The sequence below is a fragment of the Buteo buteo genome, chromosome 21, assembly GCF_964188355.1.
Source record: "Buteo buteo chromosome 21, bButBut1.hap1.1, whole genome shotgun sequence".
Classification (NCBI taxonomy): domain Eukaryota; kingdom Metazoa; phylum Chordata; class Aves; order Accipitriformes; family Accipitridae; genus Buteo; species Buteo buteo.
The window spans coordinates 25,959,459-26,244,782 of NC_134191.1; positions in this window are offsets into that span (position 1 = coordinate 25,959,459).

Below are 285,324 nucleotides of genomic sequence, written 5' to 3' on the forward strand. Positions count from 1 at the left end.
GGATCGGCCGGCACCAAAAATATTTTCGACGTGGGCTCGGCCAGCACCGAAAATATTTTCGACGGGGGCTCGGCTGACACCGAAAATACTTTCGACGTGGGCTTTGACGGCACTGAAAATATTTTCAACGGGGGCTCGGAGGGCACCGAAAAAAATTTCAATGGGTTCTCAGCCACTACAGAAAATATTTTTGACGGGAGCTCGGCCAGCACTGAAAGTATATTCAACGGGGGCTCAGCCGGCACGGAAAATTTTTTCGATTAGGGCTTGGCCGGCACCGAAAATATTTTTGACGAGGGCTCGGATGGTCCCAAATATATTTTTGAAGGGAACTCGGCTGATCCCAAAAATATTTTCGACGGGAGCTCGGCCGGCACCAAAAATATTTTTGAAGGGGGCTCAGCCAGCGCCGAAAATATTTTCGACGGGGGCTCAACCGGCGCTGAAAATATATTCGACGGGGGATCGGCTGGTGCCTTAAATATTTTTGATGGGTGCTCGGCCGGCGCCGAAAATATTTTCGACGGGGGTCGGCCGGCACCAAAAATATTTTCGACAGCGGTTCGTCCGGTCCCAAAAATATTTTCGACGTGAGCTGGGACGGTACCGAAAATATTTTCAAAGGGGGGTTGTCCGACACAGAAAAAAATTTCGACGGGGGCTCGGCCAGCACCGAAAATATTTTCGACAAGAGCTCGGCCAGCACCAAAAATATTTTCGACAGTAGCTCAGCCGGCACCGAAAATATTTTCGACGGGGGCTTGGCTGGCACCAAAAATATTTCGACGGGGCCTCGGCTTGCACTGAAAATACTATCGATGGGGTCTTGGCCGGCACCGAAAATATTTTCAACGGGGGCTCAGCCGGCACCGAAAATATTTTCGACAGGGACTCGGCCAGTGCGAAAATACTGTTGATGGGGGCTCGGCCAGCACCAAAAAAAATTTTGACGGGGGATCGGCCAGCACCGAAAATATTTTCAACAAGAGCTCGTCCAGCACTGAAAACATTTTCAACCAGAGCTCAGCCGGCACTGAAACTATTTTCAACTGGGACAAGACTGACACCGAAAATATTTTCGAAGGGGGCTCGGCTGGCACCAGAAACATTTTCAACGGGGGCTCGGCCGGTACCGAAAATATTTGCTACGGTGGCTCGGCCTGTCCTAAAACTATTTTTGACGGGGGCTCGGCCGGCGCCAAAAATATTTTCGACGGAAGCTCGGCCGGTCCCAAAACTATTTTTGACGGGGGCTCGGTCGGCACAGAAAAAAAATTCCGTCAGGGGCTCGCCCGGCACCGAAAATATTTTCAACGGCGGCTCGGGCAGTCCCAAAAATATTTTCGATTGGAGCTCGGCCAGTACCGAAAATATTTTCAATGGGGGCTCAGCGGCGCCGACAATATTTTCGACGGCAGCTTGGCCGGCACCGAAAATATTTCCGACAGGATCTCGGCCGGCACCAAAAAAAATTTCGACAGGGGCTCGGCCGGCACCAAAAATATTCTCAATGGGAGCTCGGCCGGTCCTGAAAATATTTTCGATGGGAGCTCGGCCGACACTGAAAATGTTTTCGACTGCAGGTCCGCAGGCACCGAAAATATTTTTATAGGAGCTCAGCCGGAACCCAAAATATTTTCCATGGCAGCTCGGCCGGCACCGAAAAAAAATTTCAACAGGGATTCGACCGGCACCCAAAATATTTTCAATGGGAGCTTGGTCGACACTGAAAATATTTTCGACTGCAGGTCCGCAGGCACCGAAAATATTTCCGACGGGATCTCAGCCTGCACCGAAAAAATTTCGACAGGGGCTCGGCCGGCACCAAAAATATTTTCAATGGGAGCTCGGCCGGTCCCGAAAATATTTTTGATGGGAGCTCGGCTGGCGCTGAAAATATTGTCGACGGGGGCTTGGCCGGTACCAAAAATATTTTCGACAGGGGCTCGGCTGGTACGAAAAATATTTTCGACGGGAGCTCAGCCGGTCCCAAAAATATATTAGACGGGAGCTCGACTGTTACCGAAAATATTTTCGACGGGGTCTCGGCCGGCAATGGAAATATTTTCGACGTGGGCTTGGCCGGCAATGAAAATATTTTCGTCGGGGGCTCGGCCGGCCCTAAAAAAAATTTTGATGTGGGCTCGGCCGTCATCGAAAATATATTTCACGGTGGCTCGGCCGGTGCCAAAAATATTTTCGACGGGGGCTCGGCCAGCGCCAAAATTATTTTCGAAGGGTGCTCGGTGGGCACTGAAAATATTTTCGATGGGTTCTCGGCCGGCACAGAAAATATTTTCGACGGGAGCTCGGCCAGCACCGAAACTATTTTCGACGGGGGATCGGCCAGCACCGAAAACATTTTCGAAAGGTTCTCAGCCACCACCAAAAATATTTTCAACGGGAGCTCGGCCAGCACCGTAAATATTTTTGATGAGGGCTCGTCTGGTCCCAAATATATTTTTGATGGGAGCTGGACCAGTCCCAAAAATATTTTCGATGGGACCTCGGCCGGCACCAAAAAGATTTTCGACGGGGGCTCGGCCGGCACCGAAAATATTTTTGAGCAGGGTTCGGCCGGCAGCGAAAGTATTTTCGATGGCAGCTCGTCCGGTCCCAAAAATATATTCGACAGGACCTTGGCTGGTACCGAAAATATTTTCGATGGGGTCTCGGCCGGCACCGAAAATATTTTCGACGTGGGCTTGGCCGGCAATGAAAATATTTTCGATGGGAGCTCGGCCGGTCCCAAATTATTTTCGACGGGAGCTTCACCGGTACAGAAAATATTTTCGACAGGCGCTTGGCCGGCACCAAAAATATTTTCGACGTTGGCTCGGCCGTTACAGAAAATATTTTCGATGGCGACTCGGCCGGCACCGAAAATATTTTGGACAGGGGCTCAGCCGGCACCGAAAATATTGTTGACGAGGGTTCAGCCGGCACCAAAAATATTTTTGATGGCAGCTCGGCCGATCCCAAAAATATATTTGTCGGGACCTCGGCTGGTACCGAAAATATTTTCGACGTGGGCTTTGACAGCACTGAAAATATTTTCAATGAGGGCTCGGCGGGCACCAGAAAAAATTTCGATGGGTTCTCGGCCGGTACAGAATATATTTTCGACGGGAGCTCGGCCAGCACTGAACGTATATTCAACGGGTGCTCAGTCAGCCCCGTAAATATTTTCGATTGGGGCTCAGCCAGCACCGAAAATATTTTCGAAGGGGGCTCGGCCGGCACCGAAAAAATTTTCGACAGGGGCTCGGCCGGCACTGAAAATATTTTCGATGGCAGCTCATCCGGCACTGAAAATATTTTTGACGAGGGCTCGGCTGGTCCCAAATATATTTTCGACGGGAGCTCGGCCGGTACTGAAAATATTTTCGACGGGAGCACAGCGGGCCCCGAAAATATTTTCGACGGGAACTTGGCCGGCAGCGAAAATATTTTCGACAGGGGCGCGGCGGGCACCAAAAATATATTCGATTGGGGTGCGGCCGGCACCGAAATTATTTTCGACAGGAGCTCGGCCGACACTGGAAATATTTTCGACAGGGCCTCGCCCGGCACCGAAAAAAATTTCAATGTGGGTTCAGCTGGCACCGAAAATATTTTCGAGGAGAGGTCGGCTGGCACCAAAAATATTTTCGACGGGGGCTCAGCCGGCACCGAAAATATATTTGACTAGGGCTCGGCCGGTCACAAAATTATTTTCCAAGGGGGCTTGGCCGGCACCAAAAAGAATTTTGACGGGGGCTCGGCCGGCACCGAAAATATTTTCGACGGCAGCTTGGCCGGCACCGAAAATATTTTCGACGGGGGCTCAGCCGGCGCTGAAAATATTTTTGACGAGGGTTCGACCAGCACCGAAAATATTTTCGACGGCAGCTCGGCTGGTCCCAAAAATATATTTGACGGGACCTTGGCTGGTACCGAAAATATTTTTGAAAGGGGCTCGGTCGGCACCGAAAATAATTTCGACGGGGGCTCGGCTGGCACCGAAAATATTTTTGACGGGGGCTCGGCCGATGCCAAAAATATTTTCGATGGTGGCGCGGCCGGCACCGAAAATATTTTCAACTGGGGATCGGCCGGCGAGCAAATTATTTTCAACGGTGGCTTGGCTGGCACTGAAAAAAATTCCAATGGGGGCTCCGCCGGCACCAAAAATATATTTGACGGGGCCTAGTCTGGTGCCAAAAAGATTTTCGACGTGGGCTCGGCCGGCACCGAAATAAATTTCGACGGGAGCTCGGCTGGAACCAAAAATATTTTCAACGGGAGCTCGGCCGGCACAAAAATATTTTTGACAGGACCCTGGCTGGTACTGAAAATAATTTCGACGGGGACTCGGCTGGCACCAAAAATATTTTGAACGGGATCTCGGCTGGTACCAAAAATATTTTCGACGGGAGCTCGGCCGGTCCCAAAAATATTTTCGACGGGGTCTTGGCCGGCAATGAAAATATTTTCGACGGGGGCTTGGCCGGCACCGAAAAAAATTTCAATGGGGGCTCGGCCAGCACCAAAAATATATATAACGGGGGCTAGTCTGGTGCCAAAAAGATTTTCGACGTGGGCTCGGCCGGCACCAAAATAAATTTCGATGGGTTTTCGGTCAGCACCAAAAAGATTTTCAAATGGGGTTCGGCCGGCACTGAAAAAAATTTCGACTGGGGCTCGGCCGGCAATGAAAATATTTTCGATGGGAGCTCAGCCGACTCCGAAAATATTTTCAACGGAGGTTCGGTCGGTGCAGAAAATATTTTTGACATGGGCTCGGCTGGCAATGGAAATATTTTCGAAGGGGCCTCGGCCGGCACCGAAAACATTTTCAACAGGGGCTCGGCCGGTACCGAAAATATTTTCGAACGGGGCTCGGCCGGCACCGAAAAGAATATCGACAGGGGCTCAGCCGGCACCGAAAATATTTTCGACGGGAGCTCGGCCAGCACCGAAAATATTTTTGACGAGGGCTCGGCTGGTCCGAAATATATTTTTGACGGGAGCTCGGTCGACACCGAAAATATTTTCGACTGCAGGTCGGCAGGCACCGAAAATATTTTTGACAGGAGCTCAGACGGAACCGAAAATATTTTCCAAGGCAGCTCAGTCGGCACCGAAAAAAAATTTCGACGGAGACTCGACCGGCACCGAAAATATTTTCAAAGGGGGCTCTGCCAGCGCCAAAAATATTTTCGATGGGGATTCAGCCGGCACCGAAAATATTTTCGACGGGGGCGTGACCGGCACCAAAAATATTTTCGACTGGGGATCGGCTGGCGCGAAAATTATTTTCGACGGTGGTTTGGCTGGCACTGAAAAAAATTTCAATGGGGGCTGGGCCGGCACCAAAAATATATTTGACGGGGGCTAGTCTGGTGCAAAAATATTTTTGACGTGGGCTCAGCCGGCACCAAAATAAATTTCGACGGGAGCTCGGCCGGCACCGAAAATATTTTTGAAGGGGGCTCGGTCGGTGCAGAAAATATTTTTGACATGGGCTCTGCTGGCAATGGAAATATTTTCGAAGGGGCCTTGGCCGGCACCAAAAAAATTTCGACCGTCTCTCGGCCGGCACCGAAAATGTTTTCGACGGGGGCTCAGTCAGCACCGAAAATAATTTCAACAGGGGCTCGGCCGGCACTGAAAATATTTTTGACAGGAGCTCGGCTGGCACTGTAAATATTTTTGATGAGGGCTCGGCTGGTCCCAAATATATTTTCGACGGGAGCTCGGCCGGTCAAAAAAATATTTTCGACGGGAGCTCGGCCGGTCCCAAAAATATATTCGACGGGATCTCGACCATTACCGAAAATATTTTCGATGGGGTCTCGGCCGGCAATGAAAATATTTTCGACGGGGGATCAGCCGACCCCGAAAAAAATTTTGACGGGGGCTCGTCCGTCATCGAAAATATATTTCACGGTGGCTCGGCCGGTGCCAAAAATATTTTCGACGGGGGCTCGGCCAGCGCCAAAAATATTTTTGAATTGTGCTCGGTGGGCACTGAAAATAATTTCGATGGGTTCTCGGCTGGCACAGAAAATATTTTCGACGGGAGCTCGGCCAGCACCGAAAGTATTTTCAACGGGGGATCGGCCGGCACTGAAAACATTTTCGACAGGGTCTCGGCCGGCACCAAAAATATTTTCGATGGCAGCTCGTCCGGCACCGAAAATATTTTTGACGAGGGCTCGGCTGGTCCCAAATATATTTTCGACACGGGCTCGGCTGGCACTGAAAATATTTTCGACGTGGGCTCTGCCAGCACTGAAAATATTTCCGATGGGAGCTTGGCCGGTACCGAAGATAATTTCGACAGGGGCTCGGCCGGCACTGAAAATATTTTCGACGGGAGCTTGGCCGGCACCGAAAATATTTTCGACGGGGCCTCAGCCGGCACCGAAAAAAATTTCAACGGGGGCTCGTCAGGCGACGAAAAAGATTTCGACAGGTGCTCGGCAAGCTCTGAAAAAAATTTCGACGGGGGCTCTGCCAGCACCGAAATAAATTTCAACGAGGTCTCAACCAGCACCGAAAATATTTCTGACGGGAGCTCGGCCGACACCGAAAATATTTTCGACTGCAGGTCGGCAGGCACTGAAAATATTTTTGTCGGGGGCTAGGACGGCGCCGAAAATATATTCGATGGGGGCTCGGCCGGCACCGAAAATATTTTCCACGGCAGCTCGGCCGGCACCGAAAAAAAATTTCAATGGGGGCTCGACCGGCACCGAAAATATTTTCGACGGGGGCTCGGATGATAGCAATGTATTTTCGAAGGCAGCTCGGCCAGCACCAAAAAAATTTTCAACGGCAGCTTGGCCGGTCCCAAAACTATTTTCGACGGGAGCTTAGCTGGTATCGAAAAAAATTTCAACAGGGGCTCTTCCGGCACCGAAAGTATTTTCAACGGGGGCTCGGCCAGTGCCGAAAAAATTTCGACAGGGGCTCGGCCAGCACCGAAAATATTTTTGACGGGGGCTCGGCCAGTCCCAAAAGTATTTTTGATGGGGGCTCAACCAGCACAGAAATAAATTTCGACAAGGGCTCAGACGGCACCAAAAATATTTTTGTTGGCAGATCGTCTGTCCTAACAATATTTTCAACGACAGCTCATCCAGCTCTGACAATATTTTCAACGGCAGCTTGGCCGGCACCAAAAAAATTTCAACTGGGGCTAGGCTGGCACCGAAAATATTTTTGATGGGGGCCCAGCCAGCGCCGAAAATATTTTCGATGGGGTCTCAGCCGGCACCGAAAATACTTTCGACGGCAGCACGGCTGGCACCGAAAAAAATTTTGACGAGGGCAAGACCGGCACCGAAAATATTTTCGACAGGGGCTCGGCCAGCGCCGAAAATATTTTTGATGTGGGCTCGTCTGGCACTGAAAATATTTTTGACGAGGGCTCAGCCGTTCCCAAATATATTTTTGACGGGACTCGGCTGGTCCCAAAAATATTTTTGACGGGGGCTCGGCTGCCACCAAAAATATTTTAGATGGGGGATCTGCCGGTCCCAAATATATTATTGATGGGACTCGGCCGGCGCCGCCAATATTTTTGACAGGGGCTTCGCCAGCACCGAAAAAAATTTCGACGGGAGCTCGGCCAGCACCGAATATATTTTCGATGGGAGCTCGGCCAGCACCGAAAATATTTTCGATGGGGTCTCAGATGGCACCGAAAATATTTTCGTCGGCAGCTCAGCTGGTCCTAACAATATTTTCGATGGGAGCTCGGCCGGCACCGAAAAATATTTTCGAAGGGGGCTCGGCCAGCACTAAAAATATTTTCAACGGCAGGTTGGCCGTTCCCAAAAATATTTTCGATGGGGGCTCGGCCGGCACCGAAATAAATTTCGACGAGGGCTTGACCGGCACCGAAAATATTTTCGATGGGGGCTCGGCCGGTACTGAAAATATTTTCGAAGGGGGCTCAGCCGGTACCAAAAATATTTTAGACAGCATCTCGGCTGGCACCGAAAAAAATTTTGACAGGGGCTCAGCTAGCACCGAAAATATTTTTGATGGGGACTCGGCTGGTACCGAAAATATTTTCGAAGGCAGCTCGGCCGCCACCAAAAATATTTTCGACGGGAGATCGGCCGGTACCGAAAAAAATTTCGATGGGGGTCGGCCGCCACAGAAATAATTTTCGACGAGGGCTCAAACAGCACCAAAAATATTTTCGTCGGCAGATCGGCTGGTCCTAAAACTATTTTCGACGTCAGCTCTGCTGGCACTGAAAAAAATTTCAACGAGGGCTCCACCGGCACCGAAAATATTTTCAATGGGTGCTCAGATGGTACTGAAAAAAATTGCGATGGGTGCACGGTCGGCACCGAAATAACTTTAGACGAGGGCTCGGACGGCACCAAAAATATTTTTGTCAGCAGCTCGGCTGGTCCTAAAAATATTTTTGAAGAGGTCTCGGCCAGCACCAAAAGTATTTTTGACGTCAGCTTGGCCGTTCCCAAAAATATTTTAGATGGGAGCTCGGCTGTCACTAAAAATATTTTCAACGGGGGCTCGGCGGCACCAAAAATATTTTCGACAGGGGCTCGGCCGGCACTGAATATATTTTCAATGTGAGCTCGCCAGCACCGAAAATATTTTTGATGGTGTCTCAGAGGGCAGGAAAAATATTTTCGTCGCCAGCTCAGCTGATCCTAAAAATATTTTCGACGGGATCTCAGCCGGTACCAAAAATATTTTCGACGGGGTCTCGGCCAGCACCAAAAATATTTTCGACGGCAGCTTGGCCGGTCCCAAAAATATTTTCGATGGGTGCTGGGCCGGCACCGAAAATTTTTTCAACGACAGTTCGTTCGACACCGAAAATATTTTCGACGGGGGCTCGGCCGGTCCCAAAATTATTCTTGACGGAGTTTGGCCAGCACCGAAAAAAATTTCAACGGGGGCTCGGCCGGCACCAAACAAAATTTCGATGGCAGCATGGCCGGCACCGAATTAACTTTAGATGAGGGCTCGGATGGCAGCAAAAATATTTTCGTCGGCAGCTCGGCTGGTCCTAAAAATATTTTCGAAGAGGTCTCGGCTGGCTCCGAAAATATTTTCGAAGGGGGTTTGGCCGGCTCCGAAAAAAATTTCGATGGGGGCTCGGTTGGCGCTGAAAATATTTTCAACGGGGCTTGGCCAGCCCCTAAATTATAATCGACAGGGGCTCGGCCAGTGCCGAAAATATTTTCGACGGCAGCTTGGCCGGCACCGAAAATATTTTCAACGGAGGCTTGGCCGGCGCTGAAAATATTTTCGATGGGAGCTAGTCCTGCTCCAAAAAGATTTTCAACGGGGGCTAGGCTGGCGCCGAAAATTTTTCGACGGGCGCTCGGCCGGTCCCAAAAATATTTTCGATGGGATCTTGGCCGGTACGGAAATATTTCAGAAGGGGGGTCAGCCGGCACAGAAAATAATTTCGACGGGGGCTTGGCCAGCACTGAAAATATTTTCCACAAGAGCTCTGCCAGCACCGAAAATATTTTTGACAGGGGCTCGGCTGGCACTGAAAAAATTTTGACAGGGGCTCGGCCACCACCGAAAGTATTTTCGACGGGAGCTCAGTCTGCGCAGAAAATATTTTCGATGGGAGCTCGGCTGGTCCCAAAAATAATTTCGACTGGATCTGGGCCGGCACCGAAAGTATTTTCGACGGCAGCTCAGTCGTTCCCAAAAATATTTTCAACAGAGCTCGGCCGGTACTGAAAATATTTTTGATGGCAGCTTGGCAGGCACGGAGGATATTTTCGACGGGGGCTCAGTCGGCGTCGAAACTATTTTTGTCGAGGGCTCGGCTGGCGCCAAAAATATTTTAAATGGCTGCTGGGCTCGAACCGAAAAAAATTTCAACGGGTGCTTGGCCGGCACCCAAAATATTTTCGATGGGGACAAGACTGACACCAAAAATATTTGCAACAGTAGTTTGACCGGTCCCAAAAATATTTTTCAGGGGAGCTCGGCCGGTACCAAAAATATTTTTGAAGGGGGCTAGGCCAGCACTGAAAATATTTTCAACGGCAGCTTGACCGGCACCGAAAAAAATTTCGAAGGGGGCTCGGTCGGCACCGAAAATATTTTCCACCGTGTTCGACCGGCACCGAAAATATTTTTGATGGCAGCTTGGCCGGCACTGAAAAAAATTTCGAAGGGGGCTTGGCCGGCACCAAAAATATTTTCGACAGGGGATCGGCCGGCACGAAAAATATTTTCGACGGGGGATCGGCCGGCACCGAAAATATTTTCGACGGGGGCTCAGTCGGCATCGAAAATATTTTTGTTGAGGGCTCGGCCAGCGCCGAAAATATTTTCAATGGGGGTTCGGCCGGCGCAGAAATTTTTTGCGACGGGAGCTTGGCCGGTACCGAAAATATTTTTGACAGGGGCTTGGCTGGCACTGAAAATATTTTTGACAACAGCTCGGCCGTTCCCTAAAATATTTTCGACGCAGCTCGACCGCTACCAAAAATATTTTCGACTGGAGCTAGGCCGGCACCGAAAATATATTCGACAGCAGCTTGGCTGGCGCCGAAAAAAATTTCGAAGTGCGCTCTATCAGCACTGAAAATATTTTCGACGGGGGCTTGGCCGGCACCAAAAATATTTTCGATGGGGGTATGGCCGGCACCGAAAATATTTTCAACGAGGGCTCTTCTAGCACCGATAATATTTTCGATGGCAGCTCGGCCGGTACAGAAAAAAAATTCGAAGGTGGCTTGGCTGTCACCGAAAATATTTTTGATGGGGGCTTGGCCGGCTCCGAAAAAATTTTGACGGGCGCTCGGTTGGCACCGAAATAAATTTTGACGAGGGCTCGACCGGCACTGAAAATATTTTCTACGGGGGCTCGCCCGGTCCCAAATATATTTTCAACTGGACTCGGCCGGTGCCGAAAATATTTTCAACGGGGGCTCGGCTGCCACCAAAAATATTTTCAACGGGGGATCGGCCGGCACTGAAATGAATTTCAACGGCAGCTTGGCAGGCACCGAAAATATTTTCAGCGGGAGCTCGTCTGGTCATAAAAATATTTTTGATGGGGGCTCGGCCAGCACCGAAAATATTTTCGACGGCAGCTCAGCTGGCACCGAAAAAAATTTCGACAGGGGTTTGGCCGGCACCGAAAATATTTTCAACCAGGGCTCAGCCGCCGCCAAAAATATTTTCGACGGGGACTCGCGTGGCGCTGAAAATATTTTCGACGGTGTCTCGACCGGCACTGAAAATATTTTTGACGGGGACTCGGCCGGTGCCGAAAATATTTTCGATGGGAGCTCGGCCGGTACCAAAAATATTTTCGACGGCGTCTTGGCCAGTAATGAAAATATTTTCGATGGGGGCTCGGCCTGCACCGAAAATATTTTCGACAAGGGCTTGGGAGGCAGTGAAAATATTTTCGACAGGAGCTTGGCCGGTACCAAAAATATTTTCAATGGGAGCTCGGCCAGCGCCGAAAATATTTTCGACGGTGGCTCGGCCAGCACTGAAAATATTTTCCATGGGAGCTCGGATGGCACCGAAAATATTTTCAATGGAGGCTCGGCTGGTGCTGAAAATATTTTCAACAGGGCCTCGGCCGGTGCCGAAAATATTTTCAATTGCGGATCGGCAGGCACCAAAAATATTTTCGACGGGGGCTCGGCCGTCAGCTCAAATATATTTGACGGGGGCTCGGCCAGTGCCAAAAATATTTTTGACATGGGCTCGGCCAGTGCCAAAAATATTTTTGAAGGGGGGTCGGCTGACGCCGAAAATATATTTGACAGGGGCTCAACTGGCATTGAAAATATTTTCGATGGGTTCTCGGACAGCGCCGAAAATATTTTCGAATGGGGCTCAGCCGGCACCAAAAAGAATTTCGATAGGGCTCAGCAGCGTAGAAAATATTTTCAACGGGGGCTCAGCCGGCACCGAAAATATTTTCGACGGGGGCTCAGCTGACACTGAAAATATATTTGACGAGGGCTCGGCCGGACCCAAAAATATTTTCGATGGGGGCTTGGCTGGTACCGAAAAAAATTTCAACGGGGTCTCGGCCGGCACCGAAAATATTTTCAATGGTAGCTTGGCTGGGACGGAAAATATTTTCGACGAGAGCTCGGCTGGCACCAAAAATATTTTCGACGTGGGCTCTGCCGGCACCAAAAATATTTTCGACGGGAGCTCGGCCAGTCCCAAAAGTATATTCGACGGGACCTCGGCTGTTACCGGAACTATTTTCGATGGGGGCTCAGCCTGCACCGAAAATATTTTCGACAGGGTCTTGGCCGGTAATGAAAATATTTTCGACTGGGCCTCTGCCGGCACCGAAAATAATTTCGACATGGGCTTGGCTGGCACCGAAAATATACTCGATGGGGGCTCAGCAGGCACTGAAAATATTTTCGACGGGGGCTCGACCGGCACCGAAAATATTTTCGACGGGAGCTCGGTCGGGAACGAAAATATTTTCAACGGAGGCTCGGCCGGTGCCGAAATTATTTTCAACAGGGGCTCGGCCGGCGCCGAAAATATTTTCAACAGGATTTCGGAGGGCATCAAAAATATTTTCAACGGGAGCTCGGCCAGTCCCAAAAATATTTTTGATGGGATCTCGGCTGATACGGAAAATATTTTTGATGGGGGCTCGGCCGGCACTGAAATTGTATTTGACGAGGGCTTGGCCGGTCCCAGAAATATTTTCAAGGGGGACTCGGCCGGCACCAAAAAAAATTTCAATGGGGGCTCGGCCGTCACCGAAAATATTTTTGACGAGAGCTCGACCGCCACCAAATAGAAATTCAATGGGTTCTCAGCCGGCACCGAAAATATTTTCGACGTGGGCTCTGCCAGCACTGCAAATATTTTTGACGGGGGTCGGTTGGCACCGAAAAATTTCGACAGGGGCTCGGCCGTCAGCTCAAATATATTTGACATGGGCTCGGCCAGTGCCAAAAATATTTTTGACATGGGCTCGGCTGGTGCCGAAAATATTTTTGAAGGGGGCTCGGCCGACGCCGAAAATATTTTTGACAGGGGCTTGGCTGGCATTGAAAATATTTTCGATGGGTTCTTGGACAGCGCCAAAAATATTTTCGAATGGGGCTCAGCCGGCACCAAAAAGAATTTCGATAGGGCTTGGCAGCGCAGAAAATATTTTCGACGGGGGCTCGGCCACCACTGAAAATATTTTCGACAGGGGCTCAGCTGACACTGAAAATATATTTGACGAGGGCTCGGCCGGACCCAAAAATATTTTCGATGGGGGCTCGGCTGGCACCGAAAATATTTTCAATGGTAGCTTGGCTGGGACGGAAAATATTTTCGACGAGAGCTCGGCTGGCACCAAAAATATTTTCAATGTGGGCTCTGCCGGCACCAAAAATATTTTCCACGGGAGCTCGGCCAGTCCCAAAAGTATATTCGACGGGACCTCGGCCGGCACCGAAAATATTTTTGATGGGGACTCGGCCGGCACCGAAAATATTTTCAACGTGGGCTCTGCCAGCACTGCAAATATTTTTGACGGGGGTCGGCTGGCACCGAAAAATTTCGACAGGGGCTCAGCCGTCAGCTCAAATATATTTGACGGGGGCTCGGCCAGTGCCAAAAATATTTTTGACATGGGCTTGGCCGGTGCCGAAAATATTTTTGAAGGGGGCTCGGCCGACGCCGAAAATATTTTTGACAGGGGCTTGGCTGGCATCGAAAATATTTTCGATGGGTTCTCGGACAGCGGCAAAAATATTTTCGAAGGGGGCTCAGCCGGCACCGAAAAGAATTTCGATAGGGCTCGGCAGCGCAGAAAATATTTTCAACGGGGGCTCGGCCAGCTCCGAAAATATTTTTGACGGGGGCTCGGCCAGCACCGAAAATATATTTGATGAGGTCTCGGCCTGACCCAAAATTATTTTCGACGAGAGCTCGGCTGGCACCAAAAATATTTTCAATGTGGGCTCTGCCGGCACCAAAAATATTTTCCATGGGAGCTTGGTTGGCACCGAAAATATATTTGACGAGGGCTCAGCCGGCACCGAAAATATATTCGATGGGGCCTCGGCCGGCACCGAAAATATTTTCGACAAGATCTCGGTTGGTACCAAAAATATTTTCGATGTGGCTCTGCCGGCACCTAAAATGTTGTCGATGGGAGCTTGGCCGGCACCGAAAAAAACTTTCGACGGGAGCTCGGACGGTCCCAAAAATATTTTAGACAGGATCTCGGCTGGTATAGAAAATATATTTGACGGGGGCTCGGCCAGCACCAAAAATATTTTCGACGGGAGCTCGGCCGGTCCCAAAAATATTTTTTATGGGATCTCGGCTGGTACGGAAAATATTTTTGACGGGGGCTTGGTCGGCACCGAAAATATATTTGATGGGGTCTCGGCCGGCACCGAAAATATTTTCAACGGGGGCTCGGCTGGCACCGAAAATATTTTCGACGGTGGCTGGGCCAGCACGGAAAATATTTTCCACGGGAGCTCAGACGGCACCGAAAATATTTTCGATGGAGGCTCGGCCGGCGCCGAAATTATTTTCAACAGGGGCTCGGCCGGTGCCAAAAATATTTTCAATGGGGGATCGGCGGGCACCAAAAATATTTTCGATGGGAGCTCGGCCGGTCCCAAAAATATTTTTGACGGGGGCTCGGCCGGCACCGAAAATGTATTTGACGAGGGCTCGGCCAGTCCCAGAAATATTTTCGATGGTGACTTGGCCAGCACCGAAAAAAATTTCGATGGCGCTCAGCCGGCACTGAAAATATTTTTGACGAGGGCTCGACCGCCACCAAATAGAAATTTGATGGGTTCTCGGCGAGCACCGAAAATATTTTTGACGGGGACTCAGCCGGCACCAAAAATATTTTCGACGTGGGCTCTGCCAGCACTGCAAATATTTTTGACGGGGGCTCGTTCGGCACCGAAAAAATTTTGACGGGGGCTCGGCCATCAGCTCAAATATATTTGATGGGGGCTCGGCCAGTGCCAAAAATATTTTTGACATGGGCTCGGCCGGTGCCGAAAATATTTTTGAAGGGGGCTTGGCCGGCGCCGAAAATATTTTTGACGGCAGCTCGGGCGGCACCAAAAATATATTTGATGGCGGCTCGGCCGGCACGGAAAATATTTTTGACGGGAGCTCGGCCAGCACCGAAACTATTTTCGATGGCAGCTTGGTAGGTTCCAAAAATATATTCGATGGGACCTCGGCCATTACCGAAAATATTTTTGACGGGGGCTTGGCAGGTAATGAAAACATTTTCAATGTGGGCTTGACCGGCACCGAAAATATTTTCGACGGGGGCTCGGCCGGCACCGAAAATATATTTGACGAGGACTCAGCCGGACCCAAAAATATTTTCGATGGGGGCTCGGCTGGCACCGAAAAAAATTTTGACGGGGTCTCAGCCGGCATCGAAAATATTTTCAAGGGTAGCTTTGCTGGGACGGAAAATATTTTCGACGAGAGCTCGGCTGGCACCAAAAATATTTTCGACGTGGGCTCTGCCGGCACCAAAAATATTTTCGACGGGAGCTCAGCCGGCACCAAAAATATTTTCGATGGGGGATCGGCCGGCACCGAAAAAAATTTCGACGGGGGCTTGGCCGGCACCGACAATATTTTAGATGGCAGCTCGGCCAGCACCAAAAAAAATTTCGAGAGGGGCTCGGCCGGCACCGACATAAATTTCAACGAGGGCTCGACCGGCACCAAAAATATTTTCGACGGGAGATCGGCCGGCACCGAAAATATTTTTGACAGGGGCTCGGGCAGTGCCGAAAATGATTTTCGACGGGATCTCGGCCGGTACCAAAAAAAATTTCAACGTGGGCATGGCTGGCACCGAAATAAATTTCGACGAGGGCTCGACCAGGACCAAAAATCTTTTAGATGGGAGCTCAGCTGGCACTGAAAATATTTTCGATGGCATCTCTGCCTGCACCAAAAATATTTTCGGCAGTGGCTCGGCTGGTCCCAAAATCATTTACGATGGGGGCTCGGACTGCACAGAAAATATTTTCGACGGGGGCTTGGCCGGCACTGAAAATATTGTCGACGGGGGCTCAGCCGGCGCCGAAAATATTTTTGACGAGGGTTTGGCTGGCGCCGAAAATATTTTCGATGGGAGCTCGGCCGGCACCAAAAAAATTTCGACGGGGGCTCGGCCATCACCGAAAATATTTTTGACGGGGGCTCGGCCAGCACCAAAAATATTTTCAACGGGGGCTCGGTTGGTACCGAAAATATTTTCGAAGGGGGCTCGGGCGGCACCGAAAATATTTTCGATGGGAGCGCAGCCTGTCCCAAAAATATTCTCCATGGGAGCTAGGCCAGTGCTGAAAATAGTTTCAACGGCAGCTCGGCTGGCACCAAAAAACCATTTTTGACGGGGCGCGGCTGGCACCGAAATAAATTTAGATGAGGGCTCGGCCGGCGCCAAAAATATTTTCGACAGGGGCTTGGCCGGTACCGAAAAAAATTTTGACAGGGGCACGGCCGGCACCGAAATAAATTTTGTTGAGGGCTCGACCGGCACCAAAAATATTTTCGATGGGAGCTCAGCGGGCACCAAAAATATTTTCCACAGGGGCTCGGCCGCCACCAAAAATATTTTCGAAGGGGGCTCGTCTGGAACCGAAAATATCTTCAATGTGGGATCGGCCGGCACTGAAAATATTTTCAATGGGGGATCGGCCGGAACCGAAAATATATTCAACGGGGTTCGGCTGGCGCCATAAATATTTTCGAAGGGGGCTTGGCCTGCACCGAAAATATATTCGACGGTGGCTTGGCCGGCACAGAAATAAGTTTTGATGAGGGCTCAACCGACACCGAAGATTTTTTCAATGGGAGTTCAGCCGGCACCGAAAATATATTTGAGGGGGTCTCGGCTGGCACCAAAAATATTTTCGATGGCAGCTCGGCCTGCACGAAAAATATTTTCGACAGGGGCTCGGCTGGTACCGAAAATATTTTCGATGGAGGCTCAGCCTGCACCGAAAATATTTTCAACGGCAGCTCGACTGGTCATAAAAATATTTTCGACAGGGGCTCAGCCGGTACCAAAAAAAATTTTGACGGGGGCACGGCCGGCACTGAAATAAATTTCGATGAGGGCTCGACCGGCACCGAAAATATTTTCGAAGGGGTCTTGGCCGGTACCAAAAATATTTTCGAGGGGGTCTTGGCTGGCACCGAAAATATTTTCGACGGCAGCTCGGCCTGCACGAAAAATATTTTCGACAGGGGCTCGACCGGCACTGAAAATATTTTCGAAGGGGTCTCGGCCGCACCGAAAATATTTTCAACGGGGGCTCGGCCGGTACCAAAAATATTTTTGAGGGAGGCTCGGCCTGCACCGAAAATATTTTTGACGGCAGCTCGACCGGTCATAAAAATATTTTCGACAGGGGCTCAGCCGGTACCAAAAAAATTTTGACAGGGGCATAGCCGGCACCAAAATAAATTTCGATGAGGGCTCAACCGGCACCGAAAATATTTTTGACGGTGGCTTGGCCGCCACTAAAAATATTTTCGAAGGGGGCTCGGCCGGTACTGAAAATATTTTCCACGGGGGATCGGCCAGCACCGAAAATATTTTCCACGGGGGATCGGCTGGCACTGAAAATATTTTCTGCAGGAGCTCGGGCGGCGCCGAAAATTATTTTCGACAGGAGCTTCGCCGGTGACGAAAAAAATTTCGACGTGGGCATGGCCAGCACCTAAATAAATTTCGATGAGGGCTCGACCGGGACCAAAAATATTTTTGATGTGAGCTCGACTGGCACCGAAAATAGTTTCGATGGGAGCTCGGCCGGTACTAAAAATATTTTTGAAGGGGTCTTGGCTGGCACCAAAAATATTTTCGACGGGAGCTGGCCGGTGCCGAAAATATTTTCGACTGCTGCTCGGCCTGCACCGAATGTATTTTCAGCAAAGGCTTGGCCTGCACCAAAAATATTTTCGACGGCAGCTTGACCGCTCCCAAAAATATTTTCAAAGGGAGCTCCGCCGGCACCGAAAATATTTTCCAAGGGGGATCGGCCGGCACCCAAAATTTTTTCGACGGGGGCTCAGCCAGCATAGAAAATATATTCAATGGGAGCTCAGCCAGCACCGAAATTATTTTCGACGGGGGCTCGGCCGGTACCGAAATAAATTTAGACAAGGGCTCGGCCGGCACCAACAATATTTTCGATGGCAGCTCGGCCAGCACGAAAAAAATTTCGACGGGGGCTTGTCTGGCCCTGAAATAAATTTCGATGAGGGCTCGACTGGCACCGAAAATATTTTTGATGGGGGCTCGGCCGCCACCAAAAATATTTTCTAAGGGGGCTCGGCTGGCGCCAAATATATTTTCAACGGGAGCTCGACCGGCACTGAAAATATTTTCGACGTGAGCTCGGCCGGCACTGAAAAAATATTTTCGACGAGGGCTCGACCGGCACCGAAAATATCTTCGACGGGGGCTCGGCCGGTACCGAAAATATTTTCAACGGGGGATCGGCCGGCACCAAAAATATTTTTGATGAAGGCTCGGCCGGCACCGAAAAAATATTTTCGACGAGGGCTCAACCAGTTGCAAAAATATTTTCGATGGGGGCTCGTCTGGCACCGATAAAATTTTGACCGGGGCACCACAGGCACCAAAATAAATTTCGATGAGGGCTCGACAGGCACCGAAAATATTTTCTATGGGAGCTCAGCCGGCACCGAAAATATTTTCGACGGGGTCTCAGCCGGCACCAAATTAAATTTAGACAAGGGCTCGCCCAGCACCGACAATATTTTTGACGCCAGCTCGGCCAGCACTGAAAATATTTTCGACGGGGGTCGGCCGCCACCGAAAATATTTTCAACGGGGGCTCGGCCGGCGCTGAAAAAAATTTCGACATGGGAACGGCCGTCACCGAAATAAATTTCGACAAGGGCTCGACCGGGACCGAAAATATTTTCGTTATGAGCTCGACCGGCACCGAAAATATTTTTGAGGGGTCTCGGCTGGCCCCAAAAATATTTTCGACGGCAGCTCGACCGGTCCCAAAAATATTTTCGGCGGGGGCTGGGCTGGCACCGAAAATATTTTCGACGGGTGCTTGGCCAGCACAGAAAATATTTTAAACAGGGGCTCGGCCGGTACTGAAAAAAATTTTGACGGGAGCACGGCTGGCACCGAAATATATTTCGATGAGGGCTCAACAGGCACCGACAATATTTTCGATGGGAGCTCAGACGACACCGAAAACATTTTCGACGAGGGCTCAGCTGGCGCCAAAAATATTTTCGACGGGAGCTCGGCCAGCACCGAAAATATTTTCGACGCGAGCTCGGCCGGCAACAAAGAAATATTTTCGACGGGGGCTCAGCCGGCACTGAAATAAATTTAGACATGGGCTCGGCCGTCACTGACAATATTTTCAACGGCAGCTCGGCCAGCATCAAAAAAATTTTCGACTGGGGCTCGGCCGGCACTGAAATAAATTTCGTCGAGGTCTCGACCAGCACTGAAAATATTTTCGACGGGAGATCAGCTGGCACCGAAAATATTTTCGCCAAGGGATTGGCCGGCAACGAAAATATTTTCACCGGGGGATATGCCGGCAATGAAATTATTTTCGACCAGGGCTCGGCCTGCACCGAAAATATTTTCAATGAGGCCTCGTCCGGTCCCAAAAATATTTTTGACGGGGGCTTGGCTGGCATCGAAAATATTTTCGACAGGGGATAGGCCAGCACCGAAAATATTTTCGATAGGGGCTCAGCCGGTACCGAACCTATTTTCGCCAGGGGCTCGGCCAGCACCAAAAATATTTTCAACAGGAGCTCGGCCAGCACCGATAAAATTTTGACCAGGGCTCGGCCAGCACCGAAAATATTTTCGATGGCATCTCGGCCTGCACTGAAAATATTTGCAACGATGGCTTGGCCGGTCCTAAAATCATTTACGATGGGGGCTCGGACTGCACAGAAAATATATTTGACGGGGGCTCGGCCGTCAAAAATTATTTTCGACGAGGGTTCGGCCAGCGCCGAAAATATTTTCGATGGGAGCTCAGCCGGCACCAAAAATATTTTCGATGGCAGCTCGGCCGGTGCCAAAAATATTTTCTGACGGGAGCTTGGCCAGTAACGAAAATATTTTCAAACAGGTCTCAGCTGGCACCAAAAATATTTTCAACGGCAGGTCGGCCGGTCTCAAAAAGATTTTCGATGGGAGCACGGCCGGCACCGAAAATATTTTTGACGGGGGCTTGGCCGGCGCTAAAAATATTTTTTGACAGGGGCTCGGCCGGCACCGAAAAAAATTTCGACAGGAGCTCGGCCAGCACTGAAAATATTTTCGACGGGGGCTCGGCTGGCACCGAAAATATTTTCGATGGCATCTCGGCCTGCACCGAAAATATTTTCAACGATGGCTTGGCCGGTCCTAAAATCATTTACGATGGGGGCTCTGACTGCACAGAAAATATATTTGATGGGGGCTCGGTTGGAAGGGCCCAGCCCTGAAAGATCTTGCTGCTCTTCACCGTCCCTTGGCGCCCTACCAATAGGCGCAACAGCACTGGGGATCTGTGCTTTCCCAGAAAAGGAACATCTCATGGAGCTCCGCCTCGGCAGAGCCTCTTTCTGGAAAGGCGAACGGTCGGATCCTTCTCCCACGAGGAAGGGCCCAGCCCTGAAAGCTCTTGCTGCTCTTCACCGTCCCTTGGCGCCCTACCTACAGGCACAACAGCACTGGGGATCTGTGCTTTCCCAGAGAAGGAACATCTCACGGAGCTCCGCCTCGGCAGAGCCTCTTTCTGAAAAGGCGAACGTCCGGATCCTTCTCCCACGAGGAAGGGCCCAGCCCTGAAAGATCTTGCTGCTCTTCACCGTCCCTTGGCACCCTACCTACAGGCACAACAGCACTGGGGATCTGTGCTTTCCCAGAGACGGAACATCTCACGGCGCTCAGCCTCGGCAGAGCCTCTTTCTGAAAAGGCGAACGGTCGGATCCTTCTCCCACGAGGAAGGGCCCAGCCCTGAAAGCTCTTGCTGCTCTTCACCGTCCCTTGGCACCCTACCTACAGGCACAACAGCACTGGGGATTTGTGCTTTCCCAGACACGGAACATCTCACGGCGCTCAGCCTCGGCAGAGCCTCTTTCTGAAAAGGCGAACGGTCGGATCCTTCTCCCACGAGGAAGGGCCCAGCCCTGAAAGCTCTTGCTGCTCTTCACCGTCCCTTGGCACCCTACCTACAGGCACAACAGCACTGGGGTTCTGTGCTTTCCCAGAGACGGAACATCTCACGGCGCTCAGCCTCGGCAGAGCCTCTTTCTGAAAAGGCGAACGGTCGGATCCTTCTCCCACGAGGAAGGGCCCAGCCCTGAAAGCTCTTGCTGCTCTTCACCGTCCCTTGGCACCCTACCTACAGGCACAACAGCACTGGGGATCTGTGCTTTCCCAGACACGGAACATCTCACGGCGCTCAGCCTCGGCAGAGCCTCTTTCTGAAAAGGCGAACATCGGATCCTTCTCCCACGAGGAAGGGCCCAGCCCTGAAAGCTCTTGCTGCTCTTCACCGTCCCTTGGCACCCTACCTACAGGCACAACAGCACTGGGGATCTGTGCTTTCCCAGAGACGGAACATCTCACGGCGCTCAGCCTCGGCAGAGCCTCTTTCTGAAAAGGCGAACGGTCGGATCCTTCTCCCACGAGGAAGGGCCCAGCCCTGAAAGCTCTTGCTGCTCTTCACTGTCCCTTGGCACCCTACCTACAGGCACAACAGCACTGGGGATCTGTGCTTTCCCAGAGACGGAACATCTCACGGCGCTCCGCCTCGGCAGAGCCTCTTTCTGAAAAGGCGAACGGTCGGATCCTTCTCCCACGAGGAAGGGCCCAGCCCTGAAAGCTCTTGCTGCTCTTCACCGTCCCTTGGCACCCTACCTACAGGCACAACAGCACTGGGGATCTGTGCTTTCCCAGAAACGGAACATCTCACGGCGCTCAGCCTCGGCAGAGCCTCTTTCTGAAAATGCGAACGGTCGGATCCTTCTCCCACGAGGAAGGGCCCAGCCCTGAAAGCTCTTGCTGCTCTTCACCGTCCCTTGGCACCCTACCTACAGGCACAACAGCACTGGGGATTTGTGCTTTCCCAGACACGGAACATCTCACGGCGCTCAGCCTCGGCAGAGCCTCTTTCTGAAAAGGTGAACGGTCGGATCCTTCTCCCACGAGGAAGGGCCCAGCCCTGAAAGCTCTTGCTGCTCTTCACCGTCCCTTGGCACCCTACCTACAGGCACAACAGCACTGGGGATCTGTGCTTTCCCAGACACGGAACATCTCATGGCGCTCCGCATCGGCAAGTCTCTTTCAGAAAAAGGCGAACGGTCGGATCCTTCTCCCACGAGGAAGGGCCCAGCCCTGAAAGCTCTTGCTGCTCTTCACCGTCCCTTGGCACCCTACCTACAGGCACAACAGCACTGGGGATCTGTGCTTTCCCAGAGACGGAACATCTCACGGCGCTCAGCCTCGGCAGAGCCTCTTTCTGAAAAGGCGAACGGTCGGATCCTTCTCCCACGAGGAAGGGCCCAGCCCTGAAAGCTCTTGCTGCTCTTCACCGTCCCTTGGCACCCTACCTACAGGCACAACAGCACTGGGGATCTGTGCTTTCCCAGAGACGGAACATCTCACGGCGCTCAGCCTCGGCAGAGCCTCTTTCTGAAAAGGCGAACGGTCGGATCCTCCTCCCACGAGGAAGGGCCCAGCCCTGAAAGCTCTTGCTGCTCTTCAGTGTCCCTTGGCGCCCTACCTACAGGCACAACAGCACTGGGGATCTGTGCTTTCCCAGAGACGGAACATCTCACGGCGCTCAGCCTCGGCAAGCCTCTTTCTGAAAAGGCGAATGGTCGGATCCTCCTCCCACGAGGAAGGGCCCAGCCCTGAAAGCTCTTGCTGCTCTTCACCGTCCCTTGGCACCCTACCTACAGGCACAACAGCACTGGGGATCTGTGCTTTCCCAGAGACGGAACATCTCACGGCGCTCAGCCTCTGCAGAGCCTCTTTCTGAAAAGGCGAACGGTCGGATCCTTCTCCCACGAGGAAGGGCCCAGCCCTGAAAGCTCTTGCTGCTCTTCACCGTCCCTTGGCACCCTACCTACAGGCACAACAGCACTGGGGATCTGTGCTTTCCCAGAGACGGAACATCTCACGGCGCTCAGCCTCGGCAGAGCCTCTTTCTGAAAATGCGAACGGTCGGATCCTTCTCCCACGAGGAAGGGCCCAGCCCTGAAAGCTCTTGCTGCTCTTCACCGTCCCTTGGCACCCTACCTACAGGCACAACAGCACTGGGGATTTGTGCTTTCCCAGACACGGAACATCTCACGGCGCTCAGCCTCGGCAGAGCCTCTTTCTGAAAAGGCGAACGGTCGGATCCTTCTCCCACGAGGAAGGGCCCAGCCCTGAAAGCTCTTGCTGCTCTTCACCGTCCCTTGGCACCCTACCTACAGGCACAACAGCACTGGGGATCTGTGCTTTCCCAGACACGGAACATCTCATGGCGCTCCGCATCGGCAAGTCTCTTTCAGAAAAAGGCGAACAGTCGGATCCTTCTCCCACGAGGAAGGGCCCAGCCCTGAAAGCTCTTGCTGCTCTTCACCGTCCCTTGGCACCCTACCTACAGGCACAACAGCACTGGGGATCTGTGCTTTCCCAGAGACGGAACATCTCACGGCGCTCAGCCTCGGCAGAGCCTCTTTCTGAAAAGGCGAACGGTCGGATCCTTCTCCCACGAGGAAGGGCCCAGCCCTGAAAGCTCTTGCTGCTCTTCACCGTCCCTTGGCACCCTACCTACAGGCACAACAGCACTGGGGATCTGTGCTTTCCCAGAGACGGAACATCTCACGGCGCTCAGCCTCGGCAGAGCCTCTTTCTGAAAAGGCGAACGGTCGGATCCTTCTCCCACGAGGAAGGGCCCAGCCCTGAAAGCTCTTGCTGCTCTTCACCGTCCCTTGGCACCCTACCTACAGGCACAACAGCACTGGGGATTTGTGCTTTTCCAGAGACGGAACATCTCACGGCGCTAGCCTCGGCAGAGCCTCTTTCTGAAAAGGCGAACGGTCGGATCCTTCTCCCACGAGGAAGGGCCCAGCCCTGAAAGCTCTTGCTGCTCTTCACCGTCCCTTGGCACCCTACCTACAGGCACAACAGCACTGGGGATCTGTGCTTTCCCAGAGACGGAACATCTCACTGCGCTCAGCCTCGGCAGAGCCTCTTTCTGAAAAGGCGAACGGTCGGATCCTTCTCCCACGAGGAAGGGCCCAGCCCTGAAAGCTCTTGCTGCTCTTCACTGTCCCTTGGCGCCCTACCTACAGGCACAACAGCACTGGGGATCTGTGCTTTCCCAGACACGGAACATCTCACGGCGCTCAGCCTCGGCAAGCCTCTTTCTGAAAAGGCGAACGGTCGGATCCTCCTCCCACGAGGAAGGGCCCAGCCCTGAAAGCTCTTGCTGCTCTTCACCGTCCCTTGGCACCCTACCTACAGGCACAACAGCACTGGGGATCTGTGCTTTCCCAGAGACGGAACATCTCACGGCGCTCAGCCTCTGCAGAGCCTCTTTCTGAAAAGGCGAACGGTCGGATCCTTCTCCCACGAGGAAGGGCCCAGCCCTGAAAGCTCTTGCTGCTCTTCACCGTCCCTTGGCACCCTACCTACAGGCACAACAGCACTGGGGATCTGTGCTTTCCCAGAGACGGAACATCTCACGGCGCTCAGCCTCGGCAGAGCCTCTTTCTGAAAAGGCGAACGGTCGGATCCTTCTCCCACGAGGAAGGGCCCAGCCCTGAAAGCTCTTGCTGCTCTTCACCGTCCCTTGGCACCCTACCTACAGGCACAACAGCACTGGGGATTTGTGCTTTCCCAGACACGGAACATCTCACGGCGCTCAGCCTCGGCAGAGCCTCTTTCTGAAAAGGCGAACGGTCGGATCCTTCTCCCACGAGGAAGGGCCCAGCCCTGAAAGCTCTTGCTGCTCTTCACCGTCCCTTGGCACCCTACCTACAGGCACAACAGCACTGGGGATCTGTGCTTTCCCAGACACGGAACATCTCATGGCGCTACGCATTGGCAAGTCTCTTTCAGAAAAAGGCGAACAGTCGGATCCTTCTCCCACGAGGAAGGGCCCAGCCCTGAAAGCTCTTGCTGCTCTTCACCGTCCCTTGGCACCCTACCTACAGGCACAACAGCACTGGGGATCTGTGCTTTCCCAGACACGGAACATCTCACGGCGCTCAGCCTCGGCAGAGCCTCTTTCTGAAAAGGCGAACGGTTGGATCCTTCTCCCACGAGGAAGGGCCCAGCCCTGAAAGCTCTTGCTGCTCTTCACCGTCCCTTGGCACCCTACCTACAGGCACAACAGCACTGGGGATCTGTGCTTTCCCAGAGACGGAACATCTCACGGCGCTCAGCCTCGGCAGAGCCTCTTTCTGAAAAGGCGAACGGTCGGATCCTTCTCCCACGAGGAAGGGCCCAGCCCTGAAAGCTCTTGCTGCTCTTCACCGTCCCTTGGCACCCTACCTACAGGCACAACAGCACTGGGGATCTGTGCTTTCCCAGACACGGAACATCTCATGGCGCTCCGCATCGGCAAGTCTCTTTCAGAAAAAGGCGAACGGTCGGATCCTTCTCCCACGAGGAAGGGCCCAGCCCTGAAAGCTCTTGCTGCTCTTCACCGTCCCTTGGCACCCTACCTACAGGCACAACAGCACTGGGGATTTGTGCTTTCCCAGAGACGGAACATCTCACGGCGCTCCGCCTCGGCAGAGCCTCTTTCTGAAAATGCGAACGGTCGGATCCTTCTCCCACGAGGAAGGGCCCAGCCCTGAAAGCTCTTGCTGCTCTTCACCGTCCCTTGGCACCCTACCTACAGGCACAACAGCACTGGGGATCTGTGCTTTCCCAGAGACGGAACATCTCACTGCGCTCAGCCTCGGCAGAGCCTCTTTCTGAAAAGGCGAACGGTCGGATCCTTCTCCCACGAGGAAGGGCCCAGCCCTGAAAGCTCTTGCTGCTCTTCACTGTCCCTTGGCGCCCTACCTACAGGCACAACAGCACTGGGGATCTGTGCTTTCCCAGACACGGAACATCTCACGGCGCTCAGCCTCGGCAAGCCTCTTTCTGAAAAGGCGAACGGTCGGATCCTCCTCCCACGAGGAAGGGCCCAGCCCTGAAAGCTCTTGCTGCTCTTCACCGTCCCTTGGCACCCTACCTACAGGCACAACAGCACTGGGGATCTGTGCTTTCCCAGAGACGGAACATCTCACGGCGCTCAGCCTCGGCAGAGCCTCTTTCTGAAAAGGCGAACGGTCGGATCCTTCTCCCACGAGGAAGGGCCCAGCCCTGAAAGCTCTTGCTGCTCTTCACCATCCCTTGGCACCCTACCTACAGGCACAACAGCACTGGGGATCTGTGCTTTCCCAGACACGGAACATCTCACGGCGCTCAGCCTCGGCAGAGCCTCTTTCTGAAAATGCGAACGGTCAGATCCTTCTCCCACGAGGAAGGGCCCAGCCCTGAAATCTCTTGCTGCTCTTCACCGTCCCTTGGCGCCCTACCTACAGGCACAACAGCACTGGGGATCTGTGCTTTCCCAGACACGGAACATCTCACGGCGCTCAGCCTCGGCAGAGCCTCTTTCTGAAAAGGCGAACGGTCGGATCCTTCTCCCACGAGGAAGGGCCCAGCCCTGAAATCTCTTGCTGCTCTTCACCGTCCCTTGGCACCCTACCTACAGGCACAACAGCACTGGGGATCTGTGCTTTCCCAGAGACGGAACATCTCACGGCGCTCAGCCTCTGCAGAGCCTCTTTCTGAAAAGGCGAACGGTCGGATCCTTCTCCCACGAGGAAGGGCCCAGCCCTGAAAGCTCTTGCTGCTCTTCACCGTCCCTTGGCGCCCTACCTACAGGCACAACAGCACTGGGGATCTGTGCTTTCCCAGAGACGGAACATCTCACTGCGCTCAGCCTCGGCAGAGCCTCTTTCTGAAAAGGCGAACGGTCGGATCCTTCTCCCACGAGGAAGGGCCCAGCCCTGAAAGCTCTTGCTGCTCTTCACTGTCCCTTGGCGCCCTACCTACAGGCACAACAGCACTGGGGATCTGTGCTTTCCCAGACACGGAACATCTCACGGCGCTCAGCCTCGGCAAGCCTCTTTCTGAAAAGGCGAACGGTCGGATCCTCCTCCCACGAGGAAGGGCCCAGCCCTGAAAGCTCTTGCTGCTCTTCACCGTCCCTTGGCACCCTACCTACAGGCACAACAGCACTGGGGATCTGTGCTTTCCCAGAGACGGAACATCTCACGGCGCTCAGCCTCTGCAGAGCCTCTTTCTGAAAAGGCGAACGGTCGGATCCTTCTCCCACGAGGAAGGGCCCAGCCCTGAAAGCTCTTGCTGCTCTTCACCGTCCCTTGGCACCCTACCTACAGGCACAACAGCACTGGGGATCTGTGCTTTCCCAGAGACGGAACATCTCACGGCGCTCAGCCTCGGCAGAGCCTCTTTCTGAAAAGGCGAACGGTCGGATCCTTCTCCCACGAGGAAGGGCCCAGCCCTGAAAGCTCTTGCTGCTCTTCACTGTCCCTTGGTGCCCTACCTACAGGCACAACAGCACTGGGGATCTGTGCTTTCCCAGACACGGAACATCTCACGGCGCTCAGCCTCGGCAAGCCTCTTTCTGAAAAGGCGAACGGTCGGATCCTCCTCCCACGAGGAAGGGCCCAGCCCTGAAAGCTCTTGCTGCTCTTCACCGTCCCTTGGCGCCCTACCTACAGGCACAACAGCACTGGGGATCTGTGCTTTCCCAGACACGGAACATCTCATGGCGCTCCGCATCGGCAAGTCTCTTTCAGAAAAAGGCGAACAGTCGGATCCTTCTCCCACGAGGAAGGGCCCAGCCCTGAAAGCTCTTGCTGCTCTTCACCGTCCCTTGGCACCCTACCTACAGGCACAACAGCACTGGGGATCTGTGCTTTCCCAGAGACGGAACATCTGACGGCGCTCAGCCTCGGCAGAGCCTCTTTCTGAAAAGGCGAACGGTCGGATCCTTCTCCCACGAGGAAGGGCCCAGCCCTGAAAGCTCTTGCTGCTCTTCACCGTCCCTTGGCACCCTACCTACAGGCACAACAGCACTGGGGATCTGTGCTTTCCCAGAGACGGAACATCTCACTGCGCTCAGCCTCGGCAGAGCCTCTTTCTGAAAAGGCGAACGGTCGGATCCTTCTCCCACGAGGAAGGGCCCAGCCCTGAAAGCTCTTGCTGCTCTTCACCGTCCCTTGGCACCCTACCTACAGGCACAACAGCACTGGGGATCTGTGCTTTCCCAGACACGGAACATCTCATGGCGCTCCGCATCGGCAAGTCTCTTTCAGAAAAAGGCGAACGGTCGGATCCTTCTCCCACGAGGAAGGGCCCAGCCCTGAAAGCTCTTGCTGCTCTTCACCGTCCCTTGGCACCCTACCTACAGGCACAACAGCACTAGGGATTTGTGCTTTTCCAGAGACGGAACATCTCACGGCGCTCCGCCTCGGCAGAGCCTCTTTCTGAAAATGCGAACGGTCGGATCCTTCTCCCACGAGGAAGGGCCCAGCCCTGAAAGCTCTTGCTGCTCTTCACCGTCCCTTGGCACCCTACCTACAGGCACAACAGCACTGGGGATCTGTGCTTTCCCAGAGACGGAACATCTCACTGCGCTCAGCCTCGGCAGAGCCTCTTTCTGAAAAGGCGAACGGTCGGATCCTTCTCCCACGAGGAAGGGCCCAGCCCTGAAAGCTCTTGCTGCTCTTCACTGTCCCTTGGCGCCCTACCTACAGGCACAACAGCACTGGGGATCTGTGCTTTCCCAGAGACGGAACATCTCACTGCGCTCAGCCTCGGCAGAGCCTCTTTCTGAAAAGGCGAACGGTCGGATCCTTCTCCCACGAGGAAGGGCCCAGCCCTGAAAGCTCTTGCTGCTCTTCACTGTCCCTTGGCGCCCTACCTACAGGCACAACAGCACTGGGGATCTGTGCTTTCCCAGACACGGAACATCTCACGGCGCTCAGCCTCGGCAAGCCTCTTTCTGAAAAGGCGAACGGTCGGATCCTCCTCCCACGAGGAAGGGCCCAGCCCTGAAAGCTCTTGCTGCTCTTCACCGTCCCTTGGCACCCTACCTACAGGCACAACAGCACTGGGGATCTGTGCTTTCCCAGAGACGGAACATCTCACGGCGCTCAGCCTCTGCAGAGCCTCTTTCTGAAAAGGCGAACGGTCGGATCCTTCTCCCACGAGGAAGGGCCCAGCCCTGAAAGCTCTTGCTGCTCTTCACCGTCCCTTGGCACCCTACCTACAGGCACAACAGCACTGGGGATCTGTGCTTTCCCAGAGACGGAACATCTCACGGCGCTCAGCCTCGGCAGAGCCTCTTTCTGAAAATGCGAACGGTCGGATCCTTCTCCCACGAGGAAGGGCCCAGCCCTGAAAGCTCTTGCTGCTCTTCACCGTCCCTTGGCACCCTACCTACAGGCCCAACAGCACTGGGGATTTGTGCTTTCCCAGACACGGAACATCTCACGGCGCTCAGCCTCGGCAGAGCCTCTTTCTGAAAAGGCGAACGGTCGGATCCTTCTCCCACGAGGAAGGGCCCAGCCCTGAAAGCTCTTGCTGCTCTTCACCGTCCCTTGGCACCCTACCTACAGGCACAACAGCACTGGGGATCTGTGCTTTCCCAGACACGGAACATCTCACGGCGCTCAGCCTCAGCAGAGCCTCTTTCTGAAAAGGCGAACGGTCGGATCCTTCTCCCACGAGGAAGGGCCCAGCCCTGAAAGCTCTTGCTGCTCTTCACCATCCCTTGGCACCCTACCTACAGGCACAACAGCACTGGGGATCTGTGCTTTCCCAGACACGGAACATCTCACTGCGCTCAGCATCGGCAGAGCCTCTTTCTGAAAATGCGAACGGTCAGATCCTTCTCCCACGAGGAAGGGCCCAGCCCTGAAATCTCTTGCTGCTCTTCACCGTCCCTTGGCGCCCTACCTACAGGCACAACAGCACTGGGGATCTGTGCTTTCCCAGAGACGGAACATCTCACGGCGCTCAGCCTCGGCAGAGCCTCTTTCTGAAAAGGCGAACGGTCGGATCCTTCTCCCACGAGGAAGGGCCCAGCCCTGAAATCTCTTGCTGCTCTTCACCGTCCCTTGGCACCCTACCTACAGGCACAACAGCACTGGGGATCTGTGCTTTCCCAGAGACGGAACATCTCACGGCGCTCAGCCTCTGCAGAGCCTCTTTCTGAAAAGGCGAACGGTCGGATCCTTCTCCCACGAGGAAGGGCCCAGCCCTGAAAGCTCTTGCTGCTCTTCACCGTCCCTTGGCACCCTACCTACAGGCACAACAGCACTGGGGATCTGTGCTTTCCCAGAGACGGAACATCTCACGGCGCTCAGCCTCGGCAGAGCCTCTTTCTGAAAAGGCGAACGGTCGGATCCTTCTCCCACGAGGAAGGGCCCAGCCCTGAAAGCTCTTGCTGCTCTTCACCATCCCTTGGCACCCTACCTACAGGCACAACAGCACTGGGGATTTGTGCTTTCCCAGAGACGGAACATCTCACGGCGAACCGCCTCGGCAGAGCCTCTTTCTGAAAAGGCGAACGGTCGGATCCTTCTCCCACGAGGAAGGGCCCAGCCCTGAAAGCTCTTGCTGCTCTTCACCGTCCCTTGGCACCCTACCTACAGGCACAACAGCACTGGGGATCTGTGCTTTCCCAGAGACGGAACATCTCATGGCGCTCCGCATCGGCAAGTCTCTTTCAGAAAAAGGCGAACGGTCGGATCCTTCTCCCACGAGGAAGGGCCCAGCCCTGAAAGCTCTTGCTGCTCTTCACCGTCCCTTGGCACCCTACCTACAGGCACAACAGCACTGGGGATCTGTGCTTTCCCAGAGACGGAACATCTCATGGCGCTCCGCATCGGCAAGTCTCTTTCAGAAAAAGGCGAACGGTCGGATCCTTCTCCCACGAGGAAGGGCCCAGCCCTGAAAGCTCTTGCTGCTCTTCACCGTCCCTTGGCACCCTACCTACAGGCACAACAGCACTGGGGATTTGTGCTTTTCCAGAGACGGAACATCTCACGGCGCTCCGCCTCGGCAGAGCCTCTTTCTGAAAATGCGAACGGTCGGATCCTCCTCCCACGAGGAAGGGCCCAGCCCTGAAAGCTCTTGCTGCTCTTCACCGTCCCTTGGCACCCTACCTACAGGCACAACAGCACTGGGGATCTGTGCTTTCCCAGAGACGGAACATCTCACGGCGCTCAGCCTCTGCAGAGCCTCTTTCTGAAAAGGCGAACGGTCGGATCCTTCTCCCACGAGGAAGGGCCCAGCCCTGAAAGCTCTTGCTGCTCTTCACCGTCCCTTGGCACCCTACCTACAGGCACAACAGCACTGGGGATCTGTGCTTTCCCAGAGATGGAACATCTCACGGCGCTCAGCCTCGGCAGAGCCTCTTTCTGAAAATGCGAACGGTCGGATCCTTCTCCCACGAGGAAGGGCCCAGCCCTGAAAGCTCTTGCTGCTCTTCACCGTCCCTTGGCACCCTACCTACAGGCACAACAGCACTGGGGATCTGTGCTTTCCCAGACACGGAACATCTCACGGCGCTCAGCCTCGGCAGAGCCTCTTTCTGAAAAGGCGAACATCGGATCCTTCTCCCACGAGGAAGGGCCCAGCCCTGAAAGCTCTTGCTGCTCTTCACCGTCCCTTGGCACCCTACCTACAGGCACAACAGCACTGGGGATCTGTGCTTTCCCAGAGACGGAACATCTCACGGCGCTCAGCCTCGGCAGAGCCTCTTTCTGAAAAGGCGAACGGTCGGATCCTTCTCCCACGAGGAAGGGCCCAGCCCTGAAAGCTCTTGCTGCTCTTCACCGTCCCTTGGCACCCTACCTACAGGCACAACAGCACTGGGGATCTGTGCTTTCCCAGAGACGGAACATCTCACGGCGCTCCGCCTCGGCAGAGCCTCTTTCTGAAAAGGCGAACGGTCGGATCCTTCTCCCACGAGGAAGGGCCCAGCCCTGAAAGCTCTTGCTGCTCTTCACCGTCCCTTGGCACCCTACCTACAGGCACAACAGCACTGGGGATCTGTGCTTTCCCAGAGACGGAACATCTCACGGCGCTCAGCCTCGGCAGAGCCTCTTTCTGAAAAGGCGAACGGTCGGATCCTTCTCCCACGAGGAAGGGCCCAGCCCTGAAAGCTCTTGCTGCTCTTCACCGTCCCTTGGCACCCTACCTACAGGCACAACAGCACTGGGGATCTGTGCTTTCCCGGAGACGGAACATCTCACTGCGCTCAGCCTCGGCAGAGCCTCTTTCTGAAAAGGCGAACGGTCGGATCCTTCTCCCACGAGGAAGGGCCCAGCCCTGAAAGCTCTTGCTGCTCTTCACCGTCCCTTGGCACCCTACCTACAGGCACAACAGCACTGGGGATCTGTGCTTTCCCAGAGACGGAACATCTCACGGCGCTCAGCCTCGGCAGAGCCTCTTTCTGAAAAGGAGAACGGTCGGATCCTTCTCCCACGAGGAAGGGCCCAGCCCTGAAAGCTCTTGCTGCTCTTCACCGTCCCTTGGCACCCTACCTACAGGCACAACAGCACTGGGGATTTGTGCTTTCCCAGACACGGAACATCTCACGGCGCTCAGCCTCGGCAGAGCCTCTTTCTGAAAAGGCGAACGGTCGGATCCTTCTCCCACGAGGAAGGGCCCAGCCCTGAAAGCTCTTGCTGCTCTTCACCGTCCCTTGGCACCCTACCTACAGGCACAACAGCACTGGGGATCTGTGCTTTCCCAGAGACGGAACATCTCACGGCGCTCAGCCTCGGCAGAGCCTCTTTCTGAAAAGGCGAACGGTCGGATCCTTCTCCCACGAGGAAGGGCCCAGCCCTGAAAGCTCTTGTTGCTCTTCACCGTCCCTTGGCACCCTACCTACAGGCACAACAGCACTGGGGATCTGTGCTTTCCCAGAGACGGAACATCTCATGGCGCTCCGCATCGGCAAGTCTCTTTCAGAAATAGGCGAACGGTCGGATCCTTCTCCCACGAGGAAGGGCCCAGCCCTGAAAGCTCTTGCTGCTCTTCACCGTCCCTTGGCGCCCTACCTACAGGCACAACAGCACTGGGGATCTGTGCTTTCCCAGAGACGGAACATCTCACGGCGCTCAGCCTCGGCAGAGCCTCTTTCTGAAAAGGCGAACGGTCGGATCCTTCTCCCACGAGGAAGGGCCCAGCCCTGAAAGCTCTTGCTGCTCTTCACCGTCCCTTGGCGCCCTACCTACAGGCACAACAGCACTGGGGATTTGTGCTTTCCCAGACACGGAACATCTCACGGCGCTCAGCCTCGGCAGAGCCTCTTTCTGAAAAGGCGAATTGTCTGATCCTTCTCCCACGAGGAAGGGCCCAGCCCTGAAAGCTCTTGCTGCTCTTCACCGTCCCTTGGCACCCTACCTACAGGCACAACAGGAGTGGTGATTTGTGCTTTCCCAGAGACGGAACATCTCACGGCGCTCAGCCTCGGCAGAGCCTCTTTCTGAAAAGGCGAACGGTCAGATCCTTCTCCCACGAGGAAGGGCCCAGCCCTGAAAGCTCTTGCTGCTCTTCACCGTCCCTTGGCACCCTACCTACAGGCACAACAGCACTGGGGATCTGTGCTTTCCCAGACACGGAACATCTCACGGCCCTCCGCCTCGGCAGAGCCTCTTTCTCAAAAGGCGAACTGTCGGATCCTTCTCCCACGAGGAAGGGCCGAGCCCTGAAAGCTCTTGCTGCTCTTCACCGTCCCTTGGCACCCTACCTACAGGCACAACAGCACTGGGGATCTGTGCTTTCCCAGACACGGAACATCTCACTGCGCTCAGCCTCGGCAGAGCCTCTTTCTGAAAATGCGAACGGTCGGATCCTTCTCCCACGAGGAAGGGCCCAGCCCTGAAAGCTCTTGCTGCTCTTCACCGTCCCTTGGCACCCTACCTACAGGCACAACAGCACTGGGGATCTGTGCTTTCCCAGAGACGGAACATCTGACGGCGCTCAGCCTCGGTAGAGCCTCTTTCTGAAAAGGCGAACGGTCGGATCCTTCTCCCACGAGGAAGGGCCCAGCCCTGAAAGCTCTTGCTGCTCTTCACCATCCCTTGGCACCCTACCTACAGGCACAACAGCACTGGGGATCTGTGCTTTCCCAGACACGGAACATCTCACGGCGCTCAGCCTCTGCAGAGCCTCTTTCTGAAAAGGCGAACGGTCGGATCCTTCTCCCACGAGGAAGGGCCCAGCCCTGAAAGCCCTTGCTGCTCTTCACCATCCCTTGGCACCCTACCTACAGGCACAACAGCACTGGGGACCTGTGCTTTCCCAGAAACGGAACATCTCACGGCGCTCAGCCTCGGCAGAGCCTCTTTCTGAAAAGGCGAACGGTCGGATCCTTCTCCCACGAGGAAGGGCCCAGCCCTGAAAGCTCTTGCTGCTCTTCACCGTCCCTTGGCACCCTACCTACAGGCACAACAGCACTGGGGATCTGTGCTTTCCCAGAAACGGAACATCTCACGGCGCTCAGCCTCGGCAGAGCCTCTTTCTGAAAATGCGAACGGTCGGATCCTTCTCCCATGAGGAAGGGCCCAGCCCTGAAAGCTCTTGCTGCTCTTCACCGTCCCTTGGCACCCTACCTACAGGCACAACAGCACTGGGGATTTGTGCTTTCCCAGACACGGAACATCTCACGGCGCTCAGCCTCGGCAGAGCCTCTTTCTGAAAAGGTGAACGGTCGGATCCTTCTCCCACGAGGAAGGGCCCAGCCCTGAAAGCTCTTGCTGCTCTTCACCGTCCCTTGGCACCCTACCTACAGGCACAACAGCACTGGGGATCTGTGCTTTCCCAGACACGGAACATCTCATGGCGCTCCGCATCGGCAAGTCTCTTTCAGAAAAAGGCGAACGGTCGGATCCTTCTCCCACGAGGAAGGGCCCAGCCCTGAAAGCTCTTGCTGCTCTTCACCGTCCCTTGGCACCCTACCTACAGGCACAACAGCACTGGGGATCTGTGCTTTCCCAGAGACGGAACATCTCACGGCGCTCAGCCTCGGCAGAGCCTCTTTCTGAAAAGGCGAACGGTCGGATCCTTCTCCCACGAGGAAGGGCCCAGCCCTGAAAGCTCTTGCTGCTCTTCACCGTCCCTTGGCACCCTACCTACAGGCACAACAGCACTGGGGATCTGTGCTTTCCCAGAGACGGAACATCTCACGGCGCTCAGCCTCGGCAAGCCTCTTTCTGAAAAGGCGAACGGTCGGATCCTCCTCCCACGAGGAAGGGCCCAGCCCTGAAAGCTCTTGCTGCTCTTCACCGTCCCTTGGCGCCCTACCTACAGGCACAACAGCACTGGGGATCTGTGCTTTCCCAGAGACGGAACATCTCACGGCGCTCAGCCTCGGCAAGCCTCTTTGTGAAAAGGCGAATGGTCGGATCCTCCTCCCACGAGGAAGGGCCCAGCCCTGAAAGCTCTTGCTGCTCTTCACCGTCCCTTGGCACCCTACCTACAGGCACAACAGCACTGGGGATCTGTGCTTTCCCAGAGACGGAACATCTCACGGCGCTCAGCCTCTGCAGAGCCTCTTTCTGAAAAGGCGAACGGTCGGATCCTTCTCCCACGAGGAAGGGCCCAGCCCTGAAAGCTCTTGCTGCTCTTCACCGTCCCTTGGCACCCTACCTACAGGCACAACAGCACTGGGGATCTGTGCTTTCCCAGAGACGGAACATCTCACGGCGCTCAGCCTCGGCAGAGCCTCTTTCTGAAAATGCGAACGGTCGGATCCTTCTCCCACGAGGAAGGGCCCAGCCCTGAAAGCTCTTGCTGCTCTTCACCGTCCCTTGGCACCCTACCTACAGGCACAACAGCACTGGGGATCTGTGCTTTCCCAGACACGGAACATCTCATGGCGCTCCGCATCGGCAAGTCTCTTTCAGAAAAAGGCGAACGGTCGGATCCTTCTCCCACGAGGAAGGGCCCAGCCCTGAAAGCTCTTGCTGCTCTTCACCGTCCCTTGGCACCCTACCTACAGGCACAACAGCACTGGGGATCTGTGCTTTCCCAGAGACGGAACATCTCACGGCGCTCAGCCTCGGCAGAGCCTCTTTCTGAAAAGGCGAACGGTCGGATCCTTCTCCCACGAGGAAGGGCCCAGCCCTGAAAGCTCTTGCTGCTCTTCACCGTCCCTTGGCACCCTACCTACAGGCACAACAGCACTGGGGATCTGTGCTTTCCCAGAGACGGAACATCTCACGGCGCTCAGCCTCGGCAAGCCTCTTTCTGAAAAGGCGAACGGTCGGATCCTCCTCCCACGAGGAAGGGCCCAGCCCTGAAAGCTCTTGCTGCTCTTCAGTGTCCCTTGGCGCCCTACCTACAGGCACAACAGCACTGGGGATCTGTGCTTTCCCAGAGACGGAACATCTCACGGCGCTCAGCCTCGGCAAGCCTCTTTCTGAAAAGGCGAATGGTCGGATCCTCCTCCCACGAGGAAGGGCCCAGCCCTGAAAGCTCTTGCTGCTCTTCACCGTCCCTTGGCACCCTACCTACAGGCACAACAGCACTGGGGATCTGTGCTTTCCCAGAGACGGAACATCTCACGGCGCTCAGCCTCTGCAGAGCCTCTTTCTGAAAAGGCGAACGGTCGGATCCTTCTCCCACGAGGAAGGGCCCAGCCCTGAAAGCTCTTGCTGCTCTTCACCGTCCCTTGGCACCCTACCTACAGGCACAACAGCACTGGGGATCTGTGCTTTCCCAGAGACGGAACATCTCACGGCGCTCAGCCTCGGCAGAGCCTCTTTCTGAAAATGCGAACGGTCGGATCCTTCTCCCACGAGGAAGGGCCCAGCCCTGAAAGCTCTTGCTGCTCTTCACCGTCCCTTGGCACCCTACCTACAGGCACAACAGCACTGGGGATTTGTGCTTTCCCAGACACGGAACATCTCACGGCGCTCAGCCTCGGCAGAGCCTCTTTCTGAAAAGGCGAACGGTCGGATCCTTCTCCCACGAGGAAGGGCCCAGCCCTGAAAGCTCTTGCTGCTCTTCACCGTCCCTTGGCACCCTACCTACAGGCACAACAGCACTGGGGATCTGTGCTTTCCCAGACACGGAACATCTCATGGCGCTCCGCATCGGCAAGTCTCTTTCAGAAAAAGGCGAACAGTCGGATCCTTCTCCCACGAGGAAGGGCCCAGCCCTGAAAGCTCTTGCTGCTCTTCACCGTCCCTTGGCACCCTACCTACAGGCACAACAGCACTGGGGATCTGTGCTTTCCCAGAGACGGAACATCTCACGGCGCTCAGCCTCGGCAGAGCCTCTTTCTGAAAAGGCGAACGGTCGGATCCTTCTCCCACGAGGAAGGGCCCAGCCCTGAAAGCTCTTGCTGCTCTTCACTGTCCCTTGGCGCCCTACCTACAGGCACAACAGCACTGGGGATCTGTGCTTTCCCAGACACGGAACATCTCATGGCGCTCCGCATCGGCAAGTCTCTTTCAGAAAAAGGCGAACAGTCCGATCCTTCTCCCACGAGGAAGGGCCCAGCCCTGAAAGCTCTTGCTGCTCTTCACCGTCCCTTGGCACCCTACCTACAGGCACAACAGCACTGGGGATCTGTGCTTTCCCAGAGACGGAACATCTGACGGCGCTCAGCCTCGGCAGAGCCTCTTTCTGAAAAGGCGAACGGTTGGATCCTTCTCCCACGAGGAAGGGCCCAGCCCTGAAAGCTCTTGCTGCTCTTCACCGTCCCTTGGCACCCTACCTACAGGCACAACAGCACTGGGGATCTGTGCTTTCCCAGAGACGGAACATCTCACGGCGCTCAGCCTCGGCAGAGCCTCTTTCTGAAAAGGCGAACGGTCGGATCCTTCTCCCACGAGGAAGGGCCCAGCCCTGAAAGCTCTTGCTGCTCTTCACCGTCCCTTGGCACCCTACCTACAGGCACAACAGCACTGGGGATCTGTGCTTTCCCAGACACGGAACATCTCATGGCGCTCCGCATCGGCAAGTCTCTTTCAGAAAAAGGCGAACGGTCGGATCCTTCTCCCACGAGGAAGGGCCCAGCCCTGAAAGCTCTTGCTGCTCTTCACCGTCCCTTGGCACCCTACCTACAGGCACAACAGCACTGGGGATTTGTGCTTTCCCAGAGACGGAACATCTCACGGCGCTCCGCCTCGGCAGAGCCTCTTTCTGAAAATGCGAACGGTCGGATCCTTCTCCCACGAGGAAGGGCCCAGCCCTGAAAGCTCTTGCTGCTCTTCACCGTCCCTTGGCACCCTACCTACAGGCACAACAGCACTGGGGATCTGTGCTTTCCCAGAGACGGAACATCTCACTGCGCTCAGCCTCGGCAGAGCCTCTTTCTGAAAAGGCGAACGGTCGGATCCTTCTCCCACGAGGAAGGGCCCAGCCCTGAAAGCTCTTGCTGCTCTTCACTGTCCCTTGGCGCCCTACCTACAGGCACAACAGCACTGGGGATCTGTGCTTTCCCAGACACGGAACATCTCACGGTGCTCAGCCTCGGCAAGCCTCTTTCTGAAAAGGCGAACGGTCGGATCCTCCTCCCACGAGGAAGGGCCCAGCCCTGAAAGCTCTTGCTGCTCTTCACCGTCCCTTGGCACCCTACCTACAGGCACAACAGCACTGGGGATCTGTGCTTTCCCAGAGACGGAACATCTCACGGCGCTCAGCCTCGGCAGAGCCTCTTTCTGAAAAGGCGAACGGTCGGATCCTTCTCCCACGAGGAAGGGCCCAGCCCTGAAAGCTCTTGCTGCTCTTCACCATCCCTTGGCACCCTACCTACAGGCACAACAGCACTGGGGATCTGTGCTTTCCCAGACACGGAACATCTCACGGCGCTCAGCCTCGGCAGAGCCTCTTTCTGAAAATGCGAACGGTCAGATCCTTCTCCCACGAGGAAGGGCCCAGCCCTGAAATCTCTTGCTGCTCTTCACCGTCCCTTGGCGCCCTACCTACAGGCACAACAGCACTGGGGATCTGTGCTTTCCCAGACACGGAACATCTCACGGCGCTCAGCCTCGGCAGAGCCTCTTTCTGAAAAGGCGAACGGTCGGATCCTTCTCCCACGAGGAAGGGCCCAGCCCTGAAATCTCTTGCTGCTCTTCACCGTCCCTTGGCACCCTACCTACAGGCACAACAGCACTGGGGATCTGTGCTTTCCCAGAGACGGAACATCTCACGGCGCTCAGCCTCTGCAGAGCCTCTTTCTGAAAAGGCGAACGGTCGGATCCTTCTCCCACGAGGAAGGGCCCAGCCCTGAAAGCTCTTGCTGCTCTTCACCGTCCCTTGGCGCCCTACCTACAGGCACAACAGCACTGGGGATCTGTGCTTTCCCAGAGACGGAACATCTCACTGCGCTCAGCCTCGGCAGAGCCTCTTTCTGAAAAGGCGAACGGTCGGATCCTTCTCCCACGAGGAAGGGCCCAGCCCTGAAAGCTCTTGCTGCTCTTCACTGTCCCTTGGCGCCCTACCTACAGGCACAACAGCACTGGGGATCTGTGCTTTCCCAGACACGGAACATCTCACGGCGCTCAGCCTCGGCAAGCCTCTTTCTGAAAAGGCGAACGGTCGGATCCTCCTCCCACGAGGAAGGGCCCAGCCCTGAAAGCTCTTGCTGCTCTTCACCGTCCCTTGGCACCCTACCTACAGGCACAACAGCACTGGGGATCTGTGCTTTCCCAGAGACGGAACATCTCACGGCGCTCAGCCTCTGCAGAGCCTCTTTCTGAAAAGGCGAACGGTCGGATCCTTCTCCCACGAGGAAGGGCCCAGCCCTGAAAGCTCTTGCTGCTCTTCACCGTCCCTTGGCACCCTACCTACAGGCACAACAGCACTGGGGATCTGTGCTTTCCCAGAGACGGAACATCTCACGGCGCTCAGCCTCGGCAGAGCCTCTTTCTGAAAAGGCGAACGGTCGGATCCTTCTCCCACGAGGAAGGGCCCAGCCCTGAAAGCTCTTGCTGCTCTTCACTGTCCCTTGGTGCCCTACCTACAGGCACAACAGCACTGGGGATCTGTGCTTTCCCAGACACGGAACATCTCACGGCGCTCAGCCTCGGCAAGCCTCTTTCTGAAAAGGCGAACGGTCGGATCCTCCTCCCACGAGGAAGGGCCCAGCCCTGAAAGCTCTTGCTGCTCTTCACCGTCCCTTGGCACCCTACCTACAGGCACAACAGCACTGGGGATCTGTGCTTTCCCAGACACGGAACATCTCATGGCGCTCCGCATCGGCAAGTCTCTTTCAGAAAAAGGCGAACAGTCGGATCCTTCTCCCACGAGGAAGGGCCCAGCCCTGAAAGCTCTTGCTGCTCTTCACCGTCCCTTGGCACCCTACCTACAGGCACAACAGCACTGGGGATCTGTGCTTTCCCAGAGACGGAACATCTGACGGCGCTCAGCCTCGGCAGAGCCTCTTTCTGAAAAGGCGAACGGTCGGATCCTTCTCCCACGAGGAAGGGCCCAGCCCTGAAAGCTCTTGCTGCTCTTCACCGTCCCTTGGCACCCTACCTACAGGCACAACAGCACTGGGGATCTGTGCTTTCCCAGAGACGGAACATCTCACTGCGCTCAGCCTCGGCAGAGCCTCTTTCTGAAAAGGCGAACGGTCGGATCCTTCTCCCACGAGGAAGGGCCCAGCCCTGAAAGCTCTTGCTGCTCTTCACCGTCCCTTGGCACCCTACCTACAGGCACAACAGCACTGGGGATCTGTGCTTTCCCAGACACGGAACATCTCATGGCGCTCCGCATCGGCAAGTCTCTTTCAGAAAAAGGCGAACGGTCGGATCCTTCTCCCACGAGGAAGGGCCCAGCCCTGAAAGCTCTTGCTGCTCTTCACCGTCCCTTGGCACCCTACCTACAGGCACAACAGCACTGGGGATTTGTGCTTTTCCAGAGACGGAACATCTCACGGCGCTCCGCCTCGGCAGAGCCTCTTTCTGAAAATGCGAACGGTCGGATCCTTCTCCCACGAGGAAGGGCCCAGCCCTGAAAGCTCTTGCTGCTCTTCACCGTCCCTTGGCACCCTACCTACAGGCACAACAGCACTGGGGATCTGTGCTTTCCCAGAGACGGAACATCTCACTGCGCTCAGCCTCGGCAGAGCCTCTTTCTGAAAAGGCGAACGGTCGGATCCTTCTCCCACGAGGAAGGGCCCAGCCCTGAAAGCTCTTGCTGCTCTTCACTGTCCCTTGGCGCCCTACCTACAGGCACAACAGCACTGGGGATCTGTGCTTTCCCAGAGACGGAACATCTCACTGCGCTCAGCCTCGGCAGAGCCTCTTTCTGAAAAGGCGAACGGTCGGATCCTTCTCCCACGAGGAAGGGCCCAGCCCTGAAAGCTCTTGCTGCTCTTCACTGTCCCTTGGCGCCCTACCTACAGGCACAACAGCACTGGGGATCTGTGCTTTCCCAGACACGGAACATCTCACGGCGCTCAGCCTCGGCAAGCCTCTTTCTGAAAAGGCGAACGGTCGGATCCTCCTCCCACGAGGAAGGGCCCAGCCCTGAAAGCTCTTGCTGCTCTTCACCGTCCCTTGGCACCCTACCTACAGGCACAACAGCACTGGGGATCTGTGCTTTCCCAGAGACGGAACATCTCACGGCGCTCAGCCTCTGCAGAGCCTCTTTCTGAAAAGGCGAACGGTCGGATCCTTCTCCCACGAGGAAGGGCCCAGCCCTGAAAGCTCTTGCTGCTCTTCACCGTCCCTTGGCACCCTACCTACAGGCACAACAGCACTGGGGATCTGTGCTTTCCCAGAGACGGAACATCTCACGGCGCTCAGCCTCGGCAGAGCCTCTTTCTGAAAATGCGAACGGTCGGATCCTTCTCCCACGAGGAAGGGCCCAGCCCTGAAAGCTCTTGCTGCTCTTCACCGTCCCTTGGCACCCTACCTACAGGCCCAACAGCACTGGGGATTTGTGCTTTCCCAGACACGGAACATCTCACGGCGCTCAGCCTCGGCAGAGCCTCTTTCTGAAAAGGCGAACGGTCGGATCCTTCTCCCACGAGGAAGGGCCCAGCCCTGAAAGCTCTTGCTGCTCTTCACCGTCCCTTGGCACCCTACCTACAGGCACAACAGCACTGGGGATCTGTGCTTTCCCAGAGACGGAACATCTCACGGCGCTCAGCCTCAGCAGAGCCTCTTTCTGAAAAGGCGAACGGTCGGATCCTTCTCCCACGAGGAAGGGCCCAGCCCTGAAAGCTCTTGCTGCTCTTCACCATCCCTTGGCACCCTACCTACAGGCACAACAGCACTGGGGATCTGTGCTTTCCCAGACACGGAACATCTCACTGCGCTCAGCATCGGCAGAGCCTCTTTCTGAAAATGCGAACGGTCAGATCCTTCTCCCACGAGGAAGGGCCCAGCCCTGAAAGCTCTTGCTGCTCTTCACCGTCCCTTGGCGCCCTACCTACAGGCACAACAGCACTGGGGATCTGTGCTTTCCCAGACACGGAACATCTCACGGCGCTCAGCCTCGGCAGAGCCTCTTTCTGAAAAGGCGAACGGTCGGATCCTTCTCCCACGAGGAAGGGCCCAGCCCTGAAATCTCTTGCTGCTCTTCACCGTCCCTTGGCACCCTACCTACAGGCACAACAGCACTGGGGATCTGTGCTTTCCCAGAGACGGAACATCTCACGGCGCTCAGCCTCTGCAGAGCCTCTTTCTGAAAAGGCGAACGGTCGGATCCTTCTCCCACGAGGAAGGGCCCAGCCCTGAAAGCTCTTGCTGCTCTTCACCGTCCCTTGGCACCCTACCTACAGGCACAACAGCACTGGGGATCTGTGCTTTCCCAGAGACGGAACATCTCACGGCGCTCAGCCTCGGCAGAGCCTCTTTCTGAAAAGGCGAACGGTCGGATCCTTCTCCCACGAGGAAGGGCCCAGCCCTGAAAGCTCTTGCTGCTCTTCACCATCCCTTGGCACCCTACCTACAGGCACAACAGCACTGGGGATTTGTGCTTTCCCAGAGACGGAACATCTCACGGCGAACCGCCTCGGCAGAGCCTCTTTCTGAAAAGGCGAACGGTCGGATCCTTCTCCCACGAGGAAGGGCCCAGCCCTGAAAGCTCTTGCTGCTCTTCACCGTCCCTTGGCACCCTACCTACAGGCACAACAGCACTGGGGATCTGTGCTTTCCCAGAGACGGAACATCTCATGGCGCTCCGCATCGGCAAGTCTCTTTCAGAAAAAGGCGAACGGTCGGATCCTTCTCCCACGAGGAAGGGCCCAGCCCTGAAAGCTCTTGCTGCTCTTCACCGTCCCTTGGCACCCTACCTACAGGCACAACAGCACTGGGGATCTGTGCTTTCCCAGAGACGGAACATCTCATGGCGCTCCGCATCGGCAAGTCTCTTTCAGAAAAAGGCGAACGGTCGGATCCTTCTCCCACGAGGAAGGGCCCAGCCCTGAAAGCTCTTGCTGCTCTTCACCGTCCCTTGGCACCCTACCTACAGGCACAACAGCACTGGGGATTTGTGCTTTTCCAGAGACGGAACATCTCACGGCGCTCCGCCTCGGCAGAGCCTCTTTCTGAAAATGCGAACGGTCGGATCCTCCTCCCACGAGGAAGGGCCCAGCCCTGAAAGCTCTTGCTGCTCTTCACCGTCCCTTGGCACCCTACCTACAGGCACAACAGCACTGGGGATCTGTGCTTTCCCAGAGACGGAACATCTCACGGCGCTCAGCCTCTGCAGAGCCTCTTTCTGAAAAGGCGAACGGTCGGATCCTTCTCCCACGAGGAAGGGCCCAGCCCTGAAAGCTCTTGCTGCTCTTCACCGTCCCTTGGCACCCTACCTACAGGCACAACAGCACTGGGGATCTGTGCTTTCCCAGAGACGGAACATCTCACGGCGCTCAGCCTCGGCAGAGCCTCTTTCTGAAAAGGCGAACGGTCGGATCCTTCTCCCACGAGGAAGGGCCCAGCCCTGAAAGCTCTTGCTGCTCTTCACCGTCCCTTGGCACCCTACCTACAGGCCCAACAGCACTGGGGATTTGTGCTTTCCCAGACACGGAACATCTCACGGCGCTCAGCCTCGGCAGAGCCTCTTTCTGAAAAGGCGAACGGTCGGATCCTTCTCCCACGAGGAAGGGCCCAGCCCTGAAAGCTCTTGCTGCTCTTCACCGTCCCTTGGCACCCTACCTACAGGCACAACAGCACTGGGGATCTGTGCTTTCCCAGAGACGGAACATCTCACGGCGCTCAGCCTCTGCAGAGCCTCTTTCTGAAAAGGCGAACGGTCGGATCCTTCTCCCACGAGGAAGGGCCCAGCCCTGAAAGCTCTTGCTGCTCTTCACCGTCCCTTGGCACCCTACCTACAGGCACAACAGCACTGGGGATCTGTGCTTTCCCAGAGACGGAACATCTCACGGCGCTCAGCCTCGGCAGAGCCTCTTTCTGAAAAGGCGAACGGTCGGATCCTTCTCCCACGAGGAAGGGCCCAGCCCTGAAAGCTCTTGCTGCTCTTCACCGTCCCTTGGCACCCTACCTACAGGCACAACAGCACTGGGGATTTGTGCTTTCCCAGAGACGGAACATCTCACGGCGCTCCGCCTCGGCAGAGCCTCTTTCTGAAAAGGCGAACGGTCGGATCCTTCTCCCACGAGGAAGGGCCCAGCCCTGAAAGCTCTTGCTGCTCTTCACCGTCCCTTGGCACCCTACCTACAGGCACAACAGCACTGGGGATCTGTGCTTTCCCAGAGACAGAACATCTCATGGCGCTCCGCATCGGCAAGTCTCTTTCAGAAAAAGGCGAACGGTCGGATCCTTCTCCCACGAGGAAGGGCCCAGCCCTGAAAGCTCTTGCTGCTCTTCACCGTCCCTTGGCACCCTACCTACAGGCACAACAGCACTGGGGATCTGTGCTTTCCCAGAGACGGAACATCTCACGGCGCTCAGCCTCGGCAGAGCCTCTTTCTGAAAAGGCGAACGGTCGGATCCTTCTCCCACGAGGAAGGGCCCAGCCCTGAAAGCTCTTGCTGCTCTTCACCGTCCCTTGGCACCCTACCTACAGGCACAACAGCACTGGGTATTTGTGCTTTCCCAGACATGGAACATCTCACGGCGCTCAGCCTCGGCAGAGCCTCTTTCTGAAAAGGCGAACGGTCGGATCCTTCTCCCACGAGGAAGGGCCCAGCCCTGAAAGCTCTTGCTGCTCTTCACCGTCCCTTGGCACCCTACCTACAGGCACAACAGCACTGGGTATTTTTGCTTTCCCAGACATGGAACATCTCACGGCGCTCAGCCTCAGCAGAGCCTCTTTCTGAAAAGGCGAACGGTCGGATCCTTCTCCCACGAGGAAGGGCCCAGCCCTGAAAGCTCTTGCTGCTCTTCACCGTCCCTTGGCACCCTACCTACAGGCACAACAGCACTGGGGATCTGTGCTTTCCCAGAGACGGAACATCTCACGGCGCTCCGCCTCGGCAGAGCCTCTTTCTGAAAAGGCGAACGGTCGGATCCTTCTCCCACGAGGAAGGGCCCAGCCCTGAAAGCTCTTGCTGCTCTTCACCGTCCCTTGGCACCCTACCTACAGGCACAACAGCACTGGGGATCTGTGCTTTCCCAGAGACGGAACATCTCACTGCGCTCAGCATCGGCAGAGCCTCTTTCTGAAAATGCGAACGGTCAGATCCTTCTCCCACGAGGAAGGGCCCAGCCCTGAAATCTCTTGCTGCTCTTCACCGTCCCTTGGCGCCCTACCTACAGGCACAACAGCACTGGGGATCTGTGCTTTCCGAGACACGGAACATCTCACGGCGCTCAGCCTCGGCAGAGCCTCTTTCTGAAAAGGCGAACGGTCGGATCCTTCTCCCACGAGGAAGGGCCCAGCCCTGAAAGCTCTTGCTGCTCTTCACCGTCCCTTGGCACCCTACCTACAGGCACAACAGCACTGGGGATTTGTGCTTTCCCAGACACGGAACATCTCACGGCGCTCCGCCTCGGCAGAGCCTCTTTCTGAAAATGCGAACGGTCGGATCCTTCTCCCACGAGGAAGGGCCCAGCCCTGAAATCTCTTGCTGCTCTTCACCGTCCCTTGGCACCCTACCTACAGGCACAACAGCATTGGGGATGAATGCTTTCCCAGAGAAGGAACATCTCATGGCTCTCCACTTCGGCAGAGCCTCTTTCTGAAAAGGCGAATGGTCGGATCCTCCTCCCACGAGGAAGGGCCCAGCCCTGAAAGCTCTTGCTGGTCTTCACTGTCCCTTGGCGCCCTACCTATAGGCAGAACAGCACTGGGGATCTGTGCTTTCCCAGAGACGGAACATCTCACGGCGCTCTGCCTCGGCAGAGCCTCTTTCTGAAAAGGCGAACGGTCGGATCCTTCTCCCACGAGGAAGGGCCCAGCCCTGAAAGCTCTTGCTGCTCTTCACCGTCCCTTGGCACCCTACCTACAGGCACAACAGCACTGGGGATTTGTGCTTTCCCAGAGACGGAACATCTCACGGCGCTCAGCCTCGGCAGAGCCTCTTTCTGAAAAGGTGAACGGTCGGATCCTTCTCCCACGAGGAAGGGCCCAGCCCTGAAAGCTCTTGCTGCTCTTCACCGTCCCTTGGCACCCTACCTACAGGCACAACAGCACTGGGGATCTGTGCTTTCCCAGAGACGGAACATCTCACGGCGCTCCGCCTCGGCATAGCCTCTTTCTGAAAAGGCGAACGGTCGGATCCTTCTCCCACGAGGAAGGGCCCAGCCCTGAAAGCTCTTGCTGCTCTTCACCATCCCTTGGCACCCTACCTACAGGCACAACAGCACTGGGGATCTGTGCTTTCCCAGACACGGAACATCTCACTGCGCTCAGCATCGGCAGAGCCTCTTTCTGAAAAGGCGAACGGTCGGATCCTTCTCCCACGAGGAAGGGCCCAGCCCTGAAAGCTCTTGCTGCTCTTCACCATCCCTTGGCACCCTACCTACAGGCACAACAGCACTGGGGATCTGTGCTTTCCCAGAGACGGAACATCTCACTGCGCTCTGCCTCGGCAGAGCCTCTTTCTGAAAAGGCGAACGGTCGGATCCTTCTCCCACGAGGAAGGGCCCAGCCCTGAAAGCTCTTGCTGCTCTTCACCGTCCCTTGGCACCCTACCTACAGGCACAACAGCACTGGGGATCTGTGCTTTCCCAGAGACGGAACATCTCACGGCGCTCAGCCTCGGTAGAGCCTCTTTCTTAAAAGGCGAACGGTCGGATCCTTCTCCCACGAGGAAGGGCCCAGCCCTGAAAGCTCTTGCTGCTCTTCACCGTCCCTTGGCACCCTACCTACAGGCACAACAGCACTGGGGATCTGTGCTTTCCCAGACACGGAACATCTCACGGCGCTCCGCCTCGGCAGAGCCTCTTTCTGAAAAGGCGAACGGTCGGATCCTTCTCCCACGAGGAAGGGCCCAGCCCTGAAAGCTCTTGCTGCTCTTCATCGTCCCTTGGCGCCCTACCTACAGGCACAACAGCACTGGGGATCTGTGCTTTCCCAGACACGGAACATCTCACGGCGCTCAGCCTCGGCAGAGCCTCTTTCTGAAAATGCGAACGGTCGGATCCTTCTCCCACGAGGAAGGGCCCAGCCCTGAAAGCTCTTGCTGCTCTTCACCGTCCCTTGGCACCCTACCTACAGGCCCAACAGCACTGGGGATCTGTGCTTTCCCAGAGACGGAACATCTCACGGCGCTCAGCCTCGGCAGAGCCTCTTTCTGAAAAGCCAAACAGTCGGATCCTTCTCCCACGAGGAAGGGCCCAGCCCTGAAATCTCTTGCTGCTCTTCACCATCCCTTGGCACCCTACCTACAGGCACAACAGCATTGGGGATGAATGCTTTCCCAGAGAAGGAACATCTCATGGCTCTCCACTTCGGCAGAGCCTCTTTCTGAAAAGGCGAATGGTCGGATCCTCCTCCCACGAGGAAGGGCCCAGCCCTGAAAGCTCTTGCTGGTCTTCACCGTCCCTTGGCGCCCTACCTATAGGCAGAACAGCACTGGGCATCTGTGCTTTCCCAGAGACGGAACATCTCACGGCGCTCCGCCTCGGCAGAGCCTCTTTCTGAAAAGGCGAACGGTCGGATCCTTCTCCCACGAGGAAGGGCCCAGCCCTGAAAGCTCTTGCTGCTCTTCACCGTCCCTTGGCACCCTACCTACAGGCACAACAGCACTGGGGATTTGTGCTTTCCCAGACACGGAACATCTCACGGCGCTCAGCCTCGGCAGAGCCTCTTTCTGAAAAGGTGAACGGTCGGATCCTTCTCCCCCGAGGAAGGGCCCAGCCCTGAAAGCTCTTGCTGCTCTTCACCGTCCCTTGGCACCCTACCTACAGGCACAACAGCACTGGGGATCTGTGCTTTCCCAGACACGGAACATCTCACGGCGCTCAGCCTCGGCAGAGCCTCTTTCTGAAAATGCGAACGGTCGGATCCTTCTCCCACGAGGAAGGGCCCAGCCCTGAAAGCTCTTGCTGCTCTTCACCGTCCCTTGGCACCCTACCTACAGGCACAACAGCACTGGGGATCTGTGCTTTCCCAGAGACGGAACATCTCACGGCGCTCAGCCTCGGTAGAGCCTCTTTCTTAAAAGGCGAACGGTCGGATCCTTCTCCCACGAGGAAGGGCCCAGCCCTGAAAGCTCTTGCTGCTCTTCACCGTCCCTTGGCACCCTACCTACAGGCACAACAGCACTGGGGATCTGTGCTTTCCCAGACACGGAACATCTCACGGCGCTCAGCCTCGGCAGAGCCTCTTTCTGAAAAGGCGAACGGTCGGATCCTTCTCCCACGAGGAAGGACCCAGCCCTGAAATCTCTTGCTGCTCTTCACTGTCCCTTGGCGCCCTACCTACAGGCACAACAGCACTGGGGATCTGTGGTTTCCCAGAGACGGAACATCTCACGGCGCTCAGCCTCGGCAGAGCCTCTTTCAGAAAAAGTCGAACGGTCGGATCCTTCTCCCACGAGGAAGGGCCCAGCCCTGAAAGCTCTTGCTGCTCTTCACCATCCCTTGGCACCCTACCTACAGGCACAACAGCACTGGGGATCTGTGCTTTCCCAGAGACGGAACATCTCACGGCGCTCTGCCTCGGCAGAGCCTCTTTCTGAAAAGCCGAACAGTCGGATCCTTCTCCCACGAGGAAGGGCCCAGCCCTGAAATCTCTTGCTGCTCTTCACCATCCCTTGGCACCCTACCTACAGGCACAACAGCATTGGGGATGAATGCTTTCCCAGAGAAGGAACATCTCATGGCTCTCCACTTCGGCAGAGCCTCTTTCTGAAAAGGCGAATGGTCAGATCCTCCTCCCACGAGGAAGGGCCCAGCCCTGAAAGCTCTTGCTGCTCTTCACCGTCCCTTGGCGCCCTACCTATAGGCAGAACAGCACTGGGGATCTGTGCTTTCCCAGAGACGGAACATCTCACGGCGCTCCGCCTCGGCAGAGCCTCTTTCTTAAAAGGCGAACGGTCGGATCCTTCTCCCACGAGGAAGGGCCCAGCCCTGAAAGCTCTTGCTGCTCTTCACCGTCCCTTGGCACCCTACCTACAGGCACAACAGCACTGGGGATTTGTGCTTTCCCAGACACGGAACATCTCACGGCGCTCAGCCTCGGCAGAGCCTCTTTCTGAAAAGGTGAACGGTCGGATCCTTCTCCCACGAGGAAGGGCCCAGCCCTGAAAGCTCTTGCTGCTCTTCACCGTCCCTTGGCACCCTACCTACAGGCACAACAGCACTGGGGATCTGTGCTTTCCCAGACACGGAACATCTCACGGCGCTCCGCCTCGGCAGAGCCTCTTTCTGAAAAGGCGAACGGTCGGATCCTTCTCCCACGAGGAAGGGCCCAGCCCTGAAAGCTCTTGCTGCTCTTCACCATCCCTTGGCACCCTACCTACAGGCACAACAGCACTGGGGATCTGTGCTTTCCCAGACACGGAACATCTCACTGCGCTCAGCATCGGCAGAGCCTCTTTCTGAAAATGCGAACGGTCAGATCCTTCTCCCACGAGGAAGGGCCCAGCCCTGAAAGCTCTTGCTGCTCTTCACCGTCCCTTGGCGCCCTACCTACAGGCACAACAGCACTGGGGATCTGTGCTTTCCCAGACACGGAACATCTCACGGCGCTCCGCCTCGGCAGAGCCTCTTTCTGAAAAGGCGAACGGTCGGATCCTTCTCCCACGAGGAAGGGCCCAGCCCTGAAAGCTCTTGCTGCTCTTCACCGTCCCTTGGCACCCTACCTACAGGCACAACAGCACTGGGGATCTGTGCTTTCCCAGAGACGGAACATCTCACGGCGCTCAGCCTCGGCAGAGCCTCTTTCTGAATAGGCGAACGGTCGGATCCTTCTCCCACGAGGAAGGGCCCAGCCGTGAAAGATCTTGCTGCTCTTCACTGTCCCTTGGCGCCCTACCTACAGGCACAACAGCACTGGGGATCTGTGCTTTCCCAGAGACGGAACATCTCACGGCGCTCAGCCTCGGCAGAGCCTCTTTCAGAAAAAGGCGAACAGTCGGATCCTTCTCCCACGAGGAAGGACCCAGCCCTGAAATCTCTTGCTGCTCTTCACTGTCCCTTGGCGCCCTACCTACAGGCACAACAGCACTGGGGATCTGTGGTTTCCCAGACACGGAACATCTCACGGCGCTCAGCCTCGGCAGAGCCTCTTTCTGAAAAGGCGAACGGTCGGATCCTTCTCCCACGAGGAAGGGCCCAGCCGTGAAAGATCTTGCTGCTCTTCACTGTCCCTTGGCGCCCTACCTACAGGCACAACAGCACTGGGGATCTGTGCTTTCCCAGAGACGGAACATCTCACGGCGATCAGCCTCGGTAGAGCCTCTTTCTTAAAAGGCGAACGGTCGGATCCTTCTCCCACGAGGAAGGGCCCAGCCCTGAAAGCTCTTGCTGCTCTTCACCGTCCCTTGGCACCCTACCTACAGGCACAACAGCACTGGGGATCTGTGCTTTCCCAGAGACGGAACATCTCACGGCGCTCAGCCTCGGCAGAGCCTCTTTCTGAAAAGGCGAACGGTTGGATCCTTCTCCCACGAGGAAGGGCCCAGCCCTGAAAGCTCTTGCTGCTCTTCACCGTCCCTTGGCGCCCTACCTACAGGCACAACATCACTGGGGATCTGTGCTTTCCCAGACACGGAACATCTCACGGCGCTCAGCCTCGGCAGAGCCTCTTTCTGAAAAGGCGAACGGTCGGATCCTTCTCCCACGAGGAAGGGCCCAACCCTGAAAGCTCTTGCTGCTCTTCACCGTCCCTTGGCACCCTACCTACAGGCACAACAGCACTGGGGATCTGTGCTTTCCCAGACACGGAACATCTCACGGCGCTCCGCCTCGGCAGAGCCTCTTTCTGAAAAGGCGAACGGTCGGATCCTTCTCCCACGAGGAAGGGCCCAGCCGTGAAAGATCTTGCTGCTCTTCACTGTCCCTTGGCGCCCTACCTACAGGCACAACAGCACTGGGGATCTGTGCTTTCCCAGAGACGGAACATCTCACGGCGCTCAGCCTCGGCAGAGCCTCTTTCAGAAAAAGGCGAACGGTCGGATCCTTCTCCCACGAGGAAGGGCCCAGCCCTGAAAGCTCTTGCTGCTCTTCACCGTCCCTTGGCACCCTACCTACAGGCACAACAGCACTGGGGATCTGTGCTTTCCCAGACACGGAACATCTCACGGCGCTCCGCCTCTGCAGAGCCTCTTTCTGAAAAGGCGAACGGTCGGATCCTTCTCCCACGAGGAAGGGCCCAGCCCTGAAAGCTCTTGCTGCTCTTCACCATCCCTTGGCACCCTACCTACAGGCACAACAGCACTGGGGATCTGTGCTTTCCCAGAGACGGAACATCTCACGGCGCTCTGCCTCGGCAGAGCCTCTTTCTGAAAAGGCGAACGGTCGGATCCTTCTCCCACGAGGAAGGGCCCAGCCCTGAAAGCTCTTGCTGCTCTTCACCGTCCCTTGGCACCCTACCTACAGGCACAACAGCACTGGGGATCTGTGCTTTCCCAGACACGGAACATCTCACGGCGCTCCGCCTCGGCAGAGCCTCTTTCTGAAAAGGCGAACGGTTGGATCCTTCTCCCACGAGGAAGGGCCCAGCCCTGAAAGCTCTTGCTGCTCTTCACCGTCCCTTGGCGCCCTACCTACAGGCACAACAGCACTGGGGATCTGTGCTTTCCCAGACACGGAACATCTCACGGCGCTCAGCCTCGGCAGAGCCTCTTTCTGAAAAGGCGAACGGTCGGATCCTTCTCCCACGAGGAAGGGCCCAACCCTGAAAGCTCTTGCTGCTCTTCACCGTCCCTTGGCACCCTACCTACAGGCACAACAGCACTGGGGATCTGTGCTTTCCCAGACACGGAACATCTCACGGCGCTCAGCCTCGGCAGAGCCTCTTTCTGAAAAGGCGAACGGTCGGATCCTTCTCCCACGAGGAAGGACCCAGCCCTGAAATCTCTTGCTGCTCTTCACTGTCCCTTGGCGCCCTACCTACAGGCACAACAGCACTGGGGATCTGTGGTTTCCCAGAGACGGAACATCTCACGGCGCTCAGCCTCGGCAGAGCCTCTTTCAGAAAAAGGCGAACGGTCGGATCCTTCTCCCACGAGGAAGGGCCCAGCCCTGAAAGCTCTTGCTGCTCTTCACCATCCCTTGGCACCCTACCTACAGGCACAACAGCACTGGGGATCTGTGCTTTCCCAGAGACGGAACATCTCACGGCGCTCAGCCTCGGCAGAGCCTCTTTCTGAAAAGCCGAACAGTCGGATCCTTCTCCCACGAGGAAGGGCCCAGCCCTGAAATCTCTTGCTGCTCTTCACCATCCCTTGGCACCCTACCTACAGGCACAACAGCATTGGGGATGAATGCTTTCCCAGAGAAGGAACATCTCATGGCTCTCCACTTCGGCAGAGCCTCTTTCTGAAAAGGCGAATGGTCAGATCCTCCTCCCACGAGGAAGGGCCCAGCCCTGAAAGCTCTTGCTGGTCTTCACCGTCCCTTGGCGCCCTACCTATAGGCAGAACAGCACTGGGGATCTGTGCTTTCCCAGAGACGGAACATCTCACGGCGCTCCGCCTCGGCAGAGCCTCTTTCTTAAAAGGCGAACGGTCGGATCCTTCTCCCACGAGGAAGGGCCCAGCCCTGAAAGCTCTTGCTGCTCTTCACCATCCCTTGGCACCCTACCTACAGGCACAACAGCACTGGGGATTTGTGCTTTCCCAGACACGGAACATCTCACGGCGCTCAGCCTCGGCAGAGCCTCTTTCTGAAAAGGTGAACGGTCGGATCCTTCTCCCACGAGGAAGGGCCCAGCCCTGAAAGCTCTTGCTGCTCTTCACCGTCCCTTGGCACCCTACCTACAGGCACAACAGCACTGGGGATCTGTGCTTTCCCAGACACGGAACATCTCACGGCGCTCCGCCTCGGCAGAGCCTCTTTCTGAAAAGGCGAACGGTCGGATCCTTCTCCCACGAGGAAGGGCCCAGCCCTGAAAGCTCTTGCTGCTCTTCACCATCCCTTGGCACCCTACCTACAGGCACAACAGCACTGGGGATCTGTGCTTTCCCAGACACGGAACATCTCACTGCGCTCAGCATCGGCAGAGCCTCTTTCTGAAAATGCGAACGGTCAGATCCTTCTCCCACGAGGAAGGGCCCAGCCCTGAAAGCTCTTGCTGCTCTTCACCGTCCCTTGGCGCCCTACCTACAGGCACAACAGCACTGGGGATCTGTGCTTTCCCAGAGACAGAACATCTCACGGCGCTCAGCCTCGGCAGAGCCTCTTTCTGAAAAGGCGAACGGTCGGATCCTTCTCCCACGAGGAAGGGCCCAGCCGTGAAAGATCTTGCTGCTCTTCACTGTCCCTTGGCGCCCTACCTACAGGCACAACAGCACAGGGGATCTGTGCTTTCCCAGAGACGGAACATCTCACGGCGCTCAGCCTCGGCAGAGCCTCTTTCAGAAAAAGGCGAACGGTCGGATCCTTCTCCCACGAGGAAGGGCCCAGCCCTGAAAGCTCTTGCTGCTCTTCACCATCCCTTGGCACCCTACCTACAGGCACAACAGCACTGGGGATCTGTGCTTTCCCAGAGACGGAACATCTCACTGCGCTCTGCCTCGGCAGAGCCTCTTTCTGAAAATGCGAACAGTCGGATCCTTCTCCCACGAGGAAGGGCCCAGCCCTGAAATCTCTTGCTGCTCTTCACCGTCCCTTGGCACCCTACCTACAGGCACAACAGCACTGGGGATCTGTGCTTTCCCAGAGACGGAACATCTCACGGCGCTCAGCCTCGGTAGAGCCTCTTTCTGAAAAGGCGAACGGTCGGATCCTTCTCCCACGAGGAAGGACCCAGCCCTGAAATCTCTTGCTGCTCTTCACTGTCCCTTGGCGCCCTACCTACAGGCACAACAGCACTGGGGATCTGTGGTTTCCCAGAGACGGAACATCTCACGGCGCTCAGCCTCGGCAGAGCCTCTTTCAGAAAAAGGCGAACGGTCGGATCCTTCTCCCACGAGGAAGGGCCCAGCCCTGAAAGCTCTTGCTGCTCTTCACCGTCCCTTGGCACCCTACCTACAGGCACAACAGCACTGGGGATCTGTGCTTTCCCAGACACGGAACATCTCACGGCGCTCCGCCTCGGCAGAGCCTCTTTCTGAAAAGGCGAACGGTCGGATCCTTCTCCCACGAGGAAGGGCCCAGCCCTGAAAGCTCTTGCTGCTCTTCACCGTCCCTTGGCACCCTACCTACAGGCACAACAGCACTGGGGATCTGTGCTTTCCCAGAGACGGAACATCTCACGGCGCTCAGCCTCGGCAGAGCCTCTTTCTGAATAGGCGAACGGTCGGATCCTTCTCCCACGAGGAAGGGCCCAGCCGTGAAAGATCTTGCTGCTCTTCACTGTCCCTTGGCGCCCTACCTACAGGCACAACAGCACAGGGGATCTGTGCTTTCCCAGAGACGGAACATCTCACGGCGCTCAGCCTCGGCAGAGCCTCTTTCAGAAAAAGGCGAACGGTCGGATCCTTCTCCCACGAGGAAGGGCCCAGCCCTGAAAGCTCTTGCTGCTCTTCACCATCCCTTGGCACCCTACCTACAGGCACAACAGCACTGGGGATCTGTGCTTTCCCAGAGACGGAACATCTCACTGCGCTCTGCCTCGGCAGAGCCTCTTTCTGAAAATGCGAACAGTCGGATCATTCTCCCACGAGGAAGGGCCCAGCCCTGAAATCTCTTGCTGCTCTTCACCGTCCCTTGGCACCCTACCTACAGGCACAACAGCACTGGGGATCTGTGCTTTCCCAGAGACGGAACATCTCACGGCGCTCAGCCTCGGTAGAGCCTCTTTCTGAAAAGGCGAACGGTCGGATCCTTCTCCCACGAGGAAGGACCCAGCCCTGAAATCTCTTGCTGCTCTTCACTGTCCCTGGCGCCCTACCTACAGGCACAACAGCACTGGGGATCTGTGGTTTCCCAGACACGGAACATCTCACGGCGCTCAGCCTCGGCAGAGCCTCTTTCAGAAAAAGGCGAACGGTCGGATCCTTCTCCCACGAGGAAGGGCCCAGCCCTGAAAGCTCTTGCTGCTCTTCACCGTCCCTTGGCACCCTACCTACAGGCACAACAGCACTGGGGATCTGTGCTTTCCCAGACACGGAACATCTCACGGCGCTCCGCCTCGGCAGAGCCTCTTTCTGAAAAGGCGAACGGTCGGATCCTTCTCCCACGAGGAAGGGCCCAGCCCTGAAAGCTCTTGCTGCTCTTCACCGTCCCTTGGCACCCTACCTACAGGCACAACAGCACTGGGGATCTGTGCTTTCCCAGAGACGGAACATCTCACGGCGCTCAGCCTCGGCAGAGCCTCTTTCTGAATAGGCGAACGGTCGGATCCTTCTCCCACGAGGAAGGGCCCAGCCGTGAAAGATCTTGCTGCTCTTCACTGTCCCTTGGCGCCCTACCTACAGGCACAACAGCACAGGGGATCTGTGCTTTCCCAGAGACGGAACATCTCACGGCGCTCAGCCTCGGCAGAGCCTCTTTCAGAAAAAGGCGAACGGTCGGATCCTTCTCCCACGAGGAAGGGCCCAGCCCTGAAAGCTCTTGCTGCTCTTCACCATCCCTTGGCACCCTACCTACAGGCACAACAGCACTGGGGATCTGTGCTTTCCCAGAGACGGAACATCTCACTGCGCTCTGCCTCGGCAGAGCCTCTTTCTGAAAATGCGAACAGTCGGATCCTTCTCCCACGAGGAAGGGCCCAGCCCTGAAATCTCTTGCTGCTCTTCACCGTCCCTTGGCACCCTACCTACAGGCACAACAGCACTGGGGATCTGTGCTTTCCCAGAGACGGAACATCTCACGGCGCTCAGCCTCGGTAGAGCCTCTTTCTGAAAAGGCGAACGGTCGGATCCTTCTCCCACGAGGAAGGACCCAGCCCTGAAATCTCTTGCTGCTCTTCACTGTCCCTTGGCGCCCTACCTACAGGCACAACAGCACTGGGGATCTGTGGTTTCCCAGAGACGGAACATCTCACGGCGCTCAGCCTCGGCAGAGCCTCTTTCAGAAAAAGGCGAACGGTCGGATCCTTCTCCCACGAGGAAGGGCCCAGCCCTGAAAGCTCTTGCTGCTCTTCACCGTCCCTTGGCACCCTACCTACAGGCACAACAGCACTGGGGATCTGTGCTTTCCCAGACACGGAACATCTCACGGCGCTCCGCCTCGGCAGAGCCTCTTTCTGAAAAGGCGAACGGTCGGATCCTTCTCCCACGAGGAAGGGCCCAGCCCTGAAATCTCTTGCTGCTCTTCACCGTCCCTTGGCACCCTACCTACAGGCACAACAGCACTGGGGATCTGTGCTTTCCCAGAGACGGAACATCTCACGGCGCTCAGCCTCGGCAGAGCCTCTTTCTGAAAAGGCGAACGGTCGGATCCTTCTCCCACGAGGAAGGGCCCAGCCGTGAAAGATCTTGCTGCTCTTCACTGTCCCTTGGCGCCCTACCTACAGGCACAACAGCACTGGGGATCTGTGCTTTCCCAGAGACGGAACATCTCACGGCGCTCAGCCTCGGCAGAGCCTCTTTCAGAAAAAGGCGAACGGTCGGATCCTTCTCCCCCGAGGAAGGGCCCAGCCCTGAAAGCTCTTGCTGCTCTTCACCGTCCCTTGGCACCCTACCTACAGGCACAACAGCACTGGGGATCTGTGCTTTCCCAGACACGGAACATCTCACGGCGCTCCGCCTCTGCAGAGCCTCTTTCTGAAAAGGCGAACGGTCGGATCCTTCTCCCACGAGGAAGGGCCCAGCCCTGAAAGCTCTTGCTGCTCTTCACCATCCCTTGGCACCCTACCTACAGGCACAACAGCACTGGGGATCTGTGCTTTCCCAGAGACGGAACATCTCACTGCGCTCTGCCTCGGCAGAGCCTCTTTCTGAAAATGCGAACAGTCGGATCCTTCTCCCACGAGGAAGGGCCCAGCCCTGAAATCTCTTGCTGCTCTTCACCGTCCCTTGGCACCCTACCTACAGGCACAACAGCACTGGGGATCTATGCTTTCCCAGAGACGGAACATCTCACGGCGCTCAGCCTCGGCAGAGCCTCTTTCTGAAAAGGCGAACGGTCGGATCCTTATCCCACGAGGAAGGGCACAGCCCTGAAATCTCTTGCTGCTCTTCACTGTCCCTTGGCGCCCTACCTACAGGCACAACAGCACTGGGGATCTGTGGTTTCCCAGACACGGAACATCTCACGGCGCTCAGCCTCGGCAGAGCCTCTTTCAGAAAAAGGCGAACGGTCGGATCCTTCTCCCACGAGGAAGGGCCCAGCCCTGAAAGCTCTTGCTGCTCTTCACCGTCCCTTGGCACCCTACCTACAGGCACAACAGCACTGGGGATCTGTGCTTTCCCAGACACGGAACATCTCACGGCGCTCCGCCTCGGCAGAGCCTCTTTCTGAAAAGGCGAACGGTCGGATCCTTCTCCCACGAGGAAGGGCCCAGCCCTGAAAGCTCTTGCTGCTCTTCACCGTCCCTTGGCACCCTACCTACAGGCACAACAGCACTGGGGATCTGTGCTTTCCCAGAGACGGAACATCTCACGGCGCTCAGCCTCGGCAGAGCCTCTTTCTGAATAGGCGAACGGTCGGATCCTTCTCCCACGAGGAAGGGCCCAGCCGTGAAAGATCTTGCTGCTCTTCACTGTCCCTTGGCGCCCTACCTACAGGCACAACAGCACAGGGGATCTGTGCTTTCCCAGAGACGGAACATCTCACGGCGCTCAGCCTCGGCAGAGCCTCTTTCAGAAAAAGGCGAACGGTCGGATCCTTCTCCCACGAGGAAGGGCCCAGCCCTGAAAGCTCTTGCTGCTCTTCACCATCCCTTGGCACCCTACCTACAGGCACAACAGCACTGGGGATCTGTGCTTTCCCAGAGACGGAACATCTCACTGCGCTCTGCCTCGGCAGAGCCTCTTTCTGAAAATGCGAACAGTCGGATCCTTCTCCCACGAGGAAGGGCCCAGCCCTGAAATCTCTTGCTGCTCTTCACCGTCCCTTGGCACCCTACCTACAGGCACAACAACACTGGGGATCTGTGCTTTCCCAGAGACGGAACATCTCACGGCGCTCAGCCTCGGCAGAGCCTCTTTCTGAAAAGGCGAACGGTCGGATCCTTCTCCCACGAGGAAGGGCCCAGCCCTGAAAGCTCTTGCTGCTCTTCACCGTCCCTTGGCACCCTACCTACAGGCACAACAGCACTGGGGATCTGTGCTTTCCCAGACACGGAACATCTCATGGCGCTCCGCATCGGCAAGTCTCTTTCAGAAAAAGGCGAATGGTCGGATCCTTCTCCCACGAGGAAGGGCCCAGCCCTGAAATCTCTTGCTGCTCTTCACCGTCCCTTGGCACCCTACCTACAGGCACAACAGCACTGGGGATCTGTGGTTTCCCAGAGAAGGAACATCTCACTGCGCTCAGCCTCGGCAGAGCCTCTTTCTGAAAAGGCGAACGGTCGGATCCTTCTCCCACGAGGAAGGACCCAGCCCTGAAATCTCTTGCTGCTCTTCACTGTCCCTGGCGCCCTACCTACAGGCACAACAGCACTGGGGATCTGTGGTTTCCCAGACACGGAACACCTGACGGCGCTCAGCCTCGGCAGAGCCTCTTTCAGAAAAAGGCGAACGGTCGGATCCTTCTCCCACGAGGAAGGGCCCAGCCCTGAAAGCTCTTGCTGCTCTTCACCGTCCCTTGGCACCCTACCTACAGGCACAACAGCACTGGGGATCTGTGCTTTCCCAGACACGGAACATCTCACGGCGCTCCGCCTCGGCAGAGCCTCTTTCTGAAAAGGCGAACGGTCGGATCCTTCTCCCACGAGGAAGGGCCCAGCCCTGAAAGCTCTTGCTGCTCTTCACCATCCCTTGGCACCCTACCTACAGGCACAACAGCACTGGGGATCTGTGCTTTCCCAGACACGGAACATCTCACTGCGCTCAGCATCGGCAGAGCCTCTTTCTGAAAATGCGAACGGTCAGATCCTTCTCCCACGAGGAAGGGCCCAGCCCTGAAAGCTCTTGCTGCTCTTCACCGTCCCTTGGCGCCCTACCTACAGGCACAACAGCACTGGGGATCTGTGCTTTCCCAGACACGGAACATCTCACGGCGCTCCGCCTCGGCAGAGCCTCTTTCTGAAAAGGCGAACGGTCGGATCCTTCTCCCACGAGGAAGGGCCCAGCCCTGAAAGCTCTTGCTGCTCTTCACCGTCCCTTGGCACCCTACCTACAGGCACAACAGCACTGGGGATCTGTGCTTTCCCAGAGACGGAACATCTCACGGCGCTCAGCCTCGGCAGAGCCTCTTTCTGAATAGGCGAACGGTCGGATCCTTCTCCCACGAGGAAGGGCCCAGCCGTGAAAGATCTTGCTGCTCTTCACTGTCCCTTGGCGCCCTACCTACAGGCACAACAGCACTGGGGATCTGTGCTTTCCCAGAGACGGAACATCTCACGGCGCTCAGCCTCGGCAGAGCCTCTTTCAGAAAAAGGCGAACAGTCGGATCCTTCTCCCACGAGGAAGGACCCAGCCCTGAAATCTCTTGCTGCTCTTCACTGTCCCTTGGCGCCCTACCTACAGGCACAACAGCACTGGGGATCTGTGGTTTCCCAGACACGGAACATCTCACGGCGCTCAGCCTCGGCAGAGCCTCTTTCAGAAAAAGGCGAACAGTCGGATCCTTCTCCCACGAGGAAGGGCCCAGCCCTGAAAGCTCTTGCTGCTCTTCACCGTCCCTTGGCACCCTACCTACAGGCACAACAGCACTGGGGATCTGTGCTTTCCCAGACACGGAACATCTCACGGCGCTCCGCCTCGGCAGAGCCTCTTTCTGAAAAGGCGAACGGTCGGATCCTTCTCCCACGAGGAAGGGCCCAGCCCTGAAATCTCTTGCTGCTCTTCACCGTCCCTTGGCACCCTACCTACAGGCACAACAGCACTGGGGATCTGTGCTTTCCCAGAGACGGAACATCTCACGGCGCTCAGCCTCGGCAGAGCCTCTTTCAGAAAAAGGCGAACGGTCGGATCCTTCTCCCCCGAGGAAGGGCCCAGCCCTGAAAGCTCTTGCTGCTCTTCACCGTCCCTTGGCACCCTACCTACAGGCACAACAGCACTGGGGATCTGTGCTTTCCCAGACACGGAACATCTCACGGCGCTCCGCCTCTGCAGAGCCTCTTTCTGAAAAGGCGAACGGTCGGATCCTTCTCCCACGAGGAAGGGCCCAGCCCTGAAAGCTCTTGCTGCTCTTCACCATCCCTTGGCACCCTACCTACAGGCACAACAGCACTGGGGATCTGTGCTTTCCCAGAGACGGAACATCTCACTGCGCTCTGCCTCGGCAGAGCCTCTTTCTGAAAATGCGAACAGTCGGATCCTTCTCCCACGAGGAAGGGCCCAGCCCTGAAATCTCTTGCTGCTCTTCACCGTCCCTTGGCACCCTACCTACAGGCACAACAGCACTGGGGATCTATGCTTTCCCAGAGACGGAACATCTCACGGCGCTCAGCCTCGGCAGAGCCTCTTTCTGAAAAGGCGAACGGTCGGATCCTTATCCCACGAGGAAGGGCACAGCCCTGAAATCTCTTGCTGCTCTTCACTGTCCCTTGGCGCCCTACCTACAGGCACAACAGCACTGGGGATCTGTGGTTTCCCAGACACGGAACATCTCACGGCGCTCAGCCTCGGCAGAGCCTCTTTCAGAAAAAGGCGAACGGTCGGATCCTTCTCCCACGAGGAAGGGCCCAGCCCTGAAAGCTCTTGCTGCTCTTCACCGTCCCTTGGCACCCTACCTACAGGCACAACAGCACTGGGGATCTGTGCTTTCCCAGACACGGAACATCTCACGGCGCTCCGCCTCGGCAGAGCCTCTTTCTGAAAAGGCGAACGGTCGGATCCTTCTCCCACGAGGAAGGGCCCAGCCCTGAAAGCTCTTGCTGCTCTTCACCGTCCCTTGGCACCCTACCTACAGGCACAACAGCACTGGGGATCTGTGCTTTCCCAGAGACGGAACATCTCACGGCGCTCAGCCTCGGCAGAGCCTCTTTCTGAATAGGCGAACGGTCGGATCCTTCTCCCACGAGGAAGGGCCCAGCCGTGAAAGATCTTGCTGCTCTTCACTGTCCCTTGGCGCCCTACCTACAGGCACAACAGCACAGGGGATCTGTGCTTTCCCAGAGACGGAACATCTCACGGCGCTCAGCCTCGGCAGAGCCTCTTTCAGAAAAAGGCGAACGGTCGGATCCTTCTCCCACGAGGAAGGGCCCAGCCCTGAAAGCTCTTGCTGCTCTTCACCATCCCTTGGCACCCTACCTACAGGCACAACAGCACTGGGGATCTGTGCTTTCCCAGAGACGGAACATCTCACTGCGCTCTGCCTCGGCAGAGCCTCTTTCTGAAAATGCGAACAGTCGGATCCTTCTCCCACGAGGAAGGGCCCAGCCCTGAAATCTCTTGCTGCTCTTCACCGTCCCTTGGCACCCTACCTACAGGCACAACAACACTGGGGATCTGTGCTTTCCCAGAGACGGAACATCTCACGGCGCTCAGCCTCGGCAGAGCCTCTTTCTGAAAAGGCGAACGGTCGGATCCTTCTCCCACGAGGAAGGGCCCAGCCCTGAAAGCTCTTGCTGCTCTTCACCGTCCCTTGGCACCCTACCTACAGGCACAACAGCACTGGGGATCTGTGCTTTCCCAGACACGGAACATCTCATGGCGCTCCGCATCGGCAAGTCTCTTTCAGAAAAAGGCGAATGGTCGGATCCTTCTCCCACGAGGAAGGGCCCAGCCCTGAAATCTCTTGCTGCTCTTCACCGTCCCTTGGCACCCTACCTACAGGCACAACAGCACTGGGGATCTGTGGTTTCCCAGAGAAGGAACATCTCACTGCGCTCAGCCTCGGCAGAGCCTCTTTCTGAAAAGGCGAACGGTCGGATCCTTCTCCCACGAGGAAGGACCCAGCCCTGAAATCTCTTGCTGCTCTTCACTGTCCCTGGCGCCCTACCTACAGGCACAACAGCACTGGGGATCTGTGGTTTCCCAGACACGGAACACCTGACGGCGCTCAGCCTCGGCAGAGCCTCTTTCAGAAAAAGGCGAACGGTCGGATCCTTCTCCCACGAGGAAGGGCCCAGCCCTGAAAGCTCTTGCTGCTCTTCACCGTCCCTTGGCACCCTACCTACAGGCACAACAGCACTGGGGATCTGTGCTTTCCCAGACACGGAACATCTCACGGCGCTCCGCCTCGGCAGAGCCTCTTTCTGAAAAGGCGAACGGTCGGATCCTTCTCCCACGAGGAAGGGCCCAGCCCTGAAAGCTCTTGCTGCTCTTCACCATCCCTTGGCACCCTACCTACAGGCACAACAGCACTGGGGATCTGTGCTTTCCCAGACACGGAACATCTCACTGCGCTCAGCATCGGCAGAGCCTCTTTCTGAAAATGCGAACGGTCAGATCCTTCTCCCACGAGGAAGGGCCCAGCCCTGAAAGCTCTTGCTGCTCTTCACCGTCCCTTGGCGCCCTACCTACAGGCACAACAGCACTGGGGATCTGTGCTTTCCCAGACACGGAACATCTCACGGCGCTCCGCCTCGGCAGAGCCTCTTTCTGAAAAGGCGAACGGTCGGATCCTTCTCCCACGAGGAAGGGCCCAGCCCTGAAAGCTCTTGCTGCTCTTCACCGTCCCTTGGCACCCTACCTACAGGCACAACAGCACTGGGGATCTGTGCTTTCCCAGAGACGGAACATCTCACGGCGCTCAGCCTCGGCAGAGCCTCTTTCTGAATAGGCGAACGGTCGGATCCTTCTCCCACGAGGAAGGGCCCAGCCGTGAAAGATCTTGCTGCTCTTCACTGTCCCTTGGCGCCCTACCTACAGGCACAACAGCACTGGGGATCTGTGCTTTCCCAGAGACGGAACATCTCACGGCGCTCAGCCTCGGCAGAGCCTCTTTCAGAAAAAGGCGAACAGTCGGATCCTTCTCCCACGAGGAAGGACCCAGCCCTGAAATCTCTTGCTGCTCTTCACTGTCCCTTGGCGCCCTACCTACAGGCACAACAGCACTGGGGATCTGTGGTTTCCCAGACACGGAACATCTCACGGCGCTCAGCCTCGGCAGAGCCTCTTTCAGAAAAAGGCGAACAGTCGGATCCTTCTCCCACGAGGAAGGGCCCAGCCCTGAAAGCTCTTGCTGCTCTTCACCGTCCCTTGGCACCCTACCTACAGGCACAACAGCACTGGGGATCTGTGCTTTCCCAGACACGGAACATCTCACGGCGCTCCGCCTCGGCAGAGCCTCTTTCTGAAAAGGCGAACGGTCGGATCCTTCTCCCACGAGGAAGGGCCCAGCCGTGAAAGATCTTGCTGCTCTTCACTGTCCCTTGGCGCCCTACCTACAGGCACAACAGCACTGGGGATCTGTGCTTTCCCAGAGACGGAACATCTCACGGCGCTCAGCCTCGGCAGAGCCTCTTTCAGAAAAAGGCGAACGGTCGGATCCTTCTCCCACGAGGAAGGGCCCAGCCCTGAAAGCTCTTGCTGCTCTTCACCGTCCCTTGGCACCCTACCTACAGGCACAACAGCACTGGGGATCTGTGCTTTCCCAGACACGGAACATCTCACGGCGCTCCGCCTCTGCAGAGCCTCTTTCTGAAAAGGCGAACGGTCGGATCCTTCTCCCACGAGGAAGGGCCCAGCCCTGAAAGCTCTTGCTGCTCTTCACCATCCCTTGGCACCCTACCTACAGGCACAACAGCACTGGGGATCTGTGCTTTCCCAGAGACGGAACATCTCACGGCGCTCTGCCTCGGCAGAGCCTCTTTCTGAAAATGCGAACAGTCGGATCCTTCTCCCACGAGGAAGGGCCCAGCCCTGAAATCTCTTGCTGCTCTTCACCGTCCCTTGGCACCCTACCTACAGGCACAACAGCACTGGGGATCTGTGCTTTCCCAGAGACGGAACATCTCACGGCGCTCAGCCTCGGTAGAGCCTCTTTCTTAAAAGGCGAACGGTCGGATCCTTCTCCCACGAGGAAGGGCCCAGCCCTGAAAGCTCTTGCTGCTCTTCACCGTCCCTTGGCGACCCTACCTACAGGCACAACAGCACTGGGGATCTGTGCTTTCCCAGACACGGAACATCTCACGGCGCTCCGCCTCGGCAGAGCCTCTTTCTGAAAAGGCGAACGGTTGGATCCTTCTCCCACGAGGAAGGGCCCAGCCCTGAAAGCTCTTGCTGCTCTTCACCGTCCCTTGGCGCCCTACCTACAGGCACAACAGCACTGGGGATCTGTGCTTTCCCAGACACGGAACATCTCACGGCGCTCAGCCTCGGCAGAGCCTCTTTCTGAAAAGGCGAACGGTCGGATCCTTCTCCCACGAGGAAGGGCCCAACCCTGAAAGCTCTTGCTGCTCTTCACCGTCCCTTGGCACCCTACCTACAGGCACAACAGCACTGGGGATCTGTGCTTTCCCAGACACGGAACATCTCACGGCGCTCAGCCTCGGCAGAGCCTCTTTCTGAAAAGGCGAACGGTCGGATCCTTCTCCCACGAGGAAGGACCCAGCCCTGAAATCTCTTGCTGCTCTTCACTGTCCCTTGGCGCCCTACCTACAGGCACAACAGCACTGGGGATCTGTGGTTTCCCAGAGACGGAACATCTCACGGCGCTCAGCCTCGGCAGAGCCTCTTTCAGAAAAAGGCGAACGGTCGGATCCTTCTCCCACGAGGAAGGGCCCAGCCCTGAAAGCTCTTGCTGCTCTTCACCATCCCTTGGCACCCTACCTACAGGCACAACAGCACTGGGGATCTGTGCTTTCCCAGAGACGGAACATCTCACGGCGCTCAGCCTCGGCAGAGCCTCTTTCTGAAAAGCCGAACAGTCGGATCCTTCTCCCACGAGGAAGGGCCCAGCCCTGAAATCTCTTGCTGCTCTTCACCATCCCTTGGCACCCTACCTACAGGCACAACAGCATTGGGGATGAATGCTTTCCCAGAGAAGGAACATCTCATGGCTCTCCACTTCGGCAGAGCCTCTTTCTGAAAAGGCGAATGGTCAGATCCTCCTCCCACGAGGAAGGGCCCAGCCCTGAAAGCTCTTGCTGGTCTTCACCGTCCCTTGGCGCCCTACCTATAGGCAGAACAGCACTGGGGATCTGTGCTTTCCCAGAGACGGAACATCTCACGGCGCTCCGCCTCGGCAGAGCCTCTTTCTTAAAAGGCGAACGGTCGGATCCTTCTCCCACGAGGAAGGGCCCAGCCCTGAAAGCTCTTGCTGCTCTTCACCATCCCTTGGCACCCTACCTACAGGCACAACAGCACTGGGGATTTGTGCTTTCCCAGACACGGAACATCTCACGGCGCTCAGCCTCGGCAGAGCCTCTTTCTGAAAAGGTGAACGGTCGGATCCTTCTCCCACGAGGAAGGGCCCAGCCCTGAAAGCTCTTGCTGCTCTTCACCGTCCCTTGGCACCCTACCTACAGGCACAACAGCACTGGGGATCTGTGCTTTCCCAGACACGGAACATCTCACGGCGCTCCGCCTCGGCAGAGCCTCTTTCTGAAAAGGCGAACGGTCGGATCCTTCTCCCACGAGGAAGGGCCCAGCCCTGAAAGCTCTTGCTGCTCTTCACCATCCCTTGGCACCCTACCTACAGGCACAACAGCACTGGGGATCTGTGCTTTCCCAGACACGGAACATCTCACTGCGCTCAGCATCGGCAGAGCCTCTTTCTGAAAATGCGAACGGTCAGATCCTTCTCCCACGAGGAAGGGCCCAGCCCTGAAAGCTCTTGCTGCTCTTCACCGTCCCTTGGCGCCCTACCTACAGGCACAACAGCACTGGGGATCTGTGCTTTCCCAGAGACAGAACATCTCACGGCGCTCAGCCTCGGCAGAGCCTCTTTCTGAAAAGGCGAACGGTCGGATCCTTCTCCCACGAGGAAGGGCCCAGCCGTGAAAGATCTTGCTGCTCTTCACTGTCCCTTGGCGCCCTACCTACAGGCACAACAGCACTGGGGATCTGTGCTTTCCCAGAGACGGAACATCTCACGGCGCTCAGCCTCGGCAGAGCCTCTTTCAGAAAAAGGCGAACGGTCGGATCCTTCTCCCACGAGGAAGGACCCAGCCCTGAAATCTCTTGCTGCTCTTCACTGTCCCTTGGCGCCCTACCTACAGGCACAACAGCACTGGGGATCTGTGGTTTCCCAGACACGGAACATCTCACGGCGCTCAGCCTCAGCAGAGCCTCTTTCAGAAAAAGGCGAACGGTCGGATCCTTCTCCCACGAGGAAGGGCCCAGCCGTGAAAGATCTTGCTGCTCTTCACTGTCCCTTGGCGCCCTACCTACAGGCACAACAGCACTGGGGATCTGTGCTTTCCCAGAGACGGAACATCTCACGGCGCTCAGCCTCGGCAGAGCCTCTTTCAGAAAAAGGCGAACGGTCGGATCCTTCTCCCACGAGGAAGGACCCAGCCCTGAAATCTCTTGCTGCTCTTCACTGTCCCTTGGCGCCCTACCTACAGGCACAACAGCACTGGGGATCTGTGGTTTCCCAGACACGGAACATCTCACGGCGCTCAGCCTCGGCAGAGCCTCTTTCAGAAAAAGGCGAACGGTCGGATCCTTCTCCCACGAGGAAGGGCCCAGCCCTGAAAGCTCTTGCTGCTCTTCACCGTCCCTTGGCACCCTACCTACAGGCACAACAGCACTGGGGATCTGTGCTTTCCCAGACACGGAACATCTCACGGCGCTCCGCCTCGGCAGAGCCTCTTTCTGAAAAGGCGAACGGTCGGATCCTTCTCCCACGAGGAAGGGCCCAGCCCTGAAAGCTCTTGCTGCTCTTCACCGTCCCTTGGCACCCTACCTACAGGCACAACAGCACTGGGGATCTGTGCTTTCCCAGAGACGGAACATCTCACGGCGCTCAGCCTCGGCAGAGCCTCTTTCTGAATAGGCGAACGGTCGGATCCTTCTCCCACGAGGAAGGGCCCAGCCGTGAAAGATCTTGCTGCTCTTCACTGTCCCTTGGCGCCCTACCTACAGGCACAACAGCACAGGGGATCTGTGCTTTCCCAGAGACGGAACATCTCACGGCGCTCAGCCTCGGCAGAGCCTCTTTCAGAAAAAGGCGAACGGTCGGATCCTTCTCCCACGAGGAAGGGCCCAGCCCTGAAAGCTCTTGCTGCTCTTCACCATCCCTTGGCACCCTACCTACAGGCACAACAGCACTGGGGATCTGTGCTTTCCCAGAGACGGAACATCTCACTGCGCTCTGCCTCGGCAGAGCCTCTTTCTGAAAATGCGAACAGTCGGATCCTTCTCCCACGAGGAAGGGCCCAGCCCTGAAATCTCTTGCTGCTCTTCACCGTCCCTTGGCACCCTACCTACAGGCACAACAGCACTGGGGATCTGTGCTTTCCCAGAGACGGAACATCTCACGGCGCTCAGCCTCGGTAGAGCCTCTTTCTGAAAAGGCGAACGGTCGGATCCTTCTCCCACGAGGAAGGACCCAGCCCTGAAATCTCTTGCTGCTCTTCACTGTCCCTTGGCGCCCTACCTACAGGCACAACAGCACTGGGGATCTGTGGTTTCCCAGAGACGGAACATCTCACGGCGCTCAGCCTCGGCAGAGCCTCTTTCAGAAAAAGGCGAACGGTCGGATCCTTCTCCCACGAGGAAGGGCCCAGCCCTGAAAGCTCTTGCTGCTCTTCACCGTCCCTTGGCACCCTACCTACAGGCACAACAGCACTGGGGATCTGTGCTTTCCCAGACACGGAACATCTCACGGCGCTCCGCCTCGGCAGAGCCTCTTTCTGAAAAGGCGAACGGTCGGATCCTTCTCCCACGAGGAAGGGCCCAGCCCTGAAAGCTCTTGCTGCTCTTCACCGTCCCTTGGCACCCTACCTACAGGCACAACAGCACTGGGGATCTGTGCTTTCCCAGAGACGGAACATCTCACGGCGCTCAGCCTCGGCAGAGCCTCTTTCTGAATAGGCGAACGGTCGGATCCTTCTCCCACGAGGAAGGGCCCAGCCGTGAAAGATCTTGCTGCTCTTCACTGTCCCTTGGCGCCCTACCTACAGGCACAACAGCACAGGGGATCTGTGCTTTCCCAGAGACGGAACATCTCACGGCGCTCAGCCTCGGCAGAGCCTCTTTCAGAAAAAGGCGAACGGTCGGATCCTTCTCCCACGAGGAAGGGCCCAGCCCTGAAAGCTCTTGCTGCTCTTCACCATCCCTTGGCACCCTACCTACAGGCACAACAGCACTGGGGATCTGTGCTTTCCCAGAGACGGAACATCTCACTGCGCTCTGCCTCGGCAGAGCCTCTTTCTGAAAATGCGAACAGTCGGATCATTCTCCCACGAGGAAGGGCCCAGCCCTGAAATCTCTTGCTGCTCTTCACCGTCCCTTGGCACCCTACCTACAGGCACAACAGCACTGGGGATCTGTGCTTTCCCAGAGACGGAACATCTCACGGCGCTCAGCCTCGGTAGAGCCTCTTTCTGAAAAGGCGAACGGTCGGATCCTTCTCCCACGAGGAAGGACCCAGCCCTGAAATCTCTTGCTGCTCTTCACTGTCCCTGGCGCCCTACCTACAGGCACAACAGCACTGGGGATCTGTGGTTTCCCAGAGACGGAACATCTCACGGCGCTCAGCCTCGGCAGAGCCTCTTTCAGAAAAAGGCGAACGGTCGGATCCTTCTCCCACGAGGAAGGGCCCAGCCCTGAAAGCTCTTGCTGCTCTTCACCGTCCCTTGGCACCCTACCTACAGGCACAACAGCACTGGGGATCTGTGCTTTCCCAGACACGGAACATCTCACGGCGCTCCGCCTCGGCAGAGCCTCTTTCTGAAAAGGCGAACGGTCGGATCCTTCTCCCACGAGGAAGGGCCCAGCCCTGAAAGCTCTTGCTGCTCTTCACCGTCCCTTGGCACCCTACCTACAGGCACAACAGCACTGGGGATCTGTGCTTTCCCAGAGACGGAACATCTCACGGCGCTCAGCCTCGGCAGAGCCTCTTTCTGAATAGGCGAACGGTCGGATCCTTCTCCCACGAGGAAGGGCCCAGCCGTGAAAGATCTTGCTGCTCTTCACTGTCCCTTGGCGCCCTACCTACAGGCACAACAGCACAGGGGATCTGTGCTTTCCCAGAGACGGAACATCTCACGGCGCTCAGCCTCGGCAGAGCCTCTTTCAGAAAAAGGCGAACGGTCGGATCCTTCTCCCACGAGGAAGGGCCCAGCCCTGAAAGCTCTTGCTGCTCTTCACCATCCCTTGGCACCCTACCTACAGGCACAACAGCACTGGGGATCTGTGCTTTCCCAGAGACGGAACATCTCACTGCGCTCTGCCTCGGCAGAGCCTCTTTCTGAAAATGCGAACAGTCGGATCCTTCTCCCACGAGGAAGGGCCCAGCCCTGAAATCTCTTGCTGCTCTTCACCGTCCCTTGGCACCCTACCTACAGGCACAACAGCACTGGGGATCTGTGCTTTCCCAGAGACGGAACATCTCACGGCGCTCAGCCTCGGTAGAGCCTCTTTCTGAAAAGGCGAACGGTCGGATCCTTCTCCCACGAGGAAGGACCCAGCCCTGAAATCTCTTGCTGCTCTTCACTGTCCCTTGGCGCCCTACCTACAGGCACAACAGCACTGGGGATCTGTGGTTTCCCAGAGACGGAACATCTCACGGCGCTCAGCCTCGGCAGAGCCTCTTTCAGAAAAAGGCGAACGGTCGGATCCTTCTCCCACGAGGAAGGGCCCAGCCCTGAAAGCTCTTGCTGCTCTTCACCGTCCCTTGGCACCCTACCTACAGGCACAACAGCACTGGGGATCTGTGCTTTCCCAGACACGGAACATCTCACGGCGCTCCGCCTCGGCAGAGCCTCTTTCTGAAAAGGCGAACGGTCGGATCCTTCTCCCACGAGGAAGGGCCCAGCCCTGAAAGCTCTTGCTGCTCTTCACCGTCCCTTGGCACCCTACCTACAGGCACAACAGCACTGGGGATCTGTGCTTTCCCAGAGACGGAACATCTCACGGCGCTCAGCCTCGGCAGAGCCTCTTTCTGAAAAGGCGAACGGTCGGATCCTTCTCCCACGAGGAAGGGCCCAGCCGTGAAAGATCTTGCTGCTCTTCACTGTCCCTTGGCGCCCTACCTACAGGCACAACAGCACTGGGGATCTGTGCTTTCCCAGAGACGGAACATCTCACGGCGCTCAGCCTCGGCAGAGCCTCTTTCAGAAAAAGGCGAACGGTCGGATCCTTCTCCCCCGAGGAAGGGCCCAGCCCTGAAAGCTCTTGCTGCTCTTCACCGTCCCTTGGCACCCTACCTACAGGCACAACAGCACTGGGGATCTGTGCTTTCCCAGACACGGAACATCTCACGGCGCTCCGCCTCTGCAGAGCCTCTTTCTGAAAAGGCGAACGGTCGGATCCTTCTCCCACGAGGAAGGGCCCAGCCCTGAAAGCTCTTGCTGCTCTTCACCATCCCTTGGCACCCTACCTACAGGCACAACAGCACTGGGGATCTGTGCTTTCCCAGAGACGGAACATCTCACTGCGCTCTGCCTCGGCAGAGCCTCTTTCTGAAAATGCGAACAGTCGGATCCTTCTCCCACGAGGAAGGGCCCAGCCCTGAAATCTCTTGCTGCTCTTCACCGTCCCTTGGCACCCTACCTACAGGCACAACAGCACTGGGGATCTATGCTTTCCCAGAGACGGAACATCTCACGGCGCTCAGCCTCGGCAGAGCCTCTTTCTGAAAAGGCGAACGGTCGGATCCTTATCCCACGAGGAAGGGCACAGCCCTGAAATCTCTTGCTGCTCTTCACTGTCCCTTGGCGCCCTACCTACAGGCACAACAGCACTGGGGATCTGTGGTTTCCCAGACACGGAACATCTCACGGCGCTCAGCCTCGGCAGAGCCTCTTTCAGAAAAAGGCGAACGGTCGGATCCTTCTCCCACGAGGAAGGGCCCAGCCCTGAAAGCTCTTGCTGCTCTTCACCGTCCCTTGGCACCCTACCTACAGGCACAACAGCACTGGGGATCTGTGCTTTCCCAGAGACGGAACATCTCACGGCGCTCCGCCTCGGCAGAGCCTCTTTCTGAAAAGGCGAACGGTCGGATCCTTCTCCCACGAGGAAGGGCCCAGCCCTGAAAGCTCTTGCTGCTCTTCACCGTCCCTTGGCACCCTACCTACAGGCACAACAGCACTGGGGATCTGTGCTTTCCCAGAGACGGAACATCTCACGGCGCTCAGCCTCGGCAGAGCCTCTTTCTGAATAGGCGAACGGTCGGATCCTTCTCCCACGAGGAAGGGCCCAGCCGTGAAAGATCTTGCTGCTCTTCACTGTCCCTTGGCGCCCTACCTACAGGCACAACAGCACAGGGGATCTGTGCTTTCCCAGAGACGGAACATCTCACGGCGCTCAGCCTCGGCAGAGCCTCTTTCAGAAAAAGGCGAACGGTCGGATCCTTCTCCCACGAGGAAGGGCCCAGCCCTGAAAGCTCTTGCTGCTCTTCACCATCCCTTGGCACCCTACCTACAGGCACAACAGCACTGGGGATCTGTGCTTTCCCAGAGACGGAACATCTCACTGCGCTCTGCCTCGGCAGAGCCTCTTTCTGAAAATGCGAACAGTCGGATCCTTCTCCCACGAGGAAGGGCCCAGCCCTGAAATCTCTTGCTGCTCTTCACCGTCCCTTGGCACCCTACCTACAGGCACAACAACACTGGGGATCTGTGCTTTCCCAGAGACGGAACATCTCACGGCGCTCAGCCTCGGCAGAGCCTCTTTCTGAAAAGGCGAACGGTCGGATCCTTCTCCCACGAGGAAGGGCCCAGCCCTGAAAGCTCTTGCTGCTCTTCACCGTCCCTTGGCACCCTACCTACAGGCACAACAGCACTGGGGATCTGTGCTTTCCCAGACACGGAACATCTCATGGCGCTCCGCATCGGCAAGTCTCTTTCAGAAAAAGGCGAATGGTCGGATCCTTCTCCCACGAGGAAGGGCCCAGCCCTGAAATCTCTTGCTGCTCTTCACCGTCCCTTGGCACCCTACCTACAGGCACAACAGCACTGGGGATCTGTGGTTTCCCAGAGAAGGAACATCTCACTGCGCTCAGCCTCGGCAGAGCCTCTTTCTGAAAAGGCGAACGGTCGGATCCTTCTCCCACGAGGAAGGACCCAGCCCTGAAATCTCTTGCTGCTCTTCACTGTCCCTGGCGCCCTACCTACAGGCACAACAGCACTGGGGATCTGTGGTTTCCCAGACACGGAACACCTGACGGCGCTCAGCCTCGGCAGAGCCTCTTTCAGAAAAAGGCGAACGGTCGGATCCTTCTCCCACGAGGAAGGGCCCAGCCCTGAAAGCTCTTGCTGCTCTTCACCGTCCCTTGGCACCCTACCTACAGGCACAACAGCACTGGGGATCTGTGCTTTCCCAGACACGGAACATCTCACGGCGCTCCGCCTCGGCAGAGCCTCTTTCTGAAAAGGCGAACGGTCGGATCCTTCTCCCACGAGGAAGGGCCCAGCCCTGAAAGCTCTTGCTGCTCTTCACCGTCCCTTGGCACCCTACCTACAGGCACAACAGCACTGGGGATCTGTGCTTTCCCAGAGACGGAACATCTCACGGCGCTCAGCCTCGGCAGAGCCTCTTTCTGAATAGGCGAACGGTCGGATCCTTCTCCCACGAGGAAGGGCCCAGCCGTGAAAGATCTTGCTGCTCTTCACTGTCCCTTGGCGCCCTACCTACAGGCACAACAGCACAGGGGATCTGTGCTTTCCCAGAGACGGAACATCTCACGGCGCTCAGCCTCGGCAGAGCCTCTTTCAGAAAAAGGCGAACGGTCGGATCCTTCTCCCACGAGGAAGGGCCCAGCCCTGAAAGCTCTTGCTGCTCTTCACCATCCCTTGGCACCCTACCTACAGGCACAACAGCACTGGGGATCTGTGCTTTCCCAGAGACGGAACATCTCACTGCGCTCTGCCTCGGCAGAGCCTCTTTCTGAAAATGCGAACAGTCGGATCCTTCTCCCACGAGGAAGGGCCCAGCCCTGAAATCTCTTGCTGCTCTTCACCGTCCCTTGGCACCCTACCTACAGGCACAACAGCACTGGGGATCTGTGCTTTCCCAGAGACGGAACATCTCACGGCGCTCAGCCTCGGTAGAGCCTCTTTCTGAAAAGGCGAACGGTCGGATCCTTCTCCCACGAGGAAGGACCCAGCCCTGAAATCTCTTGCTGCTCTTCACTGTCCCTTGGCGCCCTACCTACAGGCACAACAGCACTGGGGATCTGTGGTTTCCCAGAGACGGAACATCTCACGGCGCTCAGCCTCGGCAGAGCCTCTTTCAGAAAAAGGCGAACGGTCGGATCCTTCTCCCACGAGGAAGGGCCCAGCCCTGAAAGCTCTTGCTGCTCTTCACCGTCCCTTGGCACCCTACCTACAGGCACAACAGCACTGGGGATCTGTGCTTTCCCAGACACGGAACATCTCACGGCGCTCCGCCTCGGCAGAGCCTCTTTCTGAAAAGGCGAACGGTCGGATCCTTCTCCCACGAGGAAGGGCCCAGCCCTGAAAGCTCTTGCTGCTCTTCACCGTCCCTTGGCACCCTACCTACAGGCACAACAGCACTGGGGATCTGTGCTTTCCCAGAGACGGAACATCTCACGGCGCTCAGCCTCGGCAGAGCCTCTTTCTGAAAAGGCGAACGGTCGGATCCTTCTCCCACGAGGAAGGGCCCAGCCGTGAAAGATCTTGCTGCTCTTCACTGTCCCTTGGCGCCCTACCTACAGGCACAACAGCACTGGGGATCTGTGCTTTCCCAGAGACGGAACATCTCACGGCGCTCAGCCTCGGCAGAGCCTCTTTCAGAAAAAGGCGAACGGTCGGATCCTTCTCCCCCGAGGAAGGGCCCAGCCCTGAAAGCTCTTGCTGCTCTTCACCGTCCCTTGGCACCCTACCTACAGGCACAACAGCACTGGGGATCTGTGCTTTCCCAGACACGGAACATCTCACGGCGCTCCGCCTCTGCAGAGCATCTTTCTGAAAAGGCGAACGGTCGGATCCTTCTCCCACGAGGAAGGGCCCAGCCCTGAAAGCTCTTGCTGCTCTTCACCATCCCTTGGCACCCTACCTACAGGCCCAACAGCACTGGGGATCTGTGCTTTCCCAGAGACGGAACATCTCACTGCGCTCTGCCTCGGCAGAGCCTCTTTCTGAAAATGCGAACAGTCGGATCCTTCTCCCACGAGGAAGGGCCCAGCCCTGAAATCTCTTGCTGCTCTTCACCGTCCCTTGGCACCCTACCTACAGGCACAACAGCACTGGGGATCTATGCTTTCCCAGAGACGGAACATCTCACGGCGCTCAGCCTCGGCAGAGCCTCTTTCTGAAAAGGCGAACGGTCGGATCCTTCTCCCACGAGGAAGGGCACAGCCCTGAAATCTCTTGCTGCTCTTCACTGTCCCTTGGCGCCCTACCTACAGGCACAACAGCACTGGGGATCTGTGGTTTCCCAGACACGGAACATCTCACGGCGCTCAGCCTCGGCAGAGCCTCTTTCAGAAAAAGGCGAACGGTCGGATCCTTCTCCCACGAGGAAGGGCCCAGCCCTGAAAGCTCTTGCTGCTCTTCACCGTCCCTTGGCACCCTACCTACAGGCACAACAGCACTGGGGATCTGTGCTTTCCCAGACACGGAACATCTCACGGCGCTCCGCCTCGGCAGAGCCTCTTTCTGAAAAGGCGAACGGTCGGATCCTTCTCCCACGAGGAAGGGCCCAGCCCTGAAAGCTCTTGCTGCTCTTCACCGTCCCTTGGCACCCTACCTACAGGCACAACAGCACTGGGGATCTGTGCTTTCCCAGAGACGGAACATCTCACGGCGCTCAGCCTCGGCAGAGCCTCTTTCTGAATAGGCGAACGGTCGGATCCTTCTCCCACGAGGAAGGGCCCAGCCGTGAAAGCTCTTGCTGCTCTTCACTGACCCTTGGCGCCCTACCTACAGGCACAACAGCACAGGGGATCTGTGCTTTCCCAGAGACGGAACATCTCACGGCGCTCAGCCTCGGCAGAGCCTCTTTCAGAAAAAGGCGAACGGTCGGATCCTTCTCCCACGAGGAAGGGCCCAGCCCTGAAAGCTCTTGCTGCTCTTCACCATCCCTTGGCACCCTACCTACAGGCACAACAGCACTGGGGATCTGTGCTTTCCCAGAGACGGAACATCTCACTGCGCTCTGCCTCGGCAGAGCCTCTTTCTGAAAATGCGAACAGTCGGATCCTTCTCCCACGAGGAAGGGCCCAGCCCTGAAATCTCTTGCTGCTCTTCACCGTCCCTTGGCACCCTACCTACAGGCACAACAACACTGGGGATCTGTGCTTTCCCAGAGACGGAACATCTCACGGCGCTCAGCCTCGGCAGAGCCTCTTTCTGAAAAGGCGAACGGTCGGATCCTTCTCCCACGAGGAAGGGCCCAGCCCTGAAATCTCTTGCTGCTCTTCACCGTCCCTTGGCACCCTACCTACAGGCACAACAGCACTGGGGATCTGTGCTTTCCCAGACATGGAACATCTCATGGCGCTCCGCATCGGCAAGTCTCTTTCAGAAAAAGGCGAATGGTCGGATCCTTCTCCCACGAGGAAGGGCCCAGCCCTGAAATCTCTTGCTGCTCTTCACCGTCCCTTGGCACCCTACCTACAGGCACAACAGCACTGGGGATCTGTGGTTTCCCAGAGAAGGAACATCTCACTGCGCTCAGCCTCGGCAGAGCCTCTTTCTGAAAAGGCGAACGGTCGGATCCTTCTCCCACGAGGAAGGGCCCAGCCCTGAAAGCTCTTGCTGCTCTTCACCGTCCCTTGGCACCCTACCTACAGGCACAACAGCACTGGGGATCTGTGCTTTCCCAGAGATGGAACATCTCACGGCGCTCAGCCTCGGCAGAGCCTCTTTCTGAAAAGGCGAACGGTCGGATCCTTCTCCCACGAGGAAGGGCCCAGCCCTGAAAGCTCTTGCTGCTCTTCACCATCCCTTGGCACCCTACCTACAGGCACAACAGCACTGGGGATTTGTGCTTTCCCAGACACGGAACATCTCACGGCGCTCAGCCTCGGCAGAGCCTCTTTCTGAAAAGGCGAACGGTCGGATCCTTCTCCCACGAGGAAGGGCCCAGCCCTGAAAGCTCTTGCTGCTCTTCACCGTCCCTTGGCACCCTACCTACAGGCACAACAGCACTGGGGATCTGTGCTTTCCCAGAGACGGAACATCTCACGGCGCTCAGCCTCGGCAGAGCCTCTTTCTGAAAATGCGAACGGTCGGATCCTTCTCCCACGAGGAAGGGCCCAGCCCTGAAATCTCTTGCTGCTCTTCACCGTCCCTTGGCACCCTACCTACAGGCACAACAGCACTGGGGATCTGTGCTTTCCCAGACATGGAACATCTCATGGCGCTCCGCATCGGCAAGTCTCTTTCAGAAAAAGGCGAATGGTCGGATTCTTCTCCCACGAGGAAGGGCCCAGCCCTGAAATCTCTTGCTGCTCTTCACCGTCCCTTGGCACCCTACCTACAGGCACAACAGCACTGGGGATCTGTGGTTTCCCAGAGAAGGAACATCTCACTGCGCTCAGCCTCGGCAGAGCCTCTTTCTGAAAAGGCGAACGGTCGGATCCTTCTCCCACGAGGAAGGGCCCAGCCCTGAAAGCTCTTGCTGCTCTTCACCGTCCCTTGGCACCCTACCTACAGGCACAACAGCACTGGGGATCTGTGCTTTCCCAGAGATGGAACATCTCACGGCGCTCAGCCTCGGCAGAGCCTCTTTCTGAAAAGGCGAACGGTCGGATCCTTCTCCCACGAGGAAGGGCCCAGCCCTGAAAGCTCTTGCTGCTCTTCACCGTCCCTTGGCACCCTACCTACAGGCACAACAGCACTGGGGATCTGTGCTTTCCCAGACACGGAACATCTCACTGCGCTCTGCCTCGGCAGAGCCTCTTTCTGAAAAGGCGAACGGTCGGATCCTTCTCCCACGAGGAAGGGCCCAGCCCTGAAATCTCTTGCTGCTCTTCACCGTCCCTTGGCACCCTACCTACAGGCACAACAGCACTGGGGATCTGTGCTTTCCCAGAGACGGAACATCTCACGGCGCTCAGCCTCGGTAGAGCCTCTTTCTGAAAAGGCGAACGGTCGGATCCTTCTCCCACGAGGAAGGGCCCAGCCCTGAAAGCTCTTGCTGCTCTTCACTGTCCCTTGGCGCCCTACCTACAGGCACAACAGCACTGGGGATCTGTGGTTTCCCAGAGACAGAACATCTCACGGCGCTCAGCCTCGGCAAGCCTCTTTCTGAAAAGGCGAACGGTCGGATCCTTCTCCCACGAGGAAGGGCACAGCCCTGAAAGCTCTTGCTGCTCTTCACCGTCCCTTGGCACCCTACCTACAGGCACAACAGCACTGGGGATCTGTGCTTTCCCAGACACGGAACATCTCACGGCGCTCTGCCTCGGCAGAGCCTCTTTCTGAAAAGGCGAACGGTCGGATCCTTCTCCCACGAGGAAGGGCCCAGCCCTGAAAGCTCTTGCTGCTCTTCACCGTCCCTTGGCACCCTACCTACAGGCACAACAGCACTGGGGATCTGTGCTTTCCCAGAGATGGAACATCTCACGGCGGAACGCCTCGGCAGAGCCTCTTTCTGAAAAGGCGAACGGTCGGATCCTTCTCCCACGAGGAAGGGCCCAGCCCTGAAAGCTCTTGCTGCTCTTCACCGTCCCTTGGCACCCTACCTACAGGCACAACAGCACTGGGGATCTGTGCTTTCCCAGAGACGGAACATCTCACGGCGCTCAGCCTCGGCAGAGCCTCTTTCTGAAAAGGCGAACGGTCGGATCCTTCTCCCACGAGGAAGGGCCCAGCCCTGAAAGCTCTTGCTGCTCTTCACCGTCCCTTGGCACCCTACCTACAGGCACAACAGCACTGGGGATCTGTGCTTTCCCAGAGACGGAACATCTCACGGCGCTCAGCCTCGGCAGAGCCTCTTTCTGAATAGGCGAACGGTCGGATCCTTCTCCCACGAGGAAGGGCCCAGCCGTGAAAGCTCTTGCTGCTCTTCACTGACCCTTGGCGCCCTACCTACAGGCACAACAGCACAGGGGATCTGTGCTTTCCCAGAGACGGAACATCTCACGGCGCTCAGCCTCGGCAGAGCCTCTTTCTGAAAAGGCGAACGGTCGGATCCTTCTCCCACGAGGAAGGGCCCAGCCCTGAAAGCTCTTGCTGCTCTTCACCATCCCTTGGCACCCTACCTACAGGCACAACAGCACTGGGGATCTGTGCTTTCCCAGAGACGGAACATCTCACTGCGCTCTGCCTCGGCAGAGCCTCTTTCTGAAAATGCGAACAGTCGGATCCTTCTCCCACGAGGAAGGGCCCAGCCCTGAAATCTCTTGCTGCTCTTCACCGTCCCTTGGCACCCTACCTACAGGCACAACAACACTGGGGATCTGTGCTTTCCCAGAGACGGAACATCTCACGGCGCTCAGCCTCGGCAGAGCCTCTTTCTGAAAAGGCGAACGGTCGGATCCTTCTCCCACGAGGAAGGGCCCAGCCCTGAAAGCTCTTGCTGCTCTTCACCGTCCCTTGGCACCCTACCTACAGGCACAACAGCACTGGGGATCTGTGCTTTCCCAGACATGGAACATCTCATGGCGCTCCGCATCGGCAAGTCTCTTTCAGAAAAAGGCGAATGGTCGGATACTTCTCCCACGAGGAAGGGCCCAGCCCTGAAATCTCTTGCTGCTCTTCACCGTCCCTTGGCACCCTACCTACAGGCACAACAGCACTGGGGATCTGTGCTTTCCCAGAGATGGAACATCTCACGGCGCTCAGCCTCGGCAGAGCCTCTTTCTGAAAAGGCGAACGGTCGGATCCTTCTCCCACGAGGAAGGGCCCAGCCCTGAAAGCTCTTGCTGCTCTTCACCATCCCTTGGCACCCTACCTACAGGCACAACAGCACTGGGGATTTGTGCTTTCCCAGACACGGAACATCTCACGGCGCTCAGCCTCGGCAGAGCCTCTTTCTGAAAAGGCGAACGGTCGGATCCTTCTCCCACGAGGAAGGGCCCAGCCCTGAAAGCTCTTGCTGCTCTTCACCGTCCCTTGGCACCCTACCTACAGGCACAACAGCACTGGGGATCTGTGCTTTCCCAGAGACGGAACATCTCACGGCGCTCAGCCTCGGCAGAGCCTCTTTCTGAAAATGCGAACGGTCGGATCCTTCTCCCACGAGGAAGGGCCCAGCCCTGAAATCTCTTGCTGCTCTTCACCGTCCCTTGGCACCCTACCTACAGGCACAACAGCACTGGGGATCTGTGCTTTCCCAGACATGGAACATCTCATGGCGCTCCGCATCGGCAAGTCTCTTTCAGAAAAAGGCGAATGGTCGGATTCTTCTCCCACGAGGAAGGGCCCAGCCCTGAAATCTCTTGCTGCTCTTCACCGTCCCTTGGCACCCTACCTACAGGCACAACAGCACTGGGGATCTGTGGTTTCCCAGAGAAGGAACATCTCACTGCGCTCAGCCTCGGCAGAGCCTCTTTCTGAAAAGGCGAACGGTCGGATCCTTCTCCCACGAGGAAGGGCCCAGCCCTGAAAGCTCTTGCTGCTCTTCACCGTCCCTTGGCACCCTACCTACAGGCACAACAGCACTGGGGATCTGTGCTTTCCCAGAGATGGAACATCTCACGGCGCTCAGCCTCGGCAGAGCCTCTTTCTGAAAAGGCGAACGGTCGGATCCTTCTCCCACGAGGAAGGGCCCAGCCCTGAAAGCTCTTGCTGCTCTTCACCGTCCCTTGGCACCCTACCTACAGGCACAACAGCACTGGGGATCTGTGCTTTCCCAGACACGGAACATCTCACTGCGCTCTGCCTCGGCAGAGCCTCTTTCTGAAAAGGCGAACGGTCGGATCCTTCTCCCACGAGGAAGGGCCCAGCCCTGAAATCTCTTGCTGCTCTTCACCGTCCCTTGGCACCCTACCTACAGGCACAACAGCACTGGGGATCTGTGCTTTCCCAGAGACGGAACATCTCACGGCGCTCAGCCTCGGTAGAGCCTCTTTCTGAAAAGGCGAACGGTCGGATCCTTCTCCCACGAGGAAGGGCCCAGCCCTGAAAGCTCTTGCTGCTCTTCACTGTCCCTTGGCGCCCTACCTACAGGCACAACAGCACTGGGGATCTGTGGTTTCCCAGAGACAGAACATCTCACGGCGCTCAGCCTCGGCAAGCCTCTTTCTGAAAAGGCGAACGGTCGGATCCTTCTCCCACGAGGAAGGGCACAGCCCTGAAAGCTCTTGCTGCTCTTCACCGTCCCTTGGCACCCTACCTACAGGCACAACAGCACTGGGGATCTGTGCTTTCCCAGACACGGAACATCTCACGGCGCTCTGCCTCGGCAGAGCCTCTTTCTGAAAAGGCGAACGGTCGGATCCTTCTCCCACGAGGAAGGGCCCAGCCCTGAAAGCTCTTGCTGCTCTTCACCGTCCCTTGGCACCCTACCTACAGGCACAACAGCACTGGGGATCTGTGCTTTCCCAGAGATGGAACATCTCACGGCGGAACGCCTCGGCAGAGCCTCTTTCTGAAAAGGCGAACGGTCGGATCCTTCTCCCACGAGGAAGGGCCCAGCCCTGAAAGCTCTTGCTGCTCTTCACCGTCCCTTGGCACCCTACCTACAGGCACAACAGCACTGGGGATCTGTGCTTTCCCAGAGACGGAACATCTCACGGCGCTCAGCCTCGGCAGAGCCTCTTTCTGAAAAGGCGAACGGTCGGATCCTTCTCCCACGAGGAAGGGCCCAGCCTTGAAAGCTCTTGCTGCTCTTCACCGTCCCTTGGCACCCTACCTACAGGCACAACAGCACTGGGGATTTGTGCTTTCCCAGACACGGAACATCTCACGGCGCTCAGCCTCGGCAGAGCCTCTTTCTGAAAAGGCGAACGGTCGGATCCTTCTCCCACGAGGAAGGGCCCAGCCCTGAAAGCTCTTGCTGCTCTTCACCGTCCCTTGGCACCCTACCTACAGGCACAACAGCACTGGGGATCTGTGCTTTCCCAGACACGGAACATCTCACGGCGCTCAGCCTCGGCAGAGCCTCTTTCTGAAAAGGCGAACGGTCGGATCCTTCTCCCACGAGGAAGGGCCCAGCCCTGAAAGCTCTTGCTGCTCTTCACCGTCCCTTGGCACCCTACCTACAGGCACAACAGCACTGGGGATCTGTGCTTTCCCAGACACGGAACATCTCATGGCGCTCCGCATCGGCAAGTCTCTTTCAGAAAAAGGCGAATGGTCGGATCCTTCTCCCACGAGGAAGGGCCCAGCCCTGAAATCTCTTGCTGCTCTTCACCGTCCCTTGGCACCCTACCTACAGGCACAACAGCACTGGGGATCTGTGGTTTCCCAGAGAAGGAACATCTCACTGCGCTCAGCCTCGGCAGAGCCTCTTTCTGAAAAGGCGAACGGTCGGATCCTTCTCCCACGAGGAAGGGCCCAGCCCTGAAAGCTCTTGCTGCTCTTCACCGTCCCTTGGCACCCTACCTACAGGCACAACAGCACTGGGGATCTGTGCTTTCCCAGAGATGGAACATCTCACGGCGCTCAGCCTCGGCAGAGCCTCTTTCTGAAAAGGCGAACGGTCGGATCCTTCTCCCACGAGGAAGGGCCCAGCCCTGAAAGCTCTTGCTGCTCTTCACCGTCCCTTGGCACCCTACCTACAGGCACAACAGCACTGGGGATTTGTGCTTTCCCAGACACGGAACATCTCACGGCGCTCAGCCTCGGCACAGCCTCTTTCTGAAAAGGCGAACGGTCGGATCCTTCTCCCACGAGGAAGGGCCCAGCCATGAAAGCTCTTGCTGCTCTTCACCGTCCCTTGGCACCCTACCTACAGGCACAACAGCACTGGGGATCTGTGCTTTCCCAGAGACGGAACATCTCACGGCGCTCAGCCTCGGCAGAGCCTCTTTCTGAAAAGGCGAACGGTCGGATCCTTCTCCCACGAGGAAGGGCCCAGCCATGAAAGCTCTTGCTGCTCTTCACCGTCCCTTGGCACCCTACCTACAGGCACAACAGCACTGGGGATCTGTGCTTTCCCAGAGACGGAACATCTCACGGCGCTCAGCCTCGGCAGAGCCTCTTTCTGAAAAGGCGAACGGTCGGATCCTTCTCCCACGAGGAAGGGCCCAGCCCTGAAAGCTCTTGCTGCTCTTCACCGTCCCTTGGCACCCTACCTACAGGCACAACAGCACTGGGGATCTGTGCTTTCCCAGACACGGAACATCTCACTGCGCTCTGCCTCGGCAGAGCCTCTTTCTGAAAAGGCGAACGGTCGGATCCTTCTCCCACGAGGAAGGGCCCAGCCCTGAAAGCTCTTGCTGCTCTTCACCGTCCCTTGGCACCCTACCTACAGGCACAACAGCACTGGGGATCTGTGCTTTCCCAGAGACGGAACATCTCACGGCGCTCAGCCTCGGCAGAGCCTCTTTCTGAAAAGGCGAACGGTCGGATCCTTCTCCCACGAGGAAGGGCCCAGCCCTGAAAGCTCTTGCTGCTCTTCACCATCCCTTGGCACCCTACCTACAGGCACAACAGCACTGGGGATCTGTGCTTTCCCAGAGACGGAACATCTCACTGCGCTCAGCCTCGGCAGAGCCTCTTTCTGAAAAGGCGAACGGTCGGATCCTTCTCCCACGAGGAAGGGCCCAGCCCTGAAATCTCTTGCTGCTCTTCACCGTCCCTTGGCACCCTACCTACAGGCACAACAGCACTGGGGATCTGTGCTTTCCCAGACATGGAACATCTCATGGCGCTCCGCATCGGCAAGTCTCTTTCAGAAAAAGGCGAATGGTCGGATACTTCTCCCCCGAGGAAGGGCCCAGCCCTGAAATCTCTTGCTGCTCTTCACCGTCCCTTGGCACCCTACCTACAGGCACAACAGCACTGGGGATCTGTGGTTTCCCAGAGAAGGAACATCTCACTGCGCTCAGCCTCGGCAGAGCCTCTTTCTGAAAAGGCGAACGGTCGGATCCTTCTCCCACGAGGAAGGGCCCAGCCCTGAAAGCTCTTGCTGCTCTTCACCGTCCCTTGGCACCCTACCTACAGGCACAACAGCACTGGGGATCTGTGCTTTCCCAGAGATGGAACATCTCACGGCGCTCAGCCTCGGCAGAGCCTCTTTCTGAAAAGGCGAACGGTCGGATCCTTCTCCCACGAGGAAGGGCCCAGCCCTGAAAGCTCTTGCTGCTCTTCACCGTCCCTTGGCACCCTACCTACAGGCACAACAGCACTGGGGATCTGTGCTTTCCCAGAGACGGAACATCTCACGGCGCTCAGCCTCGGCAGAGCCTCTTTCTGAAAAGGCGAACGGTCGGATCCTTCTCCCACGAGGAAGGGCCCAGCCTTGAAAGCTCTTGCTGCTCTTCACCGTCCCTTGGCACCCTACCTACAGGCACAACAGCACTGGGGATTTGTGCTTTCCCAGACACGGAACATCTCACGGCGCTCAGCCTCGGCAGAGCCTCTTTCTGAAAAGGCGAACGGTCGGATCCTTCTCCCACGAGGAAGGGCCCAGCCCTGAAAGCTCTTGCTGCTCTTCACCGTCCCTTGGCACCCTACCTACAGGCACAACAGCACTGGGGATCTGTGCTTTCCCAGACACGGAACATCTCACGGCGCTCAGCCTCGGCAGAGCCTCTTTCTGAAAAGGCGAACGGTCGGATCCTTCTCCCACGAGGAAGGGCCCAGCCCTGAAAGCTCTTGCTGCTCTTCACCGTCCCTTGGCACCCTACCTACAGGCACAACAGCACTGGGGATCTGTGCTTTCCCAGACACGGAACATCTCATGGCGGTCCGCATCGGCAAGTCTCTTTCAGAAAAAGGCGAATGGTCGGATCCTTCTCCCCCGAGGAAGGGCCCAGCCCTGAAAGCTCTTGCTGCTCTTCACCGTCCCTTGGCACCCTACCTACAGGCACAACAGCACTGGGGATCTGTGCTTTCCCAGACACGGAACATCTCACGGCGCTCAGCCTCGGCAGAGCCTCTTTCTGAAAAGGCGAACGGTCGGATCCTTCTCCCACGAGGAAGGGCCCAGCCCTGAAAGCTCTTGCTGCTCTTCACCATCCCTTGGCACCCTACCTACAGGCACAACAGCACTGGGGATCTGTGCTTTCCCAGAGACGGAACATCTCACTGCGCTCAGCCTCGGCAGAGCCTCTTTCTGAAAATGCGAACGGTCGGATCCTTCTCCCACGAGGAAGGGCCCAGCCCTGAAATCTCTTGCTGCTCTTCACCGTCCCTTGGCACCCTACCTACAGGCACAACAGCACTGGGGATCTGTGCTTTCCCAGACATGGAACATCTCATGGCGCTCCGCATCGGCAAGTCTCTTTCAGAAAAAGGCGAATGGTCGGATACTTCTCCCCCGAGGAAGGGCCCAGCCCTGAAATCTCTTGCTGCTCTTCACCGTCCCTTGGCACCCTACCTACAGGCACAACAGCACTGGGGATCTGTGGTTTCCCAGAGAAGGAACATCTCACTGCGCTCAGCCTCGGCAGAGCCTCTTTCTGAAAAGGCGAACGGTCGGATCCTTCTCCCCCGAGGAAGGGCCCAGCCCTGAAAGCTCTTGCTGCTCTTCACCGTCCCTTGGCACCCTACCTACAGGCACAACAGCACTGGGGATCTGTGCTTTCCCAGAGATGGAACATCTCACGGCGCTCAGCCTCGGCAGAGCCTCTTTCTGAAAAGGCGAACGGTCGGATCCTTCTCCCACGAGGAAGGGCCCAGCCCTGAAAGCTCTTGCTGCTCTTCACCGTCCCTTGGCACCCTACCTACAGGCACAACAGCACTGGGGATCTGTGCTTTCCCAGAGACGGAACATCTCACGGCGCTCAGCCTCGGCAGAGCCTCTTTCTGAAAAGGCGAACGGTCGGATCCTTCTCCCACGAGGAAGGGCCCAGCCTTGAAAGCTCTTGCTGCTCTTCACCGTCCCTTGGCACCCTACCTACAGGCACAACAGCACTGGGGATTTGTGCTTTCCCAGACACGGAACATCTCACGGCGCTCAGCCTCGGCAGAGCCTCTTTCTGAAAAGGCGAACGGTCGGATCCTTCTCCCACGAGGAAGGGCCGAGCCCTGAAAGCTCTTGCTGCTCTTCACCGTCCCTTGGCAACCTACCTACAGGCACAACAGCACTGGGGATCTGTGCTTTCCCAGAGACGGAACATCTCACGGCGCTCAGCCTCGGCAGAGCCTCTTTCTGAAAAGGCGAACGGTCGGATCCTTCTCCCACGAGGAAGGGCCCAGCCCTGAAATCTCTTGCTGCTCTTCACCGTCCCTTGGCACCCTACCTACAGGCACAACAGCACTGGGGATCTGTGCTTTCCCAGACATGGAACATCTCATGGCGCTCCGCATCGGCAAGTCTCCTTAAGAAAAAGGCGAATGGTCGGATACTTCTCCCACGAGGAAGGGCCCAGCCCTGAAATCTCTTGCTGCTCTTCACCGTCCCTTGGCACCCTACCTACAGGCACAACAGCACTGGGGATCTGTGCTTTCCCAGAGATGGAACATCTCACGGCGCTCAGCCTCGGCAGAGCCTCTTTCTGAAAAGGCGAACGGTCGGATCCTTCTCCCACGAGGAAGGGCCCAGCCCTGAAAGCTCTTGCTGCTCTTCACCGTCCCTTGGCACCCTACCTACAGGCACAACAGCACTGGGGATTTGTGCTTTCCCAGACACGGAACACCTGACGGCGCTCCGCCTCGGCACAGCCTCTTTCTGAAAAGGCGAACGGTCGGATCCTTCTCCCACGAGGAAGGGCCCAGCCCTGAAAGCTCTTGCTGCTCTTCACCGTCCCTTGGCACCCTACCTACAGGCACAACAGCACTGGGGATCTGTGCTTTCCCAGAGACGGAACATCTCACGGCGCTCAGCCTCGGCAGAGCCTCTTTCTGAAAAGGCGAACGGTCGGATCCTTCTCCCACGAGGAAGGGCCCAGCCCTGAAAGCTCTTGCTGCTCTTCACCATCCCTTGGCACCCTACCTACAGGCACAACAGCACTGGGGATCTGTGCTTTCCCAGAGACGGAACATCTCACTGCGCTCAGCCTCGGCAGAGCCTCTTTCTGAAAATGCGAACGGTCGGATCCTTCTCCCACGAGGAAGGGCCCAGCCCTGAAATCTCTTGCTGCTCTTCACCGTCCCTTGGCACCCTACCTACAGGCACAACAGCACTGGGGATCTGTGCTTTCCCAGACATGGAACATCTCATGGCGCTCCGCATCGGCAAGTCTCTTTCAGAAAAAGGCGAATGGTCGGATACTTCTCCCCCGAGGAAGGGCCCAGCCCTGAAATCTCTTGCTGCTCTTCACCGTCCCTTGGCACCCTACCTACAGGCACAACAGCACTGGGGATCTGTGGTTTCCCAGAGAAGGAACATCTCACTGCGCTCAGCCTCGGCAGAGCCTCTTTCTGAAAAGGCGAACGGTCGGATCCTTCTCCCACGAGGAAGGGCCCAGCCCTGAAAGCTCTTGCTGCTCTTCACCGTCCCTTGGCACCCTACCTACAGGCACAACAGCACTGGGGATCTGTGCTTTCCCAGAGATGGAACATCTCACGGCGCTCAGCCTCGGCAGAGCCTCTTTCTGAAAAGGCGAACGGTCGGATCCTTCTCCCACGAGGAAGGGCCCAGCCCTGAAAGCTCTTGCTGCTCTTCACCGTCCCTTGGCACCCTACCTACAGGCACAACAGCACTGGGGATCTGTGCTTTCCCAGAGACGGAACATCTCACGGCGCTCAGCCTCGGCAGAGCCTCTTTCTGAAAAGGCGAACGGTCGGATCCTTCTCCCACGAGGAAGGGCCCAGCCTTGAAAGCTCTTGCTGCTCTTCACCGTCCCTTGGCACCCTACCTACAGGCACAACAGCACTGGGGATTTGTGCTTTCCCAGACACGGAACATCTCACGGCGCTCAGCCTCGGCAGAGCCTCTTTCTGAAAAGGCGAACGGTCGGATCCTTCTCCCACGAGGAAGGGCCCAGCCCTGAAAGCTCTTGCTGCTCTTCACCGTCCCTTGGCACCCTACCTACAGGCACAACAGCACTGGGGATCTGTGCTTTCCCAGACACGGAACATCTCACGGCGCTCAGCCTCGGCAGAGCCTCTTTCTGAAAAGGCGAACGGTCGGATCCTTCTCCCACGAGGAAGGGCCCAGCCCTGAAAGCTCTTGCTGCTCTTCACCGTCCCTTGGCACCCTACCTACAGGCACAACAGCACTGGGGATCTGTGCTTTCCCAGAGACGGAACATCTCACTGCGCTCAGCCTCGGCAGAGCCTCTTTCTGAAAATGCGAACGGTCGGATCCTTCTCCCACGAGGAATGGCCCAGCCCTGAAAGCTCTTGCTGCTCTTCACCGTCCCTTGGCACCCTACCTACAGGCACAACAGCACTGGGGATCTGTGCTTTCCCAGAGACGGAACATCTCACGGCTCTCAGCCTCGGCAGAGCCTCTTTCTGAAAAGGCGAACGGTCGGATCCTTCTCCCACGAGGAAGGGCCCAGCCCTGAAAGCTCTTGCTGCTCTTCACCATCCCTTGGCAACCTACCTACAGGCACAACAGCACTGGGGATCTGTGCTTTCCCAGAGACGGAACATCTCACGGCGCTCAGCCTCGGCAGAGCCTCTTTCTGAAAAGGCGAACGGTCGGATCCTTCTCCCACGAGGAAGGGCCCAGCCCTGAAAGCTCTTGCTGCTCTTCACCGTCCCTTGGCACCCTACCTACAGGCACAACAGCACTGGGGATCTGTGCTTTCCCAGACATGGAACATCTCATGGCGCTCCGCATCGGCAAGTCTCTTTCAGAAAAAGGCGAATGGTCGGATCCTTCTCCCCCGAGGAAGGGCCCAGCCCTGAAATCTCTTGCTGCTCTTCACCGTCCCTTGGCACCCTACCTACAGGCACAACAGCACTGGGGATCTGTGGTTTCCCAGAGAAGGAACATCTCACTGCGCTCAGCCTCGGCAGAGCCTCTTTCTGAAAAGGCGAACGGTCGGATCCTTCTCCCACGAGGAAGGGCCCAGCCCTGAAAGCTCTTGCTGCTCTTCACTGTCCCTTGGCACCCTACCTACAGGCACAACAGCACTGGGGATCTGTGCTTTCCCAGAGATGGAACATCTCACGGCGCTCAGCCTCGGCAGAACCTCTTTCTGAAAAGGCGAACGGTCGGATCCTTCTCCCACGAGGAAGGGCCCAGCCCTGAAAGCTCTTGCTGCTCTTCACCGTCCCTTGGCACCCTACCTACAGGCACAACAGCACTGGGGATTTGTGCCTTCCCAGACACGGAACATCTCACTGCGCTCTGCCTCGGCAGAGCCTCTTTCTGAAAATGCGAACGGTCGGATCCTTCTCCCACGAGGAAGGGCCCAGCCCTGAAATCTGTTGCTGCTCTTCACCGTCCCTTGGCACCCTACCTACAGGCACAACAGCACTGGGGATCTGTGCTTTCCCAGAGACGGAACATCTCACGGCGCTCAGCCTCGGTAGAGCCTCTTTCTGAAAAGGCGAACGGTCGGATCCTTCTCCCACGAGGAAGCGCCCAGCCCTGAAAGCTCTTGCTGCTCTTCACTGTCCCTTGGCGCCCTACCTACAGGCACAACAGCACTGGGGATCTGTGCTTTCCCAGAGACAGAACATCTCACGGCGCTCAGCCTCGGCAAGCCTCTTTCTGAAAAGGCGAACGGTCGGATCCTTCTCCCCCGAGGAAGGGCCCAGCCCTGAAAGCTCTTGCTGCTCTTCACCGTCCCTTGGCACCCTACCTACAGGCACAACAGCACTGGGGATCTGTGCTTTCCCAGACACGGAACATCTCACTGCGCTCAGTCTCGGCAGAGCCTCTTTCTGAATAGGCGAGTGGTCGGATCCTTCTCCCACGAGGAAGTGCCCAGCCCTGAAAGCTCTTGCTGCTCTTCACCGTCCCTTGGCACCCTACCTACAGGCACAACAGCACTGGGGATCTGTGCTTTCCCAGAGACGGAACATCTCACTGCGCTCAGCCTCGGCAGAGCCTCTTTCTGAAAAGGCGAACGGTCGGATCCTTCTCCCACGAGGAAGGGCCCAGCCTTGAAAGCTCTTGCTGCTCTTCACCGTCCCTTGGCACCCTACCTACAGGCACAACAGCACTGGGGATTTGTGCTTTCCCAGACACGGAACATCTCACGGCGCTCAGCCTCGGCAGAGCCTCTTTCTGAAAAGGCGAACGGTCGGATCCTTCTCCCACGAGGAAGGGCCCAGCCCTGAAAGCTCTTGCTGCTCTTCACCGTCCCTTGGCACCCTACCTACAGGCACAACAGCACTGGGGATTTGTGCTTTCCCAGACACGGAACACCTGACGGCGCTCCGCCTCGGCACAGCCTCTTTCTGAAAAGGCGAACGGTCGGATCCTTCTCCCACGAGGAAGGGCCCAGCCGTGAAAGATCTTGCTGCTCTTCACTGTCCCTTGGCACCCTACCTACAGGCACAACAGCACTGGGGATCTGTGGTTTCCCAGAGACGGAACATCTCACGGCGCTCAGCCTCGGCAGAGCCTCTTTCAGAAAAAGGCGAACGGTCGGATCCTTCTCCCACGAGGAAGGGCCCAGCCCTGAAAGCTCTTGCTGCTCTTCACCGTCCCTTGGCACCCTACCTACAGGCACAACAGCACTGGGGATCTGTGCTTTCCCAGACACGGAACATCTCACGGCGCTCCGCCTCTGCAGAGCCTCTTTCTGAAAAGGCGAATGGTCGGATCCTTCTCCCACGAGGAAGGGCCCAGCCCTGAAAGCTCTTGCTGCTCTTCACCGTCCCTTGGCACCCTACCTACAGGCACAACAGCACTGGGGATCTGTGCTTTCCCAGAGACGGAACATCTCACGGAGCTCAGCCTCGGCAGAGCCTCTTTCTGAAAATGCGAACAGTCGGATCCTTCTCCCACGAGGAAGGGCCCAGCCCTGAAATCTCTTGCTGCTCTTCACCGTCCCTTGGCACCCTACCTACAGGCACAACAGCACTGGGGATCTGTGCTTTCCCAGAGACGGAACATCTCACGGAGCTCAGCCTCGGCAGAGCCTCTTTCTGAAAATGCGAACGGTCGGATCCTTCTCCCACGAGGAAGGGCCCAGCCCTGAAAGCTCTTGCTGCTCTTCACCGTCCCTTGGCACCCTACCTACAGGCACAACAGCACTGGGGATCTGTGCTTTCCCAGACACGGAACATCTCACGGCGCTCAGCCTCGGCAGAGCCTCTTTCTGAAAAGGCGAACGGTCGGATCCTTCTCCCACGAGGAAGGGCCCAGCCCTGAAAGCTCTTGCTGCTCTTCACCATCCCGTGGCACCCTACCTACAGGCACAACAGCACTGGGGATCTGTGCTTTCCCAGAGACGGAACATCTCACTGCGCTCAGCATCGGCAGAGCCTCTTTCTGAAAATGCGAACGGTCAGATCCTTCTCCCACGAGGAAGGGCCCAGCCCTGAAAGCTCTTGCTGCTCTTCACCGTCCCTTGGCGCCCTACCTACAGGCACAACAGCATTGGGGATGAATGCTTTCCCAGAGAAGGAACATCTCATGGCTCTCCACTTCGGCAGAGCCTCTTTCTGAAAAGGCGAATGGTCGGATCCTCCTCCCACGAGGAAGGGCCCAGCCCTGAAAGCTCTTGCTGCTCTTCACCGTCCCTTGGCACCCTACCTACAGGCACAACAGCACTGGGGATCTGTGCTTTCCCAGAGACGGAACATCTCACGGCGCTCCGCCTCGGCAGAGCCTCTTTCTGAAAAGGCGAACGGTCGGATCCTTCTCCCACGAGGAAGGGCCCAGCCCTGAAAGCTCTTGCTGCTCTTCACCGTCCCTTGGCACCCTACCTACAGGCACAACAGCACTGGGGATTTGTGCTTTCCCAGAGACGGAACATCTCACGGCGCTCAGCCTCGGCAGAGCCTCTTTCTGAAAAGGTGAACGGTCGGATCCTTCTCCCACGAGGAAGGGCCCAGCCCTGAAAGCTCTTGCTGCTCTTCACCGTCCCTTGGCACCCTACCTACAGGCACAACAGCACTGGGGATCTGTGCTTTCCCAGACACGGAACATCTCACGGCGCTCCGCCTCGGCAGAGCCTCTTTCTGAAAAGGCGAACGGTCGGATCCTTCTCCCACGAGGAAGGGCCCAGCCCTGAAAGCTCTTGCTGCTCTTCACCATCCCTTGGCACCCTACCTACAGGCACAACAGCACTGGGGATCTGTGGTTACCCAGAGAAGGAACATCTCACGGCGCTCAGCCTCGGCAGAGCCTCTTTCTGAAAAGGCGAACGGTCAGATCCTTCTCCCACGAGGAAGGGCCCAGCCCTGAAAGCTCTTGCTGCTCTTCACCGTCCCTTGGCACCCTACCTACAGGCACAACAGCACTGGGGATCTGTGCTTTCCCAGAGACGGAACATCTCACGGCGCTCAGCCTCGGCAGAGCCTCTTTCTGAAAAGGCGAACGGTCGGATCCTTCTCCCACGAGGAAGGGCCCAGCCCTGAAAGCTCTTGCTGCTCTTCACCGTCCCTTGGCACCCTACCTACAGGCACAACAGCACTGGGGATTTGTGCTTTCCCAGACACGGAACACCTGACGGCGCTCCGCCTCGGCACAGCCTCTTTCTGAAAAGGCGAACGGTCGGATCCTTCTCCCACGAGGAAGGGCCCAGCCGTGAAAGATCTTGCTGCTCTTCACCATCCCTTGGCACCCTACCTACAGGCACAACAGCACTGGGGATCTGTGCTTTCCCAGACACGGAACATCTCACGGCGCTCAGCCTCGGTAGAGCCTCTTTCTGAAAAGGCGAACGGTCGGATCCTTCTCCCACGAGGAAGGGCCCAGCCCTGAAAGCTCTTGCTGCTCTTCACTGTCCCTTGGCGCCCTACCTACAGGCACAACAGCACTGGGGATCTGTGCTTTCCCAGAGACAGAACATCTCACGGCGCTCAGCCTCGGCAGAGCCTCTTTCTGAAAAGGCGAACGGTCGGATCCTTCTCCCACGAGGAAGGGCCCAGCCCTGAAAGCTCTTGCTGCTCTTCACCGTCCCTTGGCACCCTACCTACAGGCACAACAGCACTGGGGATCTGTGCTTTCCCAGAGACGGAACATCTCACGGCGCTCAGCCTCGGCAGAGCCTCTTTCTGAAAAGGCGAACGGTCGGATCCTTCTCCCACGAGGAAGGGCCCAGCCGTGAAAGATCTTGCTGCTCTTCACTGTCCCTTGGCGCCCTACCTACAGGCACAACAGCACTGGGGATCTGTGGTTTCCCAGAGACGGAACATCTCACGGCGCTCAGCCTCGGCAGAGCCTCTTTCAGAAAAAGGCGAACGGTCGGATCCTTCTCCCACGAGGAAGGGCCCAGCCCTGAAATCTCTTGCTGCTCTTCACCGTCCCTTGGCACCCTACCTACAGGCACAACAGCACTGGGGATCTGTGCTTTCCCAGACACGGAACATCTCACGGCGCTCCGCCTCGGCAGAGCCTCTTTCTGAAAAGGCGAACGGTCGGATCCTTCTCCCACGAGGAAGGGCCCAGCCCTGAAAGCTCTTGCTGCTCTTCACCATCCCTTGGCACCCTACCTACAGGCACAACAGCACTGGGGATCTGTGCTTTCCCAGAGACGGAACATCTCACTGCGCTCTGCCTCGGCAGAGCCTCTTTCTGAAAATGCGAACAGTCGGATCCTTCTCCCACGAGGAAGGGCCCAGCCCTGAAATCTCTTGCTGCTCTTCACCGTCCCTTGGCACCCTACCTACAGGCACAACAGCACTGGGGATCTGTGCTTTCCCAGAGACGGAACATCTCACGGCGCTCCGCCTCGGCAGAGCCTCTTTCTGAAAAGGCGAACGGTCGGATCCTTCTCCCACGAGGAAGGGCCCAGCCCTGAAAGCTCTTGCTGCTCTTCACCGTCCCTTGGCACCCTACCTACAGGCACAACAGCACTGGGGATCTGTGCTTTCCCAGAGACGGAACATCTCACGGCGCTCAGCCTCGGCAGAGCCTCTTTCTGAAAAGGCGAACGGTCGGATCCTTCTCCCACGAGGAAGGGCCCAGCCCTGAAAGCTCTTGCTGCTCTTCACCATCCCTTGGCACCCTACCTACAGGCACAACAGCACTGGGGATCTGTGCTTTCCCAGAGACGGAACATCTCACTGCGCTCTGCCTCGGCAGAGCCTCTTTCTGAAAATGCGAACGGTCAGATCCTTCTCCCACGAGGAAGGGCCCAGCCCTGAAAGCTCTTGCTGCTCTTCACCGTCCCTTGGCGCCCTACCTACAGGCACAACAGCACTGGGGATCTGTGCTTTCCCAGACACGGAACATCTCACGGCGCTCAGCCTCGGCAGAGCCTCTTTCTGGAAAGGCGAACGGTCGGATCCTTCTCCCACGAGGAAGGGCCCAGCCCTGAAAGCTCTTGCTGCTCTTCACCGTCCCTTGGCACCCTACCTACAGGCACAACAGCACTGGGGATCTGTGCTTTCCCAGAGACGGAACATCTCACGGCGCTCAGCCTCGGCAGAGCCTCTTTCTGAAAAGCCGAAGAGTCGGATCCTTCTCCCACGAGGAAGGGCCCAGCCCTGAAAGCTCTTGCTGCTCTTCACCGTCCCTTGGCACCCTACCTACAGGCACAACAGCACTGGGGATCTGTGCTTTCCCAGAGATGGAACATCTCACGGCGCTCAGCCTCGGCAGAGCCTCTTTCTGAAAAGGCGAACGGTCGGATCCTTCTCCCACGAGGAAGGGCCCAGCCCTGAAAGCTCTTGCTGCTCTTCACCGTCCCTTGGCACCCTACCTACAGGCACAACAGCACTGGGGATCTGTGCTTTCCCAGAGACGGAACATCTCACGGCGCTCAGCCTCGGCAGAGCCTCTTTCTGAAAAGGCGAACGGTCGGATCCTTCTCCCACGAGGAAGGGCCCAGCCTTGAAAGCTCTTGCTGCTCTTCACCGTCCCTTGGCACCCTACCTACAGGCACAACAGCACTGGGGATTTGTGCTTTCCCAGACACGGAACATCTCACGGCGCTCAGCCTCGGCAGAGCCTCTTTCTGAAAAGGCGAACGGTCGGATCCTTCTCCCACGAGGAAGGGCCCAGCCCTGAAAGCTCTTGCTGCTCTTCACCGTCCCTTGGCACCCTACCTACAGGCACAACAGCACTGGGGATCTGTGCTTTCCCAGACACGGAACATCTCACGGCGCTCAGCCTCGGCAGAGCCTCTTTCTGAAAAGGCGAACGGTCGGATCCTTCTCCCACGAGGAAGGGCCCAGCCCTGAAAGCTCTTGCTGCTCTTCACCGTCCCTTGGCACCCTACCTACAGGCACAACAGCACTGGGGATCTGTGCTTTCCCAGACACGGAACATCTCATGGCGCTCCGCATCGGCAAGTCTCTTTCAGAAAAAGGCGAATGGTCGGATCCTTCTCCCACGAGGAAGGGCCCAGCCCTGAAAGCTCTTGCTGCTCTTCACCATCCCTTGGCACCCTACCTACAGGCACAACAGCACTGGGGATCTGTGCTTTCCCAGAGACGGAACATCTCACTGCGCTCAGCCTCGGCAGAGCCTCTTTCTGAAAATGCGAACGGTCGGATCCTTCTCCCACGAGGAATGGCCCAGCCCTGAAAGCTCTTGCTGCTCTTCACCGTCCCTTGGCACCCTACCTACAGGCACAACAGCACTGGGGATCTGTGCTTTCCCAGAGACGGAACATCTCACGGCTCTCAGCCTCGGCAGAGCCTCTTTCTGAAAAGGCGAACGGTCGGATCCTTCTCCCACGAGGAAGGGCCCAGCCCTGAAAGCTCTTGCTGCTCTTCACCATCCCTTGGCAACCTACCTACAGGCACAACAGCACTGGGGATCTGTGCTTTCCCAGAGACGGAACATCTCACGGCGCTCAGCCTCGGCAGAGCCTCTTTCTGAAAAGGCGAACGGTCGGATCCTTCTCCCACGAGGAAGGGCCCAGCCCTGAAAGCTCTTGCTGCTCTTCACCGTCCCTTGGCACCCTACCTACAGGCACAACAGCACTGGGGATCTGTGCTTTCCCAGACATGGAACATCTCATGGCGCTCCGCATCGGCAAGTCTCTTTCAGAAAAAGGCGAATGGTCGGATCCTTCTCCCCCGAGGAAGGGCCCAGCCCTGAAATCTCTTGCTGCTCTTCACCGTCCCTTGGCACCCTACCTACAGGCACAACAGCACTGGGGATCTGTGGTTTCCCAGAGAAGGAACATCTCACTGCGCTCAGCCTCGGCAGAGCCTCTTTCTGAAAAGGCGAACGGTCGGATCCTTCTCCCACGAGGAAGGGCCCAGCCCTGAAAGCTCTTGCTGCTCTTCACCGTCCCTTGGCACCCTACCTACAGGCACAACAGCACTGGGGATTTGTGCCTTCCCAGACACGGAACATCTCACTGCGCTCTGCCTCGGCAGAGCCTCTTTCTGAAAATGCGAACGGTCGGATCCTTCTCCCACGAGGAAGGGCCCAGCCCTGAAATCTGTTGCTGCTCTTCACCGTCCCTTGGCACCCTACCTACAGGCACAACAGCACTGGGGATCTGTGCTTTCCCAGAGACGGAACATCTCACGGCGCTCAGCCTCGGTAGAGCCTCTTTCTGAAAAGGCGAACGGTCGGATCCTTCTCCCACGAGGAAGCGCCCAGCCCTGAAAGCTCTTGCTGCTCTTCACTGTCCCTTGGCGCCCTACCTACAGGCACAACAGCACTGGGGATCTGTGCTTTCCCAGAGACAGAACATCTCACGGCGCTCAGCCTCGGCAAGCCTCTTTCTGAAAAGGCGAATGGTCGGATCCTTCTCCCACGAGGAAGGGCCCAGCCCTGAAAGCTCTTGCTGCTCTTCACCGTCCCTTGGCACCCTACCTACAGGCACAACAGCACTGGGGATCTGTGCTTTCCCAGAGACGGAACATCTCACGGAGCTCAGCCTCGGCAGAGCCTCTTTCTGAAAATGCGAACAGTCGGATCCTTCTCCCACGAGGAAGGGCCCAGCCCTGAAATCTCTTGCTGCTCTTCACCGTCCCTTGGCACCCTACCTACAGGCACAACAGCACTGGGGATCTGTGCTTTCCCAGAGACGGAACATCTCACGGAGCTCAGCCTCGGCAGAGCCTCTTTCTGAAAATGCGAACGGTCGGATCCTTCTCCCACGAGGAAGGGCCCAGCCCTGAAAGCTCTTGCTGCTCTTCACCGTCCCTTGGCACCCTACCTACAGGCACAACAGCACTGGGGATCTGTGCTTTCCCAGACACGGAACATCTCACGGCGCTCAGCCTCGGCAGAGCCTCTTTCTGAAAAGGCGAACGGTCGGATCCTTCTCCCACGAGGAAGGGCCCAGCCCTGAAAGCTCTTGCTGCTCTTCACCATCCCGTGGCACCCTACCTACAGGCACAACAGCACTGGGGATCTGTGCTTTCCCAGAGACGGAACATCTCACTGCGCTCAGCATCGGCAGAGCCTCTTTCTGAAAATGCGAACGGTCAGATCCTTCTCCCACGAGGAAGGGCCCAGCCCTGAAAGCTCTTGCTGCTCTTCACCGTCCCTTGGCGCCCTACCTACAGGCACAACAGCATTGGGGATGAATGCTTTCCCAGAGAAGGAACATCTCATGGCTCTCCACTTCGGCAGAGCCTCTTTCTGAAAAGGCGAATGGTCGGATCCTCCTCCCACGAGGAAGGGCCCAGCCCTGAAAGCTCTTGCTGCTCTTCACCGTCCCTTGGCACCCTACCTACAGGCACAACAGCACTGGGGATCTGTGCTTTCCCAGAGACGGAACATCTCACGGCGCTCCGCCTCGGCAGAGCCTCTTTCTGAAAAGGCGAACGGTCGGATCCTTCTCCCACGAGGAAGGGCCCAGCCCTGAAAGCTCTTGCTGCTCTTCACCGTCCCTTGGCACCCTACCTACAGGCACAACAGCACTGGGGATTTGTGCTTTCCCAGAGACGGAACATCTCACGGCGCTCAGCCTCGGCAGAGCCTCTTTCTGAAAAGGTGAACGGTCGGATCCTTCTCCCACGAGGAAGGGCCCAGCCCTGAAAGCTCTTGCTGCTCTTCACCGTCCCTTGGCACCCTACCTACAGGCACAACAGCACTGGGGATCTGTGCTTTCCCAGACACGGAACATCTCACGGCGCTCCGCCTCGGCAGAGCCTCTTTCTGAAAAGGCGAACGGTCGGATCCTTCTCCCACGAGGAAGGGCCCAGCCCTGAAAGCTCTTGCTGCTCTTCACCATCCCTTGGCACCCTACCTACAGGCACAACAGCACTGGGGATCTGTGGTTACCCAGAGAAGGAACATCTCACGGCGCTCAGCCTCGGCAGAGCCTCTTTCTGAAAAGGCGAACGGTCAGATCCTTCTCCCACGAGGAAGGGCCCAGCCCTGAAAGCTCTTGCTGCTCTTCACCGTCCCTTGGCACCCTACCTACAGGCACAACAGCACTGGGGATCTGTGCTTTCCCAGAGACGGAACATCTCACGGCGCTCAGCCTCGGCAGAGCCTCTTTCTGAAAAGGCGAACGGTCGGATCCTTCTCCCACGAGGAAGGGCCCAGCCCTGAAAGCTCTTGCTGCTCTTCACCGTCCCTTGGCACCCTACCTACAGGCACAACAGCACTGGGGATTTGTGCTTTCCCAGACACGGAACACCTGACGGCGCTCCGCCTCGGCACAGCCTCTTTCTGAAAAGGCGAACGGTCGGATCCTTCTCCCACGAGGAAGGGCCCAGCCGTGAAAGATCTTGCTGCTCTTCACCATCCCTTGGCACCCTACCTACAGGCACAACAGCACTGGGGATCTGTGCTTTCCCAGACACGGAACATCTCACGGCGCTCAGCCTCGGTAGAGCCTCTTTCTGAAAAGGCGAACGGTCGGATCCTTCTCCCACGAGGAAGGGCCCAGCCCTGAAAGCTCTTGCTGCTCTTCACTGTCCCTTGGCGCCCTACCTACAGGCACAACAGCACTGGGGATCTGTGCTTTCCCAGAGACAGAACATCTCACGGCGCTCAGCCTCGGCAGAGCCTCTTTCTGAAAAGGCGAACGGTCGGATCCTTCTCCCACGAGGAAGGGCCCAGCCCTGAAAGCTCTTGCTGCTCTTCACCGTCCCTTGGCACCCTACCTACAGGCACAACAGCACTGGGGATCTGTGCTTTCCCAGAGACGGAACATCTCACGGCGCTCAGCCTCGGCAGAGCCTCTTTCTGAAAAGGCGAACGGTCGGATCCTTCTCCCACGAGGAAGGGCCCAGCCGTGAAAGATCTTGCTGCTCTTCACTGTCCCTTGGCGCCCTACCTACAGGCACAACAGCACTGGGGATCTGTGGTTTCCCAGAGACGGAACATCTCACGGCGCTCAGCCTCGGCAGAGCCTCTTTCAGAAAAAGGCGAACGGTCGGATCCTTCTCCCACGAGGAAGGGCCCAGCCCTGAAATCTCTTGCTGCTCTTCACCGTCCCTTGGCACCCTACCTACAGGCACAACAGCACTGGGGATCTGTGCTTTCCCAGACACGGAACATCTCACGGCGCTCCGCCTCGGCAGAGCCTCTTTCTGAAAAGGCGAACGGTCGGATCCTTCTCCCACGAGGAAGGGCCCAGCCCTGAAAGCTCTTGCTGCTCTTCACCATCCCTTGGCACCCTACCTACAGGCACAACAGCACTGGGGATCTGTGCTTTCCCAGAGACGGAACATCTCACTGCGCTCTGCCTCGGCAGAGCCTCTTTCTGAAAATGCGAACAGTCGGATCCTTCTCCCACGAGGAAGGGCCCAGCCCTGAAATCTCTTGCTGCTCTTCACCGTCCCTTGGCACCCTACCTACAGGCACAACAGCACTGGGGATCTGTGCTTTCCCAGAGACGGAACATCTCACGGCGCTCCGCCTCGGCAGAGCCTCTTTCTGAAAAGGCGAACGGTCGGATCCTTCTCCCACGAGGAAGGGCCCAGCCCTGAAAGCTCTTGCTGCTCTTCACCGTCCCTTGGCACCCTACCTACAGGCACAACAGCACTGGGGATCTGTGCTTTCCCAGAGACGGAACATCTCACGGCGCTCAGCCTCGGCAGAGCCTCTTTCTGAAAAGGCGAACGGTCGGATCCTTCTCCCACGAGGAAGGGCCCAGCCCTGAAAGCTCTTGCTGCTCTTCACCATCCCTTGGCACCCTACCTACAGGCACAACAGCACTGGGGATCTGTGCTTTCCCAGAGACGGAACATCTCACTGCGCTCTGCCTCGGCAGAGCCTCTTTCTGAAAATGCGAACGGTCAGATCCTTCTCCCACGAGGAAGGGCCCAGCCCTGAAAGCTCTTGCTGCTCTTCACCGTCCCTTGGCGCCCTACCTACAGGCACAACAGCACTGGGGATCTGTGCTTTCCCAGACACGGAACATCTCACGGCGCTCAGCCTCGGCAGAGCCTCTTTCTGGAAAGGCGAACGGTCGGATCCTTCTCCCACGAGGAAGGGCCCAGCCCTGAAAGCTCTTGCTGCTCTTCACCGTCCCTTGGCACCCTACCTACAGGCACAACAGCACTGGGGATCTGTGCTTTCCCAGAGACGGAACATCTCACGGCGCTCAGCCTCGGCAGAGCCTCTTTCTGAAAAGCCGAAGAGTCGGATCCTTCTCCCACGAGGAAGGGCCCAGCCCTGAAAGCTCTTGCTGCTCTTCACCGTCCCTTGGCACCCTACCTACAGGCACAACAGCACTGGGGATCTGTGCTTTCCCAGAGATGGAACATCTCACGGCGCTCAGCCTCGGCAGAGCCTCTTTCTGAAAAGGCGAACGGTCGGATCCTTCTCCCACGAGGAAGGGCCCAGCCCTGAAAGCTCTTGCTGCTCTTCACCGTCCCTTGGCACCCTACCTACAGGCACAACAGCACTGGGGATCTGTGCTTTCCCAGAGACGGAACATCTCACGGCGCTCAGCCTCGGCAGAGCCTCTTTCTGAAAAGGCGAACGGTCGGATCCTTCTCCCACGAGGAAGGGCCCAGCCTTGAAAGCTCTTGCTGCTCTTCACCGTCCCTTGGCACCCTACCTACAGGCACAACAGCACTGGGGATTTGTGCTTTCCCAGACACGGAACATCTCACGGCGCTCAGCCTCGGCAGAGCCTCTTTCTGAAAAGGCGAACGGTCGGATCCTTCTCCCACGAGGAAGGGCCCAGCCCTGAAAGCTCTTGCTGCTCTTCACCGTCCCTTGGCACCCTACCTACAGGCACAACAGCACTGGGGATCTGTGCTTTCCCAGACACGGAACATCTCACGGCGCTCAGCCTCGGCAGAGCCTCTTTCTGAAAAGGCGAACGGTCGGATCCTTCTCCCACGAGGAAGGGCCCAGCCCTGAAAGCTCTTGCTGCTCTTCACCGTCCCTTGGCACCCTACCTACAGGCACAACAGCACTGGGGATCTGTGCTTTCCCAGACACGGAACATCTCATGGCGCTCCGCATCGGCAAGTCTCTTTCAGAAAAAGGCGAATGGTCGGATCCTTCTCCCACGAGGAAGGGCCCAGCCCTGAAAGCTCTTGCTGCTCTTCACCATCCCTTGGCACCCTACCTACAGGCACAACAGCACTGGGGATCTGTGCTTTCCCAGAGACGGAACATCTCACTGCGCTCAGCCTCGGCAGAGCCTCTTTCTGAAAATGCGAACGGTCGGATCCTTCTCCCACGAGGAATGGCCCAGCCCTGAAAGCTCTTGCTGCTCTTCACCGTCCCTTGGCACCCTACCTACAGGCACAACAGCACTGGGGATCTGTGCTTTCCCAGAGACGGAACATCTCACGGCTCTCAGCCTCGGCAGAGCCTCTTTCTGAAAAGGCGAACGGTCGGATCCTTCTCCCACGAGGAAGGGCCCAGCCCTGAAAGCTCTTGCTGCTCTTCACCATCCCTTGGCAACCTACCTACAGGCACAACAGCACTGGGGATCTGTGCTTTCCCAGAGACGGAACATCTCACGGCGCTCAGCCTCGGCAGAGCCTCTTTCTGAAAAGGCGAACGGTCGGATCCTTCTCCCACGAGGAAGGGCCCAGCCCTGAAAGCTCTTGCTGCTCTTCACCGTCCCTTGGCACCCTACCTACAGGCACAACAGCACTGGGGATCTGTGCTTTCCCAGACATGGAACATCTCATGGCGCTCCGCATCGGCAAGTCTCTTTCAGAAAAAGGCGAATGGTCGGATCCTTCTCCCCCGAGGAAGGGCCCAGCCCTGAAATCTCTTGCTGCTCTTCACCGTCCCTTGGCACCCTACCTACAGGCACAACAGCACTGGGGATCTGTGGTTTCCCAGAGAAGGAACATCTCACTGCGCTCAGCCTCGGCAGAGCCTCTTTCTGAAAAGGCGAACGGTCGGATCCTTCTCCCACGAGGAAGGGCCCAGCCCTGAAAGCTCTTGCTGCTCTTCACCGTCCCTTGGCACCCTACCTACAGGCACAACAGCACTGGGGATTTGTGCCTTCCCAGACACGGAACATCTCACTGCGCTCTGCCTCGGCAGAGCCTCTTTCTGAAAATGCGAACGGTCGGATCCTTCTCCCACGAGGAAGGGCCCAGCCCTGAAATCTGTTGCTGCTCTTCACCGTCCCTTGGCACCCTACCTACAGGCACAACAGCACTGGGGATCTGTGCTTTCCCAGAGACGGAACATCTCACGGCGCTCAGCCTCGGTAGAGCCTCTTTCTGAAAAGGCGAACGGTCGGATCCTTCTCCCACGAGGAAGCGCCCAGCCCTGAAAGCTCTTGCTGCTCTTCACTGTCCCTTGGCGCCCTACCTACAGGCACAACAGCACTGGGGATCTGTGCTTTCCCAGAGACAGAACATCTCACGGCGCTCAGCCTCGGCAAGCCTCTTTCTGAAAAGGCGAACGGTCGGATCCTTCTCCCCCGAGGAAGGGCCCAGCCCTGAAAGCTCTTGCTGCTCTTCACCGTCCCTTGGCACCCTACCTACAGGCACAACAGCACTGGGGATCTGTGCTTTCCCAGACACGGAACATCTCACTGCGCTCAGTCTCGGCAGAGCCTCTTTCTGAATAGGCGAGTGGTCGGATCCTTCTCCCACGAGGAAGTGCCCAGCCCTGAAAGCTCTTGCTGCTCTTCACCGTCCCTTGGCACCCTACCTACAGGCACAACAGCACTGGGGATCTGTGCTTTCCCAGAGACGGAACATCTCACGGCGCTCAGCCTCGGCAGAGCCTCTTTCTGAAAAGGCGAACGGTCGGATCCTTCTCCCACGAGGAAGGGCCCAGCCTTGAAAGCTCTTGCTGCTCTTCACCGTCCCTTGGCACCCTACCTACAGGCACAACAGCACTGGGGATTTGTGCTTTCCCAGACACGGAACATCTCACGGCGCTCAGCCTCGGCAGAGCCTCTTTCTGAAAAGGCGAACGGTCGGATCCTTCTCCCACGAGGAAGGGCCGAGCCCTGAAAGCTCTTGCTGCTCTTCACCGTCCCTTGGCAACCTACCTACAGGCACAACAGCACTGGGGATCTGTGCTTTCCCAGAGACGGAACATCTCACGGCGCTCAGCCTCGGCAGAGCCTCTTTCTGAAAAGGCGAACGGTCGGATCCTTCTCCCACGAGGAAGGGCCCAGCCCTGAAATCTCTTGCTGCTCTTCACCGTCCCTTGGCACCCTACCTACAGGCACAACAGCACTGGGGATCTATGCTTTCCCAGACATGGAACATCTCATGGCGCTCCGCATCGGCAAGTCTCCTTCAGAAAAAGGCGAATGGTCGGATACTTCTCCCACGAGGAAGGGCCCAGCCCTGAAATCTCTTGCTGCTCTTCACCGTCCCTTGGCACCCTACCTACAGGCACAACAGCACTGGGGATCTGTGGTTACCCAGAGAAGGAACATCTCACGGCGCTCCGCCTCGGCAGAGCCTCTTTCTGAAAAGGCGAACGGTCGGATCCTTCTCCCACGAGGAAGGGCCCAGCCCTGAAAGCTCTTGCTGCTCTTCACCGTCCCTTGGCACCCTACCTACAGGCACAACAGCACTGGGGATCTGTGCTTTCCCAGAGATGGAACATCTCACGGCGCTCAGCCTCGGCAGAGCCTCTTTCTGAAAAGGCGAACGGTCGGATCCTTCTCCCACGCGGAAGGGCCCAGCCCTGAAAGCTCTTGCTGCTCTTCACCGTCCCTTGGCACCCTACCTACAGGCACAACAGCACTGGGGATTTGTGCTTTCCCAGACACGGAACACCTGACGGCGCTCCGCCTCGGCACAGCCTCTTTCTGAAAAGGCGAACGGTCGGATCCTTCTCCCACGAGGAAGGGCCCAGCCGTGAAAGATCTTGCTGCTCTTCACTGTCCCTTGGCACCCTACCTACAGGCACAACAGCACTGGGGATCTGTGGTTTCCCAGAGACGGAACATCTCACGGCGCTCAGCCTCGGCAGAGCCTCTTTCAGAAAAAGGCGAACGGTCGGATCCTTCTCCCACGAGGAAGGGCCCAGCCCTGAAAGCTCTTGCTGCTCTTCACCGTCCCTTGGCACCCTACCTACAGGCACAACAGCACTGGGGATCTGTGCTTTCCCAGACACGGAACATCTCACGGCGCTCCGCCTCTGCAGAGCCTCTTTCTGAAAAGGCGAACGGTCGGATCCTTCTCCCACGAGGAAGGGCCCAGCCCTGAAAGCTCTTGCTGCTCTTCACCATCCCTTGGCACCCTACCTACAGGCACAACAGCACTGGGGATCTGTGCTTTCCCAGAGACGGAACATCTCACTGCGCTCTGCCTCGGCAGAGCCTCTTTCTGAAAATGCGAACAGTCGGATCCTTCTCCCACGAGGAAGGGCCCAGCCCTGAAAGCTCTTGCTGCTCTTCACCGTCCCTTGGCACCCTACCTACAGGCACAACAGCACTGGGGATCTGTGCTTTCCCAGAGACGGAACATCTCACGGAGCTCAGCCTCGGCAGAGCCTCTTTCTGAAAATGCGAACGGTCGGATCCTTCTCCCACGAGGAAGGGCCCAGCCCTGAAAGCTCTTGCTGCTCTTCACCGTCCCTTGGCACCCTACCTACAGGCACAACAGCACTGGGGATCTGTGCTTTCCCAGAGACGGAACATCTCACGGCGCTCAGCCTCGGCAGAGCCTCTTTCTGAAAAGGCGAACGGTCGGATCCTTCTCCCACGAGGAAGGGCCCAGCCCTGAAAGCTCTTGCTGCTCTTCACCATCCCGTGGCACCCTACCTACAGGCACAACAGCACTGGGGATCTGTGCTTTCCCAGAGACGGAACATCTCACTGCGCTCAGCATCGGCAGAGCCTCTTTCTGAAAATGTTAACGGTCAGATCCTTCTCCCACGAGGAAGGGCCGAGCCCTGAAAGCTCTTGCTGCTCTTCACCGTCCCTTGGCGCCCTACCTACAGGCACAACAGCATTGGGGATGAATGCTTTCCCAGAGAAGGAACATCTCATGGCTCTCCACTTCGGCAGAGCCTCTTTCTGAAAAGGCGAATGGTCGGATCCTCCTCCCACGAGGAAGGGCCCAGCCCTGAAAGCTCTTGCTGCTCTTCACCGTCCCTTGGCACCCTACCTACAGGCACAACAGCACTGGGGATCTGTGCTTTCCCAGAGACGGAACATCTCACGGCGCTCCGCCTCGGCAGAGCCTCTTTCTGAAAAGGCGAACGGTCGGATCCTTCTCCCACGAGGAAGGGCCCAGCCCTGAAAGCTCTTGCTGCTCTTCACCGTCCCTTGGCACCCTACCTACAGGCACAACAGCACTGGGGATTTGTGCTTTCCCAGAGACGGAACATCTCACGGCGCTCAGCCTCGGCAGAGCCTCTTTCTGAAAAGGTGAACGGTCGGATCCTTCTCCCACGAGGAAGGGCCCAGCCCTGAAAGCTCTTGCTGCTCTTCACCGTCCCTTGGCACCCTACCTACAGGCACAACAGCACTGGGGATCTGTGCTTTCCCAGACACGGAACATCTCACGGCGCTCCGCCTCGGCAGAGCCTCTTTCTGAAAAGGCGAACGGTCGGATCCTTCTCCCACGAGGAAGGGCCCAGCCCTGAAAGCTCTTGCTGCTCTTCACCATCCCTTGGCACCCTACCTACAGGCACAACAGCACTGGGGATCTGTGGTTACCCAGAGAAGGAACATCTCACGGCGCTCAGCCTCGGCAGAGCCTCTTTCTGAAAAGGCGAACGGTCAGATCCTTCTCCCACGAGGAAGGGCCCAGCCCTGAAAGCTCTTGCTGCTCTTCACCGTCCCTTGGCACCCTACCTACAGGCACAACAGCACTGGGGATCTGTGCTTTCCCAGAGATGGAACATCTCACGGCGCTCAGCCTCGGCAGAGCCTCTTTCTGAAAAGGCGAACGGTCGGATCCTTCTCCCACGAGGAAGGGCCCAGCCCTGAAAGCTCTTGCTGCTCTTCACCGTCCCTTGGCACCCTACCTACAGGCACAACAGCACTGGGGATTTGTGCTTTCCCAGACACGGAACACCTGACGGCGCTCCGCCTCGGCACAGCCTCTTTCTGAAAAGGCGAACGGTCGGATCCTTCTCCCACGAGGAAGGGCCCAGCCGTGAAAGATCTTGCTGCTCTTCACTGTCCCTTGGCACCCTACCTACAGGCACAACAGCACTGGGGATCTGTGGTTTCCCAGAGACGGAACATCTCACGGCGCTCAGCCTCGGCAGAGCCTCTTTCAGAAAAAGGCGAACGGTCGGATCCTTCTCCCACGAGGAAGGGCCCAGCCCTGAAAGCTCTTGCTGCTCTTCACCGTCCCTTGGCACCCTACCTACAGGCACAACAGCACTGGGGATCTGTGCTTTCCCAGACACGGAACATCTCACGGCGCTCCGCCTCTGCAGAGCCTCTTTCTGAAAAGGCGAACGGTCGGATCCTTCTCCCACGAGGAAGGGCCCAGCCCTGAAAGCTCTTGCTGCTCTTCACCATCCCTTGGCACCCTACCTACAGGCACAACAGCACTGGGGATATGTGCTTTCCCAGAGACGGAACATCTCACTGCGCTCTGCCTCGGCAGAGCCTCTTTCTGAAAATGCGAACAGTCGGATCCTTCTCCCACGAGGAAGGGCCCAGCCCTGAAAGCTCTTGCTGCTCTTCACCGTCCCTTGGCACCCTACCTACAGGCACAACAGCACTGGGGATCTGTGCTTTCCCAGACACGGAACATCTCACGGCGCTCAGCCTCGGCAGAGCCTCTTTCTGAAAAGGCGAACGGTCGGATCCTTCTCCCACGAGGAAGGGCCCAGCCCTGAAAGCTCTTGCTGCTCTTCACCGTCCCTTGGCACCCTACCTACAGGCACAACAGCACTGGGGATCTGTGCTTTCCCAGACACGGAACATCTCACGGCGCTCAGCCTCGGCAGAGCCTCTTTCTGAAAAGGCGAACGGTCGGATCCTTCTCCCACGAGGAAGGGCCCAGCCCTGAAAGCTCTTGCTGCTCTTCACCATCCCTTGGCACCCTACCTACAGGCACAACAGCACTGGGGATCTGTGCTTTCCCAGAGACGGAACATCTCACGGCGCTCAGCCTCGGCAGAGCCTCTTTCTGAAAAGGCGAACGGTCGGATCCTTCTCCCACGAGGAAGGGCCCAGCCCTGAAAGCTCTTGCTGCTCTTCACCGTCCCTTGGCACCCTACCTACAGGCACAACAGCACTGGGGATCTGTGCTTTCCCAGACACGGAACATCTCACGGCGCTCAGCCTCGGCAGAGCCTCTTTCTGAAAAGGTGAACGGTCGGATCCTTCTCCCACGAGGAAGGGCCCAGCCCTGAAAGCTCTTGCTGCTCTTCACCGTCCCTTGGCACCCTACCTACAGGCACAACAGCACTGGGGATCTGTGCTTTCCCAGACACGGAACATCTCACGGCGCTCCGCCTCGGCAGAGCCTCTTTCTGAAAAGGCGAACGGTCGGATCCTTCTCCCACGAGGAAGGGCCCAGCCCTGAAAGCTCTTGCTGCTCTTCACCATCCCTTGGCACCCTACCTACAGGCACAACAGCACTGGGGATCTGTGCTTTCCCAGAGACGGAACATCTCACTGCGCTCAGCATCGGCAGAGCCTCTTTCTGAAAATGCGAACGGTCAGATCCTTCTCCCACGAGGAAGGGCCCAGCCCTGAAAGCTCTTGCTGCTCTTCACCGTCCCTTGGCGCCCTACCTACAGGCACAACAGCACTGGGGATCTGTGCTTTCCCAGACACGGAACATCTCACGGCGCTCCGCCTCGGCAGAGCCTCTTTCTGAAAAGGCGAACGGTCGGATCCTTCTCCCACGAGGAAGGGCCCAGCCCTGAAAGCTCTTGCTGCTCTTCACCGTCCCTTGGCACCCTACCTACAGGCACAACAGCACTGGGGATCTGTGCTTTCCCAGAGACGGAACATCTCATGGCGCTCAGCCTCGGCAGAGCCTCTTTCTGAATAGGCGAACGGTCGGATCCTTCTCCCACGAGGAAGGGCCCAGCCGTGAAAGATCTTGCTGCTCTTCACCGTCCCTTTGCGCCCTACCTACAGGCACAACAGCACTGGGGATCTGTGCTTTCCCAGAGACGGAACATCTCACGGCGCTCCGCCTCGGCAGAGCCTCTTTCTGAAAAGGCGAACGGTCGGATCCTTCTCCCACGAGGAAGGGCCCAGCCGTGAAAGATCTTGCTGCTCTTCACCGTCCCTTGGCGCCCTACCTACAGGCACAACAGCACTGGGGATCTGTGCTTTCCCAGAGACGGAACATCTCACGGCGCTCCGCCTCGGCAGAGCCTCTTTCTGAAAAGGCGAACGGTCGGATCCTTCTCCCACGAGGAAGGGCCCAGCCCTGAAAGCTCTTGCTGCTCTTCACCATCCCTTGGCACCCTACCTACAGGCACAACAGCACTGGGGATCTGTGCTTTCCCAGACACGGAACATCTCACTGCGCTCTGCCTCGGCAGAGCCTCTTTCTGAAAATGCGAACAGTCGGATCCTTCTCCCACGAGGAAGGGCCCAGCCCTGAAATCTCTTGCTGCTCTTCACCATCCCTTGGCACCCTACCTACAGGCACAACAGCACTGGGGATCTGTGCTTTCCCAGAGACGGAACATCTCACGGCGCTCAGCCTCGGTAGAGCCTCTTTCTGAAAAGGCGAACGGTCGGATCCTTCTCCCACGAGGAAGGGCCCAGCCCTGAAAGCTCTTGCTGCTCTTCACTGTCCCTTGGCGCCCTACCTACAGGCACAACAGCACTGGGGATCTGTGCTTTCCCAGAGACAGAACATCTCACGGCGCTCAGCCTCGGCAGAGCCTCTTTCTGAAAAGGCGAACGGTCGGATCCTTCTCCCACGAGGAAGGGCCCAGCCCTGAAAGCTCTTGCTGCTCTTCACCGTCCCTTGGCACCCTACCTACAGGCACAACAGCACTGGGGATCTGTGCTTTCCCAGAGACGGAACATCTCACGGCGCTCAGCCTCGGCAGAGCCTCTTTCTGAAAAGGCGAACGGTCGGATCCTTCTCCCACGAGGAAGGGCCCAGCCGTGAAAGATCTTGCTGCTCTTCACTGTCCCTTGGCGCACTACCTACAGGCACAACAGCACTGGGGATCTGTGGTTTCCCAGAGACGGAACATCTCACGGCGCTCAGCCTCGGCAGAGCCTCTTTCAGAAAAAGGCGAACGGTCGGATCCTTCTCCCACAAGGAAGGGCCCAGCCCTGAAAGCTCTTGCTGCTCTTCACCGTCCCTTGGCGCCCTACCTACAGGCACAACAGCACTGGGGATCTGTGCTTTCCCAGACACGGAACATCTCACGGCGCTCAGCCTCGGCAGAGCCTCTTTCTGGAAAGGCGAACGGTCGGATCCTTCTCCCACGAGGAAGGGCCCAGCCCTGAAAGCTCTTGCTGCTCTTCACCGTCCCTTGGCACCCTACCTACAGGCACAACAGCACTGGGGATCTGTGCTTTCCCAGAGACGGAACATCTCACGGCGCTCAGCCTCGGCAGAGCCTCTTTCTGAAAAGCCGAAGAGTCGGATCCTTCTCCCACGAGGAAGGGCCCAGCCCTGAAATCTCTTGCTGCTCTTCACCATCCCTTGGCACCCTACCTACAGGCACAACAGCATTGGGGATGAATGCTTTCCCAGAGACGGAACATCTCACGGCGCTCCGCCTCGGCAGAGCCTCTTTCTGAAAAGGCGAACGGTCGGATCCTTCTCCCACGAGGAAGGGCCCAGCCCTGAAAGCTCTTGCTGCTCTTCACCGTCCCTTGGCACCCTACCTACAGGCACAACAGCACTGGGGATTTGTGCTTTCCCAGAGACGGAACATCTCACGGCGCTCAGCCTCGGCAGAGCCTCTTTCTGAAAAGGTGAACGGTCGGATCCTTCTCCCACGAGGAAGGGCCCAGCCCTGAAAGCTCTTGCTGCTCTTCACCGTCCCTTGGCACCCTACCTACAGGCACAACAGCACTGGGGATCTGTGCTTTCCCAGACACGGAACATCTCACGGCGCTCCGCCTCGGCAGAGCCTCTTTCTGAAAAGGCGAACGGTCGGATCCTTCTCCCACGAGGAAGGGCCCAGCCCTGAAAGCTCTTGCTGCTCTTCACCATCCCTTGGCACCCTACCTACAGGCACAACAGCACTGGGGATCTGTGCTTTCCCAGAGACGGAACATCTCACTGCGCTCAGCATCGGCAGAGCCTCTTTCTGAAAATGCGAACGGTCAGATCCTTCTCCCACGAGGAAGGGCCCAGCCCTGAAAGCTCTTGCTGCTCTTCACCGTCCCTTGGCGCCCTACCTACAGGCACAACAGCACTGGGGATCTGTGCTTTCCCAGACACGGAACATCTCACGGCGCTCCGCCTCGGCAGAGCCTCTTTCTGAAAAGGCGAACGGTCGGATCCTTCTCCCACGAGGAAGGGCCCAGCCCTGAAAGCTCTTGCTGCTCTTCACCGTCCCTTGGCACCCTACCTACAGGCACAACAGCACTGGGGATCTGTGCTTTCCCAGAGACGGAACATCTCATGGCGCTCAGCCTCGGCAGAGCCTCTTTCTGAATAGGCGAACGGTCGGATCCTTCTCCCACGAGGAAGGGCCCAGCCCTGAAAGCTCTTGCTGCTCTTCACTGTCCCTTGGCGCCCTACCTACAGGCACAACAGCACTGGGGATCTGTGCTTTCCCAGAGACAGAACATCTCACGGCGCTCAGCCTCGGCAGAGCCTCTTTCTGAAAAGGCGAACGGTCGGATCCTTCTCCCACGAGGAAGGGCCCAGCCCTGAAAGCTCTTGCTGCTCTTCACCGTCCCTTGGCACCCTACCTACAGGCACAACAGCACTGGGGATCTGTGCTTTCCCAGAGACGGAACATCTCACGGCGCTCAGCCTCGGCAGAGCCTCTTTCAGAAAAAGGCGAACGGTCGGATCCTTCTCCCACGAGGAAGGGCCCAGCCCTGAAAGCTCTTGCTGCTCTTCACCGTCCCTTGGCACCCTACCTACAGGCACAACAGCACTGGGGATATGTGCTTTCCCAGAGACGGAACATCTCACTGCGCTCTGCCTCGGCAGAGCCTCTTTCTGAAAATGCGAACAGTCGGATCCTTCTCCCACGAGGAAGGGCCCAGCCCTGAAATCTCTTGCTGCTCTTCACCGTCCCTTGGCACCCTACCTACAGGCACAACAGCACTGGGGATCTGTGCTTTCCCAGACACGGAACATCTCACGGCGCTCAGCCTCGGCAGAGCCTCTTTCTGAAAAGGCGAACGGTCGGATCCTTCTCCCACGAGGAAGGGCCCAGCCCTGAAAGCTCTTGCTGCTCTTCACCGTCCCTTGGCACCCTACCTACAGGCACAACAGCACTGGGGATCTGTGCTTTCCCAGACACGGAACATCTCACGGCGCTCAGCCTCGGCAGAGCCTCTTTCTGAAAAGGCGAACGGTCGGATCCTTCTCCCACGAGGAAGGGCCCAGCCCTGAAAGCTCTTGCTGCTCTTCACCATCCCTTGGCACCCTACCTACAGGCACAACAGCACTGGGGATCTGTGCTTTCCCAGAGACGGAACATCTCACGGCGCTCAGCCTCGGCAGAGCCTCTTTCTGAAAAGGCGAACGGTCGGATCCTTCTCCCACGAGGAAGGGCCCAGCCCTGAAAGCTCTTGCTGCTCTTCACCGTCCCTTGGCACCCTACCTACAGGCACAACAGCACTGGGGATTTGTGCTTTCCCAGAGACGGAACATCTCACGGCGCTCAGCCTCGGCAGAGCCTCTTTCTGAAAAGGTGAACGGTCGGATCCTTCTCCCACGAGGAAGGGCCCAGCCCTGAAAGCTCTTGCTGCTCTTCACCGTCCCTTGGCACCCTACCTACAGGCACAACAGCACTGGGGATCTGTGCTTTCCCAGACACGGAACATCTCACGGCGCTCCGCCTCGGCAGAGCCTCTTTCTGAAAAGGCGAACGGTCGGATCCTTCTCCCACGAGGAAGGGCCCAGCCCTGAAAGCTCTTGCTGCTCTTCACCATCCCTTGGCACCCTACCTACAGGCACAACAGCACTGGGGATCTGTGCTTTCCCAGAGACGGAACATCTCACTGCGCTCAGCATCGGCAGAGCCTCTTTCTGAAAATGCGAACGGTCAGATCCTTCTCCCACGAGGAAGGGCCCAGCCCTGAAAGCTCTTGCTGCTCTTCACCGTCCCTTGGCACCCTACCTACAGGCACAACAGCACTGGGGATCTGTGCTTTCCCAGACACGGAACATCTCACGGCGCTCCGCCTCGGCAGAGCCTCTTTCTGAAAAGGCGAACGGTCGGATCCTTCTCCCACGAGGAAGGGCCCAGCCCTGAAAGCTCTTGCTGCTCTTCACCGTCCCTTGGCACCCTACCTACAGGCACAACAGCACTGGGGATCTGTGCTTTCCCAGAGACGGAACATCTCACGGCGCTCCGCCTCGGCAGAGCCTCTTTCTGAAAAGGCGAACGGTCGGATCCTTCTCCCACGAGGAAGGGCCCAGCCGTGAAAGATCTTGCTGCTCTTCACCGTCCCTTGGCGCCCTACCTACAGGCACAACAGCACTGGGGATCTGTGCTTTCCCAGAGACGGAACATCTCACGGCGCTCCGCCTCGGCAGAGCCTCTTTCTGAAAAGGCGAACGGTCGGATCCTTCTCCCACGAGGAAGGGCCCAGCCCTGAAAGCTCTTGCTGCTCTTCACCATCCCTTGGCACCCTACCTACAGGCACAACAGCACTGGGGATCTGTGCTTTCCCAGACACGGAACATCTCACTGCGCTCTGCCTCGGCAGAGCCTCTTTCTGAAAATGCGAACAGTCGGATCCTTCTCCCACGAGGAAGGGCCCAGCCCTGAAAGCTCTTGCTGCTCTTCACCATCCCTTGGCACCCTACCTACAGGCACAACAGCACTGGGGATCTGTGCTTTCCCAGAGACGGAACATCTCACGGCGCTCAGCCTCGGTAGAGCCTCTTTCTGAAAAGGCGAACGGTCGGATCCTTCTCCCACGAGGAAGGGCCCAGCCCTGAAAGCTCTTGCTGCTCTTCACTGTCCCTTGGCGCCCTACCTACAGGCACAACAGCACTGGGGATCTGTGCTTTCCCAGAGACAGAACATCTCACGGCGCTCAGCCTCGGCAGAGCCTCTTTCTGAAAAGGCGAACGGTCGGATCCTTCTCCCACGAGGAAGGGCCCAGCCCTGAAAGCTCTTGCTGCTCTTCACCGTCCCTTGGCACCCTACCTACAGGCACAACAGCACTGGGGATCTGTGCTTTCCCAGAGACGGAACATCTCACGGCGCTCAGCCTCGGCAGAGCCTCTTTCTGAAAAGGCGAACGGTCGGATCCTTCTCCCACGAGGAAGGGCCCAGCCGTGAAAGATCTTGCTGCTCTTCACTGTCCCTTGGCGCACTACCTACAGGCACAACAGCACTGGGGATCTGTGGTTTCCCAGAGACGGAACATCTCACGGCGCTCAGCCTCGGCAGAGCCTCTTTCAGAAAAAGGCGAACGGTCGGATCCTTCTCCCACGAGGAAGGGCCCAGCCCTGAAAGCTCTTGCTGCTCTTCACCGTCCCTTGGCGCCCTACCTACAGGCACAACAGCACTGGGGATCTGTGCTTTCCCAGACACGGAACATCTCACGGCGCTCAGCCTCGGCAGAGCCTCTTTCTGGAAAGGCGAACGGTCGGATCCTTCTCCCACGAGGAAGGGCCCAGCCCTGAAAGCTCTTGCTGCTCTTCACCGTCCCTTGGCACCCTACCTACAGGCACAACAGCACTGGGGATCTGTGCTTTCCCAGAGACGGAACATCTCACGGCGCTCAGCCTCGGCAGAGCCTCTTTCTGAAAAGCCGAAGAGTCGGATCCTTCTCCCACGAGGAAGGGCCCAGCCCTGAAATCTCTTGCTGCTCTTCACCATCCCTTGGCACCCTACCTACAGGCACAACAGCATTGGGGATGAATGCTTTCCCAGAGACGGAACATCTCACGGCGCTCCGCCTCGGCAGAGCCTCTTTCTGAAAAGGCGAACGGTCGGATCCTTCTCCCACGAGGAAGGGCCCAGCCCTGAAAGCTCTTGCTGCTCTTCACCGTCCCTTGGCACCCTACCTACAGGCACAACAGCACTGGGGATTTGTGCTTTCCCAGAGACGGAACATCTCACGGCGCTCAGCCTCGGCAGAGCCTCTTTCTGAAAAGGTGAACGGTCGGATCCTTCTCCCACGAGGAAGGGCCCAGCCCTGAAAGCTCTTGCTGCTCTTCACCGTCCCTTGGCACCCTACCTACAGGCACAACAGCACTGGGGATCTGTGCTTTCCCAGACACGGAACATCTCACGGCGCTCCGCCTCGGCAGAGCCTCTTTCTGAAAAGGCGAACGGTCGGATCCTTCTCCCACGAGGAAGGGCCCAGCCCTGAAAGCTCTTGCTGCTCTTCACCATCCCTTGGCACCCTACCTACAGGCACAACAGCACTGGGGATCTGTGCTTTCCCAGAGACGGAACATCTCACTGCGCTCAGCATCGGCAGAGCCTCTTTCTGAAAATGCGAACGGTCAGATCCTTCTCCCACGAGGAAGGGCCCAGCCCTGAAAGCTCTTGCTGCTCTTCACCGTCCCTTGGCGCCCTACCTACAGGCACAACAGCACTGGGGATCTGTGCTTTCCCAGACACGGAACATCTCACGGCGCTCCGCCTCGGCAGAGCCTCTTTCTGAAAAGGCGAACGGTCGGATCCTTCTCCCACGAGGAAGGGCCCAGCCCTGAAAGCTCTTGCTGCTCTTCACCGTCCCTTGGCACCCTACCTACAGGCACAACAGCACTGGGGATCTGTGCTTTCCCAGACACGGAACATCTCACGGCGCTCCGCCTCGGCAGAGCCTCTTTCTGAAAAGGCGAACGGTCGGATCCTTCTCCCACGAGGAAGGGCCCAGCCCTGAAAGCTCTTGCTGCTCTTCACCATCCCTTGGCACCCTACCTACAGGCACAACAGCACTGGGGATCTGTGCTTTCCCAGACACGGAACATCTCACGGCGCTCAGCCTCGGCAGAGCCTCTTTCTGAATAGGCGAACGGTCGGATCCTTCTCCCACGAGGAAGGGCCCAGCCGTGAAAGATCTTGCTGCTCTTCACTGTCCCTTGGCGCCCTACCTACAGGCACAACAGCACTGGGGATCTGTGCTTTCCCAGAGACAGAACATCTCACGGCGCTCAGCCTCGGCAAGCCTCTTTCTGAAAAGGCGAACGGTCGGATCCTTCTCCCACGAGGAAGGGCCCAGCCCTGAAAGCTCTTGCTGCTCTTCACCGTCCCTTGGCACCCTACCTACAGGCACAACAGCACTGGGGATCTGTGCTTTCCCAGACACGGAACATCTCACGGCGCTCTGCCTCGGCAGAGCCTCTTTCTGAAAAGGCGAACGGTCGGATCCTTCTCCCACGAGGAAGGGCCCAGCCCTGAAAGCTCTTGCTGCTCTTCACCGTCCCTTGGCACCCTACCTACAGGCACAACAGCACTGGGGATCTGTGCTTTCCCAGACACGGAACATCTCACGGCGCTCAGCCTCGGCAGAGCCTCTTTCTGAAAAGGCGAACGGTCGGATCCTTCTCCCACGAGGAAGGGCCCAGCCCTGAAAGCTCTTGCTGCTCTTCACCGTCCCTTGGCACCCTACCTACAGGCACAACAGCACTGGGGATCTGTGCTTTCCCAGACACGGAACATCTCACGGCGCTCCGCCTCGGCAGAGCCTCTTTCTGAAAAGGCGAACGGTCGGATCCTTCTCCCACGAGGAAGGGCCCAGCCCTGAAAGCTCTTGCTGCTCTTCACCATCCCTTGGCACCCTACCTACAGGCACAACAGCACTGGGGATCTGTGCTTTCCCAGACACGGAACATCTCACGGCGCTCAGCCTCGGCAGAGCCTCTTTCTGAATAGGCGAACGGTCGGATCCTTCTCCCACGAGGAAGGGCCCAGCCGTGAAAGATCTTGCTGCTCTTCACTGTCCCTTGGCGCCCTACCTACAGGCACAACAGCACTGGGGATCTGTGCTTTCCCAGAGACAGAACATCTCACGGCGCTCAGCCTCGGCAAGCCTCTTTCTGAAAAGGCGAACGGTCGGATCCTTCTCCCACGAGGAAGGGCCCAGCCCTGAAAGCTCTTGCTGCTCTTCACCGTCCCTTGGCACCCTACCTACAGGCACAACAGCACTGGGGATCTGTGCTTTCCCAGACACGGAACATCTCACGGCGCTCTGCCTCGGCAGAGCCTCTTTCTGAAAAGGCGAACGGTCGGATCCTTCTCCCACGAGGAAGGGCCCAGCCCTGAAAGCTCTTGCTGCTCTTCACCGTCCCTTGGCACCCTACCTACAGGCACAACAGCACTGGGGATCTGTGCTTTCCCAGACACGGAACATCTCACGGCGCTCAGCCTCGGCAGAGCCTCTTTCTGAAAAGGCGAACGGTCGGATCCTTCTCCCACGAGGAAGGGCCCAGCCCTGAAAGCTCTTGCTGCTCTTCACCGTCCCTTGGCACCCTACCTACAGGCACAACAGCACTGGGGATCTGTGCTTTCCCAGAGACGGAACATCTCACGGCGCTCAGCCTCGGCAGAGCCTCTTTCTGAAAAGGCGAACGGTCGGATCCTTCTCCCACGAGGAAGGGCCCAGCCCTGAAAGCTCTTGCTGCTCTTCACCGTCCCTTGGCACCCTACCTACAGGCACAACAGCACTGGGGATCTGTGCTTTCCCAGACACGGAACATCTCACGGCGCTCTGCCTCGGCAGAGCCTCTTTCTGAAAAGGCGAACGGTCGGATCCTTCTCCCACGAGGAAGGGCCCAGCCCTGAAAGCTCTTGCTGCTCTTCACCGTCCCTTGGCACCCTACCTACAGGCACAACAGCACTGGGGATCTGTGCTTTCCCAGAGATGGAACATCTCACGGCGCTCAGCCTCGGCAGAGCCTCTTTCTGAAAAGGCGAACGGTCGGATCCTTCTCCCACGAGGAAGGGCCCAGCCCTGAAATCTCTTGCTGCTCTTCACCGTCCCTTGGCACCCTACCTACAGGCACAACAGCACTGGGGATCTGTGCTTTCCCAGACATGGAACATCTCATGGCGCTCCGCATCGGCAAGTCTCTTTCAGAAAAAGGCGAATGGTCGGATACTTCTCCCCCGAGGAAGGGCCCAGCCCTGAAATCTCTTGCTGCTCTTCACCGTCCCTTGGCACCCTACCTACAGGCACAACAGCACTGGGGATCTGTGGTTTCCCAGAGAAGGAACATCTCACTGCGCTCAGCCTCGGCAGAGCCTCTTTCTGAAAAGGCGAATGGTCGGATCCTTCTCCCACGAGGAAGGGCCCAGCCCTGAAAGCTCTTGCTGCTCTTCACCGTCCCTTGGCACCCTACCTACAGGCACAACAGCACTGGGGATCTGTGCTTTCCCAGAGATGGAACATCTCACGGCGCTCAGCCTCGGCAGAGCCTCTTTCTGAAAATGCGAACGGTCGGATCCTTCTCCCACGAGGAAGGGCCCAGCCCTGAAATCTCTTGCTGCTCTTCACCGTCCCTTGGCACCCTACCTACAGGCACAACAGCACTGGGGATCTGTGCTTTCCCAGAGACGGAACATCTCACGGTGCTCAGCCTCGGTAGAGCCTCTTTCTGAAAAGGCGAACGGTCGGATCCTTCTCCCACGAGGAAGGGCCCAGCCCTGAAAGCTCTTGCTGCTCTTCACTGTCCCTTGGCGCCCTACCTACAGGCACAACAGCACTGGGGATCTGTGCTTTCCCAGAGACAGAACATCTCACGGCGCTCAGCCTCGGCAAGCCTCTTTCTGAAAAGGCGAACGGTCGGATCCTTCTCCCATGAGGAAGGGCCCAGCCCTGAAAGCTCTTGCTGCTCTTCACCGTCCCTTGGCACCCTACCTACAGGCACAACAGCACTGGGGATCTGTGCTTTCCCATACAAGGAACATCTCACGGCGCTCAGTCTCGGCAGAGCCTCTTTCTGAAAAGGCGAACGGTCGGATCCTTCTCCCACGAGGAAGTGCCCAGCCCTGAAAGCTCTTGCTGCTCTTCACTGTCCCTTGGCGCCCTACCTACAGGCACAACAGCACTGGGGATTTGTGCTTTCCCAGAGACGGAACATCTCACGGCGCTCAGCCTCGGCAGAGCCTCTTTCTGAAAAGGCGAACGGTCGGATCCTTCTCCCACGAGGAAGGGCCCAGCCCTGAAAGCTCTTGCTGCTCTTCACCGTCCCTTGGCACCCTACCTACAGGCACAACAGCACTGGGGATCTGTGCTTTCCCAGAGACGGAACATCTCACGGCGCTCTGCCTCGGCAGAGCCTCTTTCTGAAAAGGCGAACGGTCGGATCCTTCTCCCACGAGGAAGGGCCCAGCCCTGAAAGCTCTTGCTGCTCTTCACCGTCCCTTGGCACCCTACCTACAGGCACAACAGCACTGGGGATCTGTGCTTTCCCAGAGATGGAACATCTCACGGCGCTCAGCCTCGGCAGAGCCTCTTTCTGAAAAGGCGAACGGTCGGATCCTTCTCCCACGAGGAAGGGCCCAGCCCTGAAAGCTCTTGCTGCTCTTCACCGTCCCTTGGCACCCTACCTACAGGCACAACAGCACTGGGGATCTGTGCTTTCCCAGAGATGGAACATCTCACGGCGCTCAGCCTCGGCAGAGCCTCTTTCTGAAAAGGCGAACGGTCGGATCCTTCTCCCACGAGGAAGGGCCCAGCCTTGAAAGCTCTTGCTGCTCTTCACCGTCCCTTGGCACCCTACCTACAGGCACAACAGCACTGGGGATTTGTGCTTTCCCAGACACGGAACATCTCACGGCGCTCAGCCTCGGCAGAGCCTCTTTCTGAAAAGGCGAACGGTCGGATCCTTCTCCCACGAGGAAGGGCCCAGCCCTGAAAGCTCTTGCTGCTCTTCACCGTCCCTTGGCAACCTACCTACAGGCACAACAGCACTGGGGATCTGTGCTTTCCCAGAGACGGAACATCTCACGGCGCTCAGCCTCGGCAGAGCCTCTTTCTGAAAAGGCGAACGGTCGGATCCTTCTCCCACGAGGAAGGGCCCAGCCCTGAAAGCTCTTGCTGCTCTTCACCGTCCCTTGGCACCCTACCTACAGGCACAACAGCACTGGGGATTTGTGCTTTCCCAGACACGGAACATCTCACGGCGCTCAGCCTCGGCAGAGCCTCTTTCTGAAAAGGCGAACGGTCGGATCCTTCTCCCACGAGGAAGGGCCCAGCCCTGAAAGCTCTTGCTGCTCTTCACCGTCCCTTGGCAACCTACCTACAGGCACAACAGCACTGGGGATCTGTGCTTTCCCAGAGACGGAACATTTCACGGCGCTCAGCCTCGGCAGAGCCTCTTTCTGAAAGGGCGAACGGTCGGATCCTTCTCCCACGAGGAAGGGCACAGCCCTGAAAGCTCTTGCTGCTCTTCACCGTCCCTTGGCACCCTACCTACAGGCACAACAGCACTGGGGATCTGTGCTTTCCCAGACATGGAACATCTCATGGCGCTCCGCATCGGCAAGTCTCTTTCAGAAAAAGGCGAATGGTCGGATCCTTCTCCCCCGAGGAAGGGCCCAGCCCTGAAATCTCTTGCTGCTCTTCACCGTCCCTTGGCACCCTACCTACAGGCACAACAGCACTGGGGATCTGTGCTTTCCCAGAGATGGAACATCTCACGGCGGAACGCCTCGGCAGAGCCTCTTTTTGAAAATGCGAACGGTCGGATCCTTCTCCCACGAGGAATGGCCCAGCCCTGAAAGCTCTTGCTGCTCTTCACCGTCCCTTGGCACCCTACCTACAGGCACAACAGCACTGGGGATCTGTGCTTTCCCAGACACGGAACATCTCACGGCGCTCAGCCTCGGCAGAGCCTCTTTCTGAAAAGGCGAACGGTCGGATCCTTCTCCCACGAGGAAGGGCCCAGCCTTGAAAGCTCTTGCTGCTCTTCACCGTCCCTTGGCACCCTACCTACAGGCACAACAGCACTGGGGATTTGTGCTTTCCCAGACACGGAACATCTCACGGCGCTCAGCCTCGGCAGAGCCTCTTTCTGAAAAGGCGAACGGTCGGATCCTTCTCCCACGAGGAAGGGCCCAGCCCTGAAAGCTCTTGCTGCTCTTCACCGTCCCTTGGCAACCTACCTACAGGCACAACAGCACTGGGGATCTGTGCTTTCCCAGAGACGGAACATCTCACGGCGCTCAGCCTCGGCAGAGCCTCTTTCTGAAAAGGCGAACGGTCGGATCCTTCTCCCACGAGGAAGGGCCCAGCCCTGAAAGCTCTTGCTGCTCTTCACCGTCCCTTGGCACCCTACCTACAGGCACAACAGCACTGGGGATCTGTGCTTTCCCAGACATGGAACATCTCATGGCGCTCCGCATCGGCAAGTCTCTTTCAGAAAAAGGCGAATGGTCGGATACTTCTCCCCCGAGGAAGGGCCCAGCCCTGAAATCTCTTGCTGCTCTTCACCGTCCCTTGGCACCCTACCTACAGGCACAACAGCACTGGGGATCTGTGGTTTCCCAGAGAAGGAACATCTCACTGCGCTCAGCCTCGGCAGAGCCTCTTTCTGAAAAGGCGAACGGTCGGATCCTTCTCCCACGAGGAAGGGCCCAGCCCTGAAAGCTCTTGCTGCTCTTCACCGTCCCTTGGCACCCTACCTACAGGCACAACAGCACTGGGGATCTGTGCTTTCCCAGACATGGAACATCTCACGGCGCTCAGCCTCGGCAGAGCCTCTTTCTGAAAAGGCGAACGGTTGGATCCTTCTCCCACGAGGAAGGGCCCAGCCCTGAAAGCTCTTGCTGCTCTTCACCGTCCCTTGGCACCCTACCTACAGGCACAACAGCACTGGGGATTTGTGCTTTCCCAGACACGGAACATCTCACGGCGCTCCGCCTCGGCACAGCCTCTTTCTGAAAAGGCGAACGGTCGGATCCTTCTCCCACGAGGAAGGGCCCAGCCCTGAAAGCTCTTGCTGCTCTTCACCGTCCCTTGGCACCCTACCTACAGGCACAACAGCACTGGGGATCTGTGGTTTCCCAGAGAAGGAACATCTCACTGCGCTCAGCCTTGGCAGAGCCTCTTTCTGAAAAGGCGAACGGTCGGATCCTTCTCCCACGAGGAAGGGCACAGCCCTGAAAGCTCTTGCTGCTCTTCACCGTCCCTTGGCACCCTACCTACAGGCACAACAGCACTGAGGATCTGTGCTTTCCCAGAGATGGAACATCTCACGGCGCTCAGCCTCGGCAGAGCCTCTTTCTGAAAAGGCGAACGGTCGGATCCTTCTCCCACGAGGAAGGGCACAGCCCTGAAAGCTCTTTCTGCTCTTCACCGTCCCTTGGCACCCTACCTACAGGCACAACAGCACTGGGGATCTGTGCTTTCCCAGAGATGGAACATCTCACGGCGCTCAGCCTCGGCAGAGCCTCTTTCTGAAAAGGCGAACGGTCGGATCCTTCTCCCACGAGGAAGGGCCCAGCCCTGAAAGCTCTTGCTGCTCTTCACCGTCCCTTGGCACCCTACCTACAGGCACAACAGCACTGGGGATTTGTGCTTTCCCAGACACGGAACATCTCACGGCGCTCCGCCTCGGCACAGCCTCTTTCTGAAAAGGCGAACGGTCGGATCCTTCTCCCACGAGGAAGGGCCGAGCCCTGAAAGCTCTTGCTGCTCTTCACCGTCCCTTGGCACCCTACCTACAGGCACAACAGCACTGGGGATCTGTGCTTTCCCAGAGACGGAACATCTCACGGCGCTCAGCCTCGGCAGAGCCTCTTTCTGAAAAGGCGAACGGTCGGATCCTTCTCCCACGAGGAAGGGCCCAGCCCTGAAAGCTCTTGCTGCTCTTCACCGTCCCTTGGCACCCTACCTACAGGCACAACAGCACTGGGGATCTGTGCTTTCCCAGACACGGAACATCTCACGGCGCTCAGCCTCGGCAGAGCCTCTTTCTGAAAAGGCGAACGGTCGGATCCTTCTCCCACGAGGAAGGGCCCAGCCCTGAAAGCTCTTGCTGCTCTTCACTGTCCCTTGGCGCCCTACCTACAGGCACAACAGCACTGGGGATCTGTGCTTTCCCAGACACGGAACATCTGACGGCGCTCAGCCTCGGCAGAGCCTCTTTCAGAAAAAGGCGAACGGTCGGATCCTTCTCCCACGAGGAAGGGCCCAGCCCTGAAAGCTCTTGTTGCTCTTCACCGTCCCTTGGCACCCTACCTACAGGCACAACAGCACTGGGGATCTGTGCTTTCCCAGACACGGAACATCTCACGGCGCTCCGCCTCTGCAGAGCCTCTTTCTGAAAAGGCGAACGGTCGGATCCTTCTCCCACGAGGAAGGGCCCAGCCCTGAAAGCTCTTGCTGCTCTTCACCGTCCCTTGGCACCCTACCTACAGGCACAACAGCACTGGGGATCTGTGCTTTCCCAGAGACGGAACATCTGACGGCGCTCAGCCTCGGCAGAGCCTCTTTCTGAAAATGCGAACGGTCGGATCCTTCTCCCACGAGGAAGGGCCCAGCCCTGAAAGCTCTTGCTGCTCTTCACCGTCCCTTGGCACCCTACCTACAGGCACAACAGCACTGGGGATCTGTGCTTTCCCAGACATGGAACATCTCATGGCGCTCCGCATCGGCAAGTCTCTTTCAGAAAAAGGCGAATGGTCGGATCCTTCTCCCCCGAGGAAGGGCCCAGCCCTGAAATCTCTTGCTGCTCTTCACCGTCCCTTGGCACCCTACCTACAGGCACAACAGCACTGGGGATCTGTGGTTTCCCAGAGAAGGAACATCTGTACTGCGCTCAGCCTCGGCAGAGCCTCTTTCTGAAAAGGCGAACGGTCGGATCCTTCTCCCACGAGGAAGGGCCCAGCCCTGAAAGCTCTTGCTGCTCTTCACCGTCCCTTGGCACCCTACCTACAGGCACAACAGCACTGGGGATCTGTGCTTTCCCAGAGACGGAACATCTCACGGCGCTCAGCCTCGGCAGAGCCTCTTTCTGAAAAGGCGAACGGTCGGATCCTTCTCCCACGAGGAAGGGCCCAGCCCTGAAAGCTCTTGCTGCTCTTCACTGTCCCTTGGCGCCCTACCTACAGGCACAACAGCACTGGGGATCTGTGGTTTCCCAGACACGGAACATCTGACGGCGCTCAGCCTCGGCAGAGCCTCTTTCAGAAAAAGGCGAACGGTCGGATCCTTCTCCCACGAGGAAGGGCCCAGCCCTGAAAGCTCTTGTTGCTCTTCACCGTCCCTTGGCACCCTACCTACAGGCACAACAGCACTGGGGATCTGTGCTTTCCCAGAGAAGGAACATCTCACGGCGCTCTGCCTCGGCAGAGCCTCTTTCTGAAAAGGTGAACGGTCGGATCCTTCTCCCACGAGGAAGGGCCCAGCCCTGAAAGCTCTTGCTGCTCTTCACCGTCCCTTGGCACCCTACCTACAGGCACAACAGCACTGGGGATCTGTGCTTTCCCAGAGATGGAACATCTCACGGCGCTCCGCCTCGGCAGAGCCTCTTTCTGAAAAGGCGAACGGTCGGATCCTTCTCCCACGAGGAAGGGCCCAGCCCTGAAAGCTCTTGCTGCTCTTCACCGTCCCTTGGCACCCTACCTACAGGCACAACAGCACTGGGGATCTGTGCTTTCCCAGAGACGGAACATCTCACGGCGCTCAGCCTCTGCAGAGCCTCTTTCTGAAAAGGCGAACGGTCGGATCCTTCTCCCACGAGGAAGGGCCCAGCCTTGAAAGCTCTTGCTGCTCTTCACCGTCCCTTGGCACCCTACCTACAGGCACAACAGCACTGGGGATTTGTGCTTTCCCAGACACGGAACATCTCACGGCGCTCAGCCTCGGCAGAGCCTCTTTCTGAATAGGCGAACGGTCGGATCCTTCTCCCACGAGGAAGGGCCCAGCCCTGAAAGCTCTTGCTGCTCTTCACCGTCCCTTGGCACCCTACCTACAGGCACAACAGCACTGGGGATCTGTGCTTTCCCAGAGATGGAACATCTCACGGCGCTCAGCCTCGGCAGAGCCTCTTTCTGAAAAGGCGAACGGTCGGATCCTTCTCCCACGAGGAAGGGCCCAGCCCTGAAAGCTCTTGCTGCTCTTCACCGTCCCTTGGCACCCTACCTACAGGCACAACAGCACTGGGGATCTGTGCTTTCCCAGGCACGGAACATCTCATGGCGCTCCGCATCGGCAAGTCTCTTTCAGAAAAAGGCGAATGGTCGGATCCTTCTCCCACGAGGAAGGGCCCAGCCCTGAAATCTCTTGCTGCTCTTCACCGTCCCTTGGCACCCTACCTACAGGCACAACAGCACTGGGGATCTGTGCTTTCCCAGAGACGGAACATCTCACTGCGCTCAGCCTCGGCAGAGCCTCTTTCTGAAAATGCGAACGGTCGGATCCTTCTCCCACGAGGAATGGCCCAGCCCTGAAAGCTCTTGCTGCTCTTCACCGTCCCTTGGCACCCTACCTACAGGCACAACAGCACTGGGGATCTGTGCTTTCCCAGAGACGGAACATCTCACGGCGCTCTGCCTCGGCAGAGCCTCTTTCTGAAAAGGCGAACGGTCGGATCCTTCTCCCACGAGGAAGGGCCCAGCCCTGAAAGCTCTTGCTGCTCTTCACCGTCCCTTGGCACCCTACCTACAGGCACAACAGCACTGGGGATCTGTGCTTTCCCAGACATGGAACATCTCATGGCGCTCCGCATCGGCAAGTCTCTTTCAGAAAAAGGCGAATGGTCGGATACTTCTCCCCCGAGGAAGGGCCCAGCCCTGAAATCTCTTGCTGCTCTTCACCGTCCCTTGGCACCCTACCTACAGGCACAACAGCACTGGGGATCTGTGGTTTCCCAGAGACGGAACATCTCACTGCGCTCAGCCTCGGCAGAGCCTCTTTCTGAAAAGGCGAACGGTCGGATCCTTCTCCCACGAGGAAGGGCCCAGCCCTGAAAGCTCTTGCTGCTCTTCACCGTCCCTTGGCACCCTACCTACAGGCACAACAGCACTGGGGATCTGTGCTTTCCCAGAGATGGAACATCTCACGGCGCTCAGCCTCGGCAGAGCCTCTTTCTGAAAAGGCGAACGGTCGGATCCTTCTCCCACGAGGAAGGGCCCAGCCCTGAAAGCTCTTGCTGCTCTTCACCGTCCCTTGGCACCCTACCTACAGGCACAACAGCACTGGGGATTTGTGCTTTCCCAGACACGGAACATCTCACTGCGCTCAGCCTCGGCAGAGCCTCTTTCTGAAAATGCGAACGGTCGGATCCTTCTCCCACGAGGAAGGGCCCAGCCCTGAAAGCTCTTGCTGCTCTTCACCGTCCCTTGGCACCCTACCTACAGGCACAACAGCACTGGGGATCTGTGCTTTCCCAGAGACGGAACATCTCACGGCGCTCAGCCTCGGTAGAGCCTCTTTCTGAAAAGGCGAACGGTCGGATCCTTCTCCCACGAGGAAGGGCCCAGCCCTGAAAGCTCTTGCTGCTCTTCACTGTCCCTTGGCGCCCTACCTACAGGCACAACAGCACTGGGGATCTGTGCTTTCCCAGAGACAGAACATCTCACGGCGCTCAGCCTCGGCAAGCCTCTTTCTGAAAAGGCGAACGGTCGGATCCTTCTCCCACGAGGAAGGGCCCAGCCCTGAAAGCTCTTGCTGCTCTTCACCATCCCTTGGCACCCTACCTACAGGCACAACAGCACTGGGGATCTGTGCTTTCCCAGACAGGGAACATCTCACTGCGCTCAGTCTCGGCAGAGCCTCTTTCTGAATAGGCGAGTGGTCGGATCCTTCTCCCACGAGGAAGTGCCCACCCCTGAAAGCTCTTGCTGCTCTTCACTGTCCCTTGGCGCCCTACCTACAGGCACAACAGCACTGGGGATTTGTGCTTTCCCAGACACGGAACATCTCACGGCGCTCAGCCTCGGCAGAGCCTCTTTCTGAAAAGGCGAACGGTCGGATCCTTCTCCCCCGAGGAAGGGCCCAGCCCTGAAAGCTCTTGCTGCTCTTCACCGTCCCTTGGCACCCTACCTACAGGCACAACAGCACTGGGGATCTGTGCTTTCCCAGAGACGGAACATCTCACGGCGCTCAGCCTCGGCAGAGCCTCTTTCTGAAAAGGCGAACGGTCGGATCCTTCTCCCACGAGGAAGGGCCCAGCCCTGAAAGCTCTTGCTGCTCTTCACCGTCCCTTGGCACCCTACCTACAGGCACAACAGCACTGGGGATCTGTGCTTTCCCAGAGACGGAACATCTCACGGCGCTCTGCCTCGGCAGAGCCTCTTTCTGAAAAGGCGAACGGTCGGATCCTTCTCCCACGAGGAAGGGCCCAGCCCTGAAAGCTCTTGCTGCTCTTCACCGTCCCTTGGCACCCTACCTACAGGCACAACAGCACTGGGGATCTGTGCTTTCCCAGAGATGGAACATCTCACGGCGCTCAGCCTCGGCAGAGCCTCTTTCTGAAAAGGCGAACGGTCGGATCCTTCTCCCACGAGGAAGGGCCCAGCCCTGAAAGCTCTTGCTGCTCTTCACCGTCCCTTGGCACCCTACCTACAGGCACAACAGCACTGGGGATCTGTGCTTTCCCAGACACGGAACATCTCACGGCGCTCAGCCTCGGCAGAGCCTCTTTCTGAAAAGGCGAACGGTCGGATCCTTCTCCCACGAGGAAGGGCCCAACCTTGAAAGCTCTTGCTGCTCTTCACCGTCCCTTGGCACCCTACCTACAGGCACAACAGCACTGGGGATCTGTGCTTTCCCAGAGACGGAACATCTCACGGCGCTCAGCCTCGGCAGACCCTCTTTCTGAAAAGGCGAACGGTCGGATCCTTCTCCCACGAGGAAGGGCCCAGCCCTGAAATCTCTTGCTGCTCTTCACCGTCCCTTGGCACCCTACCTACAGGCACAACAGCACTGGGGATCTGTGCTTTCCCAGACACGGAACATCTCATGGCGCTCCGCATCGGCAAGTCTCTTTCAGAAAAAGGCGAATGGTCGGATCCTTCTCCCACGAGGAAGGGCCCAGCCCTGAAAGCTCTTGCTGCTCTTCACCGTCCCTTGGCACCCTACCTACAGGCACAACAGCACTGGGGATCTGTGCTTTCCCAGACACGGAACATCTCACGGCGCTCAGCCTCGGCAGAGCCTCTTTCTGAAAAGGCGAACGGTCGGATCCTTCTCCCACGAGGAAGGGCCCAGCCCTGAAAGCTCTTGCTGCTCTTCACCGTCCCTTGCCACCCTACCTACAGGCACAACAGCACTGGGGATTTGTGCTTTCCCAGACACGGAACATCTGACGGCGCTCCGCCTCGGCACAGCCTCTTTCTGAAAAGGCGAACGGTCGGATCCTTCTCCCACGAGGAAGGGCCCAGCCATGAAAGCTCTTGCTGCTCTTCACCGTCCCTTGGCACCCTACCTACAGGCACAACAGCACTGGGGATCTGTGCTTTCCCAGAGACGGAACATCTCACGGCGCTCAGCCTCGGCAGAGCCTCTTTCTGAAAAGGCGAACGGTCGGATCCTTCTCCCACGAGGAAGGGCCCAGCCCTGAAAGCTCTTGCTGCTCTTCACCGTCCCTTGGCACCCTACCTACAGGCACAACAGCACTGGGGATCTGTGCTTTCCCAGAGACGGAACATCTCACGGCGCTCAGCCTCGGCAGAGCCTCTTTCTGAAAAGGCGAACGGTCGGATCCTTCTCCCACGAGGAAGGGCCCAGCCCTGAAAGCTCTTGTTGCTCTTCACCGTCCCTTGGCACCCTAGCTACAGGCACAACAGCACTGGGGATCTGTGCTTTCCCAGAGACGGAACATCTCACGGCGCTCCGCCTCTGCAGAGCCTCTTTCTGAAAAGGCGAACGGTCGGATCCTTCTCCCACGAGGAAGGGCACAGCCCTGAAAGCTCTTGCTGCTCTTCACCATCCCTTGGCACCCTACCTACAGGCACAACAGCACTGGGGATCTGTGCTTTCCCAGAGACGGAACATCTCACTGCGCTCAGCCTCGGCAGAGCCTCTTTCTGAAAATGCGAACGGTTAGATCCTTCTCCCACGAGGAAGGGCCCAGCCCTGAAAGCTCTTGCTTCTCTTCACCGTCCCTTGGCACCCTACCTACAGGCACAACAGCACTGGGGATCTGTGCTTTCCCAGAGATGGAGCATCTCTCGGCGCTCAGCCTCGGTAGAGCCTCTTTCTGAAAAGGCGAACGGTCGGATCCTTCTCCCACGAGGAAGGGCCCAGCCCTGAAAGCTCTTGCTGCTCTTCACCGTCCCTTCGCACCCTACCTACAGGCCCAACAGCACTGGGGATCTGTGCTTTCCCAGAGACGGAACATCTCATGGCGCTCCGTCTCGGGAAGTCTCTTTCAGAAAAAGGCGAACGGTCGGATCCTTCTCCCACGAGGAAGGGCCCAACCCTGAAAGCTCTTGCTGCTCTTCACCGTCCCTTGGCACCCTACCTACAGGCACAACAGCACTGGGGATCTGTGCTTTCCCAGAGATGGAACATCTCACGGCGCTCCGCCTCGCCAGAGCCTCTTTCTGAAAAGGCGAACGGTCGGATCCTTCTCCCACGAGGAAGGGCCCAGCCCTGAAAGCTCTTGCTGCTCTTCACCGTCCCTTGGCACCCTACCTACAGGCACAACAGCACTGGGGATCTGTGCTTTCCCAGACACGGAACATCTCACGGCGCTCAGCCTCGGCAGAGCCTCTTTCTGAATAGGCGAACGGTCGGATCCTTCTCCCACGAGGAAGGGCCCAGCCCTGAAAGCTCTTGCTGCTCTTCACCGTCCCTTGGCACCCTACCTACAGGCACAACAGCACTGGGGATCTGTGCTTTCCCAGACACGGAACATCTCAAAGCGCTCCGCATCGGCAAGTCTCTTTCAGAAAAAGGCGAATGGTCGGATCCTTCTCCCCCGAGGAATGGCCCAGCCCTGAAAGCTCTTGCTGCTCTTCACCGTCCCTTGGCACCCTACCTACAGGCACAACAGCACTGGGGATCTGTGCTTTCCCAGAGACGGAACATCTCACGGCGCTCAGCCTCGGCAGAGCCTCTTTCTGAAAAGGCGAACGGTCGGATCCTTCTCCCACGAGGAAGGGCCCAGCCCTGAAAGCTCTTTCTGCTCTTCACCGTCCCTTGGCACCCTACCTACAGGCACAACAGCACTGGGGATCTGTGCTTTCCCAGAGACGGAACATCTCACGGCGCTCAGCCTCGGCAGAGCCTCTTTCTGAAAAGGCGAACGGTCGGATCCTTCTCCCACGAGGAAGGGCCCAGCCCTGAAAGCTCTTGCTGCTCTTCACCGTCCCTTGGCACCCTACCTACAGGCACAACAGCACTGGGGATCTGTGCTTTCCCAGACACGGAACATCTCATGGCGCTCCGCATCGGCAAGTCTCTTTCAGAAAAAGGCGAATGGTCGGATCCTTCTCCCACGAGGAAGGGCCCAGCCCTGAAATCTCTTGCTGCTCTTCACCGTCCCTTGCCACCTTACCTACAGGCACAACAGCACTGGGGATCTGTGCTTTCCCAGACACGGAACATCTCACTGCGCTCAGCCTCGGCAGAGCCTCTTTCTGAAAAGGCGAACGGTCGGATCCTTCTCCCACGAGGAAGGGCCCAGCCCTGAAAGCTCTTGCTGCTCTTCACCGTCCCTTGGCACCCTACCTACAGGCACAACAGCACTGGGGATTTGTGCTTTCCCAGAGATGGAACATCTCACGGCGGAACGCCTCGGCAGAGCCTCTTTCTGAAAAGGCGAACGGTCGGATCCTTCTCCCACGAGGAAGGGCCCAGCCCTGAAAGCTCTTGCTGCTCTTCACCGTCCCTTGGTACCCTACCTACAGGCACAACAGCACTGGGGATCTGTGCTTTCCCAGAGACGGAACATCTCACGGCGCTGCGCCTCGGCACAGCCTCTTTCTGAAAAGGCGAACGGTCGGATCCTTCTCCCACGAGGAAGGGCCCAGCCATGAAAGCTCTTGCTGCTCTTCACCGTCCCTTGGCACCCTACCTACAGGCACAACAGCACTGGGGATCTGTGCTTTCCCAGAGACGGAACATCTGACGGCGCTCAGCCTCGGCAGAGCCTCTTTCTGAAAAGGCGAACGGTCGGATCCTTCTCCCACGAGGAAGGGCCCAGCCCTGAAAGCTCTTGCTGCTCTTCACCGTCCCTTGGCACCCTACCTACAGGCACAACAGCACTGGGGATTTGTGCTTTCCCAGACACGGAACATCTCACGGCGCTCAGCCTCGGCAGAGCCTCTTTCTGAAAAGGCGAACGGTCGGATCCTTCTCCCACGAGGAAGGGCCCAGCCCTGAAAGCTCTTGCTGCTCTTCACCGTCCCTTGGCACCCTACCTACAGGCACAACAGCACTGGGGATCTGTGCTTTCCCAGAGACGGAACATCTCACGGCGCTCAGCCTCGGCAGAGCCTCTTTCTGAAAAGGCGAACGGTCGGATCCTTCTCCCACGCGGAAGGGCCCAGCCCTGAAAGCTCTTGCTGCTCTTCACCGTCCCTTGGCACCCTACCTACAGGCACAACAGCACTGGGGATCTGTGCTTTCCCAGAGACGGAACATCTCACGGCGCTCAGCCTCGGCAGAGCCTCTTTCTGAAAAGGCGAACGGTCGGATCCTTCTCCCACGAGGAAGGGCCCAGCCCTGAAAGCTCTTGCTGCTCTTCACCGTCCCTTGGCAACCTACCTACAGGCACAACAGCACTGGGGATCTGTGCTTTCCCAGACACGGAACATCTCATGGCGCTCCGCATCGGCAAGTCTCTTTCAGAAAAAGGCGAATGGTCGGATCCTTCTCCCCCGAGGAAGGGCCCAGCCCTGAAATCTCTTGCTGCTCTTCACCGTCCCTTGCCACCTTACCTACAGGCACAACAGCACTGGGGATCTGTGCTTTCCCAGACACGGAACATCTCACTGCGCTCAGCCTCGGCAGAGCAACTTTCTGAAAAGTCGAACGGTCGGATCCTTCTCCCACGAGGAAGGGCCCAGCCCTGAAAGCTCTTGCTGCTCTTCACCGTCCCTTGGCACCCTACCTACAGGCACAACAGCACTGGGGATTTGTGCTTTCCCAGAGATGGAACATCTCACGGCGGAACGCCTCGGCAGAGCCTCTTTCTGAAAAGGCGAACGGTCGGATCCTTCTCCCACGAGGAAGGGCCCAGCCCTGAAAGCTCTTGCTGCTCTTCACCGTCCCTTGGTACCCTACCTACAGGCACAACAGCACTGGGGATCTGTGCTTTCCCAGAGACGGAACATCTCACGGCGCTGCGCCTCGGCACAGCCTCTTTCTGAAAAGGCGAACGGTCGGATCCTTCTCCCACGAGGAAGGGCCCAGCCATGAAAGCTCTTGCTGCTCTTCACCGTCCCTTGGCACCCTACCTACAGGCACAACAGCACTGGGGATTTGTGCTTTCCCAGAGACGGAACATCTGACGGCGCTCAGCCTCGGCAGAGCCTCTTTCTGAAAAGGCGAACGGTCGGATCCTTCTCCCACGAGGAAGGGCCCAGCCCTGAAAGCTCTTGCTGCTCTTCACCGTCCCTTGGCACCCTACCTACAGGCACAACAGCACTGGGGATTTGTGCTTTCCCAGACACGGAACATCTCACGGCGCTCAGCCTCGGCAGAGCCTCTTTCTGAAAAGGCGAACGGTCGGATCCTTCTCCCACGAGGAAGGGCCCAGCCCTGAAAGCTCTTGCTGCTCTTCACCGTCCCTTGGCACCCTACCTACAGGCACAACAGCACTGGGGATCTGTGCTTTCCCAGACACGGAACATCTCACGGCGCTCAGCCTCGGCAGAGCCTCTTTCTGAAAAGGCGAACGGTCGGATCCTTCTCCCACGAGGAAGGGCCCAGCCCTGAAAGCTCTTGCTGCTCTTCACCGTCCCTTGGCACCCTACCTACAGGCACAACAGCACTGGGAATCTGTGCTTTCCCAGACACGGAACATCTCATGGCGGTCCGCATCGGCAAGTCTCTTTCTGAAAAAGGCGAATGGTCGGATACTTCTCCCCCGAGGAAGGGCCCAGCCCTGAAATCTCTTGCTGCTCTTCACCGTCCCTTGCCACCCTACCTACAGGCACAACAGCACTGGGGATCTGTGCTTTCCCAGACACGGAACATCTCACTGCGCTCAGCCTCGGCAGAGCCTCTTTCTGAAGAGGCGAACGGTCGGATCCTTCTCCCACGAGGAAGGGCCCAGCCCTGAAAGCTCTTGCTGCTCTTCACCGTCCCTTGGCACCCTACCTACAGGCACAACAGCACTGGGGATCTGTGCTTTCCCAGAGATGGAACATCTCACGGCGCTCAGCCTCGGCAGAGCCTCTTTCTGAAAAGGCGAACGGTCGGATCCTTCTCCCATGAGGAAGGGCCCAGCCCTGAAAGCTCTTGCTGCTCTTCACCGTCCCTTGGCACCCTACCTACAGGCACAACAGCACTGGGGATCTGTGCTTTCCCAGAGATGGAACATCTCACGGCGCTCAGCATCGGCAGAGCCTCTTTCTGAAAAGGCGAACGGTCGGATCCTTCTCCCACGAGGAAGGGCCCAGCCCTGAAAGCTCTTGCTGCTCTTCACCGTCCCTTGGCACCCTACCTACAGGCACAACAGCACTGGGGATCTGTGCTTTCCCAGAGACGGAACATCTCACGGCGCTCAGCCTCGGCAGAGCCTCTTTCTGAAAAGGCGAACGGTCGGATCCTTCTCCCACGAGGAAGGCACCAGCCCTGAAAGCTCTTGCTGCTCTTCACCGTCCCTTGGCACCCTACCTACAGGCACAACAGCACTGGGAATCTGTGCTTTCCCAGACACGGAACATCTCATGGCGGTCCGCATCGGCAAGTCTCTTTCAGAAAAATGCGAATGGTCGGATACTTCTCCCCCGAGGAAGGGCCCAGCCCTGAAATCTCTTGCTGCTCTTCACCGTCCCTTGCCACCCTACCTACAGGCACAACAGCACTGGGGATCTGTGCTTTCCCAGACACGGAACATCTCACTGCGCTCAGCCTCGGCAGAGCCTCTTTCTGAAGAGGCGAACGGTCGGATCCTTCTCCCACGAGGAAGGGCCCAGCCCTGAAAGCTCTTGCTGCTCTTCACCGTCCCTTGGCGCCCTACCTAGGGGCCCAACAGCACTGGGGATCTGTGCTTTCCCAGAGATGGAACATCTCACGGCGCTCAGCCTCGGCAGAGCCTCTTTCTGAAAAGGCGAACGGTCGGATCCTTCTCCCACGAGGAAGGGCCCAGCCCTGAAAGCTCTTGCTGCTCTTCACCGTCCCTTGGCACCCTACCTACAGGCACAACAGCACTGGGGATCTGTGCTTTCCCAGAGATGGAACATCTCACGGCGCTCAGCCTCGGCAGAGCCTCTTTCTGAAAAGGCGAACGGTCGGATCCTTCTCCCACGAGGAAGGGCCCAGCCCTGAAAGCTCTTGCTGCTCTTCACCGTCCCTTGGCACCCTACCTACAGGCACAACAGCACTGGGGATCTGTGCTTTCCCAGAGACGGAACATCTCACGGCGCTCAGCCTCGGCAGAGCCTCTTTCTGAAAAGGCGAACGGTCGGATCCTTCTCCCACGAGGAAGGGCCCAGCCCTGAAAGCTCTTGCTGCTCTTCACCGTCCCTTGGCACCCTACCTACAGGCACAACAGCACTGGGGATTTGTGCTTTCCCAGACACGGAACATCTCACGGCGCTCCGCCTCGGCACAGCCTCTTTCTGAAAAGGCGAACGGTCGGATCCTTCTCCCACGAGGAAGGGCCCAGCCCTGAAAGCTCTTGCTGCTCTTCACCGTCCCTTGGCACCCTACCTACAGGCACAACAGCACTGGGGATTTGTGCTTTCCCAGACATGGAACATCTCAATGCGCTCCGCATCGGCAAGTCTCTTTCAGAAAAAGGCGAATGGTCGGATGGTTCTCCCACGAGGAAGGGCCCAGCCCTGAAATCTCTTGCTGCTCTTCACCATCCCTTGGCACCCTACCTACAGGCACAACAGCACTGGGGATCTGTGCTTTCCCAGAGACGGAACATCTCACTGCGCTCAGCCTCGGCAGAGCCTCTTTCTGAAAAGGCGAACGGTCGGATCCTTCTCCCACGAGGAAGGGCCCAGCCCTGAAAGCTCTTGCTGCTCTTCACCGTCCCTTGGCACCCTACCTACAGGCACAACAGCACTGGGGATCTGTGCTTTCCCAGACACGGAACATCTCACGGCGCTCAGCCTCGGCAGAGCCTCTTTCTGAAAAGGCGAACGGTCGGATCCTTCTCCCACGAGGAAGGGCCCAGCCCTGAAAGCTCTTGCTGCTCTTCACCGTCCCTTGGCACCCTACCTACAGGCACAACAGCACTGGGGATCTGTGCTTTCCCAGAGACGGAACATCTCACGGCGCTCAGCCTCGGCAGAGCCTCTTTCTGAAAAGGCGAACGGTCGGATCCTTCTCCCACGAGGAAGGGCCCAGCCATGAAAGCTCTTGCTGCTCTTCACTGTCCCTTGGCACCCTACCTACAGGCACAACAGCACTGGGGATCTGTGCTTTCCCAGACACGGAACATCTCACGGCGCTCAGCCTCGGCAGAGCCTCTTTCTGAAAAGGCGAACGGTCGGATCCTTCTCCCATGAGGAAGGGCCCAGCCCTGAAAGCTCTTGCTGCTCTTCACCATCCCTTGGCACCCTACCTACAGGCACAACAGCACTGGGGATCTGTGCTTTCCCAGAGATGGAACATCTCACGGCGCTCAGCCTCGGCAGAGCCTCTTTCTGAAAAGGCGAACGGTCGGATCCTTCTCCCACGAGGAAGGGCCCAGCCCTGAAAGCTCTTGCTGCTCTTCACCGTCCCTTGGCACCCTACCTACAGGCACAACAGCACTGGGGATCTGTGCTTTCCCAGAGATGGAACATCTCACGGCGCTCAGCCTCGGCAGAGCCTCTTTCTGAAAAGGCGAACGGTCGGATCCTTCTCCCACGAGGAAGGGCCCAGCCCTGAAAGCTCTTGCTGCTCTTCACCGTCCCTTGGCACCCTACCTACAGGCACAACAGCACTGGGGATCTGTGCTTTCCCAGACACGGAACATCTCACGGCGCTCAGCCTCGGCAGAGCCTCTTTCTGAAAAGGCGAACGGTCGGATCCTTCTCCCACGAGGAAGGGCCCAGCCCTGAAAGCTCTTGCTGCTCTTCACCGTCCCTTGGCACCCTACCTACAGGCACAACAGCACTGGGGATCTGTGCTTTCCCAGACACGGAACATCTCACGGCGCTCAGCCTCGGCAGAGCCTCTTTCTGAAAAGGCGAACGGTCGGATCCTTCTCCCACGAGGAAGGGCCCAGCCCTGAAAGCTCTTGCTGCTCTTCACCGTCCCTTGGCACCCTACCTACAGGCACAACAGCACTGGGAATCTGTGCTTTCCCAGACACGGAACATCTCATGGCGGTCCGCATCGGCAAGTCTCTTTCTGAAAAAGGCGAATGGTCGGATACTTCTCCCCCGAGGAAGGGCCCAGCCCTGAAATCTCTTGCTGCTCTTCACCGTCCCTTGCCACCCTACCTACAGGCACAACAGCACTGGGGATCTGTGCTTTCCCAGACACGGAACATCTCACTGCGCTCAGCCTCGGCAGAGCCTCTTTCTGAAGAGGCGAACGGTCGGATCCTTCTCCCACGAGGAAGGGCCCAGCCCTGAAAGCTCTTGCTGCTCTTCACCGTCCCTTGGCACCCTACCTACAGGCACAACAGCACTGGGGATCTGTGCTTTCCCAGAGATGGAACATCTCACGGCGCTCAGCCTCGGCAGAGCCTCTTTCTGAAAAGGCGAACGGTCGGATCCTTCTCCCATGAGGAAGGGCCCAGCCCTGAAAGCTCTTGCTGCTCTTCACCGTCCCTTGGCACCCTACCTACAGGCACAACAGCACTGGGGATCTGTGCTTTCCCAGAGATGGAACATCTCACGGCGCTCAGCATCGGCAGAGCCTCTTTCTGAAAAGGCGAACGGTCGGATCCTTCTCCCACGAGGAAGGGCCCAGCCCTGAAAGCTCTTGCTGCTCTTCACCGTCCCTTGGCACCCTACCTACAGGCACAACAGCACTGGGGATCTGTGCTTTCCCAGAGACGGAACATCTCACGGCGCTCAGCCTCGGCAGAGCCTCTTTCTGAAAAGGCGAACGGTCGGATCCTTCTCCCACGAGGAAGGGCCCAGCCCTGAAAGCTCTTGCTGCTCTTCACCGTCCCTTGGCACCCTACCTACAGGCACAACAGCACTGGGGATCTGTGCTTTCCCAGAGACGGAACATCTCACGGCGCTCAGCCTCGGCAGAGCCTCTTTCTGAAAAGGCGAACGGTCGGATCCTTCTCCCACGAGGAAGGGCCCAGCCCTGAAAGCTCTTGCTGCTCTTCACCGTCCCTTGGCACCCTACCTACAGGCACAACAGCACTGGGAATCTGTGCTTTCCCAGACACGGAACATCTCATGGCGGTCCGCATCGGCAAGTCTCTTTCAGAAAAAGGCGAATGGTCGGATACTTCTCCCCCGAGGAAGGGCCCAGCCCTGAAATCTCTTGCTGCTCTTCACCGTCCCTTGCCACCCTACCTACAGGCACAACAGCACTGGGGATCTGTGCTTTCCCAGACACGGAACATCTCACTGCGCTCAGCCTCGGCAGAGCCTCTTTCTGAAGAGGCGAACGGTCGGATCCTTCTCCCACGAGGAAGGGCCCAGCCCTGAAAGCTCTTGCTGCTCTTCACCGTCCCTTGGCGCCCTACCTAGGGGCCCAACAGCACTGGGGATCTGTGCTTTCCCAGAGATGGAACATCTCACGGCGCTCAGCCTCGGCAGAGCCTCTTTCTGAAAAGGCGAACGGTCGGATCCTTCTCCCACGAGGAAGGGCCCAGCCCTGAAAGCTCTTGCTGCTCTTCACCGTCCCTTGGCACCCTACCTACAGGCACAACAGCACTGGGGATCTGTGCTTTCCCAGAGATGGAACATCTCACGGCGCTCAGCCTCGGCAGAGCCTCTTTCTGAAAAGGCGAACGGTCGGATCCTTCTCCCACGAGGAAGGGCCCAGCCCTGAAAGCTCTTGCTGCTCTTCACCGTCCCTTGGCACCCTACCTACAGGCACAACAGCACTGGGGATCTGTGCTTTCCCAGAGACGGAACATCTCACGGCGCTCAGCCTCGGCAGAGCCTCTTTCTGAAAAGGCGAACGGTCGGATCCTTCTCCCACGAGGAAGGGCCCAGCCCTGAAAGCTCTTGCTGCTCTTCACCGTCCCTTGGCACCCTACCTACAGGCACAACAGCACTGGGGATTTGTGCTTTCCCAGACACGGAACATCTCACGGCGCTCCGCCTCGGCACAGCCTCTTTCTGAAAAGGCGAACGGTCGGATCCTTCTCCCACGAGGAAGGGCCCAGCCCTGAAAGCTCTTGCTGCTCTTCACCGTCCCTTGGCACCCTACCTACAGGCACAACAGCACTGGGGATTTGTGCTTTCCCAGACATGGAACATCTCAATGCGCTCCGCATCGGCAAGTCTCTTTCAGAAAAAGGCGAATGGTCGGATGGTTCTCCCACGAGGAAGGGCCCAGCCCTGAAATCTCTTGCTGCTCTTCACCGTCCCTTGGCACCCTACCTACAGGCCCAACAGCACTGGGGATCTGTGCTTTCCCAGAGACGGAACATCTCACTGCGCTCAGCCTCGGCAGAGCCTCTTTCTGAAAAGGCGAACGGTCGGATCCTTCTCCCACGAGGAAGGGCCCAGCCCTGAAAGCTCTTGCTGCTCTTCACCGTCCCTTGGCACCCTACCTACAGGCACAACAGCACTGGGGATCTGTGCTTTCCCAGACACGGAACATCTCACGGCGCTCAGCCTCGGCAGAGCCTCTTTCTGAAAAGGCGAACGGTCGGATCCTTCTCCCACGAGGAAGGGCCCAGCCCTGAAAGCTCTTGCTGCTCTTCACCGTCCCTTGGCACCCTACCTACAGGCACAACAGCACTGGGGATCTGTGCTTTCCCAGACACGGAACATCTCACGGCGCTCAGCCTCGGCAGAGCCTCTTTCTGGAAAGGCGAACGGTCGGATCCTTCTCCCACGAGGAAGGGCCCAGCCATGAAAGCTCTTGCTGCTCTTCACTGTCCCTTGGCACCCTACCTACAGGCACAACAGCACTGGGGATCTGTGCTTTCCCAGACACGGAACATCTCACGGCGCTCAGCCTCGGCAGAGCCTCTTTCTGAAAAGGCGAACGGTCGGATCCTTCTCCCATGAGGAAGGGCCCAGCCCTGAAAGCTCTTGCTGCTCTTCACCATCCCTTGGCACCCTACCTACAGGCACAACAGCACTGGGGATCTGTGCTTTCCCAGAGATGGAACATCTCACGGCGCTCAGCCTCGGCAGAGCCTCTTTCTGAAAAGGCGAACGGTCGGATCCTTCTCCCACGAGGAAGGGCCCAGCCCTGAAAGCTCTTGCTGCTCTTCACCGTCCCTTGGCACCCTACCTACAGGCACAACAGCACTGGGGATCTGTGCTTTCCCAGAGATGGAACATCTCACGGCGCTCAGCCTCGGCAGAGCCTCTTTCTGAAAAGGCGAACGGTCGGATCCTTCTCCCACGAGGAAGGGCCCAGCCCTGAAAGCTCTTGCTGCTCTTCACCGTCCCTTGGCACCCTACCTACAGGCACAACAGCACTGGGGATCTGTGCTTTCCCAGAGACGGAACATCTCACGGCGCTCAGCCTCGGCAGAGCCTCTTTCTGAAAAGGCGAACGGTCGGATCCTTCTCCCACGAGGAAGGGCCCAGCCCTGAAAGCTCTTGCTGCTCTTCACCGTCCCTTGGCACCCTACCTACAGGCACAACAGCACTGGGGATTTGTGCTTTCCCAGACACGGAACATCTCACGGCGCTCCGCCTCGGCACAGCCTCTTTCTGAAAAGGCGAACGGTCGGATCCTTCTCCCACGAGGAAGGGCCCAGCCCTGAAAGCTCTTGCTGCTCTTCACCGTCCCTTGGCACCCTACCTACAGGCACAACAGCACTGGGGATCTGTGCTTTCCCAGAGATGGAACATCTCACGGCGCTCAGCCTCGGCAGAGCCTCTTTCTGAAAAGGCGAACGGTCGGATCCTTCTCCCACGAGGAAGGGCCCAGCCCTGAAAGCTCTTGCTGCTCTTCACCGTCCCTTGGCACCCTACCTACAGGCACAACAGCACTGGGGATCTGTGCTTTCCCAGAGACGGAACATCTCACGGCGCTCAGCCTCGGCAGAGCCTCTTTCTGAAAAGGCGAACGGTCGGATCCTTCTCCCACGAGGAAGGGCCCAGCCCTGAAAGCTCTTGCTGCTCTTCACCGTCCCTTGGCACCCTACCTACAGGCACAACAGCACTGGGGATCTGTGCTTTCCCAGACACGGAACATCTCACGGCGCTCAGCCTCGGCAGAGCCTCTTTCTGAAAAGGCGAACGGTCGGATCCTTCTCCCACGAGGAAGGGCCCAGCCCTGAAAGCTCTTGCTGCTCTTCACCGTCCCTTGGCACCCTACCTACAGGCACAACAGCACTGGGGATCTGTGCTTTCCCAGACACGGAACATCTCACGGCGCTCAGCCTCGGCAGAGCCTCTTTCTGGAAAGGCGAACGGTCGGATCCTTCTCCCACGAGGAAGGGCCCAGCCATGAAAGCTCTTGCTGCTCTTCACTGTCCCTTGGCACCCTACCTACAGGCACAACAGCACTGGGGATCTGTGCTTTCCCAGACACGGAACATCTCACGGCGCTCAGCCTCGGCAGAGCCTCTTTCTGAAAAGGCGAACGGTCGGATCCTTCTCCCATGAGGAAGGGCCCAGCCCTGAAAGCTCTTGCTGCTCTTCACCATCCCTTGGCACCCTACCTACAGGCACAACAGCACTGGGGATCTGTGCTTTCCCAGAGATGGAACATCTCACGGCGCTCAGCCTCGGCAGAGCCTCTTTCTGAAAAGGCGAACGGTCGGATCCTTCTCCCACGAGGAAGGGCCCAGCCCTGAAAGCTCTTGCTGCTCTTCACCGTCCCTTGGCACCCTACCTACAGGCACAACAGCACTGGGGATCTGTGCTTTCCCAGAGATGGAACATCTCACGGCGCTCAGCCTCGGCAGAGCCTCTTTCTGAAAAGGCGAACGGTCGGATCCTTCTCCCACGAGGAAGGGCCCAGCCCTGAAAGCTCTTGCTGCTCTTCACCGTCCCTTGGCACCCTACCTACAGGCACAACAGCACTGGGGATCTGTGCTTTCCCAGACACGGAACATCTCACGGCGCTCAGCCTCGGCAGAGCCTCTTTCTGAAAAGGCGAACGGTCGGATCCTTCTCCCACGAGGAAGGGCCCAGCCCTGAAAGCTCTTGCTGCTCTTCACCGTCCCTTGGCACCCTACCTACAGGCACAACAGCACTGGGGATTTGTGCTTTCCCAGACACGGAACATCTCACGGCGCTCCGCCTCGGCACAGCCTCTTTCTGAAAAGGCGAACGGTCGGATCCTTCTCCCACGAGGAAGGGCCCAGCCCTGAAAGCTCTTGCTGCTCTTCACCGTCCCTTGGCACCCTACCTACAGGCACAACAGCACTGGGGATTTGTGCTTTCCCAGACATGGAACATCTCAATGCGCTCCGCATCGGCAAGTCTCTTTCAGAAAAAGGCGAATGGTCGGATGGTTCTCCCACGAGGAAGGGCCCAGCCCTGAAATCTCTTGCTGCTCTTCACCGTCCCTTGGCACCCTACCTACAGGCACAACAGCACTGGGGATCTGTGCTTTCCCAGAGACGGAACATCTCACGGCGCTCAGCCTCGGCAGAGCCTCTTTCTGAAAAGGCGAACGGTCGGATCCTTCTCCCACGAGGAAGGGCCCAGCCCTGAAAGCTCTTGCTGCTCTTCACCGTCCCTTGGCACCCTACCTACAGGCACAACAGCACTGGGGATCTGTGCTTTCCCAGACACGGAACATCTCACGGCGCTCAGCCTCGGCAGAGCCTCTTTCTGAAAAGGCGAACGGTCGGATCCTTCTCCCACGAGGAAGGGCCCAGCCCTGAAAGCTCTTGCTGCTCTTCACCGTCCCTTGGCACCCTACCTACAGGCACAACAGCACTGGGGATCTGTGCTTTCCCAGAGACGGAACATCTCACGGCGCTCAGCCTCGGCAGAGCCTCTTTCTGAAAAGGCGAACGGTCGGATCCTTCTCCCACGAGGAAGGGCCCAGCCATGAAAGCTCTTGCTGCTCTTCACTGTCCCTTGGCACCCTACCTACAGGCACAACAGCACTGGGGATCTGTGCTTTCCCAGAGACGGAACATCTCACGGCGCTCAGCCTCGGCAGAGCCTCTTTCTGAAAAGGCGAACGGTCGGATCCTTCTCCCACGAGGAAGGGCCCAGCCCTGAAAGCTCTTGCTGCTCTTCACCGTCCCTTGGCACCCTACCTACAGGCACAACAGCACTGGGAATCTGTGCTTTCCCAGACACGGAACATCTCATGGCGGTCCGCATCGGCAAGTCTCTTTCAGAAAAAGGCGAATGGTCGGATACTTCTCCCCCGAGGAAGGGCCCAGCCCTGAAATCTCTTGCTGCTCTTCACCGTCCCTTGCCACCCTACCTACAGGCACAACAGCACTGGGGATCTGTGCTTTCCCAGACACGGAACATCTCACTGCGCTCAGCCTCGGCAGAGCCTCTTTCTGAAGAGGCGAACGGTCGGATCCTTCTCCCACGAGGAAGGGCCCAGCCCTGAAAGCTCTTGCTGCTCTTCACCGTCCCTTGGCGCCCTACCTAGGGGCCCAACAGCACTGGGGATCTGTGCTTTCCCAGAGATGGAACATCTCACGGCGCTCAGCCTCGGCAGAGCCTCTTTCTGAAAAGGCGAACGGTCGGATCCTTCTCCCACGAGGAAGGGCCCAGCCCTGAAAGCTCTTGCTGCTCTTCACCGTCCCTTGGCACCCTACCTACAGGCACAACAGCACTGGGGATCTGTGCTTTCCCAGAGATGGAACATCTCACGGCGCTCAGCCTCGGCAGAGCCTCTTTCTGAAAAGGCGAACGGTCGGATCCTTCTCCCACGAGGAAGGGCCCAGCCCTGAAAGCTCTTGCTGCTCTTCACCGTCCCTTGGCACCCTACCTACAGGCACAACAGCACTGGGGATCTGTGCTTTCCCAGAGACGGAACATCTCACGGCGCTCAGCCTCGGCAGAGCCTCTTTCTGAAAAGGCGAACGGTCGGATCCTTCTCCCACGAGGAAGGGCCCAGCCCTGAAAGCTCTTGCTGCTCTTCACCGTCCCTTGGCACCCTACCTACAGGCACAACAGCACTGGGGATTTGTGCTTTCCCAGACACGGAACATCTCACGGCGCTCCGCCTCGGCACAGCCTCTTTCTGAAAAGGCGAACGGTCGGATCCTTCTCCCACGAGGAAGGGCCCAGCCCTGAAAGCTCTTGCTGCTCTTCACCGTCCCTTGGCACCCTACCTACAGGCACAACAGCACTGGGGATTTGTGCTTTCCCAGACATGGAACATCTCAATGCGCTCCGCATCGGCAAGTCTCTTTCAGAAAAAGGCGAATGGTCGGATGGTTCTCCCACGAGGAAGGGCCCAGCCCTGAAATCTCTTGCTGCTCTTCACCGTCCCTTGGCACCCTACCTACAGGCACAACAGCACTGGGGATCTGTGCTTTCCCAGAGACGGAACATCTCACTGCGCTCAGCCTCGGCAGAGCCTCTTTCTGAAAAGGCGAACGGTCGGATCCTTCTCCCACGAGGAAGGGCCCAGCCCTGAAAGCTCTTGCTGCTCTTCACCGTCCCTTGGCACCCTACCTACAGGCACAACAGCACTGGGGATCTGTGCTTTCCCAGACACGGAACATCTCACGGCGCTCAGCCTCGGCAGAGCCTCTTTCTGAAAAGGCGAACGGTCGGATCCTTCTCCCACGAGGAAGGGCCCAGCCCTGAAAGCTCTTGCTGCTCTTCACCGTCCCTTGGCACCCTACCTACAGGCACAACAGCACTGGGGATCTGTGCTTTCCCAGACACGGAACATCTCACGGCGCTCAGCCTCGGCAGAGCCTCTTTCTGGAAAGGCGAACGGTCGGATCCTTCTCCCACGAGGAAGGGCCCAGCCATGAAAGCTCTTGCTGCTCTTCACTGTCCCTTGGCACCCTACCTACAGGCACAACAGCACTGGGGATCTGTGCTTTCCCAGACACGGAACATCTCACGGCGCTCAGCCTCGGCAGAGCCTCTTTCTGAAAAGGCGAACGGTCGGATCCTTCTCCCATGAGGAAGGGCCCAGCCCTGAAAGCTCTTGCTGCTCTTCACCATCCCTTGGCACCCTACCTACAGGCACAACAGCACTGGGGATCTGTGCTTTCCCAGAGATGGAACATCTCACGGCGCTCAGCCTCGGCAGAGCCTCTTTCTGAAAAGGCGAACGGTCGGATCCTTCTCCCACGAGGAAGGGCCCAGCCCTGAAAGCTCTTGCTGCTCTTCACCGTCCCTTGGCACCCTACCTACAGGCACAACAGCACTGGGGATCTGTGCTTTCCCAGAGATGGAACATCTCACGGCGCTCAGCCTCGGCAGAGCCTCTTTCTGAAAAGGCGAACGGTCGGATCCTTCTCCCACGAGGAAGGGCCCAGCCCTGAAAGCTCTTGCTGCTCTTCACCGTCCCTTGGCACCCTACCTACAGGCACAACAGCACTGGGGATCTGTGCTTTCCCAGACACGGAACATCTCACGGCGCTCAGCCTCGGCAGAGCCTCTTTCTGAAAAGGCGAACGGTCGGATCCTTCTCCCACGAGGAAGGGCCCAGCCCTGAAAGCTCTTGCTGCTCTTCACCGTCCCTTGGCACCCTACCTACAGGCACAACAGCACTGGGGATTTGTGCTTTCCCAGACACGGAACATCTCACGGCGCTCCGCCTCGGCACAGCCTCTTTCTGAAAAGGCGAACGGTCGGATCCTTCTCCCACGAGGAAGGGCCCAGCCCTGAAAGCTCTTGCTGCTCTTCACCGTCCCTTGGCACCCTACCTACAGGCACAACAGCACTGGGGATTTGTGCTTTCCCAGACATGGAACATCTCAATGCGCTCCGCATCGGCAAGTCTCTTTCAGAAAAAGGCGAATGGTCGGATGGTTCTCCCACGAGGAAGGGCCCAGCCCTGAAATCTCTTGCTGCTCTTCACCGTCCCTTGGCACCCTACCTACAGGCACAACAGCACTGGGGATCTGTGCTTTCCCAGAGACGGAACATCTCACGGCGCTCAGCCTCGGCAGAGCCTCTTTCTGAAAAGGCGAACGGTCGGATCCTTCTCCCACGAGGAAGGGCCCAGCCCTGAAAGCTCTTGCTGCTCTTCACCGTCCCTTGGCACCCTACCTACAGGCACAACAGCACTGGGGATCTGTGCTTTCCCAGACACGGAACATCTCACGGCGCTCAGCCTCGGCAGAGCCTCTTTCTGAAAAGGCGAACGGTCGGATCCTTCTCCCACGAGGAAGGGCCCAGCCCTGAAAGCTCTTGCTGCTCTTCACCGTCCCTTGGCACCCTACCTACAGGCACAACAGCACTGGGGATCTGTGCTTTCCCAGAGACGGAACATCTCACGGCGCTCAGCCTCGGCAGAGCCTCTTTCTGAAAAGGCGAACGGTCGGATCCTTCTCCCACGAGGAAGGGCCCAGCCATGAAAGCTCTTGCTGCTCTTCACTGTCCCTTGGCACCCTACCTACAGGCACAACAGCACTGGGGATCTGTGCTTTCCCAGAGACGGAACATCTCACGGCGCTCAGCCTCGGCAGAGCCTCTTTCTGAAAAGGCGAACGGTCGGATCCTTCTCCCACGAGGAAGGGCCCAGCCCTGAAAGCTCTTGCTGCTCTTCACCGTCCCTTGGCACCCTACCTACAGGCACAACAGCACTGGGGATCTGTGCTTTCCCAGACACGGAACATCTCACGGCGCTCAGCCTCGGCACAGCCTCTTTCAGAAAAAGGCGAACGGTCGGATCCTTCTCCCACGAGGAAGGGCCCAGCCCTGAAAGCTCTTGCTGCTCTTCACCGTCCCTTGGCACCCTACCTACAGGCACAACAGCACTGGGGATCTGTGCTTTCCCAGACACGGAACATCTCACGGCGCTCAGCCTCGGCAGAGCCTCTTTCTGAAAAGGCGAACGGTCGGATCCTTCTCCCACGAGGAAGGGCCCAGCCCTGAAAGCTCTTGTTGCTCTTCACCGTCCCTTGGCACCCTACCTACAGGCACAACAGCACTGGGGATCTGTGCTTTCCCAGAGACGGAACATCTCACGGCGCTCAGCCTCGGCAGAGCCTCTTTCTGAAAAGGCGAACGGTCGGATCCTTCTCCCACGCGGAAGGGCCCAGCCCTGAAAGCTCTTGCTGCTCTTCACCGTCCCTTGGCACCCTACCTACAGGCACAACAGCACTGGGGATCTGTGCTTTCCCAGACACGGAACATGTCACGGCGCTCAGCCTCGGCAGAGCCTCTTTCTGAAAAGGCGAACGGTCGGATCCTTCTCCCACGAGGAAGGGCCCAGCCCTGAAAGCTCTTGCTGCTCTTCACCGTCCCTTGGCACCCTACCTACAGGCACAACAGCACTGGGGATCTGTGCTTTCCCAGACACGGAACATCTCATGGCGCTCCGCATCGGCAAGTGTATTTCAGAAAAAGGCGAATGGTCGGATCCTTCTCCCCCGAGGAAGGGCCCAGCCCTGAAAGCTCTTGCTGCTCTTCACCGTCCCTTGGCACCCTACCTACAGGCACAACAGCACTGGGGATCTGTGCTTTCCCAGAGACGGAACATCTCACTGCGCTCAGCCTCGGCAGAGCCTCTTTCTGAAAAGGCGAACGGTCGGATCCTTCTCCCACGAGGAAGGGCCCAGCCCTGAAAGCTCTTGCTGCTCTTCGCTGTCCCTTGGCACCCTACCTACAGGCACAACAGCACTGGGGTCTGTGCTTTCCCAGACACGGAACATCTCACGGCGCTCAGCCTCGGCAGAGCCTCTTTCTGAAAAGGCGAACGGTCGGATCCTTCTCCCACGAGGAAGGCACCAGCCCTGAAAGCTCTTGCTGCTCTTCACCGTCCCTTGGCACCCTACCTACAGGCACAACAGCACTGGGGATCTGTGCTTTCCCAGACACGGAACATCTCACTGCGCTCAGCCTCGGCAGAGCCTCTTTCTGAAAAGGCGAACGGTCGGATCCTTCTCCCACGAGGAAGGGCCCAGCCCTGAAAGCTCTTGCTGCTCTTCACCGTCCCTTGGCACCCTACCTACAGGCACAACAGCACTGGGGATCTGTGCTTTCCCAGACACGGAACATCTCACGGCGCTCAGCCTCGGCAGAGCCTCTTTCTGAAAAGGCGAACGGTCGGATCCTTCTCCCACGAGGAAGGGCCCAGCCCTGAAAGCTCTTGCTGCTCTTCACCGTCCCTTGGTACCCTACCTACAGGCACAACAGCACTGGGGATTTGTGCTTTCCCAGACACGGAACATCTCACTGCGCTCAGCCTTGGCAGAGCCTCTTTCTGAAAAGGCGAACGGTCGGATCCTTCTCCCCCGAGGAAGGGCCCAGCCCTGAAAGCTCTTGCTGCTATTCACCGTCCCTTGGCACCCTACCTACAGGCACAACAGCACTGGGGATCTGTGCTTTCCCAGAGACGGAACATCTGACAGCGCTCAGCCTCGGCAGAGCCTCTTTCTGAAAAGGCGAACGGTCGGATCCTTCTCCCACGAGGAAGGGCCCAGCCCTGAAAGCTCTTGCTGCTCTTCACCGTCCCTTGGCACCCTACCTACAGGCACAACAGCACTGGGGATCTGTGCTTTCCCAGACACGGAACATCTCACGGCGCTCAGCCTCGGCAGAGCCTCTTTCAGAAAAAGGCGAACGGTCGGATCCTTCTCCCACGAGGAAGGGCCCAGCCCTGAAAGCTCTTGCTGCTCTTCACCGTCCCTTGGCACCCTACCTACAGGCACAACAGCACTGGGAATCTGTGCTTTCCCACAGACGGAACATCTCACGGCGCTCCGCCTCGGCAGAGCCTCTTTCTGAAAAGGCGAACGGTCGGATCCTTCTCCCACGAGGAAGGGCCCAGCCCTGAAAGTTCTTGCTGCTCTTCACCGTCCCTTGGCACCCTACCTACAGGCACAACAGCACTGGGGATTTGTGCTTTCCCAGACATGGAACATCTCACGGCGCTCCGCCTCGGCAGAGCCTCTTTCTGAAAAGGCGAACGGTCGGATCCTTCTCCCACGAGGAAGGGCCCAGCCCTGAAAGCTCTTGCTGCTCTTCACCGTCCCTTGGCACCCTACCTACAGGCACAACAGCACTGGGGATCTGTGCTTTCCCAGACACGGAACATCTCATGGCGCTCCGCATCGGCAAGTGTATTTCAGAAAAAGGCGAATGGTCGGATCCTTCTCCCACGAGGAAGGGCCCAGCCCTGAAAGCTCTTGCTGCTCTTCACCGTCCCTTGGCACCCTACCTACAGGCACAACAGCACTGGGGATCTGTGCTTTCCCAGAGACGGAACATCTCACTGCGCTCAGCCTCGGCAGAGCCTCTTTCTGAAAAGGCGAACGGTCGGATCCTTCTCCCACGAGGAAGGGCCCAGCCCTGAAAGCTCTTGCTGCTCTTCGCTGTCCCTTGGCACCCTACCTACAGGCACAACAGCACTGGGGTCTGTGCTTTCCCAGACACGGAACATCTCACGGCGCTCAGCCTCGGCAGAGCCTCTTTCTGAAAAGGCGAACGGTCGGATCCTTCTCCCACGAGGAAGGGCCCAGCCCTGAAAGCTCTTGCTGCTCTTCACCGTCCCTTGGTACCCTACCTACAGGCACAACAGCACTGGGGATTTGTGCTTTCCCAGACACGGAACATCTCACTGCGCTCAGCCTCGGCAGAACCTCTTTCTGAAAAGGCGAACGGTCGGATCCTTCTCCCACGAGGAAGGGCCCAGCCCTGAAAGCTCTTGCTGCTCTTCACCGTCCCTTGCCACCCTACCTACAGGCACAACAGCACTGGGGATCTGTGCTTTCCCAGACACGGAACATCTCACGGCGCTCAGCCTCGGCAGAGCCTCTTTCAGAAAAAGGCGAACGGTCGGATCCTTCTCCCACGAGGAAGGGCCCAGCCCTGAAAGCTCTTGCTGCTCTTCACCGTCCCTTGGCACCCTACCTACAGGCACAACAGCACTGGGAATCTGTGCTTTCCCAGAGACGGAACATCTTACGGCGCTCAGCCTCGGCAGAGCCTCTTTCTGAAAAAGCGAACGGTCGGATCCTTCTCCCACGAGGAAGGGCCCAGCCCTGAAAGCTCTTGCTGCTCTTCACCGTCCCTTGGCACCCTACCTACAGGCACAACAGCACTGGGGATTTGTGCTTTCCCAGACACGGAACATCTCACGGCGCTCCGCCTCGGCAGAGCCTCTTTCTGAAAAGGCGAACGGTCGGATCCTTCTCCCACGAGGAAGGGCCCAGCCCTGAAAGCTCTTGCTGCTCTTCACCGTCCCTTGGCACCCTACCTACAGGCACAACAGCACTGGGGATTTGTGCTTTCCCAGACACGGAACATCTCATGGCGCTCCGCCTCGGGAAGTCTCTTCCAGAAAAAGGCGAACGGTCGGATCCTTCTCCCACGAGGAAGGGCCCAGCCCTGAAAGCTCTTGCTGCTCTTCACCGTCCCTTGCCACCCTACCTACAGGCACAACAGCACTGGGGATCTGTGCTTTCCCAGAGACGGAACGTCTCACGGCGCTCAGCCTCGGCAGAGCCTCTTTCTGAAAAGGCGAACGGTCGGATCCTTCTCCCACGAGGAAGGGCCCAGCCCTGAAAGCTCTTGTTGCTCTTCACCGTCCCTTGGCACCCTACCTACAGGCACAACAGCACTGGGGATCTGTGCTTTCCCAGAGACGGAACATCTCACGGCGCTCAGCCTCGGCAGAGCCTCTTTCTGAAAAGGCGAACGGTCGGATCCTTCTCCCACGAGGAAGGGCCCAGCCCTGAAAGCTCTTGCTGCTCTTCACCGTCCCTTGGCACCCTACCTACAGGCACAACAGCACTGGGGATCTGTGCTTTCCCAGACACGGAACATCTCACGGCGCTCAGCCTCGGCAGAGCCTCTTTCTGAAAAGGCGAACGGTCGGATCCTTCTCCCACGAGGAAGGGCCCAGCCCTGAAAGCTCTTGCTGCTCTTCACCGTCCCTTGGCACCCTACCTACAGGCACAACAGCACTGGGGATCTGTGCTTTCCCAGACACGGAACATCTCATGGCGCTCCGCATCGGCAAGTCTATTTCAGAAAAAGGCGAATGGTCGGATCCTTCTCCCCCGAGGAAGGGCCCAGCCCTGAAAGCTCTTGCTGCTCTTCACCGTCCCTTGGCACCCTACCTACAGGCACAACAGCACTGGGGATCTGTGCTTTCCCAGAGACGGAACATCTCACTGCGCTCAGCCTCGGCAGAGCCTCTTTCTGAAAAGGCGAACGGTCGGATCCTTCTCCCACGAGGAAGGGCCCAGCCCTGAAAGCTCTTGCTGCTCTTCGCCGTCCCTTGGCACCCTACCTACAGGCACAACAGCACTGGGGTCTGTGCTTTCCCAGACACGGAACATCTCACGGCGCTCAGCCTCGGCAGAGCCTCTTTCTGAAAAGGCGAACGGTCGGATCCTTCTCCCACGAGGAAGGCACCAGCCCTGAAAGCTCTTGCTGCTCTTCACCGTCCCTTGGCACCCTACCTACAGGCACAACAGCACTGGGGATCTGTGCTTTCCCAGACACGGAACATCTCACGGCGCTCAGCCTCGGCAGAGCCTCTTTCTGAAAAGGCGAACGGTCGGATCCTTCTCCCACGAGGAAGGGCCCAGCCCTGAAAGCTCTTGCTGCTCTTCACCGTCCCTTGGCACCCTACCTACAGGCACAACAGCACTGGGGATCTGTGCTTTCCCAGAGACGGAACATCTCACGGCGCTCAGCCTCGGCAGAGCCTCTTTCTGAAAAGGCGAACGGTCGGATCCTTCTCCCACGAGGAAGGGCCCAGCCCTGAAAGCTCTTGCTGCTCTTCACCGTCCCTTGGTACCCTACCTACAGGCACAACAGCACTGGGGATCTGTGCTTTCCCAGAGACGGAACATCTCACTGCGCTCAGCCTCGGCAGAGCCTCTTTCTGAAAAGGCGAACGGTCGGATCCTTCTCCCCCGAGGAAGGGCCCAGCCCTGAAAGCTCTTGCTGCTCTTCACCGTCCCTTGGCACCCTACCTACAGGCACAACAGCACTGGGGATCTGTGCTTTCCCAGAGACGGAACATCTGACAGCGCTCAGCCTCGGCAGAGCCTCTTTCTGAAAAGGCGAACGGTCGGATCCTTCTCCCACGAGGAAGGGCCCAGCCCTGAAAGCTCTTGCTGCTCTTCACCGTCCCTTGGCACCCTACCTACAGGCACAACAGCACTGGGGATCTGTGCTTTCCCAGACACGGAACATCTCACGGCGCTCAGCCTCGGCAGAGCCTCTTTCAGAAAAAGGCGAACGGTCGGATCCTTCTCCCACGAGGAAGGGCCCAGCCCTGAAAGCTCTTGCTGCTCTTCACCGTCCCTTGGCACCCTACCTACAGGCACAACAGCACTGGGAATCTGTGCTTTCCCAGAGACGGAACATCTCACGGCGCTCAGCCTCGGCAGAGCCTCTTTCTGAAAAGGCGAACGGTCGGATCCTTCTCCCACGAGGAAGGGCCCAGCCCTGAAAGTTCTTGCTGCTCTTCACCGTCCCTTGGCACCCTACCTACAGGCACAACAGCACTGGGGATTTGTGCTTTCCCAGACACGGAACATCTCACGGCGCTCCGCCTCGGCAGAGCCTCTTTCTGAAAAGGCGAACGGTCGGATCCTTCTCCCACGAGGAAGGGCCCAGCCCTGAAAGCTCTTGCTGCTCTTCACCGTCCCTTGGCACCCTACCTACAGGCACAACAGCACTGGGGATTTGTGCTTTCCCAGACACGGAACATCTCATGGCGCTCCGCATCGGCAAGTCTATTTCAGAAAAAGGCGAATGGTCGGATCCTTCTCCCCCGAGGAAGGGCCCAGCCCTGAAAGCTCTTGCTGCTCTTCACCGTCCCTTGGCACCCTACCTACAGGCACAACAGCACTGGGGATCTGTGCTTTCCCAGAGACGGAACATCTCACTGCGCTCAGCCTCGGCAGAGCCTCTTTCTGAAAAGGCGAACGGTCGGATCCTTCTCCCACGAGGAAGGGCCCAGCCCTGAAAGCTCTTGCTGCTCTTCGCCGTCCCTTGGCACCCTACCTACAGGCACAACAGCACTGGGGTCTGTGCTTTCCCAGACACGGAACATCTCACGGCGCTCAGCCTCGGCAGAGCCTCTTTCTGAAAAGGCGAACGGTCGGATCCTTCTCCCACGAGGAAGGCACCAGCCCTGAAAGCTCTTGCTGCTCTTCACCGTCCCTTGGCACCCTACCTACAGGCACAACAGCACTGGGGATCTGTGCTTTCCCAGACACGGAACATCTCACGGCGCTCAGCCTCGGCAGAGCCTCTTTCTGAAAAGGCGAACGGTCGGATCCTTCTCCCACGAGGAAGGGCCCAGCCCTGAAAGCTCTTGCTGCTCTTCACCGTCCCTTGGCACCCTACCTACAGGCACAACAGCACTGGGGATCTGTGCTTTCCCAGAGACGGAACATCTCACGGCGCTCAGCCTCGGCAGAGCCTCTTTCTGAAAAGGCGAACGGTCGGATCCTTCTCCCACGAGGAAGGGCCCAGCCCTGAAAGCTCTTGCTGCTCTTCACCGTCCCTTGGTACCCTACCTACAGGCACAACAGCACTGGGGATCTGTGCTTTCCCAGAGACGGAACATCTCACTGCGCTCAGCCTCGGCAGAGCCTCTTTCTGAAAAGGCGAACGGTCGGATCCTTCTCCCCCGAGGAAGGGCCCAGCCCTGAAAGCTCTTGCTGCTCTTCACCGTCCCTTGGCACCCTACCTACAGGCACAACAGCACTGGGGATCTGTGCTTTCCCAGAGACGGAACATCTGACAGCGCTCAGCCTCGGCAGAGCCTCTTTCTGAAAAGGCGAACGGTCGGATCCTTCTCCCACGAGGAAGGGCCCAGCCCTGAAAGCTCTTGCTGCTCTTCACCGTCCCTTGGCACCCTACCTACAGGCACAACAGCACTGGGGATCTGTGCTTTCCCAGACACGGAACATCTCACGGCGCTCAGCCTCGGCAGAGCCTCTTTCAGAAAAAGGCGAACGGTCGGATCCTTCTCCCACGAGGAAGGGCCCAGCCCTGAAAGCTCTTGCTGCTCTTCACCGTCCCTTGGCACCCTACCTACAGGCACAACAGCACTGGGAATCTGTGCTTTCCCAGAGACGGAACATCTCACGGCGCTCAGCCTCGGCAGAGCCTCTTTCTGAAAAGGCGAACGGTCGGATCCTTCTCCCACGAGGAAGGGCCCAGCCCTGAAAGTTCTTGCTGCTCTTCACCGTCCCTTGGCACCCTACCTACAGGCACAACAGCACTGGGGATTTGTGCTTTCCCAGACACGGAACATCTCACGGCGCTCCGCCTCGGCAGAGCCTCTTTCTGAAAAGGCGAACGGTCGGATCCTTCTCCCACGAGGAAGGGCCCAGCCCTGAAAGCTCTTGCTGCTCTTCACCGTCCCTTGGCACCCTACCTACAGGCACAACAGCACTGGGGATTTGTGCTTTCCCAGACACGGAACATCTCATGGCGCTCCGCATCGGCAAGTCTCTTCCAGAAAAAGGCGAACGGTCGGATCCTTCTCCCACGAGGAAGGGCCCAGCCCTGAAAGCTCTTGCTGCTCTTCACCGTCCCTTGGCACCCTACCTACAGGCACAACAGCACTGGGGATCTGTGCTTTCCCAGAGACGGAACATCTCACGGCGCTCAGCCTCGGCAGAGCCTCTTTCTGAAAAGGCGAACGGTCGGATCCTTCTCCCACGAGGAAGGGCCGAGCCCTGAAAGCTCTTGCTGCTCTTCACCGTCCCTTGGCACCCTACCTACAGGCACAACAGCACTGGGGATCTGTGCTTTCCCAGAGACGGAACATCTCACGGCGCTCAGCCTCGGCAGAGCCTCTTTCTGAAAAGGCGAACTGTCGGATCCTTCTCCCACGAGGAAGGGCACAGCCCTGAAAGCTCTTGCTGCTCTTCACCGTCCCTTGGCACCCTACCTACAGGCACAACAACACTGGGGATCTGTGCTTTCCCAGAGACGGAACATCTCACTGCGCTCAGCCTCGGCAGAGCCTCTTTCAGAAAAAAGGCGAACGGTCGGATCCTTCTCCCACGAGGAAGGGCCCAGCCCTGAAAGCTCTTGCTGCTCTTCACCGTCCCTTGGCACCCTACCTACAGGCACAACAGCACTGGGGATCTGTGCTTTCCCAGAGACGGAACATCTCACGGCGCTCCGCCTCGGCAGAGCCTCTTTCTGAAAAGGCGAACGGTCGGATCCTTCTCCCCCGAGGAAGGGCCCAGCCCTGAAAGCTCTTGCTGCTCTTCACCGTCCCTTGGCACCCTACCTACAGGCACAACAGCACTGGGGATCTGTGCTTTCCCAGAGACGGAACATCTCACGGCGCTCAGCCTCGGCAAGCCTCTTTCTGAAAAGGCGAACGGTCGGATCCTTCTCCCACGAGGAAGGGCCCAGCCCTGAAAGCTCTTGCTGCTCTTCACCGTCCCTTGGCACCCTACCTACAGGCACAACAGCACTGGGGATCTGTGCTTTCCCAGAGACGGAACATCTCACGGCGCTCCGCCTCGGCAGAGCCTCTTTCTGAAAAGGCGAACGGTCGGATCCTTCTCCCACGAGGAAGGGCCCAGCCCTGAAAGCTCTTGCTGCTCTTCACCATCCCTTGGCACCCTACCTACAGGCACAACAGCACTGGGGATCTGTGCTTTCCCAGAGACGGAACATCTCACTGCGCTCAGCCTCGGCAGAGCCTCTTTCTGAAAAGGCGAACGGTCGGATCCTTCTCCCACGAGGAAGGGCCCAGCCCTGAAAGCTCTTGCTGCTCTTCACCGTCCCTTGGCACTCTACCTACAGGCACAACAGCACTGGGGATCTGTGCTTTCCCAGACACGGAACATCTCACGGCGCTCAGCCTCGGCACACCCTCTTTCAGAAAAAAGGCGAACGGTCGGATCCTTCTCCCACGAGGAAGGGCCCAGCCCTGAAAGCTCTTGCTGCTCTTCACCGTCCCTTGGCACCCTACCTACAGGCACAACAGCACTGGGGATCTGTGCTTTCCCAGAGACGGAACATCTCACGGCGCTCAGCCTCGGCAGAGCCTCTTTCTGAAAAGGCGAACGGTCGGATCCTTCTCCCACGAGGAAGGGCACAGCCCTGAAAGCTCTTGCTGCTCTTCACCATCCCTTGGCACCCTACCTACAGGCACAACAGCACTGGGGATCTGTGCTTTCCCAGAGACGGAACATCTCACTGCGCTCAGTCTCGGCAGAGCCTCTTTCTGAAAAGGCGAACGGTCGGATCCTTCTCCCACGAGGAAGGGCCGAGCCCTGAAAGCTCTTGCTGCTCTTCACCGTCCCTTGGCACCCTACCTACAGGCACAACAGCACTGGGGATCTGTGCTTTCCCAGAGACGGAACATCTCACGGCGCTCAGCCTCGGCAGAGCCTCTTTCTGAAAAGGCGAACTGTCGGATCCTTCTCCCACGAGGAAGGGCACAGCCCTGAAAGCTCTTGCTGCTCTTCACCGTCCCTTGGCACCCTACCTACAGGCACAACAACACTGGGGATCTGTGCTTTCCCAGAGACGGAACATCTCACTGCGCTCAGCCTCGGCAGAGCCTCTTTCAGAAAAAAGGCGAACGGTCGGATCCTTCTCCCACGAGGAAGGGCCCAGCCCTGAAAGCTCTTGCTGCTCTTCACCGTCCCTTGGCACCCTACCTACAGGCACAACAGCACTGGGGATCTGTGCTTTCCCAGACACGGAACATCTCACGGCGCTCAGCCTCGGCAAGCCTCTTTCTGAAAAGGCGAACGGTCGGATCCTTCTCCCACGAGGAAGGGCCGAGCCCTGAAAGCTCTTGCTGCTCTTCACCGTCCCTTGGCACCCTACCTACAGGCACAACAGCACTGGGGATCTGTGCTTTCCCAGAGACGGAACATCTCACGGCGCTCCGCCTCGGCAGAGCCTCTTTCTGAAAAGGCGAACGGTCGGATCCTTCTCCCACGAGGAAGGGCCCAGCCCTGAAAGCTCTTGCTGCTCTTCACCATCCCTTGGCACCCTACCTACAGGCACAACAGCACTGGGGATCTGTGCTTTCCCAGAGACGGAACATCTCACTGCGCTCAGCCTCGGCAGAGCCTCTTTCTGAAAAGGCGAACGGTCGGATCCTTCTCCCACGAGGAAGGGCCCAGCCCTGAAAGCTCTTGCTGCTCTTCACCGTCCCTTGGCACTCTACCTACAGGCACAACAGCACTGGGGATCTGTGCTTTCCCAGACACGGAACATCTCACGGCGCTCAGCCTCGGCAGACCCTCTTTCAGAAAAAAGGCGAACGGTCGGATCCTTCTCCCACGAGGAAGGGCCCAGCCCTGAAAGCTCTTGCTGCTCTTCACCGTCCCTTGGCACCCTACCTACAGGCACAACAGCACTGGGGATCTGTGCTTTCCCAGAGACGGAACATCTCACGGCGCTCAGCCTCGGCAGAGCCTCTTTCTGAAAAGGCGAACGGTCGGATCCTTCTCCCACGAGGAAGGGCACAGCCCTGAAAGCTCTTGCTTCTCTTCACCGTCCCTTGGCACCCTACCTACAGGCACAACAGCACTGGGGATCTGTGCTTTCCCAGACACGGAACATCTCACGGCGCTCCGCCTCGGCAGAGCCTCTTTCTGAAAAGGCGAACGGTCGGATCCTTCTCCCACGAGGAAGGGCACAGCCCTGAAAGCTCTTGCTGCTCTTCACCGTCCCTTGGCACCCTACCTACAGGAACAACAGCACTGGGGATTTGTGCTTTCCCAGAGGCGGAACATCTCACGGCGCTCAGCCTCGGCAGAGCCTCTTTCTGAAAAGGCGAACGGTCGGATCCTTCTCCCACGAGGAAGGGCCCAGCCCTGAAAGCTCTTGCTGCTCTTCACCATCCCTTGGCACCCTACCTACAGGCACAACAGCACTGGGGATCTGTGCTTTCCCAGAGACGGAACATCTCACGGCGCTCCGCCTCGGCAGAGCCTCTTTCTGAAAAGGCGAACGGTCGGATCCTTCTCCCACGAGGAAGGGCCCAGCCCTGAAAGCTCTTGCTGCTCTTCACCATCCCTTGGCACCCTACCTACAGGCACAACAGCACTGGGGATCTGTGCTTTCCCAGAGACGGAACATCTCACTGCGCTCAGCCTCGGCAGAGCCTCTTTCTGAAAAGGCGAACGGTCGGATCCTTCTCCCACGAGGAAGGGCCCAGCCCTGAAAGCTCTTGCTGCTCTTCACCGTCCCTTGGCACTCTACCTACAGGCACAACAGCACTGGGGATCTGTGCTTTCCCAGACACGGAACATCTCACGGCGCTCAGCCTCGGCAGACCCTCTTTCAGAAAAAAGGCGAACGGTCGGATCCTTCTCCCACGAGGAAGGGCCCAGCCCTGAAAGCTCTTGCTGCTCTTCACCGTCCCTTGGCACCCTACCTACAGGCACAACAGCACTGGGGATCTGTGCTTTCCCAGAGACGGAACATCTCACGGCGCTCAGCCTCGGCAGAGCCTCTTTCTGAAAAGGCGAACGGTCGGATCCTTCTCCCACGAGGAAGGGCACAGCCCTGAAAGCTCTTGCTTCTCTTCACCGTCCCTTGGCACCCTACCTACAGGCACAACAGCACTGGGGATCTGTGCTTTCCCAGACACGGAACATCTCACGGCGCTCCGCCTCGGCAGAGCCTCTTTCTGAAAAGGCGAACGGTCGGATCCTTCTCCCACGAGGAAGGGCACAGCCCTGAAAGCTCTTGCTGCTCTTCACCGTCCCTTGGCACCCTACCTACAGGAACCACAGCACTGGGGATTTGTGCTTTCCCAGAGACGGAACATCTCACGGCGCTCAGCCTCGGCAGAGCCTCTTTCTGAAAAGGCGAACGGTCGGATCCTTCTCCCACGAGGAAGGGCCCAGCCCTGAAAGCTCTTGCTGCTCTTCACCATCCCTTGGCACCCTACCTACAGGCACAACAGCACTGGGGATCTGTGCTTTCCCAGAGACGGAACATCTCACTGCGCTCAGTCTCGGCAGAGCCTCTTTCTGAAAAGGCGAACTGTCGGATCCTTCTCCCACGAGGAAGGGCACAGCCCTGAAAGCTCTTGCTGCTCTTCACCGTCCCTTGGCACCCTACCTACAGGCACAACAACACTGGGGATCTGTGCTTTCCCAGAGACGGAACATCTCACTGCGCTCAGCCTCGGCAGAGCCTCTTTCTGAAAAGGCGAACGGTCGGATCCTTCTCCCACGAGGAAGGGCACAGCCCTGAAAGCTCTTGCTGCTCTTCACCGTCCCTTGGCACTCTACCTACAGGCACAACAGCACTGGGGATCTGTGCTTTCCCAGACACGGAACATCTCACGGCGCTCAGCCTCGGCAGACCCTCTTTCAGAAAAAAGGCGAACGGTCGGATCCTTCTCCCACGAGGAAGGGCCCAGCCCTGAAAGCTCTTGCTGCTCTTCACCGTCCCTTGGCACCCTACCTACAGGCACAACAGCACTGGGGATCTGTGCTTTCCCAGAGACGGAACATCTCACGGCGCTCAGCCTCGGCAGAGCCTCTTTCTGAAAAGGCGAACGGTCGGATCCTTCTCCCACGAGGAAGGGCACAGCCCTGAAAGCTCTTGCTTCTCTTCACCGTCCCTTGGCACCCTACCTACAGGCACAACAGCACTGGGGATCTGTGCTTTCCCAGAGACGGAACATCTCACGGCGCTCCGCCTCGGCAGAGCCTCTTTCTGAAAAGGCGAACGGTCGGATCCTTCTCCCACGAGGAAGGGCACAGCCCTGAAAGCTCTTGCTGCTCTTCACCGTCCCTTGGCACCCTACCTACAGGAACCACAGCACTGGGGATTTGTGCTTTCCCAGAGACGGAACATCTCACGGCGCTCAGCCTCGGCAGAGCCTCTTTCTGAAAAGGCGAACGGTCGGATCCTTCTCCCACGAGGAAGGGCCCAGCCCTGAAAGCTCTTGCTGCTCTTCACCATCCCTTGGCACCCTACCTACAGGCACAACAGCACTGGGGATCTGTGCTTTCCCAGAGACGGAACATCTCACTGCGCTCAGTCTCGGCAGAGCCTCTTTCTGAAAAGGCGAACGGTCGGATCCTTCTCCCATGAGGAAGGGCACAGCCCTGAAAGCTCTTGCTGCTCTTCACCGTCCCTTGGCACCCTACCTACAGGCACAACAGCACTGGGGATCTGTGCTTTCCCAGAGACGGAACATCTCACGGCGCTATCCTCGGCAGAGCCTCTTTCTGAAAAGGCGAACGGTCGGATCCTTCTCCCACGAGGAAGGGCCCAGCCCTGAAAGCTCTTGCTTCTCTTCACCGTCCCTTGGCACCCTACCTACAGGCACAACAGCACTGGGGATTTCTGCTTTCCCAGAGACGGAACATCTCACGGCGCTAGCCTCGGCAGAGCCTCTTTCTGAAAAGGCGAACGGTCGGATCCTTCTCCCACGAGGAAGGGCCCAGCCCTGAAAGCTCTTGCTGCTCTTCACCGTCCCTTGGCACCCTACCTACAGGCACAACAGCACTGGGGATCTGTGCTTTCCCAGAGACGGAACATCTCACGGCGCTCAGCCTCGGCAGAGCCTCTTTCTGAAAAGGCGAACGGTCGGATCCTTCTCCCACGAGGTAGGGCCCAGCCCTGAAAGCTCTTGCTGCTCTTCACCGTCCCTTGGCACCCTACCTACAGGCACAACAGCACTGGGGATCTGTGCTTTCCCAGAGACGGAACATCTCACGGCGCTCAGCCTCGGCAGAGCCTCTTTCTGAAAATGCGAACGGTCGGATCCTTCTCCCACGAGGAAGGGCACAGCCCTGAAAGCTCTTGCTGCTCTTCACCGTCCCTTGGCACCCTACCTACAGGCACAACAGCACTGGGGATTTGTGCTTTCCCAGAGACGGAACATCTCACGGCGCTCAGCCTCGGCAGAGCCTCTTTCTGAAAAGGCGAACGGTCGGATCCTTCTCCCACGAGGAAGGGCACAGCCCTGAAAGCTCTTGCTGCTCTTCACCGTCCCTTGGCACCCTACCTACAGGCACAACAGCACTGGGGATCTGTGCTTTCCCAGAGACGGAACATCTCACGGCGCTCAGCCTCGGCAGAGCCTCTTTCTGAAAAGGCGAACGGTCAGATCCTTCTCCCACGAGGAAGGGCCCAGCCCTGAAAGCTCTTGCTTCTCTTCACCGTCCCTTGGCACCCTACCTACAGGCACAACAGCACTGGGGATTTCTGCTTTCCCAGAGACGGAACATCTCACGGCGCTAGCCTCGGCAGAGCCTCTTTCTGAAAAGGCGAACGGTCGGATCCTTCTCCCACGAGGAAGGGCCCAGCCCTGAAAGCTCTTGCTGCTCTTCACCGTCCCTTGGCACCCTACCTACAGGCACAACAGCACTGGGGATCTGTGCCTTCCCAGAGACGGAACATCTCACGGCGCTAGCCTCGGCAGAGCCTCTTTCTGAAAAGGCGAACGGTCGGATCCTTCTCCCACGAGGTAGGGCCCAGCCCTGAAAGCTCTTGCTGCTCTTCACCGTCCCTTGGCACCCTACCTACAGGCACAACAGCACTGGGGATCTGTGCTTTCCCAGAGACGGAACATCTCACGGCGCTCAGCCTCGGCAGAGCCTCTTTCTGAAAATGCGAACGGTCGGATCCTTCTCCCACGAGGAAGGGCACAGCCCTGAAAGCTCTTGCTGCTCTTCACCGTCCCTTGGCACCCTACCTACAGGCACAACAGCACTGGGGATCTGTGCTTTCCCAGAGACGGAACATCTCACGGCGCTCAGCCTCGGCAGAGCCTCTTTCTGAAAAGGCGAACGGTCGGATCCTTCTCCCACGAGGAAGGGCCCAGCCCTGAAAGCTCTTGCTGCTCTTCACCGTCCCTTGGCACCCTACCTACAGGCACAACAGCACTGGGGATTTGTGCTTTCCCAGACACGGAACATCTCACGGCGCTCAGCCTCGGCAGAGCCTCTTTCTGAAAAGGCGAACGGTTGGATCCTTCTCCCACGAGGAAGGGCCCAGCCCTGAAAGCTCTTGCTGCTCTTCACCGTCCCTTGGCACCCTACCTACAGGCACAACAGCACTGGGGATCTGTGCTTTCCCAGAGACGGAACATCTCACGGCGCTCAGCCTCGGCAAGCCTCTTTCTGAAAAGGCGAACGGTCGGATCCTTCTCCCACGAGGAAGGGCCGAGCCCTGAAAGCTCTTGCTGCTCTTCACCGTCCCTTGGCACCCTACCTACAGGCACAACAACACTGGGGACATGTGCTTTCCCAGAGACGGAACATCTCACGGCGCTCAGCCTCGGCAGAGCCTCTTTCTGAAAAGGCGAACGGTCGGATCCTTCTCCCACGAGGAAGGGCCCAGCCCTGAAAGCTCTTGCTGCTCTTCACCATCCCTTGGCACCCTACCTACAGGCACAACAGCACTGGGGATCTGTGCTTTCCCAGAGACGGAACATCTCACGGCGCTCAGCCTCGGCAGAGCCTCTTTCTGAAAAGGCGAACGGTCGGATCCTTCTCCCACGAGGAAGGGCCCAGCCCTGAAAGCTCTTGCTGCTCTTCACCATCCCTTGGCACCCTACCTACAGGCACAACAGCACTGGGGATCTGTGCTTTCCCAGAGACGGAACATCTCACTGCGCTCAGTCTCGGCAGAGCCTCTTTCTGAAAAGGCGAACGGTCGGATCCTTCTCCCACGAGGAAGGGCACAGCCCTGAAAGCTCTTGCTGCTCTTCACCGTCCCTTGGCACCCTACCTACAGGCACAACAGCACTGGGGATCTGTGCTTTCCCAGAGACGGAACATCTCACGGCGCTATCCTCGGCAGAGCCTCTTTCTGAAAAGGCGAACGGTCGGATCCTTCTCCCACGAGGAAGGGCCCAGCCCTGAAAGCTCTTGCTTCTCTTCACCGTCCCTTGGCACCCTACCTACAGGCACAACAGCACTGGGGATTTCTGCTTTCCCAGAGACGGAACATCTCACGGCGCTAGCCTCGGCAGAGCCTCTTTCTGAAAAGGCGAACGGTCGGATCCTTCTCCCACGAGGAAGGGCCCAGCCCTGAAAGCTCTTGCTGCTCTTCACCGTCCCTTGGCACCCTACCTACAGGCACAACAGCACTGGGGATCTGTGCTTTCCCAGAGACGGAACATCTCACGGCGCTAGCCTCGGCAGAGCCTCTTTCTGAAAAGGCGAACGGTCGGATCCTTCTCCCACGAGGTAGGGCCCAGCCCTGAAAGCTCTTGCTGCTCTTCACCGTCCCTTGGCACCCTACCTACAGGCACAACAGCACTGGGGATCTGTGCTTTCCCAGAGACGGAACATCTCACGGCGCTCAGCCTCGGCAGAGCCTCTTTCTGAAAATGCGAACGGTCGGATCCTTCTCCCACGAGGAAGGGCACAGCCCTGAAAGCTCTTGCTGCTCTTCACCGTCCCTTGGCACCCTACCTACAGGCACAACAGCACTGGGGATTTGTGCTTTCCCAGAGACGGAACATCTCACGGCGCTCAGCCTCGGCAGAGCCTCTTTCTGAAAAGGCGAACGGTCGGATCCTTCTCCCACGAGGAAGGGCCCAGCCCTGAAAGCTCTTGCTGCTCTTCACCGTCCCTTGGCACCCTACCTACAGGCACAACAGCACTGGGGATCTGTGCTTTCCCAGAGACGGAACATCTCACGGCGCTAGCCTCGGCAGAGCCTCTTTCAGAAAAAAGGCGAACGGTCGGATCCTTCTCCCACGAGGAAGGGCCCAGCCCTGAAAGCTCTTGCTTCTCTTCACCGTCCCTTGGCACCCTACCTACAGGCACAACAGCACTGGGGATTTCTGCTTTCCCAGAGACGGAACATCTCACGGCGCTAGCCTCGGCAGAGCCTCTTTCTGAAAAGGCGAACGGTCGGATCCTTCTCCCACGAGGAAGGGCCCAGCCCTGAAAGCTCTTGCTGCTCTTCACCGTCCCTTGGCACCCTACCTACAGGCACAACAGCACTGGGGATCTGTGCCTTCCCAGAGACGGAACATCTCACGGCGCTAGCCTCGGCAGAGCCTCTTTCTGAAAAGGCGAACGGTCGGATCCTTCTCCCACGAGGTAGGGCCCAGCCCTGAAAGCTCTTGCTGCTCTTCACCGTCCCTTGGCACCCTACCTACAGGCACAACAGCACTGGGGATCTGTGCTTTCCCAGAGACGGAACATCTCACGGCGCTCAGCCTCGGCAGAGCCTCTTTCTGAAAATGCGAACGGTCGGATCCTTCTCCCACGAGGAAGGGCACAGCCCTGAAAGCTCTTGCTGCTCTTCACTGTCCCTTGGCACCCTACCTACAGGCACAACAACACTGGGGATCTGTGCTTTCCCAGAGACGGAACATCTCACGGCGCTCAGCCTCGGCAGAGCCTCTTTCTGAAAAGGCGAACGGTCGGATCCTTCTCCCACGAGGTAGGGCCGAGCCCTGAAAGCTCTTGCTGCTCTTCACCATCCCTTGGCACCCTACCTACAGGCACAACAGCACTGGGGATCTGTGCTTTCCCAGAGACGGAACATCTCACTGCGCTCAGCCTCGGCAGAGCCTCTTTCTGAAAAGGCGAACGGTCGGATCCTTCTCCCACGAGGAAGGGCCCAGCCCTGAAAGCTCTTGCTGCTCTTCACCGTCCCTTGGCACCCTACCTACAGGCACAACAGCACTGGGGATCTGTGCTTTCCCAGAGACGGAACATCTCACGGCGCTCAGCCTCGGCAGAGCCTCTTTCTGAAAAGGCGAACGGTCGGATCCTTCTCCCACGAGGAAGGGCCCAGCCCTGAAAGCTCTTGCTGCTCTTCACCGTCCCTTGGCACCCTACCTACAGGCACAACAGCACTGGGGATTTGTGCTTTCCCAGACACGGAACATCTCACGGCGCTCAGCCTCGGCAGAGCCTCTTTCTGAAAAGGCGAACGGTCGGATCCTTCTCCCACGAGGAAGGGCCCAGCCCTGAAAGCTCTTGCTGCTCTTCACCGTCCCTTGGCACCCTACCTACAGGCACAACAGCACTGGGGATCTGTGCTTTCCCAGAGACGGAACATCTCACGGCGCTCAGCCTCGGCAAGCCTCTTTCTGAAAAGGCGAATGGTCGGATCCTTCTCCCACGAGGAAGGGCCGAGCCCTGAAAGCTCTTGCTGCTCTTCACCGTCCCTTGGCACCCTACCTACAGGCACAACAACACTGGGGATCTGTGCTTTCCCAGACACGGAACATCTCACGGCGCTCAGCCTCGGCAGAGCCTCTTTCTGAAAAGGCGAACGGTCGGATCCTTCTCCCACGAGGAAGGGCCCAGCCCTGAAAGCTCTTGCTGCTCTTCACCATCCCTTGGCACCCTACCTACAGGCACAACAGCACTGGGGATCTGTGCTTTCCCAGAGACGGAACATCTCACTGCGCTCAGCCTCGGCAGAGCCTCTTTCTGAAAAGGCGAACGGTCGGATCCTTCTCCCACGAGGAAGGGCCCAGCCCTGAAAGCTCTTGCTGCTCTTCACCGTCCCTTGGCGCCCTACCTACAGGCCCAACAGCACTGGGGATCTGTGCTTTCCCAGAGACGGAACATCTCACGGCGCTCAGCCTCGGCAGAGCCTCTTTCTGAAAAGGCGAACGGTCGGATCCTTCTCCCACGAGGAAGGGCCCAGCCCTGAAAGCTCTTGCTGCTCTTCACCGTCCCTTGGCACCCTACCTACAGGCACAACAGCACTGGGGATTTGTGCTTTCCCAGAGACGGAACATCTCACGGCGCTCAGTCTCGGCAGAGCCTCTTTCTGAAAATGCGAACGGTCGGATCCTTCTCCCACGAGGAAGGGCCCAGCCCTGAAAGCTCTTGCTGCTCTTCACCGTCCCTTGGCACCCTACCTACAGGCACAACAGCACTGGGGATCTGTGCTTTCCCAGAGACGGAACATCTCACGGCGCTAGCCTCGGCAGAGCCTCTTTCTGAAAAGGCGAACGGTCGGATCCTTCTCCCACGAGGAAGGGCCCAGCCCTGAAAGCTCTTGCTGCTCTTCACCGTCCCTTGGCACCCTACCTACAGGCACAACAGCACTGGGGATCTGTGCTTTCCCAGAGACGGAACATCTCACGGCGCTCAGCCTCGGCAGAGCCTCTTTCTGAAAAGGCGAACGGTCGGATCCTTCTCCCACGAGGAAGGGCCCAGCCCTGAAAGCTCTTGCTGCTCTTCACCATCCCTTGGCACCCTACCTACAGGCACAACAGCACTGGGGATCTGTGCTTTCCCAGACACGGAACATCTCACTGCGCTCAGCCTCGGCAGAGCCTCTTTCTGAAAAGGCGAACGGTCGGATCCTTCTCCCACGAGGAAGGGCCCAGCCCTGAAAGCTCTTGCTGCTCTTCACCGTCCCTTGGCGCCCTACCTACAGGCACAACAGCACTGGGGATCTGTGCTTTCCCAGAGACGGAACATCTCACGGCGCTCAGCCTCGGCAGAGCCTCTTTCTGAAAAGGCGAACGGTCGGATCCTTCTCCCACGAGGAAGGGCCCAGCCCTGAAAGCTCTTGCTGCTCTTCACCGTCCCTTGGCACCCTACCTACAGGCACAACAGCACTGGGGATTTGTGCTTTCCCAGAGACGGAACATCTCACGGCGCTCAGTCTCGGCAGAGCCTCTTTCTGAAAATGCGAACGGTCGGATCCTTCTCCCACGAGGAAGGGCCCAGCCCTGAAAGCTCTTGCTGCTCTTCACCGTCCCTTGGCACCCTACCTACAGGCACAACAGCACTGGGGATCTGTGCTTTCCCAGAGACGGAACATCTCACGGCGCTAGCCTCGGCAGAGCCTCTTTCTGAAAAGGCGAACGGTCGGATCCTTCTCCCACGAGGAAGGGCCCAGCCCTGAAAGCTCTTGCTGCTCTTCACCGTCCCTTGGCACCCTACCTACAGGCACAACAGCACTGGGGATCTGTGCTTTCCCAGAGACGGAACATCTCACGGCGCTCAGCCTCGGCAGAGCCTCTTTCTGAAAAGGCGAACGGTCGGATCCTTCTCCCACGAGGAAGGGCACAGCCCTGAAAGCTCTTGCTGCTCTTCACCATCCCTTGGCACCCTACCTACAGGCACAACAGCACTGGGGATCTGTGCTTTCCCAGAGACGGAACATCTCACTGCGCTCAGTCTCGGCAGAGCCTCTTTCTGAAAAGGCGAACGGTCGGATCCTTCTCCCACGAGGAAGGGCCGAGCCCTGAAAGCTCTTGCTGCTCTTCACCGTCCCTTGGCACCCTACCTACAGGCACAACAGCACTGGGGATCTGTGCTTTCCCAGAGACGGAACATCTCACGGCGCTCAGCCTCGGCAGAGCCTCTTTCTGAAAAGGCGAACGGTCGGATCCTTCTCCCACGAGGAAGGGCACAGCCCTGAAAGCTCTTGCTTCTCTTCACCGTCCCTTGGCACCCTACCTACAGGCACAACAGCACTGGGGATTTGTGCTTTCCCAGAGACGGAACATCTCACGGCGCTCAGCCTCGGCAGAGCCTCTTTCTGAAAAGGCGAACGGTCGGATCCTTCTCCCACGAGGAAGGGCCCAGCCCTGAAAGCTCTTGCTGCTCTTCACCGTCCCTTGGCACCCTACCTACAGGCACAACAGCACTGGGGATCTGTGCTTTCCCAGAGACGGAACATCTCACGGCGCTAGCCTCGGCAGAGCCTCTTTCTGAAAAGGCGAACGGTCGGATCCTTCTCCCACGAGGAAGGGCCGAGCCCTGAAAGCTCTTGCTGCTCTTCACCCTCCCTTGGCACCCTACCTACAGGCACAACAGCACTGGGGATCTGTGCTTTCCCAGAGACGGAACATCTCACGGCGCTCAGCCTCGGCAGAGCCTCTTTCTGAAAAGGCGAACGGTCGGATCCTTCTCCCACGAGGAAGGGCCCAGCCCTGAAAGCTCTTGCTGCTCTTCACCGTCCCTTGGCACCCTACCTACAGGCACAACAGCACTGGGGATCTGTGCTTTCCCAGAGACGGAACATCTCACGGCGCTAGCCTCGGCAGAGCCTCTTTCAGAAAAAAGGCGAACGGTCGGATCCTTCTCCCACGAGGAAGGGCCCAGCCCTGAAAGCTCTTGCTGCTCTTCACCGTCCCTTGGCACCCTACCTACAGGCACAACAGCACTGGGGATCTGTGCTTTCCCAGACACGGAACATCTCACGGCGCTCCGCCTCGGCAGAGCCTCTTTCTGAAAAGGCGAACGGTCGGATCCTTCTCCCACGAGGAAGGGCCCAGCCCTGAAAGCTCTTGCTGCTCTTCACCGTCCCTTGGCACCCTACCTACAGGCACAACAGCACTGGGGATCTGTGCTTTCCCAGAGACGGAACATCTCACGGCGCTCAGCCTCGGCAAGCCTCTTTCTGAAAAGGCGAACGGTCGGATCCTTCTCCCACGAGGAAGGGCCGAGCCCTGAAAGCTCTTGCTGCTCTTCACCGTCCCTTGGCACCCTACCTACAGGCACAACAGCACTGGGGATCTGTGCTTTCCCAGAGACGGAACATCTCACGGCGCTCCGCCTCGGCAGAGCCTCTTTCTGAAAAGGCGAACGGTCGGATCCTTCTCCCACGAGGAAGGGCCCAGCCCTGAAAGCTCTTGCTGCTCTTCACCATCCCTTGGCACCCTACCTACAGGCACAACAGCACTGGGGATCTGTGCTTTCCCAGAGACGGAACATCTCACTGCGCTCAGCCTCGGCAGAGCCTCTTTCTGAAAAGGCGAATGGTCGGATCCTTCTCCCACGAGGAAGGGCCCAGCCCTGAAAGCTCTTGCTGCTCTTCACCGTCCCTTGGCACTCTACCTACAGGCACAACAGCACTGGGGATCTGTGCTTTCCCAGACACGGAACATCTCACGGCGCTCAGCCTCGGCAGACCCTCTTTCAGAAAAAAGGCGAACGGTCGGATCCTTCTCCCACGAGGAAGGGCCCAGCCCTGAAAGCTCTTGCTGCTCTTCACCGTCCCTTGGCACCCTACCTACAGGCACAACAGCACTGGGGATCTGTGCTTTCCCAGAGACGGAACATCTCACGGCGCTCAGCCTCGGCAGAGCCTCTTTCTGAAAAGGCGAACGGTCGGATCCTTCTCCCACGAGGAAGGGCACAGCCCTGAAAGCTCTTGCTTCTCTTCACCGTCCCTTGGCACCCTACCTACAGGCACAACAGCACTGGGGATCTGTGCTTTCCCAGACACGGAACATCTCACGGCGCTCCGCCTCGGCAGAGCCTCTTTCTGAAAAGGCGAACGGTCGGATCCTTCTCCCACGAGGAAGGGCACAGCCCTGAAAGCTCTTGCTGCTCTTCACCGTCCCTTGGCACCCTACCTACAGGAACAACAGCACTGGGGATTTGTGCTTTCCCAGAGGCGGAACATCTCACGGCGCTCAGCCTCGGCAGAGCCTCTTTCTGAAAAGGCGAACGGTCGGATCCTTCTCCCACGAGGAAGGGCACAGCCCTGAAAGCTCTTGCTGCTCTTCACCATCCCTTGGCACCCTACCTACAGGCACAACAGCACTGGGGATCTGTGCTTTCCCAGAGACGGAACATCTCACGGCGCTCCGCCTCGGCAGAGCCTCTTTCTGAAAAGGCGAACGGTCGGATCCTTCTCCCACGAGGAAGGGCCCAGCCCTGAAAGCTCTTGCTGCTCTTCACCATCCCTTGGCACCCTACCTACAGGCACAACAGCACTGGGGATCTGTGCTTTCCCAGAGACGGAACATCTCACTGCGCTCAGCCTCGGCAGAGCCTCTTTCTGAAAAGGCGAACGGTCGGATCCTTCTCCCACGAGGAAGGGCCCAGCCCTGAAAGCTCTTGCTGCTCTTCACCGTCCCTTGGCACTCTACCTACAGGCACAACAGCACTGGGGATCTGTGCTTTCCCAGACACGGAACATCTCACGGCGCTCAGCCTCGGCAGAGCCTCTTTCTGAAAAGGCGAACGGTCGGATCCTTCTCCCACGAGGAAGGGCACAGCCCTGAAAGCTCTTGCTTCTCTTCACCGTCCCTTGGCACCCTACCTACAGGAACCACAGCACTGGGGATTTGTGCTTTCCCAGAGACGGAACATCTCACGGCGCTCAGCCTCGGCAGAGCCTCTTTCTGAAAAGGCGAACGGTCGGATCCTTCTCCCACGAGGAAGGGCCCAGCCCTGAAAGCTCTTGCTGCTCTTCACCATCCCTTGGCACCCTACCTACAGGCACAACAGCACTGGGGATCTGTGCTTTCCCAGAGACGGAACATCTCACTGCGCTCAGTCTCGGCAGAGCCTCTTTCTGAAAAGGCGAACGGTCGGATCCTTCTCCCACGAGGAAGGGCACAGCCCTGAAAGCTCTTGCTGCTCTTCACCGTCCCTTGGCACCCTACCTACAGGCACAACAGCACTGGGGATCTGTGCTTTCCCAGAGACGGAACATCTCACGGCGCTATCCTCGGCAGAGCCTCTTTCTGAAAAGGCGAACGGTCGGATCCTTCTCCCACGAGGAAGGGCCCAGCCCTGAAAGCTCTTGCTTCTCTTCACCGTCCCTTGGCACCCTACCTACAGGCACAACAGCACTGGGGATTTCTGCTTTCCCAGAGACGGAACATCTCACGGCGCTAGCCTCGGCAGAGCCTCTTTCTGAAAAGGCGAACGGTCGGATCCTTCTCCCACGAGGAAGGGCCCAGCCCTGAAAGCTCTTGCTTCTCTTCACCGTCCCTTGGCACCCTACCTACAGGCACAACAGCACTGGGGATTTCTGCTTTCCCAGAGACGGAACATCTCACGGCGCTAGCCTCGGCAGAGCCTCTTTCTGAAAAGGCGAACGGTCGGATCCTTCTCCCACGAGGAAGGGCCCAGCCCTGAAAGCTCTTGCTGCTCTTCACCGTCCCTTGGCACCCTACCTACAGGCACAACAGCACTGGGGATCTGTGCTTTCCCAGAGACGGAACATCTCACGGCGCTCAGCCTCGGCAGAGCCTCTTTCTGAAAAGGCGAACGGTCGGATCCTTCTCCCACGAGGTAGGGCCGAGCCCTGAAAGCTCTTGCTGCTCTTCACCGTCCCTTGGCACCCTACCTACAGGCACAACAGCACTGGGGATCTGTGGTTTCCCAGAGACGGAACATCTCACGGCGCTCAGCCTCGGCAGAGCCTCTTTCTGAAAATGCGAACGGTCGGATCCTTCTCCCACGAGGAAGGGCCCAGCCCTGAAAGCTCTTGCTGCTCTTCACCGTCCCTTGGCACCCTACCTACAGGCACAACAGCACTGGGGATTTGTGCTTTCCCAGAGACGGAACATCTCACGGCGCTCAGCCTCGGCAGAGCCTCTTTCTGAAAAGGCGAACGGTCGGATCCTTCTCCCACGAGGAAGGGCACAGCCCTGAAAGCTCTTGCTGCTCTTCACCGTCCCTTGGCACCCTACCTACAGGCACAACAGCACTGGGGATCTGTGCTTTCCCAGAGACGGAACATCTCACGGCGCTCAGCCTCGGCAGAGCCTCTTTCTGAAAAGGCGAACGGTCAGATCCTTCTCCCACGAGGAAGGGCCCAGCCCTGAAAGCTCTTGCTTCTCTTCACCGTCCCTTGGCACCCTACCTACAGGCACAACAGCACTGGGGATTTCTGCTTTCCCAGAGACGGAACATCTCACGGCGCTAGCCTCGGCAGAGCCTCTTTCTGAAAAGGCGAACGGTCGGATCCTTCTCCCACGAGGAAGGGCCCAGCCCTGAAAGCTCTTGCTGCTCTTCACCGTCCCTTGGCACCCTACCTACAGGCACAACAGCACTGGGGATCTGTGCTTTCCCAGAGACGGAACATCTCACGGCGCTAGCCTCGGCAGAGCCTCTTTCTGAAAAGGCGAACGGTCGGATCCTTCTCCCACGAGGTAGGGCCCAGCCCTGAAAGCTCTTGCTGCTCTTCACCGTCCCTTGGCACCCTACCTACAGGCACAACAGCACTGGGGATCTGTGCTTTCCCAGAGACGGAACATCTCACGGCGCTCAGCCTCGGCAGAGCCTCTTTCTGAAAATGCGAACGGTCGGATCCTTCTCCCACGAGGAAGGGCACAGCCCTGAAAGCTCTTGCTGCTCTTCACCGTCCCTTGGCACCCTACCTACAGGCACAACAACACTGGGGATCTGTGCTTTCCCAGAGACGGAACATCTCACGGCGCTCAGCCTCGGCAGAGCCTCTTTCTGAAAAGGCGAACGGTCGGATCCTTCTCCCACGAGGTAGGGCCGAGCCCTGAAAGCTCTTGCTGCTCTTCACCGTCCCTTGGCACCCTACCTACAGGCACAACAGCACTGGGGATCTGTGCTTTCCCAGAGACGGAACATCTCACGGCGCTCAGCCTCGGCAGAGCCTCTTTCTGAAAAGGCGAACGGTCGGATCCTTCTCCCACGAGGAAGGGCCCAGCCCTGAAAGCTCTTGCTGCTCTTCACCATCCCTTGGCACCCTACCTACAGGCACAACAGCACTGGGGATCTGTGCTTTCCCAGAGACGGAACATCTCACTGCGCTCAGTCTCGGCAGAGCCTCTTTCTGAAAAGGCGAACGGTCGGATCCTTCTCCCACGAGGAAGGGCCGAGCCCTGAAAGCTCTTGCTGCTCTTCACCGTCCCTTGGCACCCTACCTACAGGCACAACAGCACTGGGGATCTGTGCTTTCCCAGACACGGAACATCTCACGGCGCTCAGCCTCGGCAGAGCCTCTTTCTGAAAAGGCGAACGGTCGGATCCTTCTCCCACGAGGAAGGGCCCAGCCCTGAAAGCTCTTGCTGCTCTTCACCGTCCCTTGGCACCCTACCTACAGGCACAACAGCACTGGGGATCTGTGCTTTCCCAGAGACGGAACATCTCACGGCGCTCAGCCTCGGCAGAGCCTCTTTCTGAAAAGGCGAACGGTCGGATCCTTCTCCCACGAGGAAGGGCCCAGCCCTGAAAGCTCTTGCTGCTCTTCACCGTCCCTTGGCACCCTACCTACAGGCACAACAGCACTGGGGATTTGTGCTTTCCCAGACACGGAACATCTCACGGCGCTCAGCCTCGGCAGAGCCTCTTTCTGAAAAGGCGAACGGTCGGATCCTTCTCCCCCGAGGAAGGGCCCAGCCCTGAAAGCTCTTGCTGCTCTTCACCGTCCCTTGGCACCCTACCTACAGGCACAACAGCACTGGGGATCTGTGCTTTCCCAGAGACGGAACATCTCACGGCGCTCAGCCTCGGCAAGCCTCTTTCTGAAAAGGCGAACGGTCGGATCCTTCTCCCACGAGGAAGGGCCCAGCCCTGAAAGCTCTTGCTGCTCTTCACCGTCCCTTGGCACCCTACCTACAGGCACAACAACACTGGGGATCTGTGCTTTCCCAGACACGGAACATCTCACGGCGCTCAGCCTCGGCAGAGCCTCTTTCTGAAAAGGCGAACGGTCGGATCCTTCTCCCACGAGGAAGGGCCCAGCCCTGAAAGCTCTTGCTGCTCTTCACCATCCCTTGGCACCCTACCTACAGGCACAACAGCACTGGGGATCTGTGCTTTCCCAGAGAGGAACATCTCACTGCGCTCAGCCTCGGCAGAGCCTCTTTCTGAAAAGGCGAACGGTCGGATCCTTCTCCCACGAGGAAGGGCCCAGCCCTGAAAGCTCTTGCTGCTCTTCACCGTCCCTTGGCGCCCTACCTACAGGCCCAACAGCACTGGGGATCTGTGCTTTCCCAGAGACGGAACATCTCACGGCGCTCAGCCTCGGCAGAGCCTCTTTCTGAAAAGGCGAACGGTCGGATCCTTCTCCCACGAGGAAGGGCCCAGCCCTGAAAGCTCTTGCTGCTCTTCACCGTCCCTTGGCACCCTACCTACAGGCACAACAGCACTGGGGATTTGTGCTTTCCCAGAGACGGAACATCTCACGGCGCTCAGTCTCGGCAGAGCCTCTTTCTGAAAATGCGAACGGTCGGATCCTTCTCCCACGAGGAAGGGCCCAGCCCTGAAAGCTCTTGCTGCTCTTCACCGTCCCTTGGCACCCTACCTACAGGCACAACAGCACTGGGGATCTGTGCTTTCCCAGAGACGGAACATCTCACGGCGCTAGCCTCGGCAGAGCCTCTTTCTGAAAAGGCGAACGGTCGGATCCTTCTCCCACGAGGAAGGGCCGAGCCCTGAAAGCTCTTGCTGCTCTTCACCGTCCCTTGGCACCCTACCTACAGGCACAACAGCACTGGGGATCTGTGCTTTCCCAGAGACGGAACATCTCACGGCGCTCAGCCTCGGCAGAGCCTCTTTCTGAAAAGGCGAACGGTCGGATCCTTCTCCCACGAGGAAGGGCACAGCCCTGAAAGCTCTTGCTTCTCTTCACCGTCCCTTGGCACCCTACCTACAGGCACAACAGCACTGGGGATTTGTGCTTTCCCAGAGACGGAACATCTCACGGCGCTCAGCCTCGGCAGAGCCTCTTTCTGAAAAGGCGAACGGTCGGATCCTTCTCCCACGAGGAAGGGCCGAGCCCTGAAAGCTCTTGCTGCTCTTCACCGTCCCTTGGCACCCTACCTACAGGCACAACAGCACTGGGGATCTGTGCTTTCCCAGAGACGGAACATCTCACGGCGCTCAGCCTCGGCAGAGCCTCTTTCTGAAAAGGCGAACGGTCGGATCCTTCTCCCACGAGGAAGGGCCCAGCCCTGAAAGCTCTTGCTTCTCTTCACCGTCCCTTGGCACCCTACCTACAGGCACAACAGCACTGGGGATTTGTGCTTTCCCAGAGACGGAACATCTCACGGCGCTCAGCCTCGGCAGAGCCTCTTTCTGAAAAGGCGAACGGTCGGATCCTTCTCCCACGAGGAAGGGCCCAGCCCTGAAAGCTCTTGCTGCTCTTCACCGTCCCTTGGCACCCTACCTACAGGCACAACAGCACTGGGGATCTGTGCTTTCCCAGAGACGGAACATCTCACGGCGCTAGCCTCGGCAGAGCCTCTTTCTGAAAAGGCGAACGGTCGGATCCTTCTCCCACGAGGAAGGGCCCAGCCCTGAAAGCTCTTGCTGCTCTTCACCGTCCCTTGGCACCCTACCTACAGGCACAACAGCACTGGGGATCTGTGCTTTCCCAGAGACGGAACATCTCACGGCGCTCAGCCTCGGCAGAGCCTCTTTCTGAAAAGGCGAACGGTCGGATCCTTCTCCCACGAGGAAGGGCCCAGCCCTGAAAGCTCTTGCTGCTCTTCACCGTCCCTTGGCACCCTACCTACAGGCACAACAGCACTGGGGATTTGTGCTTTCCCAGAGACGGAACATCTCACGGCGCTCAGCTTCGGCAGAGCCTCTTTCTGAAAAGGCGAACGGTCGGATCCTTCTCCCACGAGGAAGGGCCCAGCCCTGAAAGCTCTTGCTGCTCTTCACCGTCCCTTGGCACCCTACCTACAGGCACAACAGCACTGGGGATCTGTGCTTTCCCAGAGACGGAACATCTCACGGCGCTCAGCCTCGGCAGAGCCTCTTTCTGAAAAGGCGAACGGTTGGATCCTTATCCCACGAGGAAGGGCACAGCCCTGAAAGCTCTTGCTGCTCTTCACCGTCCCTTGGCACCCTACCTACAGGCACAACAGCACTGGGGATTTTTGATATCCCAGAGACGGAACATCTCACGGCGCTCCGCCTCGGCAGAGCCTCTTTCTGAAAAGGCGAACGGTCGGATCCTTCTCCCACGAGGAAGGGCCCAGCCCTGAAAGCTCTTGCTGCTCTTCACCGTCCCTTGGCACCCTACCTACAGGCACAACAGCACTGGGGATCTGTGCTTTCCCAGAGACGGAACATCTCACGGCGCTCAGCCTCGGCAGAGCCTCTTTCTGAAAAGGCGAACGGTCGGATCCTTCTCCCACGAGGAAGGGCCCAGCCCTGAAAGCTCTTGCTGCTCTTCACCGTCCCTTGGCACCCTACCTACAGGCACAACAGCACTGGGGATCTGTGCTTTCCCAGACACGGAACATCTCACTGCGCTCAGTCTCGGCAGAGCCTCTTTCTGAATAGGCGAGCACTCGGATCCTTCTCCCACGAGGAAGGGCCCAGCCCTGAAAGCTCTTGCTGCTCTTCACTGTCCCTTGGCGCCCTACCTACAGGCCCAACAGCACTGGGGATCTGTGCTTTCCCAGACACGGAACATCTCATGGCGCTCTGCCTCGGCAAGTCTCTTTCAGAAAAACGCGAACGGTCGGATCCTTCTCCCACGAGGAAGGGCCCAGCCCTGAAAGCTCTTGCTGCTCTTCACCGTCCCTTGGCACCCTACCTACAGGCACAACAGCACTGGGGATCTGTGCTTTCCCAGAGACGGAACATCTCACGGCGCTCAGCCTCGGCAGAGCCTCTTTCTGAAAAGGCGAACGGTCGGATCCTTCTCCCACGAGGAAGGGCACAGCCCTGAAAGCTCTTGCTGCTCTTCACCGTCCCTTGGCACCCTACCTACAGGCACAACAGCACTGGGGATTTTTGATATCCCAGAGACGGAACATCTCACTGCGCTCAGTCTCGGCAGAGACTCTTTCTGAATAGGCGAGCGCTCGGATCCTTCTCCCACGAGGAAGTGCCCAGCCCTGAAAGCTCTGGCTGCTCTTCACTGTCCCTTGGCACCCTACCTACAGGCACAACAGCACTGGGGATCTGTGCTTTCCCAGAGACGGAACATCTCACGGCGCTCAGCCTCGGCAGAGCCTCTTTCTGAAAAAAGGCGAACGGTCGGATCCTTCTCCCACAAGGATGGTGCCAGCCCTGAAAGCTCTTGCTGCTCTTCACCGTCCCTTGGCACCCTACCTACAGGCACAACAGCACTGGGGATCTGTGCTTTCCCAGACACGGAACATCTCACGGCGCTCAGCCTCGGCAGAGCCTCTTTCTGAAAAGGCGAACGGTCGGATCCTTCTCCCACGAGGAAGGGCACAGCCCTGAAAGCTCTTGCTGCTCTTCACCGTCCCTTGGCACCCTACCTACAGGCACAACAACACTGGGGATCTGTGCTTTCCCAGACACGGAACATCTCACGGCGCTCAGCCTCGGCAAGCCTCTTTCTGAAAAGGCGAACGGTCGGATCCTTCTCCCATGAGGAAGGGCCCAGCCCTGAAAGCTCTTGCTGCTCTTCACTGTCCCCGTGCAGCCTATGCACAGGCACAACAGCACTGGGGATCTGTGCTTTCCCAGAGACGGAACATCTCACGGCGCTATCCTCGGCAGAGCCTCTTTCTGAAAAGGCGAACGGTCGGATCCTTCTCCCACGAGGAAGGGCCCAGCCCTGAAAGCTCTTGCTTCTCTTCACCGTCCCTTGGCACCCTACCTACAGGCACAACAGCACTGGGGATTTCTGCTTTCCCAGAGACGGAACATCTCACGGCGCTAGCCTCGGCAGAGCCTCTTTCTGAAAAGGCGAACGGTCGGATCCTTCTCCCACGAGGAAGGGCCCAGCCCTGAAAGCTCTTGCTGCTCTTCACCGTCCCTTGGCACCCTACCTACAGTCACAACAGCACTGGGGATCTGTGCTTTCCCAGAGACGGAACATCTCACGGCGCTCAGCCTCGGCAGAGCCTCTTTCTGAAAAGGCGAACGGTTGGATCCTTATCCCACGAGGAAGGGCACAGCCCTGAAAGCTCTTGCTGCTCTTCACCGTCCCTTGGCACCCTACCTACAGGCACAACAGCACTGGGGATTTTTGATATCCCAGAGACGGAACATCTCACGGCGCTCCGCCTCGGCAGAGCCTCTTTCTGAAAAGGCGAACGGTCGGATCCTTCTCCCACGAGGAAGGGCCCAGCCCTGAAAGCTCTTGCTGCTCTTCACCGTCCCTTGGCACCCTACCTACAGGCACAACAGCACTGGGGATCTGTGCTTTCCCAGAGACGGAACATCTCACGGCGCTCAGCCTCGGCAGAGCCTCTTTCTGAAAAGGCGAACGGTCGGATCCTTCTCCCACGAGGAAGGGCCCAGCCCTGAAAGCTCTTGCTGCTCTTCACCGTCCCTTGGCACCCTACCTACAGGCACAACAGCACTGGGGATCTGTGCTTTCCCAGACACGGAACATCTCACTGCGCTCAGTCTCGGCAGAGCCTCTTTCTGAATAGGCGAGCGCTCGGATCCTTCTCCCACGAGGAAGGGCCCAGCCCTGAAAGCTCTTGCTGCTCTTCACTGTCCCTTGGCGCCCTACCTACAGGCCCAACAGCACTGGGGATCTGTGCTTTCCCAGACACGGAACATCTCATGGCGCTCTGCCTCGGCAAGTCTCTTTCAGAAAAACGCGAACGGTCGGATCCTTCTCCCACGAGGAAGGGCCCAGCCCTGAAAGCTCTTGCTGCTCTTCACCGTCCCTTGGCACCCTACCTACAGGCACAACAGCACTGGGGATCTGTGCTTTCCCAGAGACGGAACATCTCACGGCGCTCAGCCTCGGCAGAGCCTCTTTCTGAAAAGGCGAACGGTCGGATCCTTCTCCCACGAGGAAGGGCACAGCCCTGAAAGCTCTTGCTGCTCTTCACCGTCCCTTGGCACCCTACCTACAGGCACAACAGCACTGGGGATTTTTGATATCCCAGAGACGGAACATCTCACTGCGCTCAGTCTCGGCAGAGACTCTTTCTGAATAGGCGAGCGCTCGGATCCTTCTCCCACGAGGAAGTGCCCAGCCCTGAAAGCTCTGGCTGCTCTTCACTGTCCCTTGGCACCCTACCTACAGGCACAACAGCACTGGGGATCTGTGCTTTCCCAGAGACGGAACATCTCACGGCGCTCAGCCTCGGCAGAGCCTCTTTCTGAAAAAAGGCGAACGGTCGGATCCTTCTCCCACAAGGATGGTGCCAGCCCTGAAAGCTCTTGCTGCTCTTCACCGTCCCTTGGCACCCTACCTACAGGCACAACAGCACTGGGGATCTGTGCTTTCCCAGACACGGAACATCTCACGGCGCTCAGCCTCGGCAGAGCCTCTTTCTGAAAAGGCGAACGGTCGGATCCTTCTCCCACGAGGAAGGGCACAGCCCTGAAAGCTCTTGCTGCTCTTCACCGTCCCTTGGCACCCTACCTACAGGCACAACAACACTGGGGATCTGTGCTTTCCCAGACACGGAACATCTCACGGCGCTCAGCCTCGGCAAGCCTCTTTCTGAAAAGGCGAACGGTCGGATCCTTCTCCCATGAGGAAGGGCCCAGCCCTGAAAGCTCTTGCTGCTCTTCACTGTCCCCGTGCAGCCTATGCACAGGCACAACAGCACTGGGGATCTGTGCTTTCCCAGAGACGGAACATCTCACGGCGCTATCCTCGGCAGAGCCTCTTTCTGAAAAGGCGAACGGTCGGATCCTTCTCCCACGAGGAAGGGCCCAGCCCTGAAAGCTCTTGCTTCTCTTCACCGTCCCTTGGCACCCTACCTACAGGCACAACAGCACTGGGGATTTCTGCTTTCCCAGAGACGGAACATCTCACGGCGCTAGCCTCGGCAGAGCCTCTTTCTGAAAAGGCGAACGGTCGGATCCTTCTCCCACGAGGAAGGGCCCAGCCCTGAAAGCTCTTGCTGCTCTTCACCGTCCCTTGGCACCCTACCTACAGTCACAACAGCACTGGGGATCTGTGCTTTCCCAGAGACGAAACATCTCACGGCGCTAGCCTCGGCAGAGCCTCTTTCTGAAAAGGCGAACGGTCGGATCCTTCTCCCACGAGGTAGGGCCCAGCCCTGAAAGCTCTTGCTGCTCTTCACCGTCCCTTGGCACCCTACCTACAGGCACAACAGCACTGGGGATCTGTGCTTTCCCAGAGACGGAACATCTCACGGCGCTCAGCCTCGGCAGAGCCTCTTTCTGAAAATGCGAACGGTCGGATCCTTCTCCCACGAGGAAGGGCCCAGCCCTGAAAGCTCTTGCTGCTCTTCACCGTCCCTTGGCACCCTACCTACAGGCAGAACAACACTGGGGATCTGTGCTTTCCCAGAGACGGAACATCTCACGGCGCTCAGCCTCGGCAGAGCCTCTTTCTGAAAAGGCGAACGGTCGGATCCTTCTCCCACGAGGAAGGGCACAGCCCTGAAAGCTCTTGCTGCTCTTCACCGTCCCTTGGCACCCTACCTACAGGCACAACAGCACTGGGGATCTGTGCTTTCCCAGACACGGAACATCTCACGGCGCTAGCCTCGGCAGAGCCTCTTTCTGAAAAGGCGAACGGTCGGATCCTTCTCCCACGAGGAAGGGCCCAGCCCTGAAAGCTCTTGCTTCTCTTCACCGTCCCTTGGCACCCTACCTACAGGCACAACAGCACTGGGGATTTCTGCTTTCCCAGAGACGGAACATCTCACGGCGCTAGCCTCGGCAGAGCCTCTTTCTGAAAAGGCGAACGGTCGGATCCTTCTCCCACGAGGAAGGGCCCAGCCCTGAAAGCTCTTGCTGCTCTTCACCGTCCCTTGGCACCCTACCTACAGGCACAACAACACTGGGGATCTGTGCTTTCCCAGACACGGAACATCTCACGGCGCTCAGCCTCGGCAGAGCCTCTTTCTGAAAAGGCGAACGGTCGGATCCTTCTCCCACGAGGAAGGGCCCAGCCCTGAAAGCTCTTGCTGCTCTTCACCATCCCTTGGCACCCTACCTACAGGCACAACAGCACTGGGGATCTGTGCTTTCCCAGAGACGGAACATCTCACTGCGCTCAGCCTCGGCAGAGCCTCTTTCTGAAAAGGCGAACGGTCGGATCCTTCTCCCACGAGGAAGGGCCCAGCCCTGAAAGCTCTTGCTGCTCTTCACCGTCCCTTGGCGCCCTACCTACAGGCCCAACAGCACTGGGGATCTGTGCTTTCCCAGAGACGGAACATCTCACGGCGCTCAGCCTCGGCAGAGCCTCTTTCTGAAAAGGCGAACGGTCGGATCCTTCTCCCACGAGGAAGGGCCCAGCCCTGAAAGCTCTTGCTGCTCTTCACCGTCCCTTGGCACCCTACCTACAGGCACAACAGCACTGGGGATTTGTGCTTTCCCAGAGACGGAACATCTCACGGCGCTCAGTCTCGGCAGAGCCTCTTTCTGAAAATGCGAACGGTCGGATCCTTCTCCCACGAGGAAGGGCCCAGCCCTGAAAGCTCTTGCTGCTCTTCACCGTCCCTTGGCACCCTACCTACAGGCACAACAGCACTGGGGATCTGTGCTTTCCCAGAGACGGAACATCTCACGGCGCTAGCCTCGGCAGAGCCTCTTTCTGAAAAGGCGAACGGTCGGATCCTTCTCCCACGAGGAAGGGCCGAGCCCTGAAAGCTCTTGCTGCTCTTCACCGTCCCTTGGCACCCTACCTACAGGCACAACAGCACTGGGGATCTGTGCTTTCCCAGAGACGGAACATCTCACGGCGCTCAGCCTCGGCAGAGCCTCTTTCTGAAAAGTCGAACGGTCGGATCCTTCTCCCACGAGGAAGGGCCGAGCCCTGAAAGCTCTTGCTGCTCTTCACCATCCCTTGGCACCCTACCTACAGGCACAACAGCACTGGGGATCTGTGCTTTCCCAGAGACGGAACATCTCACTGCGCTCAGCCTCGGCAGAGCCTCTTTCTGAAAAGGCGAACGGTCGGATCCTTCTCCCACGAGGAAGGGCCCAGCCCTGAAAGCTCTTGCTGCTCTTCACCGTCCCTTGGCGCCCTACCTACAGGCCCAACAGCACTGGGGATCTGTGCTTTCCCAGAGACGGAACATCTCACGGCGCTCAGCCTCGGCAGAGCCTCTTTCTGAAAAGGCGAACGGTCGGATCCTTCTCCCACGAGGAAGGGCCCAGCCCTGAAAGCTCTTGCTGCTCTTCACCGTCCCTTGGCACCCTACCTACAGGCAGAACAACACTGGGGATCTGTGCTTTCCCAGAGACGGAACATCTCACGGCGCTCAGCCTCGGCAGAGCCTCTTTCTGAAAAGGCGAACGGTCGGATCCTTCTCCCACGAGGAAGGGCACAGCCCTGAAAGCTCTTGCTGCTCTTCACCGTCCCTTGGCACCCTACCTACAGGCACAACAGCACTGGGGATCTGTGCTTTCCCAGACACGGAACATCTCACGGCGCTAGCCTCGGCAGAGCCTCTTTCTGAAAAGGCGAACGGTCGGATCCTTCTCCCACGAGGAAGGGCCCAGCCCTGAAAGCTCTTGCTTCTCTTCACCGTCCCTTGGCACCCTACCTACAGGCACAACAGCACTGGGGATTTCTGCTTTCCCAGAGACGGAACATCTCACGGCGCTAGCCTCGGCAGAGCCTCTTTCTGAAAAGGCGAACGGTCGGATCCTTCTCCCACGAGGAAGGGCCCAGCCCTGAAAGCTCTTGCTGCTCTTCACCGTCCCTTGGCACCCTACCTACAGGCACAACAACACTGGGGATCTGTGCTTTCCCAGACACGGAACATCTCACGGCGCTCAGCCTCGGCAGAGCCTCTTTCTGAAAAGGCGAACGGTCGGATCCTTCTCCCACGAGGAAGGGCCCAGCCCTGAAAGCTCTTGCTGCTCTTCACCATCCCTTGGCACCCTACCTACAGGCACAACAGCACTGGGGATCTGTGCTTTCCCAGAGACGGAACATCTCACTGCGCTCAGCCTCGGCAGAGCCTCTTTCTGAAAAGGCGAACGGTCGGATCCTTCTCCCACGAGGAAGGGCCCAGCCCTGAAAGCTCTTGCTGCTCTTCACCGTCCCTTGGCGCCCTACCTACAGGCCCAACAGCACTGGGGATCTGTGCTTTCCCAGAGACGGAACATCTCACGGCGCTCAGCCTCGGCAGAGCCTCTTTCTGAAAAGGCGAACGGTCGGATCCTTCTCCCACGAGGAAGGGCCCAGCCCTGAAAGCTCTTGCTGCTCTTCACCGTCCCTTGGCACCCTACCTACAGGCACAACAGCACTGGGGATTTGTGCTTTCCCAGAGACGGAACATCTCACGGCGCTCAGTCTCGGCAGAGCCTCTTTCTGAAAATGCGAACGGTCGGATCCTTCTCCCACGAGGAAGGGCCCAGCCCTGAAAGCTCTTGCTGCTCTTCACCGTCCCTTGGCACCCTACCTACAGGCACAACAGCACTGGGGATCTGTGCTTTCCCAGAGACGGAACATCTCACGGCGCTCAGCCTCGGCAGAGCCTCTTTCTGAAAAGGCGAACGGTCGGATCCTTCTCCCACGAGGAAGGGCCCAGCCCTGAAAGCTCTTGCTGCTCTTCACCGTCCCTTGGCACCCTACCTACAGGCACAACAGCACTGGGGATCTGTGCTTTCCCAGAGACGGAACATCTCACGGCGCTCAGCCTCGGCAGAGCCTCTTTCTGAAAAGGCGAACGGTCGGATCCTTCTCCCACGAGGAAGGGCACAGCCCTGAAAGCTCTTGCTGCTCTTCACCATCCCTTGGCACCCTACCTACAGGCACAACAGCACTGGGGATCTGTGCTTTCCCAGAGACGGAACATCTCACTGCGCTCAGTCTCGGCAGAGCCTCTTTCTGAAAAGGCGAACGGTCGGATCCTTCTCCCACGAGGAAGGGCCGAGCCCTGAAAGCTCTTGCTGCTCTTCACCGTCCCTTGGCACCCTACCTACAGGCACAACAGCACTGGGGATCTGTGCTTTCCCAGAGACGGAACATCTCACGGCGCTCAGCCTCGGCAGAGCCTCTTTCTGAAAAGGCGAACGGTCGGATCCTTCTCCCACGAGGAAGGGCACAGCCCTGAAAGCTCTTGCTTCTCTTCACCGTCCCTTGGCACCCTACCTACAGGCACAACAGCACTGGGGATTTGTGCTTTCCCAGAGACGGAACATCTCACGGCGCTCAGCCTCGGCAGAGCCTCTTTCTGAAAAGGCGAACGGTCGGATCCTTCTCCCACGAGGAAGGGCCCAGCCCTGAAAGCTCTTGCTGCTCTTCACCGTCCCTTGGCACCCTACCTACAGGCACAACAGCACTGGGGATCTGTGCTTTCCCAGAGACGGAACATCTCACGGCGCTAGCCTCGGCAGAGCCTCTTTCTGAAAAGGCGAACGGTCGGATCCTTCTCCCACGAGGAAGGGCCGAGCCCTGAAAGCTCTTGCTGCTCTTCACCCTCCCTTGGCACCCTACCTACAGGCACAACAGCACTGGGGATCTGTGCTTTCCCAGAGACGGAACATCTCACGGCGCTCAGCCTCGGCAGAGCCTCTTTCTGAAAAGGCGAACGGTCGGATCCTTCTCCCACGAGGAAGGGCCCAGCCCTGAAAGCTCTTGCTGCTCTTCACCGTCCCTTGGCACCCTACCTACAGGCACAACAGCACTGGGGATCTGTGCTTTCCCAGAGACGGAACATCTCACTGCGCTCAGCCTCGGCAGAGCCTCTTTCTGAAAAGGCGAACGGTCGGATCCTTCTCCCACGAGGAAGGGCCCAGCCCTGAAAGCTCTTGCTGCTCTTCACCGTCCCTTGGCGCCCTACCTACAGGCCCAACAGCACTGGGGATCTGTGCTTTCCCAGAGACGGAACATCTCACGGCGCTCAGCCTCGGCAGAGCCTCTTTCTGAAAAGGCGAACGGTCGGATCCTTCTCCCACGAGGAAGGGCCCAGCCCTGAAAGCTCTTGCTGCTCTTCACCGTCCCTTGGCGCCCTACCTACAGGCCCAACAGCACTGGGGATCTGTGCTTTCCCAGAGACGGAACATCTCACGGCGCTCAGCCTCGGCAGAGCCTCTTTCTGAAAAGGCGAACGGTCGGATCCTTCTCCCACGAGGAAGGGCCGAGCCCTGAAAGCTCTTGCTGCTCTTCACCGTCCCTTGGCGCCCTACCTACAGGCCCAACAGCACTGGGGATCTGTGCTTTCCCAGAGACGGAACATCTCACGGCGCTCAGCCTCGGCAGAGCCTCTTTCTGAAAAGGCGAACGGTCGGATCCTTCTCCCACGAGGAAGGGCCCAGCCCTGAAAGCTCTTGCTGCTCTTCACCGTCCCTTGGCACCCTACCTACAGGCACAACAGCACTGGGGATCTGTGCTTTCCCAGAGACGGAACATCTCACGGCGCTCAGCCTCGGCAGAGCCTCTTTCTGAAAAGGCGAACGGTCGGATCCTTCTCCCACGAGGAAGGGCACAGCCCTGAAAGCTCTTGCTGCTCTTCACCGTCCCTTGGCACCCTACCTACAGGCACAACAGCACTGGGGATCTGTGCTTTCCCAGAGACGGAACATCTCACGGCGCTAGCCTCGGCAGAGCCTCTTTCTGAAAAGGCGAACGGTCGGATCCTTCTCCCACGAGGAAGGGCCGAGCCCTGAAAGCTCTTGCTGCTCTTCACCCTCCCTTGGCACCCTACCTACAGGCACAACAGCACTGGGGATCTGTGCTTTCCCAGACACGGAACATCTCACGGCGCTCAGCCTCGGCAGAGCCTCTTTCTGAAAAGGCGAACGGTCGGATCCTTCTCCCACGAGGAAGGGCCCAGCCCTGAAAGCTCTTGCTGCTCTTCACCGTCCCTTGGCACCCTACCTACAGTCACAACAGCACTGGGGATCTGTGCTTTCCCAGAGACGGAACATCTCACGGCGCTAGCCTCGGCAGAGCCTCTTTCTGAAAAGGCGAACGGTCGGATCCTTCTCCCACGAGGAAGGGCCGAGCCCTGAAAGCTCTTGCTGCTCTTCACCCTCCCTTGGCACCCTACCTACAGGCACAACAGCACTGGGGATCTGTGCTTTCCCAGACACGGAACATCTCACGGCGCTCAGCCTCGGCAGAGCCTCTTTCTGAAAAGGCGAACGGTTGGATCCTTATCCCACGAGGAAGGGCACAGCCCTGAAAGCTCTTGCTGCTCTTCACCGTCCCTTGGCACCCTACCTACAGGCACAACAGCACTGGGGATTTTTGATATCCCAGAGACGGAACATCTCACGGCGCTCCGCCTCGGCAGAGCCTCTTTCTGAAAAGGCGAACGGTCGGATCCTTCTCCCACGAGGAAGGGCCCAGCCCTGAAAGCTCTTGCTGCTCTTCACCGTCCCTTGGCACCCTACCTACAGGCACAACAGCACTGGGGATCTGTGCTTTCCCAGAGACGGAACATCTCACGGCGCTCAGCCTCGGCAGAGCCTCTTTCTGAAAAGGCGAACGGTCGGATCCTTCTCCCACGAGGAAGGGCCCAGCCCTGAAAGCTCTTGCTGCTCTTCACCGTCCCTTGGCACCCTACCTACAGGCACAACAGCACTGGGGATCTGTGCTTTCCCAGACACGGAACATCTCACGGCGCTCAGTCTCGGCAGAGCCTCTTTCTGAATAGGCGAGCACTCGGATCCTTCTCCCACGAGGAAGGGCCCAGCCCTGAAAGCTCTTGCTGCTCTTCACTGTCCCTTGGCGCCCTACCTACAGGCCCAACAGCACTGGGGATCTGTGCTTTCCCAGACACGGAACATCTCATGGCGCTCTGCCTCGGCAAGTCTCTTTCAGAAAAAAGGCGAACGGTCGGATCCTTCTCCCACGAGGAAGGGCCCAGCCCTGAAAGCTCTTGCTGCTCTTCACCGTCCCTTGGCACCCTACCTACAGGCACAACAACACTGGGGATCTGTGCTTTCCCAGAGACGGAACATCTCACGGCGCTCAGCCTCGGCAGAGCCTCTTTCTGAAAAGGCGAACGGTCGGATCCTTCTCCCACGAGGAAGGGCACAGCCCTGAAAGCTCTTGCTGCTCTTCACCGTCCCTTGGCACCCTACCTACAGGCACAACAGCACTGGGGATTTTTGATATCCCAGAGACGGAACATCTCACTGCGCTCAGTCTCGGCAGAGACTCTTTCTGAATAGGCGAGCGCTCGGATCCTTCTCCCACGAGGAAGTGCCCAGCCCTGAAAGCTCTGGCTGCTCTTCACTGTCCCTTGGCACCCTACCTACAGGCACAACAGCACTGGGGATCTGTGCTTTCCCAGAGACGGAACATCTCACGGCGCTCAGCCTCGGCAGAGCCTCTTTCTGAAAATGCGAACGGTCGGATCCTTCTCCCACAAGGATGGTGCCAGCCCTGAAAGCTCTTGCTGCTCTTCACCGTCCCTTGGCACCCTACCTACAGGCACAACAGCACTGGGGATTTGTGCTTTCCCAGAGACGGAACATCTCACGGCGCTCAGTCTCGGCAGAGCCTCTTTCTGAAAAGGCGAACGGTCGGATCCTTCTCCCACGAGGAAGGGCCCAGCCCTGAAAGCTCTTGCTGCTCTTCACCGTCCCTTGGCACCCTACCTACAGGCACAACAGCACTGGGGATCTGTGCTTTCCCAGAGACGGAACATCTCACGGCGCTAGCCTCGGCAGAGCCTCTTTCTGAAAAGGCGAACGGTCGGATCCTTCTCCCACGAGGAAGGGCCCAGCCCTGAAAGCTCTTGCTGCTCTTCACCGTCCCTTGGCACCCTACCTACAGGCACAACAGCACTGGGGATCTGTGCTTTCCCAGAGACGGAACATCTCACGGCGCTCAGCCTCGGCAGAGCCTCTTTCTGAAAAGGCGAACGGTCGGATCCTTCTCCCACGAGGAAGTGCCCAGCCCTGAAAGCTCTGGCTGCTCTTCACTGTCCCTTGGCACCCTACCTACAGGCACAACAGCACTGGGGATCTGTGCTTTCCCAGAGACGGAACATCTCACGGCGCTCAGCCTCGGCAGAGCCTCTTTCTGAAAAAAGGCGAACGGTCGGATCCTTCTCCCACAAGGATGGTGCCAGCCCTGAAAGCTCTTGCTGCTCTTCACCGTCCCTTGGCACCCTACCTACAGGCACAACAGCACTGGGGATTTGTGCTTTCCCAGAGACGGAACATCTCACGGCGCTCAGTCTCGGCAGAGCCTCTTTCTGAAAAGGCGAACGGTCGGATCCTTCTCCCACGAGGAAGGGCCCAGCCCTGAAAGCTCTTGCTGCTCTTCACCGTCCCTTGGCACCCTACCTACAGGCACAACAGCACTGGGGATCTGTGCTTTCCCAGAGACGGAACATCTCACGGCGCTAGCCTCGGCAGAGCCTCTTTCTGAAAAGGCGAACGGTCGGATCCTTCTCCCACGAGGAAGGGCCCAGCCCTGAAAGCTCTTGCTGCTCTTCACCGTCCCTTGGCACCCTACCTACAGGCACAACAGCACTGGGGATCTGTGCTTTCCCAGAGACGGAACATCTCACGGCGCTCAGCCTCGGCAGAGCCTCTTTCTGAAAAGGCGAACGGTCGGATCCTTCTCCCACGAGGAAGGGCACAGCCCTGAAAGCTCTTGCTGCTCTTCACCATCCCTTGGCACCCTACCTACAGGCACAACAGCACTGGGGATCTGTGCTTTCCCAGAGACGGAACATCTCACTGCGCTCAGCCTCGGCAGAGCCTCTTTCTGAAAAGGCGAACGGTCGGATCCTTCTCCCACGAGGAAGGGCCGAGCCCTGAAAGCTCTTGCTGCTCTTCACCGTCCCTTGGCACCCTACCTACAGGCACAACAGCACTGGGGATCTGTGCTTTCCCAGAGACGGAACATCTCACGGCGCTCAGCCTCGGCAGAGCCTCTTTCTGAAAAGGCGAACGGTCGGATCCTTCTCCCACGAGGAAGGGCACAGCCCTGAAAGCTCTTGCTTCTCTTCACCGTCCCTTGGCACCCTACCTACAGGCACAACAGCACTGGGGATTTGTGCTTTCCCAGAGACGGAACATCTCACGGCGCTCAGCCTCGGCAGAGCCTCTTTCTGAAAAGGCGAACGGTCGGATCCTTCTCCCACGAGGAAGGGCCCAGCCCTGAAAGCTCTTGCTGCTCTTCACCGTCCCTTGGCACCCTACCTACAGGCACAACAGCACTGGGGATCTGTGCTTTCCCAGAGACGGAACATCTCACGGCGCTAGCCTCGGCAGAGCCTCTTTCTGAAAAGGCGAACGGTCGGATCCTTCTCCCACGAGGAAGGGCCGAGCCCTGAAAGCTCTTGCTGCTCTTCACCCTCCCTTGGCACCCTACCTACAGGCACAACAGCACTGGGGATCTGTGCTTTCCCAGACACGGAACATCTCACGGCGCTCAGCCTCGGCAGAGCCTCTTTCTGAAAAGGCGAACGGTTGGATCCTTATCCCACGAGGAAGGGCACAGCCCTGAAAGCTCTTGCTGCTCTTCACCGTCCCTTGGCACCCTACCTACAGGCACAACAGCACTGGGGATTTTTGATATCCCAGAGACGGAACATCTCACGGCGCTCCGCCTCGGCAGAGCCTCTTTCTGAAAAGGCGAACGGTCGGATCCTTCTCCCACGAGGAAGGGCCCAGCCCTGAAAGCTCTTGCTGCTCTTCACCGTCCCTTGGCACCCTACCTACAGGCACAACAGCACTGGGGATCTGTGCTTTCCCAGAGACGGAACATCTCACGGCGCTCAGCCTCGGCAGAGCCTCTTTCTGAAAAGGCGAACGGTCGGATCCTTCTCCCACGAGGAAGGGCCCAGCCCTGAAAGCTCTTGCTGCTCTTCACCGTCCCTTGGCACCCTACCTACAGGCACAACAGCACTGGGGATCTGTGCTTTCCCAGACACGGAACATCTCACTGCGCTCAGTCTCGGCAGAGCCTCTTTCTGAATAGGCGAGCACTCGGATCCTTCTCCCACGAGGAAGGGCCCAGCCCTGAAAGCTCTTGCTGCTCTTCACTGTCCCTTGGCGCCCTACCTACAGGCCCAACAGCACTGGGGATCTGTGCTTTCCCAGACACGGAACATCTCATGGCGCTCTGCCTCGGCAAGTCTCTTTCAGAAAAAAGGCGAACGGTCGGATCCTTCTCCCACGAGGAAGGGCCCAGCCCTGAAAGCTCTTGCTGCTCTTCACCGTCCCTTGGCACCCTACCTACAGGCACAACAACACTGGGGATCTGTGCTTTCCCAGAGACGGAACATCTCACGGCGCTCAGCCTCGGCAGAGCCTCTTTCTGAAAAGGCGAACGGTCGGATCCTTCTCCCACGAGGAAGGGCACAGCCCTGAAAGCTCTTGCTGCTCTTCACCGTCCCTTGGCACCCTACCTACAGGCACAACAGCACTGGGGATTTTTGATATCCCAGAGACGGAACATCTCACTGCGCTCAGTCTCGGCAGAGACTCTTTCTGAATAGGCGAGCGCTCGGATCCTTCTCCCACGAGGAAGTGCCCAGCCCTGAAAGCTCTGGCTGCTCTTCACTGTCCCTTGGCACCCTACCTACAGGCACAACAGCACTGGGGATCTGTGCTTTCCCAGAGACGGAACATCTCACGGCGCTCAGCCTCGGCAGAGCCTCTTTCTGAAAAAAGGCGAACGGTCGGATCCTTCTCCCACAAGGATGGTGCCAGCCCTGAAAGCTCTTGCTGCTCTTCACCGTCCCTTGGCACCCTACCTACAGGCACAACAGCACTGGGGATTTGTGCTTTCCCAGAGACGGAACATCTCACGGCGCTCAGTCTCGGCAGAGCCTCTTTCTGAAAAGGCGAACGGTCGGATCCTTCTCCCACGAGGAAGGGCCCAGCCCTGAAAGCTCTTGCTGCTCTTCACCGTCCCTTGGCACCCTACCTACAGGCACAACAGCACTGGGGATCTGTGCTTTCCCAGAGACGGAACATCTCACGGCGCTAGCCTCGGCAGAGCCTCTTTCTGAAAAGGCGAACGGTCGGATCCTTCTCCCACGAGGAAGGGCCCAGCCCTGAAAGCTCTTGCTGCTCTTCACCGTCCCTTGGCACCCTACCTACAGGCACAACAGCACTGGGGATCTGTGCTTTCCCAGAGACGGAACATCTCACGGCGCTCAGCCTCGGCAGAGCCTCTTTCTGAAAAGGCGAACGGTCGGATCCTTCTCCCACGAGGAAGGGCACAGCCCTGAAAGCTCTTGCTGCTCTTCACCATCCCTTGGCACCCTACCTACAGGCACAACAGCACTGGGGATCTGTGCTTTCCCAGAGACGGAACATCTCACTGCGCTCAGTCTCGGCAGAGCCTCTTTCTGAAAAGGCGAACGGTCGGATCCTTCTCCCACGAGGAAGGGCCGAGCCCTGAAAGCTCTTGCTGCTCTTCACCGTCCCTTGGCACCCTACCTACAGGCACAACAGCACTGGGGATCTGTGCTTTCCCAGAGACGGAACATCTCACGGCGCTCAGCCTCGGCAGAGCCTCTTTCTGAAAAGGCGAACGGTCGGATCCTTCTCCCACGAGGAAGGGCACAGCCCTGAAAGCTCTTGCTTCTCTTCACCGTCCCTTGGCACCCTACCTACAGGCACAACAGCACTGGGGATTTGTGCTTTCCCAGAGACGGAACATCTCACGGCGCTCAGCCTCGGCAGAGCCTCTTTCTGAAAAGGCGAACGGTCGGATCCTTCTCCCACGAGGAAGGGCCCAGCCCTGAAAGCTCTTGCTGCTCTTCACCGTCCCTTGGCACCCTACCTACAGGCACAACAGCACTGGGGATCTGTGCTTTCCCAGAGACGGAACATCTCACGGCGCTAGCCTCGGCAGAGCCTCTTTCTGAAAAGGCGAACGGTCGGATCCTTCTCCCACGAGGAAGGGCCGAGCCCTGAAAGCTCTTGCTGCTCTTCACCCTCCCTTGGCACCCTACCTACAGGCACAACAGCACTGGGGATCTGTGCTTTCCCAGACACGGAACATCTCACGGCGCTCAGCCTCGGCAGAGCCTCTTTCTGAAAAGGCGAACGGTTGGATCCTTATCCCACGAGGAAGGGCACAGCCCTGAAAGCTCTTGCTGCTCTTCACCGTCCCTTGGCACCCTACCTACAGGCACAACAGCACTGGGGATTTTTGATATCCCAGAGACGGAACATCTCACGGCGCTCCGCCTCGGCAGAGCCTCTTTCTGAAAAGGCGAACGGTCGGATCCTTCTCCCACGAGGAAGGGCCCAGCCCTGAAAGCTCTTGCTGCTCTTCACCGTCCCTTGGCACCCTACCTACAGGCACAACAGCACTGGGGATCTGTGCTTTCCCAGAGACGGAACATCTCACGGCGCTCAGCCTCGGCAGAGCCTCTTTCTGAAAAGGCGAACGGTCGGATCCTTCTCCCACGAGGAAGGGCCCAGCCCTGAAAGCTCTTGCTGCTCTTCACCGTCCCTTGGCACCCTACCTACAGGCACAACAGCACTGGGGATCTGTGCTTTCCCAGACACGGAACATCTCACTGCGCTCAGTCTCGGCAGAGCCTCTTTCTGAATAGGCGAGCACTCGGATCGTTCTCCCACGAGGAAGGGCCCAGCCCTGAAAGCTCTTGCTGCTCTTCACTGTCCCTTGGCGCCCTACCTACAGGCCCAACAGCACTGGGGATCTGTGCTTTCCCAGACACGGAACATCTCATGGCGCTCTGCCTCGGCAAGTCTCTTTCAGAAAAAAGGCGAACGGTCGGATCCTTCTCCCACGAGGAAGGGCCCAGCCCTGAAAGCTCTTGCTGCTCTTCACCGTCCCTTGGCACCCTACCTACAGGCACAACAACACTGGGGATCTGTGCTTTCCCAGAGACGGAACATCTCACGGCGCTCAGCCTCGGCAGAGCCTCTTTCTGAAAAGGCGAACGGTCGGATCCTTCTCCCACGAGGAAGGGCACAGCCCTGAAAGCTCTTGCTGCTCTTCACCGTCCCTTGGCACCCTACCTACAGGCACAACAGCACTGGGGATTTTTGATATCCCAGAGACGGAACATCTCACTGCGCTCAGTCTCGGCAGAGACTCTTTCTGAAAAAAGGCGAACGGTCGGATCCTTCTCCCACAAGGATGGTGCCAGCCCTGAAAGCTCTTGCTGCTCTTCACCGTCCCTTGGCACCCTACCTACAGGCACAACAGCACTGGGGATCTGTGCTTTCCCAGACACGGAACATCTCACGGCGCACAGCCTCGGCAGAGCCTCTTTCTGAAAAGGCGAACGGTCGGATCCTTCTCCCACGAGGAAGGGCACAGCCCTGAAAGCTCTTGCTGCTCTTCACCGTCCCTTGGCACCCTACCTACAGGCACAACAACACTGGGGATCTGTGCTTTCCCAGACACGGAACATCTCACGGCGCTCAGCCTCGGCAAGCCTCTTTCTGAAAAGGCGAACGGTCGGATCCTTCTCCCATGAGGAAGGGCACAGCCCTGAAAGCTCTTGCTGCTCTTCACTGTCCCCGTGCAGCCTATGCACAGGCACAACAACACTGGGGATCTGTGCTTTCCCAGAGACGAAACATCTCACGGCGCTAGCCTCGGCAGAGCCTCTTTCTGAAAAGGCGAACGGTCGGATCCTTCTCCCACGAGGTAGGGCCCAGCCCTGAAAGCTCTTGCTGCTCTTCACCGTCCCTTGGCACCCTACCTACAGGCACAACAGCACTGGGGATCTGTGCTTTCCCAGAGACGGAACATCTCACGGCGCTCCGCCTCGGCAGAGCCTCTTTCTGAAAAGGCGAACGGTCGGATCCTTCTCCCACGAGGAAGGGCCCAGCCCTGAAAGCTCTTGCTGCTCTTCACCGTCCCTTGGCACCCTACCTACAGGCACAACAACACTGGGGATCTGTGCTTTCCCAGAGACGGAACATCTCACGGCGCTCAGCCTCGGCAGAGCCTCTTTCTGAAAAGGCGAACGGTCGGATCCTTCTCCCACGAGGAAGGGCCCAGCCCTGAAAGCTCTTGCTGCTCTTCACCGTCCCTTGGCACCCTACCTACAGGCACAACAACACTGGGGATCTGTGCTTTCCCAGAGACGGAACATCTCACGGCGCTCAGCCTCGGCAGAGCCTCTTTCTGAAAAGGCGAACGGTCGGATCCTTCTCCCACGAGGAAGGGCACAGCCCTGAAAGCTCTTGCTGCTCTTCACCGTCCCTTGGCACCCTACCTACAGGCACAACAGCACTGGGGATCTGTGCTTTCCCAGACACGGAACATCTCACGGCGCTAGCCTCGGCAGAGCCTCTTTCTGAAAAGGCGAACGGTCGGATCCTTCTCCCACGAGGAAGGGCCCAGCCCTGAAAGCTCTTGCTTCTCTTCACCGTCCCTTGGCACCCTACCTACAGGCACAACAGCACTGGGGATTTCTGCTTTCCCAGAGACGGAACATCTCACGGCGCTAGCCTCGGCAGAGCCTCTTTCTGAAAAGGCGAACGGTCGGATCCTTCTCCCACGAGGAAGGGCCCAGCCCTGAAAGCTCTTGCTGCTCTTCACCGTCCCTTGGCACCCTACCTACAGGCACAACAGCACTGGGGATCTGTGCTTTCCCAGAGACGGAACATCTCACGGCGCTAGCCTCGGCAGAGCCTCTTTCTGAAAAGGCGAACGGTCGGATCCTTCTCCCACGAGGTAGGGCCCAGCCCTGAAAGCTCTTGCTGCTCTTCACCGTCCCTTGGCACCCTACCTACAGGCACAACAGCACTGGGGATCTGTGCTTTCCCAGAGACGGAACATCTCACGGCGCTCAGCCTCGGCAGAGCCTCTTTCTGAAAATGCGAACGGTCGGATCCTTCTCCCACGAGGAAGGGCACAGCCCTGAAAGCTCTTGCTGCTCTTCACCGTCCCTTGGCACCCTACCTACAGGCACAACAGCACTGGGGATTTGTGCTTTCCCAGAGACGGAACATCTCACGGCGCTCAGCCTCGGCAGAGCCTCTTTCTGAAAAGGCGAACGGTCGGATCCTTCTCCCACGAGGAAGGGCACAGCCCTGAAAGCTCTTGCTGCTCTTCACCGTCCCTTGGCACCCTACCTACAGGCACAACAGCACTGGGGATCTGTGCTTTCCCAGACACGGAACATCTCACGGCGCTCAGCCTCGGCAGAGCCTCTTTCTGAAAAGGCGAACGGTCAGATCCTTCTCCCACGAGGAAGGGCCCAGCCCTGAAAGCTCTTGCTGCTCTTCACCGTCCCTTGGCACCCTACCTACAGGCACAACAGCACTGGGGATTTGTGCTTTCCCAGACACGGAACATCTCACGGCGCTCAGCCTCGGCAGAGCCTCTTTCTGAAAAGGCGAACGGTCGGATCCTTCTCCCACGAGGAAGGGCCCAGCCCTGAAAGCTCTTGCTGCTCTTCACCGTCCCTTGGCACCCTACCTACAGGCACAACAGCACTGGGGATCTGTGCTTTCCCAGAGACGGAACATCTCACGGCGCTCAGCCTCGGCAAGCCTCTTTCTGAAAAGGCGAACGGTCGGATCCTTCTCCCACGAGGAAGGGCCGAGCCCTGAAAGCTCTTGCTGCTCTTCACCGTCCCTTGGCACCCTACCTACAGGCACAACAACACTGGGGATCTGTGCTTTCCCAGACACGGAACATCTCACGGCGCTCAGCCTCGGCAGAGCCTCTTTCTGAAAAGGCGAACGGTCGGATCCTTCTCCCACGAGGAAGGGCCCAGCCCTGAAAGCTCTTGCTGCTCTTCACCATCCCTTGGCACCCTACCTACAGGCACAACAGCACTGGGGATCTGTGCTTTCCCAGACACGGAACATCTCACTGCGCTCAGCCTCGGCAGAGCCTCTTTCTGAAAAGGCGAACGGTCGGATCCTTCTCCCACGAGGAAGGGCCCAGCCCTGAAAGCTCTTGCTGCTCTTCACCGTCCCTTGGCGCCCTACCTACAGGCCCAACAGCACTGGGGATCTGTGCTTTCCCAGAGACGGAACATCTCACGGCGCTCAGCCTCGGCAGAGCCTCTTTCTGAAAAGGCGAACGGTCGGATCCTTCTCCCACGAGGAAGGGCCCAGCCCTGAAAGCTCTTGCTGCTCTTCACCGTCCCTTGGCACCCTACCTACAGGCACAACAGCACTGGGGATTTGTGCTTTCCCAGACACGGAACATCTCACGGCGCTCAGTCTCGGCAGAGCCTCTTTCTGAAAATGCGAACGGTCGGATCCTTCTCCCACGAGGAAGGGCCCAGCCCTGAAAGCTCTTGCTGCTCTTCACCGTCCCTTGGCACCCTACCTACAGGCACAACAGCACTGGGGATCTGTGCTTTCCCAGAGACGGAACATCTCACGGCGCTAGCCTCGGCAGAGCCTCTTTCTGAAAAGGCGAACGGTCGGATCCTTCTCCCACGAGGAAGGGCCCAGCCCTGAAAGCTCTTGCTGCTCTTCACCGTCCCTTGGCACCCTACCTACAGGCACAACAGCACTGGGGATCTGTGCTTTCCCAGACACGGAACATCTCACGGCGCTCAGCCTCGGCAGAGCCTCTTTCTGAAAAGGCGAACGGTCGGATCCTTCTCCCACGAGGAAGGGCACAGCCCTGAAAGCTCTTGCTGCTCTTCACCATCCCTTGGCACCCTACCTACAGGCACAACAGCACTGGGAATCTGTGCTTTCCCAGAGACGGAACATCTCACTGCGCTCAGCCTCGGCAGAGCCTCTTTCTGAAAAGGCGAACGGTCGGATCCTTCTCCCACGAGGAAGGGCCCAGCCCTGAAAGCTCTTGCTGCTCTTCACCGTCCCTTGGCGCCCTACCTACAGGCCCAACAGCACTGGGGATCTGTGCTTTCCCAGAGACGGAACATCTCACGGCGCTCAGCCTCGGCAGAGCCTCTTTCTGAAAAGGCGAACGGTCGGATCCTTCTCCCACGAGGAAGGGCCCAGCCCTGAAAGCTCTTGCTGCTCTTCACCGTCCCTTGGCACCCTACCTACAGGCACAACAGCACTGGGGATTTGTGCTTTCCCAGAGACGGAACATCTCACGGCGCTCAGTCTCGGCAGAGCCTCTTTCTGAAAATGCGAACGGTCGGATCCTTCTCCCACGAGGAAGGGCCCAGCCCTGAAAGCTCTTGCTGCTCTTCACCGTCCCTTGGCACCCTACCTACAGGCACAACAGCACTGGGGATCTGTGCTTTCCCAGAGACGGAACATCTCACGGCGCTAGCCTCGGCAGAGCCTCTTTCTGAAAAGGCGAACGGTCGGATCCTTCTCCCACGAGGAAGGGCCCAGCCCTGAAAGCTCTTGCTGCTCTTCACCGTCCCTTGGCACCCTACCTACAGGCACAACAGCACTGGGGATCTGTGCTTTCCCAGAGACGGAACATCTCACGGCGCTCAGCCTCGGCAGAGCCTCTTTCTGAAAAGGCGAACGGTCGGATCCTTCTCCCACGAGGAAGGGCACAGCCCTGAAAGCTCTTGCTGCTCTTCACCATCCCTTGGCACCCTACCTACAGGCACAACAACACTGGGGATCTGTGCTTTCCCAGAGACGGAACATCTCACTGCGCTCAGTCTCGGCAGAGCCTCTTTCTGAAAAGGCGAACGGTCGGATCGTTCTCCCACGAGGAAGGGCCCAGCCCTGAAAGCTCTTGCTGCTCTTCACCGTCCCTTGGCACCCTACCTACAGGCACAACAGCACTGGGGATCTGTGCTTTCCCAGACACGGAACATCTCACGGCGCTCCGCCTCGGCAGAGCCTCTTTCTGAAAAGGCGAACGGTCGGATCCTTCTCCCACGAGGAAGGGCCCAGCCCTGAAAGCTCTTGCTGCTCTTCACCGTCCCTTGGCACCCTACCTACAGGCACAACAGCACTGGGGATTTGTGCTTTCCCAGAGACGGAACATCTCACGGCGCTCAGCCTCGGCAGAGCCTCTTTCTGAAAAGGCGAACGGTCGGATCCTTCTCCCACGAGGAAGGGCCGAGCCCTGAAAGCTCTTGCTGCTCTTCACCGTCCCTTGGCACCCTACCTACAGGCACAACAGCACTGGGGATCTGTGCTTTCCCAGAGACGGAACATCTCACGGCGCTAGCCTCGGCAGAGCCTCTTTCTGAAAAGGCGAACGGTCGGATCCTTCTCCCACGAGGAAGGGCACAGCCCTGAAAGCTCTTGCTGCTCTTCACCCTCCCTTGGCACCCTACCTACAGGCACAACAGCACTGGGGATCTGTGCTTTCCCAGAGACGGAACATCTCACGGCGCTCAGCCTCGGCAGAGCCTCTTTCTGAAAAGGCGAACGGTCGGATCCTTCTCCCACGAGGAAGGGCCCAGCCCTGAAAGCTCTTGCTGCTCTTCACCGTCCCTTGGCACCCTACCTACAGGCACAACAGCACTGGGGATCTGTGCTTTCCCAGAGACGGAACATCTCACGGCGCTCAGCCTCGGCAGAGCCTCTTTCTGAAAAGGCGAACGGTCGGATCCTTCTCCCACGAGGAAGGGCCCAGCCCTGAAAGCTCTTGCTGCTCTTCACCGTCCCTTGGCACCCTACCTACAGGCACAACAGCACTGGGGATCTGTGCTTTCCCAGACACGGAACATCTCACTGCGCTCAGTCTCGGCAGAGCCTCTTTCTGAATAGGCGAGCGCTCGGATCCTTCTCCCACGAGGAAGGGCCCAGCCCTGAAAGCTCTTGCTGCTCTTCACCGTCCCTTGGCACCCTACCTACAGGCACAACAACACTGGGGATCTGTGCTTTCCCAGACACGGAACATCTCACGGCGCTCAGCCTCGGCAAGCCTCTTTCTGAAAAGGCGAACGGTCGGATCCTTCTCCCACGAGGAAGGGCCCAGCCCTGAAAGCTCTTGCTGCTCTTCACTGTCCCCGTGCAGCCTATGCACAGGCACAACAGCATTGGGGATCAGTGCTTGCTCAGGATCGGTACACCTCTCGGTGTCCGTTCTTTGCATAGCATTTTTCTGAAAAGGCGAACGGTCGGATCCTTCTCCCACAAGGATGGTGCCAGCCCTGAAAGCTCTTGCTGCTCTTCACTGTCCCGTTGCAGCCTAATCACAGGCACAACAGCATTGGGGATCTGTGCTTGCCCACAGGCGGCACATCTCACGGCGCTCGTTCTCGGCAGAGGCTCTTCCGAAAAGGCAAACGTTTGGCTCCTTGTCCCACAAGGAAGGCGCCAGCCCTGAAAGCTCTTGCTGCTCTTCACTGTCCCGGTGCAGCCCATGCACAGGCACAACAGCACTGGGGATCTGTGCTTGAACAGGATCGGTACACCTCACGGTATCCGTTCTCGGCATAGCATTTTTCTGAAAAGGCAAACGTCCGGCTCGTTTTCCCAGAAGGAAGGTGTCAGCCCTGAAAGCTCTTGCTGCTCTTCACTGTCCCCGTGCAGCCTATGCACAGGCACAACAGCACTGGGGATCTGTGCTTGCCCAGGAACGGTACACCTCACGGTGTCCGTTCTCGGCATTACATTTTTCTGAAAAGGCAAACGTCCGGCTCGTTTTCCCAGAAGGAAGGTGTCAGCCCTGAAAGCTCTTGCTGCTCTTCACTGTCCCCGTGCAGCCTATGCACAGGCACAACAGCATTGGGGATCTGTGCTTGCCCAGGAACGGTACACCTAACGGTGTCCGTTCTCGGCATAGCATTTTTCTGAAAAGGCGAACGGTCGGATCCTTTTCCCACGAGGAAGGGCCCAGCCCTGAAAGCTCTTGCTGCTCTTCACTGTCCCTTGGCGCCCTACCTACAGGCCCAACAGCACTGGGGATCTGTGCTTTCCCAGAGACGGAACATCTCACGGCGCTAGCCTTGGCAGAGCCTCTTTCAGAAAAAAGGCGAACGGTCGGATCCTTCTCCCACGAGGAAGGGCCCAGCCCTGAAAGCTCTTGCTGCTCTTCACCGTCCCTTGGCACCCTACCTACAGGCACAACAGCACTGGGGATCTGTGCTTTCCCAGAGACGGAACATCTCACGGCGCTCAGCCTCGGCAGAGCCTCTTTCTGAAAATGCGAACGGTCGGATCCTTCTCCCACGAGGAAGGGCACAGCCCTGAAAGCTCTTGCTGCTCTTCACCGTCCCTTGGCACCCTACCTACAGGCACAACAACACTGGGGATCTGTGCTTTCCCAGAGACGGAACATCTCACGGCGCTCAGCCTCGGCAGAGCCTCTTTCTGAAAAGGCGAACGGTCGGATCCTTCTCCCACGAGGAAGGGCCCAGCCCTGAAAGCTCTTGCTGCTCTTCACCGTCCCTTGGCACCCTACCTACAGGCACAACAACACTGGGGATCTGTGCTTTCCCAGAGACGGAACATCTCACGGCGCTCAGCCTCGGCAGAGCCTCTTTCTGAAAAGGCGAACGGTCGGATCCTTCTCCCACGAGGAAGGGCACAGCCCTGAAAGCTCTTGCTGCTCTTCACCGTCCCTTGGCACCCTACCTACAGGCACAACAGCACTGGGGATCTGTGCTTTCCCAGACACGGAACATCTCACGGCGCTAGCCTCGGCAGAGCCTCTTTCTGAAAAGGCGAACGGTCGGATCCTTCTCCCACGAGGAAGGGCCCAGCCCTGAAAGCTCTTGCTTCTCTTCACCGTCCCTTGGCACCCTACCTACAGGCACAACAGCACTGGGGATTTCTGCTTTCCCAGAGATGGAACATCTCACGGCGCTAGCCTCGGCAGAGCCTCTTTCTGAAAAGGCGAACGGTCGGATCCTTCTCCCACGAGGAAGGGCCCAGCCCTGAAAGCTCTTGCTGCTCTTCACCGTCCCTTGGCACCCTACCTACAGGCACAACAGCACTGGGGATCTGTGCTTTCCCAGAGACGGAACATCTCACGGCGCTAGCCTCGGCAGAGCCTCTTTCTGAAAAGGCGAACGGTCGGATCCTTCTCCCACGAGGTAGGGCCCAGCCCTGAAAGCTCTTGCTGCTCTTCACCGTCCCTTGGCACCCTACCTACAGGCACAACAGCACTGGGGATCTGTGCTTTCCCAGAGACGGAACATCTCACGGCGCTAGCCTCGGCAGAGCCTCTTTCTGAAAAGGCGAACGGTCGGATCCTTCTCCCACGAGGAAGGGCCCAGCCCTGAAAGCTCTTGCTGCTCTTCACCGTCCCTTGGCACCCTACCTACAGGCACAACAGCACTGGGGATCTGTGCTTTCCCAGAGACGGAACATCTCACGGCGCTCAGCCTCGGCAGAGCCTCTTTCTGAAAAGGCGAACGGTCGGATCCTTCTCCCACGAGGAAGGGCACAGCCCTGAAAGCTCTTGCTGCTCTTCACCATCCCTTGGCACCCTACCTACAGGCACAACAGCACTGGGGATCTGTGCTTTCCCAGAGACGGAACATCTCACTGCGCTCAGCCTCGGCAGAGCCTCTTTCTGAAAAGGCGAACGGTCGGATCCTTCTCCCACGAGGAAGGGCCGAGCCCTGAAAGCTCTTGCTGCTCTTCACCGTCCCTTGGCGCCCTACCTACAGGCCCAACAGCACTGGGGATTTGTGCTTTCCCAGAGACGGAACATCTCACGGCGCTCAGCCTCGGCAGAGCCTCTTTCTGAAAAGGCGAACGGTCGGATCCTTCTCCCACGAGGAAGGGCCGAGCCCTGAAAGCTCTTGCTGCTCTTCACCGTCCCTTGGCACCCTACCTACAGGCACAACAGCACTGGGGATTTGTGCTTTCCCAGAGACGGAACATCTCACGGCGCTCAGCCTCGGCAGAGCCTCTTTCTGAAAAGGCGAACGGTCGGATCCTTCTCCCACGAGGAAGGGCCCAGCCCTGAAAGCTCTTGCTGCTCTTCACCGTCCCTTGGCACCCTACCTACAGGCACAACAGCACTGGGGATCTGTGCTTTCCCAGACACGGAACATCTCACGGCGCTAGCCTCGGCAGAGCCTCTTTCTGAAAAGGCGAACGGTCGGATCCTTCTCCCACGAGGAAGGGCCCAGCCCTGAAAGCTCTTGCTGCTCTTCACCGTCCCTTGGCACCCTACCTACAGGCACAACAGCACTGGGGATCTGTGCTTTCCCAGAGACGGAACATCTCACGGCGCTCAGCCTCGGCAGAGCCTCTTTCTGAAAAGGCGAACGGTCGGATCCTTCTCCCACGAGGAAGGGCACAGCCCTGAAATCTCTTGCTGCTCTTCACCATCCCTTGGCACCCTACCTACAGGCACAACAGCACTGGGGATCTGTGCTTTCCCAGAGACGGAACATCTCACTGCGCTCAGTCTCGGCAGAGCCTCTTTCTGAAAAGGCGAACGGTCGGATCCTTCTCCCACGAGGAAGGGCCCAGCCCTGAAAGCTCTTGCTGCTCTTCACCGTCCCTTGGCACCCTACCTACAGGCACAACAGCACTGGGGATCTGTGCTTTCCCAGAGACGGAACATCTCACGGCGCTCAGCCTCGGCAGAGCCTCTTTCTGAAAGGCGAACGGTCGGATCCTTCTCCCACGAGGAAGGGCACAGCCCTGAAAGCTCTTGCTTCTCTTCACCGTCCCTTGGCACCCTACCTACAGGCACAACAGCACTGGGGATCTGTGCTTTCCCAGAGACGGAACATCTCACGGCGCTCCGCCTCGGCAGAGCCTCTTTCTGAAAAGGCGAACGGTCGGATCCTTCTCCCACGAGGAAGGGCCCAGCCCTGAAAGCTCTTGCTGCTCTTCACCGTCCCTTGGCACCCTACCTACAGGCACAACAGCACTGGGGATTTGTGCTTTCCCAGAGACGGAACATCTCACGGCGCTCAGCCTCGGCAGAGCCTCTTTCTGAAAAGGCGAACGGTCGGATCCTTCTCCCACGAGGAAGGGCACAGCCCTGAAAGCTCTTGCTGCTCTTCACCGTCCCTTGGCACCCTACCTACAGGCACAACAGCACTGGGGATCTGTGCTTTCCCAGAGACGGAACATCTCACGGCGCTAGCCTCGGCAGAGCCTCTTTCTGAAAAGGCGAACGGTCGGATCCTTCTCCCACGAGGAAGGGCCGAGCCCTGAAAGCTCTTGCTGCTCTTCACCCTCCCTTGGCACCCTACCTACAGGCACAACAGCACTGGGGATCTGTGCTTTCCCAGAGACGGAACATCTCACGGCGCTCAGCCTCGGCAGAGCCTCTTTCTGAAAAGGCGAACGGTCGGATCCTTCTCCCACGAGGAAGGGCCCAGCCCTGAAAGCTCTTGCTGCTCTTCACCGTCCCTTGGCACCCTACCTACAGGCACAACAGCACTGGGGATTTGTGCTTTCCCAGAGACGGAACATCTCACGGCGCTCAGCCTCGGCAGAGCCTCTTTCTGAAAAGGCGAACGGTCGGATCCTTCTCCCACGAGGAAGGGCCCAGCCCTGAAAGCTCTTGCTGCTCTTCACCGTCCCTTGGCGCCCTACCTACAGGCCCAACAGCACTGGGGATCTGTGCTTTCCCAGAGACGGAACATCTCACGGCGCTCAGCCTCGGCAGAGCCTCTTTCTGAAAAGGCGAACGGTCGGATCCTTCTCCCACGAGGAAGGGCCCAGCCCTGAAAGCTCTTGCTGCTCTTCACCGTCCCTTGGCACCCTACCTACAGGCACAACAGCACTGGGGATTTGTGCTTTCCCAGAGACGGAACATCTCACGGCGCTCAGTCTCGGCAGAGCCTCTTTCTGAAAATGCGAACGGTCGGATCCTTCTCCCACGAGGAAGGGCCCAGCCCTGAAAGCTCTTGCTGCTCTTCACCGTCCCTTGGCACCCTACCTACAGGCACAACAGCACTGGGGATCTGTGCTTTCCCAGAGACGGAACATCTCACGGCGCTCAGCCTCGGCAGAGCCTCTTTCTGAAAAGGCGAACGGTCGGATCCTTCTCCCACGAGGAAGGGCCCAGCCCTGAAAGCTCTTGCTGCTCTTCACCGTCCCTTGGCACCCTACCTACAGGCACAACAGCACTGGGGATTTGTGCTTTCCCAGAGACGGAACATCTCACGGCGCTCAGTCTCGGCAGAGCCTCTTTCTGAAAATGCGAACGGTCGGATCCTTCTCCCACGAGGAAGGGCCCAGCCCTGAAAGCTCTTGCTGCTCTTCACCGTCCCTTGGCACCCTACCTACAGGCATAACAGCACTGGGGATCTGTGCTTTCCCAGAGACGGAACATCTCACGGCGCTAGCCTCGGCAGAGCCTCTTTCTGAAAAGGCGAACGGTCGGATCCTTCTCCCACGAGGAAGGGCCCAGCCCTGAAAGCTCTTGCTGCTCTTCACCGTCCCTTGGCACCCTACCTACAGGCACAACAGCACTGGGGATCTGTGCTTTCCCAGAGACGGAACATCTCACGGCGCTCAGTCTCGGCAGAGCCTCTTTCTGAAAATGCGAACGGTCGGATCCTTCTCCCACGAGGAAGGGCCCAGCCCTGAAAGCTCTTGCTGCTCTTCACCGTCCCTTGGCACCCTACCTACAGGCACAACAGCACTGGGGATCTGTGCTTTCCCAGAGACGGAACATCTCACGGCGCTCCGCCTCGGCAGAGCCTCTTTCTGAAAAGGCGAACGGTCGGATCCTTCTCCCACGAGGAAGGGCCCAGCCCTGAAAGCTCTTGCTGCTCTTCACCGTCCCTTGGCACCCTACCTACAGGCACAACAGCACTGGGGATTTGTGCTTTCCCAGAGACGGAACATCTCACGGCGCTCAGCCTCGGCAGAGCCTCTTTCTGAAAAGGCGAACGGTCGGATCCTTCTCCCACGAGGAAGGGCCCAGCCCTGAAAGCTCTTGCTGCTCTTCACCGTCCCTTGGCACCCTACCTACAGGCACAACAGCACTGGGGATCTGTGCTTTCCCAGAGACGGAACATCTCACGGCGCTAGCCTCGGCAGAGCCTCTTTCTGAAAAGGCGAACGGTCGGATCCTTCTCCCACGAGGAAGGGCCGAGCCCTGAAAGCTCTTGCTGCTCTTCACTGTCCCTTGGCACCCTACCTACAGGCCCAACAGCACTGGGGATCTGTGCTTTCCCAGAGACGGAACATCTCACGGCGCTCAGCCTCGGCAGAGCCTCTTTCTGAAAAGGCGAACGGTCGGATCCTTCTCCCACGAGGAAGGGCCCAGCCCTGAAAGCTCTTGCTGCTCTTCACCGTCCCTTGGCACCCTACCTACAGGCACAACAGCACTGGGGATTTGTGCTTTCCCAGAGACGGAACATCTCACGGCACTCAGTCTCGGCAGAGCCTCTTTCTGAAAATGCGAACGGTCGGATCCTTCTCCCACGAGGAAGGGCCCAGCCCTGAAAGCTCTTGCTGCTCTTCACCGTCCCTTGGCACCCTACCTACAGGCACAACAGCACTGGGGATTTTTGATATCCCAGAGACGGAACATCTCACGGCGCTCCGCCTCGGCAGAGCCTCTTTCTGAAAAGGCGAACGGTCGGATCCTTCTCCCACGAGGAAGGGCCCAGCCCTGAAAGCTCTTGCTGCTCTTCACCGTCCCTTGGCACCCTACCTACAGGCACAACAGCACTGGGGATCTGTGCTTTCCCAGAGACGGAACATCTCACGGCGCTCAGCCTCGGCAGAGCCTCTTTCTGAAAAGGCGAACGGTCGGATCCTTCTCCCACGAGGAAGGGCCCAGCCCTGAAAGCTCTTGCTGCTCTTCACCGTCCCTTGGCACCCTACCTACAGGCACAACAACACTGGGGATCTGTGCTTTCCCAGAGACGGAACATCTCACGGCGCTCAGCCTCGGCAGAGCCTCTTTCTGAAAAGGCGAACGGTCGGATCCTTCTCCCACGAGGAAGGGCACAGCCCTGAAAGCTCTTGCTGCTCTTCACCGTCCCTTGGCACCCTACCTACAGGCACAACAGCACTGGGGATCTGTGCTTTCCCAGACACGGAACATCTCACGGCGCTAGCCTCGGCAGAGCCTCTTTCTGAAAAGGCGAACGGTCGGATCCTTCTCCCACGAGGAAGGGCCCAGCCCTGAAAGCTCTTGCTTCTCTTCACCGTCCCTTGGCACCCTACCTACAGGCACAACAGCACTGGGGATTTCTGCTTTCCCAGAGATGGAACATCTCACGGCGCTAGCCTCGGCAGAGCCTCTTTCTGAAAAGGCGAACGGTCGGATCCTTCTCCCACGAGGAAGGGCCCAGCCCTGAAAGCTCTTGCTGCTCTTCACCGTCCCTTGGCACCCTACCTACAGGCACAACAGCACTGGGGATCTGTGCTTTCCCAGAGACGGAACATCTCACGGCGCTAGCCTCGGCAGAGCCTCTTTCTGAAAAGGCGAACGGTCGGATCCTTCTCCCACGAGGTAGGGCCCAGCCCTGAAAGCTCTTGCTGCTCTTCACCGTCCCTTGGCACCCTACCTACAGGCACAACAGCACTGGGGATCTGTGCTTTCCCAGAGACGGAACATCTCACGGCGCTAGCCTCGGCAGAGCCTCTTTCTGAAAAGGCGAACGGTCGGATCCTTCTCCCACGAGGAAGGGCCCAGCCCTGAAAGCTCTTGCTGCTCTTCACCGTCCCTTGGCACCCTACCTACAGGCACAACAGCACTGGGGATCTGTGCTTTCCCAGAGACGGAACATCTCACGGCGCTCAGCCTCGGCAGAGCCTCTTTCTGAAAAGGCGAACGGTCGGATCCTTCTCCCACGAGGAAGGGCACAGCCCTGAAAGCTCTTGCTGCTCTTCACCATCCCTTGGCACCCTACCTACAGGCACAACAGCACTGGGGATCTGTGCTTTCCCAGAGACGGAACATCTCACTGCGCTCAGCCTCGGCAGAGCCTCTTTCTGAAAAGGCGAACGGTCGGATCCTTCTCCCACGAGGAAGGGCCGAGCCCTGAAAGCTCTTGCTGCTCTTCACCGTCCCTTGGCGCCCTACCTACAGGCACAACAGCACTGGGGATCTGTGCTTTCCCAGAGACGGAACATCTCACTGCGCTCAGTCTCGGCAGAGCCTCTTTCTGAAAAGGCGAACGGTCGGATCCTTCTCCCACGAGGAAGGGCCCAGCCCTGAAAGCTCTTGCTGCTCTTCACCGTCCCTTGGCACCCTACCTACAGGCACAACAGCACTGGGGATCTGTGCTTTCCCAGAGACGGAACATCTCACGGCGCTCAGCCTCGGCAGAGCCTCTTTCTGAAAGGCGAACGGTCGGATCCTTCTCCCACGAGGAAGGGCACAGCCCTGAAAGCTCTTGCTTCTCTTCACCGTCCCTTGGCACCCTACCTACAGGCACAACAGCACTGGGGATCTGTGCTTTCCCAGAGACGGAACATCTCACGGCGCTCCGCCTCGGCAGAGCCTCTTTCTGAAAAGGCGAACGGTCGGATCCTTCTCCCACGAGGAAGGGCCGAGCCCTGAAAGCTCTTGCTGCTCTTCACCGTCCCTTGGCACCCTACCTACAGGCACAACAGCACTGGGGATTTGTGCTTTCCCAGAGACGGAACATCTCACGGCGCTCAGTCTCGGCAGAGCCTCTTTCTGAAAATGCGAACGGTCGGATCCTTCTCCCACGAGGAAGGGCCCAGCCCTGAAAGCTCTTGCTGCTCTTCACCGTCCCTTGGCACCCTACCTACAGGCACAACAGCACTGGGGATCTGTGCTTTCCCAGACACGGAACATCTCACGGCGCTAGCCTCGGCAGAGCCTCTTTCTGAAAAGGCGAACGGTCGGATCCTTCTCCCACGAGGAAGGGCCCAGCCCTGAAAGCTCTTGCTGCTCTTCACCGTCCCTTGGCACCCTACCTACAGGCACAACAGCACTGGGGATCTGTGCTTTCCCAGAGACGGAACATCTCACGGCGCTCAGCCTCGGCAGAGCCTCTTTCTGAAAAGGCGAACGGTCGGATCCTTCTCCCACGAGGAAGGGCACAGCCCTGAAATCTCTTGCTGCTCTTCACCATCCCTTGGCACCCTACCTACAGGCACAACAGCACTGGGGATCTGTGCTTTCCCAGAGACGGAACATCTCACTGCGCTCAGTCTCGGCAGAGCCTCTTTCTGAAAAGGCGAACGGTCGGATCCTTCTCCCACGAGGAAGGGCCCAGCCCTGAAAGCTCTTGCTGCTCTTCACCGTCCCTTGGCACCCTACCTACAGGCACAACAGCACTGGGGATCTGTGCTTTCCCAGAGACGGAACATCTCACGGCGCTCAGCCTCGGCAGAGCCTCTTTCTGAAAGGCGAACGGTCGGATCCTTCTCCCACGAGGAAGGGCACAGCCCTGAAAGCTCTTGCTTCTCTTCACCGTCCCTTGGCACCCTACCTACAGGCACAACAGCACTGGGGATCTGTGCTTTCCCAGAGACGGAACATCTCACGGCGCTCCGCCTCGGCAGAGCCTCTTTCTGAAAAGGCGAACGGTCGGATCCTTCTCCCACGAGGAAGGGCCCAGCCCTGAAAGCTCTTGCTGCTCTTCACCGTCCCTTGGCACCCTACCTACAGGCACAACAGCACTGGGGATTTGTGCTTTCCCAGAGACGGAACATCTCACGGCGCTCAGCCTCGGCAGAGCCTCTTTCTGAAAAGGCGAACGGTCGGATCCTTCTCCCACGAGGAAGGGCACAGCCCTGAAAGCTCTTGCTGCTCTTCACCGTCCCTTGGCACCCTACCTACAGGCACAACAGCACTGGGGATCTGTGCTTTCCCAGAGACGGAACATCTCACGGCGCTCAGCCTCGGCAGAGCCTCTTTCTGAAAAGGCGAACGGTCGGATCCTTCTCCCACGAGGAAGGGCCCAGCCCTGAAAGCTCTTGCTGCTCTTCACCGTCCCTTGGCACCCTACCTACAGGCACAACAGCACTGGGGATTTGTGCTTTCCCAGAGACGGAACATCTCACGGCGCTCAGCCTCGGCAGAGCCTCTTTCTGAAAAGGCGAACGGTCGGATCCTTCTCCCACGAGGAAGGGCCCAGCCCTGAAAGCTCTTGCTGCTCTTCACCGTCCCTTGGCGCCCTACCTACAGGCCCAACAGCACTGGGGATCTGTGCTTTCCCAGAGACGGAACATCTCACGGCGCTCAGCCTCGGCAGAGCCTCTTTCTGAAAAGGCGAACGGTCGGATCCTTCTCCCACGAGGAAGGGCCCAGCCCTGAAAGCTCTTGCTGCTCTTCACCGTCCCTTGGCACCCTACCTACAGGCACAACAGCACTGGGGATTTGTGCTTTCCCAGAGACGGAACATCTCACGGCGCTCAGTCTCGGCAGAGCCTCTTTCTGAAAATGCGAACGGTCGGATCCTTCTCCCACGAGGAAGGGCCCAGCCCTGAAAGCTCTTGCTGCTCTTCACCGTCCCTTGGCACCCTACCTACAGGCACAACAGCACTGGGGATCTGTGCTTTCCCAGAGACGGAACATCTCACGGCGCTCAGCCTCGGCAGAGCCTCTTTCTGAAAAGGCGAACGGTCGGATCCTTCTCCCACGAGGAAGGGCCCAGCCCTGAAAGCTCTTGCTGCTCTTCACCGTCCCTTGGCACCCTACCTACAGGCACAACAGCACTGGGGATTTGTGCTTTCCCAGAGACGGAACATCTCACGGCGCTCAGTCTCGGCAGAGCCTCTTTCTGAAAATGCGAACGGTCGGATCCTTCTCCCACGAGGAAGGGCCCAGCCCTGAAAGCTCTTGCTGCTCTTCACCGTCCCTTGGCACCCTACCTACAGGCATAACAGCACTGGGGATCTGTGCTTTCCCAGAGACGGAACATCTCACGGCGCTAGCCTCGGCAGAGCCTCTTTCTGAAAAGGCGAACGGTCGGATCCTTCTCCCACGAGGAAGGGCCCAGCCCTGAAAGCTCTTGCTGCTCTTCACCGTCCCTTGGCACCCTACCTACAGGCACAACAGCACTGGGGATCTGTGCTTTCCCAGAGACGGAACATCTCACGGCGCTCAGTCTCGGCAGAGCCTCTTTCTGAAAATGCGAACGGTCGGATCCTTCTCCCACGAGGAAGGGCCCAGCCCTGAAAGCTCTTGCTGCTCTTCACCGTCCCTTGGCACCCTACCTACAGGCACAACAGCACTGGGGATCTGTGCTTTCCCAGAGACGGAACATCTCACGGCGCTCCGCCTCGGCAGAGCCTCTTTCTGAAAAGGCGAACGGTCGGATCCTTCTCCCACGAGGAAGGGCCCAGCCCTGAAAGCTCTTGCTGCTCTTCACCGTCCCTTGGCACCCTACCTACAGGCACAACAGCACTGGGGATTTGTGCTTTCCCAGAGACGGAACATCTCACGGCGCTCAGCCTCGGCAGAGCCTCTTTCTGAAAAGGCGAACGGTCGGATCCTTCTCCCACGAGGAAGGGCCCAGCCCTGAAAGCTCTTGCTGCTCTTCACCGTCCCTTGGCACCCTACCTACAGGCACAACAGCACTGGGGATCTGTGCTTTCCCAGAGACGGAACATCTCACGGCGCTAGCCTCGGCAGAGCCTCTTTCTGAAAAGGCGAACGGTCGGATCCTTCTCCCACGAGGAAGGGCCGAGCCCTGAAAGCTCTTGCTGCTCTTCACTGTCCCTTGGCACCCTACCTACAGGCCCAACAGCACTGGGGATCTGTGCTTTCCCAGAGACGGAACATCTCACGGCGCTCAGCCTCGGCAGAGCCTCTTTCTGAAAAGGCGAACGGTCGGATCCTTCTCCCACGAGGAAGGGCCCAGCCCTGAAAGCTCTTGCTGCTCTTCACCGTCCCTTGGCACCCTACCTACAGGCACAACAGCACTGGGGATTTGTGCTTTCCCAGAGACGGAACATCTCACGGCACTCAGTCTCGGCAGAGCCTCTTTCTGAAAATGCGAACGGTCGGATCCTTCTCCCACGAGGAAGGGCCCAGCCCTGAAAGCTCTTGCTGCTCTTCACCGTCCCTTGGCACCCTACCTACAGGCACAACAGCACTGGGGATTTTTGATATCCCAGAGACGGAACATCTCACGGCGCTCCGCCTCGGCAGAGCCTCTTTCTGAAAAGGCGAACGGTCGGATCCTTCTCCCACGAGGAAGGGCCCAGCCCTGAAAGCTCTTGCTGCTCTTCACCGTCCCTTGGCACCCTACCTACAGGCACAACAGCACTGGGGATCTGTGCTTTCCCAGAGACGGAACATCTCACGGCGCTCAGCCTCGGCAGAGCCTCTTTCTGAAAAGGCGAACGGTCGGATCCTTCTCCCACGAGGAAGGGCCCAGCCCTGAAAGCTCTTGCTGCTCTTCACCGTCCCTTGGCACCCTACCTACAGGCACAACAACACTGGGGATCTGTGCTTTCCCAGAGACGGAACATCTCACGGCGCTCAGCCTCGGCAGAGCCTCTTTCTGAAAAGGCGAACGGTCGGATCCTTCTCCCACGAGGAAGGGCACAGCCCTGAAAGCTCTTGCTGCTCTTCACCGTCCCTTGGCACCCTACCTACAGGCACAACAGCACTGGGGATCTGTGCTTTCCCAGACACGGAACATCTCACGGCGCTAGCCTCGGCAGAGCCTCTTTCTGAAAAGGCGAACGGTCGGATCCTTCTCCCACGAGGAAGGGCCCAGCCCTGAAAGCTCTTGCTTCTCTTCACCGTCCCTTGGCACCCTACCTACAGGCACAACAGCACTGGGGATTTCTGCTTTCCCAGAGATGGAACATCTCACGGCGCTAGCCTCGGCAGAGCCTCTTTCTGAAAAGGCGAACGGTCGGATCCTTCTCCCACGAGGAAGGGCCCAGCCCTGAAAGCTCTTGCTGCTCTTCACCGTCCCTTGGCACCCTACCTACAGGCACAACAGCACTGGGGATCTGTGCTTTCCCAGAGACGGAACATCTCACGGCGCTAGCCTCGGCAGAGCCTCTTTCTGAAAAGGCGAACGGTCGGATCCTTCTCCCACGAGGTAGGGCCCAGCCCTGAAAGCTCTTGCTGCTCTTCACCGTCCCTTGGCACCCTACCTACAGGCACAACAGCACTGGGGATCTGTGCTTTCCCAGAGACGGAACATCTCACGGCGCTAGCCTCGGCAGAGCCTCTTTCTGAAAAGGCGAACGGTCGGATCCTTCTCCCACGAGGAAGGGCCCAGCCCTGAAAGCTCTTGCTGCTCTTCACCGTCCCTTGGCACCCTACCTACAGGCACAACAGCACTGGGGATCTGTGCTTTCCCAGAGACGGAACATCTCACGGCGCTCAGCCTCGGCAGAGCCTCTTTCTGAAAAGGCGAACGGTCGGATCCTTCTCCCACGAGGAAGGGCACAGCCCTGAAAGCTCTTGCTGCTCTTCACCATCCCTTGGCACCCTACCTACAGGCACAACAGCACTGGGGATCTGTGCTTTCCCAGAGACGGAACATCTCACTGCGCTCAGCCTCGGCAGAGCCTCTTTCTGAAAAGGCGAACGGTCGGATCCTTCTCCCACGAGGAAGGGCCGAGCCCTGAAAGCTCTTGCTGCTCTTCACCGTCCCTTGGCGCCCTACCTACAGGCACAACAGCACTGGGGATCTGTGCTTTCCCAGAGACGGAACATCTCACTGCGCTCAGTCTCGGCAGAGCCTCTTTCTGAAAAGGCGAACGGTCGGATCCTTCTCCCACGAGGAAGGGCCCAGCCCTGAAAGCTCTTGCTGCTCTTCACCGTCCCTTGGCACCCTACCTACAGGCACAACAGCACTGGGGATCTGTGCTTTCCCAGAGACGGAACATCTCACGGCGCTCAGCCTCGGCAGAGCCTCTTTCTGAAAGGCGAACGGTCGGATCCTTCTCCCACGAGGAAGGGCACAGCCCTGAAAGCTCTTGCTTCTCTTCACCGTCCCTTGGCACCCTACCTACAGGCACAACAGCACTGGGGATCTGTGCTTTCCCAGAGACGGAACATCTCACGGCGCTCCGCCTCGGCAGAGCCTCTTTCTGAAAAGGCGAACGGTCGGATCCTTCTCCCACGAGGAAGGGCCCAGCCCTGAAAGCTCTTGCTGCTCTTCACCGTCCCTTGGCACCCTACCTACAGGCACAACAGCACTGGGGATTTGTGCTTTCCCAGAGACGGAACATCTCACGGCGCTCAGCCTCGGCAGAGCCTCTTTCTGAAAAGGCGAACGGTCGGATCCTTCTCCCACGAGGAAGGGCACAGCCCTGAAAGCTCTTGCTGCTCTTCACCGTCCCTTGGCACCCTACCTACAGGCACAACAGCACTGGGGATCTGTGCTTTCCCAGAGACGGAACATCTCACGGCGCTAGCCTCGGCAGAGCCTCTTTCTGAAAAGGCGAACGGTCGGATCCTTCTCCCACGAGGAAGGGCCCAGCCCTGAAAGCTCTTGCTGCTCTTCACCCTCCCTTGGCACCCTACCTACAGGCACAACAGCACTGGGGATCTGTGCTTTCCCAGAGACGGAACATCTCACGGCGCTCAGCCTCGGCAGAGCCTCTTTCTGAAAAGGCGAACGGTCGGATCCTTCTCCCACGAGGAAGGGCCCAGCCCTGAAAGCTCTTGCTGCTCTTCACCGTCCCTTGGCACCCTACCTACAGGCACAACAGCACTGGGGATTTGTGCTTTCCCAGAGACGGAACATCTCACGGCGCTCAGCCTCGGCAGAGCCTCTTTCTGAAAAGGCGAACGGTCGGATCCTTCTCCCACGAGGAAGGGCCCAGCCCTGAAAGCTCTTGCTGCTCTTCACCGTCCCTTGGCGCCCTACCTACAGGCCCAACAGCACTGGGGATCTGTGCTTTCCCAGAGACGGAACATCTCACGGCGCTCAGCCTCGGCAGAGCCTCTTTCTGAAAAGGCGAACGGTCGGATCCTTCTCCCACGAGGAAGGGCCCAGCCCTGAAAGCTCTTGCTGCTCTTCACCGTCCCTTGGCACCCTACCTACAGGCACAACAGCACTGGGGATTTGTGCTTTCCCAGAGACGGAACATCTCACGGCGCTCAGTCTCGGCAGAGCCTCTTTCTGAAAAGGCGAACGGTCGGATCCTTCTCCCACGAGGAAGGGCCCAGCCCTGAAAGCTCTTGCTGCTCTTCACCGTCCCTTGGCACCCTACCTACAGGCACAACAGCACTGGGGATCTGTGCTTTCCCAGAGACGGAACATCTCACGGCGCTCAGCCTCGGCAGAGCCTCTTTCTGAAAAGGCGAACGGTCGGATCCTTCTCCCACGAGGAAGGGCCCAGCCCTGAAAGCTCTTGCTGCTCTTCACCGTCCCTTGGCACCCTACCTACAGGCACAACAGCACTGGGGATTTGTGCTTTCCCAGAGACGGAACATCTCACGGCGCTCAGTCTCGGCAGAGCCTCTTTCTGAAAATGCGAACGGTCGGATCCTTCTCCCACGAGGAAGGGCCCAGCCCTGAAAGCTCTTGCTGCTCTTCACCGTCCCTTGGCACCCTACCTACAGGCATAACAGCACTGGGGATCTGTGCTTTCCCAGAGACGGAACATCTCACGGCGCTAGCCTCGGCAGAGCCTCTTTCTGAAAAGGCGAACGGTCGGATCCTTCTCCCACGAGGAAGGGCCCAGCCCTGAAAGCTCTTGCTGCTCTTCACCGTCCCTTGGCACCCTACCTACAGGCACAACAGCACTGGGGATCTGTGCTTTCCCAGAGACGGAACATCTCACGGCGCTCAGTCTCGGCAGAGCCTCTTTCTGAAAATGCGAACGGTCGGATCCTTCTCCCACGAGGAAGGGCCCAGCCCTGAAAGCTCTTGCTGCTCTTCACCGTCCCTTGGCACCCTACCTACAGGCACAACAGCACTGGGGATCTGTGCTTTCCCAGAGACGGAACATCTCACGGCGCTCCGCCTCGGCAGAGCCTCTTTCTGAAAAGGCGAACGGTCGGATCCTTCTCCCACGAGGAAGGGCCCAGCCCTGAAAGCTCTTGCTGCTCTTCACCGTCCCTTGGCACCCTACCTACAGGCACAACAGCACTGGGGATTTGTGCTTTCCCAGAGACGGAACATCTCACGGCGCTCAGCCTCGGCAGAGCCTCTTTCTGAAAAGGCGAACGGTCGGATCCTTCTCCCACGAGGAAGGGCCCAGCCCTGAAAGCTCTTGCTGCTCTTCACCGTCCCTTGGCACCCTACCTACAGGCACAACAGCACTGGGGATCTGTGCTTTCCCAGAGACGGAACATCTCACGGCGCTAGCCTCGGCAGAGCCTCTTTCTGAAAAGGCGAACGGTCGGATCCTTCTCCCACGAGGAAGGGCCGAGCCCTGAAAGCTCTTGCTGCTCTTCACTGTCCCTTGGCACCCTACCTACAGGCCCAACAGCACTGGGGATCTGTGCTTTCCCAGAGACGGAACATCTCACGGCGCTCAGCCTCGGCAGAGCCTCTTTCTGAAAAGGCGAACGGTCGGATCCTTCTCCCACGAGGAAGGGCCCAGCCCTGAAAGCTCTTGCTGCTCTTCACCGTCCCTTGGCACCCTACCTACAGGCACAACAGCACTGGGGATTTGTGCTTTCCCAGAGACGGAACATCTCACGGCACTCAGTCTCGGCAGAGCCTCTTTCTGAAAATGCGAACGGTCGGATCCTTCTCCCACGAGGAAGGGCCCAGCCCTGAAAGCTCTTGCTGCTCTTCACCGTCCCTTGGCACCCTACCTACAGGCACAACAGCACTGGGGATTTTTGATATCCCAGAGACGGAACATCTCACGGCGCTCCGCCTCGGCAGAGCCTCTTTCTGAAAAGGCGAACGGTCGGATCCTTCTCCCACGAGGAAGGGCCCAGCCCTGAAAGCTCTTGCTGCTCTTCACCGTCCCTTGGCACCCTACCTACAGGCACAACAGCACTGGGGATCTGTGCTTTCCCAGAGACGGAACATCTCACGGCGCTCAGCCTCGGCAGAGCCTCTTTCTGAAAAGGCGAACGGTCGGATCCTTCTCCCACGAGGAAGGGCCCAGCCCTGAAAGCTCTTGCTGCTCTTCACCGTCCCTTGGCACCCTACCTACAGGCACAACAGCACTGGGGATCTGTGCTTTCCCAGAGACGGAACATCTCACTGCGCTCAGTCTCGGCAGAGCCTCTTTCTGAAAAGGCGAACGGTCGGATCCTTCTCCCACGAGGAAGGGCCGAGCCCTGAAAGCTCTTGCTGCTCTTCACCGTCCCTTGGCACCCTACCTACAGGCACAACAGCACTGGGGATCTGTGCTTTCCCAGAGACGGAACATCTCACGGCGCTCAGTCTCGGCAGAGCCTCTTTCTGAAAAGGCGAACGGTCGGATCCTTCTCCCACGAGGAAGGGCCCAGCCCTGAAAGCTCTTGCTTCTCTTCACCGTCCCTTGGCGCCCTACCTACAGGCACAACAGCACTGGGGATCTCTGCTTTCCCAGAGACGGAACATCTCACGGCGCTAGCCTCGGCAGAGCCTCTTTCTGAAAAGGCGAACGGTCGGATCCTTCTCCCACGAGGAAGGGCCCAGCCCTGAAAGCTCTTGCTGCTCTTCACCGTCCCTTGGCACCCTACCTACAGGCACAACAACACTGGGGATCTGTGCTTTCCCAGAGACGGAACATCTCACGGCGCTAGCCTCGGCAGAGCCTCTTTCTGAAAAGGCGAACGGTCGGATCCTTCTCCCACGAGGAAGGGCCGAGCCCTGAAAGCTCTTGCTGCTCTTCACCGTCCCTTGGCACCCTACCTACAGGCACAACAGCACTGGGGATTTTTGATATCCCAGAGACGGAACATCTCACGGCGCTCCGCCTCGGCAGAGCCTCTTTCTGAAAAGGCGAACGGTCGGATCCTTCTCCCACGAGGAAGGGCCCAGCCCTGAAAGCTCTTGCTGCTCTTCACCGTCCCTTGGCACCCTACCTACAGGCACAACAGCACTGGGGATCTGTGCTTTCCCAGAGACGGAACATCTCACGGCGCTCAGCCTCGGCAGAGCCTCTTTCTGAAAAGGCGAACGGTCGGATCCTTCTCCCACGAGGAAGGGCACAGCCCTGAAAGCTCTTGCTGCTCTTCACCGTCCCTTGGCACCCTACCTACAGGCACAACAACACTGGGGATCTGTGCTTTCCCAGAGACGGAACATCTCACTGCGCTCAGTCTCGGCAGAGCCTCTTTCTGAAAAGGCGAACGGTCGGATCATTCTCCCACGAGGAAGGGCCGAGCCCTGAAAGCTCTTGCTGCTCTTCACCGTCCCTTGGCACCCTACCTACAGGCACAACAGCACTGGGGATCTGTGCTTTCCCAGACACGGAACATCTCACGGCGCTCAGCCTCGGCAGAGCCTCTTTCTGAAAAGGCGAACGGTCGGATCCTTATCCCACGAGGAAGGGCACAGCCCTGAAAGCTCTTGCTGCTCTTCACCGTCCCTTGGCACCCTACCTACAGGCACAACAGCACTGGGGATTTTTGATATCCCAGAGACGGAACATCTCACGGCGCTCCGCCTCGGCAGAGCCTCTTTCTGAAAAGGCGAACGGTCGGATCCTTCTCCCACGAGGAAGGGCCCAGCCCTGAAAGCTCTTGCTGCTCTTCACCGTCCCTTGGCACCCTACCTACAGGCACAACAGCACTGGGGATCTGTGCTTTCCCAGAGACGGAACATCTCACGGCGCTCCGCCTCGGCAGAGCCTCTTTCTGAAAAGGCGAACGGTCGGATCCTTCTCCCACGAGGAAGGGCCCAGCCCTGAAAGCTCTTGCTGCTCTTCACCGTCCCTTGGCACCCTACCTACAGGCACAACAGCACTGGGGATCTGTGCTTTCCCAGAGACGGAACATCTCACGGCGCTCAGCCTCGGCAGAGCCTCTTTCTGAAAAGGCGAACGGTCGGATCCTTCTCCCACGAGGAAGGGCACAGCCCTGAAAGCTCTTGCTGCTCTTCACCGTCCCTTGGCACCCTACCTACAGGCACAACAACACTGGGGATCTGTGCTTTCCCAGAGACGGAACATCTCACTGCGCTCAGTCTCGGCAGAGCCTCTTTCTGAAAAGGCGAACGGTCGGATCATTCTCCCACGAGGAAGGGCCGAGCCCTGAAAGCTCTTGCTGCTCTTCACCGTCCCTTGGCACCCTACCTACAGGCACAACAGCACTGGGGATCTGTGCTTTCCCAGAGACGGAACATCTCACGGCGCTCAGCCTCGGCAGAGCCTCTTTCTGAAAAGGCGAACGGTCGGATCCTTATCCCACGAGGAAGGGCACAGCCCTGAAAGCTCTTGCTGCTCTTCACCGTCCCTTGGCACCCTACCTACAGGCACAACAGCACTGGGGATTTTTGATATCCCAGAGACGGAACATCTCACGGCGCTCCGCCTCGGCAGAGCCTCTTTCTGAAAAGGCGAACGGTCGGATCCTTCTCCCACGAGGAAGGGCCCAGCCCTGAAAGCTCTTGCTGCTCTTCACCGTCCCTTGGCACCCTACCTACAGGCACAACAGCACTGGGGATCTGTGCTTTCCCAGAGACGGAACATCTCACGGCGCTCAGCCTCGGCAGAGCCTCTTTCTGAAAAGGCGAACGGTCGGATCATTCTCCCACGAGGAAGGGCCGAGCCCTGAAAGCTCTTGCTGCTCTTCACCGTCCCTTGGCACCCTACCTACAGGCACAACAGCACTGGGGATCTGTGCTTTCCCAGAGACGGAACATCTCACGGCGCTCAGCCTCGGCAGAGCCTCTTTCTGAAAAGGCGAACGGTCGGATCCTTATCCCACGAGGAAGGGCACAGCCCTGAAAGCTCTTGCTGCTCTTCACCGTCCCTTGGCACCCTACCTACAGGCACAACAGCACTGGGGATTTTTGATATCCCAGAGACGGAACATCTCACGGCGCTCCGCCTCGGCAGAGCCTCTTTCTGAAAAGGCGAACGGTCGGATCCTTCTCCCACGAGGAAGGGCCCAGCCCTGAAAGCTCTTGCTGCTCTTCACCGTCCCTTGGCACCCTACCTACAGGCACAACAGCACTGGGGATCTGTGCTTTCCCAGAGACGGAACATCTCACGGCGCTCAGCCTCGGCAGAGCCTCTTTCTGAAAAGGCGAACGGTCGGATCCTTCTCCCACGAGGAAGGGCCCAGCCCTGAAAGCTCTTGCTGCTCTTCACCGTCCCTTGGCACCCTACCTACAGGCACAACAGCACTGGGGATTTTTGATATCCCAGTGACGGAACATCTCACGGCGCTCCGCCTCGGCAGAGCCTCTTTCTGAAAAGGCGAACGGTCGGATCCTTCTCCCACGAGGAAGGGCCCAGCCCTGAAAGCTCTTGCTGCTCTTCACCGTCCCTTGGCACCCTACCTACAGGCACAACAGCACTGGGGATCTGTGCTTTCCCAGAGACGGAACATCTCATGGCGCTAGCCTCGGCAGAGCCTCTTTCTGAAAAGGCGAACGGTCGGATCCTTCTCCCACGAGGAAGGGCCGAGCCCTGAAAGCTCTTGCTGCTCTTCACCGTCCCTTGGCACCCTACCTACAGGCACAACAGCACTGGGGATTTTTGATATCCCAGAGACGGAACATCTCACGGCGCTCCGCCTCGGCAGAGCCTCTTTCTGAAAAGGCGAACGGTCGGATCCTTCTCCCACGAGGAAGGGCCCAGCCCTGAAAGCTCTTGCTGCTCTTCACCGTCCCTTGGCACCCTACCTACAGGCACAACAGCACTGGGGATCTGTGCTTTCCCAGAGACGGAACATCTCACGGCGCTCAGCCTCGGCAGAGCCTCTTTCTGAAAAGGCGAACGGTCGGATCCTTCTCCCACGAGGAAGGGCACAGCCCTGAAAGCTCTTGCTGCTCTTCACCGTCCCTTGGCACCCTACCTACAGGCACAACAACACTGGGGATCTGTGCTTTCCCAGAGACGGAACATCTCACTGCGCTCAGTCTCGGCAGAGCCTCTTTCTGAAAAGGCGAACGGTCGGATCATTCTCCCACGAGGAAGGGCCGAGCCCTGAAAGCTCTTGCTGCTCTTCACCGTCCCTTGGCACCCTACCTACAGGCACAACAGCACTGGGGATCTGTGCTTTCCCAGAGACGGAACATCTCACGGCGCTCAGCCTCGGCAGAGCCTCTTTCTGAAAAGGCGAACGGTCGGATCCTTATCCCACAAGGAAGGGCACAGCCCTGAAAGCTCTTGCTGCTCTTCACCGTCCCTTGGCACCCTACCTACAGGCACAACAGCACTGGGGATTTTTGATATCCCAGAGACGGAACATCTCACGGCGCTCCGCCTCGGCAGAGCCTCTTTCTGAAAAGGCGAACGGTCGGATCCTTCTCCCACGAGGAAGGGCCCAGCCCTGAAAGCTCTTGCTGCTCTTCACCGTCCCTTGGCACCCTACCTACAGGCACAACAGCACTGGGGATCTGTGCTTTCCCAGAGACGGAACATCTCACGGCGCTCAGCCTCGGCAGAGCCTCTTTCTGAAAAGGCGAACGGTCGGATCCTTCTCCCACGAGGAAGGGCCCAGCCCTGAAAGCTCTTGCTGCTCTTCACCGTCCCTTGGCACCCTACCTACAGGCACAACAGCACTGGGGATTTTTGATATCCCAGTGACGGAACATCTCACGGCGCTCCGCCTCGGCAGAGCCTCTTTCTGAAAAGGCGAACGGTCGGATCCTTCTCCCACGAGGAAGGGCCCAGCCCTGAAAGCTCTTGCTGCTCTTCACCGTCCCTTGGCGCCCTACCTACAGGCCCAACAGCACTGGGGATCTGTGCTTTCCCAGAGACGGAACATCTCACGGCGCTCAGCCTCGGCAGAGCCTCTTTCTGAAAAGGCGAACGGTCGGATCCTTCTCCCACGAGGAAGGGCCCAGCCCTGAAAGCTCTTGCTGCTCTTCACCGTCCCTTGGCACCCTACCTACAGGCACAACAGCACTGGGGATTTGTGCTTTCCCAGAGACGGAACATCTCACGGCGCTCAGTCTCGGCAGAGCCTCTTTCTGAAAATGCGAACGGTCGGATCCTTCTCCCACGAGGAAGGGCCCAGCCCTGAAAGCTCTTGCTGCTCTTCACCGTCCCTTGGCACCCTACCTACAGGCACAACAGCACTGGGGATCTGTGCTTTCCCAGAGACGGAACATCTCACGGCGCTAGCCTCGGCAGAGCCTCTTTCTGAAAAGGCGAACGGTCGGATCCTTCTCCCACGAGGAAGGGCCGAGCCCTGAAAGCTCTTGCTGCTCTTCACCGTCCCTTGGCACCCTACCTACAGGCACAACAGCACTGGGGATTTGTGCTTTCCCAGAGACGGAACATCTCACGGCGCTCAGCCTCGGCAGAGCCTCTTTCTGAAAAGGCGAACGGTCGGATCCTTCTCCCACGAGGAAGGGCCCAGCCCTGAAAGCTCTTGCTGCTCTTCACCGTCCCTTGGCACCCTACCTACAGGCACAACAGCACTGGGGATCTGTGCTTTCCCAGAGACGGAACATCTCACGGCGCTAGCCTCGGCAGAGCCTCTTTCTGAAAAGGCGAACGGTTGGATCCTTCTCCCACGAGGAAGGGCCGAGCCCTGAAAGCTCTTGCTGCTCTTCACTGTCCCTTGGCACCCTACCTACAGGCCCAACAGCACTGGGGATCTGTGCTTTCCCAGAGACGGAACATCTCACGGCGCTCAGCCTCGGCAGAGCCTCTTTCTGAAAAGGCGAACGGTCGGATCCTTATCCCACGAGGAAGGGCCCAGCCCTGAAAGCTCTTGCTGCTCTTCACCGTCCCTTGGCACCCTACCTACAGGCACAACAGCACTGGGGATCTGTGCTTTCCCAGAGACGGAACATCTCACGGCGCTAGCCTCGGCAGAGCCTCTTTCTGAAAAGGCGAACGGTCGGATCCTTCTCCCACGAGGAAGGGCCCAGCCCTGAAAGCTCTTGCTGCTCTTCACCGTCCCTTGGCACCCTACCTACAGGCACAACAGCACTGGGGATCTGTGCTTTCCCAGAGACGGAACATCTCACGGCGCTCAGCCTCGGCAGAGCCTCTTTCTGAAAAGGCGAACGGTCGGATCCTTCTCCCACGAGGAAGGGCACAGCCCTGAAAGCTCTTGCTGCTCTTCACCGTCCCTTGGCACCCTACCTACAGGCACAACAGCACTGGGGATCTGTGCTTTCCCAGAGACGGAACATCTCACGGCGCTCAGCCTCGGCAGAGCCTCTTTCTGAAAAGGCGAACGGTCGGATCCTTCTCCCACGAGGAAGGGCCCAGCCCTGAAAGCTCTTGCTTCTCTTCACCGTACCTTGGCACCCTACCTACAGGCACAACAGCACTGGGGATTTGTGCTTTCCCAGAGACGGAACATCTCACGGCGCTCCGCCTCGGCAGAGCCTCTTTCAGAAAAGGCGAACGGTCGGATCCTTCTCCCACGAGGAAGGGCCCAGCCCTGAAAGCTCTTGCTTCTCTTCACCGTCCCTTGGCACCCTACCTACAGGCACAACAGCACTGGGGATTTCTGCTTTCCCAGAGACGGAACATCTCACGGCGCTAGCCTCGGCAGAGCCTCTTTCTGAAAAGGCGAACGGTCGGATCCTTCTCCCACGAGGAAGGGCCCAGCCCTGAAAGCTCTTGCTGCTCTTCACCGTCCCTTGGCACCCTACCTACAGGCACAACAGCACTGGGGATCTGTGCTTTCCCAGAGACGGAACATCTCACGGCGCTAGCCTCGGCAGAGCCTCTTTCTGAAAAGGCGAACGGTCGGATCCTTCTCCCACGAGGTAGGGCCCAGCCCTGAAAGCTCTTGCTGCTCTTCACCGTCCCTTGGCACCCTACCTACAGGCACAACAGCACTGGGGATCTGTGCTTTCCCAGAGACGGAACATCTCACGGCGCTCAGCCTCGGCAGAGCCTCTTTCTGAAAAGGCGAACGGTCGGATCCTTCTCCCACGAGGAAGGGCACAGCCCTGAAAGCTCTTGCTGCTCTTCACCGTCCCTTGGCACCCTACCTACAGGCACAACAACACTGGGGATCTGTGCTTTCCCAGAGACGGAACATCTCACGGCGCTCAGCCTCGGCAGAGCCTCTTTCTGAAAAGGCGAACGGTCGGATCCTTCTCCCACGAGGAAGGGCCCAGCCCTGAAAGCTCTTGCTGCTCTTCACCGTCCCTTGGCACCCTACCTACAGGCACAACAGCACTGGGGATCTGTGCTTTCCCAGAGACGGAACATCTCACGGCGCTAGCCTCGGCAGAGCCTCTTTCTGAAAAGGCGAACGGTCGGATCCTTCTCCCACGAGGAAGGGCCGAGCCCTGAAAGCTCTTGCTGCTCTTCACTGTCCCTTGGCACCCTACCTACAGGCCCAACAGCACTGGGGATCTGTGCTTTCCCAGAGACGGAACATCTCACGGCGCTCAGCCTCGGCAGAGCCTCTTTCTGAAAAGGCGAACGGTCGGATCCTTCTCCCACGAGGAAGGGCCCAGCCCTGAAAGCTCTTGCTGCTCTTCACCGTCCCTTGGCACCCTACCTACAGGCACAACAGCACTGGGGATTTGTGCTTTCCCAGAGACGGAACATCTCACGGCGCTCAGCCTCGGCAGAGCCTCTTTCTGAAAAGGCGAACGGTCGGATCCTTCTCCCACGAGGAAGGGCCCAGCCCTGAAAGCTCTTGCTGCTCTTCACCGTCCCTTGGCACCCTACCTACAGGCACAACAGCACTGGGGATTTGTGCTTTCCCAGAGACGGAACATCTCACGGCGCTCAGTCTCGGCAGAGCCTCTTTCTGAAAATGCGAACGGTCGGATCCTTCTCCCACGAGGAAGGGCCCAGCCCTGAAAGCTCTTGCTGCTCTTCACCGTCCCTTGGCACCCTACCTACAGGCACAACAGCACTGGGGATCTGTGCTTTCCCAGAGACGGAACATCTCACGGCGCTAGCCTCGGCAGAGCCTCTTTCTGAAAAGGCGAACGGTCGGATCCTTCTCCCACGAGGAAGGGCCCAGCCCTGAAAGCTCTTGCTGCTCTTCACCGTCCCTTGGCACCCTACCTACAGGCACAACAGCACTGGGGATCTGTGCTTTCCCAGAGACGGAACATCTCACGGCGCTCAGCCTCGGCAGAGCCTCTTTCTGAAAATGCGAACGGTCGGATCCTTCTCCCACGAGGAAGGGCACAGCCCTGAAAGCTCTTGCTGCTCTTCACCGTCCCTTGGCACCCTACCTACAGGCACAACAACACTGGGGATCTGTGCTTTCCCAGAGACGGAACATCTCACGGCGCTCAGCCTCGGCAGAGCCTCTTTCTGAAAAGGCGAACGGTCGGATCCTTCTCCCACGAGGAAGGGCCCAGCCCTGAAAGCTCTTGCTGCTCTTCACCGTCCCTTGGCACCCTACCTACAGGCACAACAGCACTGGGGATCTGTGCTTTCCCAGTGACGGAACATCTCACGGCGCTAGCCTCGGCAGAGCCTCTTTCTGAAAAGGCGAACGGTCGGATCCTTCTCCCACGAGGAAGGGCCGAGCCCTGAAAGCTCTTGCTGCTCTTCACTGTCCCTTGGCACCCTACCTACAGACCCAACAGCACTGGGGATCTGTGCTTTCCCAGAGACGGAACATCTCACGGCGCTCAGCCTCGGCAGAACCTCTTTCTGAAAAGGCGAACGGTCGGATCCTTCTCCCACGAGGAAGGGCCCAGCCCTGAAAGCTCTTGCTGCTCTTCACCGTCCCTTGGCACCCTACCTACAGGCACAACAGCACTGGGGATTTGTGCTTTCCCAGAGACGGAACATCTCACGGCGCTCAGTCTCGGCAGAGCCTCTTTCTGAAAATGCGAACGGTCGGATCCTTCTCCCACGAGGAAGGGCCCAGCCCTGAAAGCTCTTGCTGCTCTTCACCGTCCCTTGGCACCCTACCTACAGGCACAACAGCACTGGGGATCTGTGCTTTCCCAGAGACGGAACATCTCACGGCGCTAGCCTCGGCAGAGCCTCTTTCTGAAAAGGCGAACGGTCGGATCCTTCTCCCACGAGGAAGGGCCCAGCCCTGAAAGCTCTTGCTGCTCTTCACCGTCCCTTGGCACCCTACCTACAGGCACAACAGCACTGGGGATCTGTGCTTTCCCAGAGACGGAACATCTCACGGCGCTCAGCCTCGGCAGAGCCTCTTTCTGAAAAGGCGAACGGTCGGATCCTTCTCCCACGAGGAAGGGCACAGCCCTGAAAGCTCTTGCTGCTCTTCACCATCCCTTGGCACCCTACCTACAGGCACAACAGCACTGGGGATCTGTGCTTTCCCAGAGACGGAACATCTCACTGCGCTCAGTCTCGGCAGAGCCTCTTTCTGAAAAGGCGAACGGTCGGATCCTTCTCCCACGAGGAAGGGCCCAGCCCTGAAAGCTCTTGCTGCTCTTCACCGTCCCTTGGCACCCTACCTACAGGCACAACAACACTGGGGATCTGTGCTTTCCCAGAGACGGAACATCTCACGGCGCTCAGCCTCGGCAGAGCCTCTTTCTGAAAAGGCGAACGGTCGGATCCTTCTCCCACGAGGAAGGGCCCAGCCCTGAAAGCTCTTGCTGCTCTTCACCGTCCCTTGGCACCCTACCTACAGGCACAACAGCACTGGGGATCTGTGCTTTCCCAGAGACGGAACATCTCACGGCGCTAGCCTCGGCAGAGCCTCTTTCTGAAAAGGCGAACGGTCGGATCCTTCTCCCACGAGGAAGGGCCGAGCCCTGAAAGCTCTTGCTGCTCTTCACTGTCCCTTGGCACCCTACCTACAGGCCCAACAGCACTGGGGATCTGTGCTTTCCCAGAGACGGAACATCTCACGGCGCTCAGCCTCGGCAGAGCCTCTTTCTGAAAAGGCGAACGGTCGGATCCTTCTCCCACGAGGAAGGGCCCAGCCCTGAAAGCTCTTGCTGCTCTTCACCGTCCCTTGGCACCCTACCTACAGGCACAACAGCACTGGGGATTTGTGCTTTCCCAGAGACGGAACATCTCACGGCGCTCAGTCTCGGCAGAGCCTCTTTCTGAAAATGCGAACGGTCGGATCCTTCTCCCACGAGGAAGGGCCCAGCCCTGAAAGCTCTTGCTGCTCTTCACCGTCCCTTGGCACCCTACCTACAGGCACAACAGCACTGGGGATCTGTGCTTTCCCAGAGACGGAACATCTCACGGCGCTAGCCTCGGCAGAGCCTCTTTCTGAAAAGGCGAACGGTCGGATCCTTCTCCCACGAGGAAGGGCCGAGCCCTGAAAGCTCTTGCTGCTCTTCACCGTCCCTTGGCACCCTACCTACAGGCACAACAGCACTGGGGATCTGTGCTTTCCCAGAGACGGAACATCTCACGGCGCTCAGCCTCGGCAGAGCCTCTTTCTGAAAAGGCGAACGGTCGGATCCTTCTCCCACGAGGAAGGGCACAGCCCTGAAAGCTCTTGCTGCTCTTCACCATCCCTTGGCACCCTACCTACAGGCACAACAGCACTGGGGATCTGTGCTTTCCCAGAGACGGAACATCTCACTGCGCTCAGTCTCGGCAGAGCCTCTTTCTGAAAAGGCGAACGGTCGGATCCTTCTCCCACGAGGAAGGGCCCAGCCCTGAAAGCTCTTGCTGCTCTTCACCGTCCCTTGGCACCCTACCTACAGGCACAACAGCACTGGGGATCTGTGCTTTCCCAGAGACGGAACATCTCACGGCGCTAGCCTCGGCAGAGCCTCTTTCTGAAAAGGCGAACGGTCGGATCCTTCTCCCACGAGGTAGGGCCCAGCCCTGAAAGCTCTTGCTGCTCTTCACCGTCCCTTGGCACCCTACCTACAGGCACAACAGCACTGGGGATCTGTGCTTTCCCAGAGACGGAACATCTCACGGCGCTCAGCCTCGGCAGAGCCTCTTTCTGAAAATGCGAACGGTCGGATCCTTCTCCCACGAGGAAGGGCCCAGCCCTGAAAGCTCTTGCTGCTCTTCACCGTCCCTTGGCACCCTACCTACAGGCACAACAACACTGGGGATCTGTGCTTTCCCAGAGACGGAACATCTCACGGCGCTCAGCCTCGGCAGAGCCTCTTTCTGAAAAGGCGAACGGTCGGATCCTTCTCCCACGAGGAAGGGCCCAGCCCTGAAAGCTCTTGCTGCTCTTCACCGTCCCTTGGCACCCTACCTACAGGCACAACAGCACTGGGGATCTGTGCTTTCCCAGAGACGGAACATCTCACGGCGCTAGCCTCGGCAGAGCCTCTTTCTGAAAAGGCGAACGGTCGGATCCTTCTCCCACGAGGTAGGGCCCAGCCCTGAAAGCTCTTGCTGCTCTTCACCGTCCCTTGGCACCCTACCTACAGGCACAACAGCACTGGGGATCTGTGCTTTCCCAGACACGGAACATCTCACGGCGCTCAGCCTCGGCAGAGCCTCTTTCTGAAAATGCGAACGGTCGGATCCTTCTCCCACGAGGAAGGGCACAGCCCTGAAAGCTCTTGCTGCTCTTCACCGTCCCTTGGCACCCTACCTACAGGCACAACAGCACTGGGGATTTGTGCTTTCCCAGAGACGGAACATCTCACGGCGCTCAGCCTCGGCAGAGCCTCTTTCTGAAAAGGCGAACGGTCGGATCCTTCTCCCACGAGGAAGGGCACAGCCCTGAAAGCTCTTGCTGCTCTTCACCGTCCCTTGGCACCCTACCTACAGGCACAACAGCACTGGGGATCTGTGCTTTCCCAGACACGGAACATCTCACGGCGCTCAGCCTCGGCAGAGCCTCTTTCTGAAAAGGCGAACGGTCAGATCCTTCTCCCACGAGGAAGGGCCCAGCCCTGAAAGCTCTTGCTGCTCTTCACCGTCCCTTGGCACCCTACCTACAGGCACAACAGCACTGGGGATTTGTGCTTTCCCAGACACGGAACATCTCACGGCGCTCAGCCTCGGCAGAGCCTCTTTCTGAAAAGGCGAACGGTCGGATCCTTCTCCCACGAGGAAGGGCCCAGCCCTGAAAGCTCTTGCTGCTCTTCACCGTCCCTTGGCACCCTACCTACAGGCACAACAGCACTGGGGATCTGTGCTTTCCCAGAGACGGAACATCTCACGGCGCTCAGCCTCGGCAAGCCTCTTTCTGAAAAGGCGAACGGTCGGATCCTTCTCCCACGAGGAAGGGCCCAGCCCTGAAAGCTCTTGCTGCTCTTCACCGTCCCTTGGCACCCTACCTACAGGCACAACAACACTGGGGATCTGTGCTTTCCCAGACACGGAACATCTCACGGCGCTCAGCCTCGGCAGAGCCTCTTTCTGAAAAGGCGAACGGTCGGATCCTTCTCCCACGAGGAAGGGCCCAGCCCTGAAAGCTCTTGCTGCTCTTCACCATCCCTTGGCACCCTACCTACAGGCACAACAGCACTGGGGATCTGTGCTTTCCCAGAGACGGAACATCTCACTGCGCTCAGCCTCGGCAGAGCCTCTTTCTGAAAAGGCGAACGGTCGGATCCTTCTCCCACGAGGAAGGGCCCAGCCCTGAAAGCTCTTGCTGCTCTTCACCGTCCCTTGGCGCCCTACCTACAGGCCCAACAGCACTGGGGATCTGTGCTTTCCCAGAGACGGAACATCTCACGGCGCTCAGCCTCGGCAGAGCCTCTTTCTGAAAAGGCGAACGGTCGGATCCTTCTCCCACGAGGAAGGGCCCAGCCCTGAAAGCTCTTGCTGCTCTTCACCGTCCCTTGGCACCCTACCTACAGGCACAACAGCACTGGGGATTTGTGCTTTCCCAGAGACGGAACATCTCACGGCGCTCAGTCTCGGCAGAGCCTCTTTCTGAAAATGCGAACGGTCGGATCCTTCTCCCACGAGGAAGGGCCCAGCCCTGAAAGCTCTTGCTGCTCTTCACCGTCCCTTGGCACCCTACCTACAGGCACAACAGCACTGGGGATCTGTGCTTTCCCAGAGACGGAACATCTCACGGCGCTAGCCTCGGCAGAGCCTCTTTCTGAAAAGGCGAACGGTCGGATCCTTCTCCCACGAGGAAGGGCCCAGCCCTGAAAGCTCTTGCTGCTCTTCACCGTCCCTTGGCACCCTACCTACAGGCACAACAGCACTGGGGATCTGTGCTTTCCCAGAGACGGAACATCTCACGGCGCTCAGCCTCGGCAGAGCCTCTTTCTGAAAAGGCGAACGGTCGGATCCTTCTCCCACGAGGAAGGGCACAGCCCTGAAAGCTCTTGCTGCTCTTCACCATCCCTTGGCACCCTACCTACAGGCACAACAGCACTGGGGATCTGTGCTTTCCCAGAGACGGAACATCTCACTGCGCTCAGTCTCGGCAGAGCCTCTTTCTGAAAAGGCGAACGGTCGGATCCTTCTCCCACGAGGAAGGGCCCAGCCCTGAAAGCTCTTGCTGCTCTTCACCGTCCCTTGGCACCCTACCTACAGGCACAACAGCACTGGGGATCTGTGCTTTCCCAGAGACGGAACATCTCACGGCGCTCAGTCTCGGCAGAGCCTCTTTCTGAAAAGGCGAACGGTCGGATCCTTCTCCCACGAGGAAGGGCCCAGCCCTGAAAGCTCTTGCTTCTCTTCACCGTCCCTTGGCGCCCTACCTACAGGCACAACAGCACTGGGGATCTGTGCTTTCCCAGAGACGGAACATCTCACGGCGCTAGCCTCGGCAGAGCCTCTTTCTGAAAAGGCGAACGGTCGGATCCTTCTCCCACGAGGAAGGGCCCAGCCCTGAAAGCTCTTGCTGCTCTTCACCGTCCCTTGGCACCCTACCTACAGGCACAACAGCACTGGGGATCTGTGCTTTCCCAGAGACGGAACATCTCACGGCGCTAGCCTCGGCAGAGCCTCTTTCTGAAAAGGCGAACGGTCGGATCCTTCTCCCACGAGGAAGGGCCGAGCCCTGAAAGCTCTTGCTGCTCTTCACCGTCCCTTGGCACCCTACCTACAGGCACAACAGCACTGGGGATTTTTGATATCCCAGAGACGGAACATCTCACGGCGCTCCGCCTCGGCAGAGCCTCTTTCTGAAAAGGCGAACGGTCGGATCCTTCTCCCACGAGGAAGGGCCCAGCCCTGAAAGCTCTTGCTGCTCTTCACCGTCCCTTGGCACCCTACCTACAGGCACAACAGCACTGGGGATCTGTGCTTTCCCAGAGACGGAACATCTCACGGCGCTCAGCCTCGGCAGAGCCTCTTTCTGAAAAGGCGAACGGTCGGATCCTTCTCCCACGAGGAAGGGCACAGCCCTGAAAGCTCTTGCTGCTCTTCACCGTCCCTTGGCACCCTACCTACAGGCACAACAACACTGGGGATCTGTGCTTTCCCAGAGACGGAACATCTCACTGCGCTCAGTCTCGGCAGAGCCTCTTTCTGAAAAGGCGAACGGTCGGATCATTCTCCCACGAGGAAGGGCCGAGCCCTGAAAGCTCTTGCTGCTCTTCACCGTCCCTTGGCACCCTACCTACAGGCACAACAGCACTGGGGATCTGTGCTTTCCCAGAGACGGAACATCTCACGGCGCTCAGCCTCGGCAGAGCCTCTTTCTGAAAAGGCGAACGGTCGGATCATTCTCCCACGAGGAAGGGCACAGCCCTGAAAGCTCTTGCTGCTCTTCACCGTCCCTTGGCACCCTACCTACAGGCACAACAGCACTGGGGATTTTTGATATCCCAGAGACGGAACATCTCACGGCGCTCAGCCTCGGCAGAGCCTCTTTCTGAAAAGGCGAACGGTCGGATCCTTCTCCCACGAGGAAGGGCCCAGCCCTGAAAGCTCTTGCTGCTCTTCACCGTCCCTTGGCACCCTACCTACAGGCACAACAGCACTGGGGATCTGTGCTTTCCCAGAGACGGAACATCTCACGGCGCTCAGCCTCGGCAGAGCCTCTTTCTGAAAAGGCGAACGGTCGGATCCTTCTCCCACGAGGAAGGGCCCAGCCCTGAAAGCTCTTGCTGCTCTTCACCGTCCCTTGGCACCCTACCTACAGGCACAACAGCACTGGGGATTTTTGATATCCCAGAGACGGAACATCTCACGGCGCTCCGCCTCGGTAGAGCCTCTTTCTGAAAAGGCGAACGGTCGGATCCTTCTCCCACGAGGAAGGGCCCAGCCCTGAAAGCTCTTGCTGCTCTTCACCGTCCCTTGGCACCCTACCTACAGGCACAACAGCACTGGGGATCTGTGCTTTCCCAGAGACGGAACATCTCACGGCGCTCAGCCTCGGCAGAGCCTCTTTCTGAAAAGGCGAACGGTCGGATCCTTCTCCCACGAGGAAGGGCCCAGCCCTGAAAGCTCTTGCTGCTCTTCACCGTCCCTTGGCGCCCTACCTACAGGCCCAACAGCACTGGGGATCTGTGCTTTCCCAGAGACGGAACATCTCACGGCGCTCAGCCTCGGCAGAGCCTCTTTCTGAAAAGGCGAACGGTCGGATCCTTCTCCCACGAGGAAGGGCCCAGCCCTGAAAGCTCTTGCTGCTCTTCACCGTCCCTTGGCACCCTACCTACAGGCACAACAGCACTGGGGATTTGTGCTTTCCCAGAGACGGAACATCTCACGGCGCTCAGTCTCGGCAGAGCCTCTTTCTGAAAATGCGAACGGTCGGATCCTTCTCCCACGAGGAAGGGCCCAGCCCTGAAAGCTCTTGCTGCTCTTCACCGTCCCTTGGCACCCTACCTACAGGCACAACAGCACTGGGGATCTGTGCTTTCCCAGAGACGGAACATCTCACGGCGCTAGCCTCGGCAGAGCCTCTTTCTGAAAAGGCGAACGGTCGGATCCTTCTCCCACGAGGAAGGGCCCAGCCCTGAAAGCTCTTGCTGCTCTTCACCGTCCCTTGGCACCCTACCTACAGGCACAACAGCACTGGGGATTTGTGCTTTCCCAGAGACGGAACATCTCACGGCGCTCAGCCTCGGCAGAGCCTCTTTCTGAAAAGGCGAACGGTCGGATCCTTCTCCCACGAGGAAGGGCCCAGCCCTGAAAGCTCTTGCTGCTCTTCACCGTCCCTTGGCACCCTACCTACAGGCACAACAGCACTGGGGATCTGTGCTTTCCCAGAGACGGAACATCTCACGGCGCTAGCCTCGGCAGAGCCTCTTTCTGAAAAGGCGAACGGTCGGATCCTTCTCCCACGAGGAAGGGCCGAGCCCTGAAAGCTCTTGCTGCTCTTCACTGTCCCTTGGCACCCTACCTACAGGCACAACAGCACTGGGGATCTGTGCTTTCCCAGAGACGGAACATCTCACTGCGCTCAGTCTCGGCAGAGCCTCTTTCTGAAAAGGCGAACGGTCGGATCCTTCTCCCACGAGGAAGGGCCCAGCCCTGAAAGCTCTTGCTGCTCTTCACCGTCCCTTGGCACCCTACCTACAGGCACAACAGCACTGGGGATCTGTGCTTTCCCAGAGACGGAACATCTCACGGCGCTCAGCCTCGGCAGAGCCTCTTTCTGAAAGGCGAACGGTCGGATCCTTCTCCCACGAGGAAGGGCACAGCCCTGAAAGCTCTTGCTTCTCTTCACCGTCCCTTGGCACCCTACCTACAGGCACAACAGCACTGGGGATCTGTGCTTTCCCAGAGACGGAACATCTCACGGCGCTCCGCCTCGGCAGAGCCTCTTTCTGAAAAGGCGAACGGTCGGATCCTTCTCCCACGAGGAAGGGCCCAGCCCTGAAAGCTCTTGCTGCTCTTCACCGTCCCTTGGCACCCTACCTACAGGCACAACAGCACTGGGGATTTGTGCTTTCCCAGAGACGGAACATCTCACGGCGCTCAGCCTCGGCAGAGCCTCTTTCTGAAAAGGCGAACGGTCGGATCCTTCTCCCACGAGGAAGGGCACAGCCCTGAAAGCTCTTGCTGCTCTTCACCGTCCCTTGGCACCCTACCTACAGGCACAACAGCACTGGGGATCTGTGCTTTCCCAGAGACGGAACATCTCACGGCGCTAGCCTCGGCAGAGCCTCTTTCTGAAAAGGCGAACGGTCGGATCCTTCTCCCACGAGGAAGGGCCGAGCCCTGAAAGCTCTTGCTGCTCTTCACCCTCCCTTGGCACCCTACCTACAGGCACAACAGCACTGGGGATCTGTGCTTTCCCAGAGACGGAACATCTCACGGCGCTCAGCCTCGGCAGAGCCTCTTTCTGAAAAGGCGAACGGTCGGATCCTTCTCCCACGAGGAAGGGCCCAGCCCTGAAAGCTCTTGCTGCTCTTCACCGTCCCTTGGCACCCTACCTACAGGCACAACAGCACTGGGGATTTGTGCTTTCCCAGAGACGGAACATCTCACGGCGCTCAGCCTCGGCAGAGCCTCTTTCTGAAAAGGCGAACGGTCGGATCCTTCTCCCACGAGGAAGGGCCCAGCCCTGAAAGCTCTTGCTGCTCTTCACCGTCCCTTGGCGCCCTACCTACAGGCCCAACAGCACTGGGGATCTGTGCTTTCCCAGAGACGGAACATCTCACGGCGCTCAGCCTCGGCAGAGCCTCTTTCTGAAAAGGCGAACGGTCGGATCCTTCTCCCACGAGGAAGGGCCCAGCCCTGAAAGCTCTTGCTGCTCTTCACCGTCCCTTGGCACCCTACCTACAGGCACAACAGCACTGGGGATTTGTGCTTTCCCAGAGACGGAACATCTCACGGCGCTCAGTCTCGGCAGAGCCTCTTTCTGAAAATGCGAACGGTCAGATCCTTCTCCCACGAGGAAGGGCCCAGCCCTGAAAGCTCTTGCTGCTCTTCACCGTCCCTTGGCACCCTACCTACAGGCACAACAGCACTGGGGATTTGTGCTTTCCCAGAGACGGAACATCTCACGGCGCTCAGCCTCGGCAGAGCCTCTTTCTGAAAAGGCGAACGGTCGGATCCTTCTCCCACGAGGAAGGGCCCAGCCCTGAAAGCTCTTGCTGCTCTTCACCGTCCCTTGGCACCCTACCTACAGGCACAACAGCACTGGGGATTTGTGCTTTCCCAGAGACGGAACATCTCACGGCGCTCAGTCTCGGCAGAGCCTCTTTCTGAAAATGCGAACGGTCGGATCCTTCTCCCACGAGGAAGGGCCCAGCCCTGAAAGCTCTTGCTGCTCTTCACCGTCCCTTGGCACCCTACCTACAGGCATAACAGCACTGGGGATCTGTGCTTTCCCAGAGACGGAACATCTCACGGCGCTAGCCTCGGCAGAGCCTCTTTCTGAAAAGGCGAACGGTCGGATCCTTCTCCCACGAGGAAGGGCCCAGCCCTGAAAGCTCTTGCTGCTCTTCACCGTCCCTTGGCACCCTACCTACAGGCACAACAGCACTGGGGATCTGTGCTTTCCCAGAGACGGAACATCTCACGGCGCTCAGTCTCGGCAGAGCCTCTTTCTGAAAATGCGAACGGTCGGATCCTTCTCCCACGAGGAAGGGCCCAGCCCTGAAAGCTCTTGCTGCTCTTCACCGTCCCTTGGCACCCTACCTACAGGCACAACAGCACTGGGGATCTGTGCTTTCCCAGAGACGGAACATCTCACGGCGCTCCGCCTCGGCAGAGCCTCTTTCTGAAAAGGCGAACGGTCGGATCCTTCTCCCACGAGGAAGGGCCCAGCCCTGAAAGCTCTTGCTGCTCTTCACCGTCCCTTGGCACCCTACCTACAGGCACAACAGCACTGGGGATCTGTGCTTTCCCAGAGACGGAACATCTCACGGCGCTAGCCTCGGCAGAGCCTCTTTCTGAAAAGGCGAACGGTCGGATCCTTCTCCCACGAGGAAGGGCCGAGCCCTGAAAGCTCTTGCTGCTCTTCACTGTCCCTTGGCACCCTACCTACAGGCCCAACAGCACTGGGGATCTGTGCTTTCCCAGAGACGGAACATCTCACGGCGCTCAGCCTCGGCAGAGCCTCTTTCTGAAAAGGCGAACGGTCGGATCCTTCTCCCACGAGGAAGGGCCCAGCCCTGAAAGCTCTTGCTGCTCTTCACCGTCCCTTGGCACCCTACCTACAGGCACAACAGCACTGGGGATTTGTGCTTTCCCAGAGACGGAACATCTCACGGCACTCAGTCTCGGCAGAGCCTCTTTCTGAAAATGCGAACGGTCGGATCCTTCTCCCACGAGGAAGGGCCCAGCCCTGAAAGCTCTTGCTGCTCTTCACCGTCCCTTGGCACCCTACCTACAGGCACAACAGCACTGGGGATTTTTGATATCCCAGAGACGGAACATCTCACGGCGCTCCGCCTCGGCAGAGCCTCTTTCTGAAAAGGCGAACGGTCGGATCCTTCTCCCACGAGGAAGGGCCCAGCCCTGAAAGCTCTTGCTGCTCTTCACCGTCCCTTGGCACCCTACCTACAGGCACAACAGCACTGGGGATCTGTGCTTTCCCAGAGACGGAACATCTCACGGCGCTCAGCCTCGGCAGAGCCTCTTTCTGAAAAGGCGAACGGTCGGATCCTTCTCCCACGAGGAAGGGCCCAGCCCTGAAAGCTCTTGCTGCTCTTCACCGTCCCTTGGCACCCTACCTACAGGCACAACAACACTGGGGATCTGTGCTTTCCCAGAGACGGAACATCTCACGGCGCTCAGCCTCGGCAGAGCCTCTTTCTGAAAAGGCGAACGGTCGGATCCTTCTCCCACGAGGAAGGGCACAGCCCTGAAAGCTCTTGCTGCTCTTCACCGTCCCTTGGCACCCTACCTACAGGCACAACAGCACTGGGGATCTGTGCTTTCCCAGACACGGAACATCTCACGGCGCTAGCCTCGGCAGAGCCTCTTTCTGAAAAGGCGAACGGTCGGATCCTTCTCCCACGAGGAAGGGCCCAGCCCTGAAAGCTCTTGCTTCTCTTCACCGTCCCTTGGCACCCTACCTACAGGCACAACAGCACTGGGGATTTCTGCTTTCCCAGAGATGGAACATCTCACGGCGCTAGCCTCGGCAGAGCCTCTTTCTGAAAAGGCGAACGGTCGGATCCTTCTCCCACGAGGAAGGGCCCAGCCCTGAAAGCTCTTGCTGCTCTTCACCGTCCCTTGGCACCCTACCTACAGGCACAACAGCACTGGGGATCTGTGCTTTCCCAGAGACGGAACATCTCACGGCGCTAGCCTCGGCAGAGCCTCTTTCTGAAAAGGCGAACGGTCGGATCCTTCTCCCACGAGGTAGGGCCCAGCCCTGAAAGCTCTTGCTGCTCTTCACCGTCCCTTGGCACCCTACCTACAGGCACAACAGCACTGGGGATCTGTGCTTTCCCAGAGACGGAACATCTCACGGCGCTAGCCTCGGCAGAGCCTCTTTCTGAAAAGGCGAACGGTCGGATCCTTCTCCCACGAGGAAGGGCCCAGCCCTGAAAGCTCTTGCTGCTCTTCACCGTCCCTTGGCACCCTACCTACAGGCACAACAGCACTGGGGATCTGTGCTTTCCCAGAGACGGAACATCTCACGGCGCTCAGCCTCGGCAGAGCCTCTTTCTGAAAAGGCGAACGGTCGGATCCTTCTCCCACGAGGAAGGGCACAGCCCTGAAAGCTCTTGCTGCTCTTCACCATCCCTTGGCACCCTACCTACAGGCACAACAGCACTGGGGATCTGTGCTTTCCCAGAGACGGAACATCTCACTGCGCTCAGCCTCGGCAGAGCCTCTTTCTGAAAAGGCGAACGGTCGGATCCTTCTCCCACGAGGAAGGGCCGAGCCCTGAAAGCTCTTGCTGCTCTTCACCGTCCCTTGGCGCCCTACCTACAGGCACAACAGCACTGGGGATCTGTGCTTTCCCAGAGACGGAACATCTCACTGCGCTCAGTCTCGGCAGAGCCTCTTTCTGAAAAGGCGAACGGTCGGATCCTTCTCCCACGAGGAAGGGCCCAGCCCTGAAAGCTCTTGCTGCTCTTCACCGTCCCTTGGCACCCTACCTACAGGCACAACAGCACTGGGGATCTGTGCTTTCCCAGAGACGGAACATCTCACGGCGCTCAGCCTCGGCAGAGCCTCTTTCTGAAAGGCGAACGGTCGGATCCTTCTCCCACGAGGAAGGGCACAGCCCTGAAAGCTCTTGCTTCTCTTCACCGTCCCTTGGCACCCTACCTACAGGCACAACAGCACTGGGGATCTGTGCTTTCCCAGAGACGGAACATCTCACGGCGCTCCGCCTCGGCAGAGCCTCTTTCTGAAAAGGCGAACGGTCGGATCCTTCTCCCACGAGGAAGGGCCCAGCCCTGAAAGCTCTTGCTGCTCTTCACCGTCCCTTGGCACCCTACCTACAGGCACAACAGCACTGGGGATTTGTGCTTTCCCAGAGACGGAACATCTCACGGCGCTCAGCCTCGGCAGAGCCTCTTTCTGAAAAGGCGAACGGTCGGATCCTTCTCCCACGAGGAAGGGCACAGCCCTGAAAGCTCTTGCTGCTCTTCACCGTCCCTTGGCACCCTACCTACAGGCACAACAGCACTGGGGATCTGTGCTTTCCCAGAGACGGAACATCTCACGGCGCTAGCCTCGGCAGAGCCTCTTTCTGAAAAGGCGAACGGTCGGATCCTTCTCCCACGAGGAAGGGCCCAGCCCTGAAAGCTCTTGCTGCTCTTCACCCTCCCTTGGCACCCTACCTACAGGCACAACAGCACTGGGGATCTGTGCTTTCCCAGAGACGGAACATCTCACGGCGCTCAGCCTCGGCAGAGCCTCTTTCTGAAAAGGCGAACGGTCGGATCCTTCTCCCACGAGGAAGGGCCCAGCCCTGAAAGCTCTTGCTGCTCTTCACCGTCCCTTGGCACCCTACCTACAGGCACAACAGCACTGGGGATTTGTGCTTTCCCAGAGACGGAACATCTCACGGCGCTCAGCCTCGGCAGAGCCTCTTTCTGAAAAGGCGAACGGTCGGATCCTTCTCCCACGAGGAAGGGCCCAGCCCTGAAAGCTCTTGCTGCTCTTCACCGTCCCTTGGCGCCCTACCTACAGGCCCAACAGCACTGGGGATCTGTGCTTTCCCAGAGACGGAACATCTCACGGCGCTCAGCCTCGGCAGAGCCTCTTTCTGAAAAGGCGAACGGTCGGATCCTTCTCCCACGAGGAAGGGCCCAGCCCTGAAAGCTCTTGCTGCTCTTCACCGTCCCTTGGCACCCTACCTACAGGCACAACAGCACTGGGGATTTGTGCTTTCCCAGAGACGGAACATCTCACGGCGCTCAGTCTCGGCAGAGCCTCTTTCTGAAAATGCGAACGGTCGGATCCTTCTCCCACGAGGAAGGGCCCAGCCCTGAAAGCTCTTGCTGCTCTTCACCGTCCCTTGGCACCCTACCTACAGGCACAACAGCACTGGGGATCTGTGCTTTCCCAGAGACGGAACATCTCACGGCGCTCAGCCTCGGCAGAGCCTCTTTCTGAAAAGGCGAACGGTCGGATCCTTCTCCCACGAGGAAGGGCCCAGCCCTGAAAGCTCTTGCTGCTCTTCACCGTCCCTTGGCACCCTACCTACAGGCACAACAGCACTGGGGATTTGTGCTTTCCCAGAGACGGAACATCTCACGGCGCTCAGTCTCGGCAGAGCCTCTTTCTGAAAATGCGAACGGTCGGATCCTTCTCCCACGAGGAAGGGCCCAGCCCTGAAAGCTCTTGCTGCTCTTCACCGTCCCTTGGCACCCTACCTACAGGCATAACAGCACTGGGGATCTGTGCTTTCCCAGAGACGGAACATCTCACGGCGCTAGCCTCGGCAGAGCCTCTTTCTGAAAAGGCGAACGGTCGGATCCTTCTCCCACGAGGAAGGGCCCAGCCCTGAAAGCTCTTGCTGCTCTTCACCGTCCCTTGGCACCCTACCTACAGGCACAACAGCACTGGGGATCTGTGCTTTCCCAGAGACGGAACATCTCACGGCGCTCAGTCTCGGCAGAGCCTCTTTCTGAAAATGCGAACGGTCGGATCCTTCTCCCACGAGGAAGGGCCCAGCCCTGAAAGCTCTTGCTGCTCTTCACCGTCCCTTGGCACCCTACCTACAGGCACAACAGCACTGGGGATCTGTGCTTTCCCAGAGACGGAACATCTCACGGCGCTCCGCCTCGGCAGAGCCTCTTTCTGAAAAGGCGAACGGTCGGATCCTTCTCCCACGAGGAAGGGCCCAGCCCTGAAAGCTCTTGCTGCTCTTCACCGTCCCTTGGCACCCTACCTACAGGCACAACAGCACTGGGGATTTGTGCTTTCCCAGAGACGGAACATCTCACGGCGCTCAGCCTCGGCAGAGCCTCTTTCTGAAAAGGCGAACGGTCGGATCCTTCTCCCACGAGGAAGGGCCCAGCCCTGAAAGCTCTTGCTGCTCTTCACCGTCCCTTGGCACCCTACCTACAGGCACAACAGCACTGGGGATCTGTGCTTTCCCAGAGACGGAACATCTCACGGCGCTAGCCTCGGCAGAGCCTCTTTCTGAAAAGGCGAACGGTCGGATCCTTCTCCCACGAGGAAGGGCCGAGCCCTGAAAGCTCTTGCTGCTCTTCACTGTCCCTTGGCACCCTACCTACAGGCCCAACAGCACTGGGGATCTGTGCTTTCCCAGAGACGGAACATCTCACGGCGCTCAGCCTCGGCAGAGCCTCTTTCTGAAAAGGCGAACGGTCGGATCCTTCTCCCACGAGGAAGGGCCCAGCCCTGAAAGCTCTTGCTGCTCTTCACCGTCCCTTGGCACCCTACCTACAGGCACAACAGCACTGGGGATTTGTGCTTTCCCAGAGACGGAACATCTCACGGCGCTCAGTCTCGGCAGAGCCTCTTTCTGAAAATGCGAACGGTCGGATCCTTCTCCCACGAGGAAGGGCCCAGCCCTGAAAGCTCTTGCTGCTCTTCACCGTCCCTTGGCACCCTACCTACAGGCACAACAGCACTGGGGATCTGTGCTTTCCCAGAGACGGAACATCTCACGGCGCTCAGCCTCGGCAGAGCCTCTTTCTGAAAAGGCGAACGGTCGGATCCTTCTCCCACGAGGAAGGGCCCAGCCCTGAAAGCTCTTGCTGCTCTTCACCGTCCCTTGGCACCCTACCTACAGGCACAACAGCACTGGGGATTTGTGCTTTCCCAGAGACGGAACATCTCACGGCGCTCAGTCTCGGCAGAGCCTCTTTCTGAAAATGCGAACGGTCGGATCCTTCTCCCACGAGGAAGGGCCCAGCCCTGAAAGCTCTTGCTGCTCTTCACCGTCCCTTGGCACCCTACCTACAGGCATAACAGCACTGGGGATCTGTGCTTTCCCAGAGACGGAACATCTCACGGCGCTAGCCTCGGCAGAGCCTCTTTCTGAAAAGGCGAACGGTCGGATCCTTCTCCCACGAGGAAGGGCCCAGCCCTGAAAGCTCTTGCTGCTCTTCACCGTCCCTTGGCACCCTACCTACAGGCACAACAGCACTGGGGATCTGTGCTTTCCCAGAGACGGAACATCTCACGGCGCTCAGTCTCGGCAGAGCCTCTTTCTGAAAATGCGAACGGTCGGATCCTTCTCCCACGAGGAAGGGCCCAGCCCTGAAAGCTCTTGCTGCTCTTCACCGTCCCTTGGCACCCTACCTACAGGCACAACAGCACTGGGGATCTGTGCTTTCCCAGAGACGGAACATCTCACGGCGCTCCGCCTCGGCAGAGCCTCTTTCTGAAAAGGCGAACGGTCGGATCCTTCTCCCACGAGGAAGGGCCCAGCCCTGAAAGCTCTTGCTGCTCTTCACCGTCCCTTGGCACCCTACCTACAGGCACAACAGCACTGGGGATTTGTGCTTTCCCAGAGACGGAACATCTCACGGCGCTCAGCCTCGGCAGAGCCTCTTTCTGAAAAGGCGAACGGTCGGATCCTTCTCCCACGAGGAAGGGCCCAGCCCTGAAAGCTCTTGCTGCTCTTCACCGTCCCTTGGCACCCTACCTACAGGCACAACAGCACTGGGGATCTGTGCTTTCCCAGAGACGGAACATCTCACGGCGCTAGCCTCGGCAGAGCCTCTTTCTGAAAAGGCGAACGGTCGGATCCTTCTCCCACGAGGAAGGGCCGAGCCCTGAAAGCTCTTGCTGCTCTTCACTGTCCCTTGGCACCCTACCTACAGGCCCAACAGCACTGGGGATCTGTGCTTTCCCAGAGACGGAACATCTCACGGCGCTCAGCCTCGGCAGAGCCTCTTTCTGAAAAGGCGAACGGTCGGATCCTTCTCCCACGAGGAAGGGCCCAGCCCTGAAAGCTCTTGCTGCTCTTCACCGTCCCTTGGCACCCTACCTACAGGCACAACAGCACTGGGGATTTGTGCTTTCCCAGAGACGGAACATCTCACGGCACTCAGTCTCGGCAGAGCCTCTTTCTGAAAATGCGAACGGTCGGATCCTTCTCCCACGAGGAAGGGCCCAGCCCTGAAAGCTCTTGCTGCTCTTCACCGTCCCTTGGCACCCTACCTACAGGCACAACAGCACTGGGGATTTTTGATATCCCAGAGACGGAACATCTCACGGCGCTCCGCCTCGGCAGAGCCTCTTTCTGAAAAGGCGAACGGTCGGATCCTTCTCCCACGAGGAAGGGCCCAGCCCTGAAAGCTCTTGCTGCTCTTCACCGTCCCTTGGCACCCTACCTACAGGCACAACAGCACTGGGGATCTGTGCTTTCCCAGAGACGGAACATCTCACGGCGCTCAGCCTCGGCAGAGCCTCTTTCTGAAAAGGCGAACGGTCGGATCCTTCTCCCACGAGGAAGGGCCCAGCCCTGAAAGCTCTTGCTGCTCTTCACCGTCCCTTGGCACCCTACCTACAGGCACAACAGCACTGGGGATCTGTGCTTTCCCAGAGACGGAACATCTCACTGCGCTCAGTCTCGGCAGAGCCTCTTTCTGAAAAGGCGAACGGTCGGATCCTTCTCCCACGAGGAAGGGCCGAGCCCTGAAAGCTCTTGCTGTTCTTCACCGTCCCTTGGCACCCTACCTACAGGCACAACAGCACTGGGGATCTGTGCTTTCCCAGAGACGGAACATCTCACGGCGCTCAGTCTCGGCAGAGCCTCTTTCTGAAAAGGCGAACGGTCGGATCCTTCTCCCACGAGGAAGGGCCCAGCCCTGAAAGCTCTTGCTGCTCTTCACCGTCCCTTGGCACCCTACCTACAGGCACAACAGCACTGGGGATCTGTGCTTTCCCAGAGACGGAACATCTCACGGCGCTAGCCTCGGCAGAGCCTCTTTCTGAAAAGGCGAACGGTCGGATCCTTCTCCCACGAGGAAGGGCCGAGCCCTGAAAGCTCTTGCTGCTCTTCACTGTCCCTTGGCACCCTACCTACAGGCACAACAGCACTGGGGATCTGTGCTTTCCCAGAGACGGAACATCTCACTGCGCTCAGTCTCGGCAGAGCCTCTTTCTGAAAAGGCGAACGGTCGGATCCTTCTCCCACGAGGAAGGGCCCAGCCCTGAAAGCTCTTGCTGCTCTTCACCGTCCCTTGGCACCCTACCTACAGGCACAACAGCACTGGGGATCTGTGCTTTCCCAGAGACGGAACATCTCACGGCGCTCAGCCTCGGCAGAGCCTCTTTCTGAAAGGCGAACGGTCGGATCCTTCTCCCACGAGGAAGGGCACAGCCCTGAAAGCTCTTGCTTCTCTTCACCGTCCCTTGGCACCCTACCTACAGGCACAACAGCACTGGGGATCTGTGCTTTCCCAGAGACGGAACATCTCACGGCGCTCCGCCTCGGCAGAGCCTCTTTCTGAAAAGGCGAACGGTCGGATCCTTCTCCCACGAGGAAGGGCCCAGCCCTGAAAGCTCTTGCTGCTCTTCACCGTCCCTTGGCACCCTACCTACAGGCACAACAGCACTGGGGATTTGTGCTTTCCCAGAGACGGAACATCTCACGGCGCTCAGCCTCGGCAGAGCCTCTTTCTGAAAAGGCGAACGGTCGGATCCTTCTCCCACGAGGAAGGGCACAGCCCTGAAAGCTCTTGCTGCTCTTCACCGTCCCTTGGCACCCTACCTACAGGCACAACAGCACTGGGGATCTGTGCTTTCCCAGAGACGGAACATCTCACGGCGCTAGCCTCGGCAGAGCCTCTTTCTGAAAAGGCGAACGGTCGGATCCTTCTCCCACGAGGAAGGGCCGAGCCCTGAAAGCTCTTGCTGCTCTTCACCCTCCCTTGGCACCCTACCTACAGGCACAACAGCACTGGGGATCTGTGCTTTCCCAGAGACGGAACATCTCACGGCGCTCAGCCTCGGCAGAGCCTCTTTCTGAAAAGGCGAACGGTCGGATCCTTCTCCCACGAGGAAGGGCCCAGCCCTGAAAGCTCTTGCTGCTCTTCACCGTCCCTTGGCACCCTACCTACAGGCACAACAGCACTGGGGATTTGTGCTTTCCCAGAGACGGAACATCTCACGGCGCTCAGCCTCGGCAGAGCCTCTTTCTGAAAAGGCGAACGGTCGGATCCTTCTCCCACGAGGAAGGGCCCAGCCCTGAAAGCTCTTGCTGCTCTTCACCGTCCCTTGGCGCCCTACCTACAGGCCCAACAGCACTGGGGATCTGTGCTTTCCCAGAGACGGAACATCTCACGGCGCTCAGCCTCGGCAGAGCCTCTTTCTGAAAAGGCGAACGGTCGGATCCTTCTCCCACGAGGAAGGGCCCAGCCCTGAAAGCTCTTGCTGCTCTTCACCGTCCCTTGGCACCCTACCTACAGGCACAACAGCACTGGGGATTTGTGCTTTCCCAGAGACGGAACATCTCACGGCGCTCAGTCTCGGCAGAGCCTCTTTCTGAAAATGCGAACGGTCGGATCCTTCTCCCACGAGGAAGGGCCCAGCCCTGAAAGCTCTTGCTGCTCTTCACCGTCCCTTGGCACCCTACCTACAGGCACAACAGCACTGGGGATCTGTGCTTTCCCAGAGACGGAACATCTCACGGCGCTCAGCCTCGGCAGAGCCTCTTTCTGAAAAGGCGAACGGTCGGATCCTTCTCCCACGAGGAAGGGCCCAGCCCTGAAAGCTCTTGCTGCTCTTCACCGTCCCTTGGCACCCTACCTACAGGCACAACAGCACTGGGGATTTGTGCTTTCCCAGAGACGGAACATCTCACGGCGCTCAGTCTCGGCAGAGCCTCTTTCTGAAAATGCGAACGGTCGGATCCTTCTCCCACGAGGAAGGGCCCAGCCCTGAAAGCTCTTGCTGCTCTTCACCGTCCCTTGGCACCCTACCTACAGGCATAACAGCACTGGGGATCTGTGCTTTCCCAGAGACGGAACATCTCACGGCGCTAGCCTCGGCAGAGCCTCTTTCTGAAAAGGCGAACGGTCGGATCCTTCTCCCACGAGGAAGGGCCCAGCCCTGAAAGCTCTTGCTGCTCTTCACCGTCCCTTGGCACCCTACCTACAGGCACAACAGCACTGGGGATCTGTGCTTTCCCAGAGACGGAACATCTCACGGCGCTCAGTCTCGGCAGAGCCTCTTTCTGAAAATGCGAACGGTCGGATCCTTCTCCCACGAGGAAGGGCCCAGCCCTGAAAGCTCTTGCTGCTCTTCACCGTCCCTTGGCACCCTACCTACAGGCACAACAGCACTGGGGATCTGTGCTTTCCCAGAGACGGAACATCTCACGGCGCTCCGCCTCGGCAGAGCCTCTTTCTGAAAAGGCGAACGGTCGGATCCTTCTCCCACGAGGAAGGGCCCAGCCCTGAAAGCTCTTGCTGCTCTTCACCGTCCCTTGGCACCCTACCTACAGGCACAACAGCACTGGGGATTTGTGCTTTCCCAGAGACGGAACATCTCACGGCGCTCAGCCTCGGCAGAGCCTCTTTCTGAAAAGGCGAACGGTCGGATCCTTCTCCCACGAGGAAGGGCCCAGCCCTGAAAGCTCTTGCTGCTCTTCACCGTCCCTTGGCACCCTACCTACAGGCACAACAGCACTGGGGATCTGTGCTTTCCCAGAGACGGAACATCTCACGGCGCTAGCCTCGGCAGAGCCTCTTTCTGAAAAGGCGAACGGTCGGATCCTTCTCCCACGAGGAAGGGCCGAGCCCTGAAAGCTCTTGCTGCTCTTCACTGTCCCTTGGCACCCTACCTACAGGCCCAACAGCACTGGGGATCTGTGCTTTCCCAGAGACGGAACATCTCACGGCGCTCAGCCTCGGCAGAGCCTCTTTCTGAAAAGGCGAACGGTCGGATCCTTCTCCCACGAGGAAGGGCCCAGCCCTGAAAGCTCTTGCTGCTCTTCACCGTCCCTTGGCACCCTACCTACAGGCACAACAGCACTGGGGATTTGTGCTTTCCCAGAGACGGAACATCTCACGGCACTCAGTCTCGGCAGAGCCTCTTTCTGAAAATGCGAACGGTCGGATCCTTCTCCCACGAGGAAGGGCCCAGCCCTGAAAGCTCTTGCTGCTCTTCACCGTCCCTTGGCACCCTACCTACAGGCACAACAGCACTGGGGATTTTTGATATCCCAGAGACGGAACATCTCACGGCGCTCCGCCTCGGCAGAGCCTCTTTCTGAAAAGGCGAACGGTCGGATCCTTCTCCCACGAGGAAGGGCCCAGCCCTGAAAGCTCTTGCTGCTCTTCACCGTCCCTTGGCACCCTACCTACAGGCACAACAGCACTGGGGATCTGTGCTTTCCCAGAGACGGAACATCTCACGGCGCTCAGCCTCGGCAGAGCCTCTTTCTGAAAAGGCGAACGGTCGGATCCTTCTCCCACGAGGAAGGGCCCAGCCCTGAAAGCTCTTGCTGCTCTTCACCGTCCCTTGGCACCCTACCTACAGGCACAACAACACTGGGGATCTGTGCTTTCCCAGAGACGGAACATCTCACGGCGCTCAGCCTCGGCAGAGCCTCTTTCTGAAAAGGCGAACGGTCGGATCCTTCTCCCACGAGGAAGGGCACAGCCCTGAAAGCTCTTGCTGCTCTTCACCGTCCCTTGGCACCCTACCTACAGGCACAACAGCACTGGGGATCTGTGCTTTCCCAGACACGGAACATCTCACGGCGCTAGCCTCGGCAGAGCCTCTTTCTGAAAAGGCGAACGGTCGGATCCTTCTCCCACGAGGAAGGGCCCAGCCCTGAAAGCTCTTGCTTCTCTTCACCGTCCCTTGGCACCCTACCTACAGGCACAACAGCACTGGGGATTTCTGCTTTCCCAGAGATGGAACATCTCACGGCGCTAGCCTCGGCAGAGCCTCTTTCTGAAAAGGCGAACGGTCGGATCCTTCTCCCACGAGGAAGGGCCCAGCCCTGAAAGCTCTTGCTGCTCTTCACCGTCCCTTGGCACCCTACCTACAGGCACAACAGCACTGGGGATCTGTGCTTTCCCAGAGACGGAACATCTCACGGCGCTAGCCTCGGCAGAGCCTCTTTCTGAAAAGGCGAACGGTCGGATCCTTCTCCCACGAGGTAGGGCCCAGCCCTGAAAGCTCTTGCTGCTCTTCACCGTCCCTTGGCACCCTACCTACAGGCACAACAGCACTGGGGATCTGTGCTTTCCCAGAGACGGAACATCTCACGGCGCTAGCCTCGGCAGAGCCTCTTTCTGAAAAGGCGAACGGTCGGATCCTTCTCCCACGAGGAAGGGCCCAGCCCTGAAAGCTCTTGCTGCTCTTCACCGTCCCTTGGCACCCTACCTACAGGCACAACAGCACTGGGGATCTGTGCTTTCCCAGAGACGGAACATCTCACGGCGCTAGCCTCGGCAGAGCCTCTTTCTGAAAAGGCGAACGGTCGGATCCTTCTCCCACGAGGAAGGGCCGAGCCCTGAAAGCTCTTGCTGCTCTTCACTGTCCCTTGGCACCCTACCTACAGGCCCAACAGCACTGGGGATCTGTGCTTTCCCAGAGACGGAACATCTCACGGCGCTCAGCCTCGGCAGAGCCTCTTTCTGAAAAGGCGAACGGTCGGATCCTTCTCCCACGAGGAAGGGCCCAGCCCTGAAAGCTCTTGCTGCTCTTCACCGTCCCTTGGCACCCTACCTACAGGCACAACAGCACTGGGGATTTGTGCTTTCCCAGAGACGGAACATCTCACGGCACTCAGTCTCGGCAGAGCCTCTTTCTGAAAATGCGAACGGTCGGATCCTTCTCCCACGAGGAAGGGCCCAGCCCTGAAAGCTCTTGCTGCTCTTCACCGTCCCTTGGCACCCTACCTACAGGCACAACAGCACTGGGGATTTTTGATATCCCAGAGACGGAACATCTCACGGCGCTCCGCCTCGGCAGAGCCTCTTTCTGAAAAGGCGAACGGTCGGATCCTTCTCCCACGAGGAAGGGCCCAGCCCTGAAAGCTCTTGCTGCTCTTCACCGTCCCTTGGCACCCTACCTACAGGCACAACAGCACTGGGGATCTGTGCTTTCCCAGAGACGGAACATCTCACGGCGCTCAGCCTCGGCAGAGCCTCTTTCTGAAAAGGCGAACGGTCGGATCCTTCTCCCACGAGGAAGGGCCCAGCCCTGAAAGCTCTTGCTGCTCTTCACCGTCCCTTGGCACCCTACCTACAGGCACAACAACACTGGGGATCTGTGCTTTCCCAGAGACGGAACATCTCACGGCGCTCAGCCTCGGCAGAGCCTCTTTCTGAAAAGGCGAACGGTCGGATCCTTCTCCCACGAGGAAGGGCACAGCCCTGAAAGCTCTTGCTGCTCTTCACCGTCCCTTGGCACCCTACCTACAGGCACAACAGCACTGGGGATCTGTGCTTTCCCAGACACGGAACATCTCACGGCGCTAGCCTCGGCAGAGCCTCTTTCTGAAAAGGCGAACGGTCGGATCCTTCTCCCACGAGGAAGGGCCCAGCCCTGAAAGCTCTTGCTTCTCTTCACCGTCCCTTGGCACCCTACCTACAGGCACAACAGCACTGGGGATTTCTGCTTTCCCAGAGATGGAACATCTCACGGCGCTAGCCTCGGCAGAGCCTCTTTCTGAAAAGGCGAACGGTCGGATCCTTCTCCCACGAGGAAGGGCCCAGCCCTGAAAGCTCTTGCTGCTCTTCACCGTCCCTTGGCACCCTACCTACAGGCACAACAGCACTGGGGATCTGTGCTTTCCCAGAGACGGAACATCTCACGGCGCTAGCCTCGGCAGAGCCTCTTTCTGAAAAGGCGAACGGTCGGATCCTTCTCCCACGAGGTAGGGCCCAGCCCTGAAAGCTCTTGCTGCTCTTCACCGTCCCTTGGCACCCTACCTACAGGCACAACAGCACTGGGGATCTGTGCTTTCCCAGAGACGGAACATCTCACGGCGCTAGCCTCGGCAGAGCCTCTTTCTGAAAAGGCGAACGGTCGGATCCTTCTCCCACGAGGAAGGGCCCAGCCCTGAAAGCTCTTGCTGCTCTTCACCGTCCCTTGGCACCCTACCTACAGGCACAACAGCACTGGGGATCTGTGCTTTCCCAGAGACGGAACATCTCACGGCGCTCAGCCTCGGCAGAGCCTCTTTCTGAAAAGGCGAACGGTCGGATCCTTCTCCCACGAGGAAGGGCACAGCCCTGAAAGCTCTTGCTGCTCTTCACCATCCCTTGGCACCCTACCTACAGGCACAACAGCACTGGGGATCTGTGCTTTCCCAGAGACGGAACATCTCACTGCGCTCAGCCTCGGCAGAGCCTCTTTCTGAAAAGGCGAACGGTCGGATCCTTCTCCCACGAGGAAGGGCCGAGCCCTGAAAGCTCTTGCTGCTCTTCACCGTCCCTTGGCGCCCTACCTACAGGCACAACAGCACTGGGGATCTGTGCTTTCCCAGAGACGGAACATCTCACTGCGCTCAGTCTCGGCAGAGCCTCTTTCTGAAAAGGCGAACGGTCGGATCCTTCTCCCACGAGGAAGGGCCCAGCCCTGAAAGCTCTTGCTGCTCTTCACCGTCCCTTGGCACCCTACCTACAGGCACAACAGCACTGGGGATCTGTGCTTTCCCAGAGACGGAACATCTCACGGCGCTCAGCCTCGGCAGAGCCTCTTTCTGAAAGGCGAACGGTCGGATCCTTCTCCCACGAGGAAGGGCACAGCCCTGAAAGCTCTTGCTTCTCTTCACCGTCCCTTGGCACCCTACCTACAGGCACAACAGCACTGGGGATCTGTGCTTTCCCAGAGACGGAACATCTCACGGCGCTCCGCCTCGGCAGAGCCTCTTTCTGAAAAGGCGAACGGTCGGATCCTTCTCCCACGAGGAAGGGCCCAGCCCTGAAAGCTCTTGCTGCTCTTCACCGTCCCTTGGCACCCTACCTACAGGCACAACAGCACTGGGGATTTGTGCTTTCCCAGAGACGGAACATCTCACGGCGCTCAGCCTCGGCAGAGCCTCTTTCTGAAAAGGCGAACGGTCGGATCCTTCTCCCACGAGGAAGGGCACAGCCCTGAAAGCTCTTGCTGCTCTTCACCGTCCCTTGGCACCCTACCTACAGGCACAACAGCACTGGGGATCTGTGCTTTCCCAGAGACGGAACATCTCACGGCGCTAGCCTCGGCAGAGCCTCTTTCTGAAAAGGCGAACGGTCGGATCCTTCTCCCACGAGGAAGGGCCCAGCCCTGAAAGCTCTTGCTGCTCTTCACCCTCCCTTGGCACCCTACCTACAGGCACAACAGCACTGGGGATCTGTGCTTTCCCAGAGACGGAACATCTCACGGCGCTCAGCCTCGGCAGAGCCTCTTTCTGAAAAGGCGAACGGTCGGATCCTTCTCCCACGAGGAAGGGCCCAGCCCTGAAAGCTCTTGCTGCTCTTCACCGTCCCTTGGCACCCTACCTACAGGCACAACAGCACTGGGGATTTGTGCTTTCCCAGAGACGGAACATCTCACGGCGCTCAGCCTCGGCAGAGCCTCTTTCTGAAAAGGCGAACGGTCGGATCCTTCTCCCACGAGGAAGGGCCCAGCCCTGAAAGCTCTTGCTGCTCTTCACCGTCCCTTGGCGCCCTACCTACAGGCCCAACAGCACTGGGGATCTGTGCTTTCCCAGAGACGGAACATCTCACGGCGCTCAGCCTCGGCAGAGCCTCTTTCTGAAAAGGCGAACGGTCGGATCCTTCTCCCACGAGGAAGGGCCCAGCCCTGAAAGCTCTTGCTGCTCTTCACCGTCCCTTGGCACCCTACCTACAGGCACAACAGCACTGGGGATTTGTGCTTTCCCAGAGACGGAACATCTCACGGCGCTCAGTCTCGGCAGAGCCTCTTTCTGAAAATGCGAACGGTCGGATCCTTCTCCCACGAGGAAGGGCCCAGCCCTGAAAGCTCTTGCTGCTCTTCACCGTCCCTTGGCACCCTACCTACAGGCACAACAGCACTGGGGATCTGTGCTTTCCCAGAGACGGAACATCTCACGGCGCTCAGCCTCGGCAGAGCCTCTTTCTGAAAAGGCGAACGGTCGGATCCTTCTCCCACGAGGAAGGGCCCAGCCCTGAAAGCTCTTGCTGCTCTTCACCGTCCCTTGGCACCCTACCTACAGGCACAACAGCACTGGGGATTTGTGCTTTCCCAGAGACGGAACATCTCACGGCGCTCAGTCTCGGCAGAGCCTCTTTCTGAAAATGCGAACGGTCGGATCCTTCTCCCACGAGGAAGGGCCCAGCCCTGAAAGCTCTTGCTGCTCTTCACCGTCCCTTGGCACCCTACCTACAGGCATAACAGCACTGGGGATCTGTGCTTTCCCAGAGACGGAACATCTCACGGCGCTAGCCTCGGCAGAGCCTCTTTCTGAAAAGGCGAACGGTCGGATCCTTCTCCCACGAGGAAGGGCCCAGCCCTGAAAGCTCTTGCTGCTCTTCACCGTCCCTTGGCACCCTACCTACAGGCACAACAGCACTGGGGATCTGTGCTTTCCCAGAGACGGAACATCTCACGGCGCTCAGTCTCGGCAGAGCCTCTTTCTGAAAATGCGAACGGTCGGATCCTTCTCCCACGAGGAAGGGCCCAGCCCTGAAAGCTCTTGCTGCTCTTCACCGTCCCTTGGCACCCTACCTACAGGCACAACAGCACTGGGGATCTGTGCTTTCCCAGAGACGGAACATCTCACGGCGCTCCGCCTCGGCAGAGCCTCTTTCTGAAAAGGCGAACGGTCGGATCCTTCTCCCACGAGGAAGGGCCCAGCCCTGAAAGCTCTTGCTGCTCTTCACCGTCCCTTGGCACCCTACCTACAGGCACAACAGCACTGGGGATTTGTGCTTTCCCAGAGACGGAACATCTCACGGCGCTCAGCCTCGGCAGAGCCTCTTTCTGAAAAGGCGAACGGTCGGATCCTTCTCCCACGAGGAAGGGCCCAGCCCTGAAAGCTCTTGCTGCTCTTCACCGTCCCTTGGCACCCTACCTACAGGCACAACAGCACTGGGGATCTGTGCTTTCCCAGAGACGGAACATCTCACGGCGCTAGCCTCGGCAGAGCCTCTTTCTGAAAAGGCGAACGGTCGGATCCTTCTCCCACGAGGAAGGGCCGAGCCCTGAAAGCTCTTGCTGCTCTTCACTGTCCCTTGGCACCCTACCTACAGGCCCAACAGCACTGGGGATCTGTGCTTTCCCAGAGACGGAACATCTCACGGCGCTCAGCCTCGGCAGAGCCTCTTTCTGAAAAGGCGAACGGTCGGATCCTTCTCCCACGAGGAAGGGCCCAGCCCTGAAAGCTCTTGCTGCTCTTCACCGTCCCTTGGCACCCTACCTACAGGCACAACAGCACTGGGGATTTGTGCTTTCCCAGAGACGGAACATCTCACGGCACTCAGTCTCGGCAGAGCCTCTTTCTGAAAATGCGAACGGTCGGATCCTTCTCCCACGAGGAAGGGCCCAGCCCTGAAAGCTCTTGCTGCTCTTCACCGTCCCTTGGCACCCTACCTACAGGCACAACAGCACTGGGGATTTTTGATATCCCAGAGACGGAACATCTCACGGCGCTCCGCCTCGGCAGAGCCTCTTTCTGAAAAGGCGAACGGTCGGATCCTTCTCCCACGAGGAAGGGCCCAGCCCTGAAAGCTCTTGCTGCTCTTCACCGTCCCTTGGCACCCTACCTACAGGCACAACAGCACTGGGGATCTGTGCTTTCCCAGAGACGGAACATCTCACGGCGCTCAGCCTCGGCAGAGCCTCTTTCTGAAAAGGCGAACGGTCGGATCCTTCTCCCACGAGGAAGGGCCCAGCCCTGAAAGCTCTTGCTGCTCTTCACCGTCCCTTGGCACCCTACCTACAGGCACAACAGCACTGGGGATCTGTGCTTTCCCAGAGACGGAACATCTCACTGCGCTCAGTCTCGGCAGAGCCTCTTTCTGAAAAGGCGAACGGTCGGATCCTTCTCCCACGAGGAAGGGCCGAGCCCTGAAAGCTCTTGCTGCTCTTCACCGTCCCTTGGCACCCTACCTACAGGCACAACAGCACTGGGGATCTGTGCTTTCCCAGAGACGGAACATCTCACGGCGCTCAGTCTCGGCAGAGCCTCTTTCTGAAAAGGCGAACGGTCGGATCCTTCTCCCACGAGGAAGGGCCCAGCCCTGAAAGCTCTTGCTTCTCTTCACCGTCCCTTGGCGCCCTACCTACAGGCACAACAGCACTGGGGATCTCTGCTTTCCCAGAGACGGAACATCTCACGGCGCTAGCCTCGGCAGAGCCTCTTTCTGAAAAGGCGAACGGTCGGATCCTTCTCCCACGAGGAAGGGCCCAGCCCTGAAAGCTCTTGCTGCTCTTCACCGTCCCTTGGCACCCTACCTACAGGCACAACAACACTGGGGATCTGTGCTTTCCCAGAGACGGAACATCTCACGGCGCTAGCCTCGGCAGAGCCTCTTTCTGAAAAGGCGAACGGTCGGATCCTTCTCCCACGAGGAAGGGCCGAGCCCTGAAAGCTCTTGCTGCTCTTCACCGTCCCTTGGCACCCTACCTACAGGCACAACAGCACTGGGGATTTTTGATATCCCAGAGACGGAACATCTCACGGCGCTCCGCCTCGGCAGAGCCTCTTTCTGAAAAGGCGAACGGTCGGATCCTTCTCCCACGAGGAAGGGCCCAGCCCTGAAAGCTCTTGCTGCTCTTCACCGTCCCTTGGCACCCTACCTACAGGCACAACAGCACTGGGGATCTGTGCTTTCCCAGAGACGGAACATCTCACGGCGCTCAGCCTCGGCAGAGCCTCTTTCTGAAAAGGCGAACGGTCGGATCCTTCTCCCACGAGGAAGGGCACAGCCCTGAAAGCTCTTGCTGCTCTTCACCGTCCCTTGGCACCCTACCTACAGGCACAACAACACTGGGGATCTGTGCTTTCCCAGAGACGGAACATCTCACTGCGCTCAGTCTCGGCAGAGCCTCTTTCTGAAAAGGCGAACGGTCGGATCATTCTCCCACGAGGAAGGGCCGAGCCCTGAAAGCTCTTGCTGCTCTTCACCGTCCCTTGGCACCCTACCTACAGGCACAACAGCACTGGGGATCTGTGCTTTCCCAGACACGGAACATCTCACGGCGCTCAGCCTCGGCAGAGCCTCTTTCTGAAAAGGCGAACGGTCGGATCCTTATCCCACGAGGAAGGGCACAGCCCTGAAAGCTCTTGCTGCTCTTCACCGTCCCTTGGCACCCTACCTACAGGCACAACAGCACTGGGGATTTTTGATATCCCAGAGACGGAACATCTCACGGCGCTCCGCCTCGGCAGAGCCTCTTTCTGAAAAGGCGAACGGTCGGATCCTTCTCCCACGAGGAAGGGCCCAGCCCTGAAAGCTCTTGCTGCTCTTCACCGTCCCTTGGCACCCTACCTACAGGCACAACAGCACTGGGGATCTGTGCTTTCCCAGAGACGGAACATCTCACGGCGCTCCGCCTCGGCAGAGCCTCTTTCTGAAAAGGCGAACGGTCGGATCCTTCTCCCACGAGGAAGGGCCCAGCCCTGAAAGCTCTTGCTGCTCTTCACCGTCCCTTGGCACCCTACCTACAGGCACAACAGCACTGGGGATCTGTGCTTTCCCAGAGACGGAACATCTCACGGCGCTCAGCCTCGGCAGAGCCTCTTTCTGAAAAGGCGAACGGTCGGATCCTTCTCCCACGAGGAAGGGCACAGCCCTGAAAGCTCTTGCTGCTCTTCACCGTCCCTTGGCACCCTACCTACAGGCACAACAACACTGGGGATCTGTGCTTTCCCAGAGACGGAACATCTCACTGCGCTCAGTCTCGGCAGAGCCTCTTTCTGAAAAGGCGAACGGTCGGATCATTCTCCCACGAGGAAGGGCCGAGCCCTGAAAGCTCTTGCTGCTCTTCACCGTCCCTTGGCACCCTACCTACAGGCACAACAGCACTGGGGATCTGTGCTTTCCCAGACACGGAACATCTCACGGCGCTCAGCCTCGGCAGAGCCTCTTTCTGAAAAGGCGAACGGTCGGATCCTTATCCCACGAGGAAGGGCACAGCCCTGAAAGCTCTTGCTGCTCTTCACCGTCCCTTGGCACCCTACCTACAGGCACAACAGCACTGGGGATTTTTGATATCCCAGAGACGGAACATCTCACGGCGCTCCGCCTCGGCAGAGCCTCTTTCTGAAAAGGCGAACGGTCGGATCCTTCTCCCACGAGGAAGGGCCCAGCCCTGAAAGCTCTTGCTGCTCTTCACCGTCCCTTGGCACCCTACCTACAGGCACAACAGCACTGGGGATCTGTGCTTTCCCAGAGACGGAACATCTCACGGCGCTCAGCCTCGGCAGAGCCTCTTTCTGAAAAGGCGAACGGTCGGATCATTCTCCCACGAGGAAGGGCCGAGCCCTGAAAGCTCTTGCTGCTCTTCACCGTCCCTTGGCACCCTACCTACAGGCACAACAGCACTGGGGATCTGTGCTTTCCCAGAGACGGAACATCTCACGGCGCTCAGCCTCGGCAGAGCCTCTTTCTGAAAAGGCGAACGGTCGGATCCTTATCCCACGAGGAAGGGCACAGCCCTGAAAGCTCTTGCTGCTCTTCACCGTCCCTTGGCACCCTACCTACAGGCACAACAGCACTGGGGATTTTTGATATCCCAGAGACGGAACATCTCACGGCGCTCCGCCTCGGCAGAGCCTCTTTCTGAAAAGGCGAACGGTCGGATCCTTCTCCCACGAGGAAGGGCCCAGCCCTGAAAGCTCTTGCTGCTCTTCACCGTCCCTTGGCACCCTACCTACAGGCACAACAGCACTGGGGATCTGTGCTTTCCCAGAGACGGAACATCTCACGGCGCTCAGCCTCGGCAGAGCCTCTTTCTGAAAAGGCGAACGGTCGGATCCTTCTCCCACGAGGAAGGGCCCAGCCCTGAAAGCTCTTGCTGCTCTTCACCGTCCCTTGGCACCCTACCTACAGGCACAACAGCACTGGGGATTTTTGATATCCCAGTGACGGAACATCTCACGGCGCTCCGCCTCGGCAGAGCCTCTTTCTGAAAAGGCGAACGGTCGGATCCTTCTCCCACGAGGAAGGGCCCAGCCCTGAAAGCTCTTGCTGCTCTTCACCGTCCCTTGGCACCCTACCTACAGGCACAACAGCACTGGGGATCTGTGCTTTCCCAGAGACGGAACATCTCATGGCGCTAGCCTCGGCAGAGCCTCTTTCTGAAAAGGCGAACGGTCGGATCCTTCTCCCACGAGGAAGGGCCGAGCCCTGAAAGCTCTTGCTGCTCTTCACCGTCCCTTGGCACCCTACCTACAGGCACAACAGCACTGGGGATTTTTGATATCCCAGAGACGGAACATCTCACGGCGCTCCGCCTCGGCAGAGCCTCTTTCTGAAAAGGCGAACGGTCGGATCCTTCTCCCACGAGGAAGGGCCCAGCCCTGAAAGCTCTTGCTGCTCTTCACCGTCCCTTGGCACCCTACCTACAGGCACAACAGCACTGGGGATCTGTGCTTTCCCAGAGACGGAACATCTCACGGCGCTCAGCCTCGGCAGAGCCTCTTTCTGAAAAGGCGAACGGTCGGATCCTTCTCCCACGAGGAAGGGCACAGCCCTGAAAGCTCTTGCTGCTCTTCACCGTCCCTTGGCACCCTACCTACAGGCACAACAACACTGGGGATCTGTGCTTTCCCAGACACGGAACATCTCACTGCGCTCAGTCTCGGCAGAGCCTCTTTCTGAAAAGGCGAACGGTCGGATCATTCTCCCACGAGGAAGGGCCGAGCCCTGAAAGCTCTTGCTGCTCTTCACCGTCCCTTGGCACCCTACCTACAGGCACAACAGCACTGGGGATCTGTGCTTTCCCAGAGACGGAACATCTCACGGCGCTCAGCCTCGGCAGAGCCTCTTTCTGAAAAGGCGAACGGTCGGATCCTTATCCCACAAGGAAGGGCACAGCCCTGAAAGCTCTTGCTGCTCTTCACCGTCCCTTGGCACCCTACCTACAGGCACAACAGCACTGGGGATTTTTGATATCCCAGAGACGGAACATCTCACGGCGCTCCGCCTCGGCAGAGCCTCTTTCTGAAAAGGCGAACGGTCGGATCCTTCTCCCACGAGGAAGGGCCCAGCCCTGAAAGCTCTTGCTGCTCTTCACCGTCCCTTGGCACCCTACCTACAGGCACAACAGCACTGGGGATCTGTGCTTTCCCAGAGACGGAACATCTCACGGCGCTCAGCCTCGGCAGAGCCTCTTTCTGAAAAGGCGAACGGTCGGATCCTTCTCCCACGAGGAAGGGCCCAGCCCTGAAAGCTCTTGCTGCTCTTCACCGTCCCTTGGCACCCTACCTACAGGCACAACAGCACTGGGGATTTTTGATATCCCAGTGACGGAACATCTCACGGCGCTCCGCCTCGGCAGAGCCTCTTTCTGAAAAGGCGAACGGTCGGATCCTTCTCCCACGAGGAAGGGCCCAGCCCTGAAAGCTCTTGCTGCTCTTCACCGTCCCTTGGCGCCCTACCTACAGGCCCAACAGCACTGGGGATCTGTGCTTTCCCAGAGACGGAACATCTCACGGCGCTCAGCCTCGGCAGAGCCTCTTTCTGAAAAGGCGAACGGTCGGATCCTTCTCCCACGAGGAAGGGCCCAGCCCTGAAAGCTCTTGCTGCTCTTCACCGTCCCTTGGCACCCTACCTACAGGCACAACAGCACTGGGGATTTGTGCTTTCCCAGAGACGGAACATCTCACGGCGCTCAGTCTCGGCAGAGCCTCTTTCTGAAAATGCGAACGGTCGGATCCTTCTCCCACGAGGAAGGGCCCAGCCCTGAAAGCTCTTGCTGCTCTTCACCGTCCCTTGGCACCCTACCTACAGGCACAACAGCACTGGGGATCTGTGCTTTCCCAGAGACGGAACATCTCACGGCGCTAGCCTCGGCAGAGCCTCTTTCTGAAAAGGCGAACGGTCGGATCCTTCTCCCACGAGGAAGGGCCGAGCCCTGAAAGCTCTTGCTGCTCTTCACCGTCCCTTGGCACCCTACCTACAGGCACAACAGCACTGGGGATTTGTGCTTTCCCAGAGACGGAACATCTCACGGCGCTCAGCCTCGGCAGAGCCTCTTTCTGAAAAGGCGAACGGTCGGATCCTTCTCCCACGAGGAAGGGCCCAGCCCTGAAAGCTCTTGCTGCTCTTCACCGTCCCTTGGCACCCTACCTACAGGCACAACAGCACTGGGGATCTGTGCTTTCCCAGAGACGGAACATCTCACGGCGCTAGCCTCGGCAGAGCCTCTTTCTGAAAAGGCGAACGGTTGGATCCTTCTCCCACGAGGAAGGGCCGAGCCCTGAAAGCTCTTGCTGCTCTTCACTGTCCCTTGGCACCCTACCTACAGGCCCAACAGCACTGGGGATCTGTGCTTTCCCAGAGACGGAACATCTCACGGCGCTCAGCCTCGGCAGAGCCTCTTTCTGAAAAGGCGAACGGTCGGATCCTTATCCCACGAGGAAGGGCCCAGCCCTGAAAGCTCTTGCTGCTCTTCACCGTCCCTTGGCACCCTACCTACAGGCACAACAGCACTGGGGATCTGTGCTTTCCCAGAGACGGAACATCTCACGGCGCTAGCCTCGGCAGAGCCTCTTTCTGAAAAGGCGAACGGTCGGATCCTTCTCCCACGAGGAAGGGCCCAGCCCTGAAAGCTCTTGCTGCTCTTCACCGTCCCTTGGCACCCTACCTACAGGCACAACAGCACTGGGGATCTGTGCTTTCCCAGAGACGGAACATCTCACGGCGCTCAGCCTCGGCAGAGCCTCTTTCTGAAAAGGCGAACGGTCGGATCCTTCTCCCACGAGGAAGGGCACAGCCCTGAAAGCTCTTGCTGCTCTTCACCGTCCCTTGGCACCCTACCTACAGGCACAACAGCACTGGGGATCTGTGCTTTCCCAGAGACGGAACATCTCACGGCGCTCAGCCTCGGCAGAGCCTCTTTCTGAAAAGGCGAACGGTCGGATCCTTCTCCCACGAGGAAGGGCCCAGCCCTGAAAGCTCTTGCTTCTCTTCACCGTACCTTGGCACCCTACCTACAGGCACAACAGCACTGGGGATTTGTGCTTTCCCAGAGACGGAACATCTCACGGCGCTCCGCCTCGGCAGAGCCTCTTTCAGAAAAGGCGAACGGTCGGATCCTTCTCCCACGAGGAAGGGCCCAGCCCTGAAAGCTCTTGCTTCTCTTCACCGTCCCTTGGCACCCTACCTACAGGCACAACAGCACTGGGGATTTCTGCTTTCCCAGAGACGGAACATCTCACGGCGCTAGCCTCGGCAGAGCCTCTTTCTGAAAAGGCGAACGGTCGGATCCTTCTCCCACGAGGAAGGGCCCAGCCCTGAAAGCTCTTGCTGCTCTTCACCGTCCCTTGGCACCCTACCTACAGGCACAACAGCACTGGGGATCTGTGCTTTCCCAGAGACGGAACATCTCACGGCGCTAGCCTCGGCAGAGCCTCTTTCTGAAAAGGCGAACGGTCGGATCCTTCTCCCACGAGGTAGGGCCCAGCCCTGAAAGCTCTTGCTGCTCTTCACCGTCCCTTGGCACCCTACCTACAGGCACAACAGCACTGGGGATCTGTGCTTTCCCAGAGACGGAACATCTCACGGCGCTCAGCCTCGGCAGAGCCTCTTTCTGAAAAGGCGAACGGTCGGATCCTTCTCCCACGAGGAAGGGCACAGCCCTGAAAGCTCTTGCTGCTCTTCACCGTCCCTTGGCACCCTACCTACAGGCACAACAACACTGGGGATCTGTGCTTTCCCAGAGACGGAACATCTCACGGCGCTCAGCCTCGGCAGAGCCTCTTTCTGAAAAGGCGAACGGTCGGATCCTTCTCCCACGAGGAAGGGCCCAGCCCTGAAAGCTCTTGCTGCTCTTCACCGTCCCTTGGCACCCTACCTACAGGCACAACAGCACTGGGGATCTGTGCTTTCCCAGAGACGGAACATCTCACGGCGCTAGCCTCGGCAGAGCCTCTTTCTGAAAAGGCGAACGGTCGGATCCTTCTCCCACGAGGAAGGGCCGAGCCCTGAAAGCTCTTGCTGCTCTTCACTGTCCCTTGGCACCCTACCTACAGGCCCAACAGCACTGGGGATCTGTGCTTTCCCAGAGACGGAACATCTCACGGCGCTCAGCCTCGGCAGAGCCTCTTTCTGAAAAGGCGAACGGTCGGATCCTTCTCCCACGAGGAAGGGCCCAGCCCTGAAAGCTCTTGCTGCTCTTCACCGTCCCTTGGCACCCTACCTACAGGCACAACAGCACTGGGGATTTGTGCTTTCCCAGAGACGGAACATCTCACGGCGCTCAGCCTCGGCAGAGCCTCTTTCTGAAAAGGCGAACGGTCGGATCCTTCTCCCACGAGGAAGGGCCCAGCCCTGAAAGCTCTTGCTGCTCTTCACCGTCCCTTGGCACCCTACCTACAGGCACAACAGCACTGGGGATTTGTGCTTTCCCAGAGACGGAACATCTCACGGCGCTCAGTCTCGGCAGAGCCTCTTTCTGAAAATGCGAACGGTCGGATCCTTCTCCCACGAGGAAGGGCCCAGCCCTGAAAGCTCTTGCTGCTCTTCACCGTCCCTTGGCACCCTACCTACAGGCACAACAGCACTGGGGATCTGTGCTTTCCCAGAGACGGAACATCTCACGGCGCTAGCCTCGGCAGAGCCTCTTTCTGAAAAGGCGAACGGTCGGATCCTTCTCCCACGAGGAAGGGCCCAGCCCTGAAAGCTCTTGCTGCTCTTCACCGTCCCTTGGCACCCTACCTACAGGCACAACAGCACTGGGGATCTGTGCTTTCCCAGAGACGGAACATCTCACGGCGCTCAGCCTCGGCAGAGCCTCTTTCTGAAAATGCGAACGGTCGGATCCTTCTCCCACGAGGAAGGGCACAGCCCTGAAAGCTCTTGCTGCTCTTCACCGTCCCTTGGCACCCTACCTACAGGCACAACAACACTGGGGATCTGTGCTTTCCCAGAGACGGAACATCTCACGGCGCTCAGCCTCGGCAGAGCCTCTTTCTGAAAAGGCGAACGGTCGGATCCTTCTCCCACGAGGAAGGGCCCAGCCCTGAAAGCTCTTGCTGCTCTTCACCGTCCCTTGGCACCCTACCTACAGGCACAACAGCACTGGGGATCTGTGCTTTCCCAGTGACGGAACATCTCACGGCGCTAGCCTCGGCAGAGCCTCTTTCTGAAAAGGCGAACGGTCGGATCCTTCTCCCACGAGGAAGGGCCGAGCCCTGAAAGCTCTTGCTGCTCTTCACTGTCCCTTGGCACCCTACCTACAGACCCAACAGCACTGGGGATCTGTGCTTTCCCAGAGACGGAACATCTCACGGCGCTCAGCCTCGGCAGAACCTCTTTCTGAAAAGGCGAACGGTCGGATCCTTCTCCCACGAGGAAGGGCCCAGCCCTGAAAGCTCTTGCTGCTCTTCACCGTCCCTTGGCACCCTACCTACAGGCACAACAGCACTGGGGATTTGTGCTTTCCCAGAGACGGAACATCTCACGGCGCTCAGTCTCGGCAGAGCCTCTTTCTGAAAATGCGAACGGTCGGATCCTTCTCCCACGAGGAAGGGCCCAGCCCTGAAAGCTCTTGCTGCTCTTCACCGTCCCTTGGCACCCTACCTACAGGCACAACAGCACTGGGGATCTGTGCTTTCCCAGAGACGGAACATCTCACGGCGCTAGCCTCGGCAGAGCCTCTTTCTGAAAAGGCGAACGGTCGGATCCTTCTCCCACGAGGAAGGGCCCAGCCCTGAAAGCTCTTGCTGCTCTTCACCGTCCCTTGGCACCCTACCTACAGGCACAACAGCACTGGGGATCTGTGCTTTCCCAGAGACGGAACATCTCACGGCGCTCAGCCTCGGCAGAGCCTCTTTCTGAAAAGGCGAACGGTCGGATCCTTCTCCCACGAGGAAGGGCACAGCCCTGAAAGCTCTTGCTGCTCTTCACCATCCCTTGGCACCCTACCTACAGGCACAACAGCACTGGGGATCTGTGCTTTCCCAGAGACGGAACATCTCACTGCGCTCAGTCTCGGCAGAGCCTCTTTCTGAAAAGGCGAACGGTCGGATCCTTCTCCCACGAGGAAGGGCCCAGCCCTGAAAGCTCTTGCTGCTCTTCACCGTCCCTTGGCACCCTACCTACAGGCACAACAACACTGGGGATCTGTGCTTTCCCAGAGACGGAACATCTCACGGCGCTCAGCCTCGGCAGAGCCTCTTTCTGAAAAGGCGAACGGTCGGATCCTTCTCCCACGAGGAAGGGCCCAGCCCTGAAAGCTCTTGCTGCTCTTCACCGTCCCTTGGCACCCTACCTACAGGCACAACAGCACTGGGGATCTGTGCTTTCCCAGAGACGGAACATCTCACGGCGCTAGCCTCGGCAGAGCCTCTTTCTGAAAAGGCGAACGGTCGGATCCTTCTCCCACGAGGAAGGGCCGAGCCCTGAAAGCTCTTGCTGCTCTTCACTGTCCCTTGGCACCCTACCTACAGGCCCAACAGCACTGGGGATCTGTGCTTTCCCAGAGACGGAACATCTCACGGCGCTCAGCCTCGGCAGAGCCTCTTTCTGAAAAGGCGAACGGTCGGATCCTTCTCCCACGAGGAAGGGCCCAGCCCTGAAAGCTCTTGCTGCTCTTCACCGTCCCTTGGCACCCTACCTACAGGCACAACAGCACTGGGGATTTGTGCTTTCCCAGAGACGGAACATCTCACGGCGCTCAGTCTCGGCAGAGCCTCTTTCTGAAAATGCGAACGGTCGGATCCTTCTCCCACGAGGAAGGGCCCAGCCCTGAAAGCTCTTGCTGCTCTTCACCGTCCCTTGGCACCCTACCTACAGGCACAACAGCACTGGGGATCTGTGCTTTCCCAGAGACGGAACATCTCACGGCGCTAGCCTCGGCAGAGCCTCTTTCTGAAAAGGCGAACGGTCGGATCCTTCTCCCACGAGGAAGGGCCGAGCCCTGAAAGCTCTTGCTGCTCTTCACCGTCCCTTGGCACCCTACCTACAGGCACAACAGCACTGGGGATCTGTGCTTTCCCAGAGACGGAACATCTCACGGCGCTCAGCCTCGGCAGAGCCTCTTTCTGAAAAGGCGAACGGTCGGATCCTTCTCCCACGAGGAAGGGCACAGCCCTGAAAGCTCTTGCTGCTCTTCACCATCCCTTGGCACCCTACCTACAGGCACAACAGCACTGGGGATCTGTGCTTTCCCAGAGACGGAACATCTCACTGCGCTCAGTCTCGGCAGAGCCTCTTTCTGAAAAGGCGAACGGTCGGATCCTTCTCCCACGAGGAAGGGCCCAGCCCTGAAAGCTCTTGCTGCTCTTCACCGTCCCTTGGCACCCTACCTACAGGCACAACAGCACTGGGGATCTGTGCTTTCCCAGAGACGGAACATCTCACGGCGCTAGCCTCGGCAGAGCCTCTTTCTGAAAAGGCGAACGGTCGGATCCTTCTCCCACGAGGTAGGGCCCAGCCCTGAAAGCTCTTGCTGCTCTTCACCGTCCCTTGGCACCCTACCTACAGGCACAACAGCACTGGGGATCTGTGCTTTCCCAGAGACGGAACATCTCACGGCGCTCAGCCTCGGCAGAGCCTCTTTCTGAAAATGCGAACGGTCGGATCCTTCTCCCACGAGGAAGGGCCCAGCCCTGAAAGCTCTTGCTGCTCTTCACCGTCCCTTGGCACCCTACCTACAGGCACAACAACACTGGGGATCTGTGCTTTCCCAGAGACGGAACATCTCACGGCGCTCAGCCTCGGCAGAGCCTCTTTCTGAAAAGGCGAACGGTCGGATCCTTCTCCCACGAGGAAGGGCCCAGCCCTGAAAGCTCTTGCTGCTCTTCACCGTCCCTTGGCACCCTACCTACAGGCACAACAGCACTGGGGATCTGTGCTTTCCCAGAGACGGAACATCTCACGGCGCTAGCCTCGGCAGAGCCTCTTTCTGAAAAGGCGAACGGTCGGATCCTTCTCCCACGAGGTAGGGCCCAGCCCTGAAAGCTCTTGCTGCTCTTCACCGTCCCTTGGCACCCTACCTACAGGCACAACAGCACTGGGGATCTGTGCTTTCCCAGACACGGAACATCTCACGGCGCTCAGCCTCGGCAGAGCCTCTTTCTGAAAATGCGAACGGTCGGATCCTTCTCCCACGAGGAAGGGCACAGCCCTGAAAGCTCTTGCTGCTCTTCACCGTCCCTTGGCACCCTACCTACAGGCACAACAGCACTGGGGATTTGTGCTTTCCCAGAGACGGAACATCTCACGGCGCTCAGCCTCGGCAGAGCCTCTTTCTGAAAAGGCGAACGGTCGGATCCTTCTCCCACGAGGAAGGGCACAGCCCTGAAAGCTCTTGCTGCTCTTCACCGTCCCTTGGCACCCTACCTACAGGCACAACAGCACTGGGGATCTGTGCTTTCCCAGACACGGAACATCTCACGGCGCTCAGCCTCGGCAGAGCCTCTTTCTGAAAAGGCGAACGGTCAGATCCTTCTCCCACGAGGAAGGGCCCAGCCCTGAAAGCTCTTGCTGCTCTTCACCGTCCCTTGGCACCCTACCTACAGGCACAACAGCACTGGGGATTTGTGCTTTCCCAGACACGGAACATCTCACGGCGCTCAGCCTCGGCAGAGCCTCTTTCTGAAAAGGCGAACGGTCGGATCCTTCTCCCACGAGGAAGGGCCCAGCCCTGAAAGCTCTTGCTGCTCTTCACCGTCCCTTGGCACCCTACCTACAGGCACAACAGCACTGGGGATCTGTGCTTTCCCAGAGACGGAACATCTCACGGCGCTCAGCCTCGGCAAGCCTCTTTCTGAAAAGGCGAACGGTCGGATCCTTCTCCCACGAGGAAGGGCCCAGCCCTGAAAGCTCTTGCTGCTCTTCACCGTCCCTTGGCACCCTACCTACAGGCACAACAACACTGGGGATCTGTGCTTTCCCAGACACGGAACATCTCACGGCGCTCAGCCTCGGCAGAGCCTCTTTCTGAAAAGGCGAACGGTCGGATCCTTCTCCCACGAGGAAGGGCCCAGCCCTGAAAGCTCTTGCTGCTCTTCACCATCCCTTGGCACCCTACCTACAGGCACAACAGCACTGGGGATCTGTGCTTTCCCAGAGACGGAACATCTCACTGCGCTCAGCCTCGGCAGAGCCTCTTTCTGAAAAGGCGAACGGTCGGATCCTTCTCCCACGAGGAAGGGCCCAGCCCTGAAAGCTCTTGCTGCTCTTCACCGTCCCTTGGCGCCCTACCTACAGGCCCAACAGCACTGGGGATCTGTGCTTTCCCAGAGACGGAACATCTCACGGCGCTCAGCCTCGGCAGAGCCTCTTTCTGAAAAGGCGAACGGTCGGATCCTTCTCCCACGAGGAAGGGCCCAGCCCTGAAAGCTCTTGCTGCTCTTCACCGTCCCTTGGCACCCTACCTACAGGCACAACAGCACTGGGGATTTGTGCTTTCCCAGAGACGGAACATCTCACGGCGCTCAGTCTCGGCAGAGCCTCTTTCTGAAAATGCGAACGGTCGGATCCTTCTCCCACGAGGAAGGGCCCAGCCCTGAAAGCTCTTGCTGCTCTTCACCGTCCCTTGGCACCCTACCTACAGGCACAACAGCACTGGGGATCTGTGCTTTCCCAGAGACGGAACATCTCACGGCGCTAGCCTCGGCAGAGCCTCTTTCTGAAAAGGCGAACGGTCGGATCCTTCTCCCACGAGGAAGGGCCCAGCCCTGAAAGCTCTTGCTGCTCTTCACCGTCCCTTGGCACCCTACCTACAGGCACAACAGCACTGGGGATCTGTGCTTTCCCAGAGACGGAACATCTCACGGCGCTCAGCCTCGGCAGAGCCTCTTTCTGAAAAGGCGAACGGTCGGATCCTTCTCCCACGAGGAAGGGCACAGCCCTGAAAGCTCTTGCTGCTCTTCACCATCCCTTGGCACCCTACCTACAGGCACAACAGCACTGGGGATCTGTGCTTTCCCAGAGACGGAACATCTCACTGCGCTCAGTCTCGGCAGAGCCTCTTTCTGAAAAGGCGAACGGTCGGATCCTTCTCCCACGAGGAAGGGCCCAGCCCTGAAAGCTCTTGCTGCTCTTCACCGTCCCTTGGCACCCTACCTACAGGCACAACAGCACTGGGGATCTGTGCTTTCCCAGAGACGGAACATCTCACGGCGCTCAGTCTCGGCAGAGCCTCTTTCTGAAAAGGCGAACGGTCGGATCCTTCTCCCACGAGGAAGGGCCCAGCCCTGAAAGCTCTTGCTTCTCTTCACCGTCCCTTGGCGCCCTACCTACAGGCACAACAGCACTGGGGATCTGTGCTTTCCCAGAGACGGAACATCTCACGGCGCTAGCCTCGGCAGAGCCTCTTTCTGAAAAGGCGAACGGTCGGATCCTTCTCCCACGAGGAAGGGCCCAGCCCTGAAAGCTCTTGCTGCTCTTCACCGTCCCTTGGCACCCTACCTACAGGCACAACAGCACTGGGGATCTGTGCTTTCCCAGAGACGGAACATCTCACGGCGCTAGCCTCGGCAGAGCCTCTTTCTGAAAAGGCGAACGGTCGGATCCTTCTCCCACGAGGAAGGGCCGAGCCCTGAAAGCTCTTGCTGCTCTTCACCGTCCCTTGGCACCCTACCTACAGGCACAACAGCACTGGGGATTTTTGATATCCCAGAGACGGAACATCTCACGGCGCTCCGCCTCGGCAGAGCCTCTTTCTGAAAAGGCGAACGGTCGGATCCTTCTCCCACGAGGAAGGGCCCAGCCCTGAAAGCTCTTGCTGCTCTTCACCGTCCCTTGGCACCCTACCTACAGGCACAACAGCACTGGGGATCTGTGCTTTCCCAGAGACGGAACATCTCACGGCGCTCAGCCTCGGCAGAGCCTCTTTCTGAAAAGGCGAACGGTCGGATCCTTCTCCCACGAGGAAGGGCACAGCCCTGAAAGCTCTTGCTGCTCTTCACCGTCCCTTGGCACCCTACCTACAGGCACAACAACACTGGGGATCTGTGCTTTCCCAGAGACGGAACATCTCACTGCGCTCAGTCTCGGCAGAGCCTCTTTCTGAAAAGGCGAACGGTCGGATCATTCTCCCACGAGGAAGGGCCGAGCCCTGAAAGCTCTTGCTGCTCTTCACCGTCCCTTGGCACCCTACCTACAGGCACAACAGCACTGGGGATCTGTGCTTTCCCAGAGACGGAACATCTCACGGCGCTCAGCCTCGGCAGAGCCTCTTTCTGAAAAGGCGAACGGTCGGATCATTCTCCCACGAGGAAGGGCACAGCCCTGAAAGCTCTTGCTGCTCTTCACCGTCCCTTGGCACCCTACCTACAGGCACAACAGCACTGGGGATTTTTGATATCCCAGAGACGGAACATCTCACGGCGCTCAGCCTCGGCAGAGCCTCTTTCTGAAAAGGCGAACGGTCGGATCCTTCTCCCACGAGGAAGGGCCCAGCCCTGAAAGCTCTTGCTGCTCTTCACCGTCCCTTGGCACCCTACCTACAGGCACAACAGCACTGGGGATCTGTGCTTTCCCAGAGACGGAACATCTCACGGCGCTCAGCCTCGGCAGAGCCTCTTTCTGAAAAGGCGAACGGTCGGATCCTTCTCCCACGAGGAAGGGCCCAGCCCTGAAAGCTCTTGCTGCTCTTCACCGTCCCTTGGCACCCTACCTACAGGCACAACAGCACTGGGGATTTTTGATATCCCAGAGACGGAACATCTCACGGCGCTCCGCCTCGGTAGAGCCTCTTTCTGAAAAGGCGAACGGTCGGATCCTTCTCCCACGAGGAAGGGCCCAGCCCTGAAAGCTCTTGCTGCTCTTCACCGTCCCTTGGCACCCTACCTACAGGCACAACAGCACTGGGGATCTGTGCTTTCCCAGAGACGGAACATCTCACGGCGCTCAGCCTCGGCAGAGCCTCTTTCTGAAAAGGCGAACGGTCGGATCCTTCTCCCACGAGGAAGGGCCCAGCCCTGAAAGCTCTTGCTGCTCTTCACCGTCCCTTGGCGCCCTACCTACAGGCCCAACAGCACTGGGGATCTGTGCTTTCCCAGAGACGGAACATCTCACGGCGCTCAGCCTCGGCAGAGCCTCTTTCTGAAAAGGCGAACGGTCGGATCCTTCTCCCACGAGGAAGGGCCCAGCCCTGAAAGCTCTTGCTGCTCTTCACCGTCCCTTGGCACCCTACCTACAGGCACAACAGCACTGGGGATTTGTGCTTTCCCAGAGACGGAACATCTCACGGCGCTCAGTCTCGGCAGAGCCTCTTTCTGAAAATGCGAACGGTCGGATCCTTCTCCCACGAGGAAGGGCCCAGCCCTGAAAGCTCTTGCTGCTCTTCACCGTCCCTTGGCACCCTACCTACAGGCACAACAGCACTGGGGATCTGTGCTTTCCCAGAGACGGAACATCTCACGGCGCTAGCCTCGGCAGAGCCTCTTTCTGAAAAGGCGAACGGTCGGATCCTTCTCCCACGAGGAAGGGCCCAGCCCTGAAAGCTCTTGCTGCTCTTCACCGTCCCTTGGCACCCTACCTACAGGCACAACAGCACTGGGGATTTGTGCTTTCCCAGAGACGGAACATCTCACGGCGCTCAGCCTCGGCAGAGCCTCTTTCTGAAAAGGCGAACGGTCGGATCCTTCTCCCACGAGGAAGGGCCCAGCCCTGAAAGCTCTTGCTGCTCTTCACCGTCCCTTGGCACCCTACCTACAGGCACAACAGCACTGGGGATCTGTGCTTTCCCAGAGACGGAACATCTCACGGCGCTAGCCTCGGCAGAGCCTCTTTCTGAAAAGGCGAACGGTCGGATCCTTCTCCCACGAGGAAGGGCCGAGCCCTGAAAGCTCTTGCTGCTCTTCACTGTCCCTTGGCACCCTACCTACAGGCCCAACAGCACTGGGGATCTGTGCTTTCCCAGAGACGGAACATCTCACGGCGCTCAGCCTCGGCAGAGCCTCTTTCTGAAAAGGCGAACGGTCGGATCCTTCTCCCACGAGGAAGGGCCCAGCCCTGAAAGCTCTTGCTGCTCTTCACCGTCCCTTGGCACCCTACCTACAGGCACAACAGCACTGGGGATCTGTGCTTTCCCAGAGACGGAACATCTCACGGCGCTAGCCTCGGCAGAGCCTCTTTCTGAAAAGGCGAACGGTCGGATCCTTCTCCCACGAGGAAGGGCCCAGCCCTGAAAGCTCTTGCTGCTCTTCACCGTCCCTTGGCACCCTACCTACAGGCACAACAGCACTGGGGATCTGTGCTTTCCCAGAGACGGAACATCTCACGGCGCTCAGCCTCGGCAGAGCCTCTTTCTGAAAAGGCGAACGGTCGGATCCTTCTCCCACGAGGAAGGGCACAGCCCTGAAAGCTCTTGCTGCTCTTCACCATCCCTTGGCACCCTACCTACAGGCACAACAGCACTGGGGATCTGTGCTTTCCCAGAGACGGAACATCTCACTGCGCTCAGTCTCGGCAGAGCCTCTTTCAGAAAAGGCGAACGGTCGGATCCTTCTCCCACGAGGAAGGGCCCAGCCCTGAAAGCTCTTGCTGCTCTTCACCGTCCCTTGGCACCCTACCTACAGGCACAACAGCACTGGGGATCTGTGCTTTCCCAGAGACGGAACATCTCACGGCGCTCAGCCTCGGCAGAGCCTCTTTCTGAAAAGGCGAACGGTCGGATCCTTCTCCCACGAGGAAGGGCCCAGCCCTGAAAGCTCTTGCTTCTCTTCACCGTCCCTTGGCACCCTACCTACAGGCACAACAGCACTGGGGATCTGTGCTTTCCCAGAGACGGAACATCTCACGGCGCTCCGCCTCGGCAGAGCCTCTTTCAGAAAAGGCGAACGGTCGGATCCTTCTCCCACGAGGAAGGGCCCAGCCCTGAAAGCTCTTGCTGCTCTTCACCGTCCCTTGGCACCCTACCTACAGGCACAACAGCACTGGGGATCTGTGCTTTCCCAGAGACGGAACATCTCACGGCGCTAGCCTCGGCAGAGCCTCTTTCTGAAAAGGCGAACGGTCGGATCCTTCTCCCACGAGGAAGGGCCGAGCCCTGAAAGCTCTTGCTGCTCTTCACCGTCCCTTGGCACCCTACCTACAGGCACAACAGCACTGGAGATTTTTGATATCCCAGAGACGGAACATCTCACGGCGCTCCGCCTCGGCAGAGCCTCTTTCTGAAAAGGCGAACGGTCGGATCCTTCTCCCACGAGGAAGGGCCCAGCCCTGAAAGCTCTTGCTGCTCTTCACCGTCCCTTGGCACCCTACCTACAGGCACAACAGCACTGGGGATCTGTGCTTTCCCAGAGACGGAACATCTCACGGCGCTCAGCCTCGGCAGAGCCTCTTTCTGAAAAGGCGAACGGTCGGATCCTTCTCCCACGAGGAAGGGCACAGCCCTGAAAGCTCTTGCTGCTCTTCACCGTCCCTTGGCACCCTACCTACAGGCACAACAACACTGGGGATCTGTGCTTTCCCAGAGACGGAACATCTCACGGCGCTCAGCCTCGGCAAGCCTCTTTCTGAAAAGGCGAACGGTCGGATCCTTCTCCCACGAGGAAGGGCCCAGCCCTGAAAGCTCTTGCTGCTCTTCACTGTCCCCGTGCAGCCTATGCACAGGCACAACAACACTGGGGATCTGTGCTTTCCCAGAGACGGAACATCTCACGGCGCTATCCTCGGCAGAGCCTCTTTCTGAAAAGGCGAACGGTCGGATCCTTCTCCCACGAGGAAGGGCCCAGCCCTGAAAGCTCTTGCTTCTCTTCACCGTCCCTTGGCACCCTACCTACAGGCACAACAGCACTGGGGATTTCTGCTTTCCCAGAGACGGAACATCTCACGGCGCTAGCCTCGGCAGAGCCTCTTTCTGAAAAGGCGAACGGTCGGATCCTTCTCCCACGAGGAAGGGCCCAGCCCTGAAAGCTCTTGCTGCTCTTCACCGTCCCTTGGCACCCTACCTACAGGCACAACAGCACTGGGGATCTGTGCTTTCCCAGAGACGGAACATCTCACGGCGCTAGCCTCGGCAGAGCCTCTTTCTGAAAAGGCGAACGGTCGGATCCTTCTCCCACGAGGTAGGGCCCAGCCCTGAAAGCTCTTGCTGCTCTTCACCGTCCCTTGGCACCCTACCTACAGGCACAACAGCACTGGGGATCTGTGCTTTCCCAGAGACGGAACATCTCACGGCGCTCAGCCTCGGCAGAGCCTCTTTCTGAAAATGCGAACGGTCGGATCCTTCTCCCACGAGGAAGGGCACAGCCCTGAAAGCTCTTGCTGCTCTTCACCGTCCCTTGGCACCCTACCTACAGGCACAACAACACTGGGGATCTGTGCTTTCCCAGAGACGGAACATCTCACGGCGCTCAGCCTCGGCAGAGCCTCTTTCTGAAAAGGCGAACGGTCGGATCCTTCTCCCACGAGGAAGGGCCCAGCCCTGAAAGCTCTTGCTGCTCTTCACCGTCCCTTGGCACCCTACCTACAGGCACAACAGCACTGGGGATCTGTGCTTTCCCAGAGACGGAACATCTCACGGCGCTAGCCTCGGCAGAGCCTCTTTCTGAAAAGGCGAACGGTCGGATCCTTCTCCCACGAGGAAGGGCCCAGCCCTGAAAGCTCTTGCTGCTCTTCACTGTCCCTTGGCAGCCTACCTACAGGCCCAACAGCACTGGGGATCTGTGCTTTCCCAGAGACGGAACATCTCACGGCGCTCAGCCTCGGCAGAGCCTCTTTCTGAAAAGGCGAACGGTCGGATCCTTCTCCCACGAGGAAGGGCCCAGCCCTGAAAGCTCTTGCTGCTCTTCACCGTCCCTTGGCACCCTACCTACAGGCACAACAGCACTGGGGATCTGTGCTTTCCCAGAGACGGAACATCTCACGGCGCTAGCCTCGGCAGAGCCTCTTTCTGAAAAGGCGAACGGTCGGATCCTTCTCCCACGAGGAAGGGCCCAGCCCTGAAAGCTCTTGCTGCTCTTCACCGTCCCTTGGCACCCTACCTACAGGCACAACAGCACTGGGGATCTGTGCTTTCCCAGAGACGGAACATCTCACGGCGCTCAGCCTCGGCAGAGCCTCTTTCTGAAAATGCGAACGGTCGGATCCTTCTCCCACGAGGAAGGGCACAGCCCTGAAAGCTCTTGCTGCTCTTCACCGTCCCTTGGCACCCTACCTACAGGCACAACAACACTGGGGATCTGTGCTTTCCCAGAGACGGAACATCTCACGGCGCTCAGCCTCGGCAGAGCCTCTTTCTGAAAAGGCGAACGGTCGGATCCTTCTCCCACGAGGAAGGGCCCAGCCCTGAAAGCTCTTGCTGCTCTTCACCGTCCCTTGGCACCCTACCTACAGGCACAACAGCACTGGGGATCTGTGCTTTCCCAGAGACGGAACATCTCACGGCGCTAGCCTCGGCAGAGCTTCTTTCTGAAAAGGCGAACGGTCGGATCCTTCTCCCACGAGGAAGGGCCGAGCCCTGAAAGCTCTTGCTGCTCTTCACTGTCCCTTGGCACCCTACCTACAGACCCAACAGCACTGGGGATCTGTGCTTTCCCAGAGACGGAACATCTCACGGCGCTCAGCCTCGGCAGAGCCTCTTTCTGAAAAGGCGAACGGTCGGATCCTTCTCCCACGAGGAAGGGCCCAGCCCTGAAAGCTCTTGCTGCTCTTCACCGTCCCTTGGCACCCTACCTACAGGCACAACAGCACTGGGGATTTGTGCTTTCCCAGAGACGGAACATCTCACGGCGCTCAGTCTCGGCAGAGCCTCTTTCTGAAAATGCGAACGGTCGGATCCTTCTCCCACGAGGAAGGGCCCAGCCCTGAAAGCTCTTGCTGCTCTTCACCGTCCCTTGGCACCCTACCTACAGGCACAACAGCACTGGGGATCTGTGCTTTCCCAGAGACGGAACATCTCACGGCGCTAGCCTCGGCAGAGCCTCTTTCTGAAAAGGCGAACGGTCGGATCCTTCTCCCACGAGGAAGGGCCGAGCCCTGAAAGCTCTTGCTGCTCTTCACCATCCCTTGGCACCCTACCTACAGGCACAACAGCACTGGGGATCTGTGCTTTCCCAGAGACGGAACATCTCACTGCGCTCAGTCTCGGCAGAGCCTCTTTCTGAAAAGGCGAACGGTCGGATCCTTCTCCCACGAGGAAGGGCCCAGCCCTGAAAGCTCTTGCTGCTCTTCACCATCCCTTGGCACCCTACCTACAGGCACAACAGCACTGGGGATCTGTGCTTTCCCAGAGACGGAACATCTCACGGCGCTCAGCCTCGGCAGAGCCTCTTTCTGAAAAGGCGAACGGTCGGATCCTTCTCCCACGAGGAAGGGCCCAGCCCTGAAAGCTCTTGCTGCTCTTCACCGTCCCTTGGCACCCTACCTACAGGCACAACAGCACTGGGGATCTGTGCTTTCCCAGAGACGGAACATCTCACGGCGCTAGCCTCGGCAGAGCCTCTTTCTGAAAAGGCGAACGGTCGGATCCTTCTCCCACGAGGTAGGGCCCAGCCCTGAAAGCTCTTGCTGCTCTTCACCGTCCCTTGGCACCCTACCTACAGGCACAACAGCACTGGGGATCTGTGCTTTCCCAGAGACGGAACATCTCACGGCGCTCAGCCTCGGCAGAGCCTCTTTCTGAAAATGCGAACGGTCGGATCCTTCTCCCACGAGGAAGGGCACAGCCCTGAAAGCTCTTGCTGCTCTTCACCGTCCCTTGGCACCCTACCTACAGGCACAACAACACTGGGGATCTGTGCTTTCCCAGAGACGGAACATCTCACGGCGCTCAGCCTCGGCAGAGCCTCTTTCTGAAAAGGCGAACGGTCGGATCCTTCTCCCACGAGGAAGGGCCCAGCCCTGAAAGCTCTTGCTGCTCTTCACCGTCCCTTGGCACCCTACCTACAGGCACAACAACACTGGGGATCTGTGCTTTCCCAGAGACGGAACATCTCACGGCGCTCAGCCTCGGCAGAGCCTCTTTCTGAAAAGGCGAACGGTCGGATCCTTCTCCCACGAGGAAGGGCACAGCCCTGAAAGCTCTTGCTGCTCTTCACCGTCCCTTGGCACCCTACCTACAGGCACAACAGCACTGGGGATCTGTGCTTTCCCAGACACGGAACATCTCACGGCGCTAGCCTCGGCAGAGCCTCTTTCTGAAAAGGCGAACGGTCGGATCCTTCTCCCACGAGGAAGGGCCCAGCCCTGAAAGCTCTTGCTTCTCTTCACCGTCCCTTGGCACCCTACCTACAGGCACAACAGCACTGGGGATCTGTGCTTTCCCAGAGACGGAACATCTCACGGCGCTAGCCTCGGCAGAGCCTCTTTCTGAAAAGGCGAACGGTCGGATCCTTCTCCCACGAGGTAGGGCCCAGCCCTGAAAGCTCTTGCTGCTCTTCACCGTCCCTTGGCACCCTACCTACAGGCACAACAGCACTGGGGATCTGTGCTTTCCCAGAGACGGAACATCTCACGGCGCTCAGCCTCGGCAGAGCCTCTTTCTGAAAATGCGAACGGTCGGATCCTTCTCCCACGAGGAAGGGCACAGCCCTGAAAGCTCTTGCTGCTCTTCACCGTCCCTTGGCACCCTACCTACAGGCACAACAGCACTGGGGATTTGTGCTTTCCCAGAGACGGAACATCTCACGGCGCTCAGCCTCGGCAGAGCCTCTTTCTGAAAAGGCGAACGGTCGGATCCTTCTCCCACGAGGAAGGGCCCAGCCCTGAAAGCTCTTGCTGCTCTTCACCGTCCCTTGGCACCCTACCTACAGGCACAACAGCACTGGGGATCTGTGCTTTCCCAGACACGGAACATCTCACGGCGCTCAGCCTCGGCAGAGCCTCTTTCTGAAAAGGCGAACGGTCAGATCCTTCTCCCACGAGGAAGGGCCCAGCCCTGAAAGCTCTTGCTGCTCTTCACCGTCCCTTGGCGCCCTACCTACAGGCACAACAGCACTGGGGATTTGTGCTTTCCCAGACACGGAACATCTCACGGCGCTCAGCCTCGGCAGAGCCTCTTTCTGAAAAGGCGAACGGTCGGATCCTTCTCCCACGAGGAAGGGCCCAGCCCTGAAAGCTCTTGCTGCTCTTCACCGTCCCTTGGCACCCTACCTACAGGCACAACAGCACTGGGGATCTGTGCTTTCCCAGAGACGGAACATCTCACGGCGCTCAGCCTCGGCAAGCCTCTTTCTGAAAAGGCGAACGGTCGGATCCTTCTCCCACGAGGAAGGGCCGAGCCCTGAAAGCTCTTGCTGCTCTTCACCGTCCCTTGGCACCCTACCTACAGGCACAACAGCACTGGGGATCTGTGCTTTCCCAGAGACGGAACATCTCACTGCGCTCAGCCTCGGCAGAGCCTCTTTCTGAAAAGGCGAACGGTCGGATCCTTCTCCCACGAGGAAGGGCCCAGCCCTGAAAGCTCTTGCTGCTCTTCACCGTCCCTTGGCGCCCTACCTACAGGCCCAACAGCACTGGGGATCTGTGCTTTCCCAGAGACGGAACATCTCACGGCGCTCAGCCTCGGCAGAGCCTCTTTCTGAAAAGGCGAACGGTCGGATCCTTCTCCCACGAGGAAGGGCCCAGCCCTGAAAGCTCTTGCTGCTCTTCACCGTCCCTTGGCACCCTACCTACAGGCACAACAGCACTGGGGATTTGTGCTTTCCCAGAGACGGAACATCTCACGGCGCTCAGCCTCGGCAGAGCCTCTTTCTGAAAAGGCGAACGGTCGGATCCTTCTCCCACGAGGAAGGGCCCAGCCCTGAAAGCTCTTGCTGCTCTTCACCGTCCCTTGGCACCCTACCTACAGGCACAACAGCACTGGGGATCTGTGCTTTCCCAGAGACGGAACATCTCACGGCGCTAGCCTCGGCAGAGCCTCTTTCTGAAAAGGCGAACGGTCGGATCCTTCTCCCACGAGGAAGGGCCGAGCCCTGAAAGCTCTTGCTGCTCTTCACCGTCCCTTGGCACCCTACCTACAGGCACAACAGCACTGGGGATCTGTGCTTTCCCAGAGACGGAACATCTCACGGCGCTCAGCCTCGGCAGAGCCTCTTTCTGAAAAGGCGAACGGTCGGATCATTCTCCCACGAGGAAGGGCCGAGCCCTGAAAGCTCTTGCTGCTCTTCACCGTCCCTTGGCACCCTACCTACAGGCACAACAGCACTGGGGATCTGTGCTTTCCCAGAGACGGAACATCTCACTGCGCTCAGCCTCGGCAGAGCCTCTTTCTGAAAAGGCGAACGGTCGGATCCTTCTCCCACGAGGAAGGGCCCAGCCCTGAAAGCTCTTGCTGCTCTTCACCGTCCCTTGGCGCCCTACCTACAGGCCCAACAGCACTGGGGATCTGTGCTTTCCCAGAGACGGAACATCTCACGGCGCTCAGCCTCGGCAGAGCCTCTTTCTGAAAAGGCAAACGGTCGGATCCTTCTCCCACGAGGAAGGGCCCAGCCCTGAAAGCTCTTGCTGCTCTTCACCGTCCCTTGGCACCCTACCTACAGGCACAACAGCACTGGGGATTTGTGCTTTCCCAGAGACGGAACATCTCACGGCGCTCAGCCTCGGCAGAGCCTCTTTCTGAAAAGGCGAACGGTCGGATCCTTCTCCCACGAGGAAGGGCCCAGCCCTGAAAGCTCTTGCTGCTCTTCACCGTCCCTTGGCACCCTACCTACAGGCACAACAACACTGGGGATCTGTGCTTTCCCAGAGACGGAACATCTCACGGCGCTAGCCTCGGCAGAGCCTCTTTCTGAAAAGGCGAACGGTCGGATCCTTCTCCCACGAGGAAGGGCCCAGCCCTGAAAGCTCTTGCTGCTCTTCACCGTCCCTTGGCACCCTACCTACAGGCACAACAGCACTGGGGATCTGTGCTTTCCCAGAGACGGAACATCTCACGGCGCTCAGCCTCGGCAGAGCCTCTTTCTGAAAAGGCGAACGGTCAGATCCTTCTCCCACGAGGAAGGGCCCAGCCCTGAAAGCTCTTGCTGCTCTTCACTGTCCCTTGGCGCCCTACCTACAGGCACAACAACACTGGGGATCTGTGCTTTCCCAGACACGGAACATCTCACGACGCTCAGCCTCGGCAGAGCCTCTTTCTGAAAAGGCGAACGGTCGGATCCTTCTCCCACGAGGAAGGGCCCAGCCCTGAAAGCTCTTGCTGCTCTTCACCGTCCCTTGGCACCCTACCTACAGGCACAACAACACTGGGGATTTGTGCTTTCCCAGAGACGGAACATCTCACGGCGCTCAGCCTCGGCAGAGCCTCTTTCTGAAAAGGCGAACGGTCGGATCCTTCTCCCACGAGGAAGGGCCCAGCCCTGAAAGCTCTTGCTGCTCTTCACCGTCCCTTGGCACCCTACCTACAGGCACAACAGCACTGGGGATTTGTGCTTTCCCAGAGACGGAACATCTCACGGCGCTAGCCTCGGCAGAGCCTCTTTCTGAAAAGGCGAACGGTCGGATCCTTCTCCCACGAGGAAGGGCCGAGCCCTGAAAGCTCTTGCTGCTCTTCACCGTCCCTTGGCACCCTACCTACAGGCACAACAGCACTGGGGATCTGTGCTTTCCCAGAGACGGAACATCTCACGGCGCTCAGCCTCGACAGAGCCTCTTTCTGAAAAGGCGAACGGTCGGATCCTTCTCCCACGAGGAAGGGCACAGCCCTGAAAGCTCTTGCTGCTCTTCACCCTCCCTTGGCACCCTACCTACAGGCACAACAGCACTGGGGATCTGTGCTTTCCCAGAGACGGAACATCTCACTGCGCTCAGCCTCGGCAGAGCCTCTTTCTGAAAAGGCGAACGGTCGGATCCTTCTCCCACGAGGAAGGGCCCAGCCCTGAAAGCTCTTGCTGCTCTTCACCGTCCCTTGGCGCCCTACCTACAGGCCCAACAGCACTGGGGATCTGTGCTTTCCCAGAGACGGAACATCTCACGGCGCTCAGCCTCGGCAGAGCCTCTTTCTGAAAAGGCGAACGGTCGGATCCTTCTCCCACGAGGAAGGGCCCAGCCCTGAAAGCTCTTGCTGCTCTTCACCGTCCCTTGGCACCCTACCTACAGGCACAACAGCACTGGGGATCTGTGCTTTCCCAGAGACGGAACATCTCACGGCGCTAGCCTCGGCAGAGCCTCTTTCTGAAAAGGCGAACGGTCGGATCCTTCTCCCACGAGGAAGGGCCCAGCCCTGAAAGCTCTTGCTGCTCTTCACCGTCCCTTGGCACCCTACCTACAGGCACAACAGCACTGGGGATCTGTGCTTTCCCAGAGACGGAACATCTCACGGCGCTAGCCTCGGCAGAGCCTCTTTCTGAAAAGGCGAACGGTCGGATCCTTCTCCCACGAGGAAGGGCACAGCCCTGAAAGCTCTTGCTGCTCTTCACCGTCCCTTGGCACCCTACCTACAGGCACAACAGCACTGGGGATCTGTGCTTTCCCAGAGACGGAACATCTCACGGCGCTCAGCCTCGGCAGAGCCTCTTTCTGAAAAGGCGAACGGTCGGATCCTTCTCCCACGAGGAAGGGCACAGCCCTGAAAGCTCTTGCTGCTCTTCACCATCCCTTGGCACCCTACCTACAGGCACAACAGCACTGGGGATCTGTGCTTTCCCAGAGACGGAACATCTCACTGCGCTCAGTCTCGGCAGAGCCTCTTTCTGAAAAGGCGAACGGTCGGATCCTTCTCCCACGAGGAAGGGCCGAGCCCTGAAAGCTCTTGCTGCTCTTCACCGTCCCTTGGCACCCTACCTACAGGCACAACAGCACTGGGGATCTGTGCTTTCCCAGAGACGGAACATCTCACGGCGCTCAGCCTCGGCAGAGCCTCTTTCTGAAAAGGCGAACGGTCGGATCCTTCTCCCACGAGGAAGGGCACAGCCCTGAAAGCTCTTGCTTCTCTTCACCGTCCCTTGGCACCCTACCTACAGGCACAACAGCACTGGGGATCTGTGCTTTCCCAGAGACGGAACATCTCACGGCGCTCCGCCTCGGCAGAGCCTCTTTCTGAAAAGGCGAACGGTCGGATCCTTCTCCCACGAGGAAGGGCCCAGCCCTGAAAGCTCTTGCTGCTCTTCACCGTCCCTTGGCACCCTACCTACAGGCACAACAGCACTGGGGATTTGTGCTTTCCCAGAGACGGAACATCTCACGGCGCTCAGCCTCGGCAGAGCCTCTTTCTGAAAAGGCGAACGGTCGGATCCTTCTCCCACGAGGAAGGGCCCAGCCCTGAAAGCTCTTGCTGCTCTTCACCGTCCCTTGGCACCCTACCTACAGGCACAACAGCACTGGGGATCTGTGCTTTCCCAGAGACGGAACATCTCACGGCGCTCCGCCTCGGCAGAGCCTCTTTCTGAAAAGGCGAACGGTCGGATCCTTCTCCCACGAGGAAGGGCCCAGCCCTGAAAGCTCTTGCTGCTCTTCACCGTCCCTTGGCACCCTACCTACAGGCACAACAGCACTGGGGATCTGTGCTTTCCCAGAGACGGAACATCTCACGGCGCTCCGCCTCGGCAGAGCCTCTTTCTGAAAAGGCGAACGGTCGGATCCTTCTCCCACGAGGAAGGGCCCAGCCCTGAAAGCTCTTGCTGCTCTTCACCGTCCCTTGGCACCCTACCTACAGGCACAACAGCACTGGGGATCTGTGCTTTCCCAGAGACGGAACATCTCACGGCGCTCAGCCTCGGCAGAGCCTCTTTCTGAAAAGGCGAACGGTCGGATCCTTCTCCCACGAGGAAGGGCCCAGCCCTGAAAGCTCTTGCTGCTCTTCACCGTCCCTTGGCACCCTACCTACAGGCACAACAGCACTGGGGATTTTTGATATCCCAGAGACGGAACATCTCACGGCGCTCCGCCTCGGCAGAGCCTCTTTCTGAAAAGGCGAACGGTCGGATCCTTCTCCCACGAGGAAGGGCCCAGACCTGAAAGCTCTTGCTGCTCTTCACCGTCCCTTGGCACCCTACCTACAGGCACAACAGCACTGGGGATCTGTGCTTTCCCAGAGACGGAACATCTCACGGCGCTCAGCCTCGGCAGAGCCTCTTTCTGAAAAGGCGAACGGTCGGATCCTTCTCCCACGAGGAAGGGCCCAGCCCTGAAAGCTCTTGCTGCTCTTCACCGTCCCTTGGCACCCTACCTACAGGCACAACAGCACTGGGGATCTGTGCTTTCCCAGACACGGAACATCTCACTGCGCTCAGTCTCGGCAGAGCCTCTTTCTGAAAAGGCGAACGGTCGGATCCTTCTCCCACGAGGAAGGGCCGAGCCCTGAAAGCTCTTGCTGCTCTTCACCGTCCCTTGGCGCCCTACGTACAGGCCCAACAGCACTGGGGATCTGTGCTTTCCCAGAGACGGAACATCTCACGGCGCTAGCCTCGGCAGAGCCTCTTTCTGAAAAGGCGAACGGTCGGATCCTTCTCCCACGAGGAAGGGCCCAGCCCTGAAAGCTCTTGCTGCTCTTCACCGTCCCTTGGCACCCTACCTACAGGCACAACAGCACTGGGGATCTGTGCTTTCCCAGAGACGGAACATCTCACGGCGCTCAGCCTCGGCAGAGCCTCTTTCTGAAAAGGCGAACGGTCAGATCCTTCTCCCACGAGGAAGGGCCCAGCCCTGAAAGCTCTTGCTGCTCTTCACTGTCCCTTGGCGCCCTACCTACAGGCCCAACAGCACTGGGGATCTGTGCTTTCCCAGAGACGGAACATCTCACGGCGCTAGCCTCGGCAGAGCCTCTTTCAGAAAAAAGGCGAACGGTCAGATCCTTCTCCCACGAGGAAGGGCCCAGCCCTGAAAGCTCTTGCTGCTCTTCACCGTCCCTTGGCACCCTACCTACAGGCACAACAGCACTGGGGATCTGTGCTTTCCCAGAGACGGAACATCTCACGGCGCTCAGCCTCGGCAGAGCCTCTTTCTGAAAATGCGAACGGTCGGATCCTTCTCCCACGAGGAAGGGCACAGCCCTGAAAGCTCTTGCTGCTCTTCACCGTCCCTTGGCACCCTACCTACAGGCACAACAACACTGGGGATCTGTGCTTTCCCAGAGACGGAACATCTCACGGCGCTCAGCCTCGGCAGAGCCTCTTTCTGAAAAGGCGAACGGTCGGATCCTTCTCCCACGAGGAAGGGCCCAGCCCTGAAAGCTCTTGCTGCTCTTCACCGTCCCTTGGCACCCTACCTACAGGCACAACAACACTGGGGATCTGTGCTTTCCCAGAGACGGAACATCTCACGGCGCTCAGCCTCGGCAGAGCCTCTTTCTGAAAAGGCGAACGGTCGGATCCTTCTCCCACGAGGAAGGGCCCAGCCCTGAAAGCTCTTGCTGCTCTTCACCGTCCCTTGGCACCCTACCTACAGGCACAACAGCACTGGGGATCTGTGCTTTCCCAGACACGGAACATCTCACGGCGCTAGCCTCGGCAGAGCCTCTTTCTGAAAAGGCGAACGGTCGGATCCTTCTCCCACGAGGAAGGGCCCAGCCCTGAAAGCTCTTGCTTCTCTTCACCGTCCCTTGGCACCCTACCTACAGGCACAACAGCACTGGGGATTTGTGCTTTCCCAGAGACGGAACATCTCACGGCGCTAGCCTCGGCAGAGCCTCTTTCTGAAAAGGCGAACGGTCGGATCCTTCTCCCACGAGGAAGGGCACAGCCCTGAAAGCTCTTGCTGCTCTTCACCGTCCCTTGGCACCCTACCTACAGGCACAACAGCACTGGGGATCTGTGCTTTCCCAGAGACGGAACATCTCACGGCGCTAGCCTCGGCAGAGCCTCTTTCTGAAAAGGCGAACGGTCGGATCCTTCTCCCACGAGGTAGGGCCCAGCCCTGAAAGCTCTTGCTGCTCTTCACCGTCCCTTGGCACCCTACCTACAGGCACAACAGCACTGGGGATCTGTGCTTTCCCAGACACGGAACATCTCACGGCGCTCAGCCTCGGCAGAGCCTCTTTCTGAAAATGCGAACGGTCGGATCCTTCTCCCACGAGGAAGGGCCCAGCCCTGAAAGCTCTTGCTGCTCTTCACCGTCCCTTGGCACCCTACCTACAGGCACAACAGCACTGGGGATTTGTGCTTTCCCAGAGACGGAACATCTCACGGCGCTCAGCCTCGGCAGAGCCTCTTTCTGAAAAGGCGAACGGTCGGATCCTTCTCCCACGAGGAAGGGCACAGCCCTGAAAGCTCTTGCTGCTCTTCACCGTCCCTTGGCACCCTACCTACAGGCACAACAGCACTGGGGATCTGTGCTTTCCCAGAGACGGAACATCTCACGGCGCTCAGCCTCGGCAGAGCCTCTTTCTGAAAAGGCGAACGGTCAGATCCTTCTCCCACGAGGAAGGGCCCAGCCCTGAAAGCTCTTGCTGCTCTTCACCGTCCCTTGGCACCCTACCTACAGGCACAACAGCACTGGGGATTTGTGCTTTCCCAGACACGGAACATCTCACGGCGCTCAGCCTCGGCAGAGCCTCTTTCTGAAAAGGCGAACGGTCGGATCCTTCTCCCACGAGGAAGGGCCCAGCCCTGAAAGCTCTTGCTGCTCTTCACCGTCCCTTGGCACCCTACCTACAGGCACAACAGCACTGGGGATCTGTGCTTTCCCAGAGACGGAACATCTCACGGCGCTCAGCCTCGGCAAGCCTCTTTCTGAAAAGGCGAACGGTCGGATCCTTCTCCCACGAGGAAGGGCCGAGCCCTGAAAGCTCTTGCTGCTCTTCACCGTCCCTTGGCACCCTACCTACAGGCACAACAACACTGGGGATCTGTGCTTTCCCAGACACGGAACATCTCACGACGCTCAGCCTCGGCAGAGCCTCTTTCTGAAAAGGCGAACGGTCGGATCCTTCTCCCACGAGGAAGGGCCCAGCCCTGAAAGCTCTTGCTGCTCTTCACCGTCCCTTGGCACCCTACCTACAGGCACAACAACACTGGGGATTTGTGCTTTCCCAGAGACGGAACATCTCACGGCGCTCAGCCTCGGCAGAGCCTCTTTCTGAAAAGGCGAACGGTCGGATCCTTCTCCCACGAGGAAGGGCCCAGCCCTGAAAGCTCTTGCTGCTCTTCACCGTCCCTTGGCACCCTACCTACAGGCACAACAGCACTGGGGATCTGTGCTTTCCCAGAGACGGAACATCTCACGGCGCTCAGCCTCGGCAGAGCCTCTTTCTGAAAAGGCGAACGGTCGGATCCTTCTCCCACGAGGAAGGGCCCAGCCCTGAAAGCTCTTGCTGCTCTTCACCGTCCCTTGGCACCCTACCTACAGGCACAACAGCACTGGGGATTTGTGCTTTCCCAGAGACGGAACATCTCACGGCGCTCAGTCTCGGCAGAGCCTCTTTCTGAAAATGCGAACGGTCGGATCCTTCTCCCACGAGGAAGGGCCCAGCCCTGAAAGCTCTTGCTGCTCTTCACCGTCCCTTGGCACCCTACCTACAGGCACAACAGCACTGGGGATCTGTGCTTTCCCAGAGACGGAACATCTCACGGCGCTAGCCTCGGCAGAGCCTCTTTCTGAAAAGGCGAACGGTCGGATCCTTCTCCCACGAGGAAGGGCCGAGCCCTGAAAGCTCTTGCTGCTCTTCACCGTCCCTTGGCACCCTACCTACAGGCACAACAGCACTGGGGATCTGTGCTTTCCCAGAGACGGAACATCTCACGGCGCTCAGCCTCGACAGAGCCTCTTTCTGAAAAGGCGAACGGTCGGATCCTTCTCCCACGAGGAAGGGCACAGCCCTGAAAGCTCTTGCTGCTCTTCACCCTCCCTTGGCACCCTACCTACAGGCACAACAGCACTGGGGATCTGTGCTTTCCCAGAGACGGAACATCTCACTGCGCTCAGCCTCGGCAGAGCCTCTTTCTGAAAAGGCGAACGGTCGGATCCTTCTCCCACGAGGAAGGGCCCAGCCCTGAAAGCTCTTGCTGCTCTTCACCGTCCCTTGGCGCCCTACCTACAGGCCCAACAGCACTGGGGATCTGTGCTTTCCCAGAGACGGAACATCTCACGGCGCTCAGCCTCGGCAGAGCCTCTTTCTGAAAAGGCGAACGGTCGGATCCTTCTCCCACGAGGAAGGGCCCAGCCCTGAAAGCTCTTGCTGCTCTTCACCGTCCCTTGGCACCCTACCTACAGGCACAACAGCACTGGGGATCTGTGCTTTCCCAGAGACGGAACATCTCACGGCGCTAGCCTCGGCAGAGCCTCTTTCTGAAAAGGCGAACGGTCGGATCCTTCTCCCACGAGGAAGGGCCCAGCCCTGAAAGCTCTTGCTGCTCTTCACCGTCCCTTGGCACCCTACCTACAGGCACAACAGCACTGGGGATCTGTGCTTTCCCAGAGACGGAACATCTCACGGCGCTAGCCTCGGCAGAGCCTCTTTCTGAAAAGGCGAACGGTCGGATCCTTCTCCCACGAGGAAGGGCACAGCCCTGAAAGCTCTTGCTGCTCTTCACCGTCCCTTGGCACCCTACCTACAGGCACAACAGCACTGGGGATCTGTGCTTTCCCAGAGACGGAACATCTCACGGCGCTCAGCCTCGGCAGAGCCTCTTTCTGAAAAGGCGAACGGTCGGATCCTTCTCCCACGAGGAAGGGCACAGCCCTGAAAGCTCTTGCTGCTCTTCACCATCCCTTGGCACCCTACCTACAGGCACAACAGCACTGGGGATCTGTGCTTTCCCAGAGACGGAACATCTCACTGCGCTCAGTCTCGGCAGAGCCTCTTTCTGAAAAGGCGAACGGTCGGATCCTTCTCCCACGAGGAAGGGCCGAGCCCTGAAAGCTCTTGCTGCTCTTCACCGTCCCTTGGCACCCTACCTACAGGCACAACAGCACTGGGGATCTGTGCTTTCCCAGAGACGGAACATCTCACGGCGCTCAGCCTCGGCAGAGCCTCTTTCTGAAAAGGCGAACGGTCGGATCCTTCTCCCACGAGGAAGGGCACAGCCCTGAAAGCTCTTGCTTCTCTTCACCGTCCCTTGGCACCCTACCTACAGGCACAACAGCACTGGGGATCTGTGCTTTCCCAGAGACGGAACATCTCACGGCGCTCCGCCTCGGCAGAGCCTCTTTCTGAAAAGGCGAACGGTCGGATCCTTCTCCCACGAGGAAGGGCCCAGCCCTGAAAGCTCTTGCTGCTCTTCACCGTCCCTTGGCACCCTACCTACAGGCACAACAGCACTGGGGATTTGTGCTTTCCCAGAGACGGAACATCTCACGGCGCTCAGCCTCGGCAGAGCCTCTTTCTGAAAAGGCGAACGGTCGGATCCTTCTCCCACGAGGAAGGGCCCAGCCCTGAAAGCTCTTGCTGCTCTTCACCGTCCCTTGGCACCCTACCTACAGGCACAACAGCACTGGGGATCTGTGCTTTCCCAGAGACGGAACATCTCACGGCGCTCCGCCTCGGCAGAGCCTCTTTCTGAAAAGGCGAACGGTCGGATCCTTCTCCCACGAGGAAGGGCCCAGCCCTGAAAGCTCTTGCTGCTCTTCACCGTCCCTTGGCACCCTACCTACAGGCACAACAGCACTGGGGATTTTTGATATCCCAGAGACGGAACATCTCACGGCGCTCCGCCTCGGCAGAGCCTCTTTCTGAAAAGGCGAACGGTCGGATCCTTCTCCCACGAGGAAGGGCCCAGCCCTGAAAGCTCTTGCTGCTCTTCACCGTCCCTTGGCACCCTACCTACAGGCACAACAGCACTGGGGATCTGTGCTTTCCCAGAGACGGAACATCTCACGGCGCTCAGCCTCGGCAGAGCCTCTTTCTGAAAAGGCGAACGGTCGGATCCTTCTCCCACGAGGAAGGGCCCAGCCCTGAAAGCTCTTGCTGCTCTTCACCGTCCCTTGGCACCCTACCTACAGGCACAACAGCACTGGGGATTTTTGATATCCCAGAGACGGAACATCTCACGGCGCTCCGCCTCGGCAGAGCCTCTTTCTGAAAAGGCGAACGGTCGGATCCTTCTCCCACGAGGAAGGGCCCAGACCTGAAAGCTCTTGCTGCTCTTCACCGTCCCTTGGCACCCTACCTACAGGCACAACAGCACTGGGGATCTGTGCTTTCCCAGAGACGGAACATCTCACGGCGCTCAGCCTCGGCAGAGCCTCTTTCTGAAAAGGCGAACGGTCGGATCCTTCTCCCACGAGGAAGGGCCCAGCCCTGAAAGCTCTTGCTGCTCTTCACCGTCCCTTGGCACCCTACCTACAGGCACAACAGCACTGGGGATCTGTGCTTTCCCAGACACGGAACATCTCACTGCGCTCAGTCTCGGCAGAGCCTCTTTCTGAAAAGGCGAACGGTCGGATCCTTCTCCCACGAGGAAGGGCCGAGCCCTGAAAGCTCTTGCTGCTCTTCACCGTCCCTTGGCGCCCTACGTACAGGCCCAACAGCACTGGGGATCTGTGCTTTCCCAGAGACGGAACATCTCACGGCGCTCAGCCTCGGCAGAGCCTCTTTCTGAAAAGGCGAACGGTCGGATCCTTCTCCCACGAGGAAGGGCCCAGCCCTGAAAGCTCTTGCTGCTCTTCACCGTCCCTTGGCACCCTACCTACAGGCACAACAGCACTGGGGATTTGTGCTTTCCCAGAGACGGAACATCTCACGGCGCTCAGTCTCGGCAGAGCCTCTTTCTGAAAATGCGAACGGTCGGATCCTTCTCCCACGAGGAAGGGCCCAGCCCTGAAAGCTCTTGCTGCTCTTCACCGTCCCTTGGCACCCTACCTACAGGCACAACAGCACTGGGGATCTGTGCTTTCCCAGAGACGGAACATCTCACGGCGCTAGCCTCGGCAGAGCCTCTTTCTGAAAAGGCGAACGGTCGGATCCTTCTCCCACGAGGAAGGGCCCAGCCCTGAAAGCTCTTGCTGCTCTTCACCGTCCCTTGGCACCCTACCTACAGGCACAACAGCACTGGGGATTTGTGCTTTCCCAGAGACGGAACATCTCACGGCGCTCAGCCTCGGCAGAGCCTCTTTCTGAAAAGGCGAACGGTCGGATCCTTCTCCCACGAGGAAGGGCCCAGCCCTGAAAGCTCTTGCTGCTCTTCACCATCCCTTGGCACCCTACCTACAGGCACAACAGCACTGGGGATCTGTGCTTTCCCAGAGACGGAACATCTCACGGCGCTAGCCTCGGCAGAGCCTCTTTCTGAAAAGGCGAACGGTCGGATCCTTCTCCCACGAGGAAGGGCCCAGCCCTGAAAGCTCTTGCTGCTCTTCACTGTCCCTTGGCACCCTACCTACAGGCCCAACAGCACTGGGGATCTGTGCTTTCCCAGAGACGGAACATCTCACGGCGCTCAGCCTCGGCAGAGCCTCTTTCTGAAAAGGCGAACGGTCGGATCCTTCTCCCACGAGGAAGGGCCCAGCCCTGAAAGCTCTTGCTGCTCTTCACCGTCCCTTGGCACCCTACCTACAGGCACAACAGCACTGGGGATTTGTGCTTTCCCAGAGACGGAACATCTCACGGCGCTCAGTCTCGGCAGAGCCTCTTTCTGAAAATGCGAACGGTCGGATCCTTCTCCCACGAGGAAGGGCCCAGCCCTGAAAGCTCTTGCTGCTCTTCACCGTCCCTTGGCACCCTACCTACAGGCACAACAGCACTGGGGATCTGTGCTTTCCCAGAGACGGAACATCTCATGGCGCTAGCCTCGGCAGAGCCTCTTTCTGAAAAGGCGAACGGTCGGATCCTTCTCCCACGAGGAAGGGCCCAGCCCTGAAAGCTCTTGCTGCTCTTCACCGTCCCTTGGCACCCTACCTACAGGCACAACAGCACTGGGGATCTGTGCTTTCCCAGAGACGGAACATCTCACGGCGCTCAGCCTCGGCAGAGCCTCTTTCTGAAAATGCGAACGGTCGGATCCTTCTCCCACGAGGAAGGGCACAGCCATGAAAGCTCTTGCTGCTCTTCACCATCCCTTGGCACCCTACCTACAGGCACAACAGCACTGGGGATCTGTGCTTTCCCAGAGACGGAACATCTCACTGCGCTCAGCCTCGGCAGAGCCTCTTTCTGAAAAGGCGAACGGTCGGATCCTTCTCCCACGAGGAAGGGCCGAGCCCTGAAAGCTCTTGCTGCTCTTCACCGTCCCTTGGCACCCTACCTACAGGCCCAACAGCACTGGGGATCTGTGCTTTCCCAGAGACGGAACATCTCACGGCGCTCAGCCTCGGCAGAGCCTCTTTCTGAAAAGGCGAACGGTCGGATCCTTCTCCCACGAGGAAGGGCACAGCCCTGAAAGCTCTTGCTTCTCTTCACCGTCCCTTGGCACCCTACCTACAGGCACAACAGCACTGGGGATCTGTGCTTTCCCAGAGACGGAACATCTCACGGCGCTCCGCCTCGGCAGAGCCTCTTTCTGAAAAGGCGAACGGTCGGATCCTTCTCCCACGAGGAAGGGCCCAGCCCTGAAAGCTCTTGCTGCTCTTCACCGTCCCTTGGCACCCTACCTACAGGCACAACAGCACTGGGGATCTGTGCTTTCCCAGAGACGGAACATCTCACGGCGCTAGCCTCGGCAGAGCCTCTTTCTGAAAAGGCGAACGGTCGGATCCTTCTCCCACGAGGAAGGGCCCAGCCCTGAAAGCTCTTGCTGCTCTTCACTGTCCCTTGGCGCCCTACCTACAGGCCCAACAGCACTGGGGATCTGTGCTTTCCCAGACAC